The 234,497-nt window shown below is 40.0% G+C and overlaps 9 protein-coding genes and 1 long non-coding RNA gene across 26 annotated transcripts; 5 read left to right on the forward strand and 5 right to left on the reverse strand.

Moving 5' to 3' along the window:
• Nucleotides 1-22,391: 22,391 nt before the first annotated feature.
• On the forward strand, nucleotides 22,392-31,032 carry LOC122872108. Of its 2 annotated transcripts, none has more exons than XR_006377021.1 (3): nucleotides 22,392-22,955; nucleotides 28,195-28,451; nucleotides 28,527-31,032. It is a non-coding gene; the product is annotated as an uncharacterized LOC122872108 (long non-coding RNA). The 2 variants fall into 2 exon arrangements; XR_006377022.1 differs by having other exon boundaries at nucleotides 28,195-28,353.
• Nucleotides 31,033-32,512: 1,480 nt separating this feature from the next.
• Nucleotides 32,513-77,909, forward strand: LOC122872371 (activin receptor type-2A-like). 2 transcript variants are annotated; one of them, XM_044188535.1, is made up of 12 exons: nucleotides 32,513-33,497; nucleotides 53,390-53,597; nucleotides 54,489-54,622; nucleotides 56,224-56,378; nucleotides 61,769-61,792; nucleotides 65,778-65,921; nucleotides 66,269-66,412; nucleotides 69,717-69,862; nucleotides 70,009-70,123; nucleotides 70,885-71,023; nucleotides 71,142-71,272; nucleotides 71,592-77,909. In XM_044188535.1, the coding sequence occupies exons 1-12, from the start codon at nucleotides 33,443-33,445 to the stop codon at nucleotides 71,784-71,786; spliced, it is 1,590 nt and encodes a 529-aa protein (XP_044044470.1). In that variant the 5' UTR covers nucleotides 32,513-33,442; the 3' UTR covers nucleotides 71,787-77,909. The 2 variants fall into 2 exon arrangements, with proteins under 2 accessions (XP_044044470.1, XP_044044471.1); XM_044188536.1 differs by lacking the exon at nucleotides 61,769-61,792 and having other exon boundaries at nucleotides 32,515-33,497.
• A 1,513-nt stretch (nucleotides 77,910-79,422) lies between these two features.
• On the reverse strand, nucleotides 79,423-85,234 carry orc4 (origin recognition complex, subunit 4). Of its 3 annotated transcripts, none has more exons than XM_044188537.1 (14): nucleotides 85,132-85,234; nucleotides 84,160-84,233; nucleotides 83,929-84,005; nucleotides 82,789-82,879; nucleotides 82,567-82,642; nucleotides 82,326-82,411; nucleotides 82,188-82,236; nucleotides 81,916-82,067; nucleotides 81,633-81,806; nucleotides 81,310-81,396; nucleotides 80,991-81,099; nucleotides 80,816-80,911; nucleotides 80,295-80,362; nucleotides 79,423-80,135 (listed from the first exon to the last, which is right to left on the reverse strand). In XM_044188537.1, the coding sequence occupies exons 2-14, from the start codon at nucleotides 84,214-84,216 to the stop codon at nucleotides 79,953-79,955; spliced, it is 1,305 nt and encodes a 434-aa protein (XP_044044472.1). In that variant the 5' UTR covers nucleotides 84,217-84,233; nucleotides 85,132-85,234; the 3' UTR covers nucleotides 79,423-79,952. The 3 variants fall into 3 exon arrangements, with proteins under 3 accessions (XP_044044472.1, XP_044044473.1, XP_044044474.1); XM_044188538.1 differs by having other exon boundaries at nucleotides 85,117-85,203; XM_044188539.1 differs by lacking the exon at nucleotides 85,132-85,234 and adding an exon at nucleotides 84,960-85,101.
• Nucleotides 85,235-87,807: 2,573 nt separating this feature from the next.
• Nucleotides 87,808-116,286, forward strand: LOC122872367 (methyl-CpG-binding domain protein 5-like). Of its 2 annotated transcripts, none has more exons than XM_044188523.1 (10): nucleotides 87,808-87,907; nucleotides 93,406-94,025; nucleotides 97,641-97,743; nucleotides 100,956-101,127; nucleotides 101,643-104,051; nucleotides 108,810-109,030; nucleotides 109,134-110,267; nucleotides 110,813-110,886; nucleotides 111,985-112,060; nucleotides 112,189-116,286. In XM_044188523.1, exons 2-10 carry the CDS (start codon nucleotides 93,913-93,915, stop codon nucleotides 112,249-112,251), a joined length of 4,365 nt encoding a protein of 1,454 aa, XP_044044458.1. In that variant the 5' UTR covers nucleotides 87,808-87,907; nucleotides 93,406-93,912; the 3' UTR covers nucleotides 112,252-116,286. The 2 variants fall into 2 exon arrangements, with proteins under 2 accessions (XP_044044458.1, XP_044044459.1); XM_044188524.1 differs by having other exon boundaries at nucleotides 87,867-88,005.
• Nucleotides 116,287-118,184: 1,898 nt separating this feature from the next.
• LOC122872370 (kinesin heavy chain-like) lies at nucleotides 118,185-137,718 on the forward strand. 3 transcript variants are annotated; one of them, XM_044188532.1, is made up of 27 exons: nucleotides 118,185-118,514; nucleotides 118,693-118,858; nucleotides 121,574-121,661; nucleotides 122,474-122,547; nucleotides 123,171-123,275; nucleotides 124,040-124,088; nucleotides 124,187-124,242; nucleotides 124,898-124,985; nucleotides 126,248-126,372; nucleotides 126,487-126,591; nucleotides 126,726-126,874; nucleotides 128,603-128,751; nucleotides 130,322-130,503; nucleotides 130,692-130,760; nucleotides 130,847-131,053; nucleotides 131,242-131,394; nucleotides 131,477-131,674; nucleotides 131,940-132,129; nucleotides 132,239-132,312; nucleotides 132,401-132,510; nucleotides 132,652-132,753; nucleotides 132,838-132,898; nucleotides 133,984-134,055; nucleotides 134,174-134,278; nucleotides 134,995-135,211; nucleotides 135,301-135,409; nucleotides 135,629-137,718. In XM_044188532.1, the coding sequence occupies exons 2-26, from the start codon at nucleotides 118,733-118,735 to the stop codon at nucleotides 135,384-135,386; spliced, it is 2,940 nt and encodes a 979-aa protein (XP_044044467.1). In that variant the 5' UTR covers nucleotides 118,185-118,514; nucleotides 118,693-118,732; the 3' UTR covers nucleotides 135,387-135,409; nucleotides 135,629-137,718. The 3 variants fall into 3 exon arrangements, with proteins under 3 accessions (XP_044044467.1, XP_044044468.1, XP_044044469.1); XM_044188533.1 differs by having other exon boundaries at nucleotides 118,185-118,858; nucleotides 135,633-137,718; XM_044188534.1 differs by having other exon boundaries at nucleotides 118,186-118,858; nucleotides 131,940-132,057.
• A 52-nt stretch (nucleotides 137,719-137,770) lies between these two features.
• LOC122872369 (plakophilin-4-like) lies at nucleotides 137,771-183,227 on the reverse strand. Of its 6 annotated transcripts, none has more exons than XM_044188527.1 (22): nucleotides 182,735-183,227; nucleotides 181,722-181,907; nucleotides 166,283-166,395; nucleotides 164,561-164,595; nucleotides 163,890-164,006; nucleotides 162,425-162,579; nucleotides 160,106-160,571; nucleotides 154,632-154,802; nucleotides 153,312-153,513; nucleotides 152,727-152,859; nucleotides 149,284-149,497; nucleotides 146,474-146,657; nucleotides 144,346-144,463; nucleotides 143,816-144,010; nucleotides 143,502-143,675; nucleotides 143,241-143,391; nucleotides 142,158-142,350; nucleotides 141,730-141,814; nucleotides 141,216-141,333; nucleotides 140,960-141,091; nucleotides 140,681-140,754; nucleotides 137,771-139,617 (listed from the first exon to the last, which is right to left on the reverse strand). In XM_044188527.1, the coding sequence occupies exons 2-22, from the start codon at nucleotides 181,845-181,847 to the stop codon at nucleotides 139,360-139,362; spliced, it is 3,414 nt and encodes a 1,137-aa protein (XP_044044462.1). In that variant the 5' UTR covers nucleotides 181,848-181,907; nucleotides 182,735-183,227; the 3' UTR covers nucleotides 137,771-139,359. The 6 variants fall into 6 exon arrangements, with proteins under 6 accessions (XP_044044462.1, XP_044044464.1, XP_044044465.1 ...); XM_044188529.1 differs by having other exon boundaries at nucleotides 181,722-181,918; XM_044188530.1 differs by having other exon boundaries at nucleotides 163,896-164,006; nucleotides 182,586-183,227.
• Nucleotides 183,228-184,476: 1,249 nt separating this feature from the next.
• On the reverse strand, nucleotides 184,477-194,356 carry lg24h7orf57 (linkage group 24 C7orf57 homolog). Of its 3 annotated transcripts, XR_006377020.1 has the most exons (9): nucleotides 194,201-194,356; nucleotides 193,208-193,273; nucleotides 192,736-192,909; nucleotides 191,342-191,429; nucleotides 190,538-190,667; nucleotides 189,622-189,686; nucleotides 189,225-189,348; nucleotides 188,336-188,444; nucleotides 184,477-187,888 (listed from the first exon to the last, which is right to left on the reverse strand). XR_006377020.1 is itself a non-coding variant. In XM_044187852.1 (8 exons), exons 2-8 carry the CDS (start codon nucleotides 193,263-193,265, stop codon nucleotides 187,830-187,832), a joined length of 675 nt encoding a protein of 224 aa, XP_044043787.1. In that variant the 5' UTR covers nucleotides 193,266-193,273; nucleotides 194,201-194,356; the 3' UTR covers nucleotides 184,477-187,829. The 3 variants fall into 3 exon arrangements, 2 of the variants coding, with proteins under 2 accessions (XP_044043787.1, XP_044043788.1); XM_044187852.1 differs by lacking the exon at nucleotides 188,336-188,444 and having other exon boundaries at nucleotides 189,248-189,348; XM_044187853.1 differs by lacking the exon at nucleotides 184,477-187,888 and having other exon boundaries at nucleotides 188,353-188,444; nucleotides 189,248-189,348.
• Nucleotides 194,357-195,257: 901 nt separating this feature from the next.
• LOC122872379 (four and a half LIM domains protein 2-like) lies at nucleotides 195,258-205,004 on the reverse strand. Its single transcript, XM_044188551.1, has 7 exons — nucleotides 204,984-205,004; nucleotides 203,069-203,143; nucleotides 200,888-201,076; nucleotides 200,068-200,242; nucleotides 199,211-199,380; nucleotides 197,030-197,216; nucleotides 195,258-195,916 (listed from the first exon to the last, which is right to left on the reverse strand). Exons 1-7 carry the CDS (start codon nucleotides 204,987-204,989, stop codon nucleotides 195,765-195,767), a joined length of 954 nt encoding a protein of 317 aa, XP_044044486.1. The 5' UTR covers nucleotides 204,990-205,004; the 3' UTR covers nucleotides 195,258-195,764.
• Nucleotides 205,005-211,150: 6,146 nt separating this feature from the next.
• On the forward strand, nucleotides 211,151-215,682 carry LOC122872119 (PI-PLC X domain-containing protein 1-like). Of its 2 annotated transcripts, none has more exons than XM_044187891.1 (7): nucleotides 211,151-211,425; nucleotides 211,661-211,797; nucleotides 213,155-213,278; nucleotides 213,530-213,684; nucleotides 213,989-214,101; nucleotides 214,369-214,439; nucleotides 215,040-215,682. In XM_044187891.1, the coding sequence occupies exons 1-7, from the start codon at nucleotides 211,323-211,325 to the stop codon at nucleotides 215,330-215,332; spliced, it is 996 nt and encodes a 331-aa protein (XP_044043826.1). In that variant the 5' UTR covers nucleotides 211,151-211,322; the 3' UTR covers nucleotides 215,333-215,682. The 2 variants fall into 2 exon arrangements, with proteins under 2 accessions (XP_044043826.1, XP_044043825.1); XM_044187890.1 differs by having other exon boundaries at nucleotides 211,152-211,425; nucleotides 213,152-213,278.
• Nucleotides 215,659-229,317, reverse strand: LOC122872118 (NACHT, LRR and PYD domains-containing protein 12-like). 2 transcript variants are annotated; one of them, XM_044187888.1, is made up of 17 exons: nucleotides 228,928-229,299; nucleotides 226,521-226,623; nucleotides 226,302-226,421; nucleotides 226,092-226,202; nucleotides 225,093-225,171; nucleotides 224,753-224,957; nucleotides 222,381-224,175; nucleotides 221,164-221,337; nucleotides 220,805-220,978; nucleotides 220,507-220,680; nucleotides 220,047-220,220; nucleotides 219,370-219,543; nucleotides 218,546-218,719; nucleotides 218,050-218,223; nucleotides 217,286-217,459; nucleotides 216,625-216,671; nucleotides 215,659-216,507 (listed from the first exon to the last, which is right to left on the reverse strand). In XM_044187888.1, the coding sequence occupies exons 2-17, from the start codon at nucleotides 226,607-226,609 to the stop codon at nucleotides 215,978-215,980; spliced, it is 4,368 nt and encodes a 1,455-aa protein (XP_044043823.1). In that variant the 5' UTR covers nucleotides 226,610-226,623; nucleotides 228,928-229,299; the 3' UTR covers nucleotides 215,659-215,977. The 2 variants fall into 2 exon arrangements, with proteins under 2 accessions (XP_044043823.1, XP_044043824.1); XM_044187889.1 differs by lacking the exons at nucleotides 215,659-216,507; nucleotides 216,625-216,671; nucleotides 217,286-217,459 and having other exon boundaries at nucleotides 218,073-218,284; nucleotides 228,928-229,317.
• Between the last annotated feature and the right edge of the window lie 5,180 nt (nucleotides 229,318-234,497).

Genomic DNA, 234,497 nt, shown 5'->3' on the forward strand with positions numbered 1-234,497 from the left:
GTGAGGCAGACTGCTGTGCAGCTCTTTAGCTCGGAGACGATGCTCTGACTCGAATCCAAACACAATTAATGCTGGCCAAGCGCCGAGGGCACTCCAGGCAGATGAGGATTGTTGTGGAGGACGAAGCCGGTGTTCTGGCGCCTGATGGTTCAACCTGCAACCCTCCAATAACCAGATTTTAACGTGAAAAATAGGTTCTGACGCTGCTAGATCTCATTACTCTATGACTTATTTTGAAATGAAGTGCTGTAATTTACCTCTTCGGTCAACCTACTTCCTCTCAACCTGCCTCAGCTATTTCTGTTTCAGTTAGTGATTTCCTACATCTCCCAGGATGACGTGATACCCACTCTCAAAACCAAAATCTCTCTTGTAAAGCTGCATTGGATTCTAGTCTATTTCCTGTTCTTGTGCATAAAGACATTGATCTCTGTACCTCTTCTTTAATGGATTCCTCCCTGTTGGATTACTGGTCTTAGGTGGGGAGTAACAGAGTGTCCATCATAAAACCTTTTACAGATGTTGAAAAAGATGAAAATCTCAAACTGAAGGTAGAAATCAGAGAAAAGATCTGTACACTGAACTGATAACGCAACATTTTGATCTCAAAGAAAAACAAATATCATGAGGTTTTGACTTTTTTTGTTCTGAGGGACAGAAGTCTACTGTTGATCGCTGAGACATTTTCTGCTCTCAAACTTTGCTGGAGCAATATCTAAAAGTGATGTCACATAATCAACTGTACATTTGGCCTCAAAAAACAAACACAACCCAACTGTTAAATGGAGCCATAAATGTACACTCACCACCACTTCTCATTTTAAAACGATGTCAGTGGGCTCACAGTGACCCATTTCATTTTATATTTACATCCATTTACTTTAGGTTTCCATTGACATCTATCCACTTTCTGGACATTACTGATATATCGGTTTTGACAAACACAAAGTTTGACCCAGGTTAACTTTTTCTGGATAGACTCATCACCATCATAAAAGTGAACTTGACTCTACTTTTTAAACAAAGAACAATTTTAAGACTCAATAATTGACTGAATGTCTCTTCAAAATGGATATTTTTTACAGCAGGGCAGAGGTAAAAGTCCAAAGACAAATCTTTTTGTAGCAGGATCAATAAAGAAGTTAAACCTTCATCTGAAAAGTCTTTAGGGCTTCTTACAGATTCTATTGCAACCAAGAAGAAGCATCATTCACATTAAAATACATACCAGTAAATACCAAAGTATTAAATGTTAAAAGATCACAGATTAAGATTTAAGACTTAAAAATACAAATATCCAAAAAACGACTCAGTTACAACAAAGAAGAGTAAAAGTACTAAGTTACTGGTACTTCCTCCGTCAGTCGGCTCCATGCTGAGAGCTGCAGCCAGTCAGAAAGACGACTGGACTTCTCAAATACATTATCTGTCTGCAGGAACACACACACACACACACACACACACACACACACACAAAAGTACATACTGCATTCAATCTGTCTTTTCCTGGAAGGATTTGCACACACACGCATGCACACACATTTAAGTATAATGCATTCACCCTCCCCTTTGCCTGGTCTGTCTCACTCACACACACACACTTTCTTTTTTAGAAATAGTAGATTCATACACTTTATCTTGACGTTATATTCCTTAACTAAAATTCAAGTTTTTTTTTTCAAACAAGCATCATGGTTTCTCCCATCATCATCCTTTCATTCTGATAGCATTTTAGTCACAAAGTTAATTGACATAAATGCTCCATGAAACATGCACAGCTGTGTATGCAGCATTAGCAAGCAGGAAGGTTTTAGAGACTTTGTCATCAGCATTTTAACATCAAAACTTTGGAATGAGCGCAGTTCATTTCAGTTGAAGTGTTGCAATCAGTAAATTCACAGAGTTTAACATTGGTTAACACTGACATGCAAACTCACACCTTTTACGAATTTCAAACCGTCTTGACAGTCCTGACCTCAAAATTGGATGAAGCTATTATATTTGCTGTGTTGCACCATCCCATTTTTATAAAACCCTCATATGAAACACACCTTGAATATTTTGTCACAAACAAAACCAGCCACTACCAACGATAGCCTCATAGACCTTTCACCACAACCCTGTCTCCATGAAGTTACATCTATATCCCACTCATTTGCAACTGCAGATGCTGGCCGGATTACGTTTTGGTTTAACTTAACCGTAATGACGAAATGTTGTTAATTAACATATCTGGTAAGTTGAAAAAATGTTGACAATGTATTAAAATTGTTTTCCACCAAAATATCCGATCGTGCAAAACAATATTCGCTTGTAGTGACTACAGCATTATTAAACTTTTTTTCTGGTTATGTTTAGGCACTGGCAGTGCTTGGTTAAGGTCAGGGAATGATCGTGGTCTTGGTTTAATACAGAAAAAGCCCACAGTGGCTTGAGACACAACATGTTGATGTTGATGAAGGCTATGTACAGGTATTTGCTCTGCTCTCTGCTCTTATAGTAGCTGCCCTAAGACAAAGATCTTCTCGGTAGCGGATCTAGACTTCCGGAAACCACATTGTGTTTCTGGGCGAGCACTTTCCGAAATGTGCCCCACCAGTCTGTTGAGCAAGATTTTTGACAGCACTTTCCCTGCAATGGAGAGAGAGCTTCCGCGGCTGTTCCCACAAACTGCTCTGTCTCCCTTCTGTTTGTAAATGACCACAATGTTGGCATCCTTCCAGTCCTGCGGGAGGATCTCAGGCTTTCAGAAGTTTGTGATCAGGAGGTGTAGGCGGGGTGTGAGGCGGTGGCCCCCATGTTTGAAGACCTCTGCCGGGATGCCATCGGGTCCTGCACTTTTAATCACATTTGAATATATTTAACCTGGACTTTTGTTTTTGTTTGCTTGTTTTAAATATGATTTTTCCCTTCCACTATTCCCCTTTTAATATGCATGATAAATAAACAGACAAATTCCTGAATTATTCAAAACAAAAAACAAACTGCTTGCACACATCAGAAACTTTGGTATCCTCCATGCACACACTACCTCTCCTTTTCCTTTAGACACACACACACACACACACACACACATTCACACTTCCCCCAGGTGGTTTCCTCTTGTCTCAGCGGCCGTGTTCATCACTCCTCTCTGCCTGGCTCCAACACACTCTCCACTTCATCACTGTCAGAGCAGGAGTCTTCAGTGTGTGTATGAGCTCAGTGTGTATCTGTTAATGCATATGTGAGCATTTTCTATGTGTTCGCATGCTGCATGTGCACATATTTCTTTCATCTGTGTGACTGTGTATTCCCCTGCATGTGTGCACACACATGTTATTTGACCCACAACACACCCACGCAGACACACAGACACACCTCTGCCCGTTTGATGCAAACACCAACATTAATTTCAATTACTGAAGCTTTCTTTTCGAGGTGCCAAGAGAGAAATAAGTGAAAACAACAACAACAAAAACCAAAACACAGCCGACGTTTCTCCTCCAAAGGCCGCTGAGGAAAGCAAATCCCTCCGTGCTTGTCCGAAGCCCAACTCTTTCTATTTTAGGTCGACTTTTTAATTTGGATTGATTACAGCGGCGTAGGTGTTGCAGCCGCTGGGATAATGACTGCTCTGGGAGAAGAAGAACTGAAGCATTATTAATGAGACATTTAAAGATGAAAGAATGAGAGAAGGAGAGAGAGTGGAAAAGAGGCGGATAAATGAAGAGAGAGAGAGGAAGAGACACAAGGAGTTTAATATTTGGGGAAAGCACTAACAAGGGTGTAGCAGTTGAAAGAAAGAAAGGCAAAATGCAAACAGGAAGCAAAAGGACGAAAGAAAAAGAGAGGAACAAGAAGGGTTGAGGGAGGAAATTAAGAGGGTAAGATAAAGAAATATATGAGAAAAGATCGTGGTAGAGAAAGACTTTGTCCCCTGACTTTTCCTCTAGCGCCATCATCAGGTAAAAATTTCAATTTGTCCAATACTTTTATGTAGTTTTGTGCAACTTAGCAAATATTAGCATGCTAACACACTAAACCAAAATGGTTAATATGGTAAACATGTTACCTGCTAAACATCAGCATGTTAGCATACTGACGTTAGCATTTAGCTCAAAGCAACAGAGTGTACAGCCTCACAGAGCCGCTAGCAGGGCTGTTGACTCTCAATCATACTCTTAAAAGGACACAGTATAACATTTGTTGAACTACCTCTTGTGGAACAGCAGGGATGGTGAAAAGTAGTTCCCTAAGCAACATCTCAATAAAGTTGATGAAATTGTCGTATATAATATATCTACATGGATGAAATGTCAAAATGAACCGTATCAGTTTGTTTTTAAAGAGATAATCCTTCAGCTTTTTGAAGTTACAAAAGGCACAAAACCAATTGATAATGTTAATTGTAAAACATCTTATCTGCCTCATGCTAGAGTTTCTATTATGGCCACTAGGCCACATGCTGGCATCACAACACTCAAACCGACCCTTTAATGTCTCTCTAAAAAATACAGAGTCAATCATTTAAACAGGGATTTGTATGGAAGCTAGTTTGCGTGATTGACAGGAACCTCAGCCTATCACACTCTGCTCGCTCGTTTCTAAGCAGCACTGAGAGTTTTCTGGCTACAATAACTGGCGAAGATGGTGATAAGATGGCAGGATGTGAGCCCACAAATCTGAGTCACATCACAGCATCCATATCTTTGTACAGTTTATGGTTTAAGAAGAAGGAAATGAGTCACTGTGTCTTGAATGGTGTATCGGTGTGAATACTCCATGCACTGCTGGCTTTTTTTAAATCTAACAATGTATCATGTTTTATGAGCTCACTCTAGACTGGAGAAAGAAAATAAACTGAAACAAGACACAGAACTGAGAGGGATGTGAGAGAGGAGTAATAATAAATGTAGTGCTAGATCTACTGATTTACATACAGAAAGGAGAGACCAAAATAGTACATGGCTTAAAAGGTTTACAGTAGTGTGATGTGAGAAAGAGACAAAAAACTGAGTACAGGTGGATAAAGAGAGAGGAAGACATGGAAGAGTGAGAAAGAAAAATTGAGAGAGACAGAAAATGATAATGTTGACAATAAAAGACAAAACAGTCACAAAAATAAGGGAAGAAGGCAGAAAGGAACAGGAAAGAAAAAACAAAACATCAAGTACATATCGTAGAAAATGTTTCAGTCGTAGTCATCTGGACACTGTTTTCAGAATCAAGACGTTTCGGCTCCCATCCGGAAGTCATTCTCAATTGTGAAAATGGTCTGAGAACTCAGAAATTTAAGCTACTCTGTGTTACTTAAGCCCTGCCTTCAACAAGGAGTCTTCCTGAGTATCTGCTGATTACCCTGCCTAGTTTCACCTGAACACCTGTGAAACTAGGCAGGGTAATTAGCAGATACTCAGGAAGACTCCTGAAAGAAACCTTTTCTACGAAAGAACACTCCTGGAGGAATGAGGGACTACACCGCCTTATCAAGTACATAGCAAACTAATTATTTTACTACTGTGTGATTAGATAATATTGAACTTAACTTAAAGATTTAATTCACGTTTTAACACCTGAAAACTTAAATTATTCTCTTTTTTATCTTTTCTTAAAATTTTCTGTTAAAAAAACAAAATCAATATCAAAAACAAGGCTTAGCTCCTCAAAAGTTGATTAAAGGTTCACACCCAACAGCAACTATACAGCAATCAGAAAAGAGAACTGAAATAGAGAGCTAGAAAGCAAAGGAAGACGGGGAGTTGAATGATTTCTGATACTGTTTCTAACAACTCTACCCGAGTAAGCGCTGATGCACAGCCAAGCTGTGTGTTCTGGAGAGGCTTGAGACACAATAGTATTAATAAAAGTGATCCCTACGGTGCTGCAGATGTGTTCCTCATTAGTCTCTGCTCCACTATAGAAAGCCGAAATTGATTATCACTGCAACACCTCCCAAACTCTGAGGTTTGTGTTTTTGCTGCAGCACAAAAAAAGTCTCCACATAAACAGAAGCAGAAGGCTGAGAATTGATTTTCGCTTTGAGGAGCTTGTATTCGTGGGATTGTTCCCCTCCTCAAGCCAAAAGTCTATCCTTGAGGATCTGGAGATGGAAGACTTCAGGGTTTGTTCAAAGGTTTGTTGCCGAGCCCAGAGGTTCCTGGAAGACCATGGAGGAGTTCCCCAAGGAGCCGTCTCGGGATCCCCAACAAGATCTGAAGGCTCTTTGAAGAACAGCTTTTACTTTTTAAGGTGATGTTCAAATCCTGATAGAGAAAATGAATGATTTTATTGTGATGAAATGAATTTATGTTTCATTAAAAAAAGTAGAAAGACATAAATGATGCAATTACATCATGTTGGTTAATGGGTTGATATACAGACAAATGTGTGGACCAGATTATCTCAGTGTTTAGCATTCTGAGGAAAACGTATGTCTTCAATAATTTTCCTCATAAAATCTTAAATATTCAACATTTGTGCCACTTTTTTTTCTTTGAATGTCATGGGCTTTGTTTCTGTTTGCTACAATGACACTCTAGCTTTACTATAAATAAAAAAAGTGATATAAATTGGAAAAAGTTCCATTGGCCGACACTTTGACACCAAATTAAACTTTTTTAATTCAAGCAAGCCTTTTTATGAGGCTTTCGTATCAGAGACAAATTTTTAGTTATGAAGTATCAGATTGTTAAAGGTTAATACTGAGAACAAACTGTCACTTCAGTTTATAGTAATACTTGAAACCTTAGTATCATGAAATTATTATTGAGTTTTTCAATAAACTACAGTTAGCGTACAGTTACAGTCATAGCAGTGGTGGTTGCAGTTAATGCTGACTGTTAGATACTTGAATAGTATTTGAACACAACAAAACAGATCATTTAATCTTATAAAGTAAATCAGGTAACATGTAGAGTACTTTGAGAACACACACACAGTCACAAAATGGATAACAGCATTGTTGCCTTTTCTCTAAATGTAAAACTGTCAGTTGCACCAAATCTATTGACCTCTCTGTGGACAATTTTTAGTATTTTCTACCTTCAGAAGAAATTAGTTTCTAATAGAAACTGTTCAGAGTGAGGTCTGTGGATTAACCTGAGGCACATGGACATCATTTCTGGAAACGGACATTGCTGTTGAGTGTTCAAATGTACTTTTTTGACACTATGAGCACCACAAATGTACTATAATTCTTCTTCTTCACCATTATTGTTTTGGGGTGGTGGCTGAGGTCTCTACCTCAAAACTCCCCCACATAAACCTGAAACTAAGGGCTAAGTGGTGAAACATGATTTGTTTCTTATTTGGGTGAAGTGGTCCTTTAAAAACAGGTGCATAATGCATTTTAAGTTATAGATTCTATATTTAAAGTTTGTCACTTCTATTTTCAGTAGAATTAAAATAGAAAATTGTATATATATATTATATTGTATATATAATATTGCAGTCCGCTCTGAGAATACAGTAACATACAACACGACAGCAGGGATTACCTTCGCCAGAGACAGCAAAGACAAAAGTGGCTTTGTGTGTATGTGTGTTTGTGTGTGTGTGTCAGTGCTCCCTGAATATGCTGTTGAGCAGATACACACACACATACACAGCTGTCAGTGCTTCACCTGATCCTGCAACAAAAACAGCATCTCGAGGGAGCAGCAGCCGTATCCTGAACACCAGCAGCTATATATATATACACTGTAAGACACATCATTTGCATCAGACTACAAGTGTACAACAACTTAATTTTGGTTGTTTCAGTGCTGACAACATCTAGGAAAGTACTCTCAATAATATTTCTCTTTTTTTCCCACTTAATTTCACCTATTTCATCACGCCGCTGTCCTTGAAGCATTCTTACTTCCTTTTACATCACGTTTCATCAAGCAGACATGCGCCAGCGCTGTTAACCAACCTGAAATTTTTTTTAAAAGCAGCTCCCTTTACATCCCTCTGCATTTTGCCAGCACCATCCATGACAAGTATTTCATTCAAACCTCACACCCCGGAGGTCTGCGGCCCCCTCGGTTTGCTCTGCAGGGGACCCTGACACCTCGGCGAGTGATTGCTGGTGGTCTGTAGTCAGCCAAGGGAGGGTGTCTTATTTCAAAAGCAAAGGAGAAAGATTTGTGGAAGCCTTAAAGCCCTAAAGGCAGGCTGGCGCCTCTTATCCTCTATCCCAGTCAGAGGAAGCAAAAGCCTCCTTCCTAACCACCCTGTGCAGCAATTACTGCAGAGAAGCAGCCGAGGATAGATGGATGGATGAGAGTATGTCTGCTGGTTCTGTTTGCACAGCATCTCTGCAAGTGAAGGTGAAGATTTTGTTTGCACCAACGTTTGTCTGATGATGCAAAATATCTCTGAAAGTTGCTTATTTGGCTGAAATTTGGCAAACTGAATGAAGAAGAGTTATTCATGTTTTGTCCATAATTCTAATGTTTCACCCACAATTATAATTCTGTGTTGGTTGGGTAACAGGCAACAGGTAAGAGAACCCAAATGCAGACACACACAGAGAACAGACTGGGGGTTGCAGCGCAATTAGCAGGGCTTTTTGCCTTCATAACAAGATTAAACGTGGCAATGTTGCGTTTGGTCGCACTGCCCTGTTACTTAGTGAAAACAATAGCTCACTTCTGGAAATGTTACATGATTTTAAAAATACCAACATTACTGGGATATGAAATTAAACTAGTCCCCAACACTGCAAACAATACACAGTTTACACGGGAAAATAAATAACAAGGCAGAAGAAAACAAATGTCAGATATGTTTTGAATCAGAATATCTCCTGTGTATTTGAACACACATCTCTGAAGTGCTAAATCTAAACACCTGCTTCATTAGTTGCTGTGTTTGCTGTTTTGAGCTGTTGCATTTCTCCCCACCCCCTGAGATCACCTGGAACTTGGACACCTCCTGAGCAGTGTCGGTGCAGGATATGGCCCCTAACAGCCAGGGGAGTACAGTGGAGACAAGAGCAGAACCTGCAACATGGGCGTTCAGTTATGGATTGCTAAGTTCCTGTAATGGTAAAGTTCTTGTAGTGGTAAAGGTCTGATCCAGAGACAGGCAGCAGGTCAAAAACACAAGTAACAAGCAACAGGCAGGTTTATTAGAGGCAGGCAGGAATGAACAGGTCCAGGACAGGGAAAGGCAGGAATGGCAGGCAAGCTGTGGCAACAAAGCAGCATACACAATCTGGCAGGTGACTGGAGGAATGGTACAGTATACTGTGAGGCTAATGGAGTAATGAGGGACAGGTGTGCATGGAGGAGCAGGGTCAGGTGACTGGTGGGACAACTGGTGGACGGGTGAGGAATGACAGCGTCTGGGAAGCTTTGCGAAAATGCAGGAGATTCTGTGGCTGAATGGGAAGAAAGATCGACAGGGCAAGTGTTTCATGACATTGTGTGGAGAAATCTGACATCTGAGACATTCATACATTTGTATGAAAAAAATTGAACCTGAAATCCAAACAATACTCATAAGATGTGACTGAAGCTGCAGGTGTTGCTTGCAAAACAGGTTTCTGACCTCAATTCTACTACAGCCTCATTAAATAAACGTTAAACTGTTGTTTTACTGTAATGTCAATTCATTATATGGCTCTTCCTCACAGCACAGTATTATAATTTAACTTCCAGTACCTCTCTCTCTCTCTCTCTTCATCACTTGCAGCCACAATGTTTTTTTTAATTAATACATCATCTCCTTGTTGGAGTATTATAAAACACAAAAACTGTCACATTAACTGTGGTTGGAAGCGCTGTTGAGAAATGTTGATCAGCATGTGTGCTGGCACCTGTCCTGGTAAAAATCTGCTCAGAACTGAGTTAGCAAGTTGGAAGTTTTACACAGTGTTTGTACTTTCATGCACTGAAATCAGCAGCTTGCACTCTGTAGTATCATACTTCAGGTTTTACTGATTCAAACAAACAGCATGCCTTTCTCAAATGTCATTTCAGTTGCATTTTAGTGCTAGAAAGGGCAACATGTACAGATTTCAGCTTTAATTGTAGGCAGAGTAAAGTAGTTCTTATTAGCAGAAATGTATTTGTACCACCAAGGAAGTTTTGAATTACACAAGATGAATTTTTGGCAGTCTCTGCTTCACAAGAGAGTCACACATTCTGGGCTCGCTGTGAGCTAAAAGAGATGTTCAAAAGTGAATTGTTTGGTGTTAATTTCTCTGATTATGTAATTTGTAAGTTGTTGAAGGCAGAATTTGTTGGATTTTGTGGCTCTGCTTTCTGCACCCAGATTTTTTTTTAATCATGTTTTACACCCAGAAAACAACTCTACAGCACGTTCTGGAGTCTGTGGGGCAACTGTGGGAGGAGAAGTCGATGGAAACACACACTTACACAAGCAGTTACCCAAACACAAATACACACACATGCTTTTAACGCTAACAGGGTGTTGGTGGATGTACTGTATGGTGGTGGGTCAGGCCAGGACAGAGTGTTCCATCTGAGGTGAGATATTATACAACTGATTCAGATACAGAACGTGAGGCTGAGCAATCTTGGAAGAAAGATGGAAAGGATAGGGTTTACTATATTCTGCTTTTTTAATGGCAGCAGCTCCCATGGAAAGACCAACACCAACAATGAATTGATCGTACTAACGAGTATTGTGTGTGTATCCAAAGCCTGATACATCTCATTCCTCTGTGCCATAGAGCTTTATTGTTGTACAAAAACTATTAGAAACACTCTGTGAGCCACACTGTTGCACTGACATGTTCCTTCATTACCATGAACACACACACTGTAGTTTATTTTGACTCAATCCCACATACACAGGTCCTGGTGCCCCAAATACTCACTAGATCACCAAATGTGTATTAACCCACCGCAGAAAATAGTCCCAAACAAAAATGTTTTCGGAAATTACTGATCTTTTTTTGAAAAAAAGGAACTATATATTTGAGACTGGTTTTTAAAGATTTACAGCTTCAATAGGAACCAATGGGCTGGGGGCTGAAAGCCACAGACAGGGTAGGAGAGTCCGAAGGTTTTGAAAGACCAACTAACACACTGATGATGGTTGATTTTGGTCTTTTCACGAGAGTTGTTCACAATAACAAAGATACAGAATATTGCCAGCCTTATCCTAGATAGAGAACAAAGAAAGAGGAAAACTGGCAATGAAAGTGAAGACAGAGGAACATTTAACAGTGACAGAGTGATAGACTCCATCTACGCTCCATCTCCATCTGAAAAACTTTGGTTTCTTCAAATGTAATTTGTAAACTTCTGATGGTCATAGACAATGTCTGTGCTGACTTTGACTTCAAGAAAGGGATTTTGAGAAACTTGCCCACATGTCCTGGCCTTCATGGAAACTGAGCAATCTCCATTTGCTGATGAAGCTCCTGAAATTTTCCAGTGCTTTCCAGTGACTTTTTTTCTCAATCTGGTATTTCCAAGGTTAATAATGAACCTTCATGCTTATTAAGAAATGGACTCTAGATTCGTGTGTTTCAACACAGTACAATTTTACAATTTTGTGATTATTTCTAAAATGAGTACAAGACTAGCATGCTGAGGAAGAAATTAAATAAGTGGCATCGTTTATTTGTACGGATGAAAAGTTCCCACAAGCAAACCAAACCAATTTTGGTGGCCGCAGCACCTCCCACAGTCTGTTAGAAGTGGTCAAACATGCTGGTAGCTTTGTAAACACCTTCACATTTAATATAAAATAAAATAAACCCCGGCCTGCATCTTGAAAGAAAGGAAAGGAAGAACAAGATGGAAATACAAGAATTTAAAGGTGGCACAACATCAGGAAGCAAAAAGAAGTAAATAGGATTGCAAGAGAGGAAAATAAACATTGTGTTGTATTTAAAGAGAAAGAGCGAAGATGAGAGATAGAAGTGCATGTCCATGACAGCAAGAAAATGAGCCTGAAAGATGGAAAAATGAGACAGGTTCACACAGAAAGAGAAATGAGATGGAAGCCTGCATCCATCAACAAAAGGAGAAAAATGAGCTCGACAAAAGCAGCGCAAACGTGAGAGAGAGCCACATCCATGAAGAAAGAGCAATAATTAACTTGAAAAAAGACGAGAGCAAGAAAAGTGCAGAAAGGTCTGCATTTAATTAAAAAAAAAAAAAAAAGAGACGAAAATAAGATCGAAAGAGCAAAGAGAAAGAGAAAAAGAGAGGTCTGCATTTATAAATTATTCACAAAGATGGATATGTGCGGCTGATAGATGGTTTTAAGACACAGGTAAATACTTAAAGAGAGGAAAAGGGAGAAGTTTGCATCCAAAGAAAATGAAAATGGAAGAGAGAAAAATGGATGGAAAAAAGGGCTGATAGGGAAACAAACTACTCGGTGTGGGGGGGAAAAAGAGAAAAATGAGGTTGCAGGAGGGAAAAGAGACGCCTGCATGTAGAATACACACTAACAGATAAAGAAGAAGACGTCAGCATACAGGATGAAATGTGATTTCTGTTCATCCAAGAGCTTGCTGGGTTGCTCATTGTAAAGCCCTGTTTGCATGGGACCAGTATTATGTTGGGATTTCACATAAGTAATGATTTATCCCCTAATCTCTGCAGAAGGTCAAGACTCTACTCCCGTGAATCATCTTGATGAAAAACTTTTTAAACGTTGATGGTAAATGTCAGATTTCGTCCCCGAGAACCAAAGAGCAAAGCTGTCTTTTTGTTTTTAAATTAGAATATATAAATGGAAAGAGCTAAATAAAACATATCACCAATACTTTCAAGCTTTGGAGAAATGACGTGATGACTGGATTTAAAAATGTTTGAAAATTGACAGGAGCGTGGTGCTGGGAAAAAAACTGAATAAGTAAGAATAAAAGAAGACTATTGAGAAAACAAGAGCTTCAAAATATCTTTCTAAATGCTGAACATGGTTCTAAAGCATCGCATTTCTCTCAAACAGCTACCAACATCTCTGAAACTGCTCATTCTGCAGACATTTTTCGTCCAAATTTCAGATCAGTAATGCAGGTGCAACATACAAAAGCACCCCATTTAGAAAGCACTAAAATCACTCGCTCCAAGCCCCTAACAAAAAGCCACATTAGTCAGCAATGCAGTGACAGTTTGATCAAAGCTTAGTACCAGAGAGTTTGCACTTTCACCACATTTTCAAAATGAAACTCTGATGACTTTTGCCGTTTAATCAGCATTACTGTATAAACACTGGATATCTTGGATCGTTGGCAACACTAAATGCGTGACTTCACGGAGTATAATGTCACAGTTGGTGAATATTGTTTTTATGTGTAGGTACTACTAGGAGCATCTGTAAACCCTCAAAGAAAGCTTGCATTGACATAATTACTGAAATCTGTTGGGGGCATGCAGTAGGCTGAAACTGTACATTGTAATTGCATATAGTGAATATATTTTAGGGCTGTCAAATTTAACACATTAATATAGATCATTAATTTTTTTAAATAATGCATTAAAAACATTAATTAATGCATAGAATTTAATATATATTTCTGCCACCCCTTAAAGTCTCCATTCCACCCTCTTGCCACCCCATGAATAATTCTCTAGATCTGCCCCTGCAAATGTCTCTAGAAAATGATCTATGGGGAGAAGTGTTGACTTCAAGGACCTGAATTTTCCTTGAAGAAATCATTCAAAGTCACATTCTGTTGCCTGAGTGTTTTGAATGACATTGTGATTACTGTTTTGTTGCAGACTGAATATGATCAGCCCAACCTCAAATTCACTTATGTTTGGTCTGATATCGCCTTACGCTCTTGTTGTGAAGTACGTGCTCTCTGTATAGTTGATTATGAAACAGCAGCAGCAGCAAATAGAGAAAAACAGAAGTGGCAAAGAATCAGACTTCACCCAGAGACTGAAAGACTTTGTCTGCAGCTCAGATCGAACTAACAGTGCAAAATAACGACTAAGTTCATCAGTTTCCCAAAGCTGTCTCCTTGACTGTCTTGAAAATTAAGACTCTTTTCACAGTAAAACCACGTCCGACTGAGCTACAGCTTCAAGCTACTCAGCTCCAGCCGTCTGCCTTTTGGAAGAATTTAACAGTGACATTTTCACCAGGAGAATGCATTGATAAAGGCTTTCTATGATCTGTAGCAACTTTCCCCCTTTTTATTTCTTAGAAGCAAACTAAACATTAAGCTATTAAGGAAACTGATTACAAAATCTGCAGATAAATCACGTTCAGATTCTCAATTTTGAATGAATTCCACAACTCTGACGCCATGTTTTGTTCTCAACTCCAACATCGAAGCATTTTGAAGGACTGCTTCATTACTAAGGAGGTCAGTCACTGTACTGGCCCCCTCTCTAGCAACATCAAGACCACCTCTAAGAATCTTGGTATTCTTTTTGACCAACATTTGAACTTTGAACCTCATTGCTTGCATACGTCAATACATTTTTGTCTCTTCCTGATTAGCTTCCACGTCATGAAGCCTTTTCTGTGTTGTGTAATAATCACGTAATCTTGCTCAACCTGTAGACTTTACATTGGGATGAAGTCACATTAAAAAACACTTTTCTAGGCTTCAGGAAAGTTACACAAATATAAAATCTTTGTGGTTTAAAAATTCTTAATGCGAACAGAAATAATTGACCTTGATTGCAGTTAGAGATGTCCTGTCAACACCTTCACAGACGTCTCTTTTATAATGGTCAATGGGGGAAATGCTTTTTGGGCCACATGGGATTTTTACATTGCAGTACCGAGGTTGGTCACTGAGGAAAATTGACAGCAAAGCTGACTCACAGCTCCATATCCAGATCTCTTAATACATCCATCCAGCTAGCTGCTCCTCACACTTCACAACACTATGAAAGATGCAGTTAAGTTACATTATTGGAAATGGAGCGTTTTTGGACCCTGACCTACTGTATGCTAAGTCAGTATATCTCGGCGTTATCTTTTTTTCCGTCATGTTGTCGTATTTTGGAGCAAAAGTCCAAATGTAAATGTAGACGGGACTAAGGCTAAAGACTAACCTCATACATCCCTAAAGTCTAACATACTTTATCTTTATGAAACTGGCCTCTAAATACAATGCATCTACAAGACAAATGAGGCTTGTTTCTTTATCTCCATTAGCACAGACAGGTACATCTAGCATTACAACTATAGTGAAGTTATCTCGATGTTGGATGTTTTGTGGCTTTTCGGGTTTCAGACAACATGTAAACAATTAAAGCAAAGCAAGATTTAATGCAAGACTAAGGACGATTTACGAATGATCGACTACTTTCTGTGCCTCCTGGCTGCCTGTTCTGGTCCTGACCGGCTGGGGAGGACAGAGAGTCCAGGGCAGAGCCAGGACCTGCTGGAGGGATTACAACTCCCAGCTGGCCTGGGAGCGACCGGTTATCCCCAAGCAGGAGGTGGAGAAAGTTGTTGGGGCGGAAAAGGACATTTGGGCAGGAAAACGGACTGATGGCAGGATAGATGGATAGTTTCAATATTTAAACGGGTTCATGTCTTAGTAAAGGTCAGCTGGGAAAATATAGAAAATCACTAATTGAATGAAAAGTTTAGGGAAAGTGAACTAAATAAATTACACTTCACTGCAAGAGCTCTTTCAACATCACACGCTGATGATATATAACAAAGGAGATTGTCCTTGAAGTGTGTGCTAAATGTGCTTCAAAACCAGCTTCTATAGCTTTTCTGTTGCCTTCATTTTTCAACTCAGGAAGACAAATCAAACATTTGGAAGAAGAATGAAAACAAATTACTTATAACATTGCTTACAGGTGGATTTTCATTATTATGAGCAGACACTTTTCCACACCAAAACATGAAGCTTTTTTATCAAATTAAAGAAATACACCTACCGCAATCGCCACAATCATTACAAAGCCCTGGATATTATTAGAAAATAATTATCCCTAAATAGGACTGAAGGAGGAATTGATAAATCAACATAAAAGTGGTCTTACGTCAGTGAGGCCGTGTGAAAATGAGCAGCACCGAGAAAAGAGAAAGAAAAGGAACTGAAGAACATTGTGTAATATCACCACATATGATTCATGTAGTATTTCTGTCAGCTCTTGGCGCGATGCATCACGTCCTCTGCTTTATATTCCGCGGAAGGCATCCACCTCATTTTTCAATCCTCAACCTTGGAGGAGGAGAGTATGGATGCAGCCGAGGCCTTCCACTGCCTTCATGAAGCCGCATCTGAACACCAAATACATATAAATGTATTTATTTAGATTTACAAAGCATTTATTGTCTGTCCTGGCTTTGCATCATATGCATCATTTTTATTTATACACACTATCATCATTAAAACCTGCATTTGTCAAAAGGTGACAGGTGAATATTGACAGTTTGAAAGCTTAACATTCCTGTCAGAGAAATAAAATCCATCAAAGTCATCATTTCCTGGAAATTAATGGCAAATGTTATTGATGTTATTCCGCTATTACCTGCAAATATCTTATGTCGATGGTACTCTGTTTTTTAAGTGTCCTGTCTTTAGTGTTTTATTGACTGTGTGTGAGTCGTCTGCTTTTAGAGGCCTGTCGTGCCAGTTACATGACAATGAGCTACTACTACTTTACATTTACAACAACATGGAAAAACTAAAAAATAATAAGTCATTTTAATCTGGTTAAAAAAAAAATGGATCTCTGAGGATGATAACTCTTCTGGGAACAATAGCACTCACGGTAAAGACGTTTTCGCATGCAAACACACTGCTATATCATGTCCCAGAGCATTCACACCTCCACACAAGATGGCCAGCCTCGTAGGGAGGACGAGGAGGAGGAAGAGGAAGCTGCACTCTTCCTCCTCTTGGTAGCGCTGAGGCGAGGAGCAGATGGTGCGAGAGATTGGAAACATCGTCTGGAGTCGGACAACCCTGGGCTAATGGCAAGCTGTGCTGGCAGCGCTGTGTGAGTGTGTGAGCGGTTGGAATTGTCGTACTGTGCATAGCTGGTTTGCTAAAGTTCATTACTGCATGTGTGTGCACATGTGTGAAGTTCAGAGTCCTGTGTGTGTGTGTGTGTGTGTGTGTGTGGCTCAAATTTCACTATGTGTTCATGTGTGTAAAGCTTTCAGAAACTTTGTTTTTGATTGTGCGAGTGACACTAATGAAGAGATAAACTCTCTGCCTCACATCCCTGTTTAAGTGTCATTGTTTCTGCAAGCCCAATTCAAAAATCATCCTTAAACCGCGTTAAAGCGGCAAAAGCTTAAACGCTGCATTAATCCTAATTTGGTGGATTCAAAATAAGCATTTAAAGTGTCAGTGTGTTAAAGTGCGACAGTAAACAAGCCAAAGGAAATAATCAAGAGTAAACGAGAGACAGACAGAGGTAGTTTATGTGTCACTATTAAATTCTCTTCCTGTGACGTATCCTCGCAAGCTCTCTAAACGAAGCAGGTAACTTCAATTAAGCCAATTTGTCGCACACATTCAGCCCTCCCTGCCTGCTCCGCCTCGCTTGTTTCTGAATGTGGATCCCACTGCTGCACTCTAAAACATACAAGTTCAGCTGGGGTTACACTAGCATCGAAACAGGGCTAGTAAACACCTAAAGGTTCCTGTCTAACAGTGTACTTTCCCTTTTCCCTACCAGACGTTGACTCTTTGATCCAAACAATCTGAGGATTTTTATCTATGTTGTCAGCTGCTATTACTTCAACATTAAGCCAGGATCAGACCGCACGATGCTTGCACGAGCTTGATAATGGCTCAGTGCAACAACAGAACACTCCAAATTAAATGACAAAATATGTTGTTTGTTCATGCCGTCTAAAAACAACACAGAAGCGTTTTCTGACCTGACGGCGACATAATTTCTCTGATACAAATCACTGTTGAGTTTTTGTAGTTTTATGGCATGACACGGCGCTTGTTAAGGTTTGATTAGGTTTAGCGAAAGATAAGAAAAATAAAAGAAAAAATAAGCACTTTGTTAGGGAAACATCGCATGGCTTGGGTTAAAATTACTACTTCGTTAAGGTAGGGGACCTTCGTCGTCATGGTTACAATAATAAACACTTAAGGTTTGGAAACGATGGTGCTCGTGCTTTAGAAAATACAATGTTGACTGTTTGTTGGAAACGGGTAACAACAGGAGTGTTGACCACCCCAACCTCCTTCCCACGCAGACTTTGTCGTTCTGTAATAACGTCACCTAACTTCCTCCTTTGCTCGCGTAATTAATATGAGCGCTAGAGGGCGCTGTCACTTGACCGTAAACATCCAGTGTGTTTTGGAGCACTTGCTGACAGGTCCGATGCTGTCGACAGTCTCGATGTGGAAGGTAACAAGTCACATTGTTAGACTGCTGATTCTGCATCCAGGATGCTTCCCGATGCTTCCCAGGTTGCCTTTGTTGCCTTCCCTAATTTAGTTTGACGACACGTGGTATGGTTGAAAGCAATGGAAAAATCTTGTAAGCTGACCTTGAGTTTAGATTGTTTTGTCAAACTAGTTTGACAACGTCTACAAAGTGCTTCTTGATGCACGGTTGTCGACATTCCTGATCGCAGAAGTCTATTTTTGGCCACTATTCCCCGATCACCTTTGCACGTTAAGCTAGTTGTCATAAGCAAGTTATGCTTGGCCAGGGTTCAACTTTTCTGGCATGTCAGGAATTTGGAGGCTGTCCTCCCAAGCAGTGTCATTCGTTTTAGAGTGTCCCCAGCCTTAATTGGCTGTAGGAATTATGACAGGAGCAAAGGACAAAGTCGTGAAGTTATTATAGAGCGACAAAGTTCATGTTTGGAGGAGGTCGATGGTAACCCTGAATTTACGAACTCTAGCGAGATTTGTAAGCGATGTTTCTTCATTGTGCACCAAGTAGTTTTGTTGCCTAAACCTAAATCTCGTTAGATTTTCCGCAAATCCTGTGTTACCATCTAGACAGGATCAGGTCGAGGTGGGTGGATGGGTTAACAAAACATTGGACTTTGACTGTTTGTTTCCTGTTTCCAACCGCTCCATAACGTTAACTAAGGGTTCATTATTGTAACCATGACAACTAAGGTCCCCTAACCTGAATGTAGAAGTGATTTTAATCCAAACTACAATGTTTCCCTAAACCTAACCAAGTGGTTTTTGTGTCTAAACCTAACCAAATCTTAACCAGAGCGTTGTCACGTCATAAAACGGATTCATCTCTCAGTGATTTGTAGTCAGATCAGAAAACATTTCCATGTGCCTAGAGGGCATGTACAAAAATTATATTTTGTTGTTTATTGATCACCTAATCTCGCATCGTGACTATCTCAAAAAATATTTCATGTAGTCTGATCCCAGTGTTAAGGACGTGGTTGTTGTTTTAATTGAAGCATTTCCTTTTGTGACTGTCCTCAGAGAAAACAACAGCATCTTTTGTCTTTTCAAATGCCTTTAAAGACCTCTATTTACATTTTTTAATTAATGACCTGTTGCGGTCGTGTGAAGAATGACTGTCTAAGTAGCAAATGTAGTGTGACATTATACTGCTGCAAAACATCTTAGAGTAGATGCCGGATGGGTGTTTGGGCTTAAATAACATTTCTTTTAAACAATTTTCTTTTTAACAATGAGGGTAATTTCCATCATGATCTTTCCCAGTTTTGGTGACTAAATTTACCAACAGACCTTAAGCATAGATGGGGCTGATAAGAAATTGCACATATAAATCATTATTGATAAAACTGAAAGCAGTTATGAGAACGTGTTGTTCCTTTCTGATTTAAGCCCTCAGAGGCTGCAGTTTGTTGAGCAGCAACTGTTCTCATATGCCAACACAAAGTGAAGTGTCAACAGCTGCAAACTTAATGCATTATTCCTTTTGAAAGCATTTAGGTAGACATAACATCTGAACATGAAAATACATTTTCGAGACAAACAGACGTGATAGACAGGATGGGCATCAATAGCTATGCTTGCTAAGGTGTATATCACCTTAATACTCCCATTTAATGATCCCATTTTCCTTTGTTTGACATATCTGGAAACAAACAGGTTGAGTTCAAGTATATTGTCATGCTGTGTCTCAGGGTTGTCACCTTTAAGCAAAGTAGGCCAGAACATACATTGAAGGATCATGAATGGTCGCAATTTATCTTTTTAAAGGAGAAATATAGAAACATGAAACTCACCAAATGAAGGGCCATCAGTGATCAATACGACAATCTGGCTATGGGACTATAGGTGACATTAGTGAGGTATGTTTGTATTCTCTGAGACACAGGTGACACTAAATTAATTGAATGATTTTGTAAGAAGATTGTACATGTATAATGTTATTTTCAGTTGTTAGAGGACATGTATACTGTACATACTGCATTGTACTGTTTTAATTTCACTTGAGGGACTTGATATTCCTGTTTCTATGACCCTCTGGTTTATCAAACCTTTTCAAACCCGAAAAACTGGCTGAACATAAAACTACACAGTGGTCACAACAAATAAAAAAACAGTTGGTGATTGAGATGACAAGTTTCCACCCAACCACAGCAACATGCATCACATACACCAGTGGGAATGTGGGAATAAATGAATCAGTGTGGGCAACCACACTCTGAAAAACTATGGATCTCTTGGCATCCAAAACATGCTCACATACACACCTTAAGGTTCCTTGCTAAAACAGAAACTTTCCTGGACATAATACTGGCCTGCATGATCATCATTATTATATTTTTTTATTTCTTGAGACCTAGAACCAAGTTGTGTAAGAAAGGATCAAAATGGTTTGTGAATTTTCTGTGGTTCCTCCATGTTTTCACTGTGAAAAATGTCCTCAGAGGTTCCTTGAATCTTTTTAGCTTGCTAGTGTGTGTGGCCCGTATCAGGAAATGCCAGGGCAGCTGGGAGATCCTGTGGAGATAAGTGGCGCCAAAGGCACCGCTGATGTCACTGTCTCTGGACCGAGAACCCTCCCTCTCTCCCTTGACCTCCTCCACTCTGACAGAAAAATGCCAAGTGAGGAGTTTGGTTCCAAAACAAGGTAAAGCTGCTCCTTCCAACACAATAAAATCCGTATGGAAGTGCAGTCAAGTGAGAAGCTGCAGACTTTCACTCACAAAGTACTGTAGCATTTTACTTTTTACACTTAAAGTGTTGCTCATTCATGCCTCATAAGACACAGAAAAGTGACTGATCACACCAAATCTCTGGAAACTACAGCTGCACCTAATGATTATTTTCATAGTCGATTAATCCCATGATTGTTTTTCAGATTTATCCATTAATCCTTTACTCTCAAAGTAAATCATTAAAAAATGTAAAAAATGCTTAGCAAGTTCTGAGAACGTAGGGTGATGTCTTCAAATTTCTTGTTTAGTCTGACCAACAGTCCAAAACCCAAAGATATTCAATTTACAATGATAAAGAAGCAATTTCTCATATTTAAGAAGCTGAATACGGAGAATATTTGGCATTTCTGTTGCTTGATAAACAACTTAAACAGCCAATCCAAAGGGTAAAAAGAAGAATTCCCAGGGGTCACAAGATGATTAACTGGATAAGTTCTTTTTTCTAGAGAAATACTGGATATTTTACGTCGTAACAACGCAAACAGAGAACAGAGTTCAAGCAAGTTATTAACATTCTTAGCATGGAAACATCTATTTTGGGATGTTGTTGTAAGAAAGTACTGAACTTTCCTCTTGGACTCAAAAACAAATGCAGTTCAGTGTGGAGTCCACGTTTTTCTTATGAAATCTACCACATCCAAGGATGGATATGTAAGTGTCACTGTATATAGTAGTACAGGTGAGGCATATGTGTATGCAGAGGCCATGTTATTGCCTGTGTTTAACTCCCACATGGGGCCCCAGTGCATTGTGGGAGTGGGGGTGGCAGAGCATAGCCATCTGCAGCAGAATCACAGCAATGTTTTATCTGGGGAGAGAAAGAGAAAGACAGAAAAGGAGAAAGTGAGCAAAAAAGTGAAAGAGAGAGACACAGAAAGATTACATTTAATCAATGTCAAAACCTCAAAATCAAAACCCCAAGAAAAAAGTGCAGACTTCATTTGGAAGAGTTTTTGTTGATAAGAAAATTATGCAATAACTAGAATCAGAAGTGCAACTTTCAAAACAAATATTGAAATTTCTATGATTTCAGCATCTCACCTTTACCTGAAGGAATGTAGCCCCACAGACGCAGCATCTTGTGTTTTTTAACAAAGAGCCATTTGCAGTCTGAACATCTCACAACACATCTGTTCATTTTGACATCCCAAAAATGATTATACATGATGATTGTGTGGTCATCTGTTACTTTATCCAAACCCAACAGGTCCTGACAAAGTATTGTATTTCGGGGGGAATTCAGGCTGTTTTGCTTTCTCTCTTTGTCTCTCTGTCGGGACCAATTGTCTTTGTCCACGTGTGTTATTTGCTTCATGTAAATACACAACGCTCAGTGGAAAGAGCAAGAGAGACAGAGTGAAGCCAATGCCTTAGATTTGCCTGGCAAACTTTTGACTTAGGTAAAAACACTAAATTGTAACCAACATTTGCATTATCCAACAGTAATGCATTTTGGATAGATTTTTGCATTTTTCTTGTGGACTTGTTTATTTTTTTTTAATGGACTTGTACTTTATTGGATGGTTTACAGTGGATATAAAGATTGGGAAGGTGAAGTAGCTGACAGAGCTGACATACAGCTAATACCATTTTATGCTTTTTAAAAAGAGAAACAGAAAAACACAGAGAGGGACAGACAGAAAAAGAGTGAGAGACATAGATACAGCAACAGAGAGAGAGACAGTGGAGGTCCTTGGCAGAGCCTCGTACAGCTGTTGAGTGCTGTCACACTGTTCAGAAAGGCCAGAACTATTATCTATGACTGTGTATACACACACACACACACACTGTAGGGATTAAGACAGCGACAACACTTTGAATAGACCTCCGTACTGTCTGATTGGACACAAACAAGAGGTTCACTGAGTTTCTCATAACAAGTGGGTGTGAAGTCCAGACTGATGACCAGCTCCCTGTACCACAACACAGTAAGTTTTCACACGCACACATACACCACATGGCCAAAAGAATGCAGACGCACAAACATTACAACCATATGTGATTGTTGAACACGTCATTCAAAAGACATGGATATTAATCTGCAGCTGGAACAGCCTCCACTGATAAGGCCTGGCTCCAGTTCCTCTCAAATTTAGTCACCAAACTGGGAAAATTTTTTCTTTATGTTTTGAGCGTGGAAGTTCATTCTTGATTCAGTGGGAAGAACAACAAAACAATTAAAGGTCAAAGGTCCAATTACCAGCTTTTGGAGCTTTAAATTGCATCGTGTCATATATAGCGGGCGATTGTAAACCCTGTCTCGGCTCTGGGATGGTTAGAACTTTCGTCCACCCACCCACTGACTCCCGGTCAATTACTTTGACAACTTCTGAGAAGATGCTTGATGTCTGCGGCGTACACGAAAATATCCGTCCGCATACTTTTGGCCATATAATGTAATTCATGGTATGATTTGGGAAAATTACTCAGTCTGACCTGTATTCATGCATTATCATAAAGTTGTCATGCAATATGATGAAAGTGACTTTAAATCCATTCCAGTTTTTCATATTCATCACAAAAATGCAAAAGAACTGCAAAATTAAACTTCTGGGTTGTTTCGTCCCTCCAACCTCGGACATCCAGTCCAACTGGCTTTCTCTCCTTACAGTAACTAACAGCTCACTAATAACTATTCAATTGCATTTTTCAGTGATCCTTCCCTGCATTATGTCTCACGTCTACATCTTTACAACAGGAAATACTTTACATTATGATGCTCTGAAAATGCTCTTTCATTGTGACCATAAAATAAATTCAGTTTAGAGTTATTTGATTTATTTTGTAACCTAATCCAATATAAACTCAATAAAAACTACTGTATATCTATTGTTTGCCTACTTACCAAAACATGTGAACATTTTTAGCTCTCCCCAATGTCTAAAACAATGAGAAACAAGAACAAAACACTACTATAAACTCGTTGACCTCTGAAAGGAAATCCAACATGACGCGCCCTCTAATCGTGGCAGTGTCACATCACATCATCCAGTTTTAGAAAACGCTGCTGTGGCAGACAATAAAAATAAGCAAAGAAGAGTTTGTCTATAAGGGACCCCTCTAGTCGGACCAGAGGGGTCCCTTATCCTCATAATGATTTCATACATGTTCCCAGTCTGACCTTGTGTGATCTTGTGAACAAGCATAACATTAGGTAATAGCTAATTGGCACCCTCCTCAAATGTTGTGCCTTGTCACAGAACACATTATAGGGGAGAAATCGAAACTAAATCAAATCCCCTCAAGCCAGTTAGAATACTTGTTTCTGTTGTCAACAACTCACAGCTCCAAGGAAGGAGCATCAGTCCATCTGGGTATGAGGGTTTGTTAACGTTCACCATCCTCATCACTGTCTTCGATTTACATCCAAACAAGACTAGTCTACACAGCGGTGGTTTGAGCTAAATGCTAACATCAGCCTGCTAACATGCTGACAATGACAGTGCTAATTGATGTTAAGCAGGTATAATGTTCACCATCTTAGTTGAGCGCATTAGCATGCTAATATTTGTTAATTAGCACTAACCACAAAGTACAGCTGAGGCTGATGGGAATGTCATTAGTTTTGCAGGTATTTGGTCATAACTGGTAAATTAAAATTTTGACCTGATGATGACGCTACATGCAAAGTCAGGGAATCAAACCAACGTTATGACAATTCATCCTGAGGGGAACATGAATGTGTGGATCAAATCTGGTGGCAAACCATCCAATGGTTGTTGACTCATTTCACTAAAAAACACAAATGTGAACCTCACGGTGGATCTAGAGGAAAAGTCAGGGGATCACTCAATCACTGGGGAGAATAGCTGTACAAAAATTCACGATAATCCATCCAATAGTGTGGGCCAAAGTGTTGGACCGACCAACGGACCAACACTGACAGCCTCACTCTTAACTTAGCTGGCTGCCTTCCTAAGTTTTATTTATTTATTGCTCTTTCAGAAACGCTAATCTTAAACTAAAATATGAAAAAAATACCAATTCCCACTAATAATAAAGAGAATCACCATAATTACTGTGAAGTAATATACATAAAAGAAAGAAACTTAACTCAATTACTCAGGGTCCATTTTGGTTTTTACACTGTCCTTGTTCGTGATTTTAGCCTTTACAGGCAGATTTTCTATTGGATTTGAAAAGGGAACTTTTGTTCTTTTAATGCAGTGTAACCCCAAGTAAGGGGACAAAGTATTGGATGAAACTAAAGCTGAATAGACCTTTTTCACAGCGCTTATTTTGACTTGTCAAACACAGGTGTACCGAATAACATTATTAATTCCTGCTTTGCATATCAATAACTGCTGGGACGGAGCCATCATTAATGGTAGCAGTTACACCTGTGCTTCCCTGCTATAACAAGTCACAATGTCTGCTTTGGAAAAGGTTTATGATAAATGATAATAAAACAAGAGTGAGTCTCAGATGGAAAGACTTTTGACAGGTGATGCTCTTCAAGCATTGTCAACACAGCGGATGAGTTTTGTGTCTTTTTTGTGCAAAAACATTTGTGAAATGAAACAGTTCATGTTCTTAATAATATTAATTCAGTAAAACCCAACTTGTTACTTGCTTTATTATAATTTAGCCAAATACAACTGAATCTAACACTTAACTTGAGGTCCTTCGTTAAGCATCATGAACAGATTCTTAAACTGCTGGAAGCAGGGATAACCTTTACTTTTATTTAGTCATCAGACAAATATTATATCACTTCATTAATTATCCTGTTGCCTCTCGGAAAAGTCTGAAACCTATTACTTTTTCAAATGTTGTGATTAGTTTATCATAGTCTGGATATAATTTAAGTGAAGTGGTACAAATATTAATTCAGTGTGTGGAAGAATCAAAAAGTGTGTTTATGTGGACTTCTACTTCAATCCTGAAATCTGCTTAAAATTGCGATTTCACCGAAGAAACTTGGACCTCTCTTGTTTTTGAAGTGGCCCTTTATGCATGCATGTTGCCTGTTGCCTTCCTATACGGTGGCAACAGCTTGTCTATAAAAGTTTTGGGGTATTGAGTTACATTCCCCAAATATCGCGTTCTCATTGTAAGATTGCATAAGAGTCACGTCATGCTCGGAGCATGGGCCGCCTCAGCTTTAACGTGGTGTTATTTTCAAACTAGCCTGGTCATGCCGACACGTATTTTTGGGAAGCTGCGTATTAAATTTAGAGCTGTCAGCGCCGCGTCACCCCCGACTCTCTCCAGAGAGGAAAATAAAGAGGAGAACAAGTCATGTTTCAGAAGAGGTGGTTCAGTTCAACAGTGTTCGACTGCTTGGTGACTGATCCTAAACTCAACCTCAAAACATCAAACTCCATTTTCTGAACGCCTTATCAGGGCTCAGAGGAGCCGCCACTGCTGCTTGGGGACTTGAAATGACTACACAGGAACATAATCCAGAAGGAAATTCTGCAAATCTGACAGCAAACAACTGTTTAGTGAATAAGAATGGGAGGAAAAACAAGGAGATGTACAGTATTCGTCTAACAGCTTGGCAAAGGTCAAGATTTGCATATAAATGCTATGGCAGCAGGTCTTGATATGAGTGCTTATGGCATTGAGCTCTGAACAGAATTAATGAAAATCATTTGATGCCAGAGCTTCAAGCCTCACAATAAGTTTGTCCTTCGTTGAGTTTATACTATGCAATTGCATCTCTGCAGCGTGCGTCATCATCTGCTCTGGTTCAATATAGAAGTATTGTTTATTTGACCTTTGTTGAAGAAGAGAAGGTTGCATGCTCACTTTTCAACGCCCACATGCCTTTCATGCAGTCATACTGGTATTCAACCAGTGAAATCGCCTTCCTCTACCTCCGCTGTGTACTGATTTTCTGTTTTGAGGTTGAACTCATCAACCTTTTGGGCACAAGCAGCACATTTCCCCCTCCAGTCTGCCTTTACAGTCTGATGTTTCGAGGCTCTGCCGCTGACAGCTCTTGCATGCCTGTCTCAGTGTAAAACAGTAGCTGTTGCAGATCATGGCAGGCACGCTGGGGGATTAAGACAGTGATACCTGGCTCCATGACATAAGCGTGAACTGTCGTCAACGATTGACAATGTAACAGTAGATTTAGTGTGTTCTTTCCTTCTTCGGCTGATTCCGTGCCTCCTCCTGACCTTGAAACCTTTCAAACCATTTCCTCTCAGCTTCATCTGCGCTGCTTTGGAGATACGTGGTTTTCACATAGCAGCTACAGTGATGAAGGCTCATTTTTAACTCGCTAATGCCTCCTCCTCTGTGGTTGCTGTATGGGTTCGTGCGAGGACAAGGAAGGCAGCTGGGTGCCAGATGAGAACGGTAATTAGGCCGGTATCCACCGGGCTTTGGTTACAGGTGCAGATCTGCCTGCAGGGATGAACAAAGCTGTCAATGGAAAAGATCATTCATGCTGAAACAACAGAAAGGAGGGAGGGGGAGGTTGGCTGGCTCCTGCTACAGAAAGCCAGAGCCAAGACAAGATAAATCGCTCTGAGTGGCATCGCGACAAGCCGAAAGCAGGCGTATAAATCATTTTCCTGGGTGCTTTAAGAGCAAAAGGAGAGGCTTTTATTTTAGCTGGAGAGCCTCTGTATAGATAGAGCCGACACCTGCCACGCTGCCCGGCCACTCAACTACCTGCTGATAGTGTTGTTTTTAATCACGTGTTAAATTAGACAAGAGGGGCTTCTCGTGCTCACTCTTAGAGGAGCACAATGCAGAAATGATGTAGAATTGCCCCCTCGCTGAGTTTCAAAGTGATGCTGAAGAATCTAAAAAAGGATTTAAACAGTTTTGGCCCACAAGGAGGCAGCTGGTTCGATATTGGACCGCTGCCTGGTGGAATGCACACTAGGAAATGTTACTCCACTGTCTCTTTAATGTTACTTTGATTCTATCTTTGCTCATGGGCTCGGCTGTGTATTTTCTCTGCAGTTTTTGTGTTTGCAAAACAACTTCTTAATCTCACCGGTTAAGTCCATTTAGTATCATAACAAAAACTGGAGGAATGTCCATAAAGTTGAGTGCAACATTTCAGGTTATCATAAGAGGAAGTATATATGTAAACTGTACGGCCAAAAGTTTGTACAGACCTCTGTCCACATACTTTTCCTGATTTATCTTAATGCAACAGCATACAAGAATATTAATAATATGCTTCCAACTTTGTGTCAACAGTTTGGAAAAGGCCTTTTTCCTGTTTCAACACGTCAGTGCCCCCATGAACGAAGCCAACTCCATAAAGAGATGGTTTCCCCTGTTTGGTGCGGAAGAACCTGCACAGAGCCCAGACCTCAATCCCACCCAACACCTTTGGGATGAACTGGAACGCCGACTGTGAGTCAGACCTGATCACCCACGTCAGTGTTGGACCTCACTAATGCTCTTGTGGCTGAATGGGAGCCAATCCAGAGTGTTTTTTACCCTCAGCTGATGTACGCAGAACCAAAGAAGAAGAACCACACTAATTGCATGTGTATATAAATTTCTAACGACTTTTTCTTTCGCAGATTTGACACATCACCTTTTGAAAATGACCTTTTCAGATGCGACAGTAGCAGAGGACGTGGCAGCAACAGCCTGACTCGAGGTTTTGTATGAGAAACTCCATCCTTCCATTCATCATTCATGCTTGCATCTTGAATTGTCTACTTGCCCTTGCTGTTGTCCTGCATCTTTCTTTGTCACACGCACATGCCACGCATTACAAACACACACCAGCTCCACCCTCAACTATTAACATTTCGATGCGTATGCTTGCAGTTTTAGATGTATTTACATCCTTTGTTGCTCTGCAATGCACTTTGCGAGCAACCTGCTTTTTGTTAAAAGCACTTTGTCGATAAATTTGACTTCCCTCGACACTCAATACTGAGTCCATTAAGGCGCAGAGCCATGGGGCTACTCTGTACGCAAGGGCCACTGGTTCCAGTAAGGTATATCTGCTGAGCTCTCATTAGCAAGCATCATCATATGTAATTCTGGCACGTGTAATGCCATTAGAGGGGATTTGGCATCTGTTATTTGAGTAATGGGATTAGCTGGGCGGTAAATCTCCAGGACCAGAACTGTAGGTCTTCCCCACTCAAAGGAAGACAGATCGACACACAACCCAACCCGCCTTTTCCACATGAGCGTAATGCAAGTCATCCCTTCGTCATGGCTGAATTCTCGCTAATTCTTACTCTCCTGGAAGACATTCAATGCGTTGCGCTTGTTTATACACATGAAAAGTGACGGAAAGAGTTGTGCCAAGAAGACAAAAAAATAAAGCTAGAGAGAGAAGTTCAAACCCTGGCTCCTTTCTCACCTCTGCACAGCTGACCGATCACAGCGTGAAGTGGGAGTGAGTGTTTCGGAGAGTTACACAAATGGCCGGACACAGATCCCCCTAATCTGACGTCAGAAAGGTGTGGGGGGAGGGGGGTTCCGAAGCCATTCTACCATCCGACAGGCACTTCTGATGGAGTATACTGACCCCTTTAATGTCCACAGTTTGAGAACTAGTGTGTGTCAGGACTTAACTTAAAATACTTTTTAGACCAATACAATTCTCAATAGTATTAATCTTCCTCTTATGTTTCTAAGCCCCCCTTGATTTTATGTACAACATAAAAACCCATAATAATGTGGAATTTTTTAACTGAGTTACCCAAAGACAGCATTGGCCTCTGGCCCCACTCACAAGCAGCCATACATAAAAGATTTGAATAAGAAAACACTTCACCATACAGTTCAGGAAACTCTACTTCTTAATGGCAATATCTATATTTACCTGCCTCACTGCAGCTGGCAGGGTTTCAGTGACCTCAGAGCAAACTTACAAAGAGACAAACAGAACTGAATGACGCAAAAAAAAAAAAAAAAAAAAACATTATGGAGGCTCAACCTGGCCAGAGGAAGAGAGAAGTGTGTCTACTTTGCTAACAGCGTGAATGCATTCATCTTCTGCAATAACATGGGGCTGGAATGAAGCTCGTGTTTACTTTAGGTTGGATGATTACAGGGTCATCTTTACTTGCTGCAAACCACATTTCCACCGACAGACTAACGGAGAGAAGAAAAAATATTGTGCGGTTTCACTTTTTTCTTTGACTTTTGTATTGTAAAGAGTTTTGTCTGATGTAAGGCAATAGTGGACACAATTAAATTGCTCTGAACATCATGTTGACTACTTTATATGCAATACATTTTCCATATTATGATATATATTGGAATTTGAAAAAAATCTTATTGGATCTTAAATATCAAGTTGTCAAAAAGAAGAGGGACTTTTAGAGCTTATTTACTGACCAAGGTGGCAACTTTTACTTGAGCCATCAACTTGTTTTGTCATATTTAACTTCTTTAGTGTGGATAGTTATTTAGTTTAGTTTGTACTTTTGTTTTTGTTTTTTTTTTAAGATTTTATTGTTTAATCCTGTTAACATGTTTTGTGTCTGTCATCTTTTGAACATGTTGGAATTAATAATAATTTAGTATGTTTTGTAGCTCTATAGATGAATCAAACTGAAAGCTAATGAAAGAAAAATGTTGTGATTATTCCTGCAATTGAATTAGTTCATTGTTTGAGTGCCAAACATCCCCCGCATTTCCAGGACAGACAGGACTGTTCTTCCTCTTTCCAGAGAGATTTCATTTGTGATGAAAGTTCACAACTGTTGCCAGGGGAATAAAATCAGGAACTCAACTCCTCACCCGGCCAGTGTCAGTGCCTCTATCTCTAACCATTAATATGTACAGGACTGTGTGTTTTGATGAAGATGAAGACCAACGCTCCAATATAGAACAGGTGACTCAGCTTCCAGCTTGGCAGAGAAATCCCCGGAGACCTTTGACCTCCAAATCGTTTAGCAGCGCTTATGGTTTGAGATCTGCTCCAGGCTATTAGAGAGATTAGTGTCACGCAGATCTGGGAATGGGCCAAGCCTATATCTGTACTTCATGGTATTCTCAGCATTTATTAGGCTACTGAGCACCCAACCCATGTTGAAATCTGATATGTGACCGTATAGTAGCACATACTGCAGCATGAGGCTACATGTAGGTGCATTATGTGTTGACCTACATAGAGTGGTGGTTTATATGTTATGAGCATGCTGTTGATTTAAAATGAAATGTATTTTTATGGTTTAAACTTCATGAAACATTACTATTATTGGCCATGGAGGCTGTTTAGGATCTCTCATATAGCGTTTCTTTACGTTTGCTGTATATTTTGGACAGAAAAATACACATATTCTTAATAATACAAGATCTGCTGTACACACAAATACCTGCAATAGCCTTTTAATTACATGTCACAACAATACATGGTAAACATTATTTTGGGTTATTTCTTATTTTGAGATGAGTCTGACTGTGACCGCCCCTCTTTTCTTGCAACGGCACACGCTGGAGTATAAAACGAGCAGCCTTCCCGAATTAAAAACAATCCCTAGCGTTTAAAGCAGTTTCATCAAGTTGGCTCGAGTGAACCAAGCTGATACCGGAAATGGACGATTCTGCCTTCAAAACGATAGTAAACCCAAATGTAACAAAACATTGGAAATACAAAACTGGAAATACAAACTACAGCATATTTGATTCAGTAATATTTGATTATGGTGTTTGTTTTATTCCTTAAAAAAGAAGTGGGATGGTTAATTTTAGCCTAGCAAATTAGAAACCCATAATTTAAAGGGACAGTTCACCCCATAATCCAAAATACATATTTTCTCTCTTACCTGTAGTGCTATTTATCCATCTAGATTGTTTTGGTGTGAGTTGCCGCATTTTGGAGATATCCACAGTTTTAACACAACAAATATGTGGATTATCTTGATTTCTGGAAAGAGACATCGCTGTTGAGTTTTTCAAGTGTATTTTAAAGCACCACAAGTCCAGCACCATATAGTCCCATTATATTTAAAAAATGCAGACATCTCTAATGCAAAATAAGATTGCTAGTACCACGGCCAGATTAACCCGTTAGGGCCCATTTCATCATGTCAGGTCAGGAGCCCATAGAATTTGCTTTTGAGCCGCTATTATAAACTATACTATACTGTAAACTAAAATAATGAACGTCATGGCCCTACCATTATGTAACAACACAGGACCCACCTTAGTTGATATGGTGCAAATTCCTCAAATAAAATTGCAATTAATTAAAAAATCAACCAAACCCCAAGAGCCCCTCTTTGCCAGGACGGTAATCCAGCCTTGCCTAGTATTGTATATTCACTAATTTGTCTTAATCGTGGACTATTGCAACTGCCAGTTGTGTAAATCTCAAACAAAAATCAACATCATCTATTACATCTTATAAATTCGTGAAAACACTCCTATGTGATATACACTGCATCACCTTGATAACCAGTCTAATATACAAGTGCATTTAGTACTTATGAAAACCATTAGACGCCCCATACCGACACGTTCCAGTGTAGCATTTTATTTTGAAATGCTCCACCGGATGCTATGTACGTGAGTTTGGCTGACTTGACGCGGGCCAGTGACGCCATCTTGAAATTGTCCCGACCAGAGGAGGCGAGGAGGAGACGGACTTGGGAAAAGCAGCTCGTCCTAAACTCGATAGCTGCGTTAGCTACACGGATTAACGGCAGATTTAGAGGGTATTGCTATCATATGATAGTGTTTACACTTGTTCACTCAAGTCATTTCGACGGGGGAAGGCTGTTTGGCACACTTTGGAGCGGGCTAACACACCGGAGGGAGCCTCGTAATCGGTTGTTTCCCTGTTGAAGCGGACGGAGTTCTGGTTGTGGCCGGGCAGCCCCGCCGGACTGTCGGACGAAACCGAGGCTAATAACAACAGCAATACACATCTCGAACCTCGCGTTTCCTTGGTGGGAGGTTGGAAATGCTATTTTCAGCGCCGTTTTGAGCTTTTAAAGCGGTGCAACGGAGCTTGTCGAGGAGAAGTTTGATTGGAGAGCGGAGTGCGCTTGATTTCCAGTCCGATGGATGTTAGCCCTGCCCGGCTGTGGCTCGGCTCTCTGCTCCGCTGGTCTGAAAATAACAGGTTAAACACCAACAGGCACAGGTGAACACGTCTGTTCATAACAATGCTGCAGACCTGGCAAGTACATGACAGCCTTGGCTTGAATGCCAACAAGTCGCCCTCTATTGCTTGCCTGTAAACCTGAAAATACCAACAACCATCCCCTCCTCTTCTTCACCCCCCTCCTCTTCCTCCCTTCTGTTTTTTTTTTTTTTTTTTTTGACTAGTAAGGCTGGCATTACCTGGGATATTTTGGATTTAGGCTCGCTATATTGACATTTTAAAAATGTCCTTTTTGCAGAGACAATGCTCTCTGGAGCAGCAAGACATTTAATTTGACTCATTTGTTTAGAGATTTTGGGTTGGTTTTTTTTGTTTTTTTATTCTCTTTCTAGTCAGAGGATCAGATTCGGATGGAAAATGGGAGACGCCACCAAACTGGCCTTCGCCGTTTTCCTCATCTCCTGCTCTTCAGGTGGGTGTGGAGGGGGTTATGCATGGCTTATTGTCAGCTGTGGAGAATTGAGTCCAACGCTTATTGTTACCTCTGCAGAGTGCAATGCATAGCTTGTTATATGTGGAGAATGCAGTGCAATGCAATGCAACCCTGTGGGAAGGGAGGAAAATCCCACTCTGCCGTTCCGCCTCATTATTGTTAACCTTTCTCTGCATCCTCCGTGTGTGGATGTGTATTGTACATACTGCAGATGTCAATAGTGAGCCCAAGATAGGGCCTGGGGGCCTCAAGGGGTCCTTGAGGGGCTCCTAGTGGACATACCAGTACAAAGTAGTTTTTTTTTTAGCTTTGTTTCATTAAGAGAATAGAAGAGACAAAATGGGACTGTGTGAGGATGACTGTTTTGTGCTGTTTCCTCCCAACTTGCAGTATAGACAGTTATGTAATTAATTACAAAGTAAAATCCAACATTAGATGTGGCTGATATGAGGAAGATTAGGTGAACACTCGCGGAGTGGAAATAAAAAGCGGCTAGAGTTTGAAACCCAAGCTGGAAACGCCACGAGAAAAATAACCACCATTGTATTTAGAAAAATTATTAAAAATCTTCCTTTTTCTAAAAGGCTCTTAAAAAGCTTTTATCTTAACTCATGTCATCTCTACTAAAAATGTAGATCACTCATACACAAGTACATTGGCTCAAAAGGTCATGGGAAGTTTCAGATATGAGAAGGTGGGTAAACAAGGTGTGGGTGGGTTTAACCCTTTTTACAGTCCTTCAGTCAGTATTATAACTTCATCGCAGCAAAGCAATTTTCAGCCTTTGTGCTGGTGAACATTCTTCATGTGTCCTCATATCCCAGGGGTGGAAGCATATTGAATGCCAGCGTGCCGGTGAGATGACAATAAGGAGAAAAGGGGTCAAGTCAGGACTGCTGTTTTTCTTGCAGTGCGTATCGGTTAAGTGGATGTGGGTGGACTTAAAAGTCAATTCTTGTGTGATTGGTAGATCTGCTCGTACTGGTTTAAAACATCAAAAGTCGCTGTCGTTGAAGTTTGTAAGAAATGCTATCTAAACATCACTGTATAAAAGAGGGAATCAGTTTGAAGCTTGAAATGTTAAAATCACTGTTTGTTTTTGGTTTAATCGTACAAATGTGACGGCTTGATGTTCCAATGGATGCAGCCCGTGAAGATGAGTGCTTTAGTAAACCTTAAGGCCTCGGTGATGAGACGGTCTAACCTCACATGACACCACGTTAGTGGGGATGATGTGTATGACCAGGCAGTGCTCCTCTAATAGACCGGGAGACAGTATCATAATACCTGAAAATGTTGTGATGTTTACTTCATCCCATGATGGAAAGGTGACAAATAGTAAACCAGTGCTTTTTAACTAACATTTTTTGTTAAATAACCCTAAATAACCACATGTCCATGCTGCTAACAAGAACGACCTTACAGGCAGCATAGTTTACACTTTGTGGTATCTGTTGGTTTGACTGGATTGTGATTGACAGGAGGCAGAGCCTAACACAACCACAGAGATTGTATGGGTTGAAAGATTTATTTGTACCAGAAAACAAAAATCGGACCCGGAGGCAGCATTGTTGTTTATTAGCAGAAATGGGATTACTGGATAAGTGCATTAATGTTAAGCAGTGAATTAAGTTTCTTTCAAAATGTAAAATGTTACTGCCTGTTGTTTGCGAGCTTGTGCAACTTTACAACACTGGTTTTCTGTGTTGTTTGGCAAGTAAATGGCTTAAGAACTGGAAAAGGTAAAATAAACAAATCTCAAGTCTTAGTGGAATTGTCCTTTTTACAGCGGAGCCCTAGAGGTGTCTTTGAGCGTTTGAGTAGAAATTGAAAGGCTTCTCAAGTACGGTAATAGTTGGGGTTGGTTAGAGTGTAAGCCAGGTGCTGTCTGTATTGCACAGTGCAGCAGATTATTATTCCACTCGCTCATTACTGTCTGAAGTGGGGAAATGAATGGTTCCTACTTGAGGTGGAATAATAATCCTTTATGAAATCCAAGTTGAATTGGCACAGCACAAGTCAACACCAAGAAACCTCTGATAAGGGCAGGGCACTTAGCCCAGAGTGGTTTTATTTGATGAGGCCTATTGCAACATGCCAAAAAAATTCAAGATAACATTGAGATTTTTATTCAAAGACTTCAAAATGCAGAGGCCACTGTCTGTAAAAACTGCAGTTGTTTGGCAACTAACAACTTACCTAACACTGTCTTTTTATTTTGTTCAAATTAAATTCCGGTTTATGTACATTTCAACAGGCAGGAAGTGATGAAATGATACAGCAATGAGTAAGTGCTTTGTCCAACGAAAATGTAATTTTCAGTTTACAATGATATGAAACTGAGAAACGCAAGCAAGCTTAAACAATTAGTCGATTGACAAAAAAAAACGTATTGTCAACTATTGTGATCGATTTAATTGTCGTTTCAAGCCAAAATGCCAAAAAAAGAGACTGGTTTCAGCCTCTTAAAGATCAAGCAATTAGAAGCTATCATGATAGGCTCTTTGAAACTATTTTCTGATATTTCTGAGACCAAACAATCATTCAATTGTAGTATTTGGCAGATTAATCAATAATACATTAATTGTTACTTGCAGCCTTAAACATTAATGTTTTAAGAAATTGTGCCCTGCAAGTGTTCAGTTTTTTTGCAAATGAATGACTTCAATTATTAATCCATTTTCAGGAATGTCATTGATATATTAGTGTTGTTAGGCATTTGCATGCTATATGCAGTTTATGGGGTTCCTTTTACAGGATTTCTGGATATTTATGTGTATTCAAAGTTGCCTAATTAAGCCTTAAAACCAGACATAAGTTGCTTTTGTAATATGCTTATTATTTGGAAGAGAAGGTGTCCGTGTTCACAAAAAACAGCCATAAATGTGAAATTTGACCTGGTTTAATGTTGCATTCAGCAGCTGCCCAGTGTTTTGATCCATGCTGGCATGTCTTAAATACTGCTGTAACACATGGTGGGTCAAGGTTGTTTACCACAGGATAGTAAATGGGCTTCTTGTGTAAGTTTTGCTACTTTCAGCTGAGTTTGAAAACACCCCTCTGCTGAACTGGAAAGTGACATTTTACTTCCAAGGACTAATAATGTGACACTGCATAAGCGAGCCGTCTTGAACTCAGGTCATCTGCTTTGAAAGGCGACTTCTGCCTTAGATCTCAAGTGAGCTTGAACTGCAAATTGGTAAATATTTACTGTACTGCCTCATATGTTAAATCAGATTTAATGTGAATATGAGCTGAAGGCGGTGGTGGTGATTAAAAATTAGACATGTGGTGAAGATGGTTTTTTCTTTTTTTTTTTTTTTTTTTAGCCCTGATGTTTCCCATGTGGTGTTAGAAAAGGTAGAAGTGTGTCAACACATGAATCAAATGATAACCCAAATGATAAATCATGTCGTTGCTAGTCTCGCTTTGCCAGACCTATCTCCACACTTCGTTTTAGTGCTGTGCCAGAGCTGGAAAAAGGTCTGGCTGGACCCATTATCATTCTGGTATAGGGGGAAAATCACTCTGGCTTGTTTGTATTTTTTTTTTTAAACCAATCACAGGTAGTCTTGGGCAGCGCTAAGCCCAGGATGCCTGTGATTGGTTCCCCTGCAAAATAATGACGGGGGAAACTTGTTTTGGTGGAACATTTGCACGTGGGGAGGCGCGAGCCCTGGCATTGAAATGGCTACATCCCCGCAAAAGAAAATGCCACATAAAACAGTGAAAGACTTATGCCAACTATGTGATGCGACTTACTGATAAAAAAGACTTGATCGGTGCCCTTGAGGTGAAGCCTGCCTATTCTTTGGTTCTGGAGGAGCTCACTGGTCTCGTTAAAACACCAGACGATTTAATAGCTGTATGGAGCTCTCGCAGAACGTTATTAAACCAAGCACAGAAGCTTGTGTGAAGTGGAACGGTTCGGTACATGTCAATGTGCCAAATCAACTAGGACTGATGATGGCCGTGTCAGAAAACGGGTCAACATCGGGTATAAGAGTCTTGCGAGACGGAGTTTCCGAGGCGCGTTCGAGTTGTTGTGGTCCTGCAACTGTAGTAAAATCAGATTCAGTACATAGAGACAGATACATACTAGCTGGCACATCGGTAAAACGAAGTGTGGAGATAGGTCTGGCTATGCGAGAACAGCTTGGGGGTGGTTGTTGTTTGACGTAGCGACGGGGATTTTGAAAACGGTAACACGCAGATAGCAGAAGGGGAGAATTCCGACTGAAATAGTCGGCCAATGGCAGGCTTATACCCACAGCCTACTTCCTGTGAGTCATACTATGTCCATGCCAACACAGTCAATCATGCATACATATAAAAGCAAGCAATATCTGCTGTATTTCTTATTTGGTTGGTAACAGGAATATTTGGCCGTTTGTCCCTATGATAGTCTCATTTTTTCTAACGGGTTAATGAGTATAAATGTGTCTAAGTTGCAGCAACAAGACCCTGTCCTGTTTCTCCTCTTCTTCTGACATGATGTGAATGCAGCTCAAGCAATCACCCACTGGCCGTGGAGGTCGTTCTCCGGTGTAAAAGTCATGTTTTGCTGGTAATTTGGAGGAAATGGCTATTTAAATTTCCGCATGTATCCACCACTGAGGCTGATAGATGGATAAATCGAGTCTCGTGCTCTGCCTTCACATTTGGCCTCCTTTTTTGTACACTGCAGCAGTTTCACACAGACATTGATCCTCTTGCACACCAGTGTAAGGTTACATCAATATGGTGAGGATAAAGCAGCTCTGGGGTTTTTTTTAAATCCTCAGCAGCACAACAGATCTGATGATTCAGTTTCAGCTCGGTTACACTTCAAACTCAACTTGAAACGGTATCTGAACTCAGTCGATCATCAGACCAGGGCCTCTGTGTTCTGTCTCATTCAACTGGGGAAAACTAACATTTACCAGTTGCATTAACTGGGCGAATTGGTTGACTTTCCCTGCCACCAGATTAAGTCTCTCTGTCACCGAGCGCTCCCTGCTGCTGAAGCCTTGCTGAATGTCTCTCAGCTCTAAGCTCGGCGTTTTACAGTCCACCCTGACCTCTGACCTCTCTGTAGAGGATCGGAAGACCAATGCTGCGTTCCAAATCGCATACTTTTTCTTTTTACCTTTAGTATCTACTGCAGCTGCCCTTACACAGTACGTACTGTTGCATGCAGTAGGCATACATGCTACTTCGTCATAACATTGCGCCTTTAAACTTTGACCCTCTTGGTCATACTCATGCTGCGCAGAGGATTGTGGATCAGAATAGCCAGAAAAGCATGCTGGCTTGCATATTGCAAAATGTGACCAGATGCAGTAGGACATCCTGGTATCTTTGGCACACTGCATTTGACATACTATGTATTGGGACATACTAACTCTTTTTCTGGCATACTAAATAGTATGGGTTTTGGAACACACACAAAGAGACCTTTCCCTCCAGCATGCAATTAATCATCAGATCATTTTCCTGAAATTGTGTTTTACCGTTTTCACACATTATATTGGAACTCTGCTTTGGGAGGCTTCTCATCTCAAAATGTTAAATATCTTGTAGATGTTGAAAAATGAACAAATACAAGATATAAAAAGACTTGACCTTTTGAAATTGGTGCCGCAACTAACACATCTTTTCATTATTGATTTAATATGTTTTTGTGTTTCTTTTGGTCAATTAATCATTTGAGTACAATTCAATACAACTTCAGACAAGTTGAACATTTTGCCTTTGGCTTCACTTTGCAAATGACACCCCTTCCCAGACAGTTAATCATTAGAAAACATGTTTTCTGGGTTGTTGTAGTGTTAAACTAAAACCCAGAAACACTATGAACAGAAGAAAAAGTAAAATTCAGTTGGTAAAAATCTGAAACTTAAATAAAGACAAACTGTGCTGTAACAAACTGTCCTAATAGCTGACTAAAAGTAATGTTTACTCTGTCTGGCTGAGTTGATTATTTACTTTATTATTTATTTACTTAAAAATCGTGACAAGTGCACTGCATTGATAGTTCAGAGTGGAAAGCAAGAAACTATCCATTTGTGAAGCTTTTGTCAGCAATACTAAACATTTTTGAAATAGCTTTTCTTTTGTGGTGTGGCTCAAACAGCCTTTTCTCTGTATTTCTGGCTTGTAAAACACATGTAACTATTTTCAAAAGTGTAAAACCAGTAGGAAATGTGGCCCTAAATTAAATAAAAGCGGGGTTATTTAATGCAGACGCAGTTTGTAATTCGTCACTACATTTAAACCATTTGAACTGTGACTCAACCATCCTGTACCCTTCTGCTGCAGTGTTTTGGGTGTTTCCTAGAGCAGTCAAGGGGCTGGCTACCAGCTCTGTCCCATTTCCCCCCCTATCTATTTCTAATATGTTCTCTTGCATTATGCATTAGGCTCCAAAAGCACAGGTGTATTTGTTAAGGCCAGATGTAGCCTCGATTTCCCATCGGGCCCAACTAGTCAGACTGCTTCCTTCCAGGGCCATGTATCATTCTGTGCTTTAACATCATAAAAACAAGCACCAGTTCATGTTCATGGAGGTAAAATGGTGACCAAAAACAGCATGTTGCCGGATTCGGCTGGGGAAATTATGACCCTCCACCAGACAGAGCACTGGTTAAATTTAGACCATGGCCAGGTGTTTTGTGCTCTGTGCACAGTGCAAGCAACGTGGATGGTTTTTGTGTGCATTTTGGTGAAGTAGGAGTCTCTGATTGCATTTATGCAGTGGAAGATACATTTTGTGTGTGTGTGTGTGTGTATATATATTTATTTATTTATTATGCACACAGTTTGGGCATTTACTTTGAGGAAGCGTTGTTGGGTTAAAGTAGTGTTTTTAAGGTGCAAGTCAATAATAATCCCAAATAAAGGACTTTGGAGCTTACCATCGACCTCAACAACGGGCCAAAGCTTTCTCTCTTTTTCTTGCACACAGAGGTTGTGGTGAACTGTTACATTTTGATCAACTGCAGTCAACTTAATCTCCATTATTTTGCATGAGACAGGCGTTAATGAAACTTAATAACATTGGAAAGGAAATACAGAAGTGCAGATGACCTTTGGAAAGTTCAGTTACGATCACTATTTCTCTGTTTACGTGTTGGCTAAGTTTCTCTGATCACTGAACTACACTGAAAATAAATCGACCTCTAGTGACTTGATTGATAGTTTTTGTCGTGTGTGACAATTTTTTAAAATTACACAATTAAGTTTTAACAGGTTTCAAAGGCCCAGGGCCTCTTAAAACACACTTACCACATAAGTGACTATCTAAACTTTCACTACAATTAAGAATCATCAAAACCCCATAATTGCTGTTGAGGGGATTTTCTTCAGCAGCAGCGATTTGTTTCAACCTGCTCCTGTTATCATTGGGCTGAGTATTGACGCACAGGACAATACACTGAAAAGGCCCCACAGAGGTTAGGTAATTAGAGGAAATCATTTGAAAGCCAGTTTAGTGTACTTTTCTGATGCAGTAAATCTTTGATACTCCAAACAGGTCAAAGCAAATGCAAAGGATTATTTGCAAATGCTGAAAGGCTCTGAGTCTTTTTATAACAGCAGTGTAGAGACAGTGAAGGGACTAAAATAACATACATATTTAATTCAGCTTTCACCTCCTTGGAGGAAGCAGAGGTGTAGGCTTGGAAGAAGAGAGAAGGAAGACGGTTTGAGCTTCTGTCCCTGGCTGTAATTATGATCCTGATTAGTCTGCTCAATATTGTAATCATAGTTATTAATCACATGATAATCACACTCCATTACTTGTAGAGCACAATTCTGTTGACCCTTTTGCATCTAAATAGTCTTGTTTATATGGGATCCAATGGGTGCAAATTAAATGAAATGATACTTAAAGAATATGGCTGACCATGTGCTATATTCATTTTCTGTGATCAGTAATTTTAAACTTGTGATCTATGATTTATACCTGATTAATTGTGTAGTCGTAGGAGACAGGTGGGTCAGCGGGGCCGACCAGAGGCCACAGAGTCCACCCTTCAACCGAAAGGTCAAATGTTTGACATCCGGTACAGGCATTCATCCTGTCAACGCATCCTTGAACAAAACCTTACCTGCTCCGCTTATTGTAAGTCATGCCGGATAAGAGCATTAGCTAAAAGCCTAAATGTAAATGCAGACTGAGCGCACCTCTATAATGGGAAGGCGATGAATTGCCCCTGTAACAATTACTGACTCAAATTAAAACAAATGATAGGGAAGATGGTCAGGTTGCAAAAAAAAAAAAAAATACGCCACCTTTAGTGTGGAGCCTGTGGTTTTTTTTAGATATTAGGTGATAGATTTGAGCTATTGGAGTCTCAATGTAGATATACTTAAATCGCTTTTTGGATAAAACTATTCATATATACAGGACTATCTTAGTCTAGACCACTTGATGTGTCGGTACCCCAGAGAGCGGTCCAGAACGGTCCTTTACTGTAATTAATGCATCCTGCAGATGTTGCTTTATGTGCTTGGGAGAGTTTCAGTCTAGACAGGCTGGCTGCTCAGACGGAGAGGCCCTGCTTTGATCCTTGATTAAAAACTGCGAGCTGTACATTCATCATGCTCTTGTTTCAGGCTCTCTCAAGGGTCCTCTCCTGCTTTACGCTCCCTCCTTCCTCCTCCTCCTCCTCTTCGTCTTCGTCCATCTCGTGCCAAGATTCCTCACTGTCATGAAGGTCGCTCTAACCTCTTATCACCGAAACCACTAAAGGGTAATGGTGTCTCGGGGACTAGGCGGACCAGAGTGAACACTGGGCGCTTGTGATATTGTGGGTTCATCATCCTGCCATTATTGTTGCTGTAACTTTGTATTACTATCTAATAAACCTCAAATGTCATTTAGGATGCATTGAGCAGCAGCCATTTGAACTGCAAAATCACCAACAGGTCTTTGGTCCGTCATTTATTGTCCAGTAATCAACACAAATAACACATTTACAAAAACTTAGAGGAATAAGCTAGTAAATCAGTAGAAAAATCCAACAGCAATGTCTACTGAAGACCCTTTTTTTGCCTTTTTAGCTCTTGTAGCTGGCGTGTCTTTTGACACTGGTGGCTCACATGTAACTCAAACCTCCTACTAAATTGCCAGTGAGGGGATTTGTTCCGTCTTGAAACTCTTATTGGTGAACAAGTTTTTCTTCCCGAGCAGTACTGACGGGAAAGAGAGTTTTGAAATCTCAGCAGTGCCTGGTAATCACTGAATCATCACTGGTATTGATAAACAAAACTATAAACCCTGCAGATGTATTATGGTTACTCCCTGCAGTCAAATTCTTAGCTTACTGCACCTGTAATATAATCTCAATTAAAAATACACAAGTGTTGGTGTTTTATTTTGGCTGTGAGGGGCCTCGTGACCAGTATGTGTCATTAGTTTACACTAAATATAAAGATGAGCCAGGAGTCAGCAAGGTCGTCTGATGGCTGGATGGATGAAGGAGGGGGATTTATTGACTCCCAACGTTTATTGGTTTGTCTTGTACAAATGTGAACCCGGCGAGTGCAAACAGTGAACGTAATTGAACGGCAGACAACATGTCTTGGAGGGCCACATGAGATGACTCAGAATGGGGCGGTCCATTAGTTACACACATCGGCAGCAGCCTGGGATCTAGTGTGGGCTAACCTTGACCGCAGAGTGTATTTCTGTACAATTTTAGTTGTCTAAGACTTTCTCTCCTCTTTTGGTTTCTAAAAGTGTGAGATAAGCTGCAGAAGGTGTGCACGATATCATATTTTGGTTACCTTGACAGTAATGGTATTTGCAATATGAATTGTGATAATGTTTTTAAGGTTTAAGTTTTATTGTAAGTCCTTCTCTCTGTGCCTCCCTGCCTCCCCCTCCATTGATTGCTTCTTTATAAAAATGAATTGAAATGCCCATGCTGCAGGCTTTGTGATATTGCAATATCGCTGCAAACTCAATACACAGTTCAGCTTTAAGCCCAAGTGGCACTTAACACACCCTTCAAATGAATCCAAACAATTTCAGCACAGAGGAGATTGGGGGTGTTGCAGATCCTTGTACATTACCCTGCAAGAGATAACGAGGAGTTTTAAATTGCTCGTTCTGTAAAGAATGTATGGTATGCAGTGGCTGACTGCAGCCCATTACGCACGAGGGACACGGGGCTACGCTGGTATGTGCTCCTTGTGCAAATGGTACAGTCGGCAGCGATTCACGGTGAGAGACCCAGGCGCTCTCCTGACCCGTCCGGCAGCCGGCCCCATCAGCGCTAATTGAGGCGGAGACCAATGGGCGTTTGTTGCTCGGGCATACCAGCGGGGATTAAAGGGATTGGATTCAGTTGCTGAGTGCAGTTTTTTTTTTTTTTTTAATGCGCACCCCCACCGCCACCGCTACCATGCTCCCACCTCCGGCCCTTGGAAAGAGTGCATTCTTTGTGACCAGCTCCAGACCACCCCTGCCATGTCACGACACCATCTGATTGAGCATTAACATTGGACTCCAGCGAGACCCAGGCTGCTCTGTAAAATGACTCTCTACTGTAAAGTAGTGTCTGGCTGTAAGCGTCTCTGCACAGACTAGACTGTTACCTCTCTATTCATTCAGACACAGCAACTAGATTACCACTTCTGCTCGAGAAAATATAAAGTTCTACAACTTTGCCACATTTTCCACTAAAATACATCATTTCATCTAAAGAACAAAACTCATCTGTCTCTGGACTCATCAGTACTCTTATCTATTGCCCCAAATCTCCTCTATAATCAATTTTATGATTATTACCATCCGATACTTCACATCACAGTAACACTACTTAAGCACCAAGGTTACGTTCTAACCATACTTTGTGCAATGGGACTTGAGAATCCGCCACCAGCTCTAAAATAGTGTGCAATATATACACTCAGGTGGTAATCTTGCTGTGGGCCGGTGGTCTCTCGTGCTGGCCCTGGTGCCTAATGCCTGTGATAGTCAAACAGCTATAAATGGTGTAAAAAATCTTTATCCAAGCCAGCCAGGAGCTGCCCTAAAGGCAAGTGGTGGGATGCATTTCTAACCGGCAGTGCCCACGTTTTAAAGTCGGGGAGGAAGGATTGATGGCGGTGGTGCTGAAAGAGAGGTCGGATGTGGAGAATTTTATAGTTACCTTTTAGTTTGTTAAAATTATTTGAATTTTTTCCCCCCGACGTGATCTCCCAGTTACTGTGTGGATCAGCACCCACTCGTTTCTTGCTCCCGCTGTTGTGCCGTCAAGATGCAAGTTTTTCATAGCTCTTGTCACCAATCCTGTTATCTGTTCAAAATCTGTTTGTAATTTCCTTGCAAGATGGGGCAGGCATGCACATGTAGCTTTTTATGGATTTTTTTATAACCAAGATATGCTATTTACAGTTAACTTATCTGTTTAATAAGCCACCTTCAGAAGAAGAATAGAGCATGGGCCTTAAATTTCAGCGCGATTTTGCTTAGGGCTGTAGCCCCATCCAGTCCTGACAGCTTACAGAAGTTTGTCACCTGAACCCAACTTGACCCCGAAGCCATGTCAAATCTTTCAATTTCCCTCCCTCCATATCTCTCTGACATAAACACACACACACACACACACACACACACACACACACAGTTTAAACTTGACTGCTTCTTCTACTGCTCTACTGCACAACATGACAGAACTAGTGCAGAATAGTTGCAGGATATATGGAAGACCTTTTTCAGACGCTACCACTGCTTATTCAATGGGTGCAGCAAGGTGTTAACACTACTATGATTATAAGTTTTCTACTAAATGCAAAAGCTGTATTTAGTTGTGTCTTGAGTCCGTTGTGTGGGGGAGGAGTATCAAATTGCATCAGCAGCAAGAACAAGCATTGCCTGCGAGCCAAGAGGCCAGCTCTGCAGTCTGCATTTTGACCCCTGACCTCAGCCTAAATTCTTCATTCAACACTATTCAAAAATCATCGCTTACATTTGTTTTTATCGCTGGTCGCACATATTCACACACAAACCAGCAGCCCCAACAACCATACATCACCTCAAATCTATTTCATCTCTGCCCGGAAGCAGATGATAAGTTGATCCTTAGAACAAATTCCATCATAACGAACAATCCCTGCTCCTGGCAGGCACACAAAAAAAGTCTTGATGAATGACTTGTTTACCTACTTCAGTGCTTGCAGTGCAGAGTGCAGGCCTGGCCCGCCAAAATGCCACTTCATTATGAGGCTACAGAGCACAGTGCTGCACAGCCTGCCCCCGTGACCAGCCACAGAGAGGAAATTGGTTATTAGCTCCTGTATTCCTCAGCAGTTGTCAGGCAAAACATGCCTGATGGACAGCTGTTGTCTGAAATGTCACATTTTAATGCGCTTATTGACAGATGAGAAACTCACCTGTACTATTTTTCTTCTTTAAATTTCTTAGATTTTCTTTCTTTGGTGCTAAGCACATACTGCTGTGGTGTTTCCGCACTGCACGACCCAGAGATGTCACCTGTCAGTGAAACCAGAAACGTGAAGGCATTGCTTCCCGTGTGACAGGCAGAAAAAAGAAAAAGCTATCAGTGTGTTTGGAACAGCAAATTGCAAAGCTTTCTTGAACACGGTATAGGTTGAATCAGTGTGGTGTTAATACAATTGGCAATGGAGACAAGCCATGTATACATTTATTTACATAAAGATGTGATTTGTGTTCAAAGCTGTGAGGGTAAAATGTAGCCTCTTTGGCAGGTGTTATTATTTCTCTCCTTACAGTTAGTGTTGCTGTTAAAACTCAGAGGAACAAAACTGTTTTTGCCTTCCTGCTACACAAGCTCAAGGATTCCTAAATTAATCAGGCACTTTATCTGTTTCACCAGCCAGCTTTAGTTTCGGAGTAGAGAGAGCAAAGCCCCCAGGCGTTAGCTGGCTACCTGCCAAGGTAGCCTAGTCGAAATTTCTCCAACATTTGGCAGGTGGTTGGTGGTCATTTCCCACCCAGCATGCACCTCACTGGCCTGGCCGCAGATCAGACCAGAACCATCTCTGCCGTGTGGCTCCTACCTTGTAGCCCTCTCACTTTGCTATTAGAGAGACGTGCCAATATATAGGATCTGATGTAGCTCTCCCTTGTGATTTTTGTTTCCTCTTCGGAAGTCTGGCTTGTATTTTAGATGGACGCAGTGGTTGTGTCAGTTGAGTGAGAAAGTGAATCTGTGCTATTACTCAGCGCAAGCTACTTACTGTCTCATAAAAGGAAATGCTTAGAGGAGAAATTGCTTATGGTCATATTTCACAGTTGAATAGAGAATTGGGAGAGAAATAATGGAATAAAAAATAGTATTTTCGTGCAGCAGACGTCCGAAACCCAAACTTTGCATCTTGGCATTTTGAAGCACTCTTTAAGAAGTTTTCAGTTCTTTGAAGGGGATAAGTGGTTAAAATGTTCTTTGCTGGTTCAAAACTGTATCTTCTTGCTGTATTAAATAATTTTCAACTGTCAGGACTAAGGCCAAGTTCAGACCAACAATAGCACTAATTCTACAGTTTGCACTTGTTGAGATGGAAGATGAGATGATTGTCGCAGTGATAACTCTCCAGATTTGTAAAATCCTGTCTCCATAGTATTATAAACTGATGATAAGCCTTCAGACTCGTAGATGTACAGTATTACTTAAACCAGATGTCCAGAATTATATTTCTTCTTCTCATTGGTGCGCTGCCCCTTGTGTTTTTTAATGCAATACCATTTTCAGTCTGAACACCTGTCAATACTCTTGCAATGTGGCCTTTTTCAAAACTTGTTAGCTTAATTTTACACAAAAACACAAATGGGAAAAGTATGAAAAAGTATGAACGACTTCTTTAAGATGGCACATTCTCCTAATTTGAATCTAGCTTAATGGCAACCTGTGTAGCTTGTTTCTTAAACTATGATTTAGTTAATTATCCGTAGCATTGCTGCGAATTTGCTCTGAATTATTTATTAAACATTTATGCTCTTAGAGCTTGAATCAATTTCGCGGATATGGTGTCCTTTTGATGCTTCATGTGAACGGGCCAGCAGCAAGTTGGCTATTTGTCAGCCTTCAGGTCTATCAAAGTTCACCTCGCTATCAAAGAGGAAAGTATCACCCTCTGCATCCTGCTCTCGGTGTCAGGGCCTCCACTGTAACTCTCAGATTCAGGTTCTCTCAATTGCCTCTACCTAGCGTGACCTCTTGGCCGCCATACAAAAGATTGGATTTTCAGAGCTGTCTGCAGATAATCAGTCATTTCCTCCAGTCGCAGCAACTTTGCCAAGTTCACAATCTTTTTCATCTTCATATTACACTGTCTCTAGTGAATCACATCCCCTGTTTGCAGTCTAATTGTTCTTTAAAAAATCCTGCAATTGCCTTATCTGATCATTCTGTGGTTGCAGGAATATCTTGCACCCTTACAGTTTATTCCTTGTGAGTCTGGTGGGAACTGGGAGCTTAATCACTGTGGAAAAGAGCATCAGCTAAAAGCCCGCAATGTAAAATTTAAAATGTCAGAGTGAATTTTCAGAGCCACCAGGCAGCTAGCGAGGGGTGAGAAGCAGTTTTTCAGAAAACCCTAGTGGATTGAGAAGTGGGTCGGGAGTTTAGACGTTTTGCAGGGGAGGCATTGCTGAAATGTCCGCAGCTAAAGTGGGTCGCGGTTAACCTTGATAAATCTCTTGTATGACTGGAAGAGAGAAAGGAGCCTCTATGAAATGCTTTGTGGTCATTTCTTTTCACAAGAAGAAAGGAAATTGTGTAGGAGTAAAAACATGCATTCTGTAAGGTGTTGCAGCGATTTGATTGATTGTACTTCTGATACACTTGGGTTTTGTCCCTTGTGAGCAAATATTCATCTTGGTGAATAGCGAGATGCCTTGTGATAGACCAAATATTCATCTTAATGAATATTTGCAGGTGAAACTTTCCTTTTGAGTGAGGCCATCAATTAAACATCACAGAAACTCTTTGTTTTATTGTTGGAGTTCCTCAGAAGTGGCCTCACAATAACGCAGATCTGCATGGACACCATATGAAGTTTAAATAGATCTTATCTTTGCCCATTTACCCCCGCATGAACTGACCTTCCAGCGTGGTCTCACAGTCAGCCATTATTATCAGTTAATTGATATGCTGATTAAGACTTAATAGAATACCACTGCTTTTAGCCCTTTTCCCCCCTTTCTCTTGTTGCTTTGCTTTTTCTCTCTTGTTTCACTTGTTTTCAATCTTTTATTTTGACACTGACATTTTCCTTTAGTACGTAATGAATTAAATATGTTACTTGTGTCAATACTAAGAAAACGACCTTGAATTAACAGCATGCGGCTATAGTCACCCAATACTGTATTTCTTTCTCAATCTTTCACTCCAACAAACCTTATTACAGCAAACAAAGTGAGCCTGTGCCACTCATGTTTGACATTTCAATGCGTAAAATATCTTTCGGAGACAAAGAGTCTTCTCTCTTTATTGCCTGGATGTGTGCTTGTGGGTGGAAGCCCTATTGTATGTCCTTGCACAATCGCTCGTGTAGGCTCTGCACTCGGTGACATTATCCGCTTTAGTGAACTCTGAGCTGCGACTTAGTCAGAAGATTGATTTCTCTGCTTTATATCCTTCATATCCGCCATACTGCCAGGCAGCTCTTGCCCACCTTTGGCACACAGCGCTATAGGCAGCCGGCCTGTACTGTCACCTCATTTCAGAGAAGTGATTGATTTGAGCTCTTAACGGCTGTATTTACAACGGAGCACTGTATTTGCAGTTCACATGGTTCGCATCTCTTTCTCACACAGTGTAATACCTGAATGCAGGTGTTATCAATGGAGCTGTTGAGGTGTTGCAGCTTGCCTTGACTGAAGAACAAAGGCGACGGGCCTTTTGTCTTGTTTTTTTTTTAATTTGAGCACTGTCTTATTTAGAAATACATCGGTTTAGTGTCAATATACATGAGGTTAAGCTTGTCTTAGTGCGTACACTTTATAGGTATACACTCGAAGCCTTGACTTAGAGGGAGGAGCTCAGAAAGCAACTCATCTCACAGTTTGTAACTAGAGCTATAACAGTTTGTCAATTAATCAATTACTCGGTAACATCATACATTTATTTAGTCTTTTTTCAAGCAAAAATGCCAAACATTTGCCTGTTCCTTCTCAAATGTGAGGATTTGATGCTTTTGTTTGTCTTGTGGGATTTCATATTTTTGGGTTTAGGGCTGTGGGAAATTATACTGGCCATTTTCACTATAACCTGACATATTATAGACAAAACCATTAAGGGACTAATGACAAAATAATCTGCAGATTAATCGCTTGTATTATAATATTAACACCTTATAATGACCATCATGAACTAAAATCTCCTAATAAATAGTATGTTTCTACACGTTTTAGAGAAACTAAATTTGTATTATGTAGTACGTTTTTTGTTACTTTCTTACGTCACCTGCTCTCTGTGTACTGCACGCTCATTATTACGAGTTGCTTGTAATGAAGTTGATGCAGGAACTTGGGCTAATCCTTGCTGCTTTCATTGTGAATCACTCAGAGTAAAATGGAAATACGTATGCCAAGCACCTCGATGTAACGTCCATGGGGATGAGCACTAGCATGGCTAATGCTGTTTCACAAGAAGTGGCTAATGAGCTAACCTTCTGCTTTACCTCCGCATACCTTTTCATAATTATCGCCTTCAGCTCCCACGAGGGCCAGTGAAGTGAACGAAGTGAAAAGAAACCAGGCGTCATACAATGGACACTTAAACTGCTGAAGGGCCTGATGGAGTGGATAAACTTAGCAAACACAGCCAGGGATTTAGAGTCATATCATACATCACGGTATAGCAGTATCACACTAGAGTCAGTTATTTCAGGACAGGGTCTTCCAATGAAAACATCAAATGTTTCCTTATCTTTTCTTACCTTCAGGTGATCTGTGGCTGGAAAATATTGTCTACCTACTCACATTTTTATCCATCGTTCGTCACCGGTCACAGCACAACATCTTTATTTTCTAAACTTACAGATGTGGTTGGAACAAGACTGGAGGCAAACAACACCCTAAAGGGGATATCTAAAGGCTCATCCCAAGCAATTGAGTTCAATATATAGTATATATTTGCATTGTTTTCTTAAGGTTTTCTTCTTTTGGGGCGGTGTGACATTTTGTGCTTCTGACAGGATGTCCTGCCTTTTCAACAACTCTTCTTCACACCTAATCCCTGCTGTAGATTTGATTGTCTTGCTCAAGGGCATCTTGGCAGTAGTTTGTGGTGAAAAAAGGAGTTAATTTTCCTTTTCCTTGACTCGATTTTGCCAGCTCAAGCAGCGATTTGAACTCATAAACTTTGCTTTTAGGTCTTAGAACTCTTGTTTACCTTCATTTGGAGCAGTCAGTGTAATCAAATATGTTTTTTATTTGATTAAACAAAATGTACAGTTAAAAACAAATCTAGAAAGTGATTCATTTGTATTAAATGCATTTTCAAAAAGTCTGCAGGAGGGAGTGAAATTAAGACCACATAAACCACACGTCAAATGATGTAATCTTCCCTGAGGAATTATTTATGCTTATGTGCACGTTTGGGCAAACTCATTTTTTCCACATGCAGATATTAATATACCTTTTACTCGTGTTTTTCTTTGCTTCCATGTCTGCATGCAGTTTAGTCCGTATGTTCTACGATGTTCACATGTGTTTCTATGTAAGTGCTTTGTTTTTTGAAACAATTATTTCTGCATTTTCAACATACTGTACGCTTGCTTGGGGACAATTTTTCTCTTCTCTCTCTTTGCCATCTGCTCTCAATCACAGTTCACAGTTGCACCTGTTGCTGTGAAATAGTTTGGGGCTTCATGGGAAATGGATTTGACGAGAGAAAATGCCGTCAGTGCCGCTAAGAGGCAGAGTGACCTTGCATGCCAGTGAAGTAGCCACTCTCCTCGCTCTTCCATCTGCAGCTGTTAATGTAGTTGAAAAGAGACCTGTGGCGATTTCCAGAGCCCGGGTTGGCATTAACTACCTCTACTTAAGCAGCCATTTTATTGAAAAATATATGATCTTCCTAAAGGTAACCTCCATTACACAAGCTAAGCCCTAATTTCTGGAAGCTACTGTGACTAGAGACACGGTCAGGGCGGACAGGACACTTTACCTCGGCGATGTTATTTCACTGGCAGAGGAGAGTGGATAATGGTCACCTAAATTGGAGCATTATTCTTTTTGTCCTGCACTTTTCTGTTAAATTATGGAGCGATTTTGAGACATTAAAAGCAACAATAAAACAATAAATAAAAGCTGGTAAGGTTAAGAGTGCAAATCCTTGCAGGCTGGAAGAATAAAAACAGATAATTTAAAGTTAATAAAATAGATATAAACAAATAAATAACAAATCCTATTTCTATACATTTTTGCTAACAGCCCTGACACCTCTGCCCAGGAGGGTTTCCTAAAATGTTTTCATCCCAAACCTCAGTAATCACGTTAGAACCTTAACATTAACTCCAACAACAAAAAAAACACACGTATAACACATATAATATGATGGACATTATGGAATTGAAATAGACACCCATTACAGACCACGAACCCCAGTGGATCCAGTGGAAAAAGAGAGAAACCTGGCATGATGTGTCATTTATATATTTATTTAACATAAAAACCGACATGTTGCATGATTAGGGCTGCAGGCACTGAGAACAGTGCATGACTGCAAACTTTTTTTAGACTTATATCAGCAGCCTGAGGAGGTTTATAATGCATCTGTTTCCCAGGATGTGATGATCTGTTTTTCACACAAACTAGTCATATTTTCATAGTAGAGAGGAGTAAGCTGGCTGTTAAGTGTGATTTTCAGCAGAAATGTCTAAGTGAAAGGGAAAAAAATATCACCTTGATAAATACTAGAAGAATAAAAGAACTTTATTGGGTCTAGAACGTATCATAAGATATCATTTATCATGGCATTGAGCACTGGACAACGCATCTGGATGACTGAGAGTCAACATTGACATCAGAACAGTTTAAACCTTCTTATTGAACCTTTTTAGGAGCATGAACAAAATGATACATAGGAAGCAATCTAGGTTTCCTGTGTGTCTGAACCATTTGGTTTGCAGCGGGAGGAAGCAAGCAAACAGAGGCTGACTATCTTCAGTCTTGTCAGGAGTCTAAACTGGACTAACTGTCTGACAGGTGATGAGAGGCAGCGGCAGCAACACTACACTGACAAGCTGTCATGCAGTATTTTCCCCTGGATATCGGTTTGCGAAAAGCTGCTGCCTGTGTTCATCCGCAGGAAATCAGAGTCTCCTTTATTTTGGCGGGGGAGGGAAGTGGATTGGCTCGCTTCAGTTGTGTTTGTGAACAGGATTTTGGTTTCTCTTCTTTGTTCTATAACCTTATTTTCTCAGTCATGCCTGGCAGGCTTTTATTGTTCATCTTAGAAAAGCTTTCATTTTTCATTGGTGTATTGACTCTAAAGCACTTGGGAACTCTGGTAAAAGTACCACAGACGTACATTTTATTATTGCTAAATGTTTTACAATGTCACTATATCTCATGCTTTGAGGCTGTAAAAACATGTCCTTCCATCAGTTATTGATACAAAACTAAATGATCTTCTTTGTCAATGACAGGAAGGAGGAAAATAACTTTTTTTTTTGTCTCCCAGCCACAGTGGCTTGTAAATCCCCAAATTCAAAAGCTGCTTTGACAAGTTTTTAAGGGTCTACCTGGCAAAATATTTGATAGAGTAATTGTTATTTTCCACCTTTATCTCCCCCACCAAAAGTCAACAGTGCATGGATGCTGCCTTAACAATGACACTCCTTCAAATTCAAAGAATTAAATTAAAGAATGCCCTCTTTGTCCTCTCCAGGTGCCATCCTGGGACGCTCGGAGACGCAGGAGTGCGCCTACTACAACTCCAGCTGGGAGAAGGAGCGCACCAACCGCAGCGGCATCGAGCCCTGCTATGGCGAGAAAGACAAGCGACGACACTGCTTCGCCACGTGGAAGAACATCTCTGGAACCGTGGAGGTCGTCAAGCAAGGCTGCTGGCTGGACGATGTCAACTGCTACGACAGGTACGCAGGAAGCAGCCAAAAATACAGGCATCCAGCAAATAATACCTGCAGCATTTAGAAGTTCCTCAAAAGTCTTACAGTCCCTCAAACAAGGAAAAAATGAGCACTTCATGAGGCAGGTTCGACTCTGAATACACTTAAAGTCTCCTTGAGCACAGTTTTTGTCCCTCTGTGTGCTTCTCCATCTGAATGACTTGCACAATGCAAAATTTTTAATTACCACAGACCGAGGAAATATTAATTGCTTAGTGAATCTCCACTGAAATGGATTTAGCTTGATTGTATGCATCCAAGCCCAGAACAGTAAACAGATATTAATAGAGGGTATTATTATAGTTTCTTCCTTGCTAGAACATCAACCTGGCATCAGATGCTGGTTTGAGCCAGTTCTGCTTGTGTTTTCTTTTGATTCCTGAGCGATAAAGTTGCTGTAGATTCTGCTGCCCGCACAGTTTGGGTACCTCTGCTCAGACGGCGCCGCCTCGCCTCCCTGGAGAGGCCAGAGCAAGTCGAGGGCGGCTGCCACTTCCTTTGGCTTTTATCTGATGACTGTGTGAGTGTGAAAGAGTGTGTGTGTGATTGTTAGTGTACGTGTGTTTGCATATGAGTGTATTGGCGTGTGTAGGAGTTATTTTATAAATGTTTTTCTTTCACATCTTCTGCGGCAGAGAGGGAATGGAGAGGAAGGAGAGGAGTATGCTTTTTAGAAAACATGTCTTCTGCAGTGAGTGCATGGAGGATGGTTTTGTGCGTGCGTGTGTGTGTGTGTGCACTCACTCGCACTTAAAAAATGTAATTGCTTCCATGTCCTTTGCAGTGTGCAGGAGGAAAGAGAGAGATTTGTGAGTGTGTGTTTCTTGTTGCTAATTTCCACCTCAATGTCCTCTGCAGTAACGAGTGTGTGGAGAGGAAGGAGAGTCCCGATGTTTTCTTCTGCTGCTGTGAAGGCAACATGTGCAACGAGAGGTTCCTGTACGCCCCTGAAGCGCCCCCACAGAGCGACCCGCACCATTCAACCGCCTACAGTATGTACAGTCCAACATGCACACACACACAGCTATATTCCACTGAAAATGACAAACAGTCAGTGTTTGCACCAGGTTTGTGTTGCAGCTACACCTAGAGTGGATTTTCTTTGCTCTGAGTTAAAAAGTCAGCTTTCTTATATTATTTGTGTATTTAGGTTTACACCACTCTATACAGACGAACCAGGAGTTACGAACAAAAGTAGTTGTGGTAAAAGTTACTTTTCAGAGTAACTTGTTGTCTCGGTACTTGTACATAAATTTAGTCCGAATATTTCTAGTTAAATGTATAATTTACTTTTTTCTACCACCATTGAACTTTGCAGACATAGTCCTCCACAAAGTGTGTGATATAAGGTACTGGATATTTGCCAGCTACTGAGCTTCCAAGTTTTTAATGCTTAAAAAATATTTAAGGATTTGAGAAAGGATAATACAATTAACAAAAGACATGAAAAGATATGTACTTTAATTGGTGCAGCCAGAGTTGAAATGGCAATGTTCTCACCTGGACAAAATCAACTAAATGTTGTAATTTAAAAGAATGTATCTCCTCATTAAAGCGCACGATTAAAGAAAAATATTAAAATTGTCTGATTTTGTAAAATCCAGTGAAAATGCTGCAGTTAAATCCATATCATTGTCAACCACTGCCAAAAGTGTAAGCATGAAGCCTTAAAATTAATATATTTATATTTGCTAATGCGTTAGCATTATTCGATAGTAAAATGTAGTAGGCCAAAAGCACTGAACCTGCTATCAATCCAAATAATCTATAAGAGTTAGCACAGTGCCTGCTATCACTCAATATAGTGAATGCCTAATGCAAAAATATGTCACTGCCTTTACCAGCACATAGTAGTTTGTGTGCATTCACCATCCAATGGCAATTCTGGTGTCCTTGCACTTATCACTTTACAGCTAAATTGTCCAACAGGCCAGTCTGTCTCTTTGTATTCCTTTTTAAATTTGAGTTTCTGAAACCTGCTGTAGAGAAGAACATTTCACAATCAAATGCCCTGAGAGTCCCATGATGCAGCTGGTGCAACCCCATCGGCCCCTACCCATTTTTTCCCACCGTTTTTTCACCACCACCCTGAGGACAGCAGTGGCGGTCGGCATCCGAGCGCCGACGCTTTGACAGCACTGCCGAATCAGACTGTCACACCTTGTGATGGGAGGACAGGCTGAGCCAGCAGGCGTCACCCAGCGACTCCTGCAGGGGTCGGACACAGTTCAGAGCTCTGTTATTTTTGGCAGGCGGATTACGTTATGTCACGAGATGGATTTGCTAATCCTGCTGCGCGTGTGCGTGTGTGTGTGTGTGTTTGCGTGCATTGATATGATCCCTAAGCACAGTAGCAGTAAGCTGTAAGCAGGGTTAGTGCCGCACTTAGAGATGATGAAGCACAATGTCAATGTGGCATCCTGTTTTTGTTTTTGCCTTTTCCTTTCGGTTTTCTCCTTGACAATGTCCATGACTTTTGAAATGATATTGCTTTATTTTTGTTTCTATGAAAATAAAATAAGCCAGTCATAAAGTCCTACCATGTTCATTTTTCTTCTTCTTTCCACTATCCTCTCTCTTTCTCTCCCCACAGCCACCTCCAACCCATTTTCCCAGAAGCCCCAGCTCTTCAGCACTCTGCTTTACTCGCTGGTTCCCATCATAGGCCTGGCCGCCGTCGTCCTCTTCTCCTTCTGGATGTGGAGACATCACAAACTGGCCTACCCAGCTGCCCTTGTCCCCACACATGTAAGTCCTTCCAGGGTTAAAAACTTTTTAGCAACTTGATCACTTGTTGTTTTCATCTTCGGTCCATAACAAATGTAGTGCATTTCCAGAGGTCACCTGTCAATCAAACTGTGTGGCAGGGACTGTGGTGTCCTCTTTCTTCAAAGTTGCTGTTAATGCAGTTAGAGTTTCTCTTTTTGTCTATTCAGCCACGGTGGCCATCGCGTTCCACTTCATCTGTTAATTGCAAACAAAGGGGAAATGTAAAACGCGGCAGTTCCCACGTGGAAAATGATTTATTTCCTGGAAACACATACTGCAAACACAAAAGCTTGGAAATAAACATAGGAATAACCACGATCGTTCAAAGTTAGCCCTGTAAAATGCAGTATGCACAGAATGCTCGTACCACAAGCAGGTTAAAAATCTCACAATTTTTTGCAGAAAATGTCGGACTCATCTTTGGTTGATTTTGTTATTTATTTCCTACGTGAGTCAGTGCTCATTAGTTGCTCCTGTAAAAAGAAGACTCTTGTATTGTTTGAAGTTTACAATGGGATACAGTAAATACACTGTGCTCTGCCTTCTCTATTTAACCAACCTTCAGCTTCACCACTCATCTAGTTTCTCTAGTTTGTCAGTGGGCTGAAACAGCCTTGGCCTTTCCTGCCCCGTGCAGCAGAGGGACAGAGCTACGGTCAGCCGGAACAGACACACTGTGCGGAGAGTTTACGTTGGGATAATTGCTTTTTCAGTTTCTTCTTTCAAAAGTTGTATAGAAGGATAAAAAGAGCCATGGTTCAGTCTGTTTCTCGTTCTTTCTGAGCAAACACTTCTCAGACTTGCTTTTAACTCACCGGACTAAAGTGTCTGGTGATGACTGTAATTGGGATGGTTCATGTTGTGTCAGATATAATCACACAAAAGTGTTTAAATTAATATTTAAAATTGTGTGCATATTGGGCTGTTTAGGTTGAAATAATTGTTGGCAAAATAGAGTTTTGATCCACATCTGATTGTGTTCACCTTTCATTACTCCTCGCTTATTCACACAGTCATTTCTTCTTTTCGTGGTCTGCCATGCTTTTTCCATAACTGCTTAGTTGGAGAAACCTCACGTATACACTTTTGATCATTTTCATGTCTTCACTTGAATTGGCCGGTTTCATCACCTTTGTAAACCTTTTTAAACATTTCTCAAATCTCCTTTCTTGTAGGACTGAGAATAAGGCTGTTTTTCCAAATTCCTGATTCATTTATTTTTTTATGATTCTGAGGTGGTTTTAACCCGACAGCAGCAGAGCTAAATTCTCTGCTGCTCGGCAGCAGGGGAAAAAGAAAACCCATGCAGAGCTTCCACCGTATGGAAGAGGAGTCAGGGGCCTCTGCATTATTGATGAGGCTTTATATAGGCAAACAAAACTAAACACAGAGACGCTCGCAGCTCTGCCTTAGAGGATGGTGGTGGTGGGTGGGTGGGGAGTGCGGGGGAGGGAGAGAGGAGAGACATGCAATTCTCTCAACTTAGTTATTGTATTTGCACAGTGTTAAAGCATAGCAGGGAATAGATAAAAGACAATGACACAGTGCAATCAGTAAACAAATGCTATCCAATGTGCCTTGGAAAAACAACACTGCTAAGAGGCGTATGAAACATCTTACCTGGAAACAGATGAATGAATAAATAAACAACATAAAACAAAACAAGATCACGACCACAGAAGAGTGGATCAGATAACTAATGATGACACAGTGGAAAAAAAAAAACAAACAGCTAAAATATTCATAAAATCACAAGGGCAAGAAAATGAAATGAAATAGCCAGGATGGAACAAATGAAGTCATGCCAGATGTGTGTAATCATGTGTGCGTGTGCATGCAGAAGTGTATTAATGCATGAATGAGTAGGTGTACAAGGACAGGAGAAGGAAAGGAGGTCACTCATACAGGAACGTATTTAGTCATATCATACGCTTTACTGGAAGGAGATAGTGCAGCCTGCCTGCTACCCGAAGGAGGCTAAAACAAACAGACATATTTGCAATCACTATCTGATACACGTGAAGTTGTTCTGGGGTCCTTCGCTTGTTTTGTAATTGATTAAACCAGGTTTTTCAGTGTAGAAGATGGAGAACAGCCACCGAGAGGACAGAGTTGGATGCAGCGGGAGGGGAGATGTGGAGGGATTTATTTCTATCTTCTTTTTTGGGGGTTGTTGTTGAAGAATGTGTTTCTGTGTTGCACCACAGGCTGTATTAAAAAAAGCAGAGGTGACTCCGAGAATCACCTAAACAGCTCACTCTTGCAAAGTCATCGAGGACAGCTTCTAGCAATTCTTGCACTGTTGAGAGTAAAAACACACCGCAACCCCCGTCTGTTCCACCACAGGTTACTGAATTAGGCCATCAAAACCAATCCCATGCTTAACTCACTGACATGAGAGTGGTATCGACCTTCTCATCTTAACTCTTGGCAAGAAAACAAATAAGTGTATTTCACAAAATGCCGAACTATTCCTTTAAGTCACTCTCTATGCAAGTGTTGTCCTAAGGCACTTAACAAATTGTAGACAGCTTTTTGCAATTCACCGTGTTAGCACAGCTAAAACACTTTGTCAGATGAAATTTAAATAATTTGTCTATATTTTTGAAGGAGACATCAGTTGCATGAAAGACTCTGTCATTATGTTTCATATCAACTTTCAGCAACTCCGTGAAACTTCAACAACAGAAAATATTTTATGGATTTAGTCCAGTAGACTGGACTTTCATTTATGCTTTATCATGCTTATTTCTGTACTATACTGCATTCATCAGAGCATAATGCGCTGTACTTAGTCATGTATTTTTAATGTGACAGTAACAAATTGCCCACACCTGTTGCTAGTTAGATTTTAAAGCGTCCTGTGTGTATGGGAAGTCATTATAGTTGTTCATCATAGGTGTTGGTAGTAATTGACGATTTTTCCCCCTGTACTCTAACATCCATTTGCCATCTACAATGCTGGGTCTTAAAATGGGCAGAGCTCTGCATTACACTGCGCACATTTAATCTAAATCTGTAATTAAAAGGAGTAGGAATGTGATTATGTCATAAACAAGCAGCTGCAGTCTGAACAGAGCCACAGACAAAGACGTAATATATACACAATGCTGATTTCTGATTTACTTACCTTTTTATTTAAATTTTTTTCAGGATACTATGACACTGAACCTTGAACTTCTTAATACTAGCTGTTTTTCATGTTTCCGATCCAGCAGCTGAAGCTACTGTCGCACAGAGTGGAAATTAGCAATAGCGTGATAAGCTAAAGGACTGAATTGTGAAATTCAAAAAGAATTTATAGATAAGATAAAGATAAATAGAAACATAATTACAAGTGTAGATTTAGAAGCACAGACACAACCACATACATAGAAATCTATCACCCCCAAACTTCTCATACTGTTTTGCACGTTTCCTACATTGAATTTGGTCTCATCTTTCTCTGCTGTGAAGGAGTTTATAGTCAATCAAAGAAAAAATACATAGAGTTGCTGCCATTATTTTCTTTGCAATGTAATGACACATGCAGTCTTTATGATGCAAAAGTAATTGTTCCTACGTAATGATCATTAATGGATTCATTATCACGGCTCTGCTCTCTAATTTTACGATGCAAAGCACTGAAGAAAGAAAGAGAGACTGAAAGAAAACCAACCTAGTGAGAGCTCCTGCTGTACTTTGACATATAGTTGTCAGCTTTACATTGGGCCAGGCTGGAGGTGGGTGTACAGGGTGGAGTTCATAAAGAAGAACACGGGTTTATCACATCAGAAAAATGCACGTTTGATGATTTTCTCGCACACATACTTATTTTGTAGACTCTACAACCGTTAAAAAGATTAAATTTAGTGTGAAATGCAGGGAAATTATATGCGGCAAAGTAACTTAATTGCACACTGTCATTATTTCATAATTGTGGTCCATCATGGACTGCATATTTGCCACCAAGCCTCCATTATTCACACCACAGTGCGAAGTGGAGGCAAACTGGAATTGATTCTGTCTGAGTACACAGACCCACAGCTTTCACACGGAGAGGCCTGGAGCACTTAAACATAAGTCTGGCCATTTTTCGACCTGGACCCTATTTTCTTATTTCTATCCATCTCGCAGATTGATTCTGACCAAAATCTCATCAATTGCTTTATTATGGAGCTACTTACATCTTGTTTGTCTGGGTGCAGCTTTCCAAAGAACTCCTAAAAGGCCAGTGGACTCCAAATATTCTGGAAAGCCCCCCAAATCATGCATTTCTCAACACTTTGAGAAGGATTTTGGCACGTGTTGTTAAAGAAATTAAAATTATATGACAGCATAGATTTTTGGCGCAGTTGTGATTTTGACTTGATTGTTGCTTCACCGCCTCTTATTTTCTCTTTGCTGGACAACTGCAGCTGTTCTGCACATGTGTTGCCATGTGAAATACCAGTGAAATCTATACGTTACAGAGTGAACTGTGAGCAGGTTGAGAATGACCTACTTTTTTGTGTTTGGGGTTGTTTTTTTTACATCCAGCGTTATGCTTTAAATCTCCTCAGCGAGGGACTTTAATTTGCCTTCTTCATCTAACATTTATTTGTCTTCCATACGGCTGTGCATCAAACTTAAAAACTTCTCGGCCGATACCACTTTAATCTTTATATTAGATAGTTCCTGATTTTAATTGAAATATTGCCTTGAGCTTCTAGCATCTTATGTTATATGTAAAAGGATTTTATGGAAAAACATTTTTATATTTCTCAATGGTATCAAAAAATTTTATATTTGGGTATTGGTACTGAAACTCGGGTATTGTATCCACACTAGCAAAAAATAAATAAAAAAGGCGAAACATTACCCAGCTCTTGTTGAGAAAGACATATTTTTCATCTGAGCATTAATCTCCTCAGCCGAAGGGCGTTTATTCACTTTCTTAACCCAACATTTTTGTGTCTTTTGTGGATACATTAGAACACTTTCATGCATCTGTCATCAGGGTGCTGATGCTCTGAACTTTGCATTTATGTTTGTTTGGTTTCAATGTGATCTCAGAACAATGTTTTTGTTCCTTTTACACATTGTTCAATCCATTTTCAGTTGCTCTGCTTACGAGCATCATTTAAGTTCCTAAAATGTACCATCTTGCCTTTGGTGCCGTGCTTATTAACACCTTCTATAATGGGATGTGGGATTACAGACACCACAAACAGACCTGTGGCCCGTCACGTGTCTCAAACCATAGCTTTTGAAGCCCTGATCTGGAGTACGAGGGGGAACAAAAGGTTGTTGAAGGACGACCCATCATCCCCTAACTTTTATCTGCCTCTATTTCATCCACTAACAGAAAATAATTTCTCTGTTTGCTTCTCATGTTCCTTTTCAACAAGCACGCCTTTCACATTATGGTGGAGGTAAGAGCAGTTCAATTGAAGTTGAAACACTATTAGTTCCCCCCCTTTTTTGGGTTCAGAGCTTGGTATGAATTCTCCACCTCAATCTCAGACCACCATTTTGTTCTTCTCTTTGCTTTTTCGACAGCTTTTTGTTTACTCGGTTCGTAACACATTCTTGTCTGTTTTTTGGTTTTTTTTGTTTGTTTTTTCTGCCTGGGTTTACTGCATGGATGGATTTCTTTTGTGTTCCCTGCTGAAAATGTATTGTGCATGGAAGGAAAGTAGCCAAAATGGCACCGAATGCAGCCCCCTTTTTTGTATGAATGTCCACCTGTAATGTTTATGTAACGTATTGTGTGTGATGTGACCCAGTTTCCAGAATGGTATCTGCTAGACCTATGGCTCACCACGTTTTCCATGCAGAGAGACAGAGCAGAAGTGTTTGAAACTGAAACTGCACCATGCTTTTCCATCTTATATGCAGACTGAGGAGGAGTACAGATACATTTTGCATAAGTAGGAAAATTTCCACTTACCTGGAACATTTTTCAAGTCAGAGTGTAAATTACTTAAGTACAAGAGGAGCATAAGCCTTTGCAAATGTACTTTGGCTCAAAATTTATCACACTGGAGTAGAAGTATGGCTGCAGATATTACTGAAAGTCCTAATGTAAAAAAGAGTAGGTAGCTCACTAAATAAAACCCAGACTGTCTGAGAGAGTTTACACCCTGGCTTATTGTCGGTCCAGGCTTCTTGGTTAGCTCTTTTTTTAAGGTCAAGATATAACCTTACGATATGAGTTTTGGGGGCTTAAGTCCAGAATAACTGCCCATTGTTTTTTTTATGCCTAAAAATCAAACTTGGCATTTGGATTCTGTTATGTCTACGTATACTTATCTGCACCTAAACCCAGGACAAACCAAACCAGACCTAATGGACCTGTTCTGATGTAATAGATGATGGTGTAACCTGATTAGGCCATGGGAGATGGTTTAGGGTTGGGAAGAACGGCGTGAAGCAGCAGATTCTGTTTTCCTGTTTCCTGTGGTCTGCTGACTAAGTGTAATGCGCCCCCGTTTGAGGCCACGGCGCCCTGTGATCGGACAAGGGATTCAGTGACTCCCGGGGGAGTCCTGGCTGGGCCGGGCCGCCACGTCAGGCCAGAGCCCGGAAGACAGACAAGACTTTCCAGAAACAGTGCAGACGCAACGAAAGAATAGAGTCCTGCACTAACTTGTTTGCTGTGTGGATGCCGTGTGGATGGTAGTTGAAACTAGAAATGGGGCTAGAAAAAAGAAAAGTAAGAAAAATTTAGGCACCAGATAGTTTTTAATTCAACTCAACCTCCTTTCTCCTCTTCATTGAAAGGACCACAGCGTATATTCTCACATATACAAAACAGCATTGAAAACAGATGTAGAAAAACATTTCTGTGAAACTATAGATTTGTTATTTTGGTTAGTACAATGTGTTCTTGAAGATGTTTTTCAAGGTGCCAACTTGGGACCGTTTGGGCTGCTCAGTAATCCAACCTCAACACCATCGAGGGTAATTTCCCCCGTCATTTGGCTGGCATTCGGTGTGAAAGCAGCGCGTAGAGACAGCAGGTCTGCCTCGCAGCTCTGTGTTAGAGGGAGAAGGCTTTAAGTAAACACACCAGTTCCCACTCGAATCCTCCATTACCCCTTGCACTGCCAGGGAGCTAGTGAAAGACACTGACACTCTGCTCCATATTTCATCCAAAAAAAACAGAAAATAGTTTTTCCTTTTTATACTTACAAAGCTTCTTGTTAAATAGGTAGACATCTGTAGCTGCTACTACAGTAATGTGTACTACTACAACTTCCACTCAATAATGGATTTGACTGGATGAAATATCATTATCCCTGAGGAGCAATTTGGTCATTTCAGGAGCAAATAATACCATATAAATTAGGTATTAGGTACTTACAAGACTAAGAGTCTACAGCCATGCTAGCCGCTCTGTGAGGCTGTACTAACTTCAGCATTCTAACATGCTCAAAAAGACAATGCTAACATGCTAATATCACCATCTCAGGTTAGCGTGTTAGCAAGCTAATATTTGCTAATAACCTGATGGTGGCGTTAGATGAAAAATCAAGGGATCAAAATCCTATAATTTTGTCCTTCCTGGACAACAGCATGGTGTACCAGCAGGTATAAATCAAGAACTTACTGAATTTATTGATTTTTCTTTTTCTTTTTCTTTTTTTTTAATATAAGGAGAATCAGATTAAAAGATAAAATCTCTGCATCTAAGACACTTTTCGATTTTCAGTCAAGCAGTAGTACCTTCTTTTTGTGTGAACTAAAGGCAAAAGTTCATGACCAGGCCTAAAATTTAAAATCGATAAAAATCAAACCCATAAACGCTATTAAATGATATACAGTTTGCTTCTGTAGCCACAATAATCTTGTCAAGACAGGCGGTAAAAGCTGAAGCCACTTCTCTCTGTTTTACTGCTCATGCAGTTAAATGCTTCTGGGCTTTAGCTCATTTTTCACAGTGGGAAGATTTCCCCGGTGTTTGTCTTTAAGAGAAGTTGGGTGCCATAACCTCCACAGTAAATTGAGCAGAGTCAACCTGTGTGTGCTGAAATGTACCTTTTTTATGCCTCACACAAGCAAAGAGAAGTCATTGGTGTAAGTGTTGTTTCCATCTATTAAATATTCTCTGTCACTCGTATCGGTAGCAAACCTTGTAACACAAAAGGGGGACATTTTATGGGAAGTTAGAAAAACAGACTCGGATTGACGAGCACTTTTGATATATTGTCACGATGTTTGAGTGGATCCTGTGGGCCTCAGGGTCTTGAAACTTGCTCCAGCTTATCAAGCACCTTGTAAGCCTTCAGTTCAAGTAAAAACATGAACATTGGCGGCGTTGTAGGGGGAACGCTTTTTCTTTTTACTGACAGCAGCGATACAGAGGCATAGAAGTGAAGTCGAGATTTTACAGCAGCATATCTGGTTTCATCAAAGGCCATCAGTCATGTGCTACTCTTTCTCCTCTACCTTCTATCCTTTTGGAAATGTGACTCCCTCACTGCATGCTTCTTTTTAACCCCCCACCCCCCCTCTCTCTCTGTCTCTCTGTGCTCGCTCGCCCTCTGTCCTTCTCTGTAAAGTCACATGTGAAAGTGATCAGCTTAATCCCGATCACCAGCTGTGTTTAACCTACTTTAGATTTGGAACACTTTGCTTCCTTGCTTTCACTTGTTTATATGGGATTAGCATGAACACACAGCGCATGCATGAGGTTTGACCTGCCAGGGTTAGACCATTTATTGAACCATTTATTCATTTGAATCGGCCCTGCTTCATATTCATTCATGTTGAAGGCTCGTCTGTTCTTTATGTGCCTTGCTCAGTGGCAGTCAAGGTTTTAGATCTTTCCCCACTTTTCCTTAGCAGCTCATTGGATTCAAACTGGCAAATTTCCAGTTACAAACCCGCTTCTGTAAATCCAAGCAAATGCAGCCCTGAGAGGTTTAATTGAATTTGAAATTAATAAATCCAAACCCTACTTGGTATGCTGTGTCCTCACTGCCAAAAAACTTTGCAGTAATAATAATACTAAACTTAAACATGGAGCACTTCCTAGACCAGACTTTCCAAAGTGCTTCAATCAAATAAAGGAAACAACAGACCCATAAAATAAAAAAAGCAAGTCAAAAAAAGCAATGAGGCACCACAACATAAAAGATAAAGAAAGGGGCTAAAAACAGCATGTTGGCAAAAAATTATAGGAGAGCATCATCACATAAAAGTGAGTCTATAAATGTAATTTGTAAGATGTGATTTAAGATGTGAAGATGATAGTGATTCTGCTGGCCTAAGCTCCTCAGGCACGTTAATGCTGAGCCAAAAGCCCGGTCACCTTCAGTGTAAGCCAATGCTATTTTAATGCCCCGCAAAAAAAAAAAGAATAAAGAATAACACTGTCCTCTCCGTCTTTTTTTCTTTGCCCTCTCTCTACAGGATCCAGGGCCCTCACCCCCGTCCCCCGTTTTGGGACACAAACCGCTGCAGCTGATCGAGGTGAAAGCCAGGGGGCGCTTTGGATGTGTGTGGAAGGCCCAGCTGCTGAACGAATACGTGGCCGTTAAAATCTTCCCGATTCAGGTATTATACTGGGTGTTGACTTCTGACCCCTTTCGTGGAGTGTGTAGATAAATTAGTCTTTAAAGTGTTTAAACAATCAAGTAAAGACAAACAGAAAGCTCAAAGATTTAATAAAGAACGTAAAAAGCAATGAGGCATCGCAACATAAAAGAGAAAAAAAGATGAGCTTGTTGCTCACATAAAGTAGCACTTTTTCCTTATTTCAAACTTTGTTTTATATTTAATCATTTCCAACACTACTTGACACCACCTTACTTTTCTTCTACAAGCTATATTTGATGCTTTTGTTAATTAGATGGCTTGATAACAGCAATAACATCTGTACCTGTCTCTCTGCTCTCTTCCAGGACAAGCTGTCTTGGCAGAACGAGTATGAGATCTACAGCGTGAGCGGCATGAAGCACGACAGCATCCTCCACTTTATCGGCGTGGAGAAGAGGAACAACAACCTGGACCTGGAGCTGTGGCTCATCACCGCCTACCACGACAAGGTGCGCTATCGGGGATGGAGATATACCACCAGCAAACTGCTGAATTTATTCTTCTTTTTTTTTTGTTGATTCACCTTTTGTTTTATAACATGAGGTTAAGGTAGTAGCTAATATTTTGAAGAATATTAACTCTGGTAAAGGCTTTACTCACATAGATTGTGTTCTGAAGGTTTTAGATTACTCAGATTTTAAATAGACGCCTGCATCCTTTTCACCTGTACATGCAACTAAAGCTAATTAACTGATTTAAGAAGTGTTAAAAAACGAACCAAAATGTGATTTTTAAAACAGTTAATAAGCTTGGTTTAAACCTGACAAGCTAAGCTAAGCTAGCTTTAACTCAACACTTTCTGCAGCTGACAGACATTAGACAGGGAAAGTATCAGTGTAACAACAAAGCAGTTAGTGGTGCATCCTTGCATCCAAAATAATTTAATCTAATGTCTATCGGAAACCAAGACAAATAAATACACAGCTGAACAGTCGGTTATTTGTAAAATTCAGACACATTCACATCCTAAGAAAAAAGTGTCACAAGTCCAAAAGACCAAACTATGCTATTAGAGAAATCTGATTACTGACCAGCTGCATGTAAACGCCCGTTTTACTGTTTACTACTTTCTCTGATTTGCCACTACTAACCAGGTTGTTTGTGTCCACAGTATTATAGTGGTCTTAGTATCGTCTCATGCTTATTGTACAGATAAGCTATAATCTATGATGATATCTGTAAGATCTAAAAACCTCCAGGGCAGGCAGCTAACAGAGTTGTAAACTCTAGGAAAGGGAAAACATGCATGAAACCTCCACATTGTATTGATTCTGTTTGGTGCCTTAAGAGTTAATCCATAATTACGATATACTTCATGCTGTTTTTTCTTTTTTAAGCCTTGCTTATCCAGAGAAGGTGTGCTTGAGGTTTGTTAGCCCCGTTGTGCTTCACTCACCCTCTCAACCACAGTCTTTGTAGCATTTGGGGCTTTGAGTGCCTCTGTGTTTTGAGGGTCATTACCGACAAAGTGGAGAGTGATTCCCGTACGCTTCACTTGCTTGAATTTCCCAGCCAAGCCAAGAATTTGAATCACTGTGCTTAAGAAACCAACACTGGGTGAAAAAAGATTGAAAAATTAAAGGTTGTGGGTGTGGCAGTGAGGCTTTAACCCAACAGTACAACTCTTAGTAAGCCACTTAACCCTGCTGCAGCTTTACAAGTCGTACTCTGATTTGTAGAAGCTCTCCAAATAGAAATAACATTGAAGAAACATGTTTTTAAAGGAGTTTTAGAAAAGGTCATACTACCAGCAATATATCAGAAGTTTTAGTGCCTTGTCAAGCATGCACTGTAATTATTTTGTAGTGAAGTCTTTCAAGGATACATAACTTAAACTTTAAACTACAAAAGGCTTTTCCTTCCTGCCAGAATTTGAGAGCAGGTGTCAAAGTGTTGGCCACCTCAGTTTGGACTGAACCTTAGCTTGTGTAACAGCTGGAGCAGTGATTGCAGAGTTCAGCGTTTCCTTGACAGCTGATTTATGCCTTGATGTTTGATGCATCTAAGCAGCTTTATGAGATTTGTAGTATTGGTAGCATGCAGTGGCTTGCTTTTCAAGGATACAAGCTCCTCCAAAACTCCCTGTATTTTAATCTTTTCATATCTTGGACAGTGCATAGATATTAATACTGCATCTATCAATGAGTGTCTTACAATGGTATATTGTCTGATTGGTCATTTTCACAATTTAACAGAAATTAACACCACATTGAAAATACTGAATGAACCCAGGTACAAACACACACACACTGGAAAGCATTTCTCCAAAAACAGGACAACTTGAACTGATCAGATTTGATTTTTTTTCTACATCTGTTGGAGCTGTCTGCCCTCTAGTGGTCACTCTGGCAACTACGTCTGTCTTTGGCCTGCCAGAAGTGACCTTGTATCATATTGACATGCATTATGTAAGAACAGAGATGTTGTATAAAGGATAAGGAATGAAACAGATGCAGCTTCAACATTAGGGTTGAAATCTTGGCCATAAATTTCTTCTTTGGAGCCAAATCTCCCATTATATTTCTTTTTTCTTTACTGTAATATTTATATTAACGCATGTCTTCAAATGTGACCAGTATCTAATGATGCTCAGCAGCCATACATACAAAGAATTTTTTGGCCGCTGTCCGGTAATGAAAGATGTATCTCTGCAAAGTAAAATAGTGCAAAAACTATCTGGAAATTTAAGCAGGTCTATGCTGATAAAGAGCCTATGTGCTCAGCAATCCTTCCCTTGATAAATGGAGATTAAGGAACAGTGATTAAACACCACAACAACAAGCAGATAAATGAACAGCATTTATCAGAGCTCTTATTATTCACCACGAACAATAAATGTGCAGGAAGTTGGCTTGGTGACAGAGGTGACCAAAGGACTTCACTGTGGTTTTAAGAGGACACCCAGTAGGTAGTAAATTTTATTTATGAAGCTCCAGACGTCACTTCCCTTTTTTTCCGCTGTGATAATTATGCTTAAAGTTTCAATATTGAATTGTACAATCAAGCAAAACTTGGATATCTGTTCCTGTAGAAGCCATTATTATGATTATTTTATTGCAGTCCCTTGTGAAAGACAATACAATACTACCAACAAGCTTTAGTGAATTTCCATCCATTAGGGATATTGCTGTTACCATGGAAACATTGCCTGCTCCAGCCATCACTATACTATTATCAAGCATTATTTATTCTTGCAGTTATTTGGTATTATTGTCGAATCACTTTCTTGACACCACCCACATTTCTACATGCATTGAGTACGTAATTTCACAGTGAAAAAAACTATTTAGTTTTATTTAATAAATATAGAAAATATTATTTCGGGTCTTTGGTCTTTTTTAATTTGTTTAATCCTTTTTATTTAAGAGCTTTACTTTCTAAATAGGTAAAGCATTCTTTTTTCTTAATGACTTTTTTGGCTGTAATAGCCTGCTATTTTGGCTATAGCTCCGTTAAAAAGCGATAGCAGAGAGATGACGGCTTTTGCCACAAGGGCGCCCCAAACATTATTAAACTGTTGACAGATGAAATGTAGTTTGTTTGTTTGCCAAAATGGATTTGTGATGTTTTGAACCCCCCCTTATTTTATTTTATGCTTCTACTGCTAGATCTTTGATTCTATTCTTAGCACTTTAAAACCTACCAGGCTTATTGAAAATGTCTATAAGGAAAATGGACCGGAAACTCAGATGTCTGACATCTATTCCTCTTTCTCTATGTAAACACATCTTTTCTCTCCCTGTCTTTCCCCAGGGCTCGCTGACAGACTACCTGAAGGCCAACGTGGTGTCGTGGAATGAGCTCTGCCACATCACTCAGACAGCAGCCCGCGGCCTGGCCTACCTCCATGAAGACATCCCGGGACACAAGGACGGACACAAGCCCTCCATCGCTCACAGGTACGCTGTCGAAATACCTGGGAATTTATCAGCTTTTATCAAGACATTGGGAGCATTTTGACATGCTTTGATTTTGGCTACAGGAGTTCTACACTCAGTGATCAGTTAGACTGAAGCTATTTTCCTTGTTTCTTTTTGTGTCTTAGGGACATTAAGAGTAAGAATGTGCTGTTGAAGAATAACCTGACAGCCTGCATAGCTGACTTTGGCCTTGCCCTGCAGTTTGAAGCGGGAAAATCAGCAGGAGACACACATGGACAGGTACAGTTTACAGTTAAAGGGTAAAATATTAACTACTCATCCACCTCTTTCACCGTATTTCCTGCCTTTTTTTAGGTTGGAAACTGGCTTCTCAAACCAACAAACAAATAAAAGTGGTTGTAATGGTGGCACCTTTTTTGATTGGAGTCCTGTGTACTGCGGGGAATGTTACTGAGTCACCATTATCAATATTAATTTGTGAAAATACCTGACAGCGCCTATGGGTGGCAGTGTGGGCCAAAAATTTAGTAATGGGGACTTCTTTCGTTCTGTTCTTGCATAGGCCTCGAAGGTCTGGAAAATATTTCTAAATAGTGTTTAAACATCTGAAGTTGATAACAGATTTAAGCCATGCCCAGTGTATCAGTTCTGTATCATACAGGGATCAGTTTACAGATCCCTGTATGATACAGACACAGTTTAATCCCCACAATTTAATCTCATCTGTTTTGTTTAAGTGAACCCCGAGTTTTAAGTCAAAGAGAGCCAAACTGAGACAACTTCGCTTTTATTTGAATGTTTTTAATGGTAAAAAAAAACCATGCTGAAATCATGTCATTTGAACTGACTGTTTTGGTTTGATGTATCTGCCAACTAAGCAACAACACCCCTCGATGACAAGCATCACTTTTCGTCGTCTCAGCCCTTCTGTGAGATGTCATGACTTTCTTCTTCCTCGCTGCTTGTGCTTGATTTTCTGTTCATTTTTCTGTCCTGATGCTTACCTTTGACCTCTTGAACGGTTCCCTTTGAACCTGTAGGTGGGAACGCGGCGCTACATGGCTCCCGAAGTCCTGGAGGGCGCCATCAACTTCCAGCGCGACTCCTTCCTGCGTATCGACATGTATGCCTTCGGCCTCGTCCTCTGGGAGCTCGCGGCGCGATGCACCGCCGCTGACGGTGAGGCAGGATAACACTGCAGTCAATTTGTTGTATCCAGTGTGGTTTGATGTCTGCACACTGTGTTATGTTACTCCAGATACATTTTAATTAAAGACATGTGGCTGTGTGTTAACAGGCCCAGTGGATGAGTACATGCTCCCGTTTGAGGAGGAGGTGGGTCAGCATCCGTCTCTGGAGGACATGCAGGACGTCGTCGTTCATAAGAAACTGAGGCCCTGCCTTCGAGACTGCTGGCAGAAACATGCGGTGAGCAATAAGAATAACGTTTTGTTGTTGTTGAGTTGTTAAGGGACTGTTCTTTAACTGGATGGTCACTGGCTTGATTTACTCAACTTGTTGTACCATATTAAATGTCAAATAAGTCTGAAAAAGGCTTTATTGAACGTCTAAAATGTAGTAGAAAACCTTAAATATGGTCTCTTTTTTTGTTAAGTTTTTAACGCTGTTTACCACATTAGTTTAATTTTGAGGCAAATAATCAGATGTAGTTAGATTCTCACCTTTTAAATCCCAAACCAAACAAAAGGGATCATCAGCTCAATGTTGATCTGCTGCTCTCTCTCAGGGTCTGGCCATGCTTTGCGAAACCATCGAGGACTGCTGGGACCATGAGGCCGAAGCTCGCCTGTCCGCCGGCTGCGTCGAGGAGCGCATCGGCCAAATGCAGCGCCAGGCCCCTATCATCGGCCCTGAGGAGATCGTCACTGTTGTCACCATGGTGACCAATGTGGACCTCCCGCCCAAGGAGTCCAGCTTATGATTGGCCGATCAACCGACACCGGATGAGCTAGCAGAAACAAGGATCAACGCGAGGGGATGAACAGCCGACCCTGGTTGGTTGGCGTAGTGGATTTGTTTTTCTTTCTTTCTGTTTTTATCGTTATCTCTCTCTCTCTCTCTTTTTTTTTTTTTTGTTCCTTTAAATGCGGGCCGTTACTCGCATTCAAGAAACACCCTGCGCCCACCTCACCACATCAGTTGATATCCACCTCATTTTGATATGTGTGCCTGAGGATTTTAACATTTTACCGGTCGAAACTTTCTCATCCCGAGCAAACGATTCAGGATGTTACAACGACGTCACCGAGTGATAGTGCTGACATGCTGGGACAAACACTTTTATCATGTATTGTTTTTATATACATACACTCACATAGGAGGGTGACCTGTTCTGCTTGGTTTTCTACAGAGAGAGAAGATCTGGCAGATAAATTTCACAGAACTCAGTGCATTTTAGTGTAAAAAAAAAAAAAAAGAAAAGAAAAGAAAAAAGACGAGCACCTGGCTCTGGATACATTGCTGTTTTCTCGTGTGCGTTTTTTTTTTTTTTTTTTTAACGACTATCGTTCTGCCAATAAGCAACGGCTTCTGAATGTTTATAGTGTAATGCTGCTGTACATAGTGTATTATGGACCCAGACAACTTGGTAATCAAGCTTATTTTAAAGGGGGAGGGGGAGGGGGTCCATTTTCAAGCATTACGATGATAAAAACCATAAACCTCCTTCAACCAGGTATACCTCACTTCAGATGGACACAGTTTAAATTAGTCCCTCTCCCTGTTCACAATCATAGCTCACACTTTCCACAATCTTGGCTCTAGACATCCAAACAAACTGCTGTCAGCTGTGACACTCATGGGTAATGTAGTCAGCAAAGCCTTGATATACATTGCCATACACAACCGTAATCACAAGTGTTTCTCCCTTTTTCCTCCCCTTTCTCAGTCTCATGTTTAGTTTTGCTCCACTTTGATATTTGACTGAATAACAACTTTTCCCCTTTTGTTAGATAATGGGGGGGGACGACATACCCCCATGATGAAGTTGTCGTTTAAAGTGATTTTTCCGTTTTGGTTTGCCGTTTCAGCTGTCAATGGAGTAATAATATCTATCGCTGACAAGCCTAATTTTGACCGTGAGATCTGGATATACAGTATATGTATTTATATCTGTCTGGATTAGCGCTGGGTACCAACTAATTATAACTTTTTGATATTTGGTATCTGTACCAAATCAGAAGGTATTAAAACGCTTCAAGATTGTCAAACTCTTGGAGCGTATTCTTCTTGTTCTTATCATTTTGTGAGATCAGTTATGTGTGGTCTTATTCTATTTAGAAAAAGCAGATTAACAAAATAGATCATCCAATATGTAGAGGTATCAGATTTGAAGTGTAGTTTTGAGGAGGTTTCCAGGGGTACCCAGCCCTACTTTGGAGTTATACCTGTATTTAGTTGAGCCAGCTTGCTTTTGATTTGATTGCACACATCTTTTTTGGATTACTATCAAGAGTTTCTGCTCTCTTTTGATACACCTCAGGAATCTTTGCTACTCATCACCTCCTCATCCTCCACCTCTTCCTCCTCATCCTCACCTGTCTCGGACTGGAATACCTCCTCTCTCACTGATTCTTACGCTTCCTCTCTCTCTTTCTTGCCTCATCTCGACTTATAAGGGTTTAGCTGTGCTGTCATGCTCAAAAACAGTGTCTCTGCTCTCTTTAGGACCAGTCCAGATTTAATCTTAACACTACTCCCAAACAGTGAAATTGTGAGCTTTCATCTGTTCTGTCTCTTGAACCTGGTTGAACCTTGCCAATCCCTATGCAGGTATTTATTTAGTCCTAAGTCTGTAGAACCAGCCTAAACCTGATCAGTTAGTTAGCAGGTATTTATAATCCCTGTAGAACCAAACATCTGGTCTGGCCTTAACTCTGAGAGCTAGTTGATTTGCCAGTGTTTCCACTATGTGTTCACCGTTCAGAGTTCTTGAGCAACTGATCAGACCTTTCTTGCTCTGAACAACTAGCTGGATATACAGCATGCCTTGTGTCTCTCTCCAGAGTTAGACACAACCTGCTCTAAGTTAACAGATTCAACAGTTTTCACATAAGAAGTAGGTGATTTAAAAACAATAAACTACCTGAAAATATTGGGTTTGAATTTGAAACGACCGCACGGCTAACTAGCAAGTTGAGACAGGTAATCTCTCTTTCTCTCTTTCATCCTGGTGCCATTTCTACGTATCCATATTAGTTACTCTTGTAGATGTCAGGCAAAACGGATGTATCTGTCATTGTTGTGAATGCAACAATGACATTTTTGAGTTTTTGTTTCCTCTGAGGGACGTTGAACATTGGTGCCGGCAGACCTGCAGTCTCTCCTCAAGATTTGGGGGCGGTTTCACAGGATACAGTCTAAAATCAAGCTTTTTAAAGTCAAGTGAAGCAGTTGGAATTACTTAAAACATGAAGAAAGTTCTTTCTACCAAACCATTTCACATTCAGGGCAATACATAATTATCCTTTCTTTATAACACACTTTAAGCAAACGCCGTACTGTAGTGCTTGAGGAAATGAAGAGCCAAGTAAAATGCTAAAAAATGAAATTGATTAGTGATCATGTCTGGACAGGGGAGTCAAAGCAAGTTCTCGCATTCTGCAAAGCAAACAAGTCTAATTGAGTTAAATATTTGTTTTGAGCGCTTAGATGTACCCCAAGTATTCTGCGAAAACTGCTGTAATTATTTTAGTTGTAAAATACAGACCTTACAGGGCCAGACTAGCTTAATATTAACAGTTGACCTGATTAACAAAAGGCCTTTTTCCACCAAATAACCCAGGAACTAGAAGAACTAAAAAGTAAAGGATCTTCAGAGTTCAGAAACTGTAAAAGTTCCTTGAGCATGTTTGTTTTTTTCCCCGCTACACCTCTAAAATGATGATTAGGTAAATCTGGAGGAAGTGAACGTAGAAGTACGACAAGTTTGAGATATTATTTCAGCGCATTATAAGACTACTGCAACAACACAGCAAACCTGAAGGAAGTTTAAGCCATCATGTCATTTACTAACTGTAGCACGAGTACGATATTTTCACAGATATCGCTTCCTTTGCTGCTGCTGTTTTTCAGTTAACTGCTATTAAAAAACAGCCATTCTCTCAAGTCCTCATGAAGCTTAAGCAGTCAGGGACGATCAGTACTGCAAAGCCCAGCAGCCCTTCACTAAGTACTACCTCACTTACAGGGATTTCTTTGGGGTAAAAAGTATGGCAAATAAACCAAAATCGTAACCAGGTTCCTCTAGTAGAAAAGCGATTAAAATTCCCAAGTTCTTAAACTGGGGGAAGAGTTCCAGTTTGGGGGATTCTTGGAGTAAACTCCCATTTCTCCCCATAAGTTTGAGACAGAAGCTAAAAGGTTAAAAAGATGTTTCCTCATTTTTGCCGTGATGCGTTATCTTGTTCTGTGAACATTTTCCATTATTGTACAAGACTGAACGACAGCAGAAGGCTGCTTATTGAAAAGGATCATTGACATCTCAACATATGCTAACTGGCACAAACGTAAAGGAAAAACACCAGTATTACCTTTTTTTTGTCCCCAAGTTTGTACCCTCAAATGCAAAAACAGTATTTCAGCAGCCAAGTGGATTTTAAAAACAGCCTCCAAATGTTTGGTTGGTTACCTGCCAAAGTGGCTGGTGGAGTCGACAAACCTGCCAGCCACAGCAAAACAAAACTGGCCAGCATTTGGTAGGCGGTCGCAATTCCAGTACTGTAGGTAGATGGTGGAACGTGTTCAGTGTTTGATAGCTTGACTTTAAACTGTGCTTGAGAAACCGACCCAAAACCGACAAATACCATTCAGGGATTCAGTACTATGCTTTTCTAAGTTCTCGCGAGTTATATGCAACCAGTGCCGCAAATTACCCTACACTTCTGTAGGATCAGCTGCAGGAGTGACTTTCAATAAACACACACACAAATAACTTGTAGCATTTTAATTTTTTTTTTTTTAATCCGTGACCTTGCATATTGATATGTTGTATTTATTTTTTAATTTACAGGCCTGAAGTTTTGGGGATCAGAGCTAAGGTGCAACTCGAAATAAAGTTGTAAGAGTTGGCACGATTTATGGTTGTTGTTGGGGGGTTGGGGGTGGGTCTTCGGTTGTAATTCAGGAAATACTTTCATTAATTCAAAAAGAAAAGATATAAACTGTAACATGCTTCTTTCTATTCAGTCTATGGACAAATGACCGAGAATGAATGTTCTTCAGACTCCTGAATTCCAGTATTGTGTGTACTTTGATGGATTGAGCCCGGCCCTGTATAACTTTAGAGGGCTTTGCGTTTGGCTGGTTTCGTGTGATTGTGCCCCGTCGCTGTAGAAATTAGTAAAACCAACGCACTCGGAGATCCATTCATACACCTCATGGTTTTATGGCTACCTGCTGAAGATGTGAACCAGTACCTGCTCTAAGGGCAATGAACTAGCAGGCTGACGATATGGTCCAACCAGAAAGAAAAGAAAAGACAAATTTTGTGCATTATTTGATAGTTAATTGTAAAACTCCCAAGTAGGATTTGAACCTCAACTGTCCTGTTGTACTAGAAAAAAGTACCAACATCTGCTTCCTCTGTCTTTAAGAAGCATTTCAGTTTATCCAAAAAAAATGTCTTGCTCTGTTTGCTTTCCTTCAGGTCTTGATCTTAGCAAACCTATTCTGTCTCAACTATGGTCTAAATATGGTCTGAATGTTGTCATTTAAAGGTGTATGAATGGGTTTTCTCAGCATGCAGGCTTTACGTTTTTCTATCTCGACTTCCTCCAGCCCAGCACGTCACATTGCTGTGCATATAAACTACCAGTGAAACATTTGTGTCTTGTTGCCCCCACTATTTTAAGCAGTCTAGAATCTGTACAGACATGAGAACATAAATACCTGTATCAACTATATACTCTGAGCTGAATCTTTATAAGTGCGTGTTGAACTTCAGTGTTTCCTCTACATTCATTTATACTTTTCTTGTGTTCTGACTCAGCAGCGGGGCTTGGCCCGGCTGCATAAAAGTTGTCATTCACTATGCGAAAAATTACTTTAAGTATAGCTTTGTGTAACCTAAAAGTTGGGGGCTCAATGGAGTACTTTGTAAGGCATCCAAGAAAGCACTAAAGGTTTCCTTAGCAGAAAATAAATGACAAACATTCAGCCCAGGGCGTTCCTCAAGGAGCCTACTTGGGTCCCCTGACATTTACATTTTGAATAATCCCCAAAGCTCTATAAGAGCAGTTGCAATACTCCATATGTGATAATGCAATCACCCACTACAGGTATTTCATTCCAGCATCTCAATCTCCTGCTTTATATCACTATTGGTAAGAATTTTAGAGGAAACATTGAATTCCAATGACCTCGCCGCCAAGACTGTCTTGGCAGCAGGAAGAGTCTGGTTGCCAGGCCTAAAATTTCTACAAAAACAAGCAAACACTACAAGCATTTTTGACCCCACATTTCTTGAGGCTCTTGAGTTGCAGCGCTGATCCAGGATCTGCCAACGCAGCCTCTAATGGTAATGATGCTCACAGGGTTTCTGGGAAGAAACTGATAAATCAGATAACTTTTGGTCATGAAACTTTAGTGGGTTGTATAAAAAAAAGTCTCTAAAGTGATGAAAATGTCTTGTTTCTTTACTCCTGATACATGTGACTGTACATTTTTATGTTCCTGACAAAAAATGTGAAAATAGGACAAGAAACTAAGCTCTTGAATTTCAAACTGGAAAATGTTTAGGAAGTACAACAAAAGTATCCCGCTAGGTGTTCTTGAACAAGAGTGAGTTTTTACCAGCTCCAGGGATTCACACCCTGACCTCTGACCTTTGACCTCCCAATGAAGAGACACAGGAGGATTAGAGAAAAAAGAATTCCCTTCGAAAAGTATTATAGCAGAAAAAACCTTCAAAAACCCTGGGTACATTATCACAGAGACAAAATTGATCCCTGATCAGCGCTGTGACTCTCGGCTAATGTTAGCCGGCCATGGTTTTTATCAGCTGAAGTGATCCACGTGATGTAAATAAATGTGTTTTTAGATTGTGGATGTTGATGTTTTTCTTTGTTTTCATTGACAAAATCACATAGCCTGACTGAGATTACTTCATTCTTACTTATCTGAAAACTGCAGTTAGAAGCCCTTTATTTGACAGGTTTGTAATTTCCTGAAAATAACTAAAATTTAAACCCAAGTAAATATTAATTATTCTTTTATTATTTGAAACTACACTGTGCATTTTCCCTGTAGTAAGTCGCACATTATATTTCTTTCCTTTCCAGGAAATGTGTGAAATTATTAGGCTATTATCTGGAAATTAAGGACCTGTAAAGCGTAGGGTAAGATATTTCGCAGAATAAGGTTTTACGTACAAAACGTACATTGACTTCATAAAATATAATTGAGTTTAAATCAGCCAATAGGGTAGTAAGTACTCAGGCCAGCTACAATATTAAAATAGATTTTACAGGCTAACAAATTAATACTAAAAAAAGGGAACATTCGTTAAAATGAGATATTTAACTTTTGATGTTGAGATTTCACAGAATAGTATTCTGTAATGAGCTTTAGGTTTTAGTGCCGGACTTCTCCATTCAGGAATATTATAAAACTTTTATTTAATCAGGTAGGTTCTGTTGAGGTCAAAAACTTTTTTGCAAGAAAGAAAACTTTTAATTTAGACCATTCAATTTTAATGAAAAATACCAGTGTTGAAGAGTGTGGGGTGAGATTTCCTCACCCTTCAGCTAGATGTCTTTGAGCAAGACCATAAAAATCTATCCAGAGGACATGTCTCCTTCAGGGAAGTCATATGGAATTAAATTATTATTACTGTCACTAAGTAAATGGAATTTGAGAAGTTGTTTTTTTTTGCATGCTTTTGAATAAAAACTGCATCTTCTTTGCAGAACTGAGGGTGGACAAGCCAGAGCCTGTTTCACTCTACAAAGTACTAAAAATGTTCTGGTACCACTGTATGTTATTAATAGACCTGTTAACTGCATATATGTACAGTATGCACACTTAATGTTTTCTAGGATGTAATAGGAAAAAAATTATGTCAGTATTATCCATCACGTGTCATGATGGAACAGATACATGAGGACTAAATGTCATTGCTCAACAGCACTTATGCACAATTACAAGCTTTTAGCTAGAAATCTAACTGATGAGGGTTTTTGTACTTCCTGTCCAGGTTAATGTTGACTGTAGAAATCCAACACTAGATGGCAGCATTCAGCAGATGAAGTGCTGACACCAAGTGATATGTTTCTCCAAACCCCAGCACTTTTCAATGTTTTTGAGAAAGAAATGTGGGCTAAAAGATGGCCAGAATTAGATAACAGATGTTTTGTTTTACTCACAATCTTATCAAGAAATCTGGTCGTTTTACAAGATTATCCATTTTCAGAATCTTGATTTTATCTAATCCATTTTTTATTGGAGATCATTGATAAAAAAAGCACAAGTGCCAAATTCTAGTAAATTCAGTCTACAGGTTTGAAGTCTTTCCACTTAAAAAGTCAGGTGTAATTTTGTTCTGCACCAACAGTCTAATATTGGTAGTGAACAGATGACTTTATTTAGAAAGTGTCATCCTGATTACAAACAGTCCACTAACAAAATACTAGTTACTTTATGCATAAGATGTGATTTCTTTGATTTTGTGAGCTTGCATGAGGAATGTGATCCCAGTAATACAAAACTCCAAATTTCTTATTTCCTGATAACTGATCATTAACAGTGACTAGTTGACAAAACTTTGCTTCAGAACAAACTTGATATTCTGAGTACATGAAAAATAATCCTGTCATGAAACAAATGCACTACTGTAGTAGATTTAACCATCTGACAAGCTGGCAGCCATGTTTTTTCCCTGGTTCAGATCATGGTTGGTTTTAATTTTGGTCCATGGTCCGAGCTGTAATGCTTGTTTCCATTTCACCAGTTCAGTATCTGTATGTAAAACAAACCTTTTGTTCTGTGTTATTTTTTCCAAACTGAGTTATAATTTCACATTTTCTCTACCAGAGCTGGTAATGACACAGCAAATAAAACATCTACATAAAGTCCAAATGTAATCAGAGTCCTAGCCGAACGCCGACATGGCCCACTGCTTGACGTCAGTGGGGCATTGTGGGTACTTCTGCAGGGCCTCCATGATCTGACTGTGGTCTAGCATGAGTCTCATCAGCTGGTATTCCCTCTGAGTTTTGGCCGAGGAGCTGTCGACCGGCCGGATCAGCTCCAGCTGCTGCAGATGCTCGAAGGCCTGAGGACGGGCGAGAGCTCTTTAAATTTGGACATTTTTATATACAAATATATAAATTTATATTCTGTTTCTCTTAGAAGTTACTTCCTGTCAGGGCTGGAGAAACCTCTGAAACAGCATATAAAGTATCATGGGACTCTTTAAATGCTTTATACAGACCTTCATGATCACAGGCTGGTCAAAGTTGTACATGGAGTTCGACTTCCTCTGCAGGAACTTCTTAAACTCTAAAAAACAGGACATGTAGAAAAATCAACTAAATCATATACAAGTTGAATTAAGTACTGGCTGATGTTTGATTGTTTTGACTGTTTTTTCATTTTTAGCATCAGGGCTAAACTCTTATTTCCCTTGTTGATTCATTGTTGTTTTTCTGTCATCTGAACCTTCCTTTAGAAGCTCTTTGTTTTTAAACTGAACCCACATAAACTCCTTTTTTCCTGCTTTTCTTCTAGTTGCATATTCGCATAAGTACTAAAAACTAAGTCAGTTTTCCCATGTCATCATCTTGAGCCTTTTGAGGGTTGAACAGCTGTCCTGTGTCACTGTGGCGTTGCTATTTTTTCTTTCCTCGTCTTTGAAACGTCACCACGTGTTGCTTTTCACAGCTCCTCCGGGTGTTTTTTCTCCTCTCTGTGTTTTATGACAAACCAAAAACTAGATGCAGTATCCAGCCGTACCGTTGTGAACCATTTGGAGATTGAACGGCTCTCCTTCATAGACATCGTTGAGGTGTTTCATGGCGATGATCAGGCACAGCTCCAAGATGGACAGACCTGGAGAGATAAAGGAAAACACAAATATAAGCGATGTGAACTTTTGTGAAAGACATTTATCTTCGGATTTAGTTTTTACCGTGGAGCATATTAGCTTTGGTGTCAGCAAAACACAGTCTGCTGGCCTCCAGCAGGTCTGCAGGTTTGACGGCAGGTTTGGCTACAGACACGCGACTCAGACACAACATCTGGAAATAAAAACACAGAAGAATCAAACTGTAGATATTTTACATGGAGAATAAACACCTTGAATCCAGGCATTGATAGCTTAAATAAAAAGGTGAATAAAAGTGAAAATGTCAGTGACATAATCTAATCGGCAGAGTTTTGTTTGTTTTTAGCGTCTCAAACCAAACGGCAGATGTAGTTTGTAACAATGAAAAGTAGGCGTGTTGTACCAGCAGCATGTGCATTGAACGGAAGTCTTTGCTGGAGTTGAAGTGTCTCTGTAAAACATCCCCAACCGATTTGTCCTCACACAGAGTCTGAGGAAAGAAAACAAACAGAAGATAAGTGAAACGTGACCGATGCCACAAGCTGCCTCCTAGTTTCTGTAAAATCTGACCACTGGTGTAGCAGCTATGGCCCTTTAAGTATTTTAATGCAAGAACCAGAAGACTTCAAATTAAACCCCAGGTTCAGATTTGATTGTGAACACCTGATCTTTCCACTCTGATTTACTCTTGTCTGGTTTGAGCCAAGATCAGTTCCTTGATTTCACCTTTATGCTGGCGTTCCAGTCCTGAGCGAAGTTGTTGTCAGGGAAGTCGTCCGGCAGGCTGAGCTGGGTTTGGACCCGCTCCAGGTACTGAGGGAACGTCGGGCTGCTCAGCAGGTGGATCTGACGGTGGGAAAACCGCGACTTTACCCGCTTCTCCAACAGCTCCAGAACATCCTGGATGGAAATGAACCACCACAAAAAAATGTACAAGTATTAAAGCTAAAACATGGGAAAAACCACCAAGTATTATCTTGAAAGGTTGGGAGGCCTGAGCGAGGCTCACCAGTCTGCAGGTAATGCCGACCACAGCGATAGGAGCCTGGGCAGACTGGGAGACATCAAACAGGTTGTAGAGCAGCGTCTGGTTCTTATGGTGGGCAAACAGGTCGAACTCATCTAGGACGAACAACACCGGGCTGCTGCTGCTGCGATCACCTGGTGTGAAACCCAAAAAGCAACCGTATGTCACACCTAATCAATAAACCACACATTTATGGCCTTGAATTTAGATGATTCAATTTAAAACGCTGCATGATCAGTAAGGAATTTTCTAACCTTTCTTCAGTGCCTCCAGCAAGAAAGCCAGATTCTCTGCAAAACTTCCCTGAAATGAAGCAGAAACAGAGTTTTTGGAGCCGTTTTATTGCGTCATTAATGACAAAACTGTTAATAAAACTCCTTCCAGATACTTACAAACACTTTGTCACCGACAACGTTTTCCAGCTGGAGTTGTCGCGTTATTTCTTTTAGCGCTATTCTGTCATCAGTCTGCAGGAGACCTACAGCAAACAGGCAGGAAATGTGATTATCTGCACTTGGAAACATGTTTAATAAATAATAATAATGTAATGTAAAGTAACAACATTTCTAAGTATTTAGGTCCTCAAATTCTGAATGAATAAAATGAGGTACGGTGAGGAATCAAAGCCTGTACCATTGAGATGAACCTGTAGCAGGTTTTTTTGCACTTCTTTTTCCTCTAGCAGATCTCTCAACACACACTTCAGCAACTGCAGACACATAAACACAAACACCATCAGACAATACAACCCTCGCAGGATTTAAAACACAATCCATCATCTTTTCGACCATTTTGTTATTTTTTTTTTTACCCATAAGCCCTTTTTAAGCGTGTGTTCTGGCTGCAGAGGCTCACCATTGTTTTTCCTGCCCCCCTGGGACCGACGATTAGCACCGAGTTACTCTCCCCATGGACGGCCGTCCGCTTCAGCAGCTCCAGGAGGTGTCTGAAAATACAGTGTTTTGACTACAATGCCCATAATTCTCGTCCAGTTGTGGAAAATGATGAATTCTATAATTAAAAGAGAAATTTCTAGGTTTTTTTTAAAGTGTCTCTTTTTCCTACTTCGAGTCAGCAAAGTGCCTGCAGTAAACAGCTCCGTCTAATGAGTGCAAATGATTAAATCCTCAGTGTTTGCAGGTAGATTTCACTACCTGCTCTAGACAGCAACACCTGGGGATGCTCGTGTTGTGTCCAAGTCAGCTGGGAACTGGAGCTTTTCCAGCCTCCAAACTGGGACAGTGCTGTCAGCCAGGTAAGACTGAACTGGGTCACTGAAGCTCACACTCTTCATTAAAGATGACAATCCTACTACAGTTTTTATTTATAAATTCAAGGATTCTTCTTTGATTATGTGAATCTTATATTCATCTTGCCCCTTATAACTACACCATATCCATCTCTAAGGAATTTTCTAACATTTGACGTGTCATTTCCAGACCTGTAAATTACCTATTTTTTTTATCTAAACTAGAGCTGAAAGACATTATCAATTAGTCAATCAACAGAAAATGAATTAGCAACTATTTTGATCATTTTTCTAGCAAAAATGACAAAAATTATATGGTTCCAGTTTCTCACTTGTCAGGATTTGCTGCTTTTCTTTGTTTTATGTAATAGTTAAGTATATATTTGGGGGTTTCGGACTGTTGGACAGATAAAGCTATTTGAAGATGGCAACTTGGGCTTTTAGGAAATTGTGAAAAGCATTTTTCCAAACCAAACAGTTAATTGAGAAAATAATCAGCAGGTTAATCAATAATGACAATAATCATTAGTTGCAGCACTAATCTAAACATTTCAATGTTTAATTTCCTCCCCCTTTTACAGCTCCTCTAACTTTGCAAAAATCACATGAAAATAATAGCAATATTAGAACAAATTTCTCAACCACATCAATGGAATTATTTATTTGGGCCAAAACAATGTGAAGTCACCTCAACACACATTAAATTAATAAAGACTTTCTAACAGGCATTGATGAAATAAACCTACTTGTGTTGAGCTTCCACTCCCTCCGGCCTGTCGGGGAGCAGCTGATGGCAAAGCCGCTCCCTTAAAATCTCCTGAACCTTAAGATGAAAAAAGACATTACAGTGACACATCAGGAAATGATACAATTTATCATGTACTTGCAGGCCAGTTGCTCATATGTATGTAAATAATTGTCATCTCTCCTTTAATATGCAAGTTAGAAGAGAATAAGTCGAAGTGGCTGATACAAACCTGTGTAATGCATTCTCCTACTGGAAAATGAGCATCTTTCATCTTCCTCTTACTCATGGTGCTGTGACTCTAAGCTGCAAAACATGTTGTTCATTGGTTAGAATCAATACGTGACATTTGTGGTGCCCAAAATGTGCGGGCAGGGTCCTTAATGACAAGAAAATGAAAACTACTTCAGTATGTTTTTATTCCATTAAGCAGCATCACAAGATGAGAGTAATTATATCAAAATTACTTTCTAGGCTCTAGTTTTACAATATGCACTGTTAACTGTCTCCTCACGAGCAGTACTCAGCTACAGTTCTGTATTTAATCTCATGTAGATGTAAAACCTTTAGAAATTGCAGTTATTTGTCAATTAAATGAACAAGCATGGTGGCTTAAATAAGCCTTAGCCCCGTTAGCTGACTTTGTCTTGGACTTTGACAAGTTTACGCCAAACTCCAATCCAATATTCGTCAAAACACTATGATCTCGTTTTGTGACATATGTGCGTCAGTGTTGTTCGTTTGATAAGGTCTATAATAAATGAGAACAAACCAGCATTCAATTCGGCATATAGCTAATGCAACAAGAAATATCTATTTGAATACAATTGCCACTTTAATAACTTCCTCGGAGGTGTGTTTACAATATAATAAAATCCTTGAAGCCTTAGTGGATGGTATGTATGCCGAATTATAAAGTGACTCGTAGTTATTCAGAAGCAGTTGCAAGTTGTATTCAAGATTGTATTAATATTTGCAGGCAAGCAAGGAGGCACTTATCTGTCATAATTTAAGAATGGAGTTTGGTCTCACTTTCTCTCTACGCTGAAGTGAATGTCGCCGGGACTCGTTAGCAGAAGCAAACTAGGTGCACTTTTTGTCTTGGCGAACTAAGATTACTTAGAGCTTGCGTTACATTAACGTTAGTTTGTCTACAAACGTATACACATGTAATAATAACGACACATACCAAGAGAAAAGATACCTGTAATTCAATCATCGAGAGGTCTCAATCTTCGCGGGAATAATGCTCTGCCAGCAATGACGACTTCCTGCTTTGACTGATTCTCCGGCCCTGATTGGCTGAGGCTCAGAATAGAATAGAATGGAATAGAAATGCACTGTCATATACAGTATGTGGCAGCTAATCACAATTACTCTATGCACAATAATAATAATAATAATAGAAAATGGAGGTCAATGAGTGTTACAGCTGTTTTTTTCTCACCAAACAAATACTCACTAGAGCATCAAATGTGTATTAATCCGCGGCTGAAAATAGTCCCCAACAAATGCACTATTTACTGCTGTTTGAGTAACACTTACTAAAAACTACAGTGTCTATCCATTTTAGGAAATTACTGAGCCTTTTTTTTTAAATGAAACTATATATTTATATTTACTTTATATACTTTAATCAACAAAATTAGAAAATGCATTATGTTAATTATTTCAATAACACACAGGTTTATAGTTAAAATGTTCAACACCATACAACCTACATTATACATTTTCTTTTATTGTTGAATTTAAGCCTATATATCCTACCTAACACCCCTTTTATTTTCTTCAGACAAAGTCAAATCTAGTCTAGGCTCAATAAGTCATAAGTCAAATAAAAATATTTTAGAAAACATCTGTGTAATTCTGACAAAATCTGAAGGAGTGATGCATAGCATTTAAAAAAAATGACACTGACGTATGTAATATGTGTATGTAATTATGAATTGCATTTTTTTAAATCTGTAAAGCCCTAACTGCCACCACCGCTCTGATCTTGATAAAATTAGGAGGGATGGTTCATCTGAATGGCTCTTGGGTTGCCTGCATAACAACATCTTTTACTCATTCACGATGATGATGAAGCTCTGGAGATACTTAAATGCTTCCCGTGGCTTTTGGTCGACTGATGAAAAAAAGCACCAATAAAGCACCAGATATCTCACAAATTGTCTCCCAGTCTCCGCTCACATTTAGCCTGTCACATTATTCTAAAATACAACTCTCCGCTCACACATTCGGCTCTGTGTTTGCCCTTAAAAATACATGAAGCGGTCCTTTTACAGCAGCCATACAGTGAATTAATTTAACGTCTCCTCAGGTTTGACCTTCAGACAAAATCCAAGCAGCTACACCCTGAGCTACATCTCCTTTTCACTTCAGATGACTGAACTTGCTTTTTTTGAGCTTTTATGACCTTTAATTATCCAGGGAAATAATCTGTTTTTGCTTCAGTACCACAATGTTTTATGTTTTAAATACACGAAAATGAAAACAAAGAAACAGTGCCTTGCTCAAGAGCACCTCACCGATTGTTACTGTTGTCTTTTGTTCCATAATTCTACCAGCTGGTCTTTGTCTTTTTAAATATTCAATAATCACTATATTCATGTAAAGAATTGTAGTTTTTTTGTATCCTCATACTATTCATAAATCTTAATATTTCAGCATTGTTTCATAATCATACAGCCAGTGTTAAGTTTTAATGAAATCTTCTAATTAATCAAATTAATTATTAACATTAGAACAATTTGCAGTTAATAGTGTAATAATCTTGTTAGCACAATATGCCTCATTAATATGACACAATACCTCCAAGCTATTAGCAAAATAGCTTATTTTTTCCTGTTAATTTGATTATTATTAGTGAGTTTTATTACATTAACGAGGGAGTGATTCTTTTTAACCTTTGATATGTATTGTATGAGTTTCTGTTCACTTCTTTCTATTGTATTTAATACTGAGGTTCATATGTTGTATTTTAAAGAACCACACTGGTGGTTTTGCATGTTTTAGCAGAACTGCAGACCAGATAATCATTATATTTTCAAAAGAATACCCTTTTATTCATTTTTATATGTATTTTTCATTTCTTCCATGCAGCCATTGGTTTCTATTCATCTTGAGACAATACATCTAATATGTACAGACAGGTAATCATCACAGTGAAGATCACGTATGGTTTTATCTTTGACAAAGTACGTGGTAGTTTTACATGGTAATTATAAGACTTAATGATGAGACTTAATGATCATTAAGGGACGTTTGGATAGTTTAGATTTACACAAAATGTAGATGTTGCAAAATCAGCAAAAAATACACCAAAATCATCTATGCTATCAGTGTACCCATAATTACTTCAAGTTTAACATGAATGTAATATTAGTATTAATTTGAAATGTCCTTAATTTAAATGCTGCTTCACAGGTTTTTTCACCCTGCCAGAAATAATAATCAAGTGTCAACATAATATCTGTATTTCTGCACCGTTTAAGAGATCAGCAGCAGCTTTAATGAGGAAAGTATTTGTACTTGTCTGAGCCACAACAAGTGATATCAGTGGATCCCTTATAATAAGAAGGGTGGAACCTGATAATCAGAGAGGTCAATATCGTATATTCTGTCACAGGACTACAGTCAAATAAGTGAAATAACAGATACATGAACTATTCTTCATTTTGCCAAGGCCAGCTGAAGCTCCCTCAGGAGCCCCTGGAGACCCCCAGACCCCACCGTGGGAACCATTACAGAGAACTACTGCTCTGTGTGAGTCACCCCACCCACATATCCAGTTGTTCTTCATTCTTTTCATAATTATATTCCTAACTTTTGCCATGCGGAGGATATGTATCTGAGCTCTGGAGGTAACGTGCATCACCTCTCCCATCTGGTGGCTGCTCCTGCCGCGCATGCGCAGTGCGACTCTCCATCATTTCCAATATCCCAATGTAGGAGAACCAGCAGAGGCAAAGAACTAATGGGTAGGCTTCTTATTCTTATTTTTCCAAAGGTCAGAAACGCCCTGTTGCTCGCCCATTTCATTGTTTCAGTGCCGGTATGCATTTGCTGGGATGCCCGGGTAAGAACGGACTGTTTACGGTTTGATTTGACGCAGACAGAAACGTTAGTGCCTGAAAAGCGTCTCTCTCTTCTTCTTCGCTCTCTCGCTCAAACGCAACGGGTTTGCACGGCTGTTAGCTAGCATGCTAAGCTAACCCGTGCTAACTCGGCCTGGCCCTGGCCTTGCCTGGCCCCTTGGCTCGAAACCTAACGCGGGCCTAGCTGCTTTTTACTTCGACAATTTGAACTCGGAAACTGGGTTGTGGGTCCTCAACGTGCACGACCCCGCTTACGGTTCGCCAATTAAATGCTAAAACGTTATAAGCGTAGCCGAGCTCGCCCTCTAATTCATTTTCGTTACAACAAGCTAGCTGGCTAGCTAACTAACGGTATCTAGACAGCTGACGCTTGGCATGCTAACCCCCAGCTAGTTCAGATGCTGTGACCAATGCATCAAAAAGCACAGTCAGACAAGACTGATTTCGCTTGTTGACACGGTCACTTTTTAACGCGGAGGCCCACAGACGATGGAGTTTCAGATGCACCTCTCGCCCTGTGATAAACTAAACAACCTTTAACGTCAGACGGTTGTCGCTAAAACGTTAATAAAGCAACACTTTGCACAGTTGATAGGCAGTCTGGCTAATGTTCACCAAGCTAATTGGCTATTATCTAACGTTTAGGCAGCAATGGTTGCTTTGGTAATGTACACAAGCGGTTGTCATGTTCTCCAGTTTTAGGGAAAAAGTCTTGTCATGTAGCTAGCGACGTAGCCAACTTGTGTAGCTGTCAACTTTGAAGGCTGCTGCAGGACAATATGGCTAATTTACCCCTAAAGCTAGTCTTAGCCAACTCCATGGGGTTACAGTAAGATTTAAATGCTAGGTAGAGAATTAATGGATTTAATTTAGCCACTTACTAAAAGAGCAGTGGTAGATATTTTGTGGTCCAGTGAGAGGAGACCAAGACATAATGCTGTACCATTTTGATGTTGCACAGTTTGTGTCCTATACCTTTGCTATGACTAAAATTGTAATCCACAAACAGTACATGCTCTGTGCAGGTCACTTGCATTGCTACCTTTTCTCCACTTTTGCTTTATTTGACAACATATGACAGACCCTCTTCACTTAGCAGTAAATGCATTTTTAGAGATACAATCACACGTGGAAAGCTCTTAATGCAGATATAAATGCACCAAATGTTCAGAAGTGGTCAGGGACATTTGTGACGTGGACTTGCCCTGGACTGCCTAGTCAACCTTTATATTGTGCATGTTACATGACTCAACCCCAACAACCTCGGCAACATTGTCAGTATTCAAGGTGACATAATAGCCCCGCAATCCTCTAATTTACCTGTGTGGCCGAACACAAATTTGTTTTTTTCTTCTGTTCAACAGCAGTCCAACGGATAGGAATCAAATGCGAGCAAAAATCTGATTATAAACAGTCCCTTGACTGCACTTGAGATATCTGATTCTTGGTGTAAGCTGCCTGTCTAATGTCAGCTGGATCTAAACACAGGCTTTATCTGCAAATAACATACATGATGCTTAGTGTGTGACAAATTAACCAGACACTTAAATCACATTGAGACAGGACTGCTGTGAGGCACATTCAGGCTATCCTCTCACTGTTATCTCTTCTAAATCGCTTTATTCATTTGGCACTCAGCATAGAATTAAGGCTTCTGGTTGGTACAGGGCTAGGTGAAAATTTACTACAATCCAATAGGTGGTAAACTTTTGTTGTGTTCTTCTGCAGTCATCACTTAAGCGTCTTGTTCTGATCTGAATCAGGAGTCGGCGGGTAAAGTTCACCAGGTGCTGTACCAGCTAGTAGATAAAAAAAAGTTTGTTTTCATGTTCTGGTCAGGATAAGTCGGGACAATTAGAAGGGATTGTGGGTTTGATAGACCTTCGTGACTGAGTTAATTTCAGACACTCCCCTGATCACTACAATAAATCAAGAGCTGTTAGGATGCATTCATTTCAGTGTAAAATAACAAAACATACCAAATATCACAATATGAACCACTTAAATGATAACAGGACATGAGAGAAAGAAAACTACTTCTTTACCATGTAATTAAATGCACACAAGCTACTTTGTCTGATCACATTCTTTCAAATTTGGACATTGAGATAGAACAGTTTCATTTACATAAGCTGCCATCCTTAATGGACCGCAAATTCAGTTACTCAAAAACCTTTGGCTGGGTTTCCACTTATTATTTTGATGCGATTTCTTATCTAAAACATTTTTTTTTCTTTTTTTCTGAGACTGCATTGCTGTTAGTCTCCTTTTATTTATTTCTTTTTCTGCATTACCTTTTTCCCTGAGTCCTCTTCTTTTTCCATACTGCTTGTATGAAGTTTACAGTTGGATTGAGTCCAAACTGTGTAGAATCCCATCACATGCATGTTATTTACCCGCAGAATATGTTTCCAATGGTGCTGCATCTTTTCCTCAATGTTATGTTGGGGTGGAAAATAGGAAGTAAATTTGATTTGACACCATTTTTGCAGTCTTGTCTCAAATCGCAGACATCAATGACTCTGCAGTGACGTTGTCAGGCACCACGTTACTCTCGTTGTCATGCCTCACTGACATAATTTGTGATGACAAAACAGTAACAACAACAACAACAGCACACACTGAGGACATGGGGGAACATTTTATTATAGGATTTAATTCAGGATCGTCTTCGATATTTATTTCAGAGTCAAATTCTGACCAAAATTCCTTTTCTTCCTTTTTGATGAAGCCAGATCAATCGCAGATGTGACCAGGTGATAATAAAACCTTCGTTGTAGGTTTTGATTTATAGTTCAACATCGGAGCTCACCTGTTGATGGCACCCCTGTAACACCAGACAGATGTATCGTACGTGATCAGGCCATATTGTTTTTTAGTTATATTCCCCACTTTAACTGTGACATTCTTTCATTCAGATATGAAGCGATGGTGGGCTACACATGTGCTTATATAACTGGAGTTACATCGGGTAACTTGCATTTTGCCTTATTTTATTATTGACTAGAACAATACTCCAGTACACCCATTTACTGAGATAGGGAGCGGAAATCATGGCAAGCAGGGGCTTTGCACTGGAAATGGCTTTTCTAGGTGTGTGTTACTGAAGACTGCTGAGAGTCTTTCGTCAGATCACTTAAGGTTGTCTTCATGATCAGCAATCACCACTGTTGTATACAACTTTTAGGAGAAAACACGAGCAACCCCAGCTGACGAATCACAGTTCTCGTGTCTCCTACGTGGTATATCTGTAGCCGCCGTAGCCCCAAAAATGTAGTTACATTTTTGAGGTAGCATACGTCAACTCTGGCCTAGCTGCAGCTGCTACGTGCGTAGCCTCCAAAGCTATGTCGTAACTCATTAATGCACAACTAAAAATACAGTTTTAATCCACCTTAAAATGTTTCCAGTGCAGTAATAATTGAATTGACGCTGCTTTTCTGGTAGGTTTTAATGTACCCACTTTCTCCTGAGTTCGACCACCTCTCTGCTGCTCTATGTCCTTTCTCCCTGTCTGTCTGTCTGTCTGTCTCTTTCTTGTTGCTGTGAACAATACATGCGAAAAGGCCAAAGACGTAATCTTAAAAAAGATCAGCCTGCAGTAAAAGGTTACAGATTAGCAGGTATCTTATGTAATTTGGACATGGTAGTTCTTGCGAGTCAGGAAATGGTGGCGAGTGATGGGCAGTAAAATTTGTGCTTTCACATTAGCAAGGTGGCAGATTTAGGGAGTGTTGCTTTGCCAAAGGTTGAGATGAAAACATTTGGCTAAGGCACCTATGTAATTTTTAATCAGAATGTCTTTGATTTGACTCTGGTCCAGGACTTTTCCTGCACATTACTCCCCTCTCTTTGTATCCTTCCTGTCTCTGATTTGAGCAAACAAAAAAGACAAAATACCAAATAGAAACCTTTTAAAAATGGAGGTTAAACATTTGTCACATCTGGAGACATCCTCAAACAGCTACTCTGCACTAAGCTCTTGTTAGAAAAATAGGTTTTTTTCCTCCAATGTGAACACAACAATAGAAATTATGTTTTCTCTGTTACCTCTGCATTTTCCAACCATGGAGTTCTGGGAAATGAGATATTAATGATGTGGTGGTTTCTCTGATATGGCGCTACGCACCTCTCCTGAGAAGATGAGGTGCGACTGTTGCTGCTGCGTATTTCCAGATAAACAGCATACGTTTAACTGCTGCCTCATTTTTACTGTGCCACGGGTAGCACTACCCTCCTTACCTTTCTTCCTCTGTGGTAGTGTCACTGGGTTTGGTCTCAGCAGCTCACGGGGCAGTTATGAGTCAGCAGCACCGGCGGCTGAGAGGAGGCTTTGCATGGAGCTCTATCACTCACACACTAATTCAGCCCGATTTACCAGCTTTGATGGGCTTCTACCAGTGTTTGAAATTCACTTTCTGAGAGAGGGGGAAAGACTACCAATATTACTGCGTAAAAATTAAATTCATTTCTTTGTTGTCCATCCAAAGTGTCATATTTTGATGATATAATATTTCTTTATGACACAATTCAGATGTCTGAATTGGTTATATCAAGTTTTATACTAAACCTGCAATATATGTACCATGAGATGAAGCATTTTAATGTTGTATGCAGTGACATCCTGAGCTGATCTGTAACATCAGTATTTGGGCCAATTTAAGACGATTTGTAATTGATCAGGCTTGGCTGTATAAAGCCTCGTCTGGTCCTGATCTTTTAGTTTATTGTAAAACGTCTGTGGGTATGCCAAAAAGCACCCCGTTGCACTCAGAACAGTAGAAGCTATTCCTAAGCAGGCGTTCAGACCGAAAACAGCCGTGCGTTAAAACAACGTAAGGGGCTGCGTTGGTGGGGGTGTGTTGCTTCAGGCACTGGTGAGACAGTGAAATATGATCCAAGAAGTCCTTCTTTGTGCGACAGTAATAATCATCTGTGCGAAACAGTGCGCTGAAGACAGTTATATGGATTAAACAAAACTTCAAGGAACGGTTCTAGCCCTAGCTGTATCTAACAGTTATTTTCATTATCGATTAATCTGCCAGAATGTGCGGTGGCCAGCCAGTATCAAGATTGGAAATAATGAAGGGATTTCATTTTTGGATGTTTTTGCTAGACAATGTTTTTGTGACCTTGTAACCATATTTAATTGTAGTTGACCGGTATCTCAGTCATTGTAGTAAAACATTTAAAAATAGCTTTTCCAACAATAACAAGCCTTTTGCCTTTCAATAGAAGAATGGAAAATTGAAGTGGCTATTATACCATTTATGTCTTCCATTCCTAGAGCAGGATAAATTGTGGACTTTTACTTATGGAAAGAAAATGGATCGCATTGACCATTAGTTCACGTGCATTCCTCTTCTCTTCTGCCCTCACAGGAACCATGGGAATACCACTACCCAACTGCGTTTGGGAACCAATATGTTGAAGACATTTTACTTGTCCGACTGAGGGACTATATTCTGGGTGGCAAAAGACAAATGGTAAAGAATTAATAATAAAAGACTTTCCTGTGAAAGCACACCGTATGCCGACTCCTGATCCTCAGTTTTTCAGCTAGCATCTTCCCGAGTCGGATGGCTCTGAATGACAAGATGCAGTAATGGAAGTCCACGCACCATTCAGCACTGTAGCCATGAAGCAGCTCAAAGGGTAGGGTCTGCTGTGAGTTCGCCTCACCTTACCCGACCACCCACCCATCAGCTCCACCTGAGAGCCTACGTCCTACGTTGAAGCATAAACCTGCAGCTTGCCTAATCTCCCCAACCCTCCCACCACCTCCTCCACCACGGCTTTGGAAGACAAACATGACGTGCATTGCGAAGACACTGGTTGATGTCTGATATATATACCTCTGAGGTGTCGAGCATAAAACCAGTGGAGCAATGAATGGCGGAAAGGACTGTGAGGCGGGAGAGGAGAGGCAGGCCGTCCCTGTCCAGGTCCCCATTGGCTGGCAGCGAAAGGCGGAGCACGGCGGTGGGGTCGTATACAAAAGGTAAGAAAAATTCATCAAAGGATCCATCAAATAAGTTTGAGAGCAAGCAAGTCTGCTCTCTTTGGAGATAAATCACATTATTGTCAAAGAGCAAGGCACTTCCAGTGCATTTATACTGTGAGCAGCTTCATTAATAGGTCACCATATTTTGTATGGCTGCAACTAACAATAATTTTGGATTAATCTGCTTATTATTTTCTTGATTGTTTGATCTGCAAATGTCAGAAAATAGTGAGATATGCTCATAAGAATTCTCTAGAGAGATATTTAACTTACCTTATCATATAACGCAAAAAAGCAGCAAATCATCACGGTGAAGAAGCTGGAATCAGAGAATTTGGCATTTCTGCTTGAATAATGACTAACGATTCATCAGTTGTCACAATTGTTGCAGATGGATTTTCTGTTAATCAACTAATCACTGTTTTGAAAAATTGAAGAAAATTAGAAATTAGACGAAATTGTGACTTTTTGTAACAAAATTTGATCCAGAATATTTTATCTGAATATGGCCCTGCCAATAAAACTCATTGAATTGAATTTAAATTTAAAATTAAGCTGTGTATTTGATGTTCCCTTAATGACTTTGCATCATTTTGACATCTTCAAATTGCTCTTGTCGCAACAAAAGTCCAAAATTCAAAGATATTCACATATTTATAGTGATATAAAACAGAGACAAGAAGCAAATCCTCATATCTGAGGATATGGAGCAGTGAACGTTTTGCATTTTTGCTTGATAAATGACTTAAGGGATTCATCAATTTTCAAAATTGTTGTAGGTACATTCTCTATTAAAGATGGGGTATGTGTTTCTAATCCAATACATGTCTTCTTGTGAAATTCAGCGAATATCTCCTCACAGTCCGCTAGCTGTCCGTTCAGTGTGTGCTCTGAAAAATAATCCGGTGTTAGTACACAGCCGCCCTGGCTCTGTAAACGGGAAACAAAGTTGCTCGGACCGAGCCACACAACACTATTCCAGCCATGATTTGTGTGTCAGGTAACGTTAAACGACTTGCCCACGGACATTCAGCTTACTTTCTAGTTTGCCAAGATATGCTGCTGTTGTGATGTTAGCTACAGTAGCAGGAGAGTTGTGTGTATCGCTGTCTGGAGCTGCTGTGCTGGCTCTGGGAAACCGTCTCGTCCTCTCTGGCTGTTCGCTTCGCAGCAGCAACTGTAGGGACAGTTTGCTAACCCACAACCTAGCTAACGTTAGTTACGTTACTTGCTGTGTCGTTGTTCGCTCTTTATCATGGTATTTGTCATGGTGTTGGATTTCTCCAGAATCGCATACCCCACCTTTAATCGACTAATTGTTTAAGTTCTAATATTTTGACCAATTTTGGGCACGTAGTGAGGCTGTAGGGGTTTGACCAACAAAAAAAAATAAATCGGAAATTAGATATAATATTGACATTTTTTGACAATATTTGACAAACAGTTTGGAAATACTGGAAATACTCTCGATATGGTCATACTAATCATTCCCATTGACTTAAATTTAATTTAAAAATAAGCTGTGTATGTTTGACATTCCCTTAATGACGTTGCATTATTTTGACATCTTCAGATTGCTCAATTTGATATTCAATTTCCAATTATATAAAACAGATAAAATAAGCAAATCCTCACATCTGAGAAGCTGAAAGCAGAGATTGTTCCTCATTTTTGCACAATAAATGACTTAAACGATTGATCAGTAATTAAAACTGTTGTCTGATTTATCAACTGATTGTTTCATCCCTAGTGCATAATGTGACCAAAAGTAGATGAGTTAAATTGCACAACATTTATGTGATATATATATATATATATATATATATATATAATGGTAAATATCAGGTCTTGGTGTCAGTCACTCAAAATCAGAGAGCGCCCCACAGGTTTGTTTACTGTCCACACATGATTGGAGTTTCTCTAATTGATTGGTTCTGCAGTAGGTGAACAGAAACATGGTGACTTTTTTGATGATGTTGCTTGCTGTGTGGAGTCATGGTTATTCCCTTAACTGCACTCGTGAAGCTGCAGTGTATTTGGCATCGACTAGCTGTAAAAATCTCAACATATTGTACTTTGGGAGGCTGCTGGTAACATTGCAATAAGTGATCCCTTGACACAGGTAAACTCCAGCCCACATGTTTGCTTGGACGGGAAAATAACACAAAATTCTGGTAAATTTAGAATGTGACTGGCAAATTTTATTTATGAGTTGGATCCTTTACCAGTCACCGTGTTATGTAGACTGGAAGTTGGTGTCCTTCCTGGCATATGAACTCCAGTACATATATTTACCAGCCACAATGAACTAAAGCAGTTGGCTGGTGTCAGGTTTATTTTGGGTGTTGGAAAGAATCCTGTCTACTTCTGTGACCGTGGCCTGATACTGTCACAGCACACTTATATTTGCTCGTGTTCTTTTACATTTAAAGTGTGTATTTGCTTCGGGGATGTGCAACTGTAGATCCTCACAGTAGATATTTTCACAGAAGCTGTGAATGATGATTCAGTTGCTGGTTGTTTTGTTATCAGCGTATATGTTTGATAGGATCAACCAAATGGTACATACTGTTCTTCTTTCATTGGTGGCAAGTTAAAAATGTTTGACTGGAGATTTTTTCAGTATTTTTTTTTTGGGGGGCACAAAGCTCCTTCTCATTTCTCATGGGTAAAAACTGCTTTACTGCAGCTGTGACCTACTGATCACATTCCTAATGTGTACTTTTTGTCAATAATTCTTCAATAATGGTTTTACAGTCAGGAATTGGGTAAAAAACTAAACAATTTGTCCATGTGGAAATACCACAACAGCATGAGTCCAATATTATTGTTTGTTTTATTTTGATAATGTTTATTTTTCACCTGCCTGGGGAAAAGGTTTTGTTTTCCCACCCCAAAAAATTAAAATACACAAATAAAAGGAAGAATGACTGGAGAAGATTAGGGGTAGTTTTCCAGCTGTATAGTGATATGTCCAAGCTGCCAGTTACATTTACCAGTTACTGCTTGCATATTGAAATACTGAATAGTGCTATGGTTAGAGTGATATATTGATTATCTGATAAATTTTTATTCAAAATGATACTGTCCAGTTGCTGTTGCCCACTGCCAGTATGATACAGACTTCTCCTTCTTCATAGGTACTGAAAATCTTTTTAATTATTGTTTTTAATTCACATGGAGGAAGAATTCCACTGTCGTGTAGCACTGTGGAGTGGGAGGATTTTACTGTTTGATTTCATGGTTGCAAGCCTTTAAAACCTGCAGCATAACCTGCCTCAAGGAGCTGCTAACCCACCTAAAAAATCATTTGTGTGTCTGTCAGTAGAGCATCAGTGTGCAATGGTTTCTTTTCTTCTTCTGAGTCAGGAATAAATTGTGGGAGAACTAAACCTTTGTAATATTTCTGCATAAAAATGTTCAGTTAAATGCAAAATATTATCGGTTTTCAGGAGCTTCAGTCCAAAAATATTGAATGATATTCAAAAACCCATTTTAAAACAATGTAAATGAGTGCTGCAACATATAATATCATAAAAGGAGTATTTGTGCTCTGGAGCTACAGCAGCTGAAGCCTCTCCTCAGCCTAACATTGTTGTTTTCTGTGTGTAGTCCCAGTGGCTCGGTGCTGTCCAGCTTGGAGCAGGTGAAGACCTACCTGCTGACAGATGGAACCTGCAAATGTGGCCTGGAGTGCCCACTCATCCTCCACAAGGTAATTTTTTTGTACTGATTCATTTAACAGCAGTAAAGCTGCCTCTTAACTGAGCTCCAGAAGATATTCTAATTTAAGATTAAGATGGAAGTTGCAATCTGCAAATGAAATTAAAATGCCGTTGTCCAAAAATTACAGCTAAACAATGTCCCCTAAGGGATTAAAAACAGTCAGTCAAACCTAAACTTGCATTAGCAGGTGACGTTTCTGTACTAGAAATGTTGCAAAAGCTGTTCACTGTAAGGTAAAAAGTGAAGAAAAAGGTGAAGATGTGAATCACACGTCATTTCACGCATGTAATAGCAGATGATGTCAAAGAGGATTTTGGTTTAGTTTGATCCTGTCCCTGCTGTTTGAAGTGTAACACTCAAAAGTTACATTTGTGAAGTTAAGATTTTTTGTTTCTTTGGTACATTTCCTCATAGTCAGTGAAGACATTGGATGCTTGGTTGTACAGGGGTTTTGACCACTCACAATTTCTATCTATAAGTTAACACAAATGGGTAAACATTTCATTTAACATTCCCCATAATCCTAATACGAGGGGACCTATTATGCAAATTTCCAGCTCTATATTTTTATTCTGGGACTCAACTAGAGTAGCTTTGCATGATTCACAGTTCAAAAACAAATTATCTTATCTTATTTATCTTGTACTTGCCCTTTTATGCAGACCCTCAGTTCATCCTCTGTCTGAAACAAGCCGTTTTAGCTCCTGTCTCTTTAAGGTTCCCCTCCCGAAAAGCCCACTTTCTTCTGATTAGCCAACTTCCCGGGAGCCAGCCGAGGGGCAGCAGCCAGTGCTTGTGAGCCGCTATATCCATATCTTTGCAGCCAGTGCTGTGAGCCCGCACACCGCCTCATTGTCTTGCCGGTGTGCTCGACGGCTATGACAGCTACAGTAACTTAGCTTGGAAAATATGGGGCACTGAATTGGATGAATTTACTGTTTATCAGCCCACAAATGAGACAAGAATTAGGTTGGAAAAACGATAGATGCCACCTGAGTGGAGTGTTTCTGGGGGGATGGCTCTCACTGATTACTGTACAAAAACACACAACTTTTATAACTTTTATTCACTGATTTTGGTGAAACTGCATCATATTTTATGGAGAAAATATTTTTTGGTTTTCCCTCTGATGTCCTTCGGCTGCTCTGCCTCAACTCTCTGTGATTCCTGATGGACAGATAGCTTACCGCTAACTGCTGCTTTTGTAGCTGTCATTAGCTATTTAGCTCAGTTATCCGTGCAGCTTGTGGTCCTTTTAGCTGAGCTGACTCTGCCCGGGCTGGGAGCTCGGAGTGAGTGTTGATGTTGACACTGCTAGCACAGGAGCTTTGGGCCACCGGGAGGAAGTGGTTTTCAGGCCCGGGCTCCGAGCTCCCAGTCCGGGCAGAGTCTGCTAGCTAATGGGACTGCTAGCTGCACGGCTAACTGAGCTAACTGCAGCTACAGTTAGCAGTAGTTAGCGGTTACTTTAGCAACAAGTATAGCCATCTGTCCATCAAGAAACTAACCAACTTTCCCTCACAACCGAAAAAGAACTTTATGCGAGACATTCTGAACATCCTCCAAAAACTTATAGTCTTGAGCAAAGTAGTCTTGCATAGCCAGACATATCTCCACATATCTTGTAAGATTATATATATGACGGAAAAGAGGGGACCTATTATGCTTTTCCTTATTTTAAGGCTTGTTAATTTTAACAGTTAATTTCTTTTGTAATAATTAAATGCCATTCATTAAAAATTGACTGGTGTCTGGAGCAGATGTTATGATTGGTGATCAGGAACTTTTCTATTTATTACAGATTTGCACTTGCTGGAAGTCACTGAGAATGAGTGTTAGCTAAATGGCCCTTCAGACTACATGATATTTTAATTCAGAGCAGACGATCAGCTCTTGACATGTCTTGGCCTCGAGATAGGACACGTTACTTATTTGACATTCGTTACCGAAGCTAGGAAGGAGGGAAAGGGATAGAGGGAGGAATGAGGAGTAAACATATCTGTGCGGAGGAAGTGGTGTCAAACCAAGGTGAAAACAACTTCTGACAGGCTATTGTTAAAGTGATGCTTTTGTTTTTGTTGAAATGTTCTTTTGAGTATCAAAAAGTCACCCCTGTCAGCTTGAAAGGTGGCTGTAAAAACTTTGTAGTTTTGTCCTTCATGGAGCACTGTGACTGCGGTCAGCTTGAATTAGTGTCAGTTACAATGAATTCCAATAGTGACCAGTTTTAAAAAAATATATAAAAATGCCCAGCGAAAGTTCTCAAACCACTCCTGCAGCATAATCCACTTCTCCACTCACATTCCATATGCTCAGCATGTATGAAATGAATTTAAGCTGACCACTTCCGCAGGTCTTTGTGAAGGACCAAACTACAAATGTCAGGGTGTTATGAGGTGTCTACTGTATCACATTACATGGGGTAATCCGACCAATTATCCTTCTTGAAGCTAAATTTGTCCCCAACATGCCGTGTCTGTCGGATCAGTGCATTATCAGTCTGATATCTGGGAAAATGTTGACTTCTCTGCTCTATTATTTAAGTTTTAATAAAGCAGATGTAAAACCCCCAACCCCAAAACATTCTTCTTGTCTTTTATTGACAGAAAATGAAGACACAAACATTTCAAACATCAGTTTGATGTCATGGTTTGATACTGTTATTGGTTTGACCCTGTGACCCTGTTGCTTACTCTCTGTAAGTGTTACGCATTCTGTGACACTTAAGTGCAAACTAAGATTTGATTCTTTGCTCCTCTGAGACATTAAGTGCATATAAAATTCTTAACTATCCTAAGATGTGGGATATTACTTCCAGGTCCTCAGAATCACCTCTATCTCTTGTGTTTATCTGCAAGTTTCAACTCTATCCATCATTCTGTATATATATTGACCATCTAAATGGATCATCTAAACAGGTATCTTCATATATCATTATAGATTTTGACTTTTGGAAGTTATGAATTAAGGAGTTTTGTTTGTTAAGCTAAAGTCATGGATTTTAAAACAAAATCTCAAACATTTTCCACAGGAGTTCACATTATGCAACATTTCAGTCTTTTCATCTGCAAAGAATGAAACTTATATATAGGGCAAGACTCTCGGAGCATCACGTTTTTGACCAAAAGTAAAAAAAAAACCAAAGAACTAATTTACGTGGGCAGCTGTGAATCTGCTCAAATCACCAATCTTTTTCCTCAGGTGTTCAACTTCGACCCAGGGGCAGTTGTCAAGCAGAGGACAGCGGAGGATGTGAAAGCAGATGAAGACGTCACCAAACTCTGCATTCACAAGAGGAAGCTTCTGGCTGTGGCCACGCTGCACAAAAGCATGGAGACGCACCCACCTCTTACACTGACTAGTCCGGGGGGAGGTAAGAGTACAATATCCAGTCGTTTCAACTAATTTGAACTTGAAAATCAATGTTTCAGTTTGATGGCGGCCCTCAGACACACATAGGCCGGTTGCTTGTGCTCCTATCTGCAGTAACTCAGTATGTGTTTCTGCTGAAAGAAACACCAGCAACCAGTTAAAGGTTGCTGAAATTTGGCTGTTAATGTAGTCCACATTACCTGCCACTTTGGTAGGATATCTCTTGAATGATGATTAGAAAATTCTAATTGACAACATACAGAGTCAATGTAGCAAGTGATTTGGGGTTTTTGAGCCTTTGTTTTTAGAAAATATACAAAAATGTAATTTTGATTGCCTTTATGTTAAATATGTTTTTCTTATTTGTTGTTAAGTACTGATATTAACCAGTTTGTAATTTTTATGGTTCACCAGCCACTGTGGCCTATAGATAACAATGACTTTCCTGCCCTGCCTAATATTTTCTCCAAGATGTTGGTATTGATTTAACTAAAATGTGCTTTTTTTGGCCTCAAGGTACATCATCTGTGGTCGCTGCGAATTCCACGACTCAACGAGCAATAAGGACTAAACCCCACGATAGCCTGCCCAATGCTGTTGGCCCAGACTGCAAGAATCCTTTCAAGATGATGATGGCAGCTGGACAACAGCAGCAGCAGAGGCTGTATCCACCCCAAGAGATGGGTGGAGCCTTGCAGCCAGAGCTCTACTCTGGGTACTCCAGGCCGCAGAGGATGGGCAGTGGGGAGCCAGGCCCCAAATCCCCTTATCGGGTTGGGTATGGAGGCATACTGAGCCCACCTCCCTCCAGTGCTAAGCTGTATGGAGATGGCTCACAGTCCCCCAGTGCAGACACTCTAGGCAGCCCTGAGGGCTTCCCAAGGACCAATCCTTGTGGGTTTTCAGGAGCCGGCAGTCCTGGCTCAGCCTCCATCCACGGGAACACTAGGACACCTCTTTCCCCACCCAGTGTAATGCTCCATGGCTCCCCTGCGGGCCAGCTATCCTGCGCCATGACAGGGAGGACTAGCACACCCCTCTCTCCGACGGCCACTGCCAAAAGCCCTGTCATGAACATGAACATGCCACGGGGGAACTTCCCCCCTGGTATGGATATGCCCCGTGCAGCGTTTCACCATAAAACACAGCCCCCTGTGCATCCCGTACCGCCTCCTCCATCCATACCGCCATCCTGTGCCCTTCAGAAAAGGCAGTTGACCTCTGAAAAAGACCCCTTAGGCATCTTGGACCCCATCCCCAGCAAGCTAGTCAGCCAGCCCCACGCCAACGCCCCAAACCCCTCCAACTTCCAGCCTAACATCCACTCTCAGGTACCAATGATGAATGTAAACATACCCCCTCCCGCCATCGTTCCCTTGCCAAGCAACTTACCTTTACCCACAGTGAAGCCTGGGCCTGTGGGACATGGTGGCCATGTTCAAAGGACTCAACAGGGTGGTCCGGCTTCCTCAATGTCCCCCTCCCCTGTCACTTCCCCTGTCCACATGGCCGGGCCTGCCCTTGGGAGAATGGAGGCCTCCCCTCATCGCTCACGCTCATCCTCCACCTCCTCTGACCATGGGAACTTTGCAATGCCTTCGGGGCACCAGGCCCCATGTGGCACCATGAAGGTCCCTCCTCGTTCTCCCAGGTCGGCTATGGGATCTCCCAGGCCAGCCATGCCCTCCAGCCCCTCCACCAACAAAACCGACCCACTCCACCAGTACAAAGACTCCCAGCTGCTGCCTGGGATGGGAAACTCGATTAGCACCCAGCAGCACAGCAACCCCATGTACTCACCCACCTCTTCCTCCTCATCATCCTCTTCTCTGGCACCCCCCAGCGCTTCCCAGAAGGGCCACCCAGGACTCCTGGGGATGCCCCTCAACCAGATCCTTAACCAACAGAATGCCGCTTCCTTCCCCGCCAGCAGTCTCTTGTCAGCCGCAGCCAAAGCACAGCTAGCAAATCAAAACAAACTCAACGCTGCTGGCAACAGCTCTGCTGGCATGGCTGGTGGTGGTGTTGGTATGGCAGGCATGGGGGCAGGTGGAGGAGGTAATGGAGGAGGTGGCGGGCACCCTGGCTCTATGAGCGGCCCTCGAGGCATGGAGGGACACAGCACTTTAAACCCAATGCTCCCGCCAAACTCCACCATGCTGCTCAACACTCCTGAGGGCCAAAGTGGCCGGGCAGCTCTTAGAGACAAGCTCATGGCCCAGCAGAGGGATCCCATGCGCAAACGGAGGCAGTCGTCAGGCAGCGCTGTTGTAAACCACGACAACAGTAACAATATGGTCTACAACATGCTTAACAAACGAGGCATGGGAGGTCCCCACATGCCAGGGCCCAGTGCCACTGAGCAGCTGCGAAAAGTGGGCCGACTTGGAAACCTTCCCCCGAACACCTCCATGGCCCAGCTTCTCCAGTCCATGAGCTGCCAGAGCTCCCACAGCCTGGCTGGGAACAGCCATCGTCCAGGTCTTAGCCCTGGCCCAGGGTCTGGTACTCAAGGAGCTGCACAGCTACACTACAACGACAGCACAGGTATGGTCCCTGGTGGCCCTCAGCAAAACCTCCTAGCTCAGCAGAGGCTGCGGGGCCCAGGAGATGCCATGCAGCATTGCCAGAACATTGACACCTCTGGGGGCCATCTGGGCTCTCGTCCAGGCCAGTTCCCTGACATGATGGCCCAGATGCAGGCCTCCTCCATGAGTAACTGTGGGCCTATGGGGCCAGGAGGTGGACCGGTGGGCCCTGATGGCATGCCGCTGGGACGCCCCAACACTAACCCCCCACCACTGTCCCATCCTGGCCCACACCCCTCACAGCAGAACCTCCTTCACAGTATGGGGCGGACTAACATGGTGGTGATGTCACATGGAGGTGGTGATGCAAGTTGTACACAGACCATCTCTGAAACAGGTGAGACATCTGCACTACAGTACATCAACTCTGCTCAGTAACTGTATGAGATGTACAAAGAAGACTAAGTTATGTTTATTCATTTTCAATAGTTTACCAACAATATGTACACATGCTGCTAAATATTTCAATTTTGAGGCATTTATACTTTAGGATACAATAGAGCCCTAATATGTTATTATTTAATTTAGCAACATTGAATTATTGTTTCTATTTTCTAGACAGGACATATTTCTGACATTTGCATTTCATGGTATTCTAATCATCATAGTGACTAGTGATTATACTATTGTCCCACAATTATCGATTGTTGAAATGGCATTATATTGATATATATTGATATATATTGACAAGATATATAATGAGATGCTAAAAGCTCATCAGATAATTAATGATAATATTCCTGATCACTAAATTTTGCAAAATGATTGGAATGATCATTTCAGCTCGGCATTACGTCTACACAACTAGTAGATTTAAATGCTCATCGGCTAGTTTAATAATCCCACTAGTTCCATTTATAAACATCCTAAAAATATTAATTATTTGGTGACATTTCAAAATGACTGACAGTACACAAAGTAAGCAGCCACAAGTCCAAACTGACCTCCCTCTAGCTGGAGGATGGTGTTGCTATCCTGTGCAGTTAAAGAGTGTATATCGTCCTCCCTTCCTCGTGATAAGATAGTAGTTGGATGAAGACGTCGTTTCTATGGTTATGAGTGAACTAAAACCAAAGGATTTAGGTGATAGGCCCTGAGCCTAGACAGTCGGGCTCCTACAGTATCTCTGAGTTAATGAGCAGGCCTCTCATCTTTGGAAGCTCAGCTAATTGTCAGTCAGCCAGTGTTTCTCTTTGTTTTATTTGTATGCTAGCATCAGTCAATGGTGTAAGAAGATGGAAATGGGATCTGGATTACGCTTTAAGGGAAGCAGCCCAGATAGGGTGCTCTAAAGAGCTTCTCCCAGCTAGCCGGTCGCTATAGTAACGATAGACTCTGAATAGAGACCAGAGTGAAGCCTTTGATGAGGGTTTAGGCCTGTGCTTGTGTGTGTGTGTGTGTGTTTGAATGACTGTGTGTGCATGTATATGTGCTTCTGTTTATTTGTGTGCAAGTGAATGACTTTGTGTGTGACTGTATGTTTTTTTTTTTTGTGTGTGTGAGTGTGGACACACATTCATGTTAGTCTGTTCTGAAAGCACTGAAAAGGCCTAGATCTTGTTTTTTTCCTTTCTTGCCTGCTGTGGGACTGGACTATGAGTTTATGTATTCGTTGTGCGTCTATGTGTCCTCATATGGTTTATAATGGAGATATCACCAAGGTCTTTCGCAGGCCATCTGTTCTTATCACCAGGTTCCCCGTTATTCTTTATTTCTCCTAAGTCAAGACGTTGAAAATGAGGTGGTCCTGTGTAGGTGAGGGTGTAGCCCATGACGTTTGTCGCCAGAGTGGTAGGGATGGGAGGAAAACCGTTGTTACGAATTGCAGTTTTGACATTTACAATTTCGATATCCTCATAGTGACTCCAGAAACAATGTTTTTCATCAGCATATTTGAAGCATGTAGTTGTGTTTTGTCTTTCTGTGTTCAAAGTGGATGAAACAAGTGCTCTGCTGAAATAAGGCATTCACTTTCTTTGTTTATGAGTGGGCTAGGGATGTCCCAATCATGTCCTTCAATATTCGAGTCCGATCAAATACTTATATTTACATAAATATTGATTAAATATGTATCTGACACATTGAAATAACAGCTGTAGCTACTACCTTAATTTTCACTATTTGATTCAAATGCTGGAGGTCTGGTGATCAGCTTTAATTATCGATATGATATGAATAGCAGTTTAAATTTAGAGAATGCGACTCCTGAAACTGCCGCGACGCTATCCGTTAGAGAGAAGACCTATCACTCTGTTGGATTTGTTGGAACTACAGAAACACTCTCTTGCAGTTGTACAGAGTGATGCTCCTTTTACCTGAAACAATCTTTGGCAGAATACAGACTCCAGCTCGCAGAGAGCACACAAACTCAACAACAGCCAAGTTTTATTTTGTCCTACCATCAAGTTACTCAGCTGATATGACCTACCGGCAGCATCATTTGTCATTTTAACCGATGAAAGAGTGTTGAGCCCTTTCATTAAGGAGAGCAGCGCTGCAACACTAGCATTAGGTGGACAAAACACAGTAGAGAACAATGAAGATCTGATTTTGATTAGCTTTATTTTAGCCGATATCGATCCATGAGAATATAGAAATAGTGACACACTGGGGAAGATTTTAGCGGCACCTGCTTGATTTTAATCTAAGCTGTGGCCTTAATTTGGACTTCATTTTGAGGAATGAAAGAAAGCTCAATATGGCTGAAGCTGTTTGTAAACACAGCCATGGCAAATTTACATTTTGCATTATAATTGAATGAACACGCAGGCATGTCTGACTCAACACCATATGGAGTTTAACACTGAGGAAGAACAGAGGCAACCTGTTGCCTCCTCCTGTTGTGTATGCGTTTTTATTATTTAGGGTTATGTTGCCACTTTTTAGTATTTTTTTTATGTTTTTCTTCTAACTTTAATGGCTAATTCCTTTTGAGCCATGGACCTTGTCACTGCTAAACTCCCTATAGTGGCCTGGTTGGAGTGTAGACAACTATGTGTGTCCTGTTGTATGTTGATAATCAGATAATTATCTGCTTCTTATGACCGCACAGTTGGGAAGATTCTCTGCTGCTACTTTGTTATTGGTGTTTTTCTACCATTTACAGTGCATTACCGCCATTAGCAGTTACCACCCTCTGCATTCGGCATAAATGTGCTCATGTACATACTTGTGTCATGATCGTATAACAGGTGATACAAACAATTGGGGGAACCTGTCATCAAAACATTGCTCTGCGGTGCCTCCAGAACTCATCAGTGTTTTCTGAAATAAAAAAAGGAACCAATGATGATCTCACAAATGACCAATACTCAGAATTAACTCAGCTCCTCAAAAAAGTCCTTCCACTATCTTGGGGCCGTGGTGGCAAAAGCACATAAGCACTCACAGGCTCTTGGGATAAAAGAATATTCTGTCACCAAATGGCAGATGTTATGCCTCTGAGTAGCTCTGTAGATTTTCACATACTTGAAGCTAATTTGGATGACATGTTAGGGATCTTAAGAGCACTGAAAGCCCTTTGAAAGTGTCCTAGTCAGTGGCTTTTTAGCATTAGCCTCTAACCATCTGTTTCTAGACAGCTAGCGAGCTTTGAACAACCCCCCCCCACTCTTGACATAAACCGATACCCCAAAGTTCATTGTAAACCCCCCCAGACCTCCTGCCACCCAGCTGACCGCCCCCCCCATCCCCCAGCAGGCTAAAATCACACCACCCGACCCTCATAACCCCCCTCATCCACCCACCCAACTCCCCCAACAAGCTTCCTGGCAGTGGACAGCACCACCAATCATCACTCGGTTCCCATAGCAACCTCCCTCGGCAACAGCCGTCACTATATCATAGCAGTAGTGGAGGATGTGGGGAGGAAGGGGGAGGGGGTTGGCCGAGTCGTAGCTCTCAGCGTTAGAGAGGAGAGAGAGGGAAAGAAAGAAAAGAGGAGAAAAAAATGGAGAGCACACACAGCTGCCCTTCAGCTACGTAGCATCGCACCAGCTGCTCCAGTCGCCACTCGTCCACACACACACACACACACACTGTTAGGCCTCGGAGATTTTGTATTTGCTTCGGCTTTGTCTGCATAACATTGCTGCTGGGCTTTCTCTTCATTCATTGATACATCTGTGGCCTTGATATATGTTGCTTATGTTCTGTCCTTGTACGCTTTGCTAACAAGTCTGTCTGTACCACTCATCTGGCAGCATGTCCGCCTGCTAGTTTTGGGTCCAACAGATTGTTAATGTGCACTTGCCCAGCTTTGCCATTCATTTTCTGGTGGGCACAGTAAATTTGAAACGGAATAAATTTTACTGAACTGCTCTACAGAGAGACTACTGGTACTGGAAAAAAGTACAATGGCACCAGCTTAGAGAAATACCACAGCTGTAGTTAAATTGTTTCTCTGAAGGTTCTAATTGCATAATATTCACACTCAAGGATGTAAATCCTGTCAAAAACTTTTGTGGTTTTTGATGTGCTATTATATCAAGTTGGGAAAATAACTCAATATTTGTAAGTTACACAAATAAATTGTCAAACTGTGGGAAACACTGGTTTCAAGACGTTGTTTCAAGCATAATTTTCTACCGAAAAGGGCTGGTAAACCATCTCATCGCTGTCCTATTTGGTTGAACTAGTGAAGTGGTCACTAAGTTAAGGAATTGGTTTATTGACACAAAAAAATGTAATTTTTAAATTTGAAAATGTATTGTTTCATTGAGGGAATTTGTGACCCAACAAATATGAACTATGGGAGATGTTTTCCATAATCTGTAGTTCACTTTTCTCCAGATAATTGTTACGGGTGTTGGAAAAGTCAAATAGTTGGTGTTGTGATATGAACACAGATAGCTTTATATAGCTATAATGATAATGATAGTATATGTCTGTTTTGATCCCTTAAATGTGAGCTTATTGAAAAGGCATAGGGATCACTCACAGCTTTAAATTCCTTGTATTTAGCCCGGTGAGAACAGTATAAACTTAGCCCCATCGTTCCTTTCCCTCTCTACTGTCAGCTTCACTGTTTTAAAGGTACAGAGGTGCTGCATTGACATCCATTTGACACACATTGTATGTCCCAATGGTTTTGCAGGAAACCCCTCATCCCTTGGCTGTGGTATGGGCAGCCTGCAGCCACACGTCAACACTGGTGGAGGCCAGATGTACCAGCAGCAGGTCCACCAGGGCATGCAGCAGGGGGTGGCCTCCCACCCAGCCTACCAGGGACAGCAGCACTTCTCTGACAACCCACCCTACACAGACAACAACAACACTAATGCTGGCTCCATGGCCTGCCTCTACCAGAACTACCAGGTAGGACGATGAGTTGAATTTCAACCTCTGTAACATTTCAGATAGTTTAATAAAACTATTTAAACTTTTTTGTCATGTTATGACCTTGCTGTTTTATCCACAGCAGGGGATGTTGTCACACCCACAGTTTGGGGAGGGGCAACAGCCCCAGGGCGAGGGGCTTCCAGCGGGTACACCTGGCTCTGACAGGGGCCCCGGCGGAGGCCCAGAGTCGGTGGACGCCATCTACAGAGCCGTGGTGGACGCCGCCAGCAAGGGCATGCATGTTACCATAACCACCACAGTGAGCGGGACCACACAGGCAAGTCCGGTGCCTGCCCTCAGCGCCATGAGTGCCTTCACTGCCTCTATAGGGGAGCCCGTCAACCTCCCCAAAGCAGTTAGCACAGTCCTGCACGGGCATCTGGAAGGGGAGGCGTTACCCCAGCAAGCCAGACCGAGGCAGGTGAGGCTGGGACGGGGTCAGAAGAACATGGATCCAGGGAAGAGCACTCCAGACGGCCCAGAGGCCAACGACTACTTCCGTTCCCCTGGCCGTGGGACCCCCAGGGGGCAGTGGGATGGGGAGACGCAACACGGAGGAGGCTTCGACGCTCACAGCAACAACAGCGCCTGGGGGGGTGAGGAGTTTCTGGAGTGCTCTACCCAAGTGAGGAGTAGTCCCTGCATGGAGCGACCCGCCAGCCTGGCCCCCGCCCCACCCTGCCCCACTGAGGGGTCCAACGACCATGGCCTGTCCATGGCCCACGATAAGGCCTTTCTCGATGATGGCTATCGCTTCAACAACTGCAGCCGGACACCTGCTAACTACAAGGAGCGTCTGGAGCAGATGGTGGAACGCTGCGCCCACATCAACGGCGCCACCCCCCACTTCAACACCCGGGGTTACGGAGAAGTCCTGGGCCCCCCGCGGCAGGAGCTGACGGGGGACGACCAGTCGCCCAGCTCCTCCACTAGCCTTGAGGGGCCTCTGGCCACAGCCAAAGACTATAGTCACTACAACGGCCACTTCAACGGTATGGCTCCCAGCCCCTCGGACACAAAGAGCCTGAGCAGCGAGGAGGACCTGCGGCAGCCGGACTCTCCCTCCTCAGAGCTGCTTCATTACAGGTCCAGGACCTTCAACATGGGAGAGCTGGTCTGGGGCCAGCTGAAGGGCTTCCCACCCTGGCCTGCCAAGCTGGCTGGGGACGAACAAGTGCACAGCGCTGCTATGCAGCTGCGGGAGCAGGCCAAGGTGAGAAACCCCGTCTGTGACCACCTGTCATTGTTTTACCAGCCAACTTGAATTTTCAGACTAGAATTTTCAGACCAGATAAGACTGCAGCGTGACGGCTGAATTCAGTGGCTGGTACAGTACACTTAACAAACTTACCAGCCAGCAATGTTCCCTATAAAGCCATATTAAAAGTTTTGTAGCTTCTTGGGTTTATTTTCAAATTATTTTCCAGTGTAAGATGGATGCTTGCCAGAAAGTAAAGATGACAGAATAAGTGTATTTGACTGTAACCAAGTAACCTGACTGTAACCACTGAAAAGCCAGAAGGAAACAAGCATTTCTGTCCACTGGCCACAGTGGCAGATGGATTCCAAAATGCTCCAAACAATTTTACCTGCCAAATCAGAATTTCAGAATAGAAGAGGACCTACTAATGATGACTGCCAAATTAACTGGTAAACAGTACAACAAATTCACCACTTTCTGGTGGTTGGTGGGAAATTCTCAATCAGCTACCAAACAGTCCTGAATGTACTCAGATGTTTTCTCTTGTCTCCTTCCAGGTAGAGCCAGAGAAGCTAAAAACACTAACTCACGACTTAGAGGCACTTGACCGAGCTGCCAAAAGAGGCCGAAAGTAAGTAAACCTGCCCACCATATTGTTGCTTCAGTAAATAACATCACACTAGATGGTCTATGAATTTTGCTGTATTTTAAACATGCTGAAAGTTAAATATAGCAGCTTAAATCTGAGTGAGGTGTTTTACATGGTTTCTGTCTTGCTTAGATTATTGCCTTAATTGACCCAAAGCCACACCCTTAGTTACTGTTGCTACACATGTTAAGCTTTCCAGTTTAGCATTGTACATAGCCAGTTTACAATGATAACAGTGGCAGATTTACCTCTCAAAATGTGTGTCTAGTCAGTGATCAGAAATTTTGCCTGTTGAAATGTCAACTGTCGCTGACGGATTTTATCAGCTTTAGCTAGCTAGATAATTAGGATAAAACGTTTCTGCCTGACTTGTGTGAAAATCAGAATCCTGTAAAAGGGTCTAACATTTAATTGTGAAATACATGATATCATGCTAACTCAGTGCCATGAAATTATGCAAAACAGACTGAGGCTAAAACTGGCACGTCTCAGGGAAAACGTCAGCATCCTCACCAATTGATGAAATAAAGATACAGCAAAGTTTTTGTTTTGCATAGTTAGCTCTAGTAATGTGGTACAGTATTAAAACAAAACTATCATTACACATCCAGACGTTTATGTAAAATTACATAATATGTTACTTGATATATTAATGATATATTAAGTCTAGGCTTTAGAAGTAGGTGACTATTGTAAGTCATAAGCCAGTTAGCCCAGCATGCAAACGTTTGCAGCTTATATTAGAGCAGATAAACACACATTTTAATCCATCCTTTACACTTTTGCCTTTGCCTTTGGTTTTGTGGTTTTGGAACAAAATGACACGACCCTCTAAACTGTCACTTTTACTGCATCCCCATGCATAACGCTTCAACATGTGGAGAATGCCAAAGCTTGACAGGGGTTTAGCGAATGATCAGTTACATGATTCATTTGTTGGAGCATTGACACCTAGCGGTTGAGGGTGGTGTCCTGAAACATAGTGTTTTGGTCCCTGCAGCAACCAAATGTCCCAGAGCAAAACACTTGGCTGCATCAGCTTAAATGTAAATAATGTAAAATGTAAATGTTGTCCAACAGACCGGGGAAACTGAATAATCACTTGGAAGCTGCTATCCATGAGGCCATGAGTGAGCTGGATAAAATGTCGGGCACAGTGAGTATTTATGCCTTTCTTGATCTCCAAGAGAGATGAAGTACATTTTCTCCTCATGAAGTATTGCTTTTACTCCGTCTACCTGTGCAGCCGGTGTCACCATAATGTTTCTGTCTGTCTGCCATCAGATCCCCTCGAGGGATCGTCAGGTGAAGCTCCCCAAGCCTAAGAGGAGGAAGATATCCAGATAACATTGAATGTGTCGGCCCAAGAACGTCCTCAAAGCCTTCGGAAACTTCGTCCGTTCAGCCTTGATGCGATCTGAGCTCTCTAACAGGTGCTACACATGGACTTTCAGTGGTACATCGATGTTCCATGATATCGACTTGACTTAATGACTGACCACAAAAGGTGCTGGAAATTCCAATCACCAATACAGTTTTAACTGTAGGAACAAAAAAGAAAAAATTGAGAAAACGTCAAAAACGGTTGCAATTTGTCTACAGCTCACTGAATTAACTATTTTTTTCTAGTATAAGATAGTAAAACAAACAAAAAAAAGCTACAAGCATTACCTTACATATTTAAGAAAAATAGACAGTCCAAATATTTCTGATACATTTTCAATATGTATATAGATAATCCTGAAATTTCATGCTATTAAGAATTGTATGTAAATATTGTACAATGTCATGTACAAGCATACCTAATGCACATTTTATCTTTTATTGTACAAAAACAAAGCAGAAGTGTACCAATGTCTTGGTTTCTATTCAGAAATGCGGTTGCATACGGCCGCATGCATAGGATAAATAAGAATACATCCTAAAGCTTTTATATGATGAACTGTAAGACGTGCTGTTTTTTTTGTTTGTTTTTTTTTGTAAGGGAACAGCAGCAGAACAGGCATGAGTATATGAGTTCTCCATTACAGAAGTCACTTCACACCAGTTAAGTGTTAATTTGTTGTGGGAAAAAAAAGATTTTAAAAAAACCAGAATGAACTTTACCAGCAGAAAGTGTTCAGTGTTCCCCTAAGCAGGCGGGAAATGACCACCGGCCGGACAAGTGTTGGTAAATCTTCATCTGCATTTCACCAGTCACTTTGACAGGAAAATCATGATATTTGGAGATCCAGCTTTGTGCTAAAAAGTCTGGTTGGCAGGTGATTTTTTTTTGGGGGGGGGTTACCAATCATCGTAACTGGCAGACAAAGTTGGTTACCTGCCGTTTTTAGAAGGAAAAATCCACCCTCGGGCACTTTTACCTTTACTCTTGCATTCTGGTCTGTTTCCTGCTTCTTTGGATGTAGAAATTGGTGTCAGTACCTCATCTATGGTTTTCCTCTTTTATTATAGTTTAAGGCCACACTCTTTCAAAGACTTGATAACAAAATGTTTTTTTTTTAGTTTGAAGTCACAAAAACTGAAGCTGGAAATACTGTAACTTAACATGGCGTCATGTTAACATTTGGCAAGTTATAAAACATTGAAAATGAAGTGAACACTGAATGCAACTACTAAGAGTGTTTTTGGGTGGATTTTTCCTTCAACTACAACCAAGAATCACAGGCTGCATTGATGAATTATGTCATTTGGTTGTTGTGATTATGTTCTCGTGCTCGTTTGTACAGTGATTTTTCCATGACTGTAGTCGTTTTTGCCACAACTATAGCTTTAGGTAGAGTAACCAACCTCAGAGGCAGAGTCTAGATTATCATGAGGAACACTAACTCAGTTTTCAAGAGCAGTGAAAGCATTTCTCGCATTTAGGGGCCTTGTGTTTTACTTTGTTTTTGTTTTTCTTATTGATGTAAATTATTTATGTACAGTACTCCATATTTATTTTAAGCTTTACAAATATGCTAGATGGCAATAATACTACCAAGAGTTGAGAACTCAAGCCTTATATGTGTATATGTATGTTTTTTGTTTCTGTTTTTTCAACAGTGAATAGATCATGTATTCAGAAGTCCATTACAGAGGTCATGTTCCCTTTTTATTTAAGAAGTGACCATTACAGATAACACTTTTTTTTTTTTTTTTTTACAGTGAGGCTTTCTGGTCTACTTGTTTTTGTTACAGATTGTGTCATGGATTTCTTAGTTAAAGGAAAAAAATGTAGTAACGTCTGCTTACAAGACCATACTATTTATGAATGTGCAAATCCGAAAAGGCAGACAGCATTTATGTTGCTAATAAATGCAGTTTTAACACTACTAGCTATGAAAGTTTGAAGCCGCAAAGTAAAATCATCACTTGATCAGTCTTAAAATCGACAGTGATGCACAGTATTGGGAACTCTGGATCAACTCGTGTGAAACAGAGGTGAAACACACGCATGCACACAGCTGCTCCTCCAGATCAAAACCAACCAACAACACCCTGAAATCACTACAGAATTATCAAGTGCAATATACCAATCAATGGCAAAGATCAACTGCTTAGAAACACTACATCTCTGATTGTTTGAAAACCTTTTCTTTTGTAGACACCGTCAACAACTTGGACTGTAATTTGTTGCCTGTTTTCAAAATGTCAACATCTCCACTGACGTGCACATGCTCAAAAAAATAACTTTGTGTTTTATAGGTAACAGTATTCATCGTTTTCAGATGTCATAACCTAAGAACCATGAAGTAGTAATTTATTTGTAGCGTTACGTTTTACATACAACGGTTACTCCCAGGCGCAAATTTCATTTTAATTTAATTTGTACTGAGGTAATCCACCCTTATTAAAATATCTGATGCACACACTAAACCTCTAGATATAAAGTTTTACTAAAATGCCATTAGTGTAACTTTTCAGTCAAAATGATCTGCATCTATAGCAAGAAACCCAACTATTACAAATGTTTCTGATGATAACCTTAAAACCAAATAATACACTACTTTTGTAAAGAGATTCTTTTCTTTCTCACTCAGTAAAACATGAAAACACTACCATTAAAACATATCCATAACTTTTGGATGTGCACGCAAGTTTTATAACGCCAGAGGAGGCGAGGAGTCCCACAACTTGTACTTAGTTTTATGTACTTAGTCTATATCCTAAACGAGGAGCCTCAAAGTCAAACTATGAATTACAGCCAAGTAAACGATTTCAACAGATCTTATTTTTGTTCATGTGTACACACTTTTAAAAACCTTAAACTTAAGTTGTACTGTATTTTCTAATGAGATCTCACTTATTTGAAAACATTTCTCACCTTTTTTGTCGTGTGCACACTGAAAAACTCAGGACATTTTGAAAACCCCCTGAATTTGTAACAACAAAGCCTTGTGACGTCACAAAATATCAGTATTTAAAGATAAATATCAGACATTGTTATCAGCTTTTAAACACATCCATAGGGTGCATCCTTATGTCCAACCTGTTTGAGGACACAATTTCCCCAAAACTTTCAAGTCACCTTTATGGCAACGCAGGCAGTACCTGTGTTAAAATATCTACTTAAAAACCTGGAAAAGCTAAAGAACTTGTTTTAAAATATCCATCGTTTTCAAAATGGCCCTATTTTTTCAGTGTCCACACTTTTAAGAACCTCAGAGTTGAGTTTTTACTGTAATCTGTGGCAAGGAAATCCTCCGGCCGTTTTCAAAATGTGACGTTCGGTGTCGAGAACACATGAGCTCTTTCGGTAAAGTTCATTCTGCCCCCCCCGCCCTGTTTTTTGTGCAATGACATGCAGGAACCCGGTCTCATGTTGGGAACCCATGTGTTATGGATCTGTTATCAGTTTCATGTTATTTGTGGTCAAGAGTTCAAAGCATCTTTGTGTTTTGAGATGGTCTGTGCAGTCTATTTTTTTCCTCCTCCCGCCTGTGATTGTGTGTGTGTGTGTGTGTGTGTGTGTGTGTGTTGAGGCGTGAGTGTGATTTTTAATTTTTTCTTTCTTTTTTTTTTCTTCTGGTGAACTTGTTTGTTTTCTGCTCTTTGAATCTCATTTCCCACCCTTTCGTTGTCAGTATTTTATTTTTTCAACTTGTAATTAAGTATATATTTTCTCACTAATATATACTTTACAAAAAATAGACTTGCGTGAAGTATGATGTGCACTTGATTGCTCTTGTTTCTTTTTCTTTTTGATTTAATGTGGGCTAGGGATAGTTTGTCAGAGTCCATTATTTTGAGATTGTTTGGACTTTTTTTAATGGTTTGATGTAAGCAGCATTTTTTTGTAAATATTGTGAAACATTACAGGTCATGCAGTGATGTAACATTTTGAACAATGTTGCACAGATGTTTAAGATATTAAAAACATGGTCACTCTTACTTGAATAATCTGGTGTGTGGCGTGTATTTATGCTCCCCGTTTATTTTTCTCTCTCATTGTTTCTTATTTTATTATTCTAACATTAAAAACCAGGTTTATTGAGTTAAAAACGTGATTAATCACGACTCACCAAAGTGTAGAGTTAAAAAACATGGATAATTTTAACACCAGTGTTTCTTGTTGCACACTGACCTCTAGTGGGCAAATAGGAGAGCACACTTCTCAATTATTACTGCTGAAAGTATAATTCAGAATACTCCACCTGGGAATATGGAGAATAAAAGAATAAAAAGATGAGATAATGGTTGGAAATGTGACATAAATACACACCATAAGATATTATTTAATGAACAGATTACTGGATAGATGGATAATGAGCTGTACAATGGGCAAAATTCACAAAATGAAACACTGGCTGAAAAAAATATTTCACCGCTAGGTCCGTTTAGTAGCTGTTCTGGAGCTCTCATCTATATTACATGATCTTCTTCAGGAGATAAAGTTTGCCCGCTTACAATATAGACGTTCACTTTCTTTATTTTTCCAAAGCCTTTTCGTCAATATTGGCTTAAGATTTTTTGGGGGGGGTCAATATTCCTTCTTCAATTGGGCAAACCCCATCACCTGATGAAGATCATGTGATATGATGGAAAGCACCAGAACAGCTGCTAAATGGATGTTGTGGTGAGAGTGTTTTGTTTTCTAGGTTAAGAATGAACTTTGAACCTCAAAAAGAAACGTGACAGACACTTTTTTTTTTTTTTTTTTTTTTTAGCTTGCCTGCAATGTTAACTAACATTAATGACTAGCCTTACTGTGTTAGCCTAGCTTAACGCTATATCAAAGCGAGACAGAAGTCCTAGACTAAAAAATGCTAAAGATTTTACAGAAGCAAATTTACAAAAGAGGCTTTTTGCGGCAGTTTAATGTGATACATGACAAAATTTGGTTTCCCTCTTTTTTTTTATGTCTGAATTGGCATGTAAGATATGTACTGAAAGCTTGTTGCTAGCTAGATTATTAGCCGTTTAGCTTATTTAGCTAGCACTGTCATTTGCAGGAAATGGCCGCTGTAAAAGGAAATGCGCTTTTTGTTTTTTAAATGTTGTTTTGTGTGATTTATATGTAACAAGTACAGTTGTTATAGTCTAAAAGGAAAATATAGGCTATCATCCAAATCGACTAATTCAGCATTTATTGCCATTTTCACCTGCGATGGCCTACCTCGCCTAAAATATTATTGTGATATGAGTCCTTGTCACTTTTATTTATATATATCTTATTATATTAAAATGTGCAAATGTAGGCTACAACAAAACTGCAGTTCTGGGGGAAATATATGACAATAAACAAGGCCTTGTCCTACAGTAAACCCACTATTGGTAGGCTACTGTTGAACCAGTTAATTTTCTTTTACTTTAGGATACTAAGTCATAAAAGTCATCTTAGCGTCAAAATATACATAAAGTACCATTATGCAGAATGGTCCATTTCAGAATAATGTTATATATTATTGGACTATAATTGGGTAAGCATCTCTTTAACGTTGCAGCTGGTTGGGTGGAGCTAATTTTAAAGATAGGCTACTGCTGGGTAGCTTGATCTGTAATATTACATGATCAGTTTATTAGTTTATTTTTGTATAAATAAACTGAATCTGCAAAATAGTTAGCTGTCAGAAAAATGTAGTAGAGTAAAAAGTAGAATATTTAGGCCACTGCAGTGGAATAGAAGTATAAAGTAGCGTAAATCAATAATGAAACCCTTATTTGTAGGCCTACTTACTTTCTACCTGTTGTAGTAGATTACAGATTTATACGGATTCATAAGAAATGAATGCAGGTTTTGTGTGCAGCTTTCAGGTGGCGGTGCTGATGCAGGGTAATACGGGCGCGCGCCTGGGCATCGTGCCGGGCGCGCGCCCGTATTGCGAGTCAGGACTATGCGGCTGTCTCTGCGCATCCTCTGCAAACCGGACAGCACCCTCCGAGTCTGCCCCCGCCGGTAGGACACACACAAACACACATCGGTCCACTTTCTGCACGACTGTCGGTGTCACCGCTGCGGAGGGAAGCCTGCACACCGATGACTTGGCTCCTCACCTGAACACAGCGCTGCGGTTGATCTGGTTTGGCCATGGCGCAGCCGAGGAAACACGGAAATATTCGGCTTGGATGAAGGACGCGTTGCGCATCGGATAAACCAGGAAGCCCGACGTTTTACCCCCTTGAAAACGGTTTGGTTGCCATCAATTATTTGAGTCTTTGTTTTAGTAAATTCTGAACTCTCAGTTGGCCCGGGACGCAGGGATAACCAACAAGGCCTCGACGGAGGTCCCTGAACCTCACTTTGGGCAACACTCTCCCTAAAATAGACTGATCCGTGGCCTGTTGTTTGTTTATTTTTCTTTGTAGCCGCATTATTTGGAGAGGCGGTGGAAACAGTGCTGCAGACATGATTGATGCGTCGGAGTGCGGGGTGAGAGTGATGTGCCGCTTCAGGCCCCTGAACGAGGCCGAAATAAACAGAGGAGACAAATACATCCCCAAATTCAAAGAGGACGACACCGTGGTCATAACGGCAAGTCCGTGCGCTTATTGTTGTTGTGATGTTGATGTCGTTTGCGTGTCCGTGGGGAGCTGAAAATACAAACACTGCAGTGTTTTAGAGGAGGAAAGTCACCTGGAGCTCTGCAGGCAGGCTGGGGATGCCAAGTGCGCAATAAGCCTGTAGTCTAGTAGATTTTCGAAGAATATTATAGCAGTATAACAATCATATCTTACAATATTACAGATATTTAGAATACGATGGTACACAAGAGAGAAAGTATTCACCACCAAGACAGTATAAAATCATTCCACACAGATACTCTGTAAATCTGCAGGAATATATATATATATATATATATATATATATATAATGAGGAATTTGTAGTGATCTTCTGTCTCTAAATGTTTCTATAATGGTATAAAAGCTAATGTGATAGTAAATAAAACCCCAGCCAGTCAGTGTAAACAAAGTTTTAGAAACGTACATTTTAAAACAGAACATAATACCACTCTGCAAAACATATCTAACAAAATACTGTACGATTCCTACTTAAAATAGCTACATGTAGTACTACTACGGCATGATAGGCTGCTACGAATAATAATTCAATATTTAAAATAGTTTAATAATAGGCTATAAAACTCTGAAAACTGTCCAGAGACAAGCAGTAACATAAACAAAGGAAATGGATATTGTTTACGTATCTTCCAAATCTAATATAAGTTAGAAACAGACAAGTTATTTCTTCTATGTTTTAAATACCAAAAATACCAGGATAATGTTGCAGTGGTACCACAGGAGATAACCTGATCATTAAGGATTTATTTATTTCAGATTTTAGTGATTATTCAGTGGCAGGAGCCATTCAGGAGCCAGCTCAGCTGTGATGCATCTAAACATTTTGTGAAAAAGTGGACGCAAGCACAACTTTAAAATCAAATTTTAACGCTGTCGTAAACGTGTGGAGAAAACGAGAAAACCCACATCTTTTAAGGCCTTTCTAAGCAGTTATAGCCTCAGTTCAAACCTCTCATGATCCAGAGAGACTTGCTGCAGAGGAATATTGATTTCTTGATCGCAAACACTTTAAGGAAGTAATAATTTGGAAGCCAGGGGTCAAAAGCTTATACTCACAATGACTCACCATTATAAATGTGCTGATTCAGGAGGCCACAGGAACATGAATACTGTGTTTGTCCAAAGTGTGAGTCATACAGATACAAGGCTGCTTGTATCTGTATGACTCACAAGCCTGAGATTTGGTTTAGAGCATCTGTTAGCCTAGCCTAGTGTTTGTTTTCTACTCCTTGCAATTCCAGGTGTGCCAGACAGTTAAGATGATTTATTAAAAAAGTTAATTTTGCGCCGTTCATCCCTGACCTCAACCATCTGATGCTCAAACACGATTATTGTATGTATTGTATGTTACCTAAATCTCATTTCATTCAATTCACTCCAAAATATAGAGAAACCAGTCAGAAAATATTTCTTCTGTAACCCCCCCAAACAGTTTTTTTTGTTGTTGTTTGTCTTTTTCAGTTAAATTTTCCTACTTGAGAGCTTTAGAAGTCCTAGATGTTGTATTTTCCCATCTGTAAAATCTGTAAAATTGACTTTACAGTTAGGAGTTTGTATGCTGCCAGACAGACAGACAGGAAGTGAACCATGCCACAGTGTGTTAATGCAGATCCGTCACCCCACTCACCATCAGCAGCCCTGCACGTCCTGCATTATTCATTCTGTTGCATTATCGCCCAGAAACTCAAACTGCTCGTCACTGCCTTGTGCCATCAGTCAAACTGCAGAAACACATTACTGAGGCCGTACACTCTTGATACCATTCGTGTCAGTGGTTTCTCTGCTTTATCTTGGGGTTCAGAGAGAGTGAGTGTGCTGCTGTTGCTGCCTCCAAGTGCTGAGAGCTGCGTTTCACAGAAATGAGGCTTTTACCCCTGAGAGACCGAGTCAGTAGTTGGACGAGGGCAGGAGGAATGATGGATGGTCAGACTGGAAGCTACTGGAGCATTTACAGCTCAGGACTTCCAATTTTAAAACACCATAGTGATAGAAACAAGCATCATGTTCATCATGCTTGTTTCATTGCATTTCTCTTGATAAACATCAACAGCACTGCTTTTAATAAATTATGACAAAAACGACGAAGAAACTCCAACCAAAAATGTTTACGTTTGCCAAACAAATGTCCTGAAATAACCACAAAAAGCTCACCTATATGGTGCCAGTGCTGTATACACACACACACACACACATATATATTATATTATATTATATTATATTATTGAGTACTTAAATCTTGTTTTAATCTTTTGTCAAATCTTATTCACAAGTGAAAACATCTGAAAAACATAATTATTTCACTTTCACATTTGCACAAGTGGACATTTAGTAGAAATAATGTGGGTTTTTTTTCACAACTAGTGCAGAGGTTTGCCCCATCCTGCCTTGTTTAACGATGCTAGCTCCTTATTTGTTAGAAATGCGTGACACAAGAGAAACTGTTTTGGGGAGAGTTGATGTTGGTCTTCATGTGTTGTTTTAAGAAAATAAATCCTTACTTGATACAATGCAAGTTTTTGCAAGATAGAATCTAAAACAACTGAAGATAAGTGAAGATGAAATTAGTGAGGTGAAGATAAAATGTCTTCCCAAGCTGTTGTTTGATGTCTTGCAATCCACTGTCATTTTTCTGCTGTTATTAACGTGTCCTGTGTTGGTTTGAAACAGAGTAAACCCTACGTGTTCGACCGTGTGCTGCCTCCCAACACGTCACAGGAACAAGTGTACGACCAGTGTGCCAAACAGATAGTTAAAGGTATGAAGGTTTAAACCTGCTGCAGGGAAAGTGATGAAACATTGTTCTTATGTAACTGTAATCTATTTTATATCTGCACAAAGACTTAATCTGTCCTCCATCTTTTTATGCACATGCACTGCTGTTGTGCACTGCTGTTGTTGTCAGTATCATCTCTGCTGCTTGATGTTGGTTATTTAACAGATTTTAGATTATAAATAAAGGTAGCAGTAATAGTAGTATAGCTGTAGATTTCTTAAAACTTGGACTCAAGTCATGTTTATATCCTGGGAGATGCAGACATTTGAAAGGATATAGGCGGGACACCTGTAAATTAACAGCAAACAGGTCTTGAATTCCTTGAATATTTCATTATCAGGCCTCCGCATTGAAAGGACTCGCTGTCAGCTATGTAAAAATGTTTGAAGGGAAAATGTTCAAGTATCGCGCCATTTTGATGGTCAGCATTCAGAGACTTGATTTGCATTTTGTTTAAGAAGACTTGTGACGAGACTTGGACTTGAATCGAGGACTTGAGACTTGACTTGGACTTGCCCCAGAAGACAGAAGAACAGTGCTGGTAGCAGTACAGTAGTAATAGTACTGGAAGCAGCATTAATACTAGTAGGAGGAAGAAAAATACTGAAATATTAATAGAAATAGTGGTACCAATAGTAGCTTTACAATTAGTAATAAAGGACATATGTAAAGCAAGCAGTTATTTAGTTAGTTATTTATACACATGCTGGATATTCACTTGTACAAATAAAGGTTAGAAAACAGTTGTAATATTGCAGTAATCATGGAACAAACATGTTTTTGTGTCATTCCAGATGTGCTGGGCGGTTACAACGGGACCATCTTCGCCTATGGACAGACGTCCTCTGGGAAGACACACACCATGGAGGTGAGGAAAAACTCTACTTTCATGTCAGCAGTTACTCCACTTCCTCATAGTTGCTGTCAATCAGTCAACCAATCGATAAATCCCAGAGTCAAAGCCGTTGTGTAAAGACTGGCAGTGACCTTTAGTTTGAGCTTCCATCTCCAATCAGAGGATTAGAGCACAGCAGGCATTGCGTAGCAGCAGGCTCACCACCAACACTAAATCCAGTCAAACTCGTACGATGGCTGCGATTTGAGGACTCAGAAGCCTGATAGCAGAGACCGTCTTGTACCAAGGTTCAATCCCTGCAAACACCGGTGTCCAAATTCACTGTGTTTCAAAGGTGGTTTGAGTAGTTTTTGTAGTAGATTTTAAGTCTTGGCACATTCAGACTCTCCAGCAGCACTCAAAGGAGATCAGCATCCTGCATTATTCTTCATGAGTGCAAATTACTTGGTAGACTAATCCACCAAGACAGCAGCCTAAAGCCTCTTTTTAATTCTCTGATCTGTGAGTGTTTGATGAGAAACTTCTGCTTCACTATCTTTACATTAAGTTTTCCCCTTAAAACTCCCGTCAAGTCGCTTCAAAGTTCAACAAACATTAAAAAGCATTAAAACGTCAATATCCGTTGCTGTGTTCAGGGCAAGCTGCATGACCCCCAGCTGATGGGAATCATCCCTCGCATCGCCCACGACATCTTTGACCACATCTACTCCATGGATGAGAACCTCGAGTTTCACATCAAGGTAAAAAAGAAAAAAACAGAAAAAAGAAAAACGTTTCTCACGGCACAAACCTTAGAAAACAAACATTAAAACAATACTTCAGACATGCAAAGCCGCAGCATCTGTAATAAGGATTCATCATTTGCCTTTTAGGCCTTGGAAGTCACAGTCTTAATCCTCTCAGTCTTATCTTTTCAACAGTTTAAAGGACAGGCAAGCTAAAAACATAAACTCCCTGTAAGTTTGTCGTTTTTTAATGTGAAATAAAAGATGTATTAGTGAATCAGTAACCGAATTCAGGTCACCTGTGGGACTTGATTGGTCAAAATTTACAAAATGATAAAATTTAAGTTGTATTAAAGGTCTTAAGCCACTTGACAGAGTGAGAAAGAGACGTTCATCTTTCTGTGTATTACTGATACATTTATGCATGCATATGATTAAATAAATAAAATATCGTTTATTTTACATGGAACGTTTTATTCCTGGTTTTTTATTTATTTTTTACTTTGGACCCAAAATAGGCACTGACCGATTTCTTGTAGGTCCCATGCAACAAAATAAGCAATTTATATAATTTTGTTATAATCAATAGCTTTAGAACAATATACATACATGCAATGTTTACCTTTTCAGCATTTAACTCATTATAAGAAACTGATAGTAGTGCAAAAAATCAGATAGTTGATGTTATAAAATAATTCTATGTGCCTTAATGATGTTGTATGTTTGATAGAGAAGTGCTTGACATTAAAAGTTTAAAGTTTCTCTGTTCCTCTGTGCAGGTTTCCTATTTTGAAATCTACTTGGACAAAATCAGAGACCTGCTGGACGGTAAGTAAGACTATTTATTTCAAGTGTCTAACATTTAAGGTGACATTTATGTGATAATTGGTGTAATTTGACTTTGGTGATCATTATTCTATTTAAAGTGTCGAAGACGAACCTCGCTGTGCATGAAGACAAAAACAGAGTGCCCTATGTCAAGGTTGGTAAAGGACTTAAATAAAATTCACATTATCTTTGATATCCATGCAGCCAGATTTAAAACCCTTTAAGACTGTGATGTCAGTAATATAATACATCACAACTCCCTTCCTGCCAGCTAATCAGCAACAGATCACACAATAATGGTATCGCTATTATCTAACTGTGGTTTTTCTTCATGATCCAATATAGACTGTGGACAACTGGGAAATATGAATGATTTAATGAAAAGTGCTCAGAATAATGCTGAGTTTTTGACACTAGGTCGCTTTTGAAAGAAGACAAAAAAGAAGCAAAACATTCTTCCTCTTACGAATGAAAAGTTAAGTTGCAGCGCAAAATAAAACACATCATTGCTTAATTCAATACCCTCAGGGGTTTAGCTGCTGCAGCCTCACTCGGTCTGGTATGACCAGTAGATTCTGGTGGCTAACGTTAGCCAACTTTACATTGGTATTGCTGTATGACAGACATTACTGAGTCAGTTTGTTGACCTTCTGACTCCCTTCTACTTGTGCTGCCGTTACACTGTGTTTTAGCATTCACCATTATCCTGGAATTGTCTTACATGGTCTCACTTTAAGAGCCGTAATTCCAGTTAAACACCTAAACACATGGTCTTCATACAGCAGTGAATCTTTCTCTGTCTCTGTCAGGGTTGTACTGAGCGTTTTGTGTCCAGTCCGGAGGAGGTGATGGATGTCATCGATGAGGGCAAAGCCAATCGGCACGTGGCAGTGACTAGTATGTATCGTAACATCAACCAATGACATCTTTCTCCCGGTTTTTAGCTTATCTTTATATTTAATTAATGTATTTTGAATGTTTTTTCAGCATTGCTAGGCAACATATATATGAGGTATAAAGATCCTTTACTTAAGTAAAAGCACTGCATACAAAATCCTACAGAAGTAAAAATAAAGAAGTATTATCAGCAAAATGTACCTCAAGTATGAAAGTAAAAGTAATTTTCCTGCAGAAAAATGGCCCCTTTTACTGAGATATTGTTATATGTAACATTATTAGATTGTTAATGCTGATGCATCAATAGCTACATTTACATGGAGCCTTATATTCCCATTATAAACGGTTTAAAAGCCCAAACAGAATCAAAATGCTCCATATAAACACCTCTTCCATCGGTTGCAGAGGGGTAGGTTAAACCTTTTAATAAACCGATCAAAAGAAAAATTGTACCATGTAAACGATTAACCTGCGTATGCCCTCCGTCGTGATGTAAATGCGCGTGGACCTACGCTTCTCCACTTCCAAAAAAAGCATGCGTTGTTATTAAGCTGTTGCTTGATTAAGAGCAACACGCAAACGACGCTGAACAGACGATAGACATCCATCTTCAGGGAGCTGATCAAACACATGCCGGGTAGCCTTTGAGGAAGACGGATGCATGAGTATTCATCACATTAGCGCATGTCACACAGCTGTTCCAATTAAATGTGTCAGCGCATGTAAACACCAGACCGTATTAGATCACATCCATGGAAACAGCTGACCTAAAATCTTCATTCAGAGTGACAAAAAAGTGTGCATGTAACTGCAGCTAATGTGTAAGCAGCATTGTACTGTTGGAGCTGCTTTAACTACTATACATACAGTTAGCTAGTTTAGTCCAGTGGCTCCCAACCTGGGGGAGCCTGATAAATCTGAGGGGTCGTGAGATGATTAATGGGAGAAGAAAGAAGGAAAAACACAGTTCTGCTACAAAAATGTGTATTCGTATTTTGGATTTTCCTCTAATCCTCACTTTTTTTGTGGAATATTGGATAATTTTGTCTCTCTGGGCTTCGAACAGTTATTTTTTCATGTAAAATCTTAATCTGAAAAGAAACTAGTAATTATAGCTATCAGATAAATGTAGTAGAATTATGAAGTAGTATAAAAGTACAGTACTTAGTTACTTTTCAACGCTGAGCTACATACATGTAATAACCAGAATGAACACAGAAATTGCTGTAGACTAACCGTAAATCTTTTGTATCGTCTTTTAGACATGAATGAGCACAGCTCTCGCAGCCACAGCATCTTCCTCATCAACATCAAGCAGGAAAACGTGGAGACGGAGAAGAAGCTGTCGGGGAAGCTCTACCTGGTCGACCTGGCGGGCAGCGAGAAGGTCATTCTAACTGAGATCAGTAGGATGGAGTTAATGTGTAGTGAAAGGTGCTAGCTGTTGAGTTTCATGAATTTTTAAGTTGATGTGAAATCTGTACGTTGCCTGTACGAACAGGTCAGTAAGACGGGAGCAGAGGGAGCCGTGTTGGATGAGGCGAAGAACATCAACAAATCTCTGTCAGCGCTGGGAAACGTCATCTCAGCTCTAGCCGAGGGAACGGTGAGTTACTCGTAGTTACCTCTATCTCCACATATTTGAAGAATCTAAATTAAATGTGGTTGAAATCTGAAGAAAAAGCAACAACATCAGTGTTACTAGTTAAGTTAAGAAACAGCGATACATTTATTTTCCAGAAAACCCACGTGCCGTACAGAGACAGTAAGATGACTCGGATCCTGCAGGACTCTCTGGGGGGAAACTGTCGCACCACCATCATCATCTGCTGCTCGCCGTCCGTCTACAACGAGGCCGAGACCAAGTCCACTCTCATGTTTGGACAGAGGTACCTATAACTTGTTCTGTTTTTTGTGTGCGCCATCAAACACACAGCTCCTCAGTACTGGCCAGTTGATGGGTGGCTCACAATTTGATTTTTAAACATGCAAATTCCTCTCAAATCATTTGACTTTCTCTCATTTTAAACAACTATTGGATGCTTTCAGGTAGTAATGGCTTAAAGTCAAAAGTCAAATCTCAAAATTTTAAGTAACTAGTTTTGTAACTAATATTGTGCAGTATTGCAATAGACTTTTTTGGTTTGATGTAATTTATGTGTATAGTTCTTTAAAGAAACACTTTAACAGTAGGCTGAAAAGTGTTTCACTGTCTGTTGCACCACTGACCATTCCCGGCATCACTGATTGATGTAATTAGGTGTGGTCAGAAATGTGCTTTGTTATACAATGTAACAGTGATGTCACGGTGTACTAACCACACCCTGGAGTACACGTCTACATCACTGCAGCAAAGTGAGAAGTTAAACCACTGGAGGTCAGCAAAAGCGAGATTTTCAGATGCTGGGTTTTAAAATTTTCTTTAAATGAGACTTTCTTTAAATGGAACTGGTTAAAACGGACAATACAATTGTCAGAGTTGAAGGTTTAACTCTTTGTTTAGGTCAAAATGATGAGCAAGGCACCAACAGCCTTACAAATTGTATAGAAGCAAGTGTGTGTGTGTGAAGGTCAATGGTGAGTCATTAGGACAATGGCTGACGTCAGTGCTGAAAACCAGCGCCCAGATGGCTTTGAGTTTCCCACAGCGCATCTGGGTTTATTTCTATATATAGATCCCAATGATGAACCCCTCCACACCTTGTTTTTGTTGTTTTGTTTTTGTCCTGGCACAGCAGGCGAGGCTCATGTTGCCTTCTTGTTTTTTTGTCTTCTAAAATGAAGGATAATCCACAATAGTGCACTACTTCTAATCTGTATCCCCTTTTTTCTATTTTCCTGTTTGTTATTATTAATGAAAGTGTGTGTGACCAGCCTGTCGTGTTTGTAGCGTGTGCAAAGAGAAAAAACCAGCTGTGAAAACGTCTCCACCGAGTCTCAGACAACAGTTCAAACTGCCTATGTAATAAAGCACGAAGCAGCAGCGGCAGCAGGGAGATGACTGATGAACAATTACTGTGCGGCCATCTGCCCTCTCCAGAATGAGATTTCCACCATTAGAGGAAAGATCTTGGTCCTCTGGCAGATATCAACATGTCACACTCACACAGTTTATGTCCATTTAAACTGGATTGTCGGATGCAACAGCCCAGTGAATATGATATAATTATATGGTAGTTTACCAGAAAGAACTAGTGAAAAGCTAGTGTCATCGTTCTGACAAAAAAGCAACAATAAATTAATAAAAAGGGAATGACCGTACCTCAGTTTGATATCAAAAGCTATGAGACTTTTATGACATGCTATGCCTGTAATACAGGGTAAAAAACAGCTTATTGACGTGCGTAGATTGTAATTAGTAACTACTATGTAGTGTTTTATTTACAAATTGCAGTATTTGTGGCTACTTTGGCATTTTTGAGTGGCAGTTTTTACAGAAGATGTTTCATCAGACTTAAGAGAGAATTCAGACTAAACAAAAAAACAAAATTATGAGGTATTTTTTGCTTCAAGAGGAATTAAAATGTGTGTCCACTTCTTCCTGTGAACACTAACTTGTTGTCACTTTTTAAAGCAAAGATGTTGAACTTCTCTCTGCATTGCCTGTGTCTGTTTAGAGCCAAGACCATCAAGAACACAGTGTCGGTGAACCTGGAGCTAACGGCTGAGGAGTGGAAGAAGAAATATGAGAAGGAGAAGGAGAAGAACAAGAGCCTGAAAAACATCATCCAGAGGCTGGAGGCTGAACTCAACCGCTGGAGGAACGGTGAGATAAAAAGATACAGTTAAAGGAAAAAACAAAATAAATAGTTTTAGACAGCATCAGTTCACCTTTTCATAGATTCACTAAGTTCAGAACACCATTCTTCTTAAAGATATTCCCTCATTTAGTGTTGTTGTTTTATGTTTCTCCACTCATTTATGCAGGTTTTTCCTTTAATTTATCACCAGTCTGTACATGCTTTAGTTCGAAGGAGTTCAATTCACAACCTCCACAGCATATTTGTTAAAATGACATGTAATCCATGAGTTTTATACATTGAACAAATGAGGCATGATTCTGCAGCTATATGGCCACACTGTCAGCATCCTGCAGATATGTGGTCAGTTTAACATCATGTAACAGTAGATCAATCACATAACAAAGTTTACATATGTTAAGATTATATTTAACCACACTATCAAGGGTATTATCCTGTGTTTTTTTTCTACTCCACACTTCTGAGACTGCAGTGTCTCCTTCACAGCTTCCTCGCCCTTTTTTTTTTTTTTTTACATCTCTGTTGCATGGTAACCTCTCTCTCTCTCCGTTTTCCTCTTTGCTTTAATGTCTCTCTCCCCTCCACTCTCCCTTGATTCCTCTCTCTCTCTTTCTCTGGCCATTGTTTTTTTATTTTTTAATCCCCTTGCGGATGCTGATAACACTCCCCCTCCTTAGCAACAAATCATCTCAGCTGCAGCCTCTAAAGCCTACGCTCCTTACACATAAATGTAGTGAACACACACACACACTAGGACACATACACACACATTATGCTGACGCAGTGTTTCTGGCATGAGTCAGCCGCTGGCTCCGTGCCGAGCCATTTAAACCGAGCTGCACCTCATCTTTTCAGTCCATCTTCTCATTTGCTGATGACTTTTATCACAAATAAGAAGTCAATAATTATTACAGCATCCGTTATTTATCTAGTGAAGTCACGTTTAATTCTGTTTTTACAGTATACATGGCAGTTTCATTATTTCCCTTTTATTTGTATCATTATTTCATTATCCACTAGTACCAGCCTCTCGAATGTGAATATTTGTTGTCCTAGTTTACTATGATAGTAAACTCAACATCTTTGGGTTTTTGACTGTCGGTCAGATAAAACAAGCTACCTGAATATGTTAACATTGACAAATAATTGTCAGGCTTACCAAAAATGAAAATAATTGTTCTCCTCTGATGGAATAATACTACCTTGCCCTAGGTTTTCTGTTAATTAACGGTGTGTTAATGAAGTAATTAGCACACAGTTAATTACTGTGACTGTGTGTTAAAACAATGAAATCTAGTTCATGAACAATGAACAAATGGAGGATGGGGGGCCCGTCATAGTTGATATTGTACAGTTAACAAATACAAAATAACCATTAGCAAAATGTCCTCAAATGGACACCATACAGAAGATAAATCCTTTTTATTTATCTGGTGCCACAATTTTTTTTCTGATCAACAATTTGAGCATAAAATCAGGCTCATATGATATGGTGACAAGACATGATAACAATATGACAAGACATCGTGTGCTTATTTAATGGATGGATGAGTAACAGATGAGTCCATGTTACAGGGGAGAATGTTCCTGAGGAGGAGCAGCTGAGCCCTAAAGATCAGAAGAGCGTCGAGCCGTACGACAACACCCCCGTCATCGACAACCTGCTGCCGGCCGGAGGAGGCGTCTCGGTCACCAGCGACGAGCGGAGCAAATACGAGGAGGACGTCAGCAACCTCTACAAACAGCTGGATGACAAGGTGAGACTGACTAACACCTCTATATTTTCGATCCCTTTTCATTGTAAAACATATCAAAAGTAATGTGATTTCACTACAAATAATCTTGATATATCCGATAAAAATCTAAAATAAGATGGATAAAGACTAAAAAGCAAATCCATTTCTGCATTGTTATTACTTGACATTACTTTCAAATGTTTCTACAGGATGATGAGATCAACCAACACAGTCAGCTGGCTGAGAAGCTCAAGGAGCAGATGATGGACCAGGAAGAGGTTTGTCTCCCAGGCCATGAAAATTAGCATCATATCAGTATGTGTGTGTGTCAATGTGCATTTACCGCTACCCTACGTCCTCCCAGCTGCTGGCGTCGACGCGGCGCGACTACGAGAAGATCCAGGAGGAGCTGTGCCGGCTGCAGACGGAGAACGAGCTGGCCAAGGAGGAGGTGAAGGAGGTGCTGCAGGCCCTGGAGGAGCTGGCCGTTAACTATGACCAGAAGAGCCAAGAGGTGGAGAAGAAAGATCTAGCCAACCTGCAGCTGGCCGAGGAGCTGCAGCACAAGACTGTGAGCGGACTGCACAAACATCACTGTGATTTTAATCTTGTATCCTGATATTTCAGGATGTTTTTGACCAAATCTTGGAAAGTGACTTGATAAAAAAAGAATTCCTTTATACCCACATCAATCAATGTAAATTAAAAAATCCACAGAAACACACTGACAGTTTTACGTGTGTGTGTGTGTGTGTACAGGTGTTGCTGTCGGCAGTGCAGAGGGAGCTGAATCAGCTGCAGGAGCTGAACGGCCTACAGAGGAAGAGAGCCGCCGAGGTCCTCAACCTGCTGCTGCGAGACCTCAGCGACATCGGCGGCATCATTGGCACCAGCGACGTCAAGACCGCCGCGGTGAGGACGGACACACACACACACACATACATACACTTACACATCATCTTTCACGCCCACACCCTAAACCTCCCCCCTTCAGTCCTCAGAGACGAAGGGGAACGGCTCGGCGGTGGAGGAGGAGTTCACCGTGGCTCGCCTCTACATCAGCAAGATGAAGTCCGAGGTCAAGTCTCTGGTGAATCGCAGCAAGCAGCTGGAGAGCGCTCAGGCCGACGCCCACCGCAAGATCCAGGCCAATGAGAAGGAGCTGGCGTCCTGTCAGCTGCTCATCTCCCAGGTAACTGTAATTTTAACTCACGTGATGAAGTTTAAGCTCCACTGTTTCCCTTAAATGTCCCAATTTCCCCTTATTTGCCTTGTAATAACTCCGCTTAAGTAGTTTGTCACCTTTTTATTCCGAATCAGTCGAATCCAAGATTGACCATTCTGTCAAACATGTAGACAGTACACACTTGTAGTAGTAGTAGAAGAAGAAATGCGCAATTAAATTGGTGTCCTATGACTGGCGAAAACTGAGACAAAGTTATCCCCTCTGTGTGCAGCACCAGGCCAAGATCAAGTCTCTGACTGACTACATGCAGAACATGGAGCAGAAGAAGAGGCAGCTGGAGGAGAGTCAGGACGCTCTGACCGACGAGCTCGCCAAACTGCAGGCTCAGGGTCGGTACACGACAAGACGAACACCCTCCAAGTCTCTACAAACTCTTAAAAAACAAACTTCTTTTTGCACAGGTTGAGTGAGAGAACAATACCTACGGGCCTTTAAAACATCTTACCTCAGGTGAATAGATAACACAGATAGATTACAGAAACTAATTTGTCTTCTTTGTTGGTTTTCAAGAAAAAAGACACGAGGTGTCGGGAGAGGAGGAGAAGGAGGACATCAGCAGACCGGATGGTGACGAGGACATCAAGGTGAGGAGAGGTGGACCTGAAAAGCACTACCGTCTGTTCACAGCTGGAAACTGATTCTCTAATGTGTTTTTCCATCTCTGTCCTCCAGAAAACGCTTGAGGAGCAGCTGGAGAACCACAGGGAGGCTCATCAGAAGCAGCTCAGCCGCCTCCGAGACGAGATCGAAGACAAGCAGAGGGTGCTGGATGAACTCACAGAGTAAGGAAACATCAGTGAACACACGTAGCAGCAAAAGTGTAAAAAAAAAACCCCCAAATAGCTTAAACGTGATTTACAGTCAATAACTTCAAAGTATTGTAAGTACTGATATTTATTAATTATTGCCACTTCTCCCCACAGTCTAAACCAGGGTCTGTTATTGGAGCAGGAGAGACTCATGTCGGACTACGACAAACTGAAAGCTGAAGAGCAAGAGAAGGATGCCAAGCTCCAGAAACTCATGTATGTACTTGTGCAGCTGAGGCATGCAATAGGTTGAGTAGCGTTGTATGTTTTTTGCATTGCTGATGTAATCTTTCTGTCTAGATTGCTGAATGACCAGAGTGAGCAGGCCAGAGAAGAGTTGAAGGGCCTTGAAGAGACTGTGGTCAGTGTTTTTGTTGTCTTAGTATTGTTATTGGCAGTATTAGAGTGATGTAATGCTTGCTTATTAATAAAACATTTTCAGTTTTTATTCATTTATATTAAATACATTTTTAATAAAATTTCAGCTGCTCATTGTTCACCGTCCTATAACCCCCTGCTTCTACCTCACCAAGGGCCCAGGGGGGACACGGCCCCCCCTACTCCCTCCCACCCTTCGTGAACGTCACTGATGCTCCAGGAACTGGCAACGGGTAGGATTCGAACCAGACGCCACACCGCCGGCACCGTAACCCTCACGGTCACGGACGAACCCTCCACGCCACCGAGTCCCTTTCGCATTAGAACCTTTTCTCCGGGCGCTTTTATCTTTTCGCTTCGTGCTTTTCGACTTCAAAATTCACTGAGCCTCGATAAGGATCGAACCCGCAACCTCAGAACTGCCAAGCAGGCCTCCGTCACCCCGAGCTACCCGAGGAGACACGTGAACTCGGTTTCTTGGCGCTTTTCAGTCTTTCGTTTAAACGTCAGCTTTCAAAACACACATCGATCGAATGAGGATCGAACCCAGATACTCAAGACCTCCAAGTAGACCTCTATCATCCTGAGCTAATGGTCTGGACACTTTTGAGTTTTCCTCCGTGGCGATTTTCACTCCTTTGGACAGCGGCCAATTAACAAATACCTCCTTTGGCATCCATGTTTCTGGATGCTACAGGTGCTATTATTAAAGAAACAACACTTGCTCCTACCAAGTCTACAATAATACCACCTGTGGTGTCAATGAGGATTGAACCCAGATTTTCTAGACCTCCAAGCAGGCCTCTATCATCCTGAGCTACCTGAGAAGATCTGCGGATGTTTTTTAAATATTCGTCTACATAAAAATGTTATCAATATAACCTTTAAACCAACCCTTCTTGGTGGGAGTGTTTCCAATCTTTCTTTCCAGTGTTGGACCGTACCTATATGAAAAACATAAAATATCTCTGACCTTATCTTTAAATCACGATTGAATTGTCTCATAGGTATAAACATCTATTTTGTCTCATTCGAACCATCACAATTGTTTTCTTCTTGCTCTCTCAGGCCAAAGAGCTGCAGACTCTCCACAACCTGCGCAAACTCTTCGTTCAGGACCTCACCACGCGGGTTAAGAAGGTACACGCGACCTTCCTGTGGTTGTGAACACATATGACTGGTCATTTAATGTCGTTCAGTATAATCTATCTGAAAATGGCAGTTTAACGTTTAACCTGTGCTCTGTTTTTGTTGTCAGAGTGCAGAGCTGGACTGTGAGGAGGGACTTGGCAACGTGGCCCAGAAACAAAAGATCTCCTTCCTGGAGAACAACCTGGAACAGCTCACCAAGGTCCACAAGCAGGTAAAGAAATGAAACTATGACTACCATTTACTATATATGTATATATGACTACTATTCTATACAGGAAATGAGAACTTACCCTCAGCCAGTGGTGGAAGAAGCACTCAGATCCTATACTTAAGTAAAAGTAGCAGTACAATAATGTAAAAATACTCTATTACAAGTAAAAGTCCTGCATTCAAAATCCTACTTAAATAAAAGTAGAGAAGTATTATCAGCAAAATCTATTATTATTACATGATTAGATTGGTAATACTAATGGATCAATGCATAAGTAGCAGTTTTAACTATTTAATATACAGGGTCACAAAGTAAATCCGAGGGGTCGTGAGATGATTAATGGGAGAAGAAAGACGTAAAAAAACAAAGTTCTGTTGTACCAATTTGTATTTTGAGTTTTTTGACTTTTCTCTAGTTTTTGCTCTTTTGTGAAATATTGGATTAATTTTATCTCTTAGGACTTCAAACAAAACTACTTAAATAATTTCAGATGTCATCTAAAACATGACATGGGGCACTAACTATCATATCTTTTTTATGTAAAATCTTAATTTGAAAAGTAACTAATAACTATAGCTGCTAAGGACATGTAGTGGAGTAAATAATATATAATAATACAATATTTCCCTCTGAAATGTAGTGGTGTAGAAGTATAAAATGGAAATACTCAAGTACTTGAGTAAATGTACTTAGTGACTTTACCCCACTGCTCTCAGCTGGTTCGAGACAACGCAGACCTTCGCTGCGAGCTGCCCAAGCTGGAGAAGCGTCTGCGGGCCACAGCCGAGCGAGTCAAAGCCCTGGAGAACGCCCTGAAGGAGGCCAAGGAGAACGCCATGAGGGACCGCAAGCGCTACCAGCAGGAGGTAGACCGCATCAAAGAGGCCGTCCGGGCCAAGAACATGTCCAGGAGGGGGTACTCTGCACAGATCGGTGAGCTGACAGTCAGATACTGAAGACTTGGACAGAGGGGAAAATATAATATAAATGATTGAATAATCGCTTTCTTCTTTGCGCCTCAGCAAAGCCCATCCGGCCAGGCCATCATCCACTGTCGTCCCCCATCAGCAGCTCCATCAGAGCCGGGGGCATCTACGCCCACAACTAAAACCACAGCTGCAAGTTAAACCTGTGAGTACTGAATTTATGGTCCACTTGGTATCTGATAAAGGTATTTAAAAGCATTTTTATATCAGGATTGCCTCTAAATATGTATACATGTTCACATTTTCTTTTTATCGGTTTCCAATTCCCTGTAAAAGTGTTTTTAAAAACAGAAACTGGAGGGAAAAAACAGACGCAACATGTGCCGTAATCTCATTAAAACTAAAGCTTTGTTTCTTCCTTCAGACAGACCGTAAACAACTCGACGCATGCCCACCGCCCCATCTGGAACCACAAGCCCCGCCCCTCCTGTTGGATCACCAATGGGAGGCCATCACGACAGACTGTCACCGCTCAGAGAAGCAACATCCATACATCTATAGTGTATATACCGATATGAGACGTAAACATGTTTAATTTGCTGAATGTAGATATCAGAGGCCTCATTTAGAAAATGTTATGCTTTTAGAAAAAAACTGATCAATCTGTGATTCTCCTGATTATAGATTGTTTTATTTATATTCATAATTATGCAACAGAGTAAAGCGTAACATTTATAAATGAGGCCCTGAGTTTCTTTCTGAAGGATTAACCTATAAATTTAAAACGGTGAAAATCGAGATCACCTGCACTGAAGTTTTGCGGGTGACTTTTTGCGTTGTTTCCGTTTTACGATAGCGACTTTAAGTTTGTACGGTTTTCCAAAGCTTGAAGAGCCAGGCAGAAAAGGCAGACCTGTAGTTTTATAATTTAATCTTAAACCAGCATTCATTCATTTAAACCAATAGACATTTTGGGAAACATGTTTATTCACTTTCTTGCTGAGAGTTAGATGAGAAGATTGATACCACTCACAGAGAAGAGAATGGTATCAATCTTCTCATCCAACTCTCGGCAAAAGAGCATTTCTCAAAATGTCTCACTATTCTTTTAAGAATGTCCTGGGGTTTTTTTTAACCGTCAGCTACAGCTAGAGTTGAGGTGGAAATGAAATTCAAACAAAAACACTCTTTTAGCAAAAACATATTGACACAGCTTGTTAAATTATGTGTTAGTGTCCCCCCCACTGAATGTCCCTGGTTGCATTTCTGTACTAATACCTTGTGTTGTCTGTGGAGTTGTTGTCACTTTGACATTTTCCCAGTTACGTTCACATTTAATTAAACTGGGTTTGACTGAAGACTGTAGGCCCTGAAATTCAGAAATGGAATCATGTTTAAAGAAAAGGACATTTGATTTATTTTCAGCTGTTGTTTTTTTAAATTGAGTCCCAAATTATAGCTGAATATTCTAACAGTTGCTGTAAAGTCGAAATTTTTTTCGGATTTGTTATTGACTGTATCGTACTGTACTCCTGCAGGGACACTGACCAGCCAATCAGGCGCTCCCAGGACTCAGACAGTACTGCGGTCTGGTTTGTTATGTTATCGTAGAAGACTACAGCAGGGAAAGGAAGAGGGACATTTTTCTAAAATCTCCTTTCAAATCTTTAATATTTCTGGGGGAAGAGTCTTGTAATGTTCTGCACTCACTCTGTAAAGCTCCTGATCAGCCAATCAGAGATCTTAAAAACACGGCGATTATGACAGACCAATGAATTTTCCTCCAAAAACACTAAGAAGAAAAAATATAAAATAATTTAATCCCGAACAATCCTTGAAAAGTCTGTTTTTCACTCTGCCACACCTTGTGCCTTTAGAAACACCCGAATCCCCAGAATAACAGACTTCCACTCAGTTACCTTCAGAATTATAAATTTAACTTTTCACAGATAAAAACACCTTGCAAGGTTTTGCAGAATAACTTCCTGTTTAAAAATTGAAAGCAAAAGATTGTAATCGATGAGACGCCTTTACCCTCTAAGATATATTAGATGTCTGGCCTGCTGTCCTTCGTGCTGCCAGTTTAGCATGTTTTTGAATGCACAATATTATCTCGGATACTTTTAGTTGCTGAGAGCGCTGATACACAGGGCAACTTTTTAGGCAACAGAGCGTCAGGATTGTTGCTTTCATTGCCCCGGATGTTGCCAGAGAATATCACAACTCTGAGCCCGATTAGCAGCTTCTTTATTTGATGTTTACTCATTTGATTGTGGCTGTTTTCAGCGAGCAGGACGGCTGCAGTCACGCTGTACATGGCAAATAAATTAATGTGCATGGACAAGAGCTTGTGTTAAAGGCATGCTCAGGGAGAGCAAACTGAGGATATTTGTATACACCTCATGATGTACATTTTGAGTTTGGAAAATGTTATATTTAGTTCCTTTTGTTTTGGCTGTGGCATCATATCTCTGAATGTATCTACAGCTGACGCAATTAAAGCTAATAAAGATATATCTGTTTAACTTTCATTTGTCAAAATAACACGAAAGCCACAACTTTCAGATGTCTTGTCATGATATAATCTTTAATCCCTATACATATATTTCCCTCTGTAACATTGCACATTATCATCATCATCAGTTTAGGACAGAACAGACAGACGGGGTATTTTGGTCAGGTCACAAGTAAATTAATAAAAATAATCAAATAATAGAAAAATCTTTTTCCACATAATCACATATAAAGTTCTACATATTGAATACAACAATGTAACAGGACGGTTAAACCATTGTATCTGTACAAATAGATTTTCACATGTTTTTGTCACATATTTCACATACTTTATGATATACTGCACTTTTGGCCAACACACAGAAAAGCAAAGGGTTACAGATGTAACCCTGGTTCTCTGAGTCTCCCGATAGTGATGACGCTCATCGCTAAGTTTCTCTTCTCCAAAACCTGGGTCAAATAATATTTAACAAACAATTTTTCAAACAACTTTTATCCTGTTTGGAGGAGCGTGGTGGTTTTATTCACCGCACTCAAATAGTGCTGCAAATACAGTTAATCCCTTTAAAACAGTAAACAGTATTTGTCCCAGGTGTGGTCTTTTTTTTTTTACAGGATACTTAGCTTCAGTAAATTCCTTTTCTCTCGCATTCATGACGATGCTGGCGAACGATATTTATGTTATAAAGCCAACATACTGCACGGGAAAATTAAATCAGTTGACCTTAAACACTCAAAGTTAGGGCTGGGTTTTTCCAAAAAGCACCTTCTGACTAAGCCCATCATCTTGCTGTTATATAAGAGAAAAGATGCTATGTCCATAATAATGTGAAAACGTGATGAAAAATGGCAATTATGTTTGTTTCATGTATTAATTTGAGGACAGTCTCCTCATCACTCCACACACATCTGATGTTTTCGTCTCTCCACGCATAAAAACGTTTCCTTTTTTCCTCCTATTTTTTAAGCGCATAAAACAAGTGGATGGAAATGCACCTATTGTTTGGGTGTGTTGATCCTTCTTGTTGAGTCTGAGTCCTCATATAAAGCAGTGGGCATTGTGCACCACCTGGTGAAGACAGCAAAACATCTAAAAAGCCAAAGACACTTAAATGTGTTGGCCAAACAAGCCAGGACCAAACTTAATTTCGACGAGTAGAAAGTAAGAGGACTCCAATGGGGTGTCCACTGTGACTACTTGACGCATAACAAAAATGACTAACTTGACCAGGGGGTGCAACTCAAGATTATTTTCTTAATTAATTGAGAAAATAATCTTGGTTTTATTTTTTGTTCCATGAAATGTCAGCAAAATTGTTGATAAATGCTCTTTTTCTGCCATTCATACTACAACAAGATGTTTTTTTTTAGTGTGGAGGAAAGGTAAAAAAAATAAAAATAAATGGTTCATATTTATCAGCATTATTGTGCACGTGCTCTAACTTAGTCAAAAGCTGCATGTAGCAAACCAAGCCCTGGTCATTCAGTACAGTTTCAACACAGATGCACGCACATTCACATGCATCCTTAACCTTTCACACAACCATACGGCGCACCCACCCACGTGCACTCCCCACACACACCCACAGAAACAGATGGCCAAAACGGCAAAGCTCAACGTACACTGTGTCCGTTTTGTTACTACACCCAGGAGTCGGGGGAGCCGGTGAACTTGTTCGCCCTGTTTGAAGGCCTCCGTGTGGTGGAGTAGAAGTCCACGTAGTTGGTGTTGGCTTTGAATCGGAGCGACTGGCTGGCGTAGCCGTCGGGGGAGGACGGGGTCAGATGGACCGGTTCGTCCTCGTACGGCTCCTCTCCGTAGCCTTGTGGGGACGACAGGTACATTCTGTAGCTGTTGTAGTTTTTCCTGTCGGGTTCGTCGTAAAATGGCTCTGTGTGCTGGGAGAGGAACAAGCACGTGATTTATTGACTGAGGAAGAAACACTGCCCAAAGGCCTGGTCACACCTGGCATAGTCAGTTAATTCCATTGATTAGAATCAGAAATACTTTATTGATCCCCGAAGGGAAACTCTTTGTTACAGCAGCTCGTCTTTACTTCAGTGCACACAGGAGAAAGTACTAGCAAAAAAATATATAATACAATACACTATGAAAACTATAAAAAACAGGTCAGAAAATAAATTAAGTACCAAGTGGGTATAAGTATAAAATAAAATCAGTGAAGTACCAAGTGGGTTTACCGGTTGATGATAATACGGTATAAATGCAATGTAATAATATAAGTAATAAGTAGTACTGCAGCAGCAGGTATGAATAATAAATAGGAAAAAACCCCAACAACAACTAAATATTGCACGAGTATTACACGGATATTGCACAGTTATTCAAGTATTGCAGAGATGTAATGATCAATGTCCAGTTTAGTGACCTAGGGTCATACAGACTAACACTTAGAGGGAGAGCCAACAAGCCAATGAGCTCTTTAGCTTAAAGAGATTTATTTTCCCTCTTCAATAAAACATTTTTGTTAGTTATTTATTGTTGTTAGTACGTGAAGCTAAACCAAATTGTGTAGTTTCATAATCTTTGATAGCTTGACCCCACAAGGCGTACGTCCAAGTTTAAGAAACTTGTTAATGAAACAATTTTAATGCAATATTTGGCATAAAATGACTAATAGAATTATAGCTGTGTAAGAAATGGTGCTTCAACTTAATCATTTTCATTATAAGTCAAACATCCCAAAATATTCAGTTTGTTATCATGGAAGACAAAGAAAACCAACAAATGTTGACATTTGAGAAGCTGGAACCAGTAAATTTCTGCCTAAAACATGACAAGCGATCAAACGTGTATTTAAAATGTGGTTGATTAATTTTCAGTTGATCGATTAATGAATAAACAACAAGTAATGTTCTTTCATATTTCCATTAATAGCAGAAAAAGCAAAGATTCAATACTTTAATGCAACAATATGGCTGAATTTTAAACATTTTTTACCTGGGACCTTCTCAAATCTTCTCCAGACTGGGAAGAATATGTCCCAATGAAATACGGAGTTTTCTTCTCAGACCCTGAAATGGCAAATTTAACAGCACAGAGAAAAACATGAGCCAACACAGGTGAAAAGATTACTTTTCAACAGTTATAATTTGGTCTTAATCTGGTGGCAAGTTTGTGTGATAATACCCATTAATTAATTAGTGGCAAGACAGAAACACTGGTGGTCTGTACATAGATCCCTGAGGGACGCCACACTACAAGCTAATCCATACGAACCTGTGTACTGCTGTTTGTGTAAACTGTTGTCTCCATAATACGTGTTGAGTTGCATAGATGACTGCGCCCTCTGATAGTTTGAGCTGTGTCTTCTTATCCCGAGCATCGCTGGGGAGGATGTTGCACTACCACCTGAGAACAAACAATACACTTTCAGAATGTCATAAAAAAATGTTACTGTTATAGATGTAAACTTTATTTTATTGTTTCTTCAGGGGAATCCGTGAGTTTTAACCTCACTCGCCGGATCTTTCACCTGATTGGATGACGGGGGACATCTGTAGCGGGCTGGTGGGGAGGGTCGGCTGTGAAAGGTAGCGGTCTCGCTCCAGAGTGGAGACGGGAGTGACGAAGTGAGTGTAGTTCCAGCCGTCCTGCACACACAAAGTTCACATCGGTTTAGTTGGAAATACTCACAGCAGAGTTTAAAATTCACACATATTTATAAGAAGTTTGACTGACTGTTACCATGGAAACATGGTGAAACTGTCTAACTTGCATTAGGCTAACCAAAGCCTCAATCTCTTTGTGAAACCGGCCCCTGACTTGCTAACTGATTGTTTATCACTGTATGTTAAATAAATAGTATTGATGTGCTATTGCACACATATTGAACATTTCTGCAGCTCTTGTATTGTTAAAAAGGTTTTAAAACCAGCTAAAGTAAAAAACACACAGTGGTTGAAGTTTAAAAAAAAAAAAAAAAAAAAAGATGGTCTCTTTGCTCTTGAAAAGTTAAGAGTTTTCTTGGTGTGTCTGCTGGTACAGACCTGTTTGTAGAGGCTCCTCAGCTCTCTGTACTGCCACAGCGTGTTCAACACCTGAGCTGCTGCCTTCACGACCTTCATCGAGTACCTACGACATCCAGACGCACACGGCACGTTATATATGAAATCATTTCACAAAATTATAATGCCTGTAAAACACTTAAAAATAGAGAGTCTGAACAAATGACTAGAAAGTCACTGGAAAAATGATTCCTAGGTTTTTTTTTTTTAATAAGGTAATAAAGGTTAAAGAATTAAGCTAAAATGACTAAATGAAAAATGGTTTCATAAACTAAAAGATTTGCACATTTTCATCACAAAAAACAAAATATGATGATTTCTACAAAAACTAAAAGCTAACATATTTTCATCAGCGACTGAATGAACCCTGCAAATAGATTTCTACATGAAGTCTCTCTGCCGTTTCGTACCCTTTCCCCCGTCCTTTGCTGATGTCCACCAGCTTCTCGATGCCGCCGCTGTCGGCTAAAGCTTTGGCGTTCTCCATGTTGCGGCTGGTGACCTCGTGCAGCGTACAGCAGACCGATGCCACCGTATCGTCTGACAGCACTGTCGGACTGCCGCCGGGCAGCCGGTTCACCAGGTCCCGCATGGCGTACTTTCCTGCAGGAGGAGAGGAGACACAGAAGATGGACTTCAATTAAACTGACAGACATATTTTAACCTTGTTGTAAAGCTTTACACACACACACACACACACACACACACACACAGTAAAAAGCTTTAAAGACATCCTTCCTTATTGGGTTCCTTTTCTTTTTGAAGCAGGGATCAGATGAGTTCCACAAATTGATAAATGGGCTTAGTGCAAACACCATGAGGTATTGTACTTCTTAATAACTATGACAAAGTGGGTCTCCCATAACTTGTGCTGTAGGTTGACAGCTGATGTAAGGTATTAATTAAGTATTGCAAATTATTCATGTTCACCTTGCACCAAACTTGTTTACAGGCAGAGCGCTGACTGACGTTTCTTTTAATATTGTTTGTTTTAGTACAGGTCAGTTGTTTATTTTACAGTTGGTTTAAGGAGTCCATTCACTTTTGATGGTGATACGGTTGGTGTTTGGATACTCCCAGTGCTCCACCAGCAGGTGTTTGGCTTCCCGGCTGTGGTACAACTATCTATCATCTCCTCTTCCTCTCTTAGGGTTTTAGTATATGTTTTTAATAGATAGCCAGTTATAGCCAATAACTCCAAGGTGTTTCTCATCGCCAGGAGTTACCATAGTTGTCTGTAATGTGTCTGCAGTCAGGATAAAACACGGTCAACACAACTGTTGTCCATAAGAGGGCGATGTATCATCACGCTCTCAAAATTCAGTCTGATTGGTATGAATGGATTGCTGAGATTAGATATAAAAACCTATTTTGAACACAAACATTTGATGTTCCTGACTGGAGAAGATGTGAAGATGATCTTTTCACAGTTTGGGTTTCTGGGATCAATCTGTTGATTGTGTGTGTGTCTGTGTGTGTCTGTGTGTATGGACCTATCAGCTCCTTGTTGCGGCCGTCCAGTGCCATGTTGCGGAGAGCAGTGGCGACGGAGCAGACCACCCGGTCGTTGTCCATCCTCAGCAGCTCCACCAGGATGGGCAGACCTTTCTCCTTACGCACCGCTGCTCGGATGTAGGCTGAGAACTGGAGACACACATTCAGTTTTATTGTTTAAATCAGTTAACTTATTGCTAAAATGTTCTTCTTTGCATAAAAGCATGTACGGTGGGAAATCATGGCCTTTCTGGTCCTACCTTCCAGTTTCCAGCAGAGAGGTTTTGCAGCGACCCGGCGGCGCCCTCCAGCGTGGCGGGGTTGGAGCTCTCGGCCAGAAGGTTGAGGTACGGCTTCACCACAATCGGGTGCCACAGCAGCTCCGCCCCCCTCAGAGCCTGAGAGAAACCTGGGATCGGCCCGACACCGTCCCACTGCACGAAACACACAAGTAAGTCTGTATGTATGTTTATTGTACTTTTCAGAAACAGACCTGGAAATATTCTCCTCCATTTTCCAGTTTTTTCCAGGACTTCAACACCTCTTAGGGAAACCCCACCTTCTGTGTTTGTACCTTGTCGTCGGGCCAGCCGCCCCTCTTCCTGCCGCGCCTCCTTTTGCCCCAGCAGAGGTAGTCCAGCTCCTTGGCCGGGGAGGAGAAGCCCAGCAGGGTGTCCAGCTCCTGGTTGCCGAGGAGACGAGAGGAGGGCATCTCCACCTCCAGCCGGTACGAGAGGTTCCTCAGGGTGCAGACGCTGTTCTCCACGATCTGAGGTGGGAGAGAGAGAGAGAGAGAGAGAAATATAAAAGTCTAAATCTCGACAATCAGTCGTTTACATTACGCAACAATAATCAGTGGAAGGAAACTCTTGTTTTAGGAGAAAATGAACCCAAAAAGACAGACATCATTAGGGGAGCGTTAAAGTGTTGACTATGTTTTATGGTAATTTACCTGCGATTTTGAGATTATTGTATTTTATTAAACCAGGAGTAATAATAGTAGTAAGCTAGTAGATCCAGCACTAGTTATTATTAGTTATAGCAGTAGTAATGTCTCCTAGGAATGAATTGTGACACGTGTGTGTGTGTGTGTTTTTGCAGCACCTTGCTGTCGTAGTCGGAGGTGTTGACGCAGGCTTTGAGGACGTGAAGCAGCGAGTCGACCAGACCTTCACAGCAACGCAGCTGACTCCTCGCCTCCTCCCCTGCTGAGCTCAGGTTCCTCACACACACACACACACACACATACATATAGAGAGCCACACATTAATTCAGACTGAGGTGCAGTGTGTGGATTCCCCCACAGGGTGGCTTAAAAACCTGCCTGGATACAGTAAAGGAGGGAGCTGATCCTCCAATAGGAGCCGTCAGCCGCTGCTAATGGAGAGTTGACATGAGAAGACTGCACAACAGCACATAACTCCCACGATGCATTTCTATACCATCAATCTAAAGTCTCAGTCAGTCTGGATGCAGAGAAACGCTGGAGGCTTGTGCGTACAGAGACGTAGTTTCCCTGCAGCAGAGTCATTAAAACCACTCTATCAGAAGAAATAAATAATCACCAATGTGAGTGCAGTCATGATGTTAATGAAGCCATTAAAATTCATTTTGTTTGAGTAGTTAAAATTAAAGTTATTGCATTGCAAGAGCCCCAGTTAGTACTTCAGGAAACATACCTTGATTTGGTCCTGATTGGCTCCTGACACTAAAGAATGACTGGCACCCGTCCAATCGGGCCAGTTTGTAGCATTTGGACTGGGAAGTCTCCACTCAGCAGGTTTAAGTCATTTGATTTAGAGGAGATGGTGGCCAAACAGAGCCTAATATTGCAAAGCATAGTTGTCAAATTCATTCAATAGATTCTCCTCTCAAGGGTTGCCCTGTCTGCTCGGTATAATTAAATCGGGTTTCAGGTGTGGTTACTCCTTTGCCAACAAAAATAGACTGATGGACGGTAGAGACGGGAAAGATTCCTGTGTTTCTGATATCTCAAGATGGTTGAATGGCTGCAAAGTTGGTCATGTGAGGGTTAAAAATACTGTAAATTGACATTATAGCACTATATTCTAAATTTGGGTTTAAACACTTTGAACGACGGACCTCGGCTGATGTGTTGATGTGGCGTCCATGTTTGTTTGCCTTTTCCGGCACTTCAGTATTACTAAGTGCCATGTCAGATGTATCGAACTTTAAGAAAAATCCCACTCGTTTCTACGACTTGAATGTTGACATGGATTCTGTTTACTGGTCAGAAACTAGTAATTACAGCAACTCCGATATGATATGAACGTGCCATGATGACAGCACGTTCAATTTGGCCCTCAAGTCTCAAATGAGTTTCAAAATCTGCATTTTCACGCTGTCATTATGAAGCCTCGTCGCCTCCTGCCGTGAAAGGCTGGACAGCCTCCTATTTAACTGCCCTTCACATCCTAATCCTTATCATTTTTTTCCACAAATATCACAATGACAGAATAATATCATGAAAAATAAAAAATAAATGACCAAACAAATCATATCACTCATGATGATGATCCCATCAACAGGTACAGTTTTTTGGTTTATTGGTGTAAAATTTACAGATAATGAATCTAAAATTTCATTCTGGGCTTTGACTTTTTAGACACACAGATATCACTTTGCTGTTATTTGCCTCTGTAGGCTAATGTAGTCAAATGCATACTTCATGACTTAATGCCTGCATAAAATCTCCATTACAGAGCCTCTCATTGACGATTATGGGACTGTCATTATGTGCTGTGGTTTTAGAGAATCATTAAAATGAAAAGCAGACAGAAAAAAGCAGCGCAGACGACCAATAAATCCAAAAGTCATCGTTGCATTTCAAAACGAGAATTGATTTAATGAGCTAACCGCACGCCTGGTAAGGAGGCGAGGCACTTTGTTATTATCTATTTTCATTAAGAAATGAGAATGGCTTTGTGTGGTTTTGAGACAGATTGTACAGAACTGTAAAGGGGTGTACTGTGTGGTGATGAATATGCATAAACATCATCAGCAAAGATTAACATTGATAAATAACTAGGATAATGGTGGCATCAATAGTTGGAGTTCCTTTCCAAAATGTTATTTTTCCATTTTTCAAACAAAGAGGACAATTTTGTCATCATAGGACTTGAGCTGTCTTATAGCGAGAGAAATCGAACACACAAAACGATACATTTATTACAACACATTAAGCAGGGGGTGCGTTTGTTTCGTTCCTCACCTCAGACAGCCGGTGGTGTTACGCAGCAGCAGAGAGGACTGGAACTTGACTTTGTGTTCGTCGCGGTGCGAGACGCTGCTCCAGCCCGAGTGGGGGATGACGACCGTGTTGGTCAGCGTGGTCAGAGCGTCACGGATGATGGTCATCTTCACTGCGTCACATGAAGAGAGGTTCCACAGGACGCCTATGGGTGCAGGATGCCAATAAAGAAGGGTTAAAAAAAATTTCTAAGTGTTCCAAGGCATCACTTTCCTAACTGCACTGGAAGGTTTTTGTCTTGTTAAAGGAATCATTTGACAATCTGGTATATACGCAAACCCAATGCTTAGGAGGTAGATGAGACGATTGATGCCACATTCATGTCTGTACGGTAAATATGAAGCTACTGCCAGAAGCCGGTTAGCTTAGCTTAGCACAAAGACTGGAAACAGGGAGAAACAGCTAGCCTGGCTCTGTCCAAAGGTAGGTCATTTAATCTGTACAAAAAAAAAAAAAAAATCAAAGTGTAAAAATGACAATATGCTGTTTTACAGGGGTTAAGTGCGGGACTATTTCTTGGCTGGGACTAGTAACTTCCTGGAGTCTCTGCTGGTTGCCTGGCAACTGCTCCCAGCCAAGTAATGTTTGTATGGATTAAACAAATGATATAATAATAATGCCTCTTAAAACATTATATTTCACATAGTCTGGTGTGTTTTGAGATGTTGATCCTCTCCTTCCCCGTTATATCAGAGAAGGGACTTCTGGCTGCTCGGTAAAGGTCAAGGCTGAAAGCAAAAAGTAATCAGGCATTTGGTGATCAGAACATCGTGCAGGATGTCGCTATGCACAGTGAGAAGCCAAATCAGGGCACAAAAACATCTTGAAACCCTTTATTTCATTTGTTGTGTTCTATCTCTTTAGTCTCCCTCTATCATTTTCTTCTTAAGCCCTTTGTAACTCCTGTTTTGAAAAGAGCTATATTGATACATATTGGTGCAACAATAATAAAAATATATATATTTGACAATGAAGGCAAAATAAAACTCAAAAGACAAAAAACTGAGGAAGATAAAATTTCACAGAAGCTTCCAAAGCACCCTACACTGGCACATATTTTTAGTGTGGGTGTGAATCAAACCACAACAGTGTTCGAGCCTCGCTCCACCCTGCAAGCTGCAAGATACGAAATCTTTGTAAAAATACATAGATGTCATCAGTTTAAATCGCAGCGTTTGTGTAACAGAGAGGTACATTTGCAGTGAGGTGGGAAAAACTTCCACTGGCAGAGGGATGCCAAGAAGAAAACTGCCCTGAGATGCTGAAGTGTTTGTCCTTTTTCTTTTAAAATAGGTCAAATCAAAGTGTTGCATCTTTAAATTTGCAGGTATATTTCTTAGTAGTGTACTATATGTAGGGATATGGTGGACCAAGATCAGAATTTTTTTGGTGAAAAGAGAAAGAAATTGGACATCCTGCAGCCATTTGGGTGCAGCTTTAATAATCAAAATCCTGACCTGAGCTGTAAAAATAGAAACTTTCCCAAAGCTTTATAACAAACTGAAGACTCTCCTCTGTGTTTTCCTCAAGAATCTGAGCTGTCTAGCAGCTTCATATCTCCTGGTATTAAACAGTATGTGTGGTGTGGCTGCAGAGCTGTCAGCGGCATCCTGTTTCCAAAGCACATTATCTTAGCATCTGTCCCGAGGACTGTGCCGAGATCTGTTCTGTCAACACTGCGCGCTGAGTGTTTAAGCCGCTGCCGCTCTCACCTCCCACAGAACAGTCGATACACAGATTAATACACTGCCAGCCAGTCAGACGGCGACACAGACCGACGCTCAGCCAGCAAGCCGGCCAGCCGGGTAGGTGGCCAACAAACCTTGCAAAGCAGGCGAACGCCCACACACATCACAGTGGGATTTCAAAGTGCCATGTTTTGCATTTGGAAACTGTTTTTGTCAATGTTGCTTTCACCTGAATTTACCCCTTTAGGAAGAAAAAGACGGACCTGAGTTGACAACTACCCAACACAGGGGACATCTGACCGGCTGGATTTTTTTTTGTTTTGGGTTGTTACTTTAGCCAAGAAGGTTACGTTTCAGTAAGGTTTGGCTATGGCCAAAGTGACAGAATCCAGGTGCAATCTAGGACATCTGTAGAGCTTTTTTAAAGCATTTCTGCTGTTTTCTCATGAACTACTGCACTAACTTGAAAGAAAACTATCCGACACGTCTTATTATCGTCTATAACTGTGTATTATGATGCAAATGCACAGACGCAAGCTTTCTCCACATTTGTATTAATAAAATAACAAATTGAGACAGTTGTGCAGTCTTGAGCCCTGATTTTAAAAACATTTTCTTAGTTAATGTTTTGGGGTTTTTTGTGTTTCGTCATTGACGGCCTCCATTAAATTGTATTTCCTGTATTTACTGGCCTCCCCTAGACAATTAAAGGTACACTGTAATTTTTTAGCTATATTTTTAGGAGTGGGTCCCTGTTTGGTTTTGTTCAACCTGCCATTGGTTTCTTGCTATTTCACTAAACAGCTAGTGGCGGTAGTGCCCAAAGAAACGTATCATTGTGCCAACAAAGGCAGGCATGAAGAAGATTGCTAGCTAGCAAATAAGGATGTAACTATTTAAAATATTTTAAAAATTGCCAATGCAAATGTTTGATGAGGAAGAAAAAGCATTCAACACATCTTTGTTATACGTCAAGAATGCCCACAATGCATTTTGGTGAGAACTTCCGAATGTAAACATAACTTTTGTTTGTTTACAAGAAAACTCCACAGAGCACCTTTAATTAAAACTGACAAGACGTACCAGTGACCAGCTCACGGACTTCGTTGTCGGTTGTTTTCCTGAGGAGACGCAGCAAGGCGGGCACGCCGCCACAGTTCCTCAGCGCCACCTTGTTGTTGTCGGTGGCCTTGCCGTACACCAGGTTTCTCAGGGCCCCGCAGGCGCTCTTCTGAACCTCGGCCACCTTGTGATCCAGCTGGTCCACCAGATGCTGGATCCCTCCCAGGTGACACACCTGCAGACCAGGGACCAAGTAATTTTGCATATAAGTTATTGCTGCATAAAACCTTGCAAAGCAAACTAAATTACTGGAGTGTTTATCGTTTGCCCTTTCAGAAGAGCTGCTGAAGACAAAAAGTTGCATAATTGCCAGCAGGTTGACGTGCAAAGCAAACAGCCTTCCCTCCTCCTCCAATTTCAGATCAGAGAGAAGAAATTTAATAATGAGAAAAAAGAAAAATGGATTTTCAGTGCAGTCTGAGTGAGTTAGGGATTTATGTATTTAAAATTCAAAAGGGATAACTGTCACAAATCACATTTTGACTAATGCTTTAAATTCACACGAGATCCCCTTTAGTGCAGTGTGTTCACAGCTAACTGTTTTTTACAATGAGGAAAACTGGTTAAAATGGAAAAATAAAACTCAAACACCCCCATAGCATGATGCCGCCACCACCACCACGTTTCACTGTTGGGATTGTATTGGGCAGGTAATGAGCAGTGCCTAGTTTTCTCCACACATACTGCTTAGAATTAATACCAAAAAGTTCAATCTTGGTCTCATCAGACCAGAGGATCTTATTTCTCATAGTCTGGGAGTCCTTCATGTGTTTTTTGGCAAACTCTATGCAGGCTTTCGTATGTCTTGCACTGAGGAGAGGCTTCCGTCGGGCCACTCTGCCATAAAGCCCCGACTGGTGGAGGGCTGCAGTGATAGTTGACTTTCTGGAACTTTCTCCCATCGCCCTACTGCATCTCTGGAGCTCTGCCACAGTGATCTTTGGGTTCTTCTTTACCTCTCTCACCAAGGCTCTTCTCCCACGATTGCTCAGTTTGGCTGGACGGCCAGGTCTAGGAAGAGTTCTGGTCGTCCCAAACTTCTTCCATTTAAGGATTACGGAGGCCACTGTGCTCTCAGGAACCTTGAGTGCTGCAGAAATTCTTTTGTAACCTTGGCCAGATCCGTGTCTTGCCACAACTCTGTCTCTGAGCTCCTTGGGCAGTTCCTTCGACCTCATGATTCTCATTTGCTCTGACATGCACTGTGAGCTGTAAGGTCTTACGTAGACAGGTGTGTGCCTCTCCTAATCAAGTCCAATCAGTTTAATTAAACCCAGCTGGACTCCAATGAAGGAGTAGAACCATCTCAAGGAAGATCAGAAAAAATGGACAGCATGTGAGTTAAATATGAGTGTCACAGCAAAGGGTCTGAATACTTATGACCATGTGATATTTCAGTTTTTCTTTTTTAATAAATTTGCAGCAATTTCTACATTTCTGTTTTTTTCTGTCAAGATGGGGTGCTGAGTGTACATTAATGAGAAATAAAATGAACTTTTTTGATTTTAGCAAATGGCTGCAATGAAACAAAGAGTGAAAAATTTAAAGGGGTCTGAATACTTTCCGTACCCACTGTACATCCATAGCATATCATTCCTATGTTAATAGCAATAATTTTTAGCAATAAACATATTTTTTATTTTTTATTCATGAATTTTCATCTATTTCTGTCCTTTGTTTATCGGTTTTTTATTTTCTAATTCTTTTTTCAATCTTTCTCCCCAGTTTTGTTTGTTTATTTGTTGTTGTCTGTGATTAACTTGTATTGTATTACTGACTGCTGTGCTAGTCCAATATCTCCTGGTATTCCTCAACAAAGTGTGTGTAAAATGTAAAGATAATTATATTTATAGGTATATGTATTATTGGTAATGCTTAATGCCTGATAAATTGTTGACCCAAAAAAAATCCACCCAGATTTTTAAAATGAGCATTTTTATTGAGTATTTTTCAATAAAACAGCAACTTTCAATAAAGATCTATAGTTTTTTGGGTGTTTTGGTTGTAGTACCATCACCATCTTGTGGTTTGTTATTTATCCTGGGTAACAGTATCAGTTAAATTATAGTTTAAATATCAGCCACATAGAAAAACTATCATCTTCTCATAAAAAATGATGGATGTCATGAAAATCCAAACTAAGTGTTGATATGTTTCTTTCCAAAAAAGTTAAAGTTAAATCAATACAAATAACTTTTAAAGAAAATTCCCTGCAATAATTTCATGTAGCAATGATTCTCTGAAATATTTTTAGAATAAAACCTGAGCTGAAACATGTAGAAGCATCACTGTGGCATGTTCAAAACTTTCTTGTGTCATCTCGAAATAAACCCGTCTCAGGAGAGCAGCAGACGCTCCCTGTTTCTCTCTGATTCTGTGTTCAAACCGTCACTGGAAACATTTGTTTCTGGCTAAATGAGCAGGCGTGTTTCCAAGCTGCTCCAAAGGCTAATTGAAAGCTCATCACCAAACAAACCAAACGGCGCTAAAATGGCTCTTGCGTGAAGCTCCGCCATTGTGTTGGAGTTATTTATTGCACGGGAAGCAGAGCAAAGACAGAGCGTAAAGCGTTTTCAGCGCGTTGGAGTGCCGGCACATTTGGCTCCAATGTTACTTAAAGTTTTGTTGGAGCAGATGGCACTTTGGCTCAGAGTTTGGCAGCAAAAAAAGTCAAATTTCAAACACGGTAAGCTGAGAATACACTCAGTGCTGGGATACAATAGGAGATATCTGAGGCAATGTAAATGAGCAATGGGCAATTAAATCAAAAGTCTACTCAAATGTTTCTGGGTAAAGAAAGTATTGTCTCTTTTTTTTGTGCCATTTTAGAGTACCTTTTTTCAAATAAGCATTTAGTCTATGTCAGAAAATAGTGAAAAATGCCCATCACCATTTCCCACAGCCAAAGATGACATCCTAAATTTGCTTGTTTTGTCAAAACAACTGTCAAAAAATAGAAAATATTCAGTTTACAATGATATAAAACAGAAAAGAAAGCTGGAAAGAGCTGATGTTTGACATTTTTGCTCGTTAAATTACTTAAATTAATTAATTGGTTATCAAAATTGGTGGCATTTCTGTCTTTTCAATCTGGGACTAATTGTTTTAGCACTAATTGTGAGTGTAAAAATGAGTTAATGCACAAAAAAGCCTGTATAAATGTCTAGACTGGTCTTTATCTTTAAAGTTTACATTTAATTAGTTTTGTAACATGTTTTGTCTAATGGTTTCAATAGAAAAACTACCAGAGCTGCATTGATTTTAAAAGTATTACTGTCTTTGGTGGGAAGTGATAACTTTCAATGTGGCAGCACCTTCCTCCACCTGAGGAGTGAGTCAAGACCGTGACGTCCGTCTTGTTATTTTTATCCAGACAGCTACCCCAGCGTGTCCCGTCACCTTACCTCCACCTTGACCCTGTTGTCTCCGTAACACAGGTGCTGCAGGTAGGCGGCGGCGTTGGCCTGGACGGAGGGGAAGTGATGCTGCAGCATGTGGATGACCTCCGGCAGCTCGGGGTCACGCCAAGCAAACTCCCTGAGGGGAGACGAAGAGAAAACTTTCAGCAGGGTTCATTCACTTTCCACTTTAACTCCCTTCTATCCGAGACTTTTGGTTCAGACATTCACGTTTCCCAGAGGATGGGGCCTGCTGACTTTGGTGATCTTCTGACTTTTCCTCTAGTGCCACCAGCAGGTTGACATTTTTGGTTTTGAGTGAAATATTTCAACAACCCTTGGGTGGATTGCCATGAAATTTAATACAGACAATGTTTCCGTCAGGATGAACTGCACCATCATCACGTCAAAATAATTGAATACTCTAATAATGCTCAGACCTTGATATGAATAAGGTTTCATTCCAAAGTGCTCTGTATTGATTTTAGTCGTATCTTTGGTCAAATGACGGATATCTAATTTCTGATGGAAGTTCTACACATGCAAACTGTATATCTACATATGTCTGCATGTGTGTTTGTGTGTGAGTACCTGGGATCCTTATGGATGCTCTCGATGGATGAGGTGCGCGTGACCACCCGCTCCACAAGTCCAGAGTGCCGGTGGGAGAAGACGGGCTCGCCGGGGACCCTGTATGAGTCGACGTACAGAGCTGCAGTACTCAGCCCATAGCTGCTTCTTTGGTACGGCAGCGTGCCGCAGTGGCTTGTGGCCCGAGGGAGGGTCCCCATACCTGAGGAAATGAAATGAGGATACGTACGAAACAGAGCCTGATTTGGAAATGAATTCAACCCATGTTTTGTTTTCTTGGGGTTCAAGAAAGCAGCATCAAGAGATGAGGCAGTTTGTCGCTATTTAAGAGCAAAATACATCTAAGGTCACATAAAAGAGAAAGTACTATCATGTTACATAAGTGCTTCAACAGGCATGAGACCATTTAAAAGCAGTGGGCTGTCTCAAAGGCCAAACCTGTTTAAATCTTGGCTAAACGAAACTAAAATGGCTCCTCAGATCCTCCACTATCAAACTCCGCAGAGCTTTCAGCTTTAAATCATTCTGCAAAGGCTTCAATTAAGAAGCAGCGGAGTACATGAAAGGTTTCAGCCTAATTAAGTTCTGACCTCGGGGAGCGATAATAACAACACTTCCTGTGCCTGTAAACTGTGATTTCCGCCACAGATTTCAGAGAAATAATCTTCTGAGCAGATGTGAAACTGAGCCCGGCTTCTCGACCTGGATGCTGATGTGAAAAATGAGGTTGTTTGAGTAATTCTCTGTGATGATAATAAAGCAGCTAAAAGTCATGTGAGGGATTTGAAATGTTTTGGAAGATTACTGTTACTATTTCTGTTTTCGCCACAATCCCTACCATAACTCCTGCTGTACCGCTAAAGTACTTTTGTAAGTATTTATGCCAGTTTTACTACTATTAGTACTGCTATTGCTTCTAATAATCCAGATTTTTGGCACTTTGTTTGCTTTTTTGCTTCCAACCCGCCAGAGTTTCTGTTTTTAGGCCGAGATAATGCTGGAACGAACCAACTGATAATTTCATCAAAAAAATCATTTCAAAATCAATTTTTGTTGTCAGAAAATCATTTTTTATTGTTAAAATGTCTGATTTATTAAAATAACCCCCTGCCATATGCAGTGTTTGCAGATATAAATAAGAGTCCAATAAGCAGAATTATTTCCAGGTTATAACCTAAAATGTTAACAATTTTAAGGGGTATAAATACCCACACGAGACCACACAGTTTCTATTAATATAACACATTTTCATGTTATATGAAACATGTAGCTACTAGCTAAGTAGTACTACTTCTTAAGACTTTTGTGGGCCTGCAGTACCTGTGTTTGTCCTGTAGATGGCGCCCTGGGGGTCGTGGGTGGGGCTGTGGTACAGGGGGCTGTGGAAGGAGCGCTCATCGAAAACGGGCGTCATGTGGCAGTCTGGAGACAACGCCGCCCTCAGCTCTGGATCTATCTGCCCCGCGTGACCGGCGTATGAGCTGTGAAGCCCTGCAGGTACACAAGTAAACTTTATTTATTAACACAAACAAAATAATTATTTGGAAACTACTGATGATCGTTAATGAAAGATATTTAAAAATCTGGCTTTTCTGAGATTTTGAGGAAGACGATTAATTCATGACTTCAATTAATTAGATGTTTGTAGATGCTTGTGGTCATTATTGTTAAGGATTTAGGCGTAAAAATGTCAAATCAAATGAAAAAAACTCCCTAAAATCATTGATAAAACATTGACAAACATAAACATATCATTGCCAAATGGTAAGGTGAAAAAGGTTGTGGAAATGGACATCACTGCATGCTGCAAACACGGATAAGATAAGAATCAATACAACAATAACTTAAACTACAAGTATCTAAAAAAACAACAACTTTACAGTGTATTTTCTGTTTGGTCCTCTTATCACAACGACCAATAACAAACACAAGGGGTCTGTCTAATGCTGTGTATGCTGAAATATATACTGTAGACATTTACCATGGTGGAAGTAGGAGAGAGCACCGTTTTTGGGTCAGAAGAAACAAATAAAGAGACAAGATCACACAAGGCAAGATGTTGTTTGGAAGCTATTTACAGTAATGAGTTAAGTAGTTGGAGTATGTTGTGATACTGTTGAAATTTCATATTCTTATGAGGTAATATGTACAGAGATAATTTCAGAGATAAATGAAGAAAAAGTGGCGTAATATCAGTAATTTGGAATAAAGCCTCTTTCTGCCTGTCATGGTTATACATAAGTCAAAGTCATCTGTAGGTGAGGCCGTGCAAATCGATGTTGTACCAGACACTGTATTTCATAACACCGACTCATCTCAAGTGTTGTTGTGCTTATAAAACGCACGAAGACTCTGGTCATTCAGAATCTGCTGCAGGCGTCGTCATCAGCAAGTCAAACAAGCAGAGCAGAGGGTTTTTCCTTCCTCAAATCTCAGAGCAGATCAGTTCAAAGAGCGCTCCAATTATAAAGAGGCTTTAGGGCACGAGCGGGGCAGCCTCGGTGGATCAGTGCAACAGCCAAAGCACACAATTTGCACTTAGAGCTGCTGATGAAGGAGCTATTTGCTTCTGCAGGATTCTTTTTTGTTGATTTACACGTTTCTCAGTGACGAAGACATAAAACTCTCGTCTCTTATCCCAAAGAACATTCCTTTGGAAGAAAATAAGAATGTGCACTTGTGATACAATCTTGTTGAATCTGAACCTCATGTGTCTTTCTCAAGGGCTCTTCAGCAGTGAAGGACTCAAACCAAAACTGTAACCTTTGAGTTAGAGGATGCTTAAGCTACCAAATGCTTGAAATGTGCCAGAATGAAACATGAATCATGTTTCAAATGGTAGAGGTTTGAATCAAACTCATTCACTATTATAATGGTTACAAACCTTTTATGATTGATATTAACTGGATGTTATTTAACACTATTAATTATATAAAAGTGGATATTGTTACAGTTACAATTTCATATAATTGAACTGTCATTGTTGAGGTTGAACTGTTTAGTCATTACTTTTAGCTATATTTCAGCCATTTCTCAATTGCTTGTACCTTTATACCTCCTTTATCCATTAATGTTACCTTTAAGCTACGAAACTATTTCAACCGTTTGTAAATGTTTCCACCATTTATCCATTGCTTGTAACGTTACTTATTTCAACCATTTATCCACTACGTTTTGCTTTTTCACCATTTAGCTATCCATTAATGCAATCTTTATTTCAACTGTTATTCCATTACATTTAGCTATCTTATACATTACTTTTAGCTAACTATTTCAATCATTTATACATTACTTTTAGCTATATTGCAACATTTTATGTGTTACTTTTAGCTAAATATTTCAACTATTTATCCACTGCACCCCTGGTTTGGGTATCACTGCACTATTACACAAATACAATTGAATCTATCTTTCCTATTTTCCACTCTCTTCTGCTGCTCCTACTCCTCTGTTTCGAAATTCGACCCTGGACGCTTATAGTTTAAAACATCAACAGATGTTGCAATTTCTTTCCCCACAAAATAAAAGACCATCTCGCAGCTTACGTTTGTGTTTTGGATGCTTACCAGGTTTCACTACCTAAGCTACGAGTGCCGCTGATCAGTAATAGCCTAATCTTGTATATCCATCTATTGCTTATCTCCCTCATGTAATCTGGGATTATGTTGGATCTGCAGGATAACAGGGGATATGGACTTAGGCGACATATTAGGCCACTTAGCAGCACTGCAGGATGAAAATCACTCCGCTAGAGAATAGGAGGCATTTTACTTAGTTCACTGACTCCAATCGCCTCTGCCATCCTCTTTTCACACATGTACAACACAACAAAAACACAACACAAAAGGTGCATATGCACATCACTGACATCCACACAAACACTCACACTGATGCACACGCAAAATGCCGAAACATTGTCAATCATATGAAAATTAAAGCAGGCACACAGTGATCGCAGCATAATAAAGCCTTCCAGTGCCGTCATCTGATAATCACATGCTGATGCTCCACGGGGCTTTGTGATGGAAACACCGCTATATGGGTCAGTGGGAGCGGCTTAGTAAAGTGACAGAGGGCAGGATGGAGGAATAAATCTGTGTCGCTGCAGCATCAGCAGCGCTCCTACAGTAAATCCTCCACCAGCTACACAGTGAGAAAGTAGTGAGAAAGTTGTCGATGAGCAATTAATAAGAGAGGAGGAGCTGCGATAGATTTGGCTTTTTGATGTTATTTTGCTGAACAAAGGTCATGTCCTTTAACATTGCCATAACCCTGATGATAATGTTGAACGCATCTGGTTTAAAGCTTCACTATGTTAGTTTGTTTTGGCTTGAAATATGCTCCCAAGAGTCCTCAACCAGACTCAATGAACAGCCTGGCAGCAGTACAGAAATAATCCCTTCTCAAGTTTCTCAGCCAGCCTCAGCTGCGTTAACCAGTCAAAGGTTGGATTTCCAGTGATCAATCAACTTCTCCTTCTCCTCCTCCTCCTCATCATCATCTCCTCAAGTTTAGCATTGTTTTAATTATAAAAAAAGAAATCTGAGTACTTAAACAACTACAAAATAATGTGTAAATGTCAAAAACAGATTATTTTCATTGCAACAAAAAAAGTTATGTATAGATCCATATATCAATGGAAGAGTCTGCCAAACTATTCAAGAATTTGGTAAAAAATAAAAAAAGGTTTTACAAAACAACTAAATATACATGTATACATAATATACATGCAGTATTGCCCTCCAGAATCCATCTTTGATTTAGCTTATGCATTTAGTTCTGCTATTAAAGGTCAACGTTTCAGCAGATGAAGGCGGTTTGCTGAAACGTTGATCTTTGATAGCTGAAATAAATGCATCAAAGTTATTAATATGCAAGTTACGTTACCGCTGGGATGGATCAGACAGTGATGGTAATCAGAGTTAAAGCCAAACCAGGCTACTTAGCATCCTGGATCCCATTAACAAAACATTACTGTATGTGTGCTACTGTATGTAATCAACCGCCAGTTTGCTAAAAGTAGAGCATCTGTGTTTGGGTATGGAGTTATGATTCTACTGCATGAAACATTTCTAGAAGAAACACTCCTCATACTGTCTAACTGGACTAAAACTACCCACTGCTTTATTTTGCTCCCTATCGACTGCTTCATATTAAGACCGATAGATACTAACATGGTTTGTTCTCCCAGCCATCAATTTGCTGAACGGTGCATGAGAGAGAAATTCTAGTAGAAGCACTTTACAAGAGGAAACTGTAATCCACTGTATTGTGCACATTTATACTGTGTGTGTTTTCTACACTACATTGTGATCATTTACTGGCTTGTTTTCCTTCCTTGCAGATCAATCACAAGATTAAAATTAAGTCTGAGTTCAAAACATCTACCTGGTAAAAGTGAATTCCTCCCCCTCGAAGATTACATCCCTTATTTTTCATACTGACACGCATCAAATAAAATGTTATCAAACCCAGCAGCATTATCTGCCAGTGCTGTAAGATAATTTGACTAAAAAGTCCATGAAATGAGCTCCCTAAGCCGGGAGACGAGATAAAATCACCTGCCGAGCTTGCAGTTTGCCTGAAAGTTATTTTGTTCAACATGCAGCTTTACTTAATGATTCTCACTGCTTCACAGAGATACAGGAAACTCGGCTGTGAGCTACAGTATTAAATCAGCGCTGCTCAGTCAACTTTCCCCGGACAAAGGAAAGGTTATTAAATCAACAGAGGAAATGGTGTTGAGGCTTCGGAGCGTGGTTTTGTTTATTTATTTACAAGGGGAAAGTTTGCTGAAAACATTTCACACACACACACACTCGGCTACATACATTCAAACCCTCTTCTACTGCAGCAGCGATGCTCGAAACTCTGCAGGGAAGTGCTTTGCTCAAAGGACACTTAGCGTGAGTTTTTCCGACCGAGACCTGGTTGAATTTGACCGGGCAACCTCTCTAACCGTCACCTTACTGAGTCAAAAGATGGAGCACTGCACCTTTCACTCAATATGCATTCATTTGTCTTCCATGTCTGTGTAATATAATATCAAACCATCATTACACAACAAAAGACTGTCAAGGACGCAGGATGTAAAGATCTCAGAGGTTCACTTACACGCACAAGAATGCAGATATTTATGCACATATATTCTCTCATGGATGTTTAATGTGGCTGTAAAAGTTTTATCATGTCTCATATGACTTGCTGCAAGCCAGTCTCCCTTCGGGGGCCAATAAGTGAACTAGAATACAGAAGGCTTGTAATGATTTCAGGCTTTGAAAAGATATTGTGTAGATTTCTGATTGGGCCCACTAAGGATTCTGTTTTATCCCAACCTAATCATGAACCACTGCAGTATTAAATGAGCTCGAGCACTTTTAAAAATTGAATTTGCGCTATTAAAAAAATCTAATATAACCTAACCTTGTTGTAAACTGTACAGCAGTGATTCCCGACCAGAGGATCAGCACCCCTTCGAAGAGTCACAAGATAAATCTGTGAGGTCATGAGATGTTAAATGGTATGGTCTACAGAGATATGCTCATTAATTACTGGCAGGACGACCATCAACCAAAATGCTGTTACATTGTAACTTGTAATGTAACTTATACTTCAATCAACTGTTATCTGTAAGGGAAGCAGGTACACACTTTCTACCACAACGTGTTGTTTCTGATTTAGGGGGGGATTTATTGAGTTATTACACTACCACACTACAAAGCGCAGCATAGTGACATCAAATAATTATTCAGTGCAATTTGGGTGAACTGAGGGCATGTGGATGTGTGACAGACCTATGAGGCTGTCGGGGCGGGGCAGGGCGCTCCTCTGGTACAGGCCGTATGGATCAGTTCCGTAGGCCAGCGGCTGGCTCTGCCTGGGCAGCGTGGAGCCGTAGTGCTGCGGCACCGCCGTCATCCCCGAACGCAGCGGTGACCCCGTCAAACCCCTCCCCTCCACCAGAGAGAGGGTGGAGCCCAGACGACCACCTCCTCCTCCTACAACACCTCCTCCCCCACCACCCAGGGCCTGTGTGCCCTCTGTTGGGGAGGTTGGCGAAGGGCAGGATGGCGGCATGCTGGTGCCAGGGAATACGGTGGCCAGAGGTTTTGGCTCAGAGAGGATGGGTGAATCGTAGGTGCTGCCTTGGGATGTTCGCAGCGAGATGCGGGAGGGCGAGACAGTGCCAGCAGTGCCACAACCGGGAGACTGGCTCCTGGAGGGGAGGGAGGCCATCCTTCGTAACATCCGGCCAGACACCTGTGAAGAAGATGGGAGAAAAATTACTCTGTAAATGTGACATTTTATATTGTGTGATAATGAGGCATCTGTTTTTATTTAAGCTTCTTTTATTTTCACAGGTCATTATCCAGTTCAACATTTCTGTTTTTTTTCTGAATACCTGAAAAATTAAAATTAGACTCTGCACACTGCACTGCTCCCATTTGCAAATATACTTGCCAGTTACTAGTAGTATTAGTAATGTGATGGAGGCAGGATGCTTTATCACGTCTGATGAAGGCCATCATTATCTTTTCATTTGTCCAAGTAACTGAACATGCATGCCTTTGAATAAATGTCTCAATTCATTATACTGTGGGCTGAGTTCTGCAAGTAGTAAATATATTACATTTCAGGGAAGATTTGACAGAATATTTCATATTTATGATGACAAACATTTACTTTTTCCTCCTTATTACCAAATGTAAAATGTCCCTCAATTACAGTCTCAGCCAACTGGATGCCTTAATCCATCAAAGCCTCATATGCCTCGAAGGAAAATTAAGAGCCAAGGCATGTAAGCCCATCCAGTGCTGCTTGGTGTGGAATAAATCAGTAGAAAATTCAAATCATTCCTGCTTCTACTGCAAAGAGCATATAATTATTAGCCACAATGAAAGGAGCTGATAATGTTTGAGTCTGAACAATTTTAAGGGAAGACTCGATTTGTTTTGAAGGGTTCAGCTGATGTTCTTCATTCACGACAGTAATTATTGAGCCCCGACTAGCTGTCATTACTCTAGGGATAAAGATTATTATTCACAGCACAAAAAAAAAAAAAAACACGCAAATATTTCAGGTGATACCAGTCTTAAAAATAGTCACATATGGGAAGTAGAATATGATTTCTAATTTGAGAAAAAAACCTCCCCATGTCCAATTAAATAGCTGTACTGGAGCTTTCAAACATGTTATGTGACAATGTCCCAGGTAAAAAGTCAGTATCCAGCAGATATGATCCATGTGTGGATATAAAACGGTATAGTTCTTGTATTGTTCCTACAGTGTAGCGCTAGTTAGTTCTAGTATTATATTATTAGTAGTATGACAAGGAAATTTGTAAGATCAGACTGTTATTTCATTCTAACAAACTAGTTTGGCTGCTTAGCTAGCATACTTGTTCATATTTTCAAACTGTATGTTTTCTCTTTCAAAGAGAAAAAGGTTTGAATATGAGGACTAACCAATGTGTCTGGAAAACAAAACACTAAGTGGGTCATGCTGACTAAGGTTGCTTTCAACTTTAAGTTTAAGTTTAAACTTCTCCAAATCAAGTAAAGAGCAGGACGTAGCTGCTAACATTAGCCTAAACTTTGATAGCATCCAGGATTGGCTCCCACACAATAGGGTTAATACTATGTGTTAGCCATTAACTTTGTTACCTCTAACACCACAAATTAATGTAGTTATGTAAGTAGCTTTGGAAGTAACACTCAGTTACTACTGTAGGTAGTAAGCTAGTTAGCCGGACATGCTAATGTTTGATCCTTACACTTTTGTTCTTGTATTTTTGGTTTTGGAAAGGCTAAAAAAACTATTTACATACAGAGTATCGCTATAACAGCCACATGAAAATATCTAGCTCCAGAACAGCTACTAAATGGACTTTGAGGTAAGACTTTTTTCTCAACTGCTCTTTCCAAGGTCAAGTATGAACTTTGAACCTCATGATTTCTCACACTTTTTGGTCCAATTTTCAAACTCACCTTCGTATAAACATTTTTATATGTAACTTTTCAGACTTGTGCAAGTGCATGCATGCCTCTGCTCTTCCATAATAACAAATATATAAAAATAAAAGGACGGTGTAACCCAGTGGAGATCAGGCCTACCTGCCCAGAGGCTTGACCCTCAGCTCTTGGGCTTCTCGATATCGAGGCTCGAGGCTCCGAGCGCACCACGTTCTGGTTGCTGTAATAACTAACGCTGCTGTCCTGGTAGCCGCTGTCTGAATACGAGGTCATCTGGGCCGAGTGACCTCCTGAGCCTGAGAGGAAAGAGAGATAAGAGGGTGAGGAAACACTGCATCCTCATTGTTACCGCTCGGTGCTTCTTGTGAAATGTTAAAGCAGTTTGAGGTGTGATCAAACTGATCAGCGCAGCCACCATCACATCAGTCAGTGCAGTTTAATGATTTGCATATTATCTCACTTGGCTTTCAACTTGTTAAGTGGCATTATGCATTTAAAAACATATGCATGGATATCTGCATTAAGGCTTTATGCTGTTCTGGAACAATCTGCATATACTGTACAGCTTCAATAATGCTGGCCTACTTTCTCCTGTAGGATGAGGAGGAGGGAGCGTGTGGGGGATATTTTTATACTATCAGACCACTCCAACTGTATGGAATATAAATAAGACCAAAGGCAAATTTGTTTTTAAAATTTCAAACAGCTACTCAGAAGTTTACTAATGATATTGCAATTTATTGTAATATGCATGAATAGTCTTTGTAAAGAACTCTCAGGGTTTGGTTGACGTTTTCTTGGGATGCATGATAGGTGGTGTGATGCAAAGTTTAGACAATTTGACTAAAGTATTTAAAAATCTGCTGCATATTTTTCTGTAATCTGTTCAAAAAAAAATTCATCAAACAGCAACACTCCTACACACATAAGAATTCACAGCTGCACTGACTGCATCAGTGCTTCACTCTATCAGCCTCCCATCTTTTGAGGAAGCTTGATGGACCGAAATGTCAACCGCTCCAGTGAAGATGCCTAATGTCCAACAGCGACAGGCGGTGGTTGTACTGCAGAGCTCCCAGGTGTGAATATATGTGAAACTTTTCTGACAAGATGGTTAAAAATAAAGAATAAAATTCAGACAGCAGAGTGGAGACAGACTTTATGTTTTGGATGATTTAAACTGATCGGAGTAGATTGTTTTATACAGTTTTTATTTTTCAAAACGCCACCACATTTTTACTTTTATTCATAATTTTATAAAATTAGATTAACTGCCTCGAAAAACCATGCACATCAGCCTCCTACTGCAGTGTTAATTACAAGTGGGATTTGTTATAGAGGTTCCAATTTCTCCCACGTGCCATCAAAAATTGTGGAAATGTGTTGATGTGGGTGGCAACCATGGCAGCAAATTGACCAACAATAATTTCTTCTCTTCCTCGTAATTTTAGAAGAGGTGATTTTTGTATGAGTTCATACCTCATATAAACATGGCGAGAAATGAAGAAGAAAAGAAGCATCTATCTTATTTTTGCTTTAGACACCATAAACTACGCTACCCGCTAAAAATTTTGTTCAGACCATGTGGTGTGTACATTTAACAGACCCTCACTGTCATGCAGGGAGGCGCGGTCCGGTTCGGGCAGGTAGAGTCCCTCCTCAGCCTCCGAGTGACGACCAGGACATCCAGACACCTCCATGACTCCGCTCTGTGACTCTCCGCCTGCCAAAGCATCTGCCGTTAAGTTAAAAACACACAGCAAGCCCTGGGCAGACTGTTAGTCAAACATTTATGTGTAAATTTAGATAACCCTGAAAAAGTGACACATTTCTCTATAAAATGGTAACACAAAATATAAAAACAAAGTGTGGCTGTATGAATACAACGCAGTAGCATCACCTTTGCAGACAGACCTCTTAATAAACTAAATGTATTCTTTGACACAAAAGAATACAGCATTTTATAGCAGTACTTTTGTTTTATTGGAAAGCCGACAGTGAAGAATGGGCCAGGAAACAGAGTAGAGGGATCTGTGACAGAATAGTAAATGGGTCCATTTCACAGCCCATATATACTGCCGGAAACATTGTTTTGTTTTGTTTCACCAGCCGGTGCTGCATCCTGGCAATTTTCAGCCCTTTGGAGGCTAAATTGACTTTTTACATCTTCTTTAGTGCCAAAATCACATGGATTTGATCTTATTTTGAGCTGTTGGACCTTGTGTTTACAGTATAAGATGGTATAAAACATTAAAGGTTAAAAATAAGAAATTGTACCTGCAGATCTCCATGCAAATGACTTCTCAGATGAGCTTCAGCAGAAGAGAAGAGGAGGAAATGGAGGAGAAGAGAAAGCAGAGAGAGACGTAAATCAAATCAGAGTCACGGCCGAATACTTTACATTCAATCAGTCCAGGAAGAGGAAGGAAGAAAGTGTTTCAAATGCAAAATATATATATATATATATATATATAAGAAATATTTTGCCTCAAACTTTCAATCTACGAGTAACTTGAAGAGAATGAAGCCTCTCTCATTATTGTGTGAATTTCGATTTACTTTTCAAATTGATAAAAATGAAAGCCAGTTGACCTTAGCTGGGGATCAGACATGTTATATAACCTGACGCGCAGCCATGCACTGTGTTATCTGGGCTGAGAAAACACCTGCAGCTGTAAACAAGAACCTGTTTAACCTGGGCAGATAAATACTTTTATCTATCTTAAGATTATGACCAAAATCAAAGCCCTACTTAGGTTATTAGATATTTGAATACTGATTATTAAACATGTATGATGATTTGAGGAACAATCTTGCATCTTAAACCAACATCTTGACTATTTTTAGGTACATCAGAGGGTCAAAATATGAATAGATATCATAAAATGTAAGGCTCAACACTATATTCAGTGGTTTTGTGGATCTGAAGGTTTCTGTTTGTGTTCAGAGTGATGTATGCAAGTTGTGACAGAAACAATGGGACTGTCAACTATCTGAACATCATTCTTCATGAAGACAGAAATATCACTATTATGTAGTGTGGCAGAGAGGTCTGCAACCATGCATGATTTACAACATTACAACTGTAATCCGTATAACAACAATAACTGTGTTTTCGGTGCATTTTAAGACTTACATTTTTAAGAAACGTTAAGAAAGTCAACTGCATTTGGCCAGAAGGTCTCAAAAAACAATTCAATTTAAAAGGCAGATTATAAAATCATACTCTAGCTTTTTTAACTCTTACACCTGTGTAAGAAAACGCAAGTGAAAGTTTGGCTCACAATTGACTCTTCTATATATGCAGTATGTTAAACTTTTAACGTGAAAACAGAAAAGGCTTCTAGGATGAGAGCTAACTGATTTGTTTGGGGAATGTAGCGCTGTTTCAGATTAACAAGTTTGGCAGAGGTTTCTGAAGTGTAAACTACACTCCAAACCAAATAAAAAGCTTGACAGAACCACTAACATTAGCCTGAATGAGCATCCAGGACCAGCGTCCACACAGTGGGGAAATACTATACAAAGGAAGTGCTATTTTTTGTTTTTAACATAACCTGCAACCCCACAAAATAATGTGATATGAAAAACCTTGGAAGTTACGTTGGGTTAGGTAGGTTACCAATAAACACACTGTTTAATCTGTTTCTTGCACTTTTTCTCTTAAGAAATAAAAGACACCACCCTTCAAACTCTTTAAATGCCAAGCATCTCTTTTATTAGAGCCCCATGCACACAGTCTCAGCATGTGGAGAAACCCAAAGCTAGAGTTGCTACAGTTGCTAAGCTATGATTAGACAATCTATGTTGAGGGGGAGGGGTTTGGCCAAAAGCCAATTACTTGGGTGTTAATGAAAACATAAGCTTTCTATTTTTTCTGGTAAGATACCAACAAAATCTCTCAGTGTATTAGCAATCTTTTCTTTCTTTTGCTGGAGAATAAGATACATCATGTGATTCAGTGCATGAAACATGTAAACGTTATGCCGTCAAATCTACCTGCTGCTGTCTCCGGCTGGTGACTCAGCTCCCAGCATGCACCTCTCCAGCTGGCTTGCCACGATCTGCCGCTCCTCCTCCAGCTCCCGAGTCAGACGTTCAAACTGGAGCTCCTATGAGAAGACATTTACAGTGATTACAACCCCGCATCCACCATGACACAGCAATTTAAGCCTCCTTTTTAAGACCTATTTGATGCCAGTTAGAATTAAATGTAAAACCCATTTTGGATTTGGTCTGTATGTCTGATTTCTCACCGGCTGTGAGCATGCTGAGAGACTGCAGCCGTTTTTTTAAACCTGCTAAAGTGGATTCAAGATTTAAAACACTAAAACCGTGTCCAGGACCTTTTAAGGGCCTTCACTTCAGATAATGTAATTACACACATTTTAAGAATTTCAGTACAAAGCACAGAGGATTGAGCAGAGAATGATAAAATACAGATTTCAAGGCCACAATTTACTACAGAGGGTAGAAACAGGTATGACGTACTCTGATTATTCTAGGTACGCCAAATACACTGTGTCAAGAGTCTTCATGAGCAAATTGCAAGTAAAGATGCAAGTCTTTCAGGTCTTTGAAAGCTGACTGATAAAATTACACAGCATTTGAACATTTTATTTCCAAAGATGGGTGATATTGGGTGTTTTTAATAACTGACACAAGTCCTTTTAATAGGTCTACTATCTAAATAATCAATGTGGTGCCTGAGGTTTCTTGTTTTTTACTGTTCTGGAATTTTACCGGGTTAAAACTCGAGACTTATAAGCAAAAACTTTAGTATAGCTGCAACTAACCATTACTTTCATTATCAATCTTCCACTTTAATGGAATAATAGTTTGATCTATAAAATGTCAGGAAAAACTCAAATACGTCGATCCAGATCTAGTTTACAGTCATAGAGACAAAGAAAACCGGGGAATATTCACATTTTAGAAGCTGGTACCAGAAAGTGTTTGGCATTTTAGTTTAAAAATGACAAATGATTCATCCATGATCCAAATTTTTGCGATTAATTTTGTCAGTTGTTCAACTAATTATTCCCACTTTAATCTCTATAGAGGCAACATAAGTACTTTAAGTTTCACAACAGTCCAACTAAAGTCTGAAGCCCTCATTTCTGTCTAAATTCTCAAATTTCTCTCCCATATTTTGCTTAATTCCAACCCTGACTTTCATTATTTTGTGCCTAATCCTAACCCCTGTACTCCTAATGTTAATGTTAATTGTTTTTCTTATTTTTCTTATCTGCATATATATATATATATATATATATATATATATATATATATATATATATATATATAGCACAATAAATAAATAAATGGTAGCCTACTTTTAAACATGCATCAAAAGTGTATGATGTGCTTTTCAAAACTGACTTATTGGTCCTGTTTTAGTAGTTGATGGTAAACAAATTAAGAGAAGGTTGTTGTTCACTTTATACTATTACTGAAAAGCACAGAAAGCACCTTTTTTGACCCATAGGGAATGCAAAAGCCATCTTTTCAATGTAACCATTTGATGATTTTCAAACATACGATGAAAGTTACATAAAAGAAGCTCGCTTTACTTTCAGTGGCCTACTTAGCTTTTCATTTCCGTCATCAAGGGAACTGTATACACTGCTGTAAAGCTATATCTTATACAAGTCTGTATTTTTAGATGTGTTTCTCATAAATTGTCGCCTGGACATTAAAGCATAGAATATGCACATGTTAATGTTTTCTTAATAGTAAAATTTTACTAAATACTAAATTTTGCCCACCAGGAAGACAACTTTTAGTTTGCATTCGTTATTGAGCCAGTTCTGTATATTTACAGAGAAAGACTGAGGGGAAACAATCCAGCATGCTTCTTATTGATGCGCCAAGAAATAACAACAGCCATTTTCCATTTTGTGTCCATATAGAGATGACAGTAAATATCGCAAGTTTCACAGTCAAACTTAAGCTTTTGTAGGACTTTTCATGGCAGTTCAAATCAAATATAAGACACATTTCGCCTCCCGTCCGCCATGACTAATCTGCTTTTCCCCTGGGAATTTAAGACTATACACAACTATATTCAAAACCTTTTAGGACCTTGAGTGAAGATAATTAGATTTTATACACGTTGAGACTTTCAGGCCTGCTTGTTTCTCTGTTTCTGGTCTCTCTCTTCAAGCTGTACCACCTACTAAACAAGGGATGAATAAGTATGTGAACTGTATGTTAATGGGAATCAGATGCTTGTCAACTCAACCAGTTCTTCACTGGTACATGGGCCAAATGCCCACTCGGTTACCCCTGAAAATCCAACTTGTTTATGATTACGAAGCATTAAAAAGATTCTTTTAACTGGTATTAGTGGTTTGTACATTTCCAAAATGTGATTAGGCACAGAAATGATGCGATATCTATCTCAAAATATCCAGGAAATTTAGCCATCAGAGCGTACTTTTGGCAATTTTGACAACCCAAACACCACAACACTAAAATATGCCATAATTATTAAAAGCCCTAAGAGTTGGTAGGGATCCAATGCCTTGTTCAAGGGTATGAAACTGGAGCAGATGTTTGCCGACTGTGGCCGAATGGCCGGCAGTATTGGCACTCCCTCATCTTTTCAATTAAATTATATAAAATTTTTGTTATATAGTTAGTCCAATTCATAACAGAAGTTATATCATTGGACTTTTCCTGTACAGCAGGTTTAGACCATACTCTTCATCTGTATTCTGTTACGTAACGCAGAGGCTTCCCAGCTGCTTCTTGAATCTTCTAGGAACCACAGCTGTCATCACAGAGGTCCACTGGAGAATTAGCTGTCTGCAAATAATGTCTAAATATAAAACAACCCGACTGGAAAACACTCGAAACCTTGCTGTGAAGTAATCCAGGAAATGTTCTCAGTCAAAGTGAAAAGTCTGATAAGGTTGATTTGTTTACTGTGACATGGAAAACTGGGTTGTCTATAGTTTATAGTTTAGGTCACTTTCACACCTGTAGTTTAGGTCATTTGGTTGGGACCAAAGCAAAACTGATTTTTTCATTTTAGCAGTGGTGGAAGATGTATTCAGATCGTTTACTTAAGTAAAAGTACCAATACCACAATGTAAAAAAAGTCCTGCATTCAAAATCCTTCAAAAGTAAAGTAAAAGTAAAGTTAAATGTCCCCAGTGACTGATATTTTATTATTCATGACTTTATGAGATTGTTAATGCTAATGCATCAATGTGTAAGCAGAATTTAACTGTTGTAGCTGCTCGAGGTGGAGTTAGTTTTAACTACTTTATATACAGTTTGGTAGTTAAGTCCTGTGGATCCCAACTTAGGGGTCGGGATCCTCCAAAGGCTCACAAGATAAACCTGAGGGGTTGCGAGATGATAAAATGGGGAGGAAAGGTGGGCTCCAACTACACACTGATTTTATATGAGGTCACAAGCCAAAAAGGCTGAAAATCATTGGTTTATCCTTAACAATATATTGTATTTTATAAGCTCATCATTTGTTTTTTTATGTAAAATGATGATCTGAAAAGTAACTGTGACCTGGGAGTTCCATAGAATATTCTGATGCATGACAGACATTCCAGAATGCAGCCAACACTTCATGCAACACAAGGTCAGTTGTTGGAATTTCTAACCGTCTTATTTAAAATAAGTTTGGAAAAACGTTGCTGACCTAAGCTATGAGTTACAAGCAACAGGTTTCTTATTACAAAATGGCTGAAATGAAGTCCCGCTCCGCTGTCTCTTCTGACAAGGACCTCCAAGTCACCAGAGGAAGCCAGCTCTCCTCCACGTCTTCAGACTACATAGTTCAGGACTTAATTGGAAAAGGCACCTTTGCGAAAGTCGCCAAGTGTGTCAAGTCAGCCACCAATGAGATTGTGGTTGTGAGGATAACGAAGAAACACTCAACGTCTGAGGCAGAAGAAGAGGATTGCATCTTGCAAAAGCTAAGGGCTTTCAACCCTGACAGATGCAACTTTGTGAGGTGGGACAACTCATTTATCTACAAAGGACATCTCTGTCAGGAATTTGAACTGCTGGACATGAGTCTCAAGGAATTTGTGAATATGAGACAGACTTCCTCCCTTCTACTGAAAGAGATCCAGCCTATTTTACATCAGGTGGCTACAGCTCTCCAAGTTCTAAAGAGCTTAGGGATCGCTCATACAGATCTAAAGCCTGAGAATATTATGCTGGTGGACCATGTACGGCAGCCTTTAAAGGTCAAACTAATAGACTTTGGCTCCGCCTGCGATGCCTCAAAAGCAAAGCAGGGCTCATATATTCAGCCCAGATGGTACAGAGCTCCAGAAACCATTCTGGGTCTCCCCTGTAACGAAGCCATAGACATGTGGTCCCTGGGCTGCATTGCTGCCGAGCTGTTCCTGGGCTTCGCGCTTTACCCTGGAAGCTGCGAATATGAGATCATTTGGAATATAATACAAACTCAGGGTCAGCTGCCGGGGTATTTCCTCAGCGCCGGACTCAAAACGAGTCAGTTTTACCGGAAGACTTGGCCAAATCTGTGGAAACTCATGACACCACACGAGTATGGATGCATTCCATGGATCGACTGCCTGTTCAGCTCCCTGGATGATCTGAAGAAAATCCAGCAGAAGCCAGACAGTCATCTGTCAGAAGCAGACGCCATGGCAGTTCAGGCTGATCTGGAGGACTTTGTAGAGTTGGTCAAGCAGATGCTGCAGCTGGATCCAACTCAAAGAATAACACCCAGCCAGGTGTTGCAGCATCCTTTTATTAGAATGAGCCATCTGAAGGACTTATGTTGTTCTCAAAGTCTGAGCTCAGATCAGGGTGAAACTGAGGCCAATCAGCAGCCACCCTCAGAAAACCAGGCATCCACCAGATCCTCCTGTGAGGCTCAAAGCCCACAAAACCCTCTGTCACTGTCTGAGGAGGATATATCTAGCATGGCCTACATCAAGCCTCTGGAAAAAAGAAAGAGGGCCAATGCTAAAATGTTTAAGATACGCAACAGAAGCCCAGACAGCACCTCCCCAGTAAGGAAGAAGAGGAAGATCCATAGAGGTAGATCTCTGGTAAAAAGGCCCTTTGGTGTAATTTCAAAGGGCAGCAAAAGAATCCCAGAGATCCCCTCCCCTGAAAGGAAGAGGAGGAGGATGACCACAGATACAAAGGAGAATGAAACAGTACTACCAAGCACTTCGAAAGAAGCTCCTTCCACTGTGATCCAGGTCAAATCTCAGAAGAGGAAAGAGAAGGCCTCGAGGTCACAGAGTGACACTAGAACCTCAGGCAGCACATCAAGAGGGGAGACGAAGAGGAAGAAGGACAGGAGGGAGACAAAAACAGTAACTAAAATATGGATCATTGGGTCTAGTTACATTCATCGAGGGGAAAGAGCAGCGCATGAGAAGTTCGGAGAAAATTTCGGACTTGATGCCAACATTGAGTGGTTTGGCAAAGGAGGCATGCGCTGGAGTGGTGTCCTTCCCTGTTTTTATGCAGCGTTGTCCACACAGAGTCCCCCTGACATTTTGGTTGTCCATGCCGGTGGAAACGATCTGGGACTGATGTCCGCCAGGGAACTTGCATCCATAATGAAGAATGACTTGATGCAGCTCCATGCAGAGTTTCCTTCAATGATGATTGCATATTCCTGCATCAACGAGCGGCAAGTGTGGAGACATGGAAGGCCAGCAAAGGTCAATAAGGACAGGAAGACCGTCAACACATGCATGAGAAAGGCTGTTCGCAACATTGGCGGTGAAGTTATTGAACATCCCCTCCTGAGACATTTTGACAAGAAAATATTTCTGGCAGATGGAGTGCACTTCACCAAAGCAGGAAATGAAATCTTTGTGACCAGCATCCACCATGTCCTGAATAAGATCTTTAACAAATCTTCTTCGAGAAAGCACAATTGATTAATGTGTTAGCTCTTACTAAATAAATAAAAATGTTAAAAACAAAATGATTGTGTACACTGTTGCAATGTCTGTAGGGACAAAACAGAGTTATAAATCACCAGACTAACCTAATTAGCAGTGGTGTATAAAATTTAGTTTACTTGACATCTGTCTGAGCTCATTTTCTATCCTTTCATGTTTGTTCAAAACAGGATAATTGGAAAATCTTCGGGGAATACAAGGGGAAAACACAGTATCTAAAAACAATGTGTTCTTTGAGTATTCTTGTCCATTTTAACAATTTTTCTATAAAATATTAATAATATAATATCTATTTTGATATTCTAAAATAACTGGGCTTTGGTCTTTTATTGTTACAGGGTTTTTTTTAAATATTCATAGTGTTTCCACAGTAATAATGCATTTCTATTGCATCATTTTAATATGGTAAAACAGGCATCAAAAATGTCAAATTTTGGTCTTCGTAGTATTGGTACGACTGGGAAACAGTGATTAATATTAAATAATACTAACAGCACTGAGAGTAAAGTTTACCCATCTATCTATCTATCTATCTATCTATCTATCTATCTATCTATCTATCTATCTATCTATCTATCTATCTATCTATCTATCTATCTATCTATCTATCTATCTATCTATCTATCTATCTATTTATTTATTTCATTATTTACTAATACAGTAGGGTGAAAGTCCCTCAAATGATAATCTTTTGAAAACTACAAGACACTTAAATCCACACTTGCAGCTTTTCATCTGTTTATGTCTCTTGATAAAAGCTCTTTTGTATCTGGGTCAGCTCTGGCCATGTGATGCACGGAGCCTTGACAATCTCTTTAGTCAGATGGTGTACAGTGATTTAGTCAATGGTCTCATCATGTTGGTTATTTGCTTGTGCCTCATCCACTATAGACTGAAGAAGTCTGCATGCTATTGCTGCTGACAGAAAAAACAAAGTAAACTGGCCTGATTTCAAAGGCAACGAGTCTGCTTCTGAAATTAAAATGAACTCACAGAAATAAACTCCTTTATTCAGAAATAATCTGACACTTGAACAAGTATGTGACACACACACAGACAGGGTCTATACATTATCACTTTAGCTCAGACTGCATGAAACTTTAATGATCCCCATGAGGAAATTAGGTACACACAGCTAATTTTGCAGTGTTAATAAGTGTTGATTTTTCTGCAGCAATTATTCAGAGTTAATTGGAGAGATGTTTGTCCGCGTATAGGCTGATATGGCTCTGAGGCGGCTGCTCCAAACTGTTGCAAAATGTTAATTTAATTGTGTAACTGCAGAAAAAGACTTTTATTTTGAGTCCAGACTTACACAAGCCATGTAAAGGATTTGTAGTGGTTTTGACATTTTTCCAACATAATTTAAAAACATTTTTCAGGATTGTTATGGTGGTACAAGTGTCTCAGAGCAAGTTACTAGTTGCTTTAAAGTGAGTCATACAGACAATTTAGGAAAACAAGAAAGCCAGTATATTGAGAAACTAAAGATATCACACAATAAGCTCTGTAGATCTGGAAATTAGACAAAATCATCAACAATTTCTTGATTAAACAATGTTGACACTTGGAGTAACACCGTTGTGTAGTTCAATCCAATCAATTACTGCGTTTTCAAGGTGATGAAAGAGAGGATCGGTGAAAAACAGAATGAAACAATGAAACACAATGAAATACAATCACACATAGGAAGATGCAAATTAGTGATTTGTACACGTGAGATAAAATCTTTGAGGGGTTTATGAAGAAAAAAAACAAGACAGAAAACTAAGATATAACAATGTTGAAAGAGATGATCTGAATGAGAGAAAAATATAACATGGTGCAAAATAAGTTCCATTAAATGGAAAAGGAGACAAGACGTCACCTAAAGCATAAAGTGACAGTGTCAGACGCACATTCACGACTTAAAGGGACACAACAGTGTGCCATTCAAACAACATGGTGCTTAAACGTGCCGCACACTGTCACAGCGTCACAGCTGACTCTGCCTCTCTCTGCTCCTACATCTCCTTACATCACTTCAGAGCAGCACAGAGACAGGACAGGAACACACAGCCCTTCTTGTTTCAGCCTTGCCACGTTACAAGCACGCCTCAAGGGACAAACACAGCCACATCGTGCCCTGCGCCAGTCACCTTGTGATGTCTGGAAACACGCCTAGCCCTGCCAGGCCGATGCAAAGCCGTGCCAGGCAATGTCTTGTACCAGCTGGGGGCTACCGGACAATTCGCTGCGGCTTATTGTGCGCCGTCACAAAGTGTTTTTCTCTCTCTTATCGAGTGACACTAACCACAGACCTCTGCGTCTTATTCCTTCTTGCCGTGTCTAATCATAGCCCAGCAGTTTGGTTTATCCAGACTGCATCTGTGATATCCGTGAAATGTTCGGCCTAGTTCTGCCGCTGCGACACATTGCTGCTCTCGCTGTAACTCGCCATCCTAAAGGGAGAATTCACGCTTAAAGACTTTGTTAAGAAGGCAACTTAACCTTTTTAAGGCCCATTTTGCTGCTCGGAGAAGCATCTCTCTTACTCTCACGAATATCTGTCGAACATAATTTCGATGACGTAATAAGACATGTCTCACAAAGCAAGACACTTTTCAGCCACAACATTAATTGTTCACGTCTTCTGTTTCTTTCCAGAGGCATAGTTTTGCACCGATGTTCAACAATCATACAGGGAGAAATCATCAGAGGAAAGCAGAGATACCAGTTACTTCACCCACAATAGCCTCAATAGACATGAATGCTGTGCAACCCGCTTTTGTTTTGCCATTTCTCTTGCTCTCTCTGCCTACATATGTAACCTATAGATGGATTAAAACACTTTCAGTCTCTTTATACGCCCAAACGCCCACCTTTGATGGAGAGCAACAAGTTGTGCTTGTTCTCTGAGGGCTGTCAAAAGGCATTCTGGGAGACAGTGGAAGTCACTAAGTAGATGAGGCAGGTGACCGCAAATTGGGTTCACTGAGAGACTAAATAACTCCTGGAAATGCAAAGAACATCACGGATTGATGAGATCTGAAACAATATGCAAGGGTAGATTTTCCTCTTTGATTTCTACCCTGTGGATCAAGAGGAATCAGCTTCCTGTTCCACCACAGTGACTTTGCTGCAGACCACTAATGTGACACGCAACCTCGGGCATCCATGATCTCAAGTCAACAAGGCAGGATGCAACAAGAGGCCATTATAAGCTCTCTCTTTCCAAAAATATGACAGAGAGCATGCATTCAAATCCAGGCAGATGTCAAACAGCAACATTTATGTGCCTCAGATGTCATCAGGGGCAGGGCAGCGCCGAGTGGTGACATAACTGGATTGACAGAGCTGGTTTAACCCTCAGATTCAGATTGTGACCCTGCAGCTCATATGAGGAGAACCTCTTGCAGGAAAAGCGGCCACACAGCTCTGTCAATCATCCAAATCTAGCTCAGCTCTTCTGTAAATTTGCTTTGACGACACGCGTGATGTTTCTGGATCTAATCGTCAAAATCAATCCAAGCATGGAGAGCAATGACGTGGCCCAGTTGTTGTTGTTTTATTGAGCTTTCCCCCCTCCTCTCTATCCTGGGAAGGGTTTTGCTGAGCATGCATGTTCTTCTTCAGCAGCACCATGTGTCACATTCATACAGAGGGACCCTGCTTTTACACCTGGAACAGTCTGCTACTGTCAGCCACTGGGAAACCAACAAGTCCTCGGATGAATATCTGATAACATTTTGGCAGACAAGATCCTGTATATTTTAGAAATAATGAAATATGAACTTGCTTTGTTTTCCATAGCAGGATAGAAAACTGAATTATCGTGATGTTATTGTTGTTTATTGACTTGCCAAACCCACCATTACAAGCTCATGCTGTGCAGCCAAGCATTGTTCAAAGCCCCAGAGCTTTATTTTAAATTGTAGTCATCTAACCAAAACTTCCAATTACTAAGAAACGTTTATAACATGAGGAACAAGACATCTAGCATATTTGCAACTGACATAATAGGGTAGCCATGGGTTTGAATATTGCACTCAACATAAGAAAAGTGTAGCTTACATAAATTGCTGAAACAAGCAGATGAAAAATATGTGTGATACTGTCAAACAGCAATAAAAAAAGTCTTCATTTTGGCGTTTAGTATTACACTTAAAGGTATATTTGAACATTTTGAAATGAGAAGATTTATGCCACTATCATGTCTGTACACTAAAATATGAAGCTACATCCAGCAGCCGGTTAGCTTAGCTTCGCATAAACACTGGAAACAGGGGGAAACAGCTAGCCTGTTTCTGTCCAAAGGTAACAAAATCTGCCACCCAGCCCCTCTCACTAATTAACACGTTATATCTTGTTTATTTAATCCGTACAAAAACCGGAATGTAAAAATGTAAATTTGCCGTTTTACAGGGGGTTGTGTGCCAGACAATTTTATTAACCAGCTGCTGGCCGGAGCCTTATATTGAACGGACAGATATAAGAGTGGCATTGGTCTTCTTATGTAACTCTCTCTCTCTTGTCATTGGTCCCCTGTCTAGCCAGCCAGCTGAAACCACTCCAGAGAGATGTGAAGAACTTCTTAATAACTTTTATAATAAAATAGGGGAGATTTGGCTGCACTTTAACAATGAACTCAGAGAGCTTGATGTTGACTCCTGCCCACCTTCAACATTAACCCACTTCAATGAAATCTCTCTGTCGACCCTGGAACGCACTGTTGCTCAAAATCGTCCACTTGCCCTTCAGACTGCATTCCCACTTGGTTTTTAAAATCTGTATTTCAGACGGTTGGTCCAGATATTTTTGCCATTATTATCTGCTCTCTGTCTACTGGCATTTTCCTCTCCAATTTTAAACATGCCACTGTTTACACCCTTTTAAAAAAGGGCACCATTAATCATCTCTCTTCTAGTCTGGGTGCCTTATCTAATGTTTGAAAAGAGGCCCGCAACCTAGGTGATCATTTTGATTCAGAACTGTCCTTTGTTGCACAGGTGACTAAAGTGGTGCAGTCCTGCTTCGCTCAACTGAGACAGCTAACCAAGATCAGGTCATTCCTTTCCTCTGCAGACTTAGAAAAGGTCATCCATGCTTTTATCTCTTCCAGACTTGACTATTGCAATGCACAATTCTGGTATCAGCAGGCAAAACATCCAAAGATTGCAGCTAATACAAAACGCTGCTGCCAGGCTTTTAACATGTACTAAAAGAAGTGACCACATTAGACCGGTCCTTGCTGCCCTTCACTGGTTTTATTATATGTTTTTATTGTAAAGCACTTTGTAACTTTGTTTTTGAAAGGTGCTATATAAATAAAGTTATTATTATTATTTAATGTGGCAGTGTAGAGTCTTCAGAGGTAAGTGATTGAGAAGTTTTAACACAAAGGAAAAAGTCATTGCAGGCCAAAGCTACCAAACAAGTATGCTGATGGAGGTCAATTTCAATGTCAACCCAAACAAGCACAAACTCATATAAAACACAACTTTGGCATGGTAAAAAATCATATTGTGACAGCTCTGTAAACTGTTTAGATCTGATATCAGGGATATATTTCAGTCTTGATTCCACAGAAAGATGCAAATAGCAGCTACAGATGTCTCATCTTTCATTTTGGAGCATCTTTGCTGCAAGCTGCTGTTTCAACATCTAATCAATCTCACAATGTTTGCTCAAGAAGTGTCAGAATTGTGCACTGACACTGCATAGGTTTTAGGTTTCCAAGTTGCCACATCTCCAGCTCTGGTATTTCCCTGCTAATGTCTATCACTCTCCTACTTTTAATGGGCTAAATGAGAGCAAAGTGGAAAAGCATCGGGCCCCGAACACAATGGAAGGCAATAACTGATGTGCTCCATTTAGCACGTCTAATTTGACATTTCTGTGGAGGAACTGCAGGCGAAGATTTGACGCTTCAGCAGCACTGCCGCCTGCATTTCATCACAGAGGAAGGTAAAGCAACTTGATTATATTTTCTGGTCGCAGCCTGTTCAACAGTCTGAGACAAGCTACACGATAAAATGTTTGCTCTGTGGCACCTTCCAAATTTAGAATCGCAGTCATGCTGTACGTTGTAAAGTGTTTTTTGTACTTTGTTAGTTGTTAATCATCCGTCTCTTGTTGTCCTGTTATCAGCACGCACACCCTGATTAGAGAAATCAAGAAATCAGCCCTTTTCTCTGGAGCGAAGACATTATGGCTGCGCGGCTCACTTCTTCCAGCAAGTCCTCATAACTGAAGCACAAACCAGGTCATTTCCCATCGTCTCCAAAAACAACCCATGTTAATGTTTCAAAAATAGTTCACACTAGTCTTTTCTTATCTGCCACTGCAGCTTGTTTTTAAGACTAAAACTACTTAGTTAAGGTTGGGAAGGACCATGGTCATGGTTAAAATAAATCAGTGTTGGCTGCAGCCTCTGGTGTCAAAGTGAGACAATTTGTTCGCCTAAATTCAAAGACCTTCAAAACGTCGAAACATTACACAAACAAAAACGTTTTTGGAGTTTGGAAATTTCAGTGTGTGGACAATCTCTCCTTTTCCTTCGGTGTCCGCAGGGCGGGCTGCTGTTCCGGCAGGTCAGGGGAAGAGGAAAAAGTCACGGAACGCATCAAAAATCCACAGTGCCTGGAGCACATTGGACAACATCTAGGTGCTAGCTGTAAAAACTAAACAAAACTGTCATCACAAACAAAGTATTATTTATTTACATTTATTAATCAGAGCATTTACAATAATCACTTCAAATCTGCAAGGGGAGGCGCCTAGAAACAGCTGTTTAGGGTTTGCAACTCTCTCTCTCCCTACCTCCCTCCCCCATTGACTGTCCCTTTATTCCCTGTCGTTTCCCTTCTGTCTGTGGATCACTGCTACAATGTGGGCAAAATGGGAATAGGGCCAAAAGTTCTATTTACAACCACGAAAAGCAAGCAGGCTAAGAAACCGACTTAAGTGATGTGTTCTGTCTGTCTGTCTGTCTGTCTATCGATCTCCTCCACTCTGTTTTAGTACTACGGACAGCACCGCACCTACACACACACACACACACACACACCCCCTAATTTTGCCATTCACCAATTCACAGCACAAATGCTTACTTGCTCAGCTCATAGTCACTTCACAATTAACATCTCCCATTGCTCAACACTGATAAACAAGGCTAGTCTGTTGTGCTGACTATATATATACACTTATCTTGTGCGCACCAATTAATCAAAACGTGGGAACGAATTGTATCTTGTGCGCACGCAATAGCATTTTGAGCGCCCCATGTAGTAAAACGTGGCCTCGATATATATTTTTCTCTCTCTGTGGCCACTCTGGGGCTCTGTAGGTGACTGTAAAGGCCGTAGCATTATATTCACGTCATTTTCATACTCACCAAACCATTCAGTGAGCACTGGTGCACGGAAGCATCTCCATTTGATATGTTTCTCTACTCTTTTATTCAGGATTTTCCTTTAATTTGTCCCCCATCTATAGATGCAGGGAGTTCTAAGCAGTAATGATTGTTGGTTTAAACATATTGACCTTAAACTGATTCAGCATCCATTACTATTAATCACTGACGTATGATGACTCTGAATGAAGCTTCTGTATGAATGCTAAATATGGATTATAGCACAAACGTTTTTGTTGCAACTTTGAATGTTCTTATCATGAAGGCAGAAATAAAGCAACAAATATATCCAACACTGCGATACAATGCATGTGCAGGAAAATGATGCAGCAGTCATGGATTCTCATGTGTGAAATCAGTGAGTTTACAGCAGCAAGCAGAGCTTTTGAGGCATTAAGTATGATCGAGGGGTGACAAAGCCGCTCCTGCTGTGTTCAAGAAGGAAGCCGAACAGCCTTTTCCTTAACTTCACATCAGTTAAACTTAAGAGGAATCTGAGGCCCACATTTTTGTCTGTTAGCTCCAAGGAAAATTGCAGATTAAAAGTAAGAGCACATTCTTTTTTCTTGGACATCATAAGCTTTTAAATAGCAGTGTGCCTAATTCAGAGTCACACACCCGGGGACTAAGTTGATAACATGGCCACTGTCCAGGCATAATTAAGGGCAGAACAGACAGACTCCCATGTTGACGGGATAGAAAGAAGCATAAAAATACAGACAGACGGAGAGACGGAGACCGCCTTCACACTGCAGCTGCAAGCATCTCTGTTGTGATTTTCCCCCATTAACATGTTACACAGATCTGATGTTTTTCAATGAGTGTCAACAGCAAAAAGTTAGAGGCAGAAAAACAGATGTCAACATCTGTGGCCGTCAGCTCATATTTAAGCGCTCAAAATATGTCAGCGAGACACTGATCAAATTTTACACCATTTAACCAGAGACACTGTTGTCACATTGGCATTGAGCATCGATAGCGAGGATGATGACAAGACAAAAAATGGGGAAAAAAAGCAAAATGCTGTAGGTGACTATTTGGGGAGAGGCTTCAGTTCAGTCCGAAGCAGAAGACAAAACTGTAACTGAAATGTGAAAAACAAGTCATCTAAAAAATGTGCTCCTGTATGAATAAGCCTGTCGAAAATATGGGTTCCTCAATTTTTTTTTTCCCCCCAACACGTTTTTTAACATCCTTTTTGGGGTAGACTAGAGAATTATGGAGGTCCGAGTCGTAGGAAATTATTAATTTGAGTTTTAATAGAATTTTGGGTGCAAATTCGGGAGGCTCAGCATGGAGACCCATTACATTTCAGTCTCATCTGGAGATAATCCTCTGGATTTGCTCAGTGAATTTGGGTGAATCACAGACTTCATTTATCCCATGAGCAGGGGCAGGACCAGAGGGTGGTGCCCCTGGTGCTCCCATCATGCTCCCACCTATCATAGTCAGTAGTAGATCGGTAGTTGGCTTGTTATTATCATCAACTGATTACTGAACAGGCCTACCGAGTCGAGTGACGCAAATGACCACAAAGAGACTCAAAACGACTACAAAGAGACGCAAAACGACGTCAGAGGCGCAAAACGACCACAAAGAGACGCAAAATGACTACAAAGAGATGCAAAATGACCACAGAGACACAAAATGACCACAAAGAGACGCAAAATGTCCACAAAGAGAAGCAAAATCACCATATTTTTTGTCTCTTTCAGTCTGGGGGGTCTTGCTCTTATGTAGGAGGGGTTGGGGGCCTTTTACATGTCTGTGTCCAGGGGCACAGTACAATCTACCCATGGCTGTAGGCTATTTGGTGATACAATATAGCAGCTATTTATTAATATTATTTCATATTAGAATATTTAAAGTTGTTAATTTGGCACTGATTTATTACACAGGCTAAATACTGTAATATTAATAATGTACAGATTATTGTTATTATTATTATTATTATTATAGAACCAGCCTGGTTCTCTGCAATAATACATTACATTTCTTGACACATTTTTACTTCTTAACAACTTCTTAAATCAGATGAGTGTTTGTGTGCCTCCCGACAATTTTAAAATAAAGCACACATAACAAGGGTGTGACTGCACCATCTTCTGCCTCCTACCTGCTCTTTGACAGAAGCCAGGAGGTTGGTGGTGGTGGTGCTGCTGGCATTCGGCGGGAGGCCATGACCGCTCGGCCCCTCTCTGACCACCATGGGCCCTTTCCCCTCTGCGTCCCCCTCCTCCATCTCCTCTACCTCGCCGCTATAGTCCAGAGCCGGCTGGCTGCTGAGGCGCCCTCTCTGACCCTGCAGAAGGACTACAAGCCGGTCAGGATGTGGACAAGGAGGAAACACAGTGAACAGAAAATCACTGTCACACCCCCGGGGGCCTCTGAGTGTGTCAAAGTGTTTACAGGGACCATATTGTGTTTTACCGACTATAATAATCCTGCAGGGATCCACTTTGACCTTAACCTCTGTGCTATTCTGTTTTTTAAACCTCTCTGCAGGGACTCATAGTGAATCTTATGATATCACTACAACATTCCTACAATGCCCAAATGAGGACTTACAGTGTGATTGCGGCTTTTTATGCACATGTATCAATTTCTATATGGATTCATAATGAGGCTCAATAATAAGATTAAAGTGCCTTCCCTTATATATATTTTTTAATCTCCTGTGATATTATGAGACTATCCAGTGGGGATTTAACCCTTCACTGATGCATGTTATTGCATACTTCCCCATAAATACAATAGTTTTACCTTAAAGGTTATGCATTGCATTTGCAGTTGTGCATGCATGCTGCACAGAAGGCATTTAACAGCATGTCACGTTCGTTAACCCCCCCCATCCCATATTAGAGCATGATCCGTCAGCGATTAGCCTTCATCATATGCTGCAAGCATCCTGTCTGTCAAACGTGCACATCAATCACTCAACCACCATCTGGCAGCCAAGGACGAGGTCACAACGACTCACCCGACCGGAGACCGGGGAGCGCGGCTGCACTGACACCGAGCCTCCCTCTCTTGTTTCCGTGCCTGGTTCACACAAGCCGAGCTGCCCGCCCGCCCGGCCGGCCGGCTGGCTGGCTGGCTGGCTGGCAAGCGGCTGTCAGTACGACTCACCGGCCAGATGTTGCTGTTAGAAGCAGGCCACAGCTGGCTCTATCCGTCCTGTTACGCATCCATCATCCTCCTACAGGCGACCGTGACAGCTACTACATTCCCCACGCGCCGACGCGACAAATAAACAAAACAAACAACAAACAGTCCCGTGCACGTCCACGCACTCCTCGTGCAGTATTGTGTTTTTTTCTTATTTCTTATCCGGTGTGAGGTTTCAATGCACCCATCTACCCCTGGCGTCCGCGCGGCACCCAGCCACCCACCCACCAACCAACCAACCAACCCGCCCAGCAACTATTACCGATCAGCGTGACGTCACCATGCGGCTATGGACATATATATTCCGATACAAGAATCGATCAACCGCTGATGCACAGTTGCATGCGTTGCTGTTGCGGCTGCGGCTGCAGAAGCCGTGTTCAGTGAGATGCAGCGCGGCAGCTGCGTGCAAACAGGCGCTGCTGGAGAGGAAGGATGCAGCCTGCAGCCTGTGTGTGTGTGTGTGTGTGTGTGTGTTTTCTCCTCACTCGCTGTAGGCCTGACTTGTCCTCCAAAGGATTATTTAATAGTAAAAGTTTATGAAGTAGGCCTACTTCAGTATAAACTATGGTAGTCCATTTCCTGGAGGCTCATTTCCGGCAAATATTTTGTTTTGAAGTTGAAAAGTATTAGAAAAAACATTATGACAACGTTGAGTAAAAATTCTGAATATTTTTTTAACTTAATTTTTTATATTTTGCATCCTTACTCGTTTTAAATGTATTGATTTTATTTTGAAAAGCACCTTGAGCTGCACTTGTGTCTAAAAAGTGCTATCAATATATCAATATAATATCAATAAAGTTTAGTATTATTATCCAAACTACATATGCACAGCCTATGTATCATTTGCAATTTGGGTGAACTGGCCCTTTAAGGGAATACCACAGCTGCTGTAACTGTCCTGTATATTTAACACACCTTTCTGTCAGAGGTGGAAGAAGTACTCAGATCTTTTACTTAAATAAAAGTAGCAATACTACACTGTAGAAGTGCTCTGTTACAAGTAGAAGTCATGCATTCAAAATTTTACTTAAGTAAAAGTACAAAAAGTAAAAATACTAATTTTGCAGAATGGCCCATTTCAGAATGATGAATATTATATTGTTTTATAATTATTCATGCATTGCTGTGTACATCACTTTAATGTTGCAGCTGGTAAAAGTGGAGTAAATGTTATTTACTTTATATACTGCTGGGTAGCTTGTGAATTTCCCAGAGGATCAAAAGTCTTACCTGAACCTATAATAATACATAATTTGTTGATTATATTTCATATTTATAATCCGAATCTGCCAAGTAACTACTAACTAAAGTTATCAAATAAATGTAGAAGTAAAAAGTACAATACTGCCCTTAAAATTGTACTTAAGTACAGTATTTGAGTAAATGTACATAGTTTCCACCACTGCTTTTAAATGCCTTGGAAACTCTAATCACATTTGTTTTTAACATTAGATTGTTAAAGCCTCCAAATTTAGAGTCGAAAGGGAGAGGAAGTGCTTTGACAATGACTTTTTAAAATAAGTTAATTTGTTCTGATTGAAAATTAATTAATGTAAATATGGTCGTTAGACAAATCCCATTACTTTGAACCATGTTAAACTAACAGATATAAGCTGATTTAGAGTATGATATGCAAGTAATTTTAAACTTGTGTTTGTTAATGTTTGGTAAAAGAAGAAAAAAAAACAGTACACAAGTTCATGCACATGCCCATTTATTTAAATGATAATTGAGAGTCTGTGTGCAGTTATCGAGATAAGCAGGGTCTTACATTGAGTTGGGTCAGGTGGATTTCTCCTCACTACAAACACTGCAGGGATCCTCTGTTGAAGAAGTTGCCTTCTTCAGTCTCCTCTGGTACATTTGCATTTAAAAATAAACTAATACAACTTTAAAATAACAAAGCAAGAGGGAGAGAGGACATACAAGTAACTTTGGGGAAGACTTTGCCAAGTTAAGTCACTAAAGGTTCCCGCTATTGGTTTGTAAACTGATATGCCACCAACTCACTGGGAGAAGAGAAAGAAACTTGACGAAACACTTAACTGTAAATACTGTACCTGAATATTTAACAGTTCAAATAAATATAAACCAGTTCTTCAAAGCAAATAATACCAAAAGATGATACATTCGCCATTCCTTGTACTGCAGAAGAAAATCCAGTGTCACCAAACACAGTAAAGCGTCTAGTGTGGAACAACAATTGACACTTTTTAATACCACATACAGATAAATTATGCATCACTGCTTAAATATGTAGTGTTGGAAAAAAGTGACAGCTGGACAGTTGTATTGAACATGGCACATCTCTTAAGAGTTTTGAAATAAATTCTTTTCAAATGAGAGTCTGGTACTGCAGCGGCATCATTTTGAGACGCAGGTGATGAATGTGTTGGATTTACTGGGACGGACTCGTAGCTCTAATCTGGCTGTTACACCCAAATAAATCATCCCTATCCTTTTCATTTTAAGAGCATTTTCTTCGCCCGACAAATGTCCCTGTAGGATTAGGATTTTACTGTCACTGTCAGGTTCACAGTTATGGCTAAAACATTATAACCGTTAAATGATTCCAGGCTGAACTATCCATCAACTGTCTACCATCTAACCATCAGTCTATTACTTTTTTCTTTAAATATTATGATCCTGACAGTCAAGCTAATTCTGCAACCACACAAAGCAAGCAGAGGAGGAAGAGATGGAGTCGTTTCCATTGTCTGCTGTGGTGGTTTGGCCTCAAAACTGACCAGTGCGCCCAGTGGAATTGTTTCCTGTCCCCTCCATCCATTAACATTTCATATAGTCAGTCTGCTCCTCAACTGACTTATTCGGGTCCTGGTTCTAGGTAAAGATGTTCCAAATGAAAAACTCCAGCACATACACACACAAAAAAGAGTAAAACAAAAGCGTGTGAAAGTGTTTTGAAAAGACACTTTTGTCGACAGGGTTTCTGCAGGGTTCAACAAGTTAAATTTCAGACTAAGACCTTATTAATACCACAAATTGCAATTTAATACCACAATCATACTGGATCAAATGTCAAAGTATGATGGGAAACCAGTAGGGCCGATATGGCCTAGAAATCTTTCAAGCACTAGATGACAATAATTCCTCATGATGTAATCAATTATTTTAATGCAACCTTGACCCAGATAAGCAGCAGAAAAATAGATGGATGGATTAACCAATTAGTAATTGTTTAATTAAGTTTTTGCTAAAATCGAAAATCTTGCTCATTAAGAGACATGAGCGTCCTAGTTGCTGTAGCTAACAGTAGTGACAGTGCTTGACTGAAACTCCACAAAAAGATTAAAAACAGCCTCCTGCAGCACAATCCGCTGTCACAACAACCACACTTTTAGTTTACAGACGTATAACGTCTCCTGACAGCCTGCAATCGGATACAAAAACATTGTCTAACTAATATTACTGCCTATAGCACGCAAGAGAACATGTAAGACTTTCGTAAATTAAATTTAAGACTTTTTAATTCCTTCTAAGGCTGTTTGCTTTTAGGAAACGGAATTCAATGTTTTTTAAGACATGTCGATTTGGGATTTTGCCCAGAAAGAGAGCAGGGGTATGACCAGACTGAAATCTGGGAATCTTATGGTTAGTATGGTACGCGTCCTAACCACTCGACCACCAGCTTAGTTGCAAAGTTTCCATATGCAAAAATGTTGCCGCAGTAACCGTTTCTCTCATCTGAACAGAATAAACTCCAATCGGATAGATAAACATGTGACGAGATGGAGGGTTTGGTGTGACCAGGCAGTGCACTAACACTAAGTTCTCCTACTGATGTCTACTAAGTCAAGACACTGCATGAGCAGGAAAAAACTGCTTGGTTGGCATGTTCAGAACTCACTTTCTAAAACTCGCTCGCCTTAATCTTCAGAGGGAATTACACTGGACTTGACTTTCAGCTTGTCAGTCTGCTGAAGGTGGCCATTTTCCCCTAAATTTCCCAGGTTTATCTGTTGTTGCACGAGTTTGGGGTTAATAGGTGGAATGAGAATGCAATAACATAACACTGAAGGGCTTAAACATGCAGAATAGACCAAATCTAGTTCATCATTAGCAAGTTTCTGACATATTTGGACCAGTATCAAACACTTGGCATTGTTATTGATTTCCTGATGAGCGTCCTAATTAATAAACAGATGAGAAAATGGAACTTGCAGCACCTGCTAGTACTCAAAATCTTCTGGAGTTAATTGACCAGTTTATTCTGTTTGAGTTTACTTAATATGAGGCTTTTTTATTGTGATTTTTGGACTAAGCCTAAAATGATGCTTCTTTCTCGATTTTACGGACCTGAAAACAACAGAATGGAGGGTGGGGGGTGGGGGGCAATGAAGAAGAGCAACCTTTTGCAGAGCAGCAACCTAAAAATCATTTTTGGTCCATTTTAACCAGACAACAGCGGCTGTGGCCGTCAGTATGCAGTTTGGCATGTGTTCACAGCTGCAGGGTTACTGTCTCAACGAATGATCGTGTGCACCCCTGCAGCTAAAAACACACAAACCTCTAACATCCCTTCAGAGAGCAGGAGCCCTTGCTCAAAACAAATAATATTTCACGTCACTGGAACCACAATTCATTAGCACGAACACTTTTAAAGTTCACTAACTCGATCTTCATACAACCAGGGAGGAAACTAACACCAGCCAACAGCAGGTGAATTTAAAATCAAACTGGCTGGTGAAATTTTGATTTTTCACTCAAACAGCCTCTGTGAACCCAAAACGTTAAGTTTCCTGCCCTGCGCACAACTCGTCTTTCAAATCGAGAAATGCAGAAATTAAAAAAAATACAGCGAGCACCAACACATCTACTCAACAAAATCTGAGTGCATTCTTTTCACAAATTTAAGCAAATAAATAGACGACAGTACCTTTGCAACATGAGTACAAAACCTAACAGTCAGTGGATGTACAATAAATGCGAGTGAATCCGAGAAGGGCGTAGTGTTGTGTTCGTGGATTTGTGAAACCATGAACCAGTGTTAGGATGACCCCCTTTCCATCGAGACGAGAAGCTGTACACACTACTCCAGCTCGTCCACGTCCTCCGTCGCGATGGTGCTCGTCTGTTCCGAGGTCACACCTGGAAAACACAACAAACATCAACTTCTGAAGCAAGCAAAACCCCAAAATGTCCACTGAAACCTGTGACTGCTTTTCTCTTCAAGTGTTGTAAATTAAATATATTTGGGTTCTGGACTAACTGACTAAACAATTTATTTAATTTGAAGACATCCCATAGGAATATTATCACATTTTACAGACTACGCTTAATAGAAAATAATCTAAAAAAAAAAAGAAAAGAAAAAATTACGATAACAGCCCTGATCATTTTTTCTGACATTTGACCTGCAACAAGTGCTTGTTGTTCCTGCCTAGCAATGTGCCTCTTTCTTGCCACTTTATTAGTGTGGCTATAATAGTTAGCATTAGTTTTACCTTAGCTCGCTTTAAACTAAGGCGAAGTCTTGACATTTAGAATGTGTTACATTCCCCCATAGTCAATGTGTAACTGATGAAATGTGTTAACCTGTGCTGTGTTGCTCCTCAGGCTCTGTGGGCCTCAGCTATAGTTCCTCCTCCTCTCCCCCGTGCTATTGGCTGGTGAATCTGGGTACCTGCAGCCAATCACGGTCCATCTGGGGGTATATAAAGGCTGAGGAGCTTGGCCACTTTTGCTGCCTGTTTACACCCAGAGTGTTTGTGTATTTTGAGCTATTTTGTCAGGACTTAGTGCATAGTTCTTTTGTATGACGTTGTCAGGCTAAGGTCAGAAAGGTAGCAATTTTACTGTTAGTATTTCAAGTTACTGTTACCTGTTGTTTTTGGATCTTAACTACCTTAAACTCCTCGTCAGGAAGCCCCGTAGGGAAGAGCTGCTATTTTTGTTACATTCCCCTTTCTCCTGTTTTTTTTGTGTTGTCAGGGAGTTAGATTAAGAATTAGAACTTTTGTTTTTGGTAGTTTATTTAGTGTTGTAATTTATTTCTACTCAGGATTGGTTGGTTTGTTATTCTGGCTGGGGCTCTCCCTGATGTTACATTCAAGCTTCCATATCTGGCAATCAAAGAGTGAAATACTGAACACATTGACTCCTCAGATTCTCAATCTATGTTACTCCCTTCTCCCCTAGACCAACATGGGATCGTAACAGGATGCTTTAAGATGCTAGAAATTATTTCTGATTGCTATCATATTTGATTTCTTAATTTTTGCAGTTGGCATATACGGACAATGTGTTTAACAGTCACCTTAGGCTGGTGTGGTCTAAACATAAACCAACAGGTATCAGTATGTTAACATGTTTGTTTTTCAAAGCTCAAAACACAATGTTTTCTAACTTCTTTATCATCTTTATATAAAGATTATAAGTGACCAAACAACGCGGGGGTGTTTCCCCAACGTTTCACTTCATAAACCTGAAAAGGAGCCCATATCGTACTTGAGGCATCGTCGTCATTAGGAGACTTCTTCTTGTCCTCAACATAGCCATGACTCAGCAGCTTGGACATGCTGACTGGGGGAGCCTTCTTATCATAAGACCTGAAGAGGCGACAGGAGACAGCACCATCATTATGACTCTCCTGATACGGAGCAAATAAACTTAAGGCTTACACATCTCTCACAACCTTCATCGAATAATTCTTAAACCTAATCGTTCATGTCAATTTTCAAGAAAGAAATTGGCAAACATTTGATGGTTCCAGCTTCTCAAATGTGAGGCTGTTATTGTAAATTAAATATCTTTGGGTTTTGGACTGTTTGCCGGGCAAAACAAGACATCTCTCAAAGATAGAATAGATGGGATTTACTCACGTTCTCTTGTATTTGCTGGTCATGGACAGACCCTGCATCTGATCGGCAATGCCATCAGGAGACATCTGTGAGATGGAAAAAGTACCCAGACTCACTGTTATTTGCGTAGCCCTTAATGACAGCTACAACCTGAATGTAGCAGCCGCATTATCAAACTAATAAATGTGGATGGTTCTGACTTTTGCATAGAGACTGATTCACTTTGACAAATATACAGGCAAATAACTGAGCAAAAGATGAAATGATGGAAGAAAACTTCATGAAATGAAAAACGATTTTATGACAAAAAAACCGGCTTGAACCAAACAGCAAACAATATCAGTTTATCTGCACTAATTTCACTCCAAGAAGTCAACTTGAGACATTCTCCTACAAATGAAATAGATTTTAATCTGACAGGTACCCTGTGTAATACCATAAACCACATCTTTTACATTTTGATTGGGTAATTTTTTCCCTATAAATATGACCTAATGAGAGGAATATATAAAAAAAAAAAACAACCCAGGGTTCTCGTTATAAACATTCTTATACTCAGTTAGGTTTGCAATTTTTGTTATAATACTGCTTCTCTGCAGTATTGAAATGACTACCAAGAAATATAGAGTTATAAGCATAAAAGAAAAACAAGATTGTATGAAATGTACTTTAAGAATTTGTGTTTTATCAGGTCCTGTCAATGCATCGCTGTGTACTTACCTGAAACTTTCATCATTATTTCCTCAAAGCTATCACACAGCCAAAGCACCGGCAGAAAATTAAATCCAAATGAATTTTAACCAAACTGCGAATGCGACGATGGAGCAAAATCAGGTGGGAAAAAAAAGTAAAAGTGGTGGTAAAAATGTAAAATAAATAAGGATGGAAGACATCGACACGGTATCAATGTTGGGAGTGACTAGTTTGGTCCATTCACCTTATCTTTATCAGGGGAAAATCTATCAGTCTCTCTTTCCCAGGACGAACCATTATCAGTGCCAAACGGTGCAGCCAGAGGCTGCATGCCTGCCTTCATCTGGCTGTCGGGAGATGTTGCTTTGTTTCCACTGTAAGCACAAAACCACGGTGATATACGATGTGAAATTACTGCCACTTATCACATTCTGGGAAATTTGGAGAAGGGTCTATCTGCAGTCTGGCAGACTACACGACACACCCACTTCACTACACGACAAATCCCTGAGATAATTTACTGGATTAATGTACTTATTTTAACCCAAACCATGATCTTTTCCAAAACCTAACCAAGTACTTTTGGTGCCTAAACCTAACCAAACTGCTACTGTTTCGAGGGCGTATCATGTAGTAGGCGTGTCCTGTAGTACTGTGCACCCGCAGGTAGAACTACTTGGATATTTTGGCTGTGGCCCGTACGCTTGGCTAGTGCTTTATCTGGCCCCGAGGAGGATCAATGAGTATTTATAAATGTTCTGTTTTATCTTAAAAATCCAGTTGGCTGATAAAATACTTAAAGTGGTTGATCAGTTTTAATACTATACCAAAGACTTTGTACCAAGTTAAACCCAAAGATAGATTTATCCTTTAATAAGCTTCGTAATTGTTTAACAATTATAACCTTCTCTACACTGATCTCAGAAACCATCAATATAATGGAAAATAGGCTCCAGGTTGAAAAAATGTGTGGGAAACGGACATTAGAAATTGTTCAGGATTGCACACAAACCCAACCCTTATTTGTGTGTCTAACCAGTGTTCTTACTTGTTTGCCTCATCATCTCCAAACCAGTTGGGTGGATTGTAGGGCTTCCATGGTTTGTCATCAGCATCACCATCATGACTCAACAGCCCTGCAGGTGGGGGACACAATGTTCAAAACACTTCCAGCAATTATGATGCATTGTACTGTGTCTCACCTTTAAAAGCACAATTTGATATTTAACTTGCAGTCTATTCAGCTCCGGGGCTTAACAATTACTGTTCTACAAAATAAAATGTGTCTTTTAGGAAGCATATGTGAGAATTCACAGCAGGCTTCTTTCTTTTATGCTACCCACTATTCTCCAGCATTGCTACCACAGTGTTGACAACAAAAAAAGGAGGAATTGAGTTTTTTGTGAAATAATTTGCTGCTTTGTAGATAGCACGTGTGCCGATCTAATTAAAAGACCTAAAGCATTAATAAAAGATAGCAAATCATGTTAAACAACTAGTGTACCATTTCCTAAAAGCAACGTCATCTTAAACTGGCAATTATTCTAGTGGAGTTTGGCATTGTGTTTCTCAATAGGTGACAAGGGCGGGCCCTGTCTGCACTGCTCCACGCTTCAAAACAAGCAAGCACGTTTGCTATTGTTAAAATAGTTTGGTGAAAATAATGAGCTACAACCCATAACACAAGGCACAATCGCTAACATTGGCAGACATTTCATATCAAGTGAGGCCACTTTGCCGAGGATTCATCCATGCCGACTTGCATAAAACATTCATGTGGAACTCGACATTGAACTTTTCAGTACAAGAGAGTGCGCAACAAAAATGACTGTTTTTCCCCTGGTAACTGAAAACAGCAATGTTGCAGTTTCAATAAACAAAAGGGGCTGTTGTTTTCCCAAAATGCATAAAAAAAACATTTGGAAAGGGTTTTCTCTTTTATGTTGTGCATTTCAAAGAGTTGAGCCGCAAGTGCCAACATCAAATGAATCAGCGGGGATGTTTATTTTCAAAATGTGATGATTTCCATTGTTTCAATTTTCTATACAGTTAAGATCACAAAAAAAGAGTTTCCCCTCAGGGATCAATAAAGTATTTCTGATTCTGATCAGCTCTTCACTGAGGGCAGGAGCAGGTTAGACAGATTTCCTCATCTAAATGTAAGAAAGGAAACATTTCTGTTGCAGCAAAGCAAGAATTTACCTGATATTGATAGATTTGTTACCAAAATTTAAGACACTGCAATATACAGGCCAATATATCACGTAATAATTGTGGTTGTATGAAAATTATTTAATACAATAACCCACTAAGAGCATCACTTTTACACAAGCAATCTTTTTATGAATGTGTATAACCATTTCAGTGCATTGTCATAAAACTATGAGGATCTGTCTTAGTACAAATGATAAAATAACACACTAAGTTCAGAGACACCTTTACCTTTGTGTCCCCCCCCCTTTGCAAGCTTGACGTAGTCCGAGTCACTCTCAAATATCCCAACTCGCCGTCCGCTGGTCCTCTCCGCTGGAGAGGTTTCGTCAGCGCTCTGGGACAGACCAGGGATCTGGGAGGTCGGTCCAGTTGCGCCGGCGTTCACAACCCCGGGCTTTATGCCTGGATGATGTCAGAATTACATCTGTTTGCTTTGCTATGTAGCTCCTATTATAAGAAAATTAATGCTTCCTTGGCATACTCGAAACATGCTCAGTACTCAATAATCTAAACTCATTCTTTCTTGTTTTCTTGTTGTGACTTAAAGCCATAAAGCTAAAAATGTCTACATTTAGTTTTAGAAATGTTGAATATTTTTAGCTTCAAGTATTTGAATGTATTACAGATGGAGCCAGAAAATGTTTTGGAATTTGGTTTAGAAATGGATGCAAATCCATCTTGAAGTTTAATTTAGTCTTACCACCAGGCTTTGTCCTCCGATGGTTGGGTACAGCAGCACTCATTTCAGCTTTAGACATAACGCAATCTGATGACCAAAGGGAAAATGTTTTAGTCTGTTAAGTGCACAGTGAAACAACAAAAAATTAAGGCTACCTCGCTTGTTAGCAAACATGATATATATGACTTAAGACCTAAATTAGCAGTAGCTTCTTTTTAAATCAGAAATTGTATGTGCACCACTTGCTGCACATAAAATTTCCACTATCAAAGATGTCTTGGCCTTTTTTCCTCACCCATCTTCGACCACAATGGACAGAGAGGGGCAGTGGCCTAAATCAATTAAGCAAGATTTTTGAGAAATAATTTATTTCTTAGTAGATAATATGTGTGCCGAATTTACCAAAAGACCAAAAACATTAATAAAAGACAGCAAATCATGTTAAACAAGTGGTGTATCGTTAACTAGTAGAAGCCCCGTCTGAAATTATCATTTTTTCCTAATGGAGTTTGTTTGGCCTTGTGTTTCTCCATATGAAACAGAGCGGGCCCGTCTGCGTTCCTTCGTCGCAGCAGTGGCAATTAGGATGTTGTTAAGATAATTAACGAAAATAACACGAGTCTTGTGTGTGTATGTGTGAAACAATATACATTAGGTAACAGCTGCAGATGCCATCCATAAAATAAGACATAATAAAAAAGACATTTGATAAAAAATGAACCCACTTTGCAGAGGATGCATACATGCCAAATGGCGTAATTTTTTAGTTTGACCATTCACACAATGTATTGCCTATATATAAAAGCACACAATTATGAGATTTACATACTACAAGCATCTTTTTCTAGCGGCACAGTTTTACTTAGCCATGTAGCTAACAAAGCCTTGCTAATTTAGTTAGCCGCCTAGCTAGTTGTCGCAGTGGATTTCAGGCGCTAACCTTACTTTGACAACGCTAGTTTTTAGGTAAGCAGCTAACGATACGACTCGCAGAAAATAAGACACATAGCTTACATTATATGTTATTTTTCTTTTGTTGTAATTATTGAGCGGCTTTTTGCAAATAAATTCCGTTAGCTTCCTCTTGTTCAGCAGACAAGGTTGGACCGCGCACACACTTCCTGCGGCACCTGCTGCCGACTTCCGGTACGCTAAACAAAGATGTATGCAGAGCCTGACGTAATTTTGTAGGCTGTGAAGTTCACGCGATGATTCACAGCAAAGGGTGGAGAGCAGATCTTTAAATAGGACAGAGTGAGAGCTCTTTGTAACATTCATGCTGTTACTATGTAAGGAGACGATCTTTGGCCCCCAGAAAACAAGCATCCCGTAAAATAATACTATAATGCTGCTTCCAACAGGAGTATTAATAATGAAGTCAGTGGTTTGTCTTTATTTTTTCACTAATAAGGCACCTTTTCATAAAATGGTGTAACTAATGGATTTATTAATAGTTAATAAGTACTTTACTAATGCTTTATAGATCAATCATGAGCCATAAATAAGAACAACTTTGGGGTTGCCAGATTGATTGGTCATACTTATTTCTAGAAAAGGGCTGCAGATGATCTGGACCAAAATCCATTATAACATCTTAACTTAATGATTAAAATCCTTTATTAATGAGTTATTAGCATTTCTTACTTAAATGCTACATGGCTTACTAATAAGTGGGAACCCCATGAGCATTTACTGATCAATTACCAACATTTATAACTGCATTACTACCAAATAGAAAGAATACACACCAGCTAATGTTGTTTTTCACAACCTGACAACCCAAAACTGATCTATTAGTTAATGATTTATCAACCATTAATAAAGTCATTAGGGTTAAGGGTTCCTTATTAGAAGGTGCCACAGTTTACTTTTGCATATGTAAAAAAATTTGATCAGGACTTTTAACAAAGTGTTGTTCCAATGTGGTATTTATGCTGTTGGTGTTCTACAGTATGGTGGTTTAAATGCGCATTTTCCTTTGGGGTGTAAGACTGATCTAAACTGACTTAGCTTCAACATAAAAATATTGTTTCCAAGACAAGTTGCATCACTGATGGCCAATAAGCATTCATCAAATCCAAAAAATCTTTATTGTGCTTAACAGATGTAGATTTCATTAAACAGAATTTATGTAATTAGAATAAACAGTATTAGTAGTATTATATTAACTCTGTTAAGAACAATTGCAATCACAGTGCCATCTATTAAAACAACTTAGTGCTCCTAATATGCTCTAAAGTATCTATCAAAAATTGTTATTTTGATGCCACACACACAGAGTTTCATTCCAAAATGAGATTAAACACATTTTCTTTAGGATTCTTGACATGAAAGCATGAAAACACACTGACAAAAGGTTTGCTTCCCGAATGGGAATGTTTCTGACAACTACATTTTGAAATGAAGGCTTCAACTCATTTATAAACAGTATCATCAGCGTATGCAGAAAACACCATAGCAGGAAGAACAGGTTAATGTGTAGGAAACTAATAAATGATACAATTAATGCAACAAAAGGTCAGGTTAGGAGAATACTGCCAGTGCTCTTTGATTGGCTATTTTCCGGCTTGGAGATCTCTCAGAAGTCTTTGCCACAGTCGGGGCAGAGGATGTCGTCTTTGCACGTCAGGAAACCTCGACCGACCAGGGACACGCAGCACTTTTTGCAGTTGAAGCAGTCGTTGTGCCACTGGCGCTGCTCAAACGAGATGTACTTGCTTCCCCCGAGACCTGAGACAAAAGCAACAAAGAGGAGCCATGAGTGGTCTACGAAGGGAAATGAGCTCAACAGTCTCATGATCTCTGTAATGTAATAATCCTGTAATTCATGGTGATTGGATGCAGAGAGAAGCATATGATCTGGGAAAAGTTCAGTACATGTTAAAGGTGTCATTTATACTGTGGTTACTTCTGTCTACTTGTTAAGATCTTCCCCAAATTGTTGTTGCTACATGTACTGTGTTTTTACCTTGTTTTATTCAGTATTTTAGCACAAATTAAGAATTCTGACACACCTAATAACATTGTTGTTGGCATCTGATTCTATTAAACCTCCTATGACCAAAAGTATGCAGCATTAGACAGTGTAACAGTTATTTCCATCGTTCCTAGTACCTAAAATTCAATCATTACTGCTGTTTCAACTGACAGAGGCACTAAAGAAAAAGACATCAATACAGCAAAAATAGTTTTTAAAGGGGCACTCCACCTATTTTACACATTAAATTCACTTTACTAGTCATGGTTAGCACTACTCAGCCTGTGAAAACAGTTAACTGTATCTGTGGCTCTGGAGGAGCTTTGGCAAGTCTAAGAAAACAACCCTGATGATGTCAGTTATCTCGGCTTGGAGAATACACACATTTCTAACAGAAAGCCTGTGTTTACAAACTGGGAATGTGAATTTGAAATACATGAAGCTTCACCAGGCAGGGGAAGTGAAAGACACTGCCGAGATGCCCTGTGGGAAATGTAGGATTCTGTGTTTTTGGAGCTTGACCAATATTGTGGGCCTCTGCTGGTTCAATTATGTCCATTACATTTTTAAAATCTGTCTCCTGCAAGTCCCTTTACTTTATAAAAGTACAACACTAAATCGCCGGAGCACCCCTTGAAAGGGATTAGTTTAAACAGTTTTAATGTAAACCTGTATCTGTTTTTTAAGAACTGTAACCACACCTGCTTACTGGAATTATGTAGCGGTTCATGGAGAATGAATCAAGCCTGAAAATCAGACTGAATCACTGAATGCATCAGAGATGTGGGTGGTAATTCAGAGGTCTGGAACCAGGCTACACTGGACATGCCTGCCTGATTCTGACACAAGTGCAGGTTAAACTTTACCGCTGATCGGGTTGGTGCAGTTAGCACATTTCTTGGCAAACAGGTCGCAGAAGCATTCGAGGCAGTAGGCGAAGTCGTCCCGAGAGGTGAACCGCTGGCTGGCCAGCTGTTGCTTGCACCCAGTGCAAACGAAGCACTCCTTATGCCAGGGCTGGTCACGGTAGTTCACTCCTCCAGTGGTGATGGGCTGACAGATATGGCGTCGTATGTCATTTATTTTGTCAAAAAAGTGCTTTATCACTAAAGTTCACAAAAAACTTGTTAAAAAAACCCTACAATTTAATGTTATTGAGACATACAACACATAATAGCAAATGTGTTTATTAGTGCTTTTAGATAATTCAATTTGACAAAATATCGCAACTCAAAGTCCACTTATTAGCTTTTTCCGGAGCTTTCAACCACATCTGACGGTCTTCATCGGCAGATGGAGTTTGCTTAGCTGTCATGAAGATAGCTCCGTTGGTGGTATACGGAGTGGAGATCTGTCTCTGTTGAAGGACGATGTTTGGCGCCAGCAAACTCCATCCACTGACGAAAACCATGAGATGCGGTTGAAGGTTCTGGAAGTGGACCTTGAGTTGAGGTATTTTTTTGTCAAACTGAAAGCACTGCACATGAGGTTAATAGCTCAGCAGCCTATTACTCACGACCGAGTTATCAGATTATGACACTTCTGTGGCTTTCGCAGTCCTTTAGTAAGCTGTTAACGAGGAAGTACTGTGAACAGCTGAGATGGCAACATGCTCTCAGTCACCAGCGAGGAGCTCCGCTGCTAAAAGCCTGTCAGTATCGTCAGCTCAGCTTGTTGATAAAGATTTGTTCACACATGTACTGAACACCTCTACAATGTGCATTTCAGCGAGAAACATTCAATCACCAAGCTTAAAATGAGCTTGCATGTGCTGTTAACATCGGGTGGAAGCTAAAGATTACGGTTTTACAATCTGCAGTTTAAATAAATTCAGATTCTGTCTGAATTTTGGATGAATTCAGCAACTACGTCACAACGAAGCGTTTTAATGCTCTGATTTTTCGCCTCTGATTGGCTTCCTCTCCATAGCAACCATGGCTGAGGTTCGTGGGTATTGTAGTGAAGCTATGCCGAAAGGATGGATAAAACATGATTTCTCAGAAACAAAGTTGAAATTATTAAAACTAGTGGCCACAACATAAACCCCATCATTACAGTGAGAGTCCAGTATTTCTATGTTAAGCAACATTAAGGATATCAGTAAAGAAAAATTAGAAATGGGAAGATAGAATGGGAAAAGCACTTGTAGAACCAGCAGGCCTTCCTGCTTTGCAGTTTGTAGGCCTAATATACACATAACTATACTTTGCAGAGCTAGGTTTTGCCATTTTCAAAAAGACTATTGGTGTTAAACTGCCACACGTCTCTAAAGATGCAGAGCTGCTATGCATGTATGCATACCTTCATACTGCTTAATTTCTGTCATTTCTGCTGTTTGTTGCTGGCTGAGTCACAGGCGAGCCAGATGACAGCTGGCTCACCTACCAGCTTTTAGCACAAAAAGACGCCTCCTGCCGGCTTGACTGCCTGTTTCCTGCCCATAGCTGTTATATACCATACATACAGTATGAGTCTCCTGCCCTCCTTCACTGTATGTCTTTTCATAACTGCACCATTAGCTTTCAGTCCCAGTGAGCACAGAACTTCTTTTAAACTTTTAAAGTTCCAGTCAAAATCCCAAATGTTCAGTGATAACAAACTTGGCATCATTACAAGGAAATATCTTTAAAACAACATCTTGAATATTTAAAATTTTGTGTAACTGTGCAGCCATAAAAAAACATGTCCTCTTGGGTTTGAATATTTCACTCAGTGTAAGCATCATAGTACTTCCACGACATGTTGAGCTTTAACTACAAAGCTACCCTTGGGACATCTAAGGGAAAAATCATGGTTCATGATCAACTTAAATGCCTCTCAAACAGAATATTGATCATATCATTATCTGGAGGATGGAAGAATTGCTCATTAGAGACCTCTCATGCATCAAACAAAAACAAAATCAGTTGCATTTGGAGAGAATGACTGATTTCTGATCTAAGTTAAAAGGCAAAGTTAAATAGCAGCTGGAGACGACTACGAAACACAAATGCAATCAGAGCCTCTTGTGAGCGTTGAGACAAGTGAATCACAGAGTGTTGTGTTACCTTCTTGCAGTGGAAGCACTGCTGGGCAAACTGCTTCTCATAGCAGGGCAAGCAGTAGTTGTTGGCGTCCTTCTGCACGAAGCTCCTGGTGCCGATGGGCTGCTGGCAACGGCTGCAGGTGAAACAATTCTCATGCCAACTGTTGCCCTTATGCACCATCTTTTTAGAGCCTGGTGGGTGGAAGGGGTCGAGTGAGAAGGAAGAGAGATATAGGATATTGTTCAATTTAACCTGCACGTCTGCACGCCATCCATCTCCAACTCACTACGGCTACTATGGCTGTAACAACCCAACAATAACATGTAGCGTTATTGTCATCACACTTTTCGTGACACAACTCATTATGATTGCGTTACATCATCAATTTAGAAGTTTTCCTGCAGAGAGAAAAGCCAATTTATGCCTCGTGTCTATGTTAATAATTACATGTACAGTAGGTCCCACTATCCTACTGGCATTCGGGTCAGCCTCAACCAATTACAGCTAATGACAATTTGCTCTGTAAGTGTGACAGCTATGACCTGGAAAATACACTTATTACATTAAGATTTGAAGGCTACCAAATGCCTCATGGCATTTCTTCCACACTTTCGTTCATTGGATTTTGTTGATTTTATAACAAGTGTGTACATATTTGAGCTATTTAAATCATGTCAGAGGTTTCTAACCTGATTAAAGTCATGAAAATAATGAAAACAGGAACACAGAAATCAAGATAATAGAGAACATATGGAAATAAAAGTAGTCAGCCACCAGCATCACCAAACTAACTGATGACTACTTTAGCCACTCAACCAATCTTTGCTCAAATAACCTTACATTGATAAACAAGTTATCTGCCTCTGGGGCTTCCTCACCTGGCATGATGGTCTTCAGGCATGCATGGCACTTGGCAGAGTACTCGTTGCTGTAGCACTCGATGCACACCAACATGTCATCCTTGGTTGCAAAAGGCCGCTCCACCAGAGATCGGCAGCACTTAATGCAGAGGAAGCATTCGCTGTGCCAGTGGCGGTCCTTGAAGGACAGATCCTGCAAAGTCGATAAAAGGAGAAAATGTTTTGTTTAGTTAGAAATCGGAGGCAGACTGTTACTGCATTTGCCTGTTCTTGCCTACGGAAGCGTTTCAACCCTCGGCTGTATTAAATGTTCCTTGAAAAAGAGGAGTATTCATTTCATGACTGAATTATTTTGTAATGGCAGCTTGAGTCAATGTATGCAGCCTGACGCTCAACAATCAAACAACAAAAATTAAGCTGTCATTTCACTTAGGGATGAGTCAAAAAAGCAATTTTCTTACTTCTAAAGTTCTTTTTTTGGACAATGCTAACATGAATGTTTTTCACCAAATTCTATAGCAATCCATCAAACAGTTGTTGAAATATTTCAGTCTGGACCAAAGTGATGGACCGACAGACCATTCCTAGAGCCATGCCACTAATATGGCTAAAAAAACCCAGTGACACTTTTCTGTCAAAAATGAATCATTTCAGTAGTAGTTATAATAGTAATGTTAAGCAAGCCTTCATGCTGGTTGATATGTGATGTATGTTTGGTGGTGGGTGACAAAAGTAGAAACTGGCTTTGACTCCAAAGTTTCAGATGAAAATATGGGGGTGGAAAGTCAAAGAGTGACCGGTTGACTTTCACTGACTGAATATTGGTTAAAGATTTTACCTTGCTGGTGCAGCCAATGAGCCCTTGGCACACTTCACAGTTGTTGGAGAAAAGTGTCTCGTAGCACTTAATGCAGTACGGGTTTTCGTCCTTCAGGATGTACTTTTGCCCATACAAGGACTCCTTACACTCCATGCAGTCGTAGGGTTCAGCCATTTCGACTGAAATCTCCTCTCTGAGTCGACTGTCCTGTAAAATAAAACATAAAGACATTCAAAAACAGAGCCATAAAGATGATGTAATGTTTGCAGCCAAAACATTCCCAAAATTTGGATGCCATGTGCAACTTCTGTCGCCATCAACAACTTGGATTGGATTTCTGTAATTGGAGAGCTGGCTTTATAAAACAAAAGCACTAAAGTACCATCTTGAGATCACATGGTCCAATAAATTACAGTATATACCCGGTACAGAATGTAGCCCTTCTGAGTGTCCTTGAAACTCAATTGAGTACTACATACAACAAATTAGGCAGAGGAATATCGCAAACAGACCCCAAATGAGCACACACTGCGGAGTAAATACCTTCCACTTTATTCATTTTATTAATGGACACGGTGTGACTTTTAAATTTGGTTTACTTGCTCCAAAAGAGTCTAAATTTAAATCTAAGGAGGTGTAAAAGAGCCTGGCTTTCTCTAAATTCTCCCAAGAAAATTAACGGCACCATCCATCTGGAGAATGAGTTGAAACCAAAAACAAGGAGGGTTCGATGGACGAGACCCGACAAACAAGATGGTCTATAAAGGAGAAAGTCATGCTCTTCTCATGCTGTTCTGTGCACATTTGATTACATTACTTGAGCCTACATTTCTCCCAAACCACCAAACAAGACGGTTGAGATTATTATCATTGTCTTGTAATTGAATGACAGTCTAAAGCTGCCCCACTGACAATGAACAGCAAGTTGATTTAAGGATAGTATCCAGCGATGGTGGTGCGATGGTTGGTACAAACAGGAAGAAAAACAACAAGAACAAAATAGTGCTCTGTCTTTCCCCAGAATTAGTTAATTAAAGTATTTTGAGAGTGACTGAAAAACTCTCTTCGCTCCCCTATAAAACCTGTGTAACCCCGTGCCCCGCTGTAAACCCTATTTACCCTCGATAAACCCTCTGTACCCCTTTCTGAAACCTCCGTATCTGTACTCCTCTATACTATTTCTATGGCCCTCTGTACTCTTCTATAAACCCAATGTACCCTCTTCACTCCCTTTTAATTCCCCTGTACTCCCTCTGTACCCTCTTTTTTCCTCCTCTCTTAACTGTCTATACTACTCTATAATCTCTTTTTAACCTCTATACACCTCTATAAATGCCTTGAACCCCTTCATACCCTATCTAAACCAACTACCCTCTTCTACAAACCCTCTGTACCCTTTATACTTCCCTATAAACCCCCTGTACCCTCTCCAAAATCCTCTGTACCCTATAAAACCCCCTGTACCCTTTCCTAAATCCTCTGTACCCCCTAAAACCCCCTGTACCCTCTAAAACCCCTACATAAACCCTCTATACACCTCTTTGAAGCCCCAGTAATCCTTTATACCCCTATCTAGACCCACTATCCTCCTCTCTAAATAGGCTATAGTATCTAAATCCCTCTATAAAACCCTTGTACCCCCTTAATACTTTGCAATAAACCCTCTGTGCCCATATTATTGCTGTCTTCACACCTCTATCAGCCCTTGAGTCCCCTTACCCTGCTTCTCCTATCATCCCTCTCTAAGCCTTTTACCTCTATTTTCAATGTAAACCACTCTATCGCTCCAATTTAGGTCACTGAAACTAGATTAATTTTAAGAATCTATTGAGCATCAGCAAGAAATTAAGCTGACATCATAATACCTGACAAAAATACTACAAGCAACTCAAATAATCCTCTAAACCTCCTCATAAACCTGGATTATACTCAGCTAATCATGAGGAATTTAGCGATACGATGATTCATGGGATACAAAACTGTCACAAACTATTATGTGAGGCTAAAACGGGCAGCTATTTCACTCATCACCGACATGGAAGATTTGAAGCAGGAATAAAATCACCAAACATCTCTGAAACTATTATGAATGACTGGGAAATAGAAGAGAGAAAACCAGAAATACAGAGTGGAAAGGGAAAGAACACTGGGTCAAAGACAAGACAGTAAAAAAGGTATAAGTGAGGAAAGTAGTCTTACCTGTGAGTGAGGTTCAGATGACGAGCCTGCTTGACTGGGACCAGAGGTGTCTACTGAGCACTGTAGTCCATCTGCCTTTTAAAATTAGAGCAAAATGTGACCCACACTGGGGCAGGAAGGTGGAGGCAGTGGTGTGACCAGAGTGGGCAGGTCAGATCATATTTAGACTGCTATAAAGTCGAGCCAAAATGCTGAAAATGCATGAAAACAACTCCCATGGTAAAATGTGGAACTCCTAAACTTTTGAACATGCACTCACTCATATAGGACACGGCTTGTAAAGATGACTATGTCTGCATGGAAAACACACACACACACATACACACACACACACACACACACACTCAGTGAATCAGGTGGTCTGTGTGAAGCGCACATTTATCAGCTTGCCATATTACTTCGAGATATCAATATTAACAATTATTACAAACTTTAATTAATTGAAGTTTCTCGCCAGAGTGCTGAGTCTTAATTTATACTAATCTCAAGAAAAAAGCTTTTCACAGGATTTCAAGCTGTTGACATAAATGATTATTAAGTGGTATCAACATATAAGCTGTCAGAACTGCTTTCACATGATCACAGGGTAATTATGTTAAAGTGACAGGCTCCATGACAACTCCATCTGCTGATAAAGACTGCGTGATATGGTTGAAATCCCCGGAACAAGTTAGTAAGTGGATTTTTTTGTCGACTGCTTTTTTCAAGGTCAAGAATGAACTATCAGGCTCACATACAGTATATGAAGATATTTCTAAAGTGGTGATTTTAAGGTCACAGTCATTCTGCCATCTTCAGCTCCTCAGCCTGCTTATTTCAGTATTTTTTGCCTTTAGTTATTTTAAGTTAAATATTAAAATGTGTAAGAACCCAGTCTCATCAATCTGCGTACAAATAACACGGCTTTACACTTTCAAATTGTGTGCAGACGATACACCAATCCTTCCGATTGACTTACATGACGGACATGAAGGTCACTGTCAACACAGGTTTTACATCGAAAATTTAATTTTCTTTACAGGTTAAGGAATCATATTAATTGTGGAGCAATTAATTCCTACATGGAATTCATCAAATTTGTGATGCATGTTTGAAAATTCTTTTCTGTGCCTGTTTGCTGATTGCAATAACAAACATCAGGTTGTAGGTGACACACTCAAGTCATTTTGCCTGTGTTGATTTGGTAGTCTTTATAGTAGTCTTTGGTTATGTTTTTATTTTATTTCCCGTTTTTATTTGGCAGGACGGCTCTGCATCGTCACTGTCAAAATGTGTGAGTGTGAACCAGAAACCTGCACTCTGCTAAGGTATGGACTGTGGCCAGCCGACAAGCTCCAGACAGCCTTTTCCATCCCTCTGCCTGAGCTTTCTGTTTGTCTGTCACTGGAGTGTTCGGCAACAAGTTTATTATGTGTTATTAATTGTAAAGCCTTAACTCGCCACTGTGTACAGTCAGGTAGGTTGGCCTGCTCACCCGTGGGCTTGTGCACTGGTACATATTCATTTATAAAGCAATTCTTGGCACGCTCCCCTCCTATCTCTGTGTTTAAAGAAAACTAGTGGACAATTCTCAAGATGTTTTTATGCTTTTGGTCCCAAATGCGCGTACAGAGCTTGGAAAAAGGGTGTTTATGTATTCTGTACCTTCTGCCTGGAATCCGCTCCTGGAAGACCTCAAATTAATCAAGTTCATCTCGCTAAATGCTTTTAAACCCCAAATGAAAGAATTGGAGGCTGATTCGCCCTAGTCTCCCTTGAAAAAGAGTCTATTAATCTCAATGGGACTTCCTAGTTAAATAAAGGTTAAATAAAAATAAATAATTGCTACCTTCTGATATAGTGTCAGTAGGATCTGAGACAGTGGGTGCCAGGGCCTCTGCAATTTGATGTGGAATACCACAGTTTGGATAGATACCTTCATCTGCAGTCATCACGACGGCTACATTAGTGGCTGTTTCTGAGGACTCTTCTTCCATCTGCTGCGCACCTTAAGTGCATAAAACAAAACACAATAACATCTTTCTTAATACAAATTTTGTATCTTAATTAGAAATTTGTAATATAATTTGTCAGCATTGATACTGTCAGTGGCTATAGTAAATGATTGATCAGAAATAACTACAAAATCTTAGCAGCCAATTCAAAGTGTAAAATAATCAGAACACCGAGTTTATAGAAGCTGTTTAATGTCACTTTGATATCATTTGCAATTTTCGAACAAGTCATTGTCAAATGTCAATGGCAGACTTGTCTGATTTGAAGCAATTCCAAAAAGTTGTAGAGACTGGCATTCGAAAGGTATTACGATCATGAGAAGAAATACCATTTCCACACATGGCCTCTTATATCTCTTCCCCCGACACAATGCTGAAGATTTGGTCATATTATTTGGTAAATGGACTGTACTTGTATAGTGCCTTTCTAGTATTTCAGACTACTCAAAGCACTTCACACACTACATATCACATTCACCCCATTCACACACTGATGGCAGGTGCCAACTGCTCATCAGTTCAAATAAACTCATTCACATACACACTCACACACCGAAGGCACAGCCTTCAGGAGCAATTTGGGGTTCAGTGTACTGCCCAAGGGCACTTCGACAGGTGGGCTGGGGGAAGCCGCCCCTGTCATACAATAATGTGTACCGTGGTCAAACGTGCTGTGTAATGAGGTTGAATGACCACCGTTACATATCTAGTAAAGGATACTTCTTAAGTGTAATGTTAAGTATTTAAGAGATAAGATAAAATAAAAACAAGTGGGCATAACTTCTGCGTCCATGTCCACTGCCGTGTCAGTGGGGTTGGTGCTGCATCTGATTGACATGTTAAAGCAAAAAAGAAACACTTCTGAGCATAACAAATAATTGGTCTTCCTGCATTGCTGGAGAAAAAAATTATCACACAGGAGTATCAATGAAGGAATGTAATTCACAGGAATGTTAGACATAATTGAATTACTGAATAATTTGATGAGCATGATGTGCACCACTGCCAAGGGCCATCACAGTCACTAGAGTCACATTCAACTAAACACTTATAGGATATTCTGGAGAGGTGCCTTAAAACATGTGTTCAACTCATGAAAACTCCAACTGAGGAATAGTGTCACATCCCTCACAAAGTTTAAAGCAATAAAGCTGTTCTGGATGTTTGCAATGGCCCAGCACTATACAAGGACTCACATGTAGGCCTGTGTTATTTTTCAGTTACCTGGTTTTCCCACTTTGCATAGAGCCAAATGGCATGCCACTGTTAATATCGCTCACTTATTTCAAATGAAATCCATTTGGCGTCTTTCAAAATGGCTTCTAATTGGACCCTTCCATTAAAGGATGGCTTCTTGAGGGTAAGGCCATTGGGCAGTCCAGCAGCCTTTATGGTCATGCTTTGATTCACCAGGGACTGTAAGGGGAGCCTTCCAGGACCTTCGGCCTCCTCTGAAAGACAGGGGCACACACATGCACGCACACATTACACAACTTTACACAGTTTGACAATTCTGACTTTCCCCTGCTGTTGATAGCCAGTGTACAGGCTATAAACATGTCATTTTGTTAAGGTGTCATAATCTTATGGTTGATGGGCACATTAGATAAATAATGTATTAATTTGATAATAATGCCACTGATTCATGGAGGCACATTAGGTTATTAAAATATAAGTCTAAGCCATTTCTTTACATTGGTCAAAAAAAGAGTTAGAAAATATCATTACTATATATTTGATCCTACACTTTTATAAACAGTACATTGACGTGATATTTGGTGCTGGGTGTTGCTGCTGAGGAGCTGTCAGCACATTTGACCCAACTACTTTTAAAAAAAAAAAGCTTTTATTTTTTACATATAGTACATATGGTCTAACTGTGCATATTCTATCATGTAGGGTAGACGTTGCGATTAAGCACCTCTTATGCTTGCCCTCTCGTGTTTAATAATTGCTCATTACATACATTCGGATTACATTCTTTGAGTGTGCAAATCATTGGATGACTTAATGTAGTATACCCTACATTAAAAAAATCTGCTGGAATATTTATTTGGGATGAACACACCACTGGTCTGTCACAATGTTCTGCTCACATCACAATTGCTGTCAAACATCCTTACATTGAACTCTATAATGATACCACTAATGAAGCTTCTTTCCAAACCTCTAACTTCTGCTGCTTCTGATGCTTTTTAATTTTGGAGCTCCCTCATCTGCCTGGCCTTGAGCCCTCACTGCTGCTGCCTCTTGAAAGTATTTCTGCTTCTGGTCTTCCCCTAATGTGGACCACCTGCACTTTATATCGTTCATTGTGCCTAAATTAAAAAAAGATGCACAGAAAACTTTACTCTCTGCACTTGTTTTTAACTACATTCATACAGAGACTGTCCAACACACTGGTTCGCACTGGCGTTGTGAAACCCATTTCTCTGTAACAACTCTGTAAAAACAACATAACGTGTAAAGTAAATGACCTGATTCTTTTAAACAGACACAGCAGTCTTACACTGACGAATGCAACATCAGCGTTTGCCAAACACTCTCCTGAACATCAGTTTCACGACTCTTGTAAACCCCTAATGTAAACAGGGCCACTATGTACAACAACAGCAAACCTTTTAGTATAACATTTAAAAGCATCTATTAAATATTGTCTCCCACCTTTGTTTCTGATAATGTCCCTACAAAAAAGATTGTATGGTGACACTTTACCATTCTGTCACTGCAGTATTCATACAGGGCACTATGGTGCTGTGATTGGTTTTCGTGTATGTTTCCATGCAACTTTCATCAGTTACTGTATTGCTCATTATCTAATTTAATACAAAGATGCCCTTCCTTCTAAACAAGATAATCTGATGAAGGTTATGTAATAAGAAAACGCTCAATCACACAAGTCAAGTACATGTCAGATTTTAACCTGCCTGTCTGTTGAGAGAGTTCAGCTGTTTCTCTTCAGTTTCAATTCAATTTTATTTATATAGCGCCAAATCATAACAGAAGTTATCTCAGAGCACTTGTCAGCAGGTCGAGCCCATACTCATTATAATATCATTTACCCAACAATTTCCACCATGAGCAAGCAGCTTAATGGTTCAGAGAAACTGCCTGTTATCTAAGAGCTAAACAGCAGCCAATTGTTTGTCCTTAATAATCTGGAGCAATCTGTCCCTGTGTGACTCCAATGAGACATTTACATGGCTGAAAAGACATTTTAGGTCATTAATAAATAGTTTTCCATGATTTTTCTAATATAACATTTTCTGCTGCATCATGTTGGTTTAAGTTTAACTCCTGTGCAAAACAATGTGTGATTTTCTTTAATTGTTTTTTTTTGAGCATTTTGTAGCTACGGGTCCAACCTTGCACACAACACACTGTGTGTAAAAATATTAGGCTAATCTAATAGTATAACAGCAGTAATGTGAGAGATCATGTGGAGGTAGGGCCCCTGCTACTTTTCCCTGAAAGTCATTAAACCCTTTGAAGAGCAATTCAAAAATATATTAACAAATAAAGACGCTACAGAAGTCTGAATCTAAATGTGAATCTAAATCTGTCGTGAGAGGACTAACAGAACAGGAATGCAGAAGAAAACATTTGCTTCACAAAATGATTGTGATGATGACTTTTTCAGATGATCTTTTTGTGTGAACTACAGACTAACTTGTACCTCCTCAGGCCTTTAAAATTTAAAAAATTAAAATTATTTAAGTAAAATGGGTAAAGGTGTGTCACAACTTAGCAAACATTACTTAATTTTAAGGGGTCACAATAAGGCAAAGTAGTTCTGATGTTTTTAGTGGCTGCATGCTGCATTTAATTATCTGTCGACATTTTGGGAAATGCCCTCATTTGCTTTTTTTGCTGCGAGTTAGACGAGAAGACTGATACCACTCTCATGTCGGCACAATGAATAAAAGGCTGCCGCCAGCAGCAGGTTAGCTTAGCTTAGCACAAAGACTGGAAACAGGGGGAAACAGCTAGCCTGGCTCTGTCCAAAGGTAACAAAATCCACCTGCCAGCATCTCTAAAGCTCATTACCACTTTATATCTCCAGCAAAGGAGCTTATACACAATCCTCCTCAACACAATATAAATAAAATGTTAGATTTAATCATGAAGTGTAGGCTAATCATAAACATCAAACAAACAAGATGCAACAAATAAGAATAACGAAAACGGGCAAAAAAAATTTAAAAACACAAAAGGACAAAAAAACAAGACTAAGAGTCTACGCTATGCTAGCAGCTCTATGAGGTTGTACCCATAGGGACAGTGGTGCTTTGAGCTAAATGCTAACACATCTTGGTTTAGCATGTTAGCATGATAACATTTGCTAATCAGCACTAAACACAAACTATAGTTGAGGCGGATGGGAATGTCATTAGTTTTTATTTAGTCTAGAGAAGAAAGGTTATGGATCACTAAACTAGCAAATGTTAGCATGCTAATGCGATAAACTAAGATGGCGGACATTATTTACATTATACCTGTTAAACATCAGCATGTTAGCGTTGTCATTGTGAGCATGTTAGCTAGCATGGCTGTAGAGTTATCTTGTATTTTATTTAGTTCGTTTTAAGTCTTATACTTTTATCTTGTTCTCCTTTTAGCAGTTGGAACTACCTTGTTCTGGAAAGTTGCAAATAAACTTGCCTTGCCTAATGAAGTAGATTGATTTATATTTGTAGGACCTCTATATTGTTCTAATAACGCTCTAATCAAACTGATAAAATGATCACTTATAGTCATTACAGAAATCAAACATGTCTCTTGAGTTCTGTTATGATGGACACGTTTTAAAGACCAGAGCTGTTGTTGGTCAAAAGAATCTCCAATACCAGACCATTAAGAGCTCAAACTCAACACAAAGCTTACTCAGAAAGCACACCTTATCACTTGTATAAAAAGCAAAGCAAATCTGGGTCAGCAGATTCTCATAATAGGTGTCCTGTATAAACTAAATGATCATGTAAACAACTCTTCATTAAGCTGTTAGTGTTTTCCTGAACAAATATTCCCTGAAACATTTTTACCAAAAGACCACAATGTACTAAAGTCTGAAGAAAAAAACACATGTGCCAGGAGATAATCAGGATTAGATAATGAGATAAATAGTTTATTAAAGAATGCAGCCCTCCAAAAGTGGATGAGCCTGTAGTTTGTGTGGCCTGTACTATAAACAGCCAGTAGATCAGTCATTGCTCTCCAATGTGTGGTGCTAAATGGAAGCTAATTATTTGCCTTTGAAACTCCCGAACCAACTTTCAACATGCTGTTTTATGTTTTTTACTGACTGTTACAAAAATAAATAAATAAATGAATATATTTTAAATACTATATCTTTTTAGAAACAAGTTTAGGGTGAAATAAAATGAAGTTTTTATCCAAGCCAGCATTTTTTATGACATTGATGAGTGTTTTTTATTATGACATGATTACATTAAACAGATGTTACTGTAGTAGTAATCATATTAACAATGTGGCTTTTAATACTTTAGTTATTAGTGGTTTTACTACTGATAGTTTAATTTTATATTAATAAATGGCAGTAAAAGTCATCACTACTGCTCATTTCACATAGAGGGTTGTAGCTGCCATACTGTGACCACTATGACTACTTTCTGTCTGTGTCCTTATGTAGTACATTCCCTTATTAATGTCTTACTGTAACCTAATCATAACTCTAACTTTACCCCTAAAACCAACAATGAAATAAACATTAACCTTTTGGGGGCTGGCTTTTTGGTCCCCAGATGGGAAGTGAGACTCCACAATGTGATAAATACCAAGTGCAACCACACACACAAACACATACCTGAGAAATGCAGATGAGATTTTAGTTTAGCCAGATATAATACTACAAATTGACATTAGACAAAATCCAAAATGCACTGCTATACTCATCACAACTGCTGAGAGATAAATTAAATATAGTCAAACCACAGTGGATAAATGACTGAATTACAAATATTTAATTTTTTTTTAATTCTAGCACAGTAGCTTGTTATTACTGTGTGGACATTGCTTTTGTTTTGAAAACAACCTCCCGTCGCTTTATTTATCCGGTTTTATTTTGAAGGTTTCCACAGGAAGCGTTAGCTTGATATAGCCGCTAACAGACGTTTTATTTGCGGAAGACTTTGTAATCAAACGGAAACACGGAAAAGAAGCATGTTAAACTTTCGTAATGAAAACAGTGAACTTGTAGCTGAGCAGCGAAGCACTAAAACCAAATATTTCAGGTGAAGAACATGGCAGACGCAGAGCGGCTAGAGCTCGGAGGAAACCCGGACTGGATGTCCAGTCTGCCCGAGGAGCTGCTGGATGTCCCGCTGTGGAACCTGGCTTTACCCGGTAAAACAGAAGGGCATATTAAAAGTTAAAATAGAAAACGTTAACGTTAGATAACACACACAGTCATGTTTTTATTTATATTTCATTTCTGGTTAAACTTGCAACCATTGTACACCTGGGGGTGTCTCTCCTCTGTATGTACACTCACTGTATGGCCAAAAGTATGTGGACAGGGGTGTCCACATACTTTTGGGCATATAGTTTATGTCTGACTGCCCTTCATTTCTCACTACAGGGAGCCATGACAGCATGTCTTTCTGTCTGGATGTCTTCTCTCCTGTCCTGAGATCAGAGCCCTGCCTCCTCAGATTGATTGACAGGTTGTTTCCCTGCTGGACTCGACCCTGTGTCTCCCGCTGGGCCACCACACAGGTAGGGGGGCACACACAAACTGTAAATTGGGGCCTAATTCAGGGCCCCACAAAGCCTATCCTTCAGAGGATTTGAAGTGGGACAATCTGGCCACCAGTGGTGCATTCAGGTGGTGTTCCTCAGCTTGTAAAGTTTATATCACTGTTTGTGCTCAAAGTTACTGATAGCAAATGGAGAAGCACCTTTACAAAGTACAGAACAGAAAGAGAGCAGAATACGCTATATGTAACATCTAAAAAATACTCCAACATACTACTCAAAGGCTGACAAAACAAAAGTAACAATACAACAATGTAAAAATACTCCATTACATGTAAACTACTGCAGTAAGAGGTATTATTTCTAATACTTAGTATTAGAAAGTATCAAAAGTACTCATTTTGCAGCAGAAAGCCCCATCAGGATTATTTTACTATGTATTATATTATTTGATTATTACTACTGCTGCATTAACATGTAAAGAGTATTTTATTATTGTAGCTGGCAAATTTTAAGTACTTTATAAACAATATGTTTATATAAGAAAACACAATGTTTGCCTCTGCACTATCCGGTTAGATGCTAAACTGCATTTTGTTGTACAATAGAGCTGAATCTAATCTAATCTAAAGTAGGACTGGATGAAAGTACTTAAGTAAAATATCTTAGTACATTTCATAGTATAGTAGTAGTAGTAATATAGTTACATTTCACCACTGTTGTTTATTAAATTACAAACTGCTATCAGCCCAGAATTGACTAGATCCACCTTAACTTCCGTTGTGTTGGTGGAGTCAGGTTTGCTTATTGGTCTTGTGTTTTTGTGGGTTTCTCTCGTGGCGCTTCAGTTTCCTCCCACACAAAAAAAAGACAAGCATGTTAGGAAAGCTTTTGCCTAGGGCTAATGATTATTTTCATTAATGATTACTCTGCCTTTATTTTCTCACTGAATTAATTCATTGTTTGGTCTATAAAATGTGGGAAGAAAACAGTGAAAAATGTCCATCACAATTTCCCAGAGCCCAACTTCAATTTGCTTAATTGTTCAGCTAAAACCCCCGAAGGCATTCAGTTTTCTATCATAGAAGGTTATGAAAACCAGCAAATATTCACATTTGACAGACAAGAAACAGTGAATTTTGGGCATTTTTGCTTAAAAAATTAACTAAACAAGAAATAGATAATCAAAATACTTGCTGATTAATTTTCTATCCATCTCTTCTATCATTTGAATAAGACACTGGCCTCAGAACTGGAGTTACTGCCACTTGCATTGAATTATTGTACATTTTTGAGAGAGACCTTTTTATAGATGTACATTTTTACATATTTTTATATTTATGCTCTTCCTCCTCTTCCCTGTGTGTGCGTGTAGCAGTCAGTCCTCAGTGATCAGTGTGATCTCGGTATTCGTTTCTTGGACCTGCGGATCGCCAGGAAGCCATCGGGAGACAGCAAATTGTTCTTCGCCCACGGCATCTACACACTGATGACTGTGAAGGTACACACACTCGCACTAATACAACAGCCCTTCCTCATGTTATACACAGTCTAAAGTTTGAACCACAGACACACAACACAGAAGCAAGAAAAGACTTTAACGACTGAAATTCTGGTGTCATGGAAATTGAGTTGAGCCAATGCAGTTGCAGCAGTTACTGAGAAAAACTTGAATACAAAATATGACTGTGTGTGTGTGTGTGTGTGTGTGTGTGTGTGTGTGTGTGTGTGTGTGTGTGTGTGTGTGTGTGGAGGGCTCTGGATGAACTGGCTAACTGGTTGGATGCTCATCCAAAAGAGATTGTAATCATTTCCTGCTCGCATTTCGAATCGCTGACTGACGAAGATCACGTCCAACTTGTGGAGTTCATCGTCGCGCTGTTCGGGAAGAAACTCTGCTCCTCACAGGTAACTGGGCTGGTAGAGCGCGAGAGAGGGACAAGGAATTTTTTTATTAATTAATCAATTAGTCGATCAACAGAAAATTAATCCACAACTATTTTGATAATTGATGAATAAAATGATCAAAAAGTAATTTATTAAGCAAACGTGTCAAACATTTGCTGGTTCCAGCTTTCTCTGTTTTATATGATTTATATTTAGGTTTTGGACTGTTGTTTGGACAAAAACAACGGCTCTCGGAAATTTTGACGTGCATTTCTCTCTTTTTTGACATTAACTGATATGAAATACTAAATGTGTTTATACGCAGGACACTCCCACTCTGCGTTCCTGTTGGTCCAGAGATCAGCAGGTCGTTATTTCCTATGGCAACCAGCAGGTGGTGCTGCAGCACCCTGAGCTGTGGACTGGAATACCTTACTGGTAAATACACAGGGATGCTTTAAGCTTGTATCTCTAATAGTTCTAATTTAAAAATATATAAATATATGTTTTGTTATGCATTAAAATCAAGCATATGCCCACAATTATAACACATTTCTAGAACTGACCACATTTTGCTAGTTTAGGCTTCCATATGACCTTCCACAATGATGCCAACATCTTTGCGGTAGACTTTCAGCTGTAAATCAAATTAAAACTAATTTAAACATTAAACCGACCGGCTTCATGGGGGCGCTCTGTCTCCAGGTATGCCGACAGCCCAGACCCTAAGAAGGTGATTGCCTACCTGGAGGACCTGAAGCGCAGAGGAAGACCAGGTAGGCAGAGGTGGAAGAAGTATTCAAATCCTTTACTAAGTAAAAGTAGCAATATTACACAAAAATACATTACAAGTCAAAGTCCTGCGTTCAGAATTTTACTTAAGTAAAAGTACAAAAGTATTAACAACAAAACACACTTAAAAATATCAAAAGTAAAACTAGTCATTATGCAGAATGGCCCCATCAGTGTTTTATTATTATATTACTGGGTTATTAATATTGATGTATTAATATTAATTGTTGAAGTTGGTCAAGGTGAAGCTCATTTTAACTACTTCATATACTGTTGGGTAGTTTAATCTACTACAATGCATCATTTTTTAAACTTATATGTTTTGTATGTAATCTGACAAGTAACCAGTCTCTATAGCTGTTAAATAAATGTAGAAGTGGCAGAAAATGGAAATACTCAAGTTCCACAGAGCTGTACTTAAGCACAGTACAACTGCAGGTAGGTCTAATTGTACTCACTGGTTTACAGACTATTTAACTATTTAACAGTTGATGTTATTTTCATGAGTCTGAACCTCAGGCAACATGCTTTCTTTGATCCCTTACTGATGTTTTAAACTGTCTGGTTTACTGACCGTTTTCCAGCTGGTTTTTACGTCAGCGGTCTGAACCTGACAGAAGACGCTCCTTACGTCCTCCTCCATCCCCTCCAGAACATGAGGAAGATGACGATGAGGGCTCTCTCGCTGCTGCTTCGCTGGGTGAGCGAGCAGCGGCCGGGGCGTGAGGCAGGCGGAGTCAACATCCTCAGCTGTGACTTTGTGGGCGTCGGCCAATTCTGCTCACTTGTGATTGGCCTAAATTACAAACTGCTGGGTGGAGACATCACGCTCCCTGCTCGTCCAGGAGCATCTTCCTCAGATGTCACTGACTGTTGACATAGCAACTGGCGATCCAACATAAGGAAACAAATCTAAGAAGTCAGTTTGCTTTCCCCCACTCAGAAAGTGTCAATTAATAATTGTTATTTTACCTCTCAAATATGTCTAATCATGTGATTATGTTGCATATTGTTTTTGGATCATCATATTTATGTTTCACTCTAATCTCTTGTACATTACGGACCATAGCTTCACTTGTTATTTTCAAATTGTACATATTCAGTTTTTCCTATTGTAATTTTGTACACTTTTGTTTAACTGCATGTTATGTAAGATGTTGCTATTTTGGAATATATATATATACACACTTTTCATACATTATATAAATAAATAAATACTTTAATATAGTTTGACTTTTGATTTTCATAGCTCTTCATGTCTAATATTCGTAGTTGCATGGTATCAATAGAAAGTACAGTAAAGCTTTAATGTCCCTGAGGGGCAATTTGGCTTACAGACAGCTGTCAATAATAATAAATAAAAAACAATACAACAATGAATAAAAAAAACAGCAATCATTACAAACAAGTACCCAGGTTAACGCCAACGTCGCATTTGGATAATATCAAAAAACATTGTCATCAAGTTAATACAAGGCTATTTGAGTTAAAGGTTTTGATCTGGCAACAGTTTGTCCTGTCTTTAACACAGGGACACTGACGACTCTAGCGACAAGAACCCAAAACCAGGGTAGAGAGCTTCAGTGAATGCACAGTAGAAAGTGTACAGGTGGATCAGAGAGTCAGATAAAACTCTGTAGAAGGACAGAGTGCCTGCAGGCCAGTCCAGATACACTCCGACTCTGTTAGAGGCAGAGGACGGAGGAGTGAGAAGAGCGGTTCTTATATTACTGTGCCAAGCATAGTAACACTTATCAGTGAACTCCAGATTCCATGACTTCTCATTCCATCCAAGCCTACTGCCATCACGGGCTCCTCTCCTTCTGAGTCCTTTGTAAGTCACTCCAATATCAACCCCTCCTTCAAAGTCCACCTCCCAGTAACAGCGACCAGTTAGACCAGTTGTACACAGCAGCTGGTAGCACCAGTCAAATCGGTCTGGGTGATCAGGATACGGCTGCTTGTCCATCGTCAGCGTCACTTTTCGGTTGTTCTCAGACAGGAGGACATTTTTGTGTGCTGTGTTTGGGTCCAATGTGAGTTCACAGACATCTGACGGAGAGAGAAAAAAAACCAAACAGAAGATGTAGGTCTGCAGGTTTTGACTGAATTGATGTCACATGAATAGACTTTCTATTTCAAACTAAACTTTAAATTTTACACACTTACATTTCCCCAGACCAGATTTTAACCACTGAACGCATCCATGATCCACGCTGGAAGAAGAAGAAGAAGAAGACAAAGTCAGACTAGCATAGAGACAATTCTGGCCCTATTTTCATGGTGGCGCTACAGCCATTTGGTATTTTCGTTTACTTTGCCTGCCTGTGTGGTATTTTGGTACCCAGTACAGCGCTAAGTGCACAGGTAGGAGGACAGGCACAAACAGGTGGGGGATTCATTCAAATGAGGCAGTGCAAAGCGAGTTATTTGTATTTAATTGGAAAATGGTTCTTAGAACCACGTCTGTTTCTGCAGCAACGTCACTCTGCTGCCAATCTGTTGATTTTGTCAACAAGAGCAGACTAAATACTTGGAGCAAGTATGCAAAGGTAACGCAATAATGCTTAAAATGTCAATTATTTTAATTTACTATTTTAATTAAATACTCCCAAGCCTGTAGATGTGTTTAAATCTGCATTAAAAATTAACGTTTAATTTGGTCAAAGCAGGAACGCCGGTAAATCTGCTTTATACTGTATGAAGAATTTCTACTTCAGTTCATTTTACACCTTTTGCACTTTGCGCTGCTGCACATACATTAACCAAAATAGCAGGTGCACTTGGAGACGCCCACATGTGTATCCTTCCTTTCTTTTTAATCCCATACCTGAGAGTATCCAGTCTCCAGTGTGGATCCTCCAGTCCAGCAGAGAACAGCTTCACTCCTGAGTCTCCTGGATGATTGTAGCTCAGGTCCAGCTCTCTCAGATGGGAGGGGTTGGACCTCAAAGCTGAGGCCAGAGAAGTACAGCCTTCCTCTGATATCAAACAGCCTGACAACCTATAGAAATACAAATACACACAACTAGGACACTTTGTGAAAATAAAAGCCCTGATTAAAATGATCTTGTTAAGATGTTTTCATTAGTCCACTGGTTTGACAATAGTTGTGATATTGCAGTTATGACTGCAGAAGATTGTAATACCGCATTGTAACCCTGGTTAGAGCACATGTGGATCCCTCTTTAAGGCTCTATAGGCCACAGGTTCCCATCCCCAGGACTGGACCATGAACATTTGCTACCAGGCAACAAGGAAACAATATGATTTGGCCAAAAAAAGCTTGTTGAGATAATTCAGTCTGGACCAAAGTGTTGGACCGACAGAACGACACTGCCTACCACTTTATCCACTTTATTTTAATTGACTAAGTGTGCCATCACTACCCTAACTTTACATGTTATTTTTGCACTAATTACTTTGAGTAGTAGTACAGTACATGAAATCAACAATTAATTACAGACCAAATAAAGTTAAGATGGGATGTAGTATAAATACTGATGAGGTGTGGATGTTTTCTCACAATAGAAATTTTGACTTAAAAAAAAAAAGGGTAGCGCAGATATATAGTAGCTAATAACAGTTGCTGACCTGAAAGTTTCCAGTCTACAGTGTGGACTCCTCAGTCCAGCAGAGAGCAGCTTCACCCCTGAATCCTGCAGGTCGTTGTTACTCAAGTCCACTTCTCTCAGACTAGACGACTTGAAGCTTAAAACTGATGAGAACTCCTGACAGCATTTCTCTGTGAGCCTAGTTTGACTCAACCTGAGAAAAATTTAAATATTCCCATTTATATTTTCTGTGTTTCAGCTTTCTGGGTGTTTCACTGTTAGTGAAGAGAAAAAGGATTCAGATAAACTACATTTCAGCAAGCATATGTAACGCTGGTATCGCTTAGCATTAACCGTTAACTAGATTGTTACTGCATTACAACTACTTTTAGGTTGCAGGTAAAAATAAAAGCATGGGGACAACTTTTTCAGTGTAACTTCAGGTTTTGATTGATACAGAAAGCTTATAACCACAAAAAGACAAGACAGATTAGAAATTTACAGTTACAAAGTAGTGTAGTGTAATATGATCTCACCTGAGAGTTTCCAGTGTACAGTGTGGACTCCTCAGTGCAGCAGACAGCAGTTTCATTCCTGAGTCCCGCAGGTCGTTGTTACTCAGTTCCAGCTCTCTCAGACTACAAGACTGGGTGCTGAGAACTGATGCCAGAGCTTCACAGCTTCTTTCTGATAACTTACAGCCACTCAGCCTAAAGAACTTCAAATCAGTAAACTTACATACTGAATACAAACATTTAACTGATAATAAATCTGATTTGAAGAAAATATATGCTTGTTTTTAGTTTGATTCATTAGAAATTGTTAGGTAATGATTTTAAAAGTTGTAGTACTTTAAGCAACATTCAAAGAAGTGGTATTAGTAATGGTCTTAGTAAGTTGTAAACCGTAGTAGCAGGAGTCAGGACAGTATGAGAGTAGGTGAATGCGGAAAGTGTCCAGTAGTTTAATAAAGAATAATAAAGAATTATAGTATAACTTGCTGAAGTAAACAAAGTAAATAAAAAAGTTTAAAAAAGTTTTTCTTTTTGTATAATTTCCTGTGACGCATGTGTAGTTTGATTTCAGCAAAACTAAGAGCTAGCTAAAAGCCAACCAAAAAAAATCACATCAACCACATCAAAGGCAAATTGGTGCAGAAATCCTTTGAACTTGTAGCAATGACACAGACTTCTAGAATATATGCAATCTCGTTAATTGAAATTTTCTCTCAACCTAAATAACAGTGGACAAAGCGCTTCCTTGTAGGAAATTTAGACCAAGAGAGTGACTACATTAGGGCAATTTCATTAACAGGCCAAGAAATTGCAGTATCATACTTAACAAATTGCAGAATACTGACCTGAGAGTTTCCAGCATACAGTGTGGACTTCCCAGTCCAGCAGGCAGCAGCTCCACTCCTGAATCATGCAGATCATTGTTACTGAGGTCCAACTCTCTCAGACTGCAGGGCTGGGAGCTGAGAACTGATGTGAACTCCTGGCAGCATTTCTCTGTGAGGTTGGTTTGATTCAACCTGTCAAAGGAACAGAAACATTTACCGTTTTACTATATTTAAAAAGGGGCTCACTAGGAAGTCACTGCTCCCAGCCAAGAAATAAATAGTCCAGCATATAACCCACTGTTAACCACATTCTCGTTTTTACCGCATGTTGTTTTTACACTTTGGTTTTTGTACTGATCAAACAAACGAGATGTGTTAATTAGTGAGCTTTAGGGGTGCTGGTACGTGGATTTTGTTACCTTCAGACCCAGGCTAGCTGTTTCCCCTTGTTTCCAGTCTTTATGCTAAGATAACCAGCATCGTATCAAACTCTTGGCAAGAAAGCAAATAAGAATATGTCCCAAAATGTCGAATTATTCCTTTGACTCTTTTAGTGGAAATAAAGTAACACAGTAGAAAACAGAGGTCTACACTTTTATCAAACAGGACTTATAAAAAAAACCCAACAATATACAACACACAGTGTTACCGTTACAAAATCTTGTTACCCCAAAACCTTATAACATTAATCTAACCTGAGAATTTGGAGTGAACAGTGTGGACTTGCTAGTCCAGCAGAGAGCAGTTTCACTCCTGAATCCTGCAGGTCGTTGTTACTCAGGTCCAGCACTCTCAAACTAGAAGACTTGGAGCTGAGAACTGACGAGAACTCTTGACAGCATTTCTCTGTGAGCCTAGTTTGATTCAACCTAGAAAATGGGGGGGGGGGGGGAATAATCTCAGGTGTTTAGCTTTGTAGAGCATAATAGGTTCAGTGTCTTAGTCAAGTACACATTACAACTAAAAACATCTGATTCTTTTAGATTGTTCACCCTCAAATTAAAATAATTGCAATGTTTCTAACACACAATCATCAACTTTTAATTTGATCAATACAAGGAATTTATGACCACAAATAATACACAAACAAGAACGAGCAGCATGCATTATAGTTTGAATTTAGTAACTTAATAATTCACAAGCATGTGATCTAACCTGAGAATTTCCAGTCGACAATGCTGACTCTCCTGTCCAGCAGAGAACAGCATCACTCCTGAATCCTGCAGATCATTGTTACTCAGATCCAGCTCTCTCAGAGTAGAGAATTGGTGGCTGAGAACTGAAGCCAGAGTACCATGGCTTTTGTCTGATAAATTACAGCCAATCAGCCTAAAGAAGAATTTTTAATTAGTCGACTTGGATATTGAATAAAAATATGTTCAAGAATAAGCGTACATTTACTGTGTCACGCCTCTGAGTCGTTAACACCCTTTGAAACATAATTTATCCTGACCTAAGTGTGTCCAGTGTACAGTGTGGATTTTCCAGTCCAGCAGAGAGCAGCTTCACTCCTGAGTCCTGCAGGTCATTATTACTTAAGTCCAGGTCTCTCAGACTAGACGACTTTGTGCCGAGAACTGATGATAACTCCTGGCAACATTTCTCTGTGAGATTGTTGTGGTTCAACCTGGTAAAATAAATACAAGCATTTTTTGTTAAATTTTAGATATTTAGCTTTCCAAAGCGACTTATTCAACAGCGTTTGGACAGGGAACATTTCTAGTTTCAGGGGAATAAACATTTAAAGCCTTTAGTAGAATTTCAGAAGTAGACGTTTAAATGTTGTATCTACCATACAGTACATAATCTAACCTTAGCATTTCCAGTCTACAGTGTGGATTCTCCAGTCCAGCAGAAAGCAGCTTCACTCCTGAATCCTGCAGATTGTTGTTACTCAGATCGAGCTCTCTCAGAGTAGAAGACTGGGAGCTGAGAACTGATGCCAGACCTTCACAGCTTTTGTCTGACAGGTTACAGTCACTTAGCCTGAAGAACAACATGCAACAAAAATGTATTTTCAAAATAATCATTATTTCTCACCTAATAAAAGAATAATGATACTCCCAAACATTCCAATAAAAAACAACAACACTGTATTAGATATGTTTTGCTCACAGGCATTTTTATATTATCAAGTAAGCCTATGTAACTTTAGCTGAAAATCAACCACTGTGACCATAAGTGAATCACAAGTCAATATTTTGCACATCCCTGCACAAAACTGTACAGCTCTCATTTAAAGAACACTCATATTGTACATATCTTTTAATATTTTTCATATTTGATATTTATGCTTCTTGACTTGCAGTACTTGCTTTATCTTTTCTACTTACTATGTTTATTGTTATGCACCAATATTCCAAGGCAAATTCCTTGTATGTGAAAACCTACATGGCATATAAACCTGATTCTGAAGTGACACTTACAAAGATCATGGGTCAATAGAGCTGCAACACTTAGTTGATTAATCTATTAGTGGATTTAAAGACAATTAATTGGCAACTACTTTGATTATCAAGAAATCATTTTTAGTAATTTTTAAGAGAAAATTCCATACTTCTCTGGCTCCAGCCTCTACAATGTAATTATTTGCTGTTTTTTGTGGTCTTCTACAATTGTTAACTAAATATCTTGGGGTTTTGGATTGTTGGTTGGACAAAACAAGACATTTGAGGATGTCATTTTGGACTGTCAGACTGTCACAGACAGTGTAATTGATTTGTTTGGAATTAGTAATGTAATTGTAATTTTGTAGGAGGAATCAGTAGTTTAGAAGATATTTCAAATGATTCAAATGAACATTTTCAGGATCAACAACTTTGATAATCTATATTGTTCTTTTTGTTAATAAATCAGACAACATCATTTTGGTTTACGCCTTCGATAGGAAGACAGACAGGGTGGGGGAGTCAGAAAGACAGAAGACTACTGCATTGTTGTTTTTGGCCTTTCATCAGATTTGTTGACAAAAAGAAGAAAAAAAAAATACAGCCTTATCACTTAATCTGTCCTTTTTTCTTTAAACTTACAGAGACTTATTGGAAGCCTTGACCACTGGCAGTAGTCTCAGAAGACCCTCCTCAGAAGCAGAGTATTTCTTCAGGTCAAACACATCCAAGTCTTTCTCCGATGACAGCAAGATGAAGGCCAGAGCTGACCACTGAGCAGGAGAGAGTTTCTCTCTGGACAGACTTCCTGAACTCAGGTACTGTTGGATCTCCTCCTCTAGAGAACAATCATTCAGTTCATTCAGACAGTGGAACAGATTGATGCTTCTCTCCGGAGACAGATTCTTCCTGATCACGCTCTTGATGTACTGGACTGTTTCCTGATTGGTGTTTGAGCTATTTCCTGTGTGTGTCATCAGGCCTCGTAGGAGAGTCTGATTGGTCTGCAGTGAAAGGCCCAGGAGGAAGCGGAGGAACAAATCCAGGTGCCCATTTGGACTATGTAAAGTCTTGTCCACAGCACTTTGGAAGAGGTATGATAGTTTAGATTTGTCCCTTAATAGATTAGACAACCAAGTTTTTGGCTGTGACAGCAGATTGATGCCAGAGTTGGTAAAAGTCAGGAAGACATAAAGAGCAGCCAGAAACTCCTGAATGCTCAGATGAACAAAGCAGAACACCTTCTCGTCATACAGCCCTTTCTCCTCTTTAAAAATCTGTGTGAACACTCCTGAGTACACGGACGCTGCTGTGATATCGATGCCACACTCTGTCAGGTCTGATTCATAGAAGATCAGGTTTCCTTTCTGCAGCTGCTCAAAAGCCAGTTTTCCCAGAGACAAAACCATCTCCCTGCTCCCTGGGTTCCAGTGTGGCTCTGTGTCAGCTCCTACATTATACTTGATGGTCCACAGTTTGGCTTGAACCACCAGGAAGTGGATGTACATCTCAGTCAGGGTCTTGGGCAGCTCTCCTCCCTCTCTGGTTTTCAACACGTCCTCCAGAACTGTAGCAGTGATCCAGCAGAAGACTGGGATGTGGCACATGATGTGGAGGCTTCGTGATGTCTTGATATGGGATATAATTCTGTTTGCCTGCTCTTCTTCTCTGAATCTCTTCCTGAAGTACTCCTCTTTCTGTTCATCAGTGAACCCTCTGACCTCTGTCACCATGTCAACACACTCAGGAGGGATCTGATTGGCTGCTGCAGGTCGTGTGGTTATCCAGAGGCGAGCAGAGGGAAGCAGTGTCCCCTTGATGAGGTTTGTCAGCAGCACATCCACTGAGGTGGACTCTGTAACATCAGTCAGGATCTCATTGTTGGAGAAGTCCAGAGGAAGTCGACACTCATCCAGACCATCAAAGATGAACACAACCTGGAACTTGTCAAACCTGCAGACTCCTGCTTCTTTGGTCTCACCAAAGAAGTTATGAACAAGTTTCACCAAGCTGTACTTCCTCCCCTTCAGCAAATTCAGCTCTTTGAAAGTGAAAGGAAATGTGAAGTGAATGTCCTGGTTGGCTTTGCCTTCAGCCCAGTCCAGAGTGTACTTCTGTGTTAAGACTGTTTTCCCAATGCCAGCGACTCCCTTTGTCATCACCGTTCTGATTGGCTGATCTCTTCCAGGTGAGGGTTTAAAGATGTCTTCACATTTGATTGTCGTTTCTGGTCTGGCTGGTTTCCTAGCGGCTGTTTCAATCTGTCTGATCTCATGTTCATCATTGACCACTCCAGTCCCCCCCTCTGTGATGTAGAGCTCTGTGTAGATCTCATTCAGAAGGGTTGGGTTTCCTGTTTTAGCGATCCCCTCAAACAAACACTGGAACTTCTGCTTCAAACTAGATTTGAGTTTTCGTTGGCACGCCACCGGAGATTCTGCATGAACAAAAAACAACGTAAATAGATGCTACAATAAATGTGGCAACTGCAATCGAGCGTTTGTTAAACCGTGCCGTGCTAGCCATAGCAAATCTGTCAAGCTTTGGATCATTAACTGCCATTAACTACAGTAATTTGTGGGGTTACTATGTTACGTTAAAAAACCCACGTTCACCAACTACCACATCCAGTGTGTAGTATTTTCCCCATTGTGTGAAAGTTGGTCTTGGATGCTATCACAGTTAGGGTAACGTTAGCATATCTGTCCTGCTAGCCGACATAACGTTATGTTTGCCAAACACATCAGTTAGTCCTCAGTCTAAAAGTATTTTTTTTTGTACCAGCAGCCAAACGGGGTTATGTTAGAATGAATAATAGTCTAATTTTACATTTTTCCTTATCATACATATAATACTAGGACTAACTAGTACTACACTACAATAACAATGCCGTTTCTTTATTAAGCATCACATTCAAATCTATAGATTTCTAGCAGTTTGGAAGTGTAAGACATATTCCTTTTCCCCACTTATTCCTCCGTTCCATTGTGTTAAAGCAGTAAAAATCATCTTACTGCTCTGCAGAGCGTCAGCCAGCTCCTCCTGCTTTATTCTCCTCAGGAAGTACAGCACAATTTTCAGAAATGCCTCTCTACTGCTCCTCATATCTTCTTCCTCCTCGCTGTCCATCACCTCGTCATCCGAACACTCTGAACTCAGAACCCTCTGCACCCTCCTCAGCTCGTTCTTCACAAAACCGATAATGTTCTCCTCAAGCAGCTGGAAAATTATATATAAACTTAATTTTCAATGTAAACTAGTAGAAACATGTTCAATCCATTATACAGCGAAATAAAAACAAGAACTGTTGTGACTGTTGTAGTTGCTTATTAGTGTGCTTGTACATTTACAGACCATAAATACGGAGTCCCTGTCCGTTTGATCTTCCAGGGCAGACTGATCAGTGTGAACCTCTGACATCTCCTCTTGTAGTCTGTGGAGGAAAACACACCCCAGCATCTTTTCATATTCATTTATTTTGATAGTGGTTGGCTTTTTGTTTTACTGGAAAAAAGAGAAATCATTCAGTTTTTTCAAGATTTTGATAAATTATTTTATTTACTTGGCGATTTTTTAATCATTAAAATTTGGCTGGGTGGTTAATAAACACATTTTTCTGTGGTGTGACAAACTCACAACACATTTATTATTGCTTTACTTTAAGGAGACATAAAGGCTTAGAAGAAGTATGTCTGGGGCATGATTTACAGGTATCTCAGCCTAATATAGTCAGCTATGAAGGTTGCCATTTGCTCGTCCCAGCTCTTTTATCAAATTTGGATTTTCTGGCTCCAGTAGCAAAATAGAAAATAATAGAGCTGAAAAGATAAAAAATTTTGTTTCTTTTTTTTGTGTATTAACACAAAATAAATTGGAAACAATTGATAAATTAATCGTTTAAGTTATTTTTTGCTGCTTTTCTGTTTTCTATGGAAGAAAAATGAATATCTGAGTTTTTCAGACAGCAACGCAAAACAGAAAAGATGTCATCTTGGGCTTTGGGAGATAATATTTGGGCATTTTTCACTATTGAAAAAAACTATTGAAATTATATCAGGGCTGCAATTAACAATATTTTCATTATCCATTAATGACATCTTCAAATTGCATGTTTTGTCCAACCAACAGCCCCAAACCCAAAGATATTCAATTTACTATCATAAGTGACGAAGAAAAGCAGCAAATACTCGCATTTCACAAGCTGGAACCAGAGAATGTTTCGTATTTTTGCTTGAAAAATTATTGAAACTATTAACATACTGTCTCTGGGCCACAATGTTATTACTAATACGTCTTGTTCTTTAAATTGCTTTGTTACTAATACTGACATTGCATAGTAGCATATTGACTTACTCTGTTTCAAAAGAACGCTGTCCTTTAAAGGCGAGAGGCGGTTCGATTGACTGATCGCTCTTCATGAACACACAACTGGGCCCAGGAGAGTCCGGTCTCTCCTCCTGGATTCTGAGAGAGAGAGACAAACAGTTGATAAAAGAAAGATGGTTTCCCTCTAAAAACTGCTTTGTTAATGCTCACATAGTAGAAAGTAAAAAGTTGACTTACTCTGTTTCAGAAGGACGTTGTTTTTGAAAAGCAAGAGGTGACTCCATTGACCGGTTGCTCTTCATGGACACACAGCTGGGTACAGGGGAGGCTGGTCTCTCCTGCTGCTGCTGCTCTGGGCTTAAACACAATACAGACATTTTACATTTTAATATTGTAGGTAAAATGATGCAACTGCTGAGCTCTGATAGTCATGGACACTTAAGATCCTTGTCTCACCTCTGAGCTTTGGTCGAGCTGCCATGTTCCCCAAATGGAGTACGTTTGGAGGGGAGGATTCCCTCATCTATCCCTTCAGGCAGATCCATAGTACAGCTTACACCTTCACAAAAAAAAATATATAACCAAATTGCTGTGTCAGTCAGACTGAAAATGAAACTGACAATGCTCCATCAAGCCTGCCCTTGTTTTGGTCATGTTTGATTTGGCCACAAACATAACAAATGTTGAATACTATGATAAATGCTCTATTAAAGTGCATAGGATAGTCAGAGCTAACAATTCCAGCTTGTGTATCCTGTTTGTGTGTATATCTGAGATCTGAACTTTCATTGTCAAAATCTAGAGAGTATCAGTGTGATATTAAACCAGTCTAACCTGAAGCCAGAAATCAAGGTTTGGCCAGGGCCTGCAGAGATAGGTGGGGTTGTACCAGCTGCCAACCAAACTCTGTAGAGTTGTTTATGTATTAATCCTCTCATTTTACTTATTCATTCAACAGTTTAATTATATTTTCTGCCTATTTGAGAAATTCCTTTCATTTTAATTGTCAACAGACCCTTTGACAGAAGTGTCACAGCATGCAATACCCAGCTGTAGCTAATATCATTAACGATGCAGCATTTAACTCTATTGTCAGTATTAGTGCTCTTGCTAATTGGGGCACCTAAATCACACTTACCCATTATTCGCTTAATTAGTTGCAGCTGTGTGCGGAGATGCATTACCTCCAGTCATTTTCTAGGGAGCATTTTTGCATTGAGATACTCTGGAACTTGCTATCTACTGATCTAGGAGCAGTTTAAGACACGATCCAATTACTGAGGTGATGTAGTTCTACTGTAACTCCCGTAGATGGTGCACGTTAACAAAATAATCTATTCCACAGTCAGTGGTGGAGGGAGGTATTCAGTACTAATACCACACTGTAAAAATACTCCATTACTTACTGTCCCCTGTGACTGTTATTATTATATATGACTATTATATATTATATAATTGGATAATTATTACTCATGCATTAATGTAAAAGCAGGATTTTACATTTGATATGTAGTGGGTTCAGGTGGAGCTAATAGCTTTTCAACTATTTTGTTTATTATTACTAATGATTATTTTCATTATAGATTAATCTGCTGATTATGTTCGCCATTAAAATCCATTGATTGTTTGGTTTGTAAGAATTACAATTACCCAGAGCCCAAAGTGACACCTTCACAATGCTTGTTTTGTCTAATCAATAGTCCAAAACCTCAAAAATTATTAACAATAAATTAAAAATATTAAAAAGGAAAAGCAGCAAATCCTCACAACTGATAAGCCGGAGCCATGAATTGTTTTTGCATGAACGATGATCAAAATAGTTTCCAATTTTCTGTCAATTGATTAATCGACTAATAGTTTCAGCTGTACTTCTACATACTCATATTCATGTGTGTCGCTATCCTCGCCAGCTCCTGTTTTTTTGCTTCAGGAAGGGGTCTGAAGGAATTAATTGACCCAGAAGTGTCAGGCCTGTTCCCTCCCATCTTCTAAAAGCACTGCTGATATTGCTGTCACACAATTCCTTGCTCTAACAGGACACTTGTGTGGGCAAGCTAAATTGAAGACGTCTAGATGGTACAACAGGTCATGTTATATTGGTTTAATACTGTACCTTATGCCCTATTTATTCAGATAATAACCTAACAGGGAGTTACAGAATCCTTAAAAACTCATTAAAAACCAAATATGCACATAAAACTGAGCTATCTCTGACGTCTGAATATCATTAATAGTTAAATTAGAAAAACCTGATTAATTCTATGATTGTGTCATATTAACCAATGCCACATACACACAGTTTTTACTCTGTTTTTGTTGTTCAGAAGCCTAAAAATACTGTTGGAAAGTACATTTACTCAAGTACTGTACACATGTACTTTACTTGAGTATATTTTTCATACTTTTTCAGAGTAAATGTTTTTTGTTTTTTTTTTTACTCCAGAGTTAGGCTACTTGGCAAATTAAGATTTTACATACAGTACAAGCCAAAGGATTATCATTTTTTACAGTTAACTGTGTATAAAACAGTCTTCACCATCACCAGCTACAACACTAAAGTAGTGCTTATACAGTAATCAATCAACATTAATAATAAATTAATATAATACGTAATAATATACAATGACAGGGGTCATTCTGCTTTTACTTTTGATAATTTTAAGTGCATTTTGAATGCTATTTCAACTACTGTCAGCATCTCTGACTTAATATGCTCACAGGAAATACTGTTACTGTACCGTTATTGTGGCTTTTTAGACCATTTTAACGCCGAATAAGAGCTGTTTTTTAGACTGTGACACCTTTAATGCTAACAGGCTATAAAACAAAACAAAAAAGGAGAAGACAGTAGTCTGTTTCTTACCTTTTCCTCGGTTAAAATAGCTGCGTCACACTGGCGTGAAACTAACTTCCGACTTCAACGAGGAAATCAGCCAAAAATAAACAAACAGAGCAAAGAGAGAAAGGAAAAAGACGGATCATCAGTTTACCTGTCTGTCACACAAGACATATTTTAAACAACACACCTGGCTAGGTGTTTAAACTTTAGCCAAACTGTCGTGTTTAAACTTTAGACAAATTGTCGCGAAGCAAGCTAACGCCCTGAGTTTTCACTGCAGGCATCTAGTAAGGATGTGACCTGCCCCTGACCCCGATGCAGAGGCGTCTTACTACCCGAATTAAAAAACAAAGCCCTAATAAAAGCTTTTAAAGGTACATTTGGGGGCTTTGGCGGGGGGGATTAAGGTACGTATGGCAGGATTTGTACGTAGTTTTAGAGGGAGTCTGCCTGAAGGCGATAATCAGGGCAAAAGTTGCTTATCTTTCAAGGTGTGACTCATCTTCATATTTAGGCGTGTCATTAGTCGTTCAACATGCCCTCGTTAACATAACATTCAAACATACAACTCCTGTTGCCTAGTTAGTTTCTTAAGAAACTCTCAATGACAGCTTGGTATTTTACTGAAAGATGGCAGTTAATATTTACTTGGATTGTTGTTCAGCTTGTGTGATTTCTTTATTCCCAACATTACCTGTAAACGCGTTGAACAACTGCTGTTTTTGCAAGATATCATAAACCTGTAGCAATAACAGCTATGATAATCATGATGCAGATCACAAACATACATTTCTAATTCAGACACTGATGCAGCTACTTACAAAGTGCCTACATACTGCAATTATCCACAGAAGACGCCTTCAGCTCATTGAAATGAGTCTGCAGGTATTTCTGATGATTTTTAAAAAAGAAACAGTGTAGAGTTAAGGCTAAGTGACTGTAGATCCATGATAGTTTGGGCTGAAAGTGCACAAGGGCAGGTGTGTTTTATTTAAATTCCACGCACAGGTGGAGCTCCATGTGCCTATTGACTACTTTTAGCCAATTATACACATGAAGGATTCAGTAATTCTCCACCATAATTTAATTCCTGGCAGCAAGGACTGCAAAAAGGTCCTGCTAACTATGTGTAGCAGAAATATTTATAGTTAATATTCTCCTAAAAAACTCTAGAAATTAACTTCAGAAAAGATGAAGCACAAAAAGAAAGTATTAATAGTGGAAGAAGTACTCAGATCTTTTACTTAAGTAAAAGTAGCAATACCACGGTGTAGAAATACTCTGTTACAAGTAAAAATCCTGTATTCAAATTTTACTTAAGTACACAAGTATTAGCATCAATATATACCTATATAAAGTACTCATTATGCATAATGGTCCATTTCAGAATATTATTATATTATTGGATTATAATTATTGTTAATGTACATCACTTTAATGTTGCAGCTGGCAAAAGTTGAGCTAATATTAGTGACTTTATATACTGCTGGGTAGCTTGTGAATCTTATAAAACATGATGCATTATTATAGATTAAAGGCCCTGCATATCCCCGTTTTGAGTGTTTTGCGGCTGATTAGACCTGCTCGGGGTGGACTTTTACAAATCTCTGCTCTCTGATTTATGTGAAGTCACCAATAAGAATAATAAAGTCGTAACTTGTCCTGCAACAAAACAAACAGGAAATGATCATTTTATATCTTATTGCACAAGATAATAACTTGTGTGCACAAATTATTATCTTGTGAGCAAAAGGTTAAAGAAAAATCAACTCTCATGACATAATTAAACACTCTGAAAGGGGCCATTATGTACAATAAGTGCTTTTACTTTGAATACTTTAAGTACATTTTACTGGTAATAGAGTGCTTTAATTGTGACATTATTTTTCGGAATACAGCACTTATAACCTCTGATCTCAGGGTCGTCTGTTCTGCATTTTTTAATTCCTGAAAATAACTAAAATAAGCTAAATTTGACAATCCTGAGCAACTTCCTCTTTGTTTCTTTCCACCGCTTTCTTCCTGTTACTTGCAATAACTTGATGAACCGTCAATTTCTGTTGTTCTGCAGAAGATGATAATGATTTTGGTGACCCCAACATTTCCTCCAGTGTCATGTCGGATCAAAAATGCTCCTAGTTCCATTTTGCTTTGAGCAGACAGGTAGACAAGTATTGCGATTTAAGTTAATGTAAGTAAATTAAAGTGGGATCTGAGTAATAGCAGGGCTTTTGAGTAGTCCTTCCTGATGAAAAGTACAGCTGAAGCAACAGCACCCCACACCTGATCTATTGAAACAGTGCCAATGGCTCACTGATTTAACTTTTATACTATCCACTCAACTTTCTTCAAATATTCATGTATCAAAAGAGTCATGTTGTCAAGTCATTTTGACTCAGTCAAATAATTCAGGTTGGTCATTACAGGAAAAAACTAAATATAACAATGACAGAAGTCATTCTGTATATTAACTATGTTTACTTATATACTTAACAAAAAATTGAATGCAGGACTCTTACTTGTAATTGAGAATTTGGATGGTATGTTATGGTTACTTTTACTTAAGTAAATGATCTGAATACTACACTGTACATACTGATGATCATAAAATCAAAGTTGGTGTAGTGAATTCCAGTAGTTTTTCCTTTGCAAATTTTGCATATCAATCCGTGTCTGGCAGGAGCTAAAACCCGGACAGACAGGACACGGTTAAATGCAGCTGAACTTTTGTTTACAGGCAGTAACAGATGTGCAGACAAGCAGACATCACATAGACAAACAGGTAGACAGAGAGACAAGTAACACATGTAGCTTTAGCTCTAAGGCAACATAATAGCTCAACCAATGCATGACGAAACTCTACATAATGAACAAATAAGTCGCAGCTGTGTAGGCAGGTGTCTGATGACAACAACAGTTAGGTGATCATCAGAGAGCCGGGCTGGAAAGTAACACACAAGAGACGATGAAGACTGAACTAGAAGAGTTAGAAGAGAGGGGCACACAATTTGCATCAACATTTGCGCTCCGTCTCGGAGTCATAACTCCGTCAAATCTGAACACACAGACATGATACACATATTTGTACAGTGTGATTTACAAAATAAACACCCATAAATCATCTTAGAAATTATATTAAAAAGATGCTCCTTATAACTGCAGAACTTGCCTGAGAATCATCACATTTTAAGTTTTCCATTGATACTTGTCTGTACCTCCATGGGTACATTGTGGACAGGAAGTGCTAATAGCTAATTTGGCATACTTTTAATGGTGCAAATTGTCAAAATGTAAACAAATATAGGCAAAAGAAGGAGGCTCTAGTTGGAGCCCACAGCTAACTGACTCCATGGCAGTGGTGGAAAGTACATTTACTCAAGTACTGTACATAAGTACAATTTTGAGGTACTTGCACTTCACTTGAGTATTTCCATTTTCTGCCACTTTATACTTCTACTCAACTACATTTCAGAGGGAAATATTGTATTTTTTACTGCCCTACATTTATTTCAAAGCTTTAGTTACTTTGCAGATTCAGATTATTAAAAAAACAAAATATATGTATATATTGTGATGTATTATTATAGATTAAACTATGAAGCAGTATATAAAGTAATTACCATTAGCTCCACCTTTGCCAGACACAACATTAAAGTGATGTACACATTGATTAATAATTATAATCCAATAATATATATTATATCAAATTGTGGAACTGTAGTTCCAAAACTTAGATCATGATCGACAGTAATAAGTAATACGGCTCAGACTGTCCACATGGTTCTTATAGTCCTGTATCTCTGACACTCTCCTCTATGCATTCATATACAGATAGAGTGGAGGCCCACAGTGGTTTAAAACCCCTGCTTCAATCTTAAGTGTCTAATGTGTCATCCTGTTTAAGCACGAAATGTTTCAGAGCCTTTCCTGCAGGGGAAGACAGTATATTCCTGAAAGCCAACTGTTGTTTTTGAATCATGTGATATTAACAACAGCTAACTGGCTGCTGTCTCACACAGTGTCATGTGTTCATGAGTCACTCTTCCTTATCTGGAGCATGGAAGATAAATACAAACTGCGCTAATTAATGCCACATCAACTGTTAACTGAAGTGAATATTAATTACATGCACAATAGAGTATGTAACTGTGTCTAGCCTGTATGTTGTATAAAGTGACAGGAAAAAAAAAGAAAAGTTCAGAAAAAGTAAAAAAAAAAAAAAGAGATCAGTTTATGTTTTTTATTAAAATACGATAAAATAATAGTCTTGCTATTTTCAATGATGGAGAATAAGAAAGCACATTTACTCAAGTACTGTACTTATATTAATGTACTTGTACTTTACTTGAGTATTTCCTTACTTTCATCTGCTACTTTATACTTCTATACATTCCAGAGGGCAGTAATGTATTTTTTACTACATTTATTTATTTTCAGTTATGTTAAGATTTTACATTCAAAGTATATGATCAGTTTATAAAATTATATATGTGCCTTGTGCATTAAGTTTAGTTCTTAATTGAGTCCTTTAAGTCTTATTTTCTTTTGTTTTTAAAGTGACAAAATCTCATGGTACACGGCCATACTTCTTTAATAACTATCTTTAAGGGATTTATATCAAAAATGTGTTTCTTCTGTTGATATAGCATTATCAGATTTTTTTTTAAACTCATCAATATCAATATTGATATCAGCCTCAAAAATCCAGAATTGGCTCTGGCACAAATTTTCAGTCACAGATCATGAATCATCACTGTCAGAGAACTGACATACACACCTACTGAGAATTTGTATAATTACAACAAATCAGCATAGTTTTGTGACGTCTGTGATATCTCGAACTTCATTTGCCAGTCTTGATACAGAATGACTGTACGAAGAGCTAAAAACAGGCACCACACCATCAGAACGTAACTCACACAGGTTTATTCAATGAGATGGAGCATTTCAGAATGTTGCTCACACACGGAGAAAAACAGATAATAACCTGTAAGAGTTAATATAAATCTAATATAAAAGCACAGTTTGTATCTTCTCCACTGTAAGCTAGCTGCAGTGCATTTACTGTTCTTGAATAAAAAGCAAAAACAAATAAAAAGCAACAGTGCATAGACAAACATTTATGGCTGAATCCTATTCAGATATCTGTACATCAGTGAGGAAACTTGTCCCTTAACTGTTTTCAGTAAGCATTACACACCCTTGTGTAGGGTTTGCACATTTGCTGGACATATTTGGAAATGTTATTATTCTTCGTTAAAGCATTCACATCACATATTATTGCTGAACTAGAAAATGCATGGTTTATAAAAAATAAATATCCCTTTTGTTATTGCTAAAAATACGATTTCAAAATATCGTCCCATGTAAGACCATCGCAAAATAAAAAAAAAGGCTATTACTAAAGTGTGTTGGGTTACGGATAGCGTCAGTGTAAAGGAAAAGAAGTTAAAAAAACAGACTTTCATATACAATAACTCGTGTTTATCTTGGTCTTGGACCCTGAAATGTGTTGATGACTGCACCATTTTAAGAGATAAACAGCCGTATAATCAAGGAGCATTTCATTTACTCCATTTTCCACTCCAGCACTG

The sequence above is a fragment of the Siniperca chuatsi genome, linkage group LG24 (assembly GCF_020085105.1).
Source record: "Siniperca chuatsi isolate FFG_IHB_CAS linkage group LG24, ASM2008510v1, whole genome shotgun sequence".
Taxonomy (NCBI): domain Eukaryota; kingdom Metazoa; phylum Chordata; class Actinopteri; order Centrarchiformes; family Sinipercidae; genus Siniperca; species Siniperca chuatsi.

Bases quoted from the DNA above. Each gene is read 5' to 3' on its own strand.
- LOC122872119 (XM_044187890.1), top strand. From the start codon at position 211,323: ATGGCAGACGCAGAGCGGCTAGAGCTCGGAGGAAACCCGGACTGGATG. The intron at 211,798-213,151 runs GTAGGGGGGCAC...GTGTGCGTGTAG, and splicing joins CCCGCTGGGCCACCACACAG to CAGTCAGTCCTCAGTGATCA. The intron at 213,279-213,529 runs TACACACACTCG...TGTGTGTGTGGA, and splicing joins CACACTGATGACTGTGAAGG to GGGCTCTGGATGAACTGGCT.
- LOC122872370 (XM_044188533.1), top strand. From the start codon at position 118,733: ATGATTGATGCGTCGGAGTGCGGGGTGAGAGTGATGTGCCGCTTCAGG. The intron at 118,859-121,573 runs GCAAGTCCGTGC...GGTTTGAAACAG, and splicing joins ACGACACCGTGGTCATAACG to AGTAAACCCTACGTGTTCGA. The intron at 131,675-131,939 runs GTAACTGTAATT...CTCTGTGTGCAG, and splicing joins GTCAGCTGCTCATCTCCCAG to CACCAGGCCAAGATCAAGTC.
- LOC122872371 (XM_044188535.1), top strand. From the start codon at position 33,443: ATGGGAGACGCCACCAAACTGGCCTTCGCCGTTTTCCTCATCTCCTGC. The intron at 66,413-69,716 runs GTGCGCTATCGG...GTCTTTCCCCAG, and splicing joins TCACCGCCTACCACGACAAG to GGCTCGCTGACAGACTACCT. The intron at 69,863-70,008 runs GTACGCTGTCGA...TTTGTGTCTTAG, and splicing joins AAGCCCTCCATCGCTCACAG to GGACATTAAGAGTAAGAATG.
- LOC122872379 (XM_044188551.1), bottom strand. The intron at 201,077-203,068 runs GTAAGACTACTT...TTTATTTTACAG, and splicing joins CATCTGAACCTCACTCACAG to GACAGTCGACTCAGAGAGGA. The intron at 199,381-200,067 runs GTGAGGAAGCCC...TCCACCCACCAG, and splicing joins CCTGAAGACCATCATGCCAG to GCTCTAAAAAGATGGTGCAT.
- LOC122872369 (XM_044188527.1), bottom strand. From the start codon at position 181,847: ATGGAGGAGGGGGACGCAGAGGGGAAAGGGCCCATGGTGGTCAGAGAG. The intron at 144,464-146,473 runs GTGAGGAACGAA...TGTGTGTGTGAG, and splicing joins AACACCACCGGCTGTCTGAG to GAACCTGAGCTCAGCAGGGG. The intron at 139,618-140,680 runs GTAAAAAATGTT...TTCCTCTCCCAG, and splicing joins AAGATTTGAGAAGGTCCCAG to CACACAGAGCCATTTTACGA.
- LOC122872367 (XM_044188523.1), top strand. From the start codon at position 93,913: ATGAATGGCGGAAAGGACTGTGAGGCGGGAGAGGAGAGGCAGGCCGTC. The intron at 94,026-97,640 runs GTAAGAAAAATT...TTCTGTGTGTAG, and splicing joins GGTGGGGTCGTATACAAAAG to TCCCAGTGGCTCGGTGCTGT. The intron at 110,887-111,984 runs GTAAGTAAACCT...GTTGTCCAACAG, and splicing joins GCTGCCAAAAGAGGCCGAAA to ACCGGGGAAACTGAATAATC.
- orc4 (XM_044188537.1), bottom strand. From the start codon at position 84,216: ATGAGTAAGAGGAAGATGAAAGATGCTCATTTTCCAGTAGGAGAATGC. The intron at 81,397-81,632 runs GTGAAATCAAGG...TTCTTTCCTCAG, and splicing joins ACTGGAACGCCAGCATAAAG to ACTCTGTGTGAGGACAAATC. The intron at 80,912-80,990 runs GTAAAAACTAAA...TTATCTCTCCAG, and splicing joins CAAAGCTAATATGCTCCACG to GTCTGTCCATCTTGGAGCTG.
- LOC122872118 (XM_044187888.1), bottom strand. From the start codon at position 226,609: ATGGATCTGCCTGAAGGGATAGATGAGGGAATCCTCCCCTCCAAACGT. The intron at 225,172-226,091 runs GTAAGTCAATAT...TTTCCTCCACAG, and splicing joins CAGCGTTCTTTTGAAACAGA to ACTACAAGAGGAGATGTCAG. The intron at 217,460-218,049 runs GTCAGCAACTGT...GTATTTCTATAG, and splicing joins TGTAGACTGGAAACTTTCAG to GTTGTCAGGCTGTTTGATAT.
- lg24h7orf57 (XM_044187852.1), bottom strand. From the start codon at position 193,265: ATGTCTAAAGCTGAAATGAGTGCTGCTGTACCCAACCATCGGAGGACA. The intron at 192,910-193,207 runs GTAAGACTAAAT...GACATCATCCAG, and splicing joins TCGGAGGACAAAGCCTGGTG to GCATAAAGCCCGGGGTTGTG. The intron at 189,349-189,621 runs GTGAGTAAATCC...TCGCCTCTTCAG, and splicing joins ACCAGCAAATACAAGAGAAC to GTCTTATGATAAGAAGGCTC.